Source organism: Geotrypetes seraphini, chromosome 10, assembly GCF_902459505.1.
Source record: "Geotrypetes seraphini chromosome 10, aGeoSer1.1, whole genome shotgun sequence".
NCBI lineage: Eukaryota > Metazoa > Chordata > Amphibia > Gymnophiona > Dermophiidae > Geotrypetes > Geotrypetes seraphini.
The window spans coordinates 116,726,862-117,002,118 of record NC_047093.1 but is presented as its reverse complement, the minus strand read 5'-3'; the positions used below and the strand labels follow the sequence as shown (position 1 = coordinate 117,002,118).

At 42.1% G+C, this 275,257-nt stretch overlaps 1 protein-coding gene across 1 annotated transcript; it reads right to left on the bottom strand.

Annotated features, from left to right (window-relative positions):
- Positions 1 to 32,164: 32,164 nt before the first annotated feature.
- On the bottom strand, positions 32,165 to 261,018 carry F13B (coagulation factor XIII B chain). Its single transcript, XM_033962281.1, has 12 exons — positions 260,283 to 261,018; positions 255,657 to 256,406; positions 239,356 to 239,556; positions 211,584 to 211,769; positions 195,823 to 195,999; positions 171,157 to 171,333; positions 113,059 to 113,238; positions 109,709 to 109,894; positions 97,526 to 97,708; positions 63,489 to 63,695; positions 59,490 to 59,669; positions 32,165 to 32,493 (listed from the first exon to the last, which is right to left on the bottom strand). The coding sequence occupies exons 1-12, from the start codon at positions 261,016 to 261,018 to the stop codon at positions 32,306 to 32,308; spliced, it is 3,351 nt and encodes a 1,116-aa protein (XP_033818172.1). The 3' UTR covers positions 32,165 to 32,305.
- Positions 261,019 to 275,257: the final 14,239 nt, after the last annotated feature.

Genomic DNA, 275,257 nt, shown 5'->3' with positions numbered 1-275,257 from the left:
CTTAGAAAAATATTCTGAAAAAAATTCAGGAGAATTAGAAAAAATTCAGGGGACTTAGAAAAAATTCTGAAAATAATTCAAGGGACTAGAAAAAATTTAGGGATCTTAGAAAAAATTCAAGGATTTAGAAAAAATTCCTCAGGGGACTTAGTAATATTCTTTAAAAATTCAGGGACTTAGAAAAAATTCTAAATAAATTAGGGGTACTTTAGAAAAACCATTACAGGGGTCCATAGGAAAAAATTTTCAGGTGACTTAGAATAATATTCTTAAAAAAATTCCGGGGACTTACAAATATCCGGTATAAGTAAAAAATTCATGGTGACTTTGCAAAATTCTGAAAAATAAATTTAGGGATTTAGAAAAATTCAGGTGACTTAGAATAAAAATTCTGAAAAAAAATTCAGGGGACTTAGAAAAAATTCTGAAAAAAATTCAGGGTTTTAGAAAAAATTCTGAAAAAAATTCAGGGTTTTAGAAAAAATTCTGAAAAAAATTCTGGGGACTTAGCAAAAATTCTGAAAAAAATTTAGGGGTTAAAAATTCTGAAAAATATTCAGGGGGTCTTAGAAAAAATTCTGAAAAAAAATTCAGGGGTTTTAGTAAAAATTCTGAAAAAAATTCTGCGTACTTAAAAAAAATTCTGAAATAAATTTAGGGCTCTTAGAAAAAATTCAGGGTTCTTAAAAAAAATTTAAGGGACTTAGAAAAAATTCAGGGGACTTAGAAATATTCTGAAAAAAATTCAGGGGGACTTAGAAAAAATTCAGGGGTCTTAGAAAATATTCAGGTGACTTAGAAAATATTCTGAAAAAAATTCAGGGGACTTAGAAAAAATTCTGAAAAAAATTTAGGGGTTAAAAATTCTGAAAAATATTCAGGAGGTCTTAGAAAAAATTCTGAAAAAAAATTCAGGGGTTTTAGAAAAAATTCTGAAAAAAAATTCTGCATACTTAAAAAAATTCTGAAAATAAATTTAGGGCTCTTAGAAAAAATTTGGGGGTCTAAAAAAAATTTAAGAAACTTAGAAAAAATTCAGGGGACTTAGAAATATTCCTGATAAAAAATTCTGGGGACTTAGCAAAATTCAGAAAAAAATTTAGGGGTTTTAGAAAAAATTCAAGAGATTTAGAAAAAATTAAGGGGACTTAGAAAATATTCTTATAAAAATTCAGGGGACTTAGAAAATATTCTAAATAAAATTTAGGGATCTTAGAAAAATTTGGGGTCTTAAAAAAAATTTAAGAAACTTAGAAAAAATTCAGGGGACTTAGAAATATTCTGAAAAAAATTCTGGGGACTTAGCAAAATTTGAAAAAATCTTTAGGGGTTTTAAGAAAAAATTCAAGAGATTTAGAAAAAATTAAGGGGACTTAAAAATATTCTTATAAAAATTCAGGGGACTTAGAAAATATTCTAAATAAATTTAGGGATCTTAGAAAAATTTCAGGGGTCTTAGATAATATTCAGGGGGGACTTAGAAAAAATTCTGAAAAAAATTTAGCGGGTCTTAGAAAAAATTCTGAAAAAAATTCAGGGTTTTAGAAAAAATTCAGAAAAAAATTCTGGGGACTTAGCAAAAATTCAGAAAAAAATTTAGGGGTTTTAAAAAAAATTCAAGGGATTTAGAAAAAATTCAGGGGACTTAGAAAATATTCTTAAAAATATTCAGGGGACTTAGAAAAAATTCTAAATAAAATTTAGTGGGTCTTAGAAAAAATTCTGAAAAAAATTCAGGAGAATTAGAAAAAATTCAGGGGACTTAGAAAAATTTCTGAAAAAAATTCAGTGGACTTAGAAAAAATTCTGAAAAAAATTCAAGGGACTTAGAAAAAATTTAGGGATCTTAGAAAAAATTCAAGGGATTTAGAAAAAATTCAGGGGACTTAGAAAATATTCAGGTGACTTAGAAAATATTCTGAAAAAAATTCAGGGTTTTAGAAAAAATTCTGAAAAAAATTCAGGGTTTTAGAAAAAATTCTGAAAAAAATTCTGGGGACTTAGCAAAAATTCTGAAAAAAATTTAGGGGTTAAAAATTCTGAAAAATATTCAGGGGGTCTTAGAAAAAATTCTGAAAAAAAATTCAGGGGTTTTAGAAAAAATTCTGAAAAAAATTCTGCGTACTTAAAAAAAATTCTGAAATAAATTTAGGGCTCTTAGAAAAAATTCAGGGTTCTTAAAAAAAATTTAAGGGACTTAGAAAAAATTCAGGGGACTTTAGAAATATTCTGAAAAAAATTCAGGGGGAGTTAGAAAAAATTCAGGGGTCTTAGAAAATATTCAGGTGACTTAGAAAATATTCTGAAAAAAATTCAGGGGACTTAGAAAAAATTCTGAAAAAAATTTAGGGGTTAAAAATTCTGAAAAATATTCAGGAGGTCTTAGAAAAAATTCTGAAAAAAAATTCAGGGGTTTTAGAAAAAATTCTGAAAAAAATTCTGCATACTTAAAAAAAATTCTGAAATAAATTTAGGGCTCTTAGAAAAAATTTGGGGGTCTTAAAAAAAATTTAAGAAACTTAGAAAAAATTCAGGGGACTTAGAAATATTCTGAAAAAAAATTCTGGGGACTTAGCAAAAATTCTGAAAAATATTTAGGGGTTTTAGAAAAAATTCAAGAGATTTAGAAAAAATTAAGGGGACTTAGAAAATATTCTTAGAAAAATTTCAGGGGTCTTAGAAAATATTCAGGGTGGACTTAGAAAAAATTCTGAAAAAAATTAGGGGGGTCTTAGAAAAAATTCTGAAAAAAATTCAGGAGAATTAGAAAAAATTCAGGGGACTTAGAAATATTCTGAAAAAAATTCTGGGGACTTAGCAAAAATTCTGAAAAAAATTTAGGGGTAAAAAATTCTGAAAAATATTCAGGAGGTCTTAGAAAAAATTCTGAAAAAAAATTCAGTGGTTTTAGAAAAAATTCTGAAAAAAATTCTGCGTACTTAAAAAAAATTCTGAAATAAATTTAGGGCTCTTAGAAAAAATTCAGGGTTCTTAAAAAAAATTTAAGGGACTTAGAAAAAATTCAGGGGACTTAGAAATATTCTGAAAAAAATTCAGGAGGACTTAGAAAAAATTCAGGGGTCTTAGAAAATATTCAGGTGACTTAGAAAATATTCTGAAAAAAATTCAGGGGCTTAGAAAAAATTCTGAAAAAAATTCTGCATACTTAAAAAAAAATTCTGAAATAAATTTAGGGCTCTTAGAAAAAATTTGGGGGTCTTAAAAAAAAATTTAAGAAACTTAGAAAAAATTCAGGGGACTTAGAAATATTCTGAAAAAAATTCTGGGGACTTAGCAAAAATTCTGAAAAATATTTAGGGGTTTTAGAAAAAATTCAAGAGATTTAGAAAAAATTAAGGGGACTTAGAAAATATTCTTAGAAAAATTTCAGGGGTCTTAGAAAATATTCAGGGGGGACTTAGAAAAAATTCTGAAAAAAATTAGGGGGGTCTTAGAAAAAATTCTGAAAAAAATTCAGGAGAATTAGAAAAAATTCAGGGGACTTAGAAATATTCTGAAAAAAATTCTGGGGACTTAGCAAAAATTCTGAAAAAAATTTAGGGGTTAAAAATTCTGAAAAATATTCAGGGGGTCTTAGAAAAAATTCTGAAAAAAAATTCAGGGGTTTTAGTAAAAATTCTGAAAAAAATTCTGCGTACTTAAAAAAAATTCTGAAATAAATTTAGGGCTCTTATTAAAAATTCAGGGTTCTTAAAAAAAATTTAAGGGACTTAGAAAAAATTCAGGGGACTTAGAAATATTCTGAAAAAATTCAGGGGGAGTTAGAAAAAATTCAGGGGTCTTAGAAAATATTCAGGTGACTTAGAAAATATTCTGAAAAAAATTCAGGGGACTTAGAAAAAATTCTGAAAAAAATTTAGGGGTTAAAAATTCTGAAAAATATTCAGGAGGTCTTAGAAAAAATTCTGAAAAAAAATTCAGGGGTTTTAGAAAAAATTCTGAAAAAAATTCTGCATACTTAAAAAAAATTCTGAAATAAATTTAGGGCTCTTAGAAAAAATTTGGGGGTCTTAAAAAAAATTTAAGAAACTTAGAAAAAATTCAGGGGACTTAGAAATATTCTGAAAAAAATTTTGGGACTTAGCAAAAATTCTGAAAAATATTTAGGGGTTTTAGAAAAAATTCAAGAGATTTAGAAAAAATTAAGGGGACTTAGAAAATATTCTTAGAAAAATTTCAGGGGTCTTAGAAAATATTCAGGGGGGACTTAGAAAAAATTCTGAAAAAAATTAGGGGGGTCTTAGAAAAAATTCTGAAAAAAATTCAGGAGAATTAGAAAAAATTCAGGGGACTTAGAAATATTCTGAAAAAAATTCTGGGGACTTAGCAAAAATTCTAAAAAAAATTTAGGGGTTAAAAATTCTAAAAAATATTCAGGGGGTCTTAGAAAAAATTCTGAAAAAAAATTCAGGGGTTTTAGTAAAAATTCTGAAAAAAATTCTGCGTACTTAAAAAAAATTCTGAAATAAATTTAGGGCTCTTAGAAAAAATTCAGGGTTCTTAAAAAAAATTTAAGGGACTTAGAAAAAATTCAGGGGACTTAGAAATATTCTGAAAAAAATTCAGGGGGACTTAGAAAAAATTCAGGGGTCTTAGAAAATATTCAGGTGACTTAGAAAATATTCTGAAAAAAATTCAGGGGACTTAGAAAAAATTCTGAAAAAAATTTAGGGGTTAAAAATTCTGAAAAATATTCAGGAGGTCTTAGAAAAAATTCTGAAAAAAAATTCAGGGGTTTTAGAAAAAATTCTGAAAAAAATTCTGCATACTTAAAAAAAAATTCTGAAATAAATTTAGGGCTCTTAGAAAAAATTTGGGGGTCTTAAAAAAAATTTAAGAAACTTAGAAAAAATTCAGGGGACTTAGAAATATTCTGAAAAAAATTCTGGGGACTTAGCAAAAATTCTGAAAAATATTTAGGGGTTTTAGAAAAAATTCAAGAGATTTAGAAAAAATTAAGGGGACTTAGAAAATATTCTTAAAAAAATTCAGGGGACTTAGAAAAAATTCTAAATAAAATTTAGGGATCTTAGAAAAATTTCAGGGGTCTTAGATAATATTCAGGGGGGACTTAGAAAAAATTCTGAAAAAAATTTAGGGGGTCTTAGAAAAAATTCTGAAAAAAATTCAGGAGAATTAGAAAAAATTCAGGGGACTTAGAAATATTCTGAAAAAAATTCTGGGGACTCAGCAAAAATTCTGAAAAAAATTTAGGGGTTTTAGAAAAAAATTCAAGGGATTTAGAAAAAATTCAGGGGACTTAGCAAAAATTCAGAAAAAAATTTAGGGGTTTTAAAAAAAATTCAAGGGATTTAGAAAAAATTCAGGGGACTTAGAAAAAATTCTGAAAAAAATTCAGGGGACTTTAGAAAAAATTCTGAAAAAAATTCAGGGTTTTAGAAAAAATTCTGAAAAAAATTCTGGGGACTTAGCAAAAATTCTGAAAAAAATTTAGGGGTTAAAAATTCTGAAAAATATTCAGGGGGTCTTAGAAAAAATTCTGAAAAAAAATTCAGGGGTTTTAGTAAAAATTCTGAAAAAAATTCTGCGTACTTAAAAAAAATTCTGAAATAAATTTAGGGCTCTTAGAAAAAATTCAGGGTTCTTAAAAAAAATTTAAGGGACTTAGAAAAAATTCAGGGGACTTAGAAATATTCTGAAAAAAATTCAGGGGGACTTAGAAAAAATTCAGGGGGACTTAGAAAAAATTCAGGGGTCTTAGAAAATATTCAGGTGACTTAGAAAATATTCTGAAAAAAATTCAGGGGACTTAGAAAAAATTCTGAAAAAAATTTAGGGGTTAAAAATTCTGAAAAATATTCAGGAGGTCTTAGAAAAATTTCTGAAAAAAAATTCAGGGGTTTTAGAAAAAATTCTGAAAAAAATTCTGCATACTTAAAAAAAATTCTGAAATAAATTTAGGGCTCTTAGAAAATATTTGGGGGTCTTAAAAAAAATTTAAGAAACTTAGAAAAAATTCAGGGGACTTAGAAATATTCTGATAAAAAATTCTGGGGACTTAGCAAAAATTCTGAAAAATATTTAGGGGTTTTAGAAAAAATTCAAGAGATTTAGAAAAAATTAAGGGGACTTAGAAAATATTCTTATAAAAATTTAGGGGACTTAGAAAATATTCTAAATAAAATTTAGGGATCTTAGAAAAATTTCAGGGGTCTTAGATAATATTCAGGGGGGACTTAGAAAAAATTCTGAAAAAAATTTAGGGGGTCTTAGAAAAAATTCTGAAAAAAATTCAGGAGAATTAGAAAAAATTCAGGGGACTTAGAAATATTCTGAAAAAAATTCTGGGGACTCAGCAAAAATTCTGAAAAAAATTTAGGGGTTTTAGAAAAAATTCAAGGGATTTAGAAAAAATTCAGGGGACTTAGCAAAAATTCAGAAAAAAATTTAGGGGTTTTAAAAAAAATTCAAGGGATTTAGAAAAAATTCAGGGGACTTAGAAAATATTCTTAAAAATATTCAGGGGACTTAGAAAAAATTCTAAATAAAATTTAGTGGGTCTTAGAAAAAATTCTGAAAAAAATTCAGGAGAATTAGAAAAAATTCAGGGGACTTAGAAAAATTTCTGAAAAAAATTCAGTGGACTTAGAAAAAATTCTGAAAAAAATTCAAGGGACTTAGAAAAAATTTAGGGATCTTAGAAAAAATTCAAGGGATTTAGAAAAAATTCAGGGGACTTAGAAAATATTCAGGTGACTTAGAAAATATTCTGAAAAAAATTCAGGGTTTTAGAAAAAATTCTGAAAAAAATTCAGGGTTTTAGAAAAAATTCTGAAAAAAATTCTGGGGACTTAGCAAAAATTCTGAAAAAAATTTAGGGGTTAAAAATTCTGAAAAATATTCAGGGGGTCTTAGAAAAAATTCTGAAAAAAAATTCAGGGGTTTTAGTAAAAATTCTGAAAAAAATTCTGCGTACTTAAAAAAAATTCTGAAATAAATTTAGGGCTCTTAGAAAAAATTCAGGGTTCTTAAAAAAAATTTAAGGGACTTAGAAAAAATTCAGGGGATTTAGAAATATTCTGAAAAAATTCAGGGGGAGTTAGAAAAAATTCAGGGGTCTTAGAAAATATTCAGGTGACTTAGAAAATATTCTGAAAAAAATTCAGGGGACTTAGAAAAAATTCTGAAAAAAATTTAGGGGTTAAAAATTCTGAAAAATATTCAGGAGGTCTTAGAAAAAATTCTGAAAAAAAATTCAGGGGTTTTAGAAAAAATTCTGAAAAAAATTCTGCATACTTAAAAAAAATTCTGAAATAAATTTAGGGCTCTTAGAAAAAATTTGGGGGTCTTAAAAAAAATTTAAGAAACTTAGAAAAAATTCAGGGGACTTAGAAATATTCTGAAAAAAATTCTGGGGACTTAGCAAAAATTCTGAAAAAAATTTAGGGGTTTTAGAAAAAATTCAAGAGATTTAGAAAAAATTAAGGGGACTTAGAAAATATTCTTAGAAAAATTTCAGGGGTCTTAGAAAATATTCAGGGTGGACTTAGAAAAAATTCTGAAAAAAATTAGGGGGGTCTTAGAAAAAATTCTGAAAAAAATTCAGGAGAATTAGAAAAAATTCAGGGGACTTAGAAAAATTTCTGAAAAAAATTCTGGGGACTTAGCAAAAATTCTGAAAAAAATTTAGGGGTAAAAAATTCTGAAAAATATTCAGGAGGTCTTAGAAAAAATTCTGAAAAAAAATTCAGTGGTTTTAGTAAAAATTCTGAAAAAAATTCTGCGTACTTAAAAAAAATTCTGAAATAAATTTAGGGCTCTTAGAAAAAATTCAGGGTTCTTAAAAAAAATTTAAGGGACTTAGAAAAAATTCAGGGGACTTAGAAATATTCTGAAAAAAATTCAGGAGGACTTAGAAAAAATTCAGGGGTCTTAGAAAATATTCAGGTGACTTAGAAAATATTCTGAAAAAAAATTCAGGGGACTTAGAAAAAATTCTGAAAAAAATTCTGCATACTTAAAAAAAATTCTGAAATAAATTTAGGGCTCTTAGAAAAAATTTGGGGGTCTTAAAAAAAATTTAAGAAACTTAGAAAAAATTCAGGGGACTTAGAAATATTCTGAAAAAAATTCTGGGGACTTAGCAAAAATTCTGAAAAATATTTAGGGGTTTTAGAAAAAATTCAAGAGATTTAGAAAAAATTAAGGGGACTTAGAAAATATTCTTAGAAAAATTTCAGGGGTCTTAGAAAATATTCAGGGGGGACTTAGAAAAAATTCTGAAAAAAATTAGGGGGGTCTTAGAAAAAATTCTGAAAAAAATTCAGGAGAATTAGAAAAAATTCAGGGGACTTAGAAATATTCTGAAAAAAATTCTGGGGACTTAGCAAAAATTCTGAAAAAAATTTAGGGGTTAAAAATTCTGAAAAATATTCAGGGGGTCTTAGAAAAAATTCTGAAAAAAAAATTCAGGGGTTTTAGTAAAAATTCTGAAAAAAATTCTGCGTAATTAAAAAAAATTCTGAAATAAATTTAGGGCTCTTATTAAAAATTCAGGGTTCTTAAAAAAAATTTAAGGGACTTAGAAAAAATTCAGGGGACTTAGAAATATTCTGAAAAAATTCAGGGGGAGTTAGAAAAAATTCAGGGGTCTTAGAAAATATTCAGGTGACTTAGAAAATATTCTGAAAAAAATTCAGGGGACTTAGAAAAAATTCTGAAAAAAATTTAGGGGTTAAAAATTCTGAAAAATATTCAGGAGGTCTTAGAAAAAATTCTGAAAAAAAATTCAGGGGTTTTAGAAAAAATTCTGAAAAAAATTCTGCATACTTAAAAAAAATTCTGAAATAAATTTAGGGCTCTTAGAAAAAATTTGGGGGTCTTAAAAAAAATTTAAGAAACTTAGAAAAAATTCAGGGGACTTAGAAATATTCTGAAAAAAATTCTGGGGACTTAGCAAAAATTCTGAAAAAAATTTAGGGGTTTTAGAAAAAATTCAAGAGATTTAGAAAAAATTAAGGGGACTTAGAAAATATTCTTAAAAAAATTTCAGGGGTCTTAGAAAATATTCAGGGGGGACTTAGAAAAAATTCTGAAAAAAATTAGGGGGGTCTTAGAAAAAATTCTGAAAAAAATTCAGGAGAATTAGAAAAAATTCAGGGGACTTAGAAATATTCTGAAAAAAATTCTGGGGACTTAGCAAAAATTCTAAAAAAATTTAGGGGTTAAAAATTCTAAAAAATATTCAGGGGGTCTTAGAAAAAATTCTGAAAAAAAATTCAGGGGTTTTAGTAAAAATTCTGAAAAAAATTCTGCGTACTTAAAAAAAATTCTGAAATAAATTTAGGGCTCTTAGAAAAAATTCAGGGTTCTTAAAAAAATTTAAGGGACTTAGAAAAAATTCAGGGGACTTAGAAATATTCTGAAAAAAATTCAGGGGGACTTAGAAAAAATTCAGGGGTCTTAGAAAATATTCAGGTGACTTAGAAAATATTCTGAAAAAAATTCAGGGGACTTAGAAAAAATTCTGAAAAAAATTTAGGGGTTAAAAATTCTGAAAAATATTCAGGAGGTCTTAGAAAAAATTCTGAAAAAAAATTCAGGGGTTTTAGAAAAAATTCTGAAAAAAATTCTGCATACTTAAAAAAAAATTCTGAAATAAATTTAGGGCTCTTAGAAAAAATTTGGGGGTCTTAAAAAAAATTTAAGAAACTTAGAAAAAATTCAGGGGACTTAGAAATATTCTGAAAAAAATTCTGGGGACTTAGCAAAAATTCTGAAAAATATTTAGGGGTTTTAGAAAAAATTCAAGAGATTTAGAAAAAATTAAGGGGACTTAGAAAATATTCTTAAAAAAATTCAGGGGACTTAGAAAAAATTCTAAATAAAATTTAGGGATCTTAGAAAAATTTCAGGGGTCTTAGATAATATTCAGGTGGGACTTAGAAAAAATTCTGAAAAAAATTTAGGGGGTCTTAGAAAAAATTCAGAAAAAAATTCAGGAGAATTAGAAAAAATTCAGGGGACTTAGAAATATTCTGAAAAAAATTCTGGGGACTCAGCAAAAATTCTGAAAAAAATTTAGGGGTTTTAAAAAAAATTCAAGGGATTTAGAAAAAATTCAGGGGACTTAGCAAAAATTCAGAAAAAAATTTAGGGGTTTTAAAAAAAATTCAAGGGATTTAGAAAAAATTCAGGGGACTTAGAAAATATTCTTAAAAATATTCAGGGGACTTAGAAAAAATTCTAAATAAAATTTAGTGGGTCTTAGAAAAAATTCTGAAAAAAATTCAGTGGACTTTGAAAAAATTCTGAAAAAAATTCAAGGGACTTAGAAAAAATTTAGGGATCTTAGAAAAAATTCAAGGGATTTAGAAAAAATTCAGGGGACTTAGAAAATATTCAGGTGACTTAGAAAATATTCTGAAAAAAATTCAGGGGACTTAGAAAAAATTCTGAAAAAAATTCATGGTTTTAGAAAATATTCTGAAAAAAATTCAGGGGACTTAGAAAATATTCTGAATAAAATTTAGGGGTTAAAAATTCTGAAAAATATTCAGGAGGTCTTAGAAAAAATTCTGAAAAAAAATTCAGGGGTTTTAGAAAAAATTCTGAAAAAAAATTCTGCATACTTAAAAAAAATTCTGAAATAAATTTAGGGCTCTTAGAAAAAATTCAGGGTTCTTAAAAATATTTAAGGGACTTAGAAAAAATTCAGGGGACTTAGCAAAAATTCAGAAAAAAATTTAGGGGTTTTAGAAAAAATTCAAGGGATTTAGAAAAAATTCAGGGGACTTAGAAAAAATTCTGAAAAAAATTCAGGGGACTTAGAAAAAATTCAAAAAAAAATTCAAGGGTTTTAGAAAAAATTCTGAAAAAATTCAGGGTTTTAAAAAAAATTCTGAAAAAAATTCAGGGTTTTAGAAAAAATTCTGAAAAAATTCAGGGTTTTAGAAAAAATTCTGAAAAAAATTCTGGGGACTTAGTAAAAATTCTGAAAAAAATTTAGGGGTTAAAAATTCTGAAAAATATTCAGGAGGTCTTAGATAAAATTCTGAAAAAAAATTCAGGGGACTTAGAAAAAATTCTGAATAAAATTCAGGGGGACTTAGAAAAAATTCAGGGGTCTTAGAAAATATTCTGAAAAAAATTCAGGGGACTTAGAAAATATTCTGAAAAAAATTCAGGGGACTTAGAAAAAATTCTGAAAAAAATTTAGGGGTTAAAAATTCTGAAAAATATTCAGGAGTTCTTAGAAAAAATTCTGAAAAAAAATTCAGGGGTTTTAGAAAAAATTCTGAAAAAAATTTGCATACTTAAAAAAAATTCTGAAATAAATTTAGGGCTCTTAGAAAAAATTCAGGGTTCTTAAAAATATTTAAGGGACTTAGAAAAAATTCAGGGGACTTAGCAAAAATTCAGAAAAAAATTTAGGGGTTTTAGAAAAAATTCAAGGGATTTAGAAAAAATTCAGGGGACTTAGAAAATATTCTTAAAAAAATTCAGGGGACTTAGAAAAAATTCTAAATAAAATTTAGGGGTCTTAGAAAAATTTCAGGGGTCTTAGAAAATATTCAGGGGGACTTAGAAAAAATTCTGAAAAAAATTTAGTGGGTCTTAGAAAAAATTCTTTAAAAAATTCAGGAGAATTAGAAAAAATTCAGGGGACTTAGAAAAAATTCTGAAAATAATTCAAGGGACTTAGAAAAAATTTAGGGGACTTAGTAAATATTCTTTAAAAAATTCAGGGGACTTAGAAAAAATTCTAAATAAAATTTAGGGGTCTTAGAAAAATTTCAGGGGTCTTAGAAAATATTCAGGGGGGACTTAGAAAAAATTCTGAAAAAAATTAGGGGGGTCTTAGAAAAAATTCTGAAAAAAATTCAGGAGAATTAGAAAAAATTCAGGGGACTTAGAAATATTCTGAAAAAAATTCTGGGGACTTAGCAAAAATTCTGAAAAAAATTTAGGGGTTTTAGAAAAAATTCAAGGGATTTAGAAAAAATTCTGAAAAAAATTCAGGGGACTTAGAAAAAATTCTGAAAAAAATTCAGGGTTTTAGAAAAAATTCTGAAAAAAATTCAGGGTTTTAGAAAAAATTCTGAAAAAAATTCTGGGGACTTAGCAAAAATTCTGAAAAAAATTTAGGGGTTAAAAATTCTGAAAAATATTCAGGGGGTCTTAGAAAAAATTCTGAAAAAAAATTCAGGGGTTTTAGTAAAAATTCTGAAAAAAATTCTGCGTACTTAAAAAAAATTCTGAAATAAATTTAGGGCTCTTAGAAAAAATTCAGGGTTCTTAAAAATATTTTAGGGACTTAGAAAAAATTCAGGGGACTTAGCAAAAATTCAGAAAAAAATTTAGGGGTTTTAGAAAAAATTCAAGGGATTTAGAAAAAATTCAGGGGACTTAGAAAATATTCTTAAAAAATTCAGGGGACTTAGAAAAAATTCTAAATAAAATTTAGGGGTCTTAGAAAAATTTCAGGGGTCTTAGAAAATATTCAGGGGGACTTAGAAAAAATTCTGAAAAAAATTTAGTGGGTCTTAGAAAAAATTCTGAAAAAAATTCAGGAGAATTAGAAAAAATTCAGGGGACTTAGAAAAAATTCTGAAAATAATTCAAGGGACTTAGAAAAAATTTAGGGATCTTAGAAAAAATTCAAGGGATTTAGAAAAAATTAAGGGGCTTAGTAAATATTCTTTAAAAAAATTCAGGGGACTTAGAAAAAATTTTGAATAAAATTCAGGGGGACTTAGAAAAAATTCAGGGGTCTTAGAAAATATTCAGGTGACTTAGAAAATATTCTTAAAAAATTCAGGGGACTTACAAATATTCTGAAAAAAATTCAGGGGACTTTGCAAAATTCTGAAAAAAATTTAGGGATTTAGAAAAAATTCAGGTGACTTAGAAAAAATTCTGAAAAAAATTCAGGGGACTTAGAAAAAATTCTGAAAAAAATTCAGGGTTTTAGAAAAAATTCTGAAAAAAATTCAGGGTTTTAGAAAAAATTCAGAAAAAAATTCTGGGGACTTAGCAAAAATTCTGAAAAAAATTTAGGGGTTAAAAATTCTGAAAAATATTCAGGGGGTCTTAGAAAAAATTCTGAAAAAAAATTCAGGGGTTTTAGTAAAAATTCTGAAAAAAATTCTGCGTACTTAAAAAAAATTCTGAAATAAATTTAGGGCTCTTAGAAAAAATTCAGGGTTCTTAAAAAAAATTTAAGGGACTTAGAAAAAATTCAGGGGACTTAGAAATATTCTGAAAAAAATTCAGGGGGAGTTAGGAAAAATTCAGGGGTCTTAGAAAATATTCAGGTGACTTAGAAAATATTCTGAAAAAAATTCAGGGGACTTAGAAAAAATTTTGAAAAAAATTTAGGGGTTAAAAATTCTGAAAAATATTCAGGAGGTCTTAGAAAAAATTCTGAAAAAAAATTCAGGGGTTTTAGAAAAAATTCTGAAAAAAATTCTTCATACTTAAAAAAATTTCTGAAATAAATTTAGGGCTCTTAGAAAAAATTTGGGGGTCTTAAAAAAATTTAAGAAACTTAGAAAAAATTCAGGGGACTTAGAAATATTCTGAAAAAAATTCTGGGGACCTAGCAAAAATTCTGAAAAATATTTAGGGGTTTTAGAAAAAATTCAAGAGATTTAGAAAAAATTAAGGGGACTTAGAAAATATTCTTAAAAAAATTCAGGGGACTTAGAAAAAATTCTAAATAAAATTTAGGGATCTTAGAAAAATTTCAGGGGTCTTAGATAATATTCAGGGGGTACTTAGAAAAAATTCTGAAAAAAATTTAGGGGGTCTTAGAAAAAATTCTGAAAAAAATTCAGGAGAATTAAAAAAAATTCAGGGGACTTAGAAATATTCTGAAAATAATTCTGGGGACTCTGCAAAAATTCTGAAAAAAATTTAGGGGTTTTAGAAAAAATTCAAGGGATTCAGAAAAAATTCAGGGGACTTAGCAAAAATTCAGAAAAAAAATTTAGGGGTTTTAAAAAAAATTCAAGGGATTTAGAAAAAATTCAGGGGACTTAGAAAATATTCTTAAAAATATTCAGGGGACTTAGAAAAAATTCTAAATAAAATTTAGTGGGTCTTAGAAAAAATTCAGGGTTCTTAAAAATATTTAAGGGACTTAGAAAAAATTCAGGGTTCTTAAAAATATTTAAGGGACTTAGAAAAAATTCAGGGGACTTAGCAAAAATTCAGAAAAAAATTTAGGGGTTTTAGAAAAAATTCAAGGGATTTAGAAAAAATTCAGGGGACTTAGAAAATATTCTTAAAAAATTCAGGGGACTTAGAAAAAATTCTAAATAAAATTTAGGGGTCTTAGAAAAATTTCAGGGGTCTTAGAAAATATTCAGGGGGACTTAGAAAAAATTCTGAAAAAAATTTAGTGGGTCTTAGAAAAAATTCTGAAAAAAATTCAGGAGAATTAGAAAAAATTCAGGGGACTTAGAAAAAATTCTGAAAATAATTCAAGGGACTTAGAAAAAATTTAGGGATCTTAGAAAAAATTCAAGGGATTTAGAAAAAATTAAGGGGCTTGGTAAATATTCTTTAAAAAAATTCAGGGGACTTAGAAAAAATTTTGAATAAAATTCAGGGGGACTTAGAAAAAATTCAGGGGTCTTAGAAAATATTCAGGTGACTTAGAAAATATTCTTAAAAAATTCAGGGGACTTAGAAATATTCTGAAAAAAATTCAGGGGACTTAGCAAAAATTCTGAAAAAAATTTAGGGATTTAGAAAAATTCAGGTGACTTAGAAAAAATTCTGAAAAAAATTCAGGGGACTTAGAAAAAATTCAAAAAAAATTTAAGTGTTTTAGAAAAAATTCTGAAAAAAATTCAGGGGACTTAGAAAAAATTCTGAAAAAAATTCAGGGTTTTAGAAAAAATTCTGAAAAAAATTCAGGGTTTTAGAAAAAATTCAGAAAAAAATTCTGGGGACTTAGCAAAAATTCTGAAAAAAATTTAGGGGTTAAAAATTCTGAAAAATATTCAGGGGGTCTTAGAAAAAATTCTGAAAAAAAATTCAGGGGTTTTAGTAAAAATTCTGAAAAAAATTCTGCTTACTTAAAAAAAATTCTGAAATAAATTTAGGGCTCTTAGAAAAAATTCAGGGTTCTTAAAAAAAATTTAAGGGACTTAGAATAAATTCAGGGGACTTAGAAATATTCTGAAAAAAATTCAGGGGGACTTAGAAAAAATTCAGGGGTCTTAGAAAATATTCAGGTGACTTAGAAAATATTCTGAAAAAAATTCAGGGGACTTAGAAAAAATTCTGAAAAAAATTTAGGGGTTAAAAATTCTGAAAAATATTCAGGAGGTCTTAGAAAAAATTCTGAAAAAAAAATTCAGGGGTTTTAGAAAAAATTCTGAAAAAAATTCTGCATACTTAAAAAAAATTCTGAAATAAATTTAGGGCTCTTAGAAAAAATTTGGGGGTCTTAAAAAAAATTTAAGAAACTTAGAAAAAATTCAGGGGACTTAGAAATATTCTGAAAAAAATTCTGGGGACTTAGCAAAAATTCTGAAAAATATTTAGGGGTTTTAGAAAAAATTCAAGAGATTTAGAAAAAATTAAGGGGACAGAAAAAATTCTAAATAAAATTTAGGGATCTTAGAAAAATTTCAGGGGTCTTAGATAATATTCAGGGGGGACTTAGAAAAAATTCTGAAAAAAATTTAGGGGGTCTTAGAAAAAATTCTGAAAAAAATTCAGGAGAATTAGTAATAATTCAGGGGACTTAGAAATATTCTGAAAAAAATTCTGGGGACTTAGCAAAAATTCTGAAAAAAATTTAGGGGTTTTAGAAAAAATTCAAGGGATTTAGAAAAAATTCAGGGGACTTAGCAAAAATTCAGAAAAAAATTCTGGGGACTTAGAAAAAATTCTGAAAATAATTCTGTGGACTTAGAAAAAAGTCTGATAAAAATTCAGGGGTTTTAGAAAAAATTCTGAAAAAAATTTAGGGGTCTTAGAAAAATGTCAGGGGTCTTAGAAAATTCTGAAAAAAATTCAGGGGACATAGAAAAAATTCTGAAAAAAATTCAGGGTTTTAGAAAAAATTCTGAAAAAAATTCTGGGGACTTTGAAAAAATTCTGAAAATTATTCAGGGGTTTTAGAAAATATTCTGAAAAAAATTCAGGGTACTTAGAAAATATTCTAAAAAAAATTCAGGGGTCTTAGAAAAAATTCTGAAAAAAATTCTGCGTACTTAAAAAAAATTCTGAAATAAATTTAGGGCTCTTAGAAAAAATTCAGGGTTCTTAAAAAAAATTTAAGGGACTTAGAAAAAATTCAGGGGACTTAGAAATATTCTGAAAAAAATTCAGGGGGACTTAGAAAAAATTCAGGGGTCTTAGAAAATATTCAGGTGACTTAGAAAATATTCTGAAAAAAATTCAGGGGACTTAGAAAAAATTCTGAAAAAAATTTAGGGGTTAAAAATTCTGAAAAATATTCAGGGTTTTAGAAAAAATTCTGAAAAAAATTCAGGGGTTTTAGAAAAAATTCTGAAAAAAATTCTGCATACTTAAAAAAAATTCTGAAATAAATTTAGGGCTCTTAGAAAAAATTTGGGGGTCTTAAAAAAAATTTAAGAAACTTAGAAAAAATTCAGGGGACTTAGAAATATTCTGAAAAAAATTCTGGGGACTTAGCAAAAATTCTGAAAAATATTTAGGGGTTTTAGAAAAAATTCAAGAGATTTAAAAAAAATTAAGGGGACTTAGAAAAAATTCTAAATAAAATTTAGGGATCTTAGAAAAATTTCAGGGGTCTTAGATAATATTCAGGGGGGACTTAGAAAAAATTCTGAAAAAAATTTAGGGGGTCTTAGAAAAAATTCTGAAAAAAATTCAGGAGAATTAGAAAAAATTCAGGGGACTTAGAAATATTCTGAAAAAAATTCTGGGGACTTAGCAAAAATTCTGAAAAAAATTTAGGGGTTTTAGAAAAAATTCAAGGGATTTAGAAAAAATTCAGGGGACTTAGCAAAAATTCAGAAAAAAATTCTGGGGACTTAGAAAAAATTCTGAAAATAATTCTGTGGACTTAGAAAAAAGTCTGATAAAAATTCAGGGGTTTTAGAAAAAATTCTGAAAAAAATTTAGGGGTCTTAGAAAAATGTCAGGGGTCTTAGAAAAATTCTGAAAAAAATTCAGGGTTTTAGAAAAAATTCTGAAAAAAATTCTGGGGACTTAGAAAAAATTCTGAAAATTATTCAGGGGTTTTAGAAAATATTCTGAAAAAAATTCAGGGTACTTAGAAAATATTCTGAAAAAAATTCAGGGGCTTTAGAAAAAATTCTGAAAAAAATTCTGGGGACTTAAAAAAATTCTGAAAAAAATTCTGGGGACTTAGAAAAAATTCTGAAAAAAATTCAGGTGTCTTAGAAAAAATTCAGAAAAAAAATCAGTGGACTTAGAAAAAATTCTGAAAAAAATTTAGGTGTCTTATAAAAAATGTCAGGGGTCTTAGAACAATTCTGAAAAAAATTCTGGGTTTTAGAAAAAATTCTGATAAAAATTCAGGGGTTTTAGAAAAAATTCTGAAAAAAATTCTGGGGACTTAGAAAAAATTCTGAAATAAATTCAGGGGTTTTAGAAAAAATTCTGAAAAAAATTCTGGGGACTTAGAAAAAATTCTGAAAAAAATTCTGTGGACTTAGAAAAAATTCTGATAAAAATTCAGGGGTTTTAGAAAAAATTCTGAAAAAAATTCTGGGGACTTTGAAAAAATTCTGAAAAAAATTCTTTGGACTTTGAAAAAATTCTGAAAAAAATTCAGTGGACTTAGAAAACATTCTGAAAAAAATTCAGGGGACTTAGAAAAAATTCTGAAAACAATTTAGGGATCTTAGAAAAATGTCAGGGGTCTTAGAAAAATTCTGAAATAAATTCAGGGGACTTAGAAAAAATTCAGAATAAAATTCAGGGGGACTTAGAAAAAATTCAGGGGTCTTAGAAAATATTCAGGGGAATTAGAAAAAATTCTGAAAAAAATTCAGTGGACTTAGAAAACATTCTGAAAAAAATTCAGGGGACTTAGAAAAAATTCTGTAAACAATTTAGGGATCTTAGAAAAATGTCAGGGGTCTTAGAAAAATTCTGAAATAAATTCAGGGGACTTAGAAAAAATTCAGAATAAAATTCAGGGGGACTTAGAAAAAATTCAGGGGTCTTAGAAAATATTCAGGGGACTTAGAAAAAATTCTGAAAAAAATTCTGGGGACTTAGCAAAAATTCAGAAAAAAATTTAGGGGTTTTAGAAAAAATTCAAGGGATTTAGAAAAAATTCAGGGGACTTAGAAAATATTCTTTAAAAAATTCAGGGGACTTAGAAAAAATTCTAAATATAATTTAGGGGTCTTAGAAAAATTTCAGGGGACTTAGAAAAAATTCTGAATAAAATTTAGGGGAGTTAAAAAAATTCATGGGTCTTAGGAAAAATTCTAAATAAAATATAGGAGTCTTAGAAAAAATTCAGGTGTCTTAGGTATTTCAATCTTGTTGCTTATAGCAATAACACAGTGTGGATGAGTTTCAGGCAGATCTGAAGAGATTTTAGTTTTAAAACTAAAATATGCTCAGAATCGGTTATTAGGTTGTTCAATTTTGTTGTTTAGAGCAATAACACAGTCTGGATGAGTTTCAGATGAGATTTTACTTTTAAAACTAAAATGTGCTTAGAATCGGTTTTTAGGTAGTTCAATCTTGTTGTTTAGAGCAATAACACAGTCTGGATGATTTTCAGGCAGATCTAAAGAGATTTTAGTTTTAAAACTAAAATGTGCTCAGAATCAGTTTTTAGGTAGTTCAATCTTGTTTAGAGCAATAACACAGTCTGGATGATTTTTAGGCAGATCAGAAGCATATATGGTTCCTTTCAATTATTAATGCCCAAATGCAAAACACATATTAAAAATAAAAAACAAAGCTGGAGAAGCCACAGGGTCCACAGACGCCGAAGTTCCAATTGACAAGTTGGATCGTATCACATGGCTTACCAATAAGCTCAATTTATATTAAGAGGAGATGGTCCAGCAGCCTACTAAACTATCCATTCCACTTCCTTATTAAGTCCCTCCAGGATCACAGTACCCCAAGCAAAAATCATTCTCTGCTTCTGATAAATCAAACAATGAGTAATGTCACCTCCCTGTACAAAATGAAACTTCTTAAGAGCTGCAAACTTCAAATCAGAGAGACTGTGATGTTTATCCTGCCAATGGAGCACAAGAGGAGCTTCTGTCTTATGCAGCTTAAATGCTTTGCAACACATAATTTTGATTTCAGTGTGCCCGATGTACATTTTCTGACAGGGACAGTAAATCGCCTGACTGGAATTACAATCAGTGACCCCCTTAAATAAAAGATTTTACTACTCTAGAGAATCACAATTCTTTCAGTCTGTAAAGCATGGCTACAATAAATGCATGAACCACAAGGACTGTGACCATCTTTAATCCCAGCAGCTCTCAGTACTTACCAGCGCAGTGATTCACAAAGGCAGCCTTGGGTCCTTTGATGGGTTGTGCTGCCTCTGAGGAAAGAGGAAGTTGCATCATCAGAGGTGGCCATGATTCAGCAAAAGCCCCAAAGCTGCCTTAGTGAATCACTGCGCTGGTAAGTACAGACAGCTGCTGGTAAGTACAGAAAGTCATTGTTGGAGGCTCCCCATGATCTCGTGCATGGACTAGCAAGAAATTACATCTCAATCTCGCCGGCCCTGCATGGACCGGCAGAAATTTTCTGCAGAACGGTACTGGTCCACGGACAAGCAGTTGAAGAACAGTGGCCTAGAGCACTAACACAGTATGGATGAGTTTCATGCAAATCAGAAGAGATTTTAATTTTGACAGTAAAATGTGCTCAGAATCATTTTTATGTAATACAGTCTTATTTTGTAGAACAGTAACACAGTCTGGATGAATTTCAGGCAGATCAGAAGAGATTTTAGTTTTGAAACAAAAATATGCTCAGAATCCCTTTTTATGCAATTCAGTTCGGTTTTCTAGAGCAATAACACAGTTTGGATGAGTTTCAGGCAGATCAGAAGAGATTTTAGTTTTGAACTTAAAATGTGGTCAGAATCCCTTTTCATGTAATTCAGTCTTGTTTACTAGAGCAATAACACATTCCGGATGAATTTCAGGCAGATCAGAAGTTTTAGTTTTGAAACAAAAAAGTGCTCAGAATCCCTTTTTATGTAATTCAGTCTTGTTTTTTAGAGCAATAACATAGTCTGGATGAGTTTCAGGCAGATCAGAAGAGATTTTAGTTTTGAAACTAAAACATGCTCAGAATCACTTCAGAGGAGAAGCTTCCACCCACTCACACACAACTGCAGGGCAGCACAGGCATGCTTCTCCGGCATCAGCTTACACCATTAAAGTAAGGGAGGGAGATTCTCGGGCCACTGAAGGGTGGTGAGGTGGCAAAAGGGAAGGGTGGATGCTGCGGGGACGGGGCGGTGAATGGGATGGGGCGGTGAATGGGACGGTGGTCCTGTGATGGGTCAGTGATGGGGGACAGATTTTTCTCTTTTAAATTTACTCCTCTCTTTTATGCTATCCATATTTGTTGATATTTAATGGGAGTCAACATCAATACCAATGGCCAGTGTTTGTTTAAAACCCTTCCTAGTGGATGTGATTTAGAATCCTATTTAACTACACAAGTGATGGCCTATTTGTTATTTGTGTCTGTTTATCAGTGAACAACTCCCTGTTTACATATAATTTTAGCAGCACGTACTACTTTCTCAGGGTATCTGAGCTGTGATAGTTTTTTCTTTAAAAAAATAGATTATCTTATATTCTTTTCTTGTTGAACATAATCGCCAGTAACGCAGGAACTGAGAAATTGGCAGATTGTTTTTATATTAACCATTGAAGCAAAATTGTGCTCTGCTTTCTCATTTAAGAGGATCAACCAGGTTTTTTCCCTGAAATATGCCTTCCACTGTACTGTTCAGGAGGCTCCTAGATTTTCTTTAAAGTATTTTTCCCTACATGTGTTTCTCCTATTGTTCGAAGGACATTTTCTATAATACCCTTTACTCCTTTTTTATTCTGAAGGAATCCAGAGGTTTGGAAGAGGCTCCTTTTTAGGATGCTTTTTAATTTACTCCTGTTTCTCTCAGACAAAGTCTCTGGACTGAAGATTTCAGGACATGGTCTAAAGTTAGAAGGCTCAGCAGTATGCTGGGATCATGGTTGCATGTGATCTCTAGACTATTTCTAGGTCACCTCCGTTTTACCTCTTTTATCATTAGTATATTAGCTTCTGTTTTACAATTTTCTATATTTCTCATGAGAACACTCAAGTGGTACCAAAAAACAGTAATCATGATTCACCGTTGGACTAATTTTAAGTGAGCTGGAGGTATACTGTATACTTTAAAAAATAAAAATGTTTCTTGGGTGATGACCTTGTGTGATCTTCTGCTGCAACCATTTCTTAATGGTCTTTGCAGAGTTGTTTTACTTCTTGTTTTTAATTAGAGATGAAGAGTTAAGAGCTGCTGCAGAGGAGCAGAGTGGTTGGTCTTTTTGACTCTGCCAATATGCTTTTCTATTTCAGTGGGTTTGAGTGTGGAAATGTTTTTCTTACGTTTCCTCTGGATTCTAATTTTTAAAATCTGCACACAAGACTTTATTCTGAGTCTAAGTTGATTTCTTGCTGGACTTCTGGTATGATGCTTCTGTTCTAGCAATTTAGAAGAACACCAGATTCATCTGGTGTGATATAACATTAGCTGAGCTGATGTCACCGGCTGGTAATATTTATTGAATGATGGTGTGGGTAAAATGGGAGGGGGGCAGAGGGTGAGGGGAATATATGAGGTGTTGTCAAGTATCTGTAGAATAAGGATTGATAAGTTTATATGAGGAGGTAAGAAAGGGTTAATAGACAGAGCTTGTAAGAAAGAAAAATGATTAGGGAGATTTCTAAGGTGATGGGGTGGAGCAGTCACGTGATTGTTTGGATGTTTTGGCAGGCTGGAGTGAATTCTGTGAGGAAAGGGGAACAGTAGAATAGTTTATTCTGGAAAAGATTACCCCTCCCTCCCTCCCTCCCATTTGTGCTTGTATTATGTTTTGTGTCAGTGTTGTGGGGTGGGGTGGGGGGGTGTACATGTTATATGTCGACTTGGGTGGTTTGGTGGAGCTTATGGGGTTGGGGGAGGTGGTCGAAGCTTTGGGTGGTGCTTAAAATGGGGTTTGGCCCAGTTGGATCCGGGAGATGAGCAGTTAATAAATAAATAAATGTAACATTCATATGCAATACCGCTGCGAGGGGAAGCATGGCCTTGCGTCACCGTGGATCATGTTTGGGGGAGGGGAAGCATGACCTTGTGTCACCGTGGGTCATGTTTGGGGGAATGTTATAAATTTAAAGACTTAATGGGAGCTAGTTTCAACACTGACCCTGGGGGTATGTGAAATATGCATTGGGGGTTTGTTGGCTTTTGGACAGATTGTATTGTAAGTGGAGATAATATTTAGAAATATAATAAAGCTGCGGCCAAATATTTATTTCAATAAAATTGAGTTGTGTGATTATTGATTGATGGTGATTAGCTTTCAGTTGCAGGTGATGGGAATGTGAATGCTAATGTTATGAATTCTCTTCTTTTTGTTTTTAATTCATTGTGTACTTCTCTGTGCAACATTGAAGTTTCTCTTGGTTGCCATTTCTTCTCGTGTTTTCTGATGTTGGTGACTTTTCTAGAAGTATCTCTATTGCTGCCTAAGAAGATTCTATTCAGCACTTTGCCTCTTTTTGTTTAGTTGGGTAACTCTCAACTCTTCAGTATCTCTTTACCTTCAGTTGATGCCACTGGCTCAGGAGTAATTTATTCAAATTTTGGAGGTAACGCATAGCTAAGCTCAGGTTACCCATGTTTTCTCTTCTATATTAAAGTAAGAAGGTACAGGAGTTCAATGACATGGGTTTGTTACTTTGGTTTTCCTGTCACCTCCTTAGGTACTAGTGTTTCATGTGGCACTTATGCTAGGGACTAAAGAGAACCTGGTGGTTACCTATTGATTAAATCCAGCATAAAAACCATCAATGTAAACCAAAATGACACTGTAGGTAATTTTTTATATGTAAGGGAACAAGCCTCAGGTTATGGAGTTTCACCCATTACTGGGTTTTCTCAAAGAGAAAAACACACAATTCTTTTCTCTTACTCTTGCTTACATCACTGGCTTGAACCCATCCTCTCTACCTTAACTCAAAACAAGTTAATTTATTTCTTTATTACTTTAATTTTTTTATCTCTTTAATTCATAACTCTTTCATCTTCTATTAATCTATATTACAATTCATCTAAATTTATTTAAATTAATTTCTTGATTTATACTACACTCAACTGTTTAAATACTTAATGCCTCATAGTACATTTCAGAACTCAGATCTGACAGAAAAAAGTTTTACTTATCTTGAGAAAGTGCTTTAAAGTGCAGAGGTGAAAAGTGCAATCGTGCTATAAACTGCTTCAGTACATTTCCAACTTTTAGAACTTAAAGTGCTTAGTTACTGCTCTAAAAAATCAAGTCCATTGTCTGTTACTTTCAATCATCCAATGCGGCCTGCGTTTTGCGGGATACAGTTACATCCCCGCTGCCTCTGGGAAAAGTCTCTCTAGCAATGCTTCTCTGGGCTATAAACATACTTCTGCTGGTTCAGATCTCCTTCCCTTGTCTCCACGCTCTCGTATCAGACATTAGGTCTAGATTTTTGTGGGGCAACTCAAATTTTTCTGAGTTTCTTGGAACCCAACTCTCCCACCATTCCTTTAATTGAAGCTAGGGAGTCCCACATGTGAGAATATGCTAACTGCTTGTCCTAGGATAAAGCAGTTACTTACCACAACAGGTTGTGACATACCCATAGTCAGCTTTGTCCCTGTAGTGGATAAAAGCAGAGCACGATCCCTGGTCAGGAGAGCTTACCAGGTTAAAAGTAAGGATATTGAATTGGCTGACTACCCCTCAGACAGTGAGGTAGAGCAGGAAGGGTTTAAACCTAAGAATATACAGCAGAGAATGCCATATCAGAATAAGTTCATTAGAAAGCTTGATAGGACTTTTACTGAGAAATGGAGACCTAGTCCTGCAAGTTATGCACATTATCAGCCTAGGAGAAACCAGAGTTATTTCCCTAGGGATTTCATGTCCAACCCCCTGCTCCTAGGAGAAAGGGGTGGGGCTATGACGCAGAGCCCTGAATCATAGGGAGGGGAGCAGGAATGAAGGGGAAGCCGAGGAACCAAGGCAAAGGCATGACCAGCAGCAGTGCAAACAGGACTTCCCAAGCTTGAGCCCAGCTGCTGGAAAAGAGGAGGCAATGGACACTGCTGAAGTATGTCCAGAAACTGACTATAACCCAGAGGGAATGGAGGTTAGTCCATAAGCTGAAGGGAATCCGAGTATCTGTCTCACTAAGCTGCGTTTGAGTGCTGGCTCTCTGCAACCATAGCCCAGGTGTCATTGATTAGGGAGAGAAGGAAAACCTCTCCGTTTCACTTTGGGACTGCCCAGAGGTCAGTGTTTGCTTAAAGAACTGTATTGTTGATAGTGTGAAGCCTCTGTGATAAAGCCTCAGTAAAACTCACAGCTTATCAATAACCATGCTGTGCTCCGTCGGCTCGAAAGCTCAGCTGATGCTAATGAGCCTAGGAGTCTGCTCTGAAAACTATACACGTTACCCAGCTAGGTTAGCTGAAAAGTCTAGAACTTTATTTCTAAAGTTTGCCACTTCATTTAGCTGCTTTGTGATGCAGTTTGTTTTCATTGTTTGGAAGTTTATTTTCATGGCATTTCTGTTTATTTGAGCCCTGGTGAAGAAGACTATATTTAAAGCAGAGAAAGTCCAGGGAACTGCAATGGTAAGTATGGCAAGCCATTCTGACAATTCTGACAGCTGTATGATATCTTTGTTTTATGCTTAATTTTTGCATTCTATGAGGGTGGCTGAAAGTATTCAGACCCCCTGTTCAATAAAGCCTAAGTATGTGAATTTGAACAAACCTGGATCGTGTCTCCTTTTTGGCAAAGTATCTCAGTGTGGCCTGGCAGACTAGGCGGGTGCCTAGGTCTGTTTTACCAGAAAAGCCTTCCTCTTTCCTGAGGAGACCACGCCAACAGGTCAGGATTTGGCACAGCTAAACCGCCTGGGCTTGGGCAAAGAACTGATGACCTCATGAGCTGTGGCATCAGGCAGAAAGGCACTCATGCATGCGCAGTGTGGGCAGTATTAAGCTTTGAATTCTTAAAGTGCTGGTGCACTTTTTTGCTCCATGGATGACATCACCCACATGTGAGAATATCCATCTGCTATCTCTGGATAACACCTATTATGGTAACAGTGCTTTATACTGAACCCACTAATCATGGGCGTCCTGTAAGATGACCATAGTAAAAATGGTAAATTATAGTAAAAATGCAAATTATAAAAATCAGTATGAATTTTTGTAGTATCTGAGCTAATAACTACCATACTACCATAACTTAATGCTAGACAAATTAGGTTCACATTAAAAAAATTCAAGTTAAGTGCAAATTTGTGGTAACCATCTGTGCTATTGGAAATAAAGTTTACTGCCAGTTTCAAATTGCAATAAAACCAAATATTGCCTTGAAATCTGAGCTAATATTTTCTTTTTTCGGATGACTTTTTGGACATGGGCCACAAGCACCAAAAAAACAATTCAACCAAGGATTTGGATAGAGCAAAAGAGACACGGCATAGATTCATGTTTTGGCACAAAGTGCTGCCTCATGGGTCACAATCTGTGTGCTCTATATTAAAGACAATGTAATACTGAACCCCTTAGCAGTTGCTGCAAATGACTAATATATCAATAACACTGGCCAACACTCATTTTGGTGCCTCAAAAGTTAGACCTGTTTCTGGGTATATTCCAAAATGGCACCAGATTTCTCCTATCAGCTCTAATTTTTGAGATACAGATTCAGAATATGTACCTCTTCACTTTGCTCGACCATTAAAAAAAATCAGGATATTTTAATGTAGTGTCTAAATTTATATTTTTTAAGCATGAAGGAAACATATTAAAAATTAAAAGAAAAGTGTACAACATTTATTTCATACCAAAAGCACGAGTTTATGATACAAACTTTCCAGTCATTCAACACACAAGAAACTCCTTTTGTAAGACTTCCAAGTGTGGGATCTGCCAGGACAATCCCGCATAAACTTCCAACAATAGTCTGCCATCATGTGTGTTTCCCATCTCCTTGGAATCTGGCCTCCATTGATTTTATGTCTTGATGAAATCTTTCATCTTGCTCTTCAATTAAGTCACCGAGGTCCTCAGGAAAGCAATCTAAGTGATTGTGCAGATAATGGACTTTAACACTCATGTTACAGTCATGTTGAAATGAAAGAGCATATCCTCTACTAATTGTGTGTAGTTGTCTGCCTTCTTTCTGCCAAGAAAGTTTTTCACAACAAGAGCAATTGAAGACCAGGCATATTCATTGATACTATGAAATATGGATCATTTATAAGTTGTCTGATCTGTGGCTCATCAAAAATTCTTGCCTTCAGTTTTTCCATGGTAATTCCAGGTAACATATGCACTATGAGGTACATAATAAAAAAAATGTCTAAAAACCAGCCTAAATGGACAATCGAAAAGACAGGTTGTCCAAGTACTCAAACAGGGTTTTAGACATATCTAAAACCAGCTTAGGCCTTTTCACTGCCTCTGTGTGCCCAGAGCAAAAAGGGGCATTTTTGGAGGAATGGGTAGGGCGGGATGTCATCTGACAGCCATAATCGAAAAGTTTGACAGGTTGACTGGACGGAACTTATACATTTTTACTTAGACCATGTCAAAACAGGTACATGTTTTGGATCAGGTTGCTGAGCTGATCATGGCTGCCCTGATCAGCTCAGCGGTCCAGGCAACCCTGTAACAATCATGGCAGAAGGGATGCCCAGTCCCTCCTGCCTGAAGCTGCTGTGTCCCCTTCCCCCAGAGAGATATCCAATTTCTCCTGCTGACACTCCCGAATCTTTCCTGGCAGGCCTGTTTGTGTTCAGTATTTTTTACCATTAATCATTCTCTGCTATTTTTTTTTTTTGCTCCCACCTGCTAACTTTAAACTTGTGCAAAAGGTTTTTTTTGCCTATGATACTTGGGAAGAAGAGTGTGGGTACACCTCTCTGTTTGGCTGAGGCTTTTCTTTAACTTAAGTAATAAGCTAGCTTTCTTGGCTTGTTTGGTGCTTTTGTCTTGAAGTGATATTTTTGGATTTTTTAATAGTATAATGAATGGTAGACATAAAAATATTTCACATACCCAAACCGGTGTCAGGAAAGATATGCACCAAGTATGGTTCAAATCTAAAAAAGAAAAGGGGGCAAAAAACAACCCCAAAACAATTTTACAGCAACCAGCATATAGAACAATTTTTAAAAAATGATAGAGAACACATTTTTTTTATGTCATCCATAAATCCAATCACAAAAAGCATACACTCCATTTTACGGAACAAAAAGCTAAAAAAAAACTTTCACCAAGCTAACAAGGTGTGCAATTCTGGAGCCTGTCAACAAACAGCATACAATCCCTTCAGTTTGTATAAGATGTCTAATATACAGTATGGGGTTCATAAAAAAAAACCCATCTAAAAAGTGTCCTAAATGGCTACTTAGACGATCAAAAAGCCTGATCGTCCAAGTACCCATAACCAAAGCTGGTTTTTAGACGTATCTAAAAAAGCTTAGGCCTTTCCCCTGCCTCTACGCACAGAGAGAAAAGAGGTGTGTTTAGAGGAGGGGAAAGGGCGGGCAGTGGACGGGAGGTGGGCTGACCTACAGCTAGGCGTACAACACATATAACCAAAACAGTTGACAGGTTGCCTAGTCGGCACTTAGACCTTTTTGACTTAGACGAAGTCAAACCAGGTCTAAGTGCCGAAAAAGTGGCCGCTGAGGTGATGGCCACTGGTGCGATCAGTTCAGTGGCCCGGCAACCTACCCACTGCAACCATTGCGGCAGGAGAGATGCCCAATCTCTCCTGCCATGATACATCACCCCCTCCCCCCCCCGACAACATCGGGGCAAGAGGGAGCCCAAGCCCTCTTGCCCCGTCGAACCGCAGCCCCCCCGACAACATCAGGGCAAGAGGGAGCTCAAGCCCTCCTGCCCTGCGATCGCTAACCCCCCGATTACGGTCAGCCAGGAGGGAGCCCAAGCCCTCCTGCCCCATAATCACTAACCCCCAATTACGGTCGGCCAGGAGGGAGCCCAAGCCCTCTTGCCCCGTGATCGCTAACCCCCCAATTACGGTCGAGCAGGAGGTATGGCCAAAAAGTGTAGACGTCATGGGGGTGTACTTTTAGGCGTAGTGGTGATCTGGGCGTTTACTCCTCGACAAATATGTAACCTCTCCCTAAAAACTGGGGAGATCCCAGAGGACTGGAAAATAGCAAATGTCACGCCCATCTTTAAGAAGGGATCAAGGGGTGACCCGGGAAACTACAGGCCTGTGAGCTTGACCTCGGTTCCGGGAAAGATGATGGAAGCAATGATAAAGGACACAAACTGCGAACACATAGAAAAAAATGGACAACTGAAGGCGAGCCAGCATGGCTTCTGCAAGGGAAGGTCGTGCCTCACAAACTTGCTTTACTTCTTCGAGGGAATAAACAACCAGATAGATAAGGGGGAATCCATAGACATCATTTACCTTGACTTCCAAAAAGCCTTCGACAAGGTACCTCACGAACGGCTATTAAAAAAGCTGTGGAACCACGGGGTGCAAGGGGATATCTACCGATGGATCAAACACTGGTTGGCAGGCAGGAAACAGAGGGTTGGAGTAAAGGGCCAATATTCAGACTGGCAATGGGTCATGAGTGGAGTTCCACAGGGGTCGGTGCTGGGACCTCTATTGTTTAATATATTTATTGACGATCTGGAGACCGGGACAAAATGTGAGGTTATCAAATTTGCTGATGACACCAAACTCTGCAGCAAGGTTAGGAAAACGGAAGACTGTGAAAACCTGCAAAGGGACCTAACGAGACTGGTAGACTGGGCAAATAAGTGGCAAATGAGTTTTAACGTAGAGAAATGCAAAGTCATGCATGTAGGGAAAAAGAACCCGATGTTCAGCTACAAAATGGGGGGAACACGGCTAGGGGTGAGTAACCTTGAAAGGGATCTGGGGGTGATGGTTGACACATCACTGAAACCATCGGCGCAGTGTGCGACAGCCTCAAAAAAAGCAAACAGAATGCTGGGCATCATCAAAAAGGGTATCACAACCAGGACAAAGGAAGTCATCATGCCGCTGTATCGCGCAATGGTGCGCCCGCACCTGGAGTACTGTGTTCAATACTGGTCGCCGTACCTCAAAAAGGATATGGCGGTACTCGAGGGAGTGCAGAGGAGGGCGACTAAACTGATAAAAGGTATGGAAAATTTCTCATACGCTGACAGGTTAAAAACGCTGGGGCTGTTCTCTCTGGAGAAGAGGAGACTTAGAGGGGACATGATAGAAACATTCAAAATCCTAAAGGGCATAGAGAAAGTGAATAAGAACAGATTCTTCAAACTGTGGGGAGCCACAAGCACTAGGGGTCACTCGGAGAAATTGAAAGGGGACAGGTTTAGAACAAATGCTAGGAAGTTCTTTTTTACCCAGAGGGTGGTGGACACATGGAACAAGCTTCCAGAGGAGGTGATAAGCCAGAACTCTGTACAGGGGTTCAAGAAAGGTTTGGATAGGTTCCTGGAGGATAAGGGGATAGAGGGGTACAGATAGAACTTGAGGTAGGTTATAGAAATGGTCAGTAACCACTTCACAGGTCGCGGACCTGATGGGCCGCCGCGGGAGCGGACCGCTGGGCAGGATGGACCTCTGGTCTGACCCAGTGGAGGCAACTTCTTATGTTCTTATCTTATGTTCTTATGACACAACCCCCTCCCCCCAATGACCACCCCCCCAGAACCCCCGATCGGCCCCCCTGCCAACCTGCGACCCCCCTGGCTGACCCCACGACCCCTCCACCCCCACCCCCCTTCCCCATACCTTTAATGTTGGCCAGATGGGTCCAGAATGGGGCCGGATTGGCCCAGGCGGCAGAAACCCCGCTCACAGGTAGGGCCTGAAGCGCCTGGGCCAATCAGAATAGGCCTGTGGGGGGTCACGGGTCGGTGTGGGGGAGATCGGGGTTTCTGAGGGGACAGTCATTGGGGGGAGGGAGGTTGTGTTGAGGACAGGAAGGCCTGGGATCCCTGCTGCCCATATTGTAGTGGGGGGTGGGGGGGGTGGGGGGTAGGGGGTCACCGGGGCCAGGAGGGCTTGGGCTTCCTCCTGGCTCGTTCGTGTAGGTGGGTGGGTCGACGGGGCCAGGAAGGCTTGGGCTCCCTCCTGGGCATGATCGTCGGGGCAATAGGGCTTGGGCTCCCTCTTGCCCTGATATCATCGGTGGTACCGCAGCTGCCGTGGGGCAAAAGGGCTTGGCTCCCTCTTGCCCCGATGTTGTCGGGGGGCCGCCTCATCTCGAAGCCCTCCTCCTGGCAGCCGACGCTCTGAGAGTTGCTCCACGAGTCCTGGTGATGTAGTAAGCACGCATGCGCACTCTTGCCAGCACAGCGCGACAGATCAGGGATCAGGGAAGCATGGGCTAAGAGTGCGCATGCGTGCCTAGCATTTTATTATATTAGATTCTATAAATGAAAGTGCCTACTCTCATGTATTGAATAGGCTCTTACAATGTGCCATCTGTGTACCTAATTGGAAGCATCCAGTTACAGAAATGATCCCTATACGTTTGTCAAATATTAATTTTTGCTGCTATTTGCTTCCTTTTCCTGCCTTCAAGAAGCTGGCACCCTAGGTGACTGCTTAGTCTTACCTAATTGTTAAGCCAGCCCTGATCCCATTGTGAAATTCATAGGCTTATTTCTCAACAGGAGAAGGAAGATTACATCTCAACAACTCAGCATATATTGAAAAGAATATTAAAAACAAACAAATAAGAGAACTACTGATTTGAGCTCATTTATTATGTAGACAACCATTTAATTCTCTTTTTATCAATATACCGTGTTTCCCCGATGATAAGGCAGGGCCATCAAATAAGACAGCCCCCCCTTTTTAGAAAAAATTGTAAAATAAGGCACCCCCCCCGCAAATAAGCCACCCACCGATACCTGCGCTTACCCGAATCGGGTGGTACGGTGGGTGACTCCGTGTGGTCCCTCCGTCTACCGCGGGGGTCGGCAACCCGCGGCTCCAGAGCCGCATGCAGCTCTTTTCCACCTTTGCCGTGGCTCCGGTAGTGTGTCACGCAGGCATGCAACTTACAAGTCCAGGCGTCGCGGCGGGAAATAGCCATGCTGAGCAGTGAGCTCAGCATGTACACAGATGAAAGCCTTGCTTGCTGATTGGTCTGGCGGCCGTGCCGCCGGACCAATCAGCAAGCAAGGCTTTCATCTGTGTAGTGCTGAGCTCACTGCTCAGCATGGCTATTTCCCACCGCGACGCCGGACTTGTAAGATGCACGCCTGAAAAAGAAATCATCCTGGCCGGGGTCGGTGTCATGCTCCGGAGATCTACAGCCTTCCTATCTCCCTCTCCCTTCTACCTGCTTCCGGCCACATCCCCTGCTCCGCGGCTCTCTTCGGCAACTCAGCAGCAGCGATCGACACAAGCTTCTGACGTCGGGGCCTACCCTCTGCGAGTCCCGCTTGTTTCAACTTCCTTTTTCCACAAAGGCGGGACTCGTAGAGGGAAGGCCTCGATGTCAGTAGCTTGTCTTGATCACCGCTGCTGACAAGTTGCTGAAGAGAGCCGCGGAGCAGGGGGGTGTTGCCAGGTGCAGGTAGAAGGGAGAGGGCCAGATGCAGGACTCGTGGGTGAGGGAGGAGAAGAGAGAGAGAAAGAGAGAGGGGAGGGAAACAAAAGGAAATCTTTCATACTGGGCTGGGCCGGAGTGGAGGGAGGGTGGAAAGATTCTAGCTACAGGGTGCAGTAACAAAGGAAAAGGGTGGGAAAGCTGAAAATGGAGATAGTGACACAAAGAAGAGAAAGGGTAAGCAGGACCTACTGAATAAGGATAGAGATACAGAGGGGACATGAAAGGGTAAATAAGGCATCCCCCCGAAAATAAGCCCTAGAGCATATTTTGGCCTTCCAAAAAAAATAAGACAGTGTCTTACCATCGGGGAAACACGGTAATAGAACAAGTTATTTCCTTTATAAATCACACTGATTTTGAAATAGAGGTATTGAGCATCTTTTCCTTTCTAAACACATTTGGGATATTTTAGCTGTCCCAGGTTGCACTGGGGTCTTAATTCAGACACTGCATTATATCCAATTTTACATCTGAATTCAATGTAGTCGCCATGGTAAAGGTAGCTTCTGTTGTCATAAAACCATCTTGGTTCTAAGTTATTATTCTCCATTTCTTCCTGAGATAAAATGCATGGCTCTAAAGGAAATGATAAAAATATGAGTAAAGATTGGCCTATAGTGTCATAAAATAATATTTGATTAAGAATGAATCTTCTGACATTTACGAGCACTGTTAAACTTCAAGTTTATTATAACACATATAATTTACAACTCATGTTAGGTGATGTTTATGTTTATTAAAAAACTTGATATACTACCCAGCCTTGTCGGATCAGGGTGGTTTACAAATTAAAATAATAAACTTAAAAGAGAGAAAAGGAATTCCATTGATAAAACAGGACAGATCTAATCACACACATTCTTAGAACTTATTTACTCAAGCTATCCCCATTACTAAAAGCAAAAGTTGCTGTATATACTGTATTTACATTAGACAGAAGTGTCCCCAGAGCATTACCCAGCTAAGCTAAGAGGATGACAGAGCAAATCCATTCCGAATGCTTCACATGACCTGAAAACAATAATGATCTGTTTCCTCCAATAGTGAATAATCAATTAGCTGAATTAGATTTGCATTTCAGAATGGGATATTCTTGCCAAAAAAAGTCACTATTTATAGCTTATAGAGTATGGGAGCAATAATCAAACTACTCAAATAGTGCAGCGCTAATCATGATTCTATAAAAGTTAGACATACTGTAAAGTATGCTTAGGGCTGCCTAAATGGCATTAGGCAACACTAGATGTCCTAACTTTTAGGGTTTTCTTGGCCTAAATGTCTGCCCCTTATATGCACAACAGCACCTAAGTCACAAAACAGGCACTTAAATCAATCATGCCCACATTACTCCTCTAACCATACTTACTTTTTACTATGTACGAGCTTTGGACTAGATCAGGGATCTCAAAGTCCCTCCTTGAGGGCCACAATCCAGTTGGGTATTCAGGATTTCCCCAATGAATATGCATTGAAAGCAGTGCATGCACATAGATCTCATGCATATTCATTGGGGAAATCAAGAAAACCTGACTGGATTACAGCCCTCAAGGAGGGACTTTGAGATCCCTGGACTAGATGCATACCACTTTGTAGTAGGCGCCTACCAAGTTAGGTGCCTAACTTTCATTTAAGTCCAATTAACATTAATTATGAGGTGTTATTGCAATTAGTGCCAATTTAGCCTATTAATCAATTAAGATAGGCACCTACATTGGCTAGGAGCACCAATGTACGTGCCTAACTCTAGATGCATAAACTGATATAATGTTATTTATAAGCATTCTTACAAGTGGGCTTGGCATAAGAACATAAGAATAGCCATGGTCAAACCAATGGTCCATCTAGCCCAGTATCTTGTTTGCAACGGTGACCAATCCAGGACAAATGTACCTGGCAGAAACCCAAATAGTAGCAACATTTCATGCTACGAATCCCAGGGCAAGCAGTGGCTTCTCCATGTCTAACTCAATAGCAGACTATGGACTTTTCCTCCATAAAATTGTCCAAACCATTTTTAAACCCAGATACACTAACTGCTTGTTACCACATCCTCTGGCAATGAGTTCCAGAGCTTAACTATTTGTTGAGTGAAAACAATTTCACTCAACACTAGTCTGCATGATTTCGGATGACTGAAAACTAATATGTGATACTATCTCACTTTTGTTATGCTGATTCCAGAACTGTTCTTAGTTTTCTTCTATTATGTACAGTTTTTTCACAATTTTACTTCAAAGATTTATTGTTGTGCCAGTAGGTAATGAGTATTGTTGGGAAATTTCTCAATTCTTGGAGGGAAATTTCTCAATACAGACCTATTATTAATAACATTGTCAGCACAGATCCATAGGGTCAGAAATGGCAACATTTACAGCGGTGGAATGAGGGGCTAAATTGCAGACCTGCAGACATGAAATCTGAAACCTCAGCTGTCAATAAATGAAGATTTTTAAGGATGTGCAGTTAAGATCCACGAGGTTCACGTTTTACCCCTTCTCAATACAGACATTTCAAGCAATGTTTGGCATATCTATTTACAATTTCCTTAGCAGTTGGCATGGATAATTTGCCATCTTTAAAATCAGCTTGCTCTGTATTTAAGGAAACCTGATCTAATGTGGCTTGTATTGCAATCTTGCTATCAGGATGCTCTGTCTTCCTTTTTATAATGATATCTTTTAAAGTTACTTTGTTCCGAACCATGCTCATTATCCCATATTCTAGTTTTAAAGTTGCTCTATCTCCTTTATAAATGTTGATGAAAGCAGCCTGGCTCCAGCCTGGTTAAGGTGAAGCCTATCTTTGCGAAAGAGGCTCCCCCTTTCCCAATATGTTGCCCAGTTCCTATTGTCACACCCCTAGCCTTAAAGCTCGGTTTGTGACAGGCAGGGGTTTGTCTAAACCTATCCCAGCCCTGAGAAGGGCTGATCAATGTGACAAGCCAGAGGGGAAGAATAGGGAAGGTGGTTCATTTCCCTTTAAATCTCAGTTAGCTGAGCTCCAGGGAGTGGAGGATGCTGAGCGTAACAGCCTGGGACAGCCTGAGATCACTCCCACTTCACCTACTAACTCTCAGCTGCAGAAGTTGATTGCTGCTCCTAAGAGAGTTAGGCAAAAGCTGCAGGCTGGCCCTCCCCCTCAGAGAACTGGGCGTGCCCGGCTAAACGTAATAGAAGCTGCTCTGAGGGGAAGGAAGGGAGTCTGCCCTGAGCCAGCTCAGGAAGGAGGTGTCCAGGACAATGCTCCTGATCCTCACTACTCTACTGATGTTGAGATGCTAGATTTTGACCCTGACCCTGGGACTAACCAGTCAGCAGAGCTAGAACCGATGGATTGCCAGGAAACTGTTGATATTCCTGAAGGTATGCCTATGGAGGAACATTAGGATACATATTTGTGGGACTTTTTGTCTTCCTGCTCAGGTGAGCAAATTGTTTAGACTGCTTCTCAGCAGCTGTTTGCAGTTGAGGGAAGAAGGAGAGCAGTGCTGAACTTTTCCCTTTAAGGGAGCTTGAAAAAAAAACAAACGTTTTTTTTTATTGAAGAAAACTGCATTGTTAAGTTTATATTTTGTGTTGTGAATGCTGAAGAATGAGGAAGTAAGTTTGGGGAGAATCCACTGTACAACTGAATGGGTTTGTGGGGCCATTTGGGCATTCTGTTATAACAGAAATATTTTTTTGTGGATTCGCTTACTCCCCTCCCCCACCAACTCCTTTGGAGCTGGCTGGGGCCAAGCCTACTTACCTCTCAGGCTTGGACACAGCACTACAGGCAGTGCTAATAGCAGTCTTAGCTAACTGTCTGACTTTAAAGATTGCAACATTGTTTTTGGAGAGTTATCTCTCAGGCATCTGATGGCAATTATTTTGCAAAGTACTTTTATGTTACTTACCGGTTTAAAGGTGAGAGCTGAGACTTAATTATTTTTTCATCAGCTTTGTTTTGTTTTGGGAACTTATATTGATGACTTGGAATCCAGACTGAATGGAAGTTGGCTCCCAGTATAAGCCCACAATAAAGTGATTGTTGGCATGAACTATAAACTGACTCTTTTTGATTTTTGTTTCATGCTTTATGAATGAACCTTGAGACCAACAGGACTTCCAACTTTATGGAAGCACGTCAGGCGTGAGTAATCGTGTGCTTTGACCGGAGCCTACCATATCCACAGGCGCCGGCAACGCCACAATTGGTATCAGGAGTGGGATGTTGCGCCTCCTGCTGGACATTCAGTGAACTTTGAAAAAAAAAATTTTTTGATATAGTTGAGAAAAAAAAAAAAAAAGGTTTGGACTATAGCTAATTTGTTGTGTTAGCTTGTTATTTTAGTTTGTTATATTGGTTTCTGTCCTGTGGGAATCCGGTGTCCGGTCGTTCCTGCTGAAGGAGACCAGAGGGATCCTACCGGTTCGTGGTGAATCCAAGGCTGAAGAAGAGCTGGAGAACCTGAGTCGGAGGAGGACCTCAGCACTGATATAAGAGGACAGAAACGCAGACAAGCGACTGGGGGTCAAGGAGGCCCAAAAACCAAAGGCGCAGACTCACCAATCGCTCTGGTAAGAGTACCTGAGCTAAGGGGTTGGTGAGGGAGATTGGCTAACCTATTTTTGAAGTATCGCACTTGGGTTGGTCTTTCTGTTTGTTTCTGTTTCAGGCCGGGGAGAAGATGGACCAACAACAGCTGATGGCGTTCCTGGCAGCTGAGAGACAGAAACAAAGCGAGGACTTACAGGCCGTGTTGAAAACCAATCAAGAACTATGGTACAGGTCCCAGGAGATGTCTCGCAGACAGCATGATGAGATGGTACTGGCAATGGGGGAGCAAACCAAGGTACTTTCTCAAATTTTGCAGAGACCCCCACCAGCTACGGGCAGTGACTCAGGACTGAGTGCCATTCAGCAAACCACAGGAGCAGCTACCCCCCTCTCGTTGTTAAACCTGTGTAAAATAACTCCAGCAGATGCTCCGGATGAGTTTCTGTCAGCTTTTGAGAGGGTAGCTACTGCTGCTGGTTGGCCTCAGGGTCAGTGGGCGGTTAGGCTTCTACCCTGTTTAGCGGGAGAAACCCTGTCTGCTTTCCAGACATTAGCCCCTGAATTGGCCAATGATTATCAGGCTGTTAAGAGTCATATCCTAGAATACTTAGGCTACACTTCTGAGCATTACAGGCAGCGTTTTAGGACTACCATAATGTAGGAGAAAGAGAGGCCTAAGGCACTTGTACAAAAACTGTCCAAACTGGCCGAGCGATGGCTATACCCTTGGCTGGGAGACCCCAGGGCTTTAGTCCTGGAAATTATTAGGGAACAGTTCTTGGAATCAGCCCCTAAAAATTTGAGGGGATGGATCAGGAGGCAAGGCTGTAAAACCTTAGCCCAGACTCTGGAGGTTGCTGAGGCATATTTGGATGCCCAGGTGGCTGCTGAAGGCGAGCAAGTAACCTCTACCCAGAGTCTGGGAAAATCCAGGATAACCGTAGGCCAGGGACAGACAGGGAAAACCTCAGGGTATGTCAAGCATAACGAACCCGCTGCAGGAAAGACCCTCACCTGTTTTCGGTGTGGGCAGGCTGGGCATACCCAAAGGTTTTGCAGGGTTCGTAAGGACCTTATGGTCACCCAGGGGACCAGTGCTAAGATCCCTGAAGAGTACCGGGTGTTAGTCTCGGTTGCAGGAAGGGAGGTCTCGGCTATTATTGACACTGGGGCGGAACAGTCCGTGGCTTCAAGCCAGCTTTGGAAAGACCTAGGAGAAGACAAGTACTTAGGGGCCAAGAAGGTCCCCATTACTTGTATTCACAGGGAATCCAGGGAATATCCGCTGTCCCCCTTGTCCATAGAATATGGTAGGGAAAAAACCCACATATATGTAGCTGTATTAGACTCAGCACCCTACCCTCTAATTTTAGGTAGAGACTGGCTAGTGCAAGCTAAGATAGGGATTCCAGAGAGAAAGGGAAACCCTGGGAAATGTGTGCTAGGAAGCCGAGTAGAAGGGAGAACAACGATCCCAACGGGAAGAGGGCATCGATCAAGGGCACCGAGGCCTCAGAGCTGGAGGCCTACGATTCGATGGGCTCCACTTTCGGATAAGGCCATAGCGCCCACTAGGGCTTTCCCTAAGGCAGCAGGCTACGACCTTTATGCCGCCCAGGAGCAAATTATTCCCCCTAAGGGAAGGGCCCTGGTGAAGACTGATATCCAAGTATCCCCTCCACCAGGTGCCTATCTACGGATAGCCCCACGGTCTGGGTTAGCACTAACACACTCAGTCGATGTTGCTGCTGGGGTGGTCGACCCAGATTTCAGGGGAAACGTGTCAGTGCTCCTGGTGAATCAGGGGAATGCTGAGTATAGGGTACAGGTTGGAGATAGGGTGGCCCAATTAGTATGTGAGAGGATTTGGCACCCTGACATTGTGCAGTGGTCACATCTTCCAGAAACAAGGAGAGGACAACAAGCGTTCGGGTCTACGGGGGTAGGAATACCAGAGGTTAGCTCTCGCCCTGAAGTATTACCTAACTTGCCGGGAGATATGAGGGCTACTACCCTAGCAGCACTCGAGGCGGAGGTAGGCAAGCTAAAAGGAGATCTTGCAACGGCACGCCAGGATTGGGAAACGGGGTTCAAGTCATGCGCTGAGGCCAGTTTCCAATCCTGGAAGGATCCTATAGATCAGGAGCACAAAAGATCTAGGGAACAAGTACTAACCCAGTGTCAGCAGGAATCAAAAAAACTTAACCATCTGATAGAACAGATGACTGCCCAGTTAAAGGTAGTTCAAGGGCAGATGACTGAAAATCAAGCCCAACACCAAGCAGTGCAGAGTAGTATGAAAGAAATGAAGACTGCTTGCGGTGAACTAGCCAAGAAAACAGGGAAAGCGGAGAGTTGGGCGGCAAAACAGCAGGCTCAGGGAGAACAATTGGAACAGCATGCCCAACACTTCGAAAAAGTCTTGGATACCTTCAAAGAGATGGAACAAGACTTGGTGGAGTTGAAAGAACAACTCATACAAGTGAAGAAGGACGAGTTAGGGGGCATGACGCAGGTCATAACAGCTTTAGCCCAGAGGGTTGAAGGGTTAGAAACTCCAAATGGTCGGGACAATGAGAGCTCAGGAAGTTATTATGAGCCCCCCATTCTAAGGTGGCCCGAGGATTTCCAGGACCCAGATACACCCTCTCTAACTCCAGGGAAAAAAATTAACAAACCCAGGAAACGTTATTGACCATCGCCCGGGCAAACTAAGCACAAACGTTGACACCCTATCCAGGATGCAGGAGGAGAGCCATACTCCCCTGGAGGTTAGGGAAGGCCAGAATCAAAGGGTGGGGGTATGTCACACCCCTAGCCTTAAAGCTCGGTTTGTGACAGGCAGGGGTTTGTCTAAACCTATCCCAGCCCTGAGAAGGGCTGATCAATGTGACAAGCCAGAGGGGAAGAATAGGGAAGGTGGTTCATTTCCCTTTAAATCTCAGTTAGCTGAGCTCCAGGGAGTGGAGGATGCTGAGCGTAACAGCCTGGGACAGCCTGAGATCACTCCCACTTCACCTACTAACTCTCAGCTGCAGAAGTTGATTGCTGCTCCTAAGAGAGTTAGGCAAAAGCTGCAGGCTGGCCCTCCCCCTCAGAGAACTGGGCGTGCCCGGCTAAACGTAATAGAAGCTGCTCTGAGGGGAAGGAAGGGAGTCTGCCCTGAGCCAGCTCAGGAAGGAGGTGTCCAGGACAATGCTCCTGATCCTCACTACTCTACTGATGTTGAGATGCTAGATTTTGACCCTGACCCTGGGACTAACCAGTCAGCAGAGCTAGAACCGATGGATTGCCAGGAAACTGTTGATATTCCTGAAGGTATGCCTATGGAGGAACATTAGGATACATATTTGTGGGACTTTTTGTCTTCCTGCTCAGGTGAGCAAATTGTTTAGACTGCTTCTCAGCAGCTGTTTGCAGTTGAGGGAAGAAGGAGAGCAGTGCTGAACTTTTCCCTTTAAGGGAGCTTGAAAAAAAACAAAACGTTTTTTTTTATTGAAGAAAACTGCATTGTTAAGTTTATATTTTGTGTTGTGAATGCTGAAGAATGAGGAAGTAAGTTTGGGGAGAATCCACTGTACAACTGGATGGGTTTGTGGGGCCATTTGGGCATTCTGTTATAACAGAAATATTTTTTTGTGGATTCGCTTACTCCCCTCCCCCACCAACTCCTTTGGAGCTGGCTGGGGCCAAGCCTACTTACCTCTCAGGCTTGGACACAGCACTACAGGCAGTGCTAATAGCAGTCTTAGCTAACTGTCTGACTTTAAAGATTGCAACATTGTTTTTGGAGAGTTATCTCTCAGGCATCTGATGGCAATTATTTTGCAAAGTACTTTTATGTTACTTACCGGTTTAAAGGTGAGAGCTGAGACTTAATTATTTTTTCATCAGCTTTGTTTTGTTTTGGGAACTTATATTGATGACTTGGAGTCCAGACTGAATGGAAGTTGGCTCCCAGTATAAGCCCACAATAAAGTGATTGTTGGCATGAACTATAAACTGACTCTTTTTGATTTTTGTTTCATGCTTTATGAATGAACCTTGAGACCAGCAGGACTTCCAACTTTATGGAAGCACGTCAGGCGTGAGTAATCGTGTGCTTTGACCGGAGCCTACCATATCCACAGGCGCCGGCAACGCCACAATTGGTATCAGGAGTGGGATGTTGCGCCTCCTGCTGGACATTCAGTGAACTTTGAAAAAAAAATTTTTTTTGATATAGTTGAGAAAAAAAAAAAAAAAAGGTTTGGACTATAGCTAATTTGTTGTGTTAGCTTGTTATTTTAGTTTGTTATATTGGTTTCTGTCCTGTGGGAATCCGGTGTCCGGTCGTTCCTGCTGAAGGAGACCAGAGGGATCCTACCGGTTCGTGGTGAATCCAAGGCTGAAGAAGAGCTGGAGAACCTGAGTCGGAGGAGGACCTCAGCACTGATATAAGAGGACAGAAACGCAGACAAGCGACTGGGGGTCAAGGAGGCCCAAAAACCAAAGGTGCAGACTCACCAATCGCTCTGGTAAGAGTACCTGAGCTAAGGGGTTGGTGAGGGAGATTGGCTAACCTATTTTTGAAGTATCGCACTTGGGTTGGTCTTTCTGTTTGTTTCTGTTTCAGGCCGGGGAGAAGATGGACCAACAACAGCTGATGGCGTTCCTGGCAGCTGAGAGACAGAAACAAAGCGAGGACTTACAGGCCGTGTTGAAAACCAATCAAGAACTATGGTACAGGTCCCAGGAGATGTCTTGCAGACAGCATGATGAGATGGTACTGGCAATGGGGGAGCAAACCAAGGTACTTTCTCAAATTTTGCAGAGACCCCCACCAGCTACGGGCAGTGACTCAGGACTGAGTGCCATTCAGCAAACCACAGGAGCAGCTACCCCCCTCTCGTTGTTAAACCTGTGTAAAATAACTCCAGCAGATGCTCCGGATGAGTTTCTGTCAGCTTTTGAGAGGGTAGCTACTGCTGCTGGTTGGCCTCAGGGTCAGTGGGCGGTTAGGCTTCTACCCTGTTTAGCGGGAGAAACCCTGTCTGCTTTCCAGACATTAGCCCCTGAATTGGCCAATGATTATCAGGCTGTTAAGAGTCATATCCTAGAATACTTAGGCTACACTTCTGAGCATTACAGGCAGCGTTTTAGGACTACCATAATGCAGGAGAAAGAGAGGCCTAAGGCACTTGTACAAAAACTGTCCAAACTGGCCGAGCGATGGCTATACCCTTGGCTGGGAGACCCCAGGGCTTTAGTCCTGGAAATTATTAGGGAACAGTTCTTGGAATCAGCCCCTAAAAATTTGAGGGGATGGGTCAGGAGGCAAGGCTGTAAAACCTTAGCCCAGACTCTGGAGGTTGCTGAGGCATATTTGGATGCCCAGGTGGCTGCTGAAGGCGAGCAAGTAACCTCTACCCAGAGTCTGGGAAAATCCAGGATAACCGTAGGCCAGGGACAGACAGGGAAAACCTCAGGGTATGTCAAGCATAACGAACCCGCTGCAGGAAAGACCCTCACCTGTTTTCGGTGTGGGAAGGCTGGGCATACCCAAAGGTTTTGCAGGGTTCGTAAGGACCTTATGGTCACCCAGGGGACCAGTGCTAAGATCCCTGAAGAGTACCGGGTGTTAGTCTCGGTTGCAGGAAGGGAGGTCTCGGCTATTATTGACACTGGGGCGGAACAGTCCGTGGCTTCAAGCCAGCTTTGGAAAGACCTAGGAGAAGACAAGTACTTAGGGGCCAAGAAGGTCCCCATTACTTGTATTCACGGGGAATCCAGGGAATATCCGCTGTCCCCCTTGTCCATAGAATATGGTAGGGAAAAAACCCACATATATGTAGCTGTATTAGACTCAGCACCCTACCCTCTAATTTTAGGTAGAGACTGGCTAGTGCAAGCTAAGATAGGGATTCCAGAGAGAAAGGGAAACCCTGGGAAATGTGTGCTAGGAAGCCGAGTAGAAGGGAGAACAACGATCCCAACGGGAAGAGGGCATCGATCAAGGGCACCGAGGCCTCAGAGCTGGAGGCCTACGATTCGATGGGCTCCACTTTCGGATAAGGCCATAGCGCCCACTAGGGCTTTCCCTAAGGCAGCAGGCTACGACCTTTATGCCGCCCAGGAGCAAATTATTCCCCCTAAGGGAAGGGCCCTGGTGAAGACTGATATCCAAGTATCCCCTCCACCAGGTGCCTATCTACGGATAGCCCCACGGTCTGGGTTAGCACTAACACACTCAGTCGATGTTGCTGCTGGGGTGGTCGACCCAGATTTCAGGGGAAACGTGTCAGTGCTCCTGGTGAATCAGGGGAATGCTGAGTATAGGGTACAGGTTGGAGATAGGGTGGCCCAATTAGTATGTGAGAGGATTTGGCACCCTGACATTGTGCAGTGGTCACATCTTCCAGAAACAAGGAGAGGACAACAAGCGTTCGGGTCTACGGGGGTAGGAATACCAGAGGTTAGCTCTCGCCCTGAAGTATTACCTAACTTGCCGGGAGATATGAGGGCTACTACCCTAGCAGCACTCGAGGCGGAGGTAGGCAAGCTAAAAGGAGATCTTGCAACGGCACGCCAGGATTGGGAAACGGGGTTCAAGTCATGCGCTGAGGCCAGTTTCCAATCCTGGAAGGATCCTATAGATCAGGAGCACAAAAGATCTAGGGAACAAGTACTAACCCAGTGTCAGCAGGAATCAAAAAAACTTGTTGCTATACCTTACCATATGCAAAGGCTGGAATACCTTGTTAAACTTAATTTGTGGGTAAACCTTGTTATACTTAATTTGTAAAACTTGTCCCCCGCCAGGATCAGGTTATCAGTTAGCTTCACTCTCAAGTAACCTGCTGTACCTAGTTATACTCAACAGTTGGTATACCTTGCTATACTTAATCGGTTAATTGTAAATTACCTTGTAATATTACCTTGTAATATTGCTATACTTAATTTTGTTGGTTGTACCTTAATATTGTAATTGTTGTATTCATCTCACACTATCCTGTTTAAACATCTAAAAGCACTAAGAACAACTCTCACCACTCAGGCATAGGCAATCCAAAGAGACAGATAACACCAATAGAGCAAAGAACTAAGAACATAAGAACATAAGCAATGCCTCTGCTGGGTCAGACCTGAGGTCCATCATGCCCAGCAGTCCGCTCACGCGGCGGCCCAACAGGTCCAGGACCTGTGCAGAAATCCTCTATTTATACCCCTCTATCCTCTTTTCCAGCAGGAAACCGTCCAATCCTTTCTTAAATCCCAGTACCGTACTCTGCCCTATTACATTCTCTGGAAGCGCATTCCAGGTGTCCACCACACGTTGGGTAAAGAAGAACTTCCTAGCATTTGTTTTGAATCTGTCCCCTTTCAACTTTTCCAGATGCCCTCTTGTTCTTTTATTTTTTGAAAGTGTGAAGAATCTGTCCCTCTCTACTCTCTCTATGCCCTTCATGATCTTATAAGTCTCTATCATATCCCCTCTAAGTCTCCTCTTCTCCAGGGAAAAGAGACCCAGTTTCTCCAATCTCTCAGCATATGGAAGGTTTTCCAGAACCAACTCCAGAACCAACTCCAGAACCAACATCCAGAACCAACTCCAGAACCAACATCCCTTTTTACACACAAAAATGGCAACACGCACATTTAAACTCATCCTAGTCCTACTACTGCTCTCCCTACTCATAGAGAAATGGAAAACTGCAGGATACCACACACATTCTATACCCACCCTCACAACAACACACAGACTGGTTCAACCCAACAGGAAAGTCCAAACCCCCAGAACCCTGACACCTTGTCCATCATCCAACCACAAAAACATTCTCACAATCTGGGGAAAAAGACCCCCAACAAAACCTAAGACAAGACCACAAAAACTTCAAACACCTTCCAGAACACTAACTACTCACCCTCTCATAAAATTCACATCAATAGCATGCACATATATGAATATACGATCTATCAACCCAAAGACAGAACTAATCAAAGACTGGCTGATCAAAGATAATCTAGGTTGCCTCTTCCTAGCCGAAACCTGGCTCACTTCTGACTCAGACCCTAGCATTACTGAATTCTGCCCAAACGGATACAAACTAAAGCTAGTATGTAGAGAAAAGAGAAGAGGAGGAGGTCTAGCAATCATTGCAAAAAACAACTTCAACATTAAAGTCCTAGTCATGCACTCCACCCCCCACCTAGACCTTCTAGCCTGCCAACTTTCTGACAACACTCTCACAGGAACTCTGAACTGCCTTCTCTGCTTTGTCACACTAGGAAAATGGAACACCTCTAAACAAGAACTCAAAGAATTTATCCTCCAGCATTCCCTCTCCTCCACACATAACCTGATCCTAGGAGACATCAATCTCCACTTAGAAGACCACACCTCCAAACAAGTAGCGGACATTCTTTCATACCTCAACACCCTATCTTACCAGATACTCAATCCCGAACCCACGCATGAAAAGGGCCATCAATTTGATATAGCCGCTTACACTTCCCCCAACCTTAACACACAAAACATCCACATCACCAACGGCTCATGGCATCCCACCTTATGGTCCCACCTTCACAATTAACTGGGTGCAGAATAACAACAAACCCACACCACACACAACAAGCTTCAAGTCCAGAAAGAAAATCGAACCTACCACATTCTGGGACACAGTAGACCCAGAAATAGACCTAAATAATCCCAAAGGATTCTTAAACACCTGGCGCTCCACAAGTTTTAAACAAACTAGCACCACTAAAAACAAAAAATAAAATATGCAGACCATCAGACAAATGGTTTGACGCCGAACTCCTACACCTAAAAAGACAATGCAGACAATTAGAAAGGACATGGAAAAAACAGAAACAAGACCACACCAAAACAGAATGGAGACACCAAATCAAACAATACAAAATCAAACTGAAGGAAAAAAGAACAGACTACTACTTCAAACTCATTGGCACCAATAAACCGGACACAAAAAAATTTTTCAACCTTGTCAGAAATCTCACTGATACCAAACCCCACCTCGCCACCCTAGGAAACCAAACTCCAACAGCCTCCCAACTAGCGGACCATTTCAAACACAAAATCATCACAATCAGATCCACATTCAACAACTCTCGAAACATCTTAGAAGAGATACTAACAAAACCCACAAAAGACGAAGCCACCTCAGCAGATAGGATCTGGACCGACTTCCCAATGACACAATGGTCAGACCTAGACCAGCTGTACAAAAAATACAGCAAATCTTCATGTGATTTGAACAACTGTCCTCCTTATCTACTAGCTACAGCGTCCACTAAATTCACAGCTGGTCTCACGCTATGGCTGCAAACCACCCTAAGGGAAGGTCAGTTCCCTCTGGAACTTGGCGAAATCATAATTACTCCCATACTAAAAGACCCCAAAGGCCCAATAGACAGCCCAACAAATTATAGACCAATCGCTTCTATACCTCTATACGTCAAACTCATAGAGGGTCTAGTAGCACAATATCTTGCCAATTACCTAGAAGACCACCACATCCTACACCCTACTCAATCCGGATTCAGAACCAATCACAGTACTGAAACACTTCTGGTTTCCCTACTAGACATAGCCCGTCAGCACCTCAGCAAAGGAAATAAGTTACTAATCATCCAACTCGATCTTTCAGCAGCATTCGACTTAGTTGACCATTCCATACTACTCCAGATACTAGATGCCATAGGAATATCAGGTAATGTTCTCAACTGGTTTCCAAGGATTCCTCAAAACAAGATCATACAGAGTCAAGTCAAATGATCTTCTATCCGACTCATGGTCAAACCCCTGTGGAGTTCCACAAGGATCCCCTCTATTGCCCATACTTTTCAACCTCTTCATAGCATCCCTAGGCACGGCCCTAGACGCCCTAAACATTACATCCTTCAGCTACATCCTTCATCCTCCTCCCCTTCAACATCCAAGACCCCACCTCCAAAGGATGCCTGAAAACAACATTGGAAACTGTAGAAAAATGGATGACGAACCACAAGTTAAAACTGAATGCGGAGAAAACCAAATTCCTACTACTAGAGAAGGAACAAAAACCATCCCTAACAGAACTAGATGTAAACACAATCAAATCTTGTCTCCATTGTTATTTAACATCTTTCTATCTCCACTACTTAACCTTAGCCAATCTATAGGTTTCACCACTTACACCTATGCAGACGATATCCAACTGATTCATCCGGTTAACCCAGAAAATTCCAACAAAATAATTCAAATCAATCAAAAATTAGAAAAAATTAAAAATTGGCTCACACAAAACAAACTCGCCTTAAATATATCAAAGACAAAGGCTTTACTCTTCCCATCAAAACAAGGATTAAAACTCTCTACCCCTTTTTCAATAGACAATACAACTATTGAATTAGTAACATCATTAAAGATATTAGGAGTAATAATTGATGACAAATTTTCTTATCAAGAGCACATTAGCAATATAGTTAAAAGCTGTTTTTATCGTCTACGCTTAATCCGCTCAATGTCTAAATATTTAGAACCACAATCCCAAAACATCTTAATACACTCTCTTATAATATCCAAATTAGATTATTGCAATTCACTTCTGTTAAATATCACCCAAAAAGAAAAAAGACGCCTACAAATAATACAAAATACCGCTATTAAAATAATTCATAAAGGGAAGAAATATGATCATGTAACTCCTTTTTTAATAAAATCACATTGGCTGCCCATCAATCAACGAATAACATATAAAATAGCATTACTAGTGTTTAAAACAATATCCACCAATGAACCACAATTCATAGATCTGCTTCTAATACCTCACACTTTAAATCGCTTCCTCCGATCTGATTCACAAGGGTTGCTTGTGGTCCCTTCATTGAAAGTAATAGGAACTAGACGTCATGACATCTTTTCAGTCATGGCACCTCTTACCTGGAATACTCTTCCTTTATATATTAGAGAAATTAAGGATCTTAACCTATTTAAAACTAATTTAAAAACTTTTCTTTTCAAAACCTCATTTAATCTCTAAAATTAATCATTTCTTACTTTTTTAAATCTCTATGATCTAAAATCGGGTACTTCTCTATTAGCAATATCCCAATCCAAATGTTTTACCCTCCCTACTACAACCTCTCTTTCTCCCCTACGGGAAACAACAATTTGTAACTTTAACCTCCTTTTGTTTTTTCCTAATGTATCTTAGTTTGCCCGTATTGTCAGTCTATCGCAGCCCCTTTTTTAATGTAGTATTATATATTTTAATGTTATATGTTAAATCTTTTTTTAATGTAATTCGCTTAGATTATAATAAGCGAAACATCAAATTCAAATAAACTTGAAACTTGAAATATCCAATACAGAATACTCTCAAAATTCTGGGAACACACCTAGACAGAGGCTGCACAATGCAAACACAAATACACAAAACCATAAAAAAAGCATTCTTCACCATGCGAAACCTAAGAAAAATGAGAAAATTATTTTCCAAAGAACACTTCAAGATCATTGTACAATCCCTCATACTCAGCTCCTTAGATTACTGCAACAGCCTCTACCTATCTTGCCCAAGTACTATGATAAAACAACTACAGACCGTTCAGAACACAGCTATCAGACAGCTACTCGCTCAGCAAATTCGACCACGTCACATCCGCCTATGTAGGCTCTCACTAGCTTCCAATAAAAGCAAGAACTCAATTCAAACTCTACTGCTTACTTTTCAAAGTAATCCATGGTATGGCCCCCAATTACCTGAACAACCGTCTTTGCCGCTACCGACTACCCAGATCAAGAAGAATTCAGAATCTTTTCACCTTCCCCCCTCATAATGGTACCCGACGTAAGAAACTTTACGACAGCCTTCTAGCAACTCAGGCAGCAAAAATTGACCCCACCATCACCAAACTGATGATCAAAACAACAGACATCAAAGTGTTTCGGAAAGAAATCAAAACATTTCTTTTCAAAAAACACGTCCTTACTTAATATTCCCCTCCCCAATCGCACATGCACTCTCCCCAGCAAATAACACACTAGTCATCCCCTTGAACCTCATTTACCAAAAATATCCAAACTCCTAAATAAGCATCTCCCTTAGGTATCCACTTAACTGATTCTTTCTTCAGTTGCCTATATTGTTTTCCCCACTGAACCTTGTAACTACTTGAACCCTGTCAAGTTATTCTATCGATAAATCCAGATATCTTATACTTGTATTTCTATACCACAACATGTAATTTACTTAAATCGTTGTAATGTAATTCTCTCGGTAATGTCCTGATCTCTTTTAACTGTAATCCGCTTAGAACCGCAAGGCACAGGCGGAATAGAAATCACAAATGTAATGTAATGTAATGTAAATTCAATTTATTATTGCAGCATATGAATTTAAGATTTTCCTCCATCAGTGTAGCATGTTTCAATTTGATATTTTGGATCCTCCTTGGTATCTTTAGTGATCTTAAGGAAGAAAACCTTGTACAATACGAGAAGACTAAGGGCCAGTTTTACAAAGCCACGCTAGCAGCTGCCGCACAGCAACAGCCCCGAAGCCCTTTAAATCTCTATGGGCTTCGGGGCCGTTACCGCACAGCTTTGTAAAACAGGCCCTATGACTTATCAGACCCTTTTTCAAGAGCGTCACTTTGCTTTACTAATGCAAATGCTTATACTATCCCAGCTGGATTTCTGCAGCTCTATCTATGTTGGTTTAAACTCTACTCTCCTAAACAAATTACAGATGGCTATCAGGCTAATATTCAAAGTAAAAAATTTGACTCAATCTCGCCTTACTAGAAGAACTTACACTGGCTACCTGGCTATCATGTATAATGTTCCAAATTCTATATGCAAAAAACGCTGAACCACTCAAATTTATTCATCAATTCCTAGTTAATGTCAACCAGAAAGCTCCTTCCATCTCCTAAAGAATTTAAATACAAATGCACATTCAACTCACTCTTCACTTACCTTGGCACCAAGACCAGGAACAACCCCCAAATGACAGATTCCCCCCCAAAATTAAAAATTTCCTTCTTTGAAAGCATACACACCATAAACAACTAACTTGAAATGTCTAATGTCACTAAATCCCATACTTACAGTAAAATACAGTCATAGAACCATTTCTACATTCATAACTGCCCTCCTCAAACTACTATAATATACTATATACTGTACATTCTGTAATTCCTTATATTGTCAGCAGTGGCGTACTAAGAGGGGGGGTTGGGGGGGGGCAACGGTCCACCCCGGGTGCAGCCATAGGGGGGGTGCACAGCCGGCCAGGTCTAGAAAATTCTACCGGGCCGATCAGCCTGCCTCTCCCCGATGTCAATTCTGCCATCGGAGAGGAAGTTCGGGCCAGCCAATCGCTGCCTAGCTGGGTGGAACTTCCTCTCCGATGGCAGAATTGACGTTGGGGAGAGGAATGCTGGTCGGCCCAATGCAGGGAAGGAGAGCTTGGGGCGGCAGCGGCATGTTATCCGATGGCAGTGACTTGGGGGGCTGTTCCCCGATGGTGGCGGCAATGGCTTGGGGGAGGGCAGGCAGGAGACAGAAGGAAAGAAGGGAAACAGAGAAAAAGAAAGGGGGCATGAAGAGAGAAAAAAAGAAAGGGAGGCAGGGAGAAAGAAAGGGCAGGGAGAGAGGAAGAAAAAGTTGGGGGAGGGAATAAGGTCTGGAGGAGAGGAAGCATACAGGCTAAGAAGGGAAGAAAGATTTGATGCACAGCCAGAAGAAGAAAGTGCAACCAGAGACTCATGAAATCACCAGACAACAAAGTAGAAAAAATGATTTTATTTTAAATTTAGTGATCAAAATGTGTCTGAATTTATATCTGCTGTCTATATTTTGCACTACGGCCCCCCTTTTACTAAACCATAATAGCGGTTTTTAGTGCAGGGAGCCTATGAGCGTCAAGAGCAGCCCTGGGCATTCAGCGCAGCTCCCTGCGCTAAAAACTGCTATTGTGCTTTAATAAAAAGGGAGGGAGGATAGATGTCTATTTTTGTATGGTTGTTACTGAGGTGACAGTGCATAGAGTCATCTGCCTTGACCTCTTTGAAAAAAACCCAGAATAGGAATGATAATTAACATTTTCTCAGCGTACAGTGTGCTTTGTGTTTTTTTTTAAATTTTATTGTTGATAGATCATTTTGGCGTGGCCTGATCGCCACGAAGAACGCACGGATGGCTTAACGGCTCCTCTTACACACCTGATTTAATATAATCTGTGCTTTTACAATATGATTTTCATTACATTTAAAAGTATATTTTTGCTTCCGGAGCTCTTGACTCTTCGGGTCCTCTCAAACGGAAATCCCAAACATCGGAGGACCCGGATAAAGGCTTACAGCCTAAATCACGCCGAGATCGCAAACGCGCCAGTGGCGCGAATCGTTAACTTAAAAACCGGCGAAAACGACATAAAATAAAAAAGGAAAATAACCGACTCAAAAGAAAAAAAAAAAAAGAAAGGATAAAACCTATCTAGCGCTGCTCAGCAGTAAGAGATCTGTGATCGCTGGAACTCTTATAACGGCTATTCAAACCTAGTGAAATGGCGGAATTGTAACTGCGCCAGAGGTAGGAAACCTTCACCTTCAAGCCTTCTGGAGGCTCTACTTCAACTTCTGTGGAACTGACACAAACTAAAAAAGCTTCCAGTCAGACAAAAAAGAGGAAAAAAAAAAAAAGGAAAAGAATATTTCTCCAGCACTGCTTGCCTCTAAGAAAGCCTGAAACCAAGAACATCCCTTCAAATAAAAGAGTTACTGGAACTGCTCAGAAATATGAGCTAATTTTCAGAAGAGCTCAGCACTGCAATGTGATCTCATCAGGACTAACTTCATTTGGATGAATGTGAATCAGCCTGCACACAATAACACCAATCATCTACACTGTGACTATTCAAATCAACTGTGAAACTGACTCTATTCTATAGCTATTCGATTTATCTGCATGAAATTTTAAATAAACTGGATAATCTCAGCTTGTTGCATTCCTGTGAACTTGTATATCCCAACAGCAGTGAGTAGAAGTGACTGTGCCTAACGAACAATATTATTCAAACTATTTCTGTTTTACTTACAAAGCTCTTGTATATGCGTAGCCTACATACAATATCATCAATCATCCACACTGTGACTATCCAAAACGCCTGTGAAGTTGAATTTATTCTATAGCCACTCAAATTCTCTACATGGAATTTTAAATAATCACAGCTTGTTGCATTCCTGTGAGCCAGCGGCTGTAGATAGAAGTGAGTGGCCCTAACAAACAAATATTAATCAAACTATTTTTGTCTTACCTATAAAACTCTTGTATATGCGTAGCAATTTAAGTGTGCATCAAAAAGAAATGCCGGTAAGACCGGCAAAAACGCCTAAACATAAATTATCCTGCTCAGAACTTAAAATGGCGACGTCACCAACTCCATCTATAACCTCGACACAATGGGGTGATTGGGCCCAAGAAATCTCAAAAATAGTCACCGCGGCCCTGGAAGAAAAATTTCTTAAATTACAACTGGCTGTAGACTGTATTAACGATCGTTTTGAATCACACGCTGGACGTATTGCAGCAGTGGAGCAAAGGATGTCTGATAATGAAGATGCAACTTTGCAAGATCGTGAAAACGTAATTGCATTGCAAAATCAAATAGCAACACTGACAACACGTTTGGATGACCAGGAGAATCGTCAACGCCGCAATAATCTACGAGTAGTGGGGCTACCTGATCTCCGTACTGATCAGGATCTATACTATTTTTTTCAACTTTGGCTCCCAAAACAACTTGGCCTGGTGACCCCTGACTCTGGTTTTCCATGCGAGTGGGCACACTGCTTAGGCCAATGTACAGAGAATAACAACCGCCCGCGAGCAGTTTTGCTAGATATATTAACTGGAAAGATAAAGATCTTATCATACAAGCCTTTCAAAAATATGGTCGACTTGAATATGAAGGTCAAAAATTACTTTTGTTCAACGACTACTCCCTACATGTATCCACCCTTCACAAGACGATGGTGCCACTATGTTCCACGCTGCATCGTCGGGGAGTGAAGTTTGCACTCATGTATCCAGCGTCTATACGCATATGGAGAGAAGGGAAATCACACACATTCACAGACAAAGCAACCGCACAACTATTTATAGACTCTATGCCTGAGACAAATACTACCCCAACGAGCTAATTTTACGTGATATCAGCCATATAGTTTACTTTGAGGTCTCTGTCTGATTAAATCAATTCCAAATTTAATATTTTAGACTGAGCCAATAAGCTCTTATCTTAATATGTTATGTTATGTAATGAAATACAAACTTTATATAACCTGTTAAATTAAGCACACTAATCTTCACATTTATATTACTGATTAGGTGTGGATCTTGTTAGATGCTTCACGTGCGTCATTCTTATATGCTCATAGGAGCATCCTTAAAATATTTTAAGATGTACATGATAGCTTGGTTTATTTATTTTCTGACCACATATTATGCTGTCATTACTATTTTCTTCTTTCTTATTTTAATGTCTTTTCTACTTTTCTTATTAGACAGGAGTGTCTACCTAACCTCACTAATATATCAGTTATCTTCTCTCGACAAATGTGATATACTGCATATTTCTCCAATGCAAATCATATATTATGGCTGACCTACATGTTTTTTCCTTTAATGTGAATGGCCTGAACCATCCCATTAAAAGAAAAAAGATATCCAATTATGTGTTCAACAAACATCCAGACGTAATTTTATTACAAGAAACCCACCTCCCATCCGCTGCCACCACGAAATTTCAACTAAAGGGATATTCTACTCATATATACTCCCCTGCAACTTATCAAAAGAAAAATGGTGTTTCAATCTTTCTTAAAGATAAACTCTCTCCCATTATTCATTCTATTAAAACAGACACGGAGGGAAGATGGTGTCTGGTACATGCTGCGTTGCATTAAATGGATTTTGTTCTTCTCAATATTTATGGCCCGGTTAAAGATCACCCAGATTTTTTTAGAGACATTCAACTAGCGCTAATTGAATTTAGTTCTTGTTCTTTGATATTGGGTGGGGATTTTAACCAAATCCAAGACTTGTATATTGATAGATCTTCTTCTTGTAAACCATCCATAACCAAGTCTTTCACAGCTCTACAGGCCCTAAAAGATGCTTTCTCCCTTGTAGATCCTTGGCGACTACTTTACCCGAAAGGTAGAGAATATTCACATTTTTCACCACCACATAATACATACTCGAGAATTGATTTCTTTCTCATATCCTCTTCTCTCATTCATGACCTTACTAATACTATTATACATCCAATCTCCCTTACGGACCATGTTGCCATTTCTTTATATATTTCTATTTCGGCTCCACGTAAAGAATCTCCTTCTTGGCGACTAAACAACGCCTTACTCTTAGATGAAGAAACTGTTGAAAAAATCAATTCGTTCACAGTAGAATTCTTCGAAAATAACTCTAAAGATCCTGAAGTTTGTCCTTCCATAATCTGGGAAGCTTATAAAGCAACCCTTAGAGGTGAATTGATAAAAATTGCCTCTTGGAAAAAAAAACAGTCCATGAAAAAAGAAAAAGAATTAGAAAACGCTATTAAAACATTAGAAATACAACATATGTCTAATCACTTACATGACCCAATTATTCTCCAAAACATCCAAAAACTTAAATATGAATATAATACTTTAGTTTCATGCACAGCCAGACATGATATTTTCATTTCCAATTCTGGTCACTATATGGGGGATAATCTTATGGGTCGTCCACTGGCCAGATACCTTAAAATTAAATCCAAAAGATTACATATCACATCTATCCAAAATTCATTAGGACAATTAGTCAAAACCAAATCTTCAATTTCTTCTCAATTTGGAAATTTTTATACTTCATTATATAAATCTGAAGTTGCGGCTCCTGAATCAGATATAGACTCTTTTCTTTCCTCCTTATCTCACCCGACCATATCGGATCCTGTTAAATTGGAACTAGATTCTCCGATAACCATAACAGAAATAGAAACTGCTATATCTTCCCTACCGTATGGAAAAGCCCCAGGACCAGATGGTTTTACTAACGAATTTTATAAACAATTTCGAAACATTTTAGCTCCTCATCTCCTTACATACTATGATTTCCTCCATTCCTCTCCAGATAAACAATTTAATTTCATTGAAGGCACCATTGTTGTAATTCCTAAACCTAACAGAGACGCCACCTTGGTCAAAAACTTCCGTCCCATCTCTCTCCTTAATTTAGATTATAAAATAATGGCAAAATTACTTGCATTAAGACTCACCAAAGTGATTCCACATCTTATACACAAAGACCAAACAGGATTTATTAAACAAAGATATATAGGAGATAACCTACGTCTCTTTCACCATATCAATGCTCATGCTAAAACATTGACAGACCCAATAATAGGCCTAGCTATAGATGCTGAAAAAGCCTTTGATCGAGTGGAGTGGCCTTTTCTTTTCAATGTCCTGAAATGATATAACTTTGGATCATTTTTCACGAAATGGATAGAAACACTATATCATAGTCCTACTGCTTGTATTCTAATTAATAACTCTTTATCCAATAAATTTCCCCTTCACAGAGGCACTAGACAGGGCTGTCCTCTCTCACCACTATTGTTCAATTTAGTGTTGGAGCCTCTTCTCTCTGCTATTCGACAAAGCCCGCTAATTAATGGTATTCCCTCCTCTAATCGAGACTTCAAATTAGCAGCATATGCTGATGATGTATTATTTTTTCTAAGGAACCCTCAATCTTTTCTCCCTCATCTTATACATATCATCAAACAATATTCTAGCTTCTCAGGATATTCTGTAAATTGGGAGAAATCAGAAATCTTTCCTTTGAACAATAATATTCTTCAATCTGACTTGGCTAATTTTCCATTCACATGGTCAAATGAAGCTGTGAAATATTTGGGGATTTTAATACACAAAGATCCAGTCTTTGCTCAAGATCTTAATATATCCAAAATCAAAAATTTAGTTCTTAACACTACATCTAGGTGGTCTCCACTTTATTTGTCTTGGTGGGGTAGAATAGCATCCATCAAAATGACCCTAACACCTCAAATTAATTACATCCTCTCAATGCTTCCTCTTTTATGTCAAAAATCACTTTTCCATTGGCTAAATAAGAAACTATCTGAATTTATATGGAACAAGAAAAAACCTCGAATTGCTCTAGCCAAGCTGAAGGCCTCTAAAATTAACGGTGGTCTTAACTTTCCAGATTTCTACCACTACTATATTGCTTCATTAGCTAAATATGGAGCATATTGGGTTAATGACTCCTTATCTCAAGACTATCCTAATTGGTTTGAAATGGAATGTTTTCTATGCAAACCTTTACACATCTCCTGCCTATTAATGATATCAATACCCAGACATTTGAGAAAATATTCTCTTTTGAATTCAACGCAGCTCTCCATCATTTAGATAAAATAGCTGATATCTCAATTAGTGTTAGCCCACTCATGTCCCTTTGGAATAATCCCAATATCCAAAACCAAGGCAAATCCCTTTCATGGAAACGGTGGCAACGGGCAGGTATATGGTTTGTTCATCAATTATATACTCTTAATAAACCAATCCCTTTTGATATACTTTGCTCCACAAACCTACTAACATCCTCTGCTTATTCACAATGGAACATACTTAGTGAAATGCTGTCTTCTGTACATATACAGTATGACTTCATATCTTCTAAAAATACTATTTACCATTGGTCTTTATGGTCTCTATCAAAAGGAAAAGCTATATCTTTTTTTTTATAAAATTCTAAGAGACCAATCCTTCACTTTCTCATATCATGCTATGAAACACTGGAATAATATAATAACCATTCCACTTTCTGACATTGACTGGGAACTCTTTTGGTCTTCAACAAACCGCCCACTTTTATCTTCTAGAGTTTCACAATCAATGTTCTTTATTATGTGGAATGCAATATGGACTCCATCTCGTATGTGGAAAGCCAAATTAAAACAAGATTCTATCTGCTGGAACTGTTTGAAAGAGGAAGGAACTCTTGATCATATGTTCTTCCATTGTACTTTGGTCCGTTCTTTTTGGTCCAAAATCTGGAACACCATACAATCTATCACCAACTGCTCAGAAGAGATTTCTATGGACATTATAATCCTTCGATCTCAACACCCCTGTTTTGCACAATCAAACTGTCCTCCTAAACTCATTGATACCATGTTTGTGACTGCTCTCATGCATATTCTGAAAAATTGGAAATCATCTTCGTTATTAGATTATACGTTTTGGTGGAACTCTCTATGTATGTACCACAGATTTGAATCATATGCATATGAAAATAAAATTTCACTCCGTAAATCCATAAATCTGAAAAACAAAAAATCACCCTGGTCATTCTTAGATTCATATGTACACTCTACTTTGTAGACACTCTCTTTAATATTTTTTTTTTTCTTCTCTTCCTCTCTCTTTCAATTTTTACTTTATCCCATTTCATTTTCTTTTGTCATACATCTCCACAAACAAATCCAATACTTTGAGCTTTTCTTAATAATATGGTCCTTTATAAGTAACTGTATATTAATGCAAAATGTTATACTACTCTTATGTATTTGAATTGCTCCTTGTATTTTTTAAAATACTGAATAAAAATTTATTGAACAAAAAAAAAAAAAGAAATAATTAACATTTTCTCAGCGTACAGTGTGCTTTGTGTTTTTTTTTTAATTTTATTGTTGATAGATCATTTTGACTTGGTCATTTAAAAGTAGCACGCAAGCCCAAAAAGTGTGGGCACCCTTGAGCTAGAGCGTTGAAGTTGCGTGTTTCTGCCGTAAAGGTCATCTCTGACACAACCAGAAGTTGCATCAGAGACGACCTTTACGGCAGCCATATGCAACTACAATGCTCTGGCTGCTGTAAGAATGCAGTTTAGACATCGCCGGCCACAGGGCAGGGAGGTTTGTCGGACCGTACCTGTTGTCTGGACAGGGGGGGGGAGAAAGCACCACGAAGTTAAGGGGCAGGGAGGGAGAAAGGGAGAAAAGGTGGGGTGGAGAGGAAAACAGGGTAAAACACAGAAGGACACTTGAAAGCACATGGGGAAGACAGAGGGGGGAGAAGGACGCTGAAAGCATATGGGGAAGACAGAGTGGGAAGAAGATGCTTAATGGAAATGGGGAAGAGAGAGAGTGGAGAAGACGCTGAAGGGAAATGGGGAAGAGAGAGTTGGGAGAAGACGCTGGCAGCGAAGAAGACAGAGATGCCAGACTATGGGAGGAGCGGAGGGAAGAAGATGGGTGCCAGACCAATTTGGAAGGAGGAAGAAAGGGAGAGGCACAGTAACAGAGAGAAGAAAGTAACAAGTGGATGGAAAGAAGAAAGTAACAAGAAGATGAGGAAAGCAGAAACCAGAGAAGACAAAGTTAGAACAAAAATTTTCTATTTATTTATTGCTTTAGGAGACATGTGTCACTGTTTCTGTGGTGTTGCATTGTATGCAGAGTCCAGCTTCTTGCTGGTTCATTTTAACTTTTGTCTATGTATTTCTATTTTATTCCCCCCTTTTACAAAACTGTGGAGCATTTTTTAGTGCCAGCCATGGTGGTAGCAGCTCTGATGCTCAGAATTCTATGAGCATCAGACCTGTTACCACCGTGGCTAAAATCCACACTACAGTTTTGTAAAAGGGAGAGGGGTTAGTTTGTGATGACATATTCCATACTAGGCGAAGGTGTTTTCTGTGTTCTGTGTGTTCGAAAGACGTTGTTTTCTGTTAGGATTGACGGTGTAGGATTGATCTGTACTAGTCTGGCTTGTTTAGTTTTACAATGGATGTATTGATGTTGTACTGCTCACTGCAGTATGTAAGATGCTGCCTTTTCTTAGATACTCATGTGTGACATGCAGCTTGTTACTAAAAATCATGTTTTTCGTACAGATGGGATGGAGGTGTGCCAAAAAATGATGGGCCCCGGGTGTCACATATGCTAGGTACACCACTGATTGTCAGTTGCCTTGAATCTAACTAAACTAAACTAAACTAAACTAAACCTTAGGTTTGTATACCGCGCCATCTCCGCAAGCGCAGAGCTCGGCACGGTTTACAGAGTTAAGAGGAAAGGAACTACAATAAGGGATAAAGGAGAGGGACTAAGAGGAAAGAGAGGGACAGAATACTGGAGAATGGGAGGCGATTAGATTTTTGCAAAGAGCCAAGTTTTCAAGTGTTTGCGGAAGGATTGGAAGGAGCTTGAGTTTCTGAGTGGGGATGAGAGGTTGTTCCAGAGTTCTGTGGTTCTAAAGGGTAGAGATGTTCCAAGTTTCCTGCGCGGGATATATCTGTTTAGGCATAGCGTGACTCAGAAATACTAGATTAGATTAGATCTTCTGTTTGCATGAGGGAAGATGTGTTTTGGCTGTTGAGATATCAGTGTTCACCATCACGGCATAGCTGTTCATAAATGGGTGTGTTTGTGACTTCTGTTGTACATTTGCTAGATCAGTCTGGTTAGTAGGAATGGGTGGTCATCAGCTAATCAAGTTTTTAGGATCTCTACAGCATGCAAATTTCCCATCAGAATATTCATTGTGGCTATCCTGAAAACCTGACTGGCTTGGGTTTGGGAACCAGTGCCTTAGTCCAAAATGATGTCATCAAACTGTGGGGTTAATCCTTTATGAAACCATTTACAAAAAGAAATCAAATGTCTTCAGCCATCATGAAATGCAAATTGAATGTGGGATTAATGAGTGCAATCATAATGCATTAACTAGGGATTAATGAGTGCAATCGTAGATGCATTAACATTTTCAACCAAACTGAATATTTGCTAACAAATGCTCATCCTTAGCGAATGAGAAAAAGCCAGTTTTTAAATAAGACCTTACCTGAAAGCCAATATTGTACAGCACAAGCTACAGGTCCCCAATAGTGAGGGGATTCTGCTTTAATTATACAGATAAATATTACACAGTTTATGCTAGATAAACTAAAGGAATTTTACACATACCAATACAGTTAGGTGGGGAAGTCCATCGCCCATTCATACAATGAATTTTGCTAGACCCTTGCATGAAGTGATAATCAGAACATCTGTATGTTGTTGAAGACCCTGTCTCATAGTTAGCAGATTGGGACTCAAAATTTCCGTTCTTAATAATAGGAGGAGAGCCACAGTTTGCCTTAGTGCCTGTAAAAAAGAAAAAAAAATATGGGCTCAATATTCAAAAAATGTATATTTCTGGGAGTTATGCTCATAAATTGTGTCCTGAACTTTTCCAATTCCAGGGGAATAATCAAGCAGTTAGTAATGTAATCTCAAAAACATTACAAAGATGGACCCTCAATTCTTTAAGCAAATCTCTCTTTAATGTAAACTAAAAACAAAGAAAATAAATTTACAGTTCAGTTGCTTTTCACAGAATTGTAGCATCTGCTATTGTTCAACTGTACCAGTGTATCTCTAAGGGCTCAGAAAACTAGGAGAGTAAGTTTGACTTAAATTTTGTTGAAGATAATGTTCTATTTTATAAATTAACAGTGCTATTTACAATAGGGAAAGATGAAAACTTGATAGGGGAACAGTGCTCTCTACAAGCATATGATGGCTGGATCAAAGAAAATTAGCAAGGAGAGAGAAAAAGTATAAATGGGGCTGCTGGTCCAGCATGCCAGAAGCTAATTATTGACCTTTCCTGCTGATTTTTGGGTCTTGAATTTGCTTGGCCTTGGAGAACCTGAGTGTCGCCATTGCATGGACTGTTGTTTTGTCTCAGGATCATAGTGGTATAACCATGTTTCATCAACAGTAACTAGTCATTTCAAAAAGTTGACACCAGCTTGCTGAAAATGCTGCAAAGTCAACTTGGTAGTTACCACTTGACGTCGTTTCTCGTCAGCATTCAAATATTTGGGTACCCACTTGGCTGAAAGCCTCTGCATACCCAGTTGCTCATAGATTATAAACATGTTCTCTGGATATCTGTAGTGTCTCAGCAATTGTTTTAGCCAATATTCACTGATCTGCCAATATCAGGTCATGGACATGGTTAACAGACTTTGGTCTCAGTCTTGAAATCTCCACACCACTTCTTCACTGAGGTGTTGTCACTTAATATTTGCATCATACATTCATGGATTTCCTTTGGAGTTTTCTTCTGCAGGAATAGGAAATTTATGATGGCTTGGAGTTCCACACTTGAAAATGCCACACTTTTTGTTGAGATGGTTCAATCAATGATCTAAAACAATGTCACAACATGGCATTACGATTCTGCAAATTGGCATTTTGTAAAATAAAACACAGTTTTCAGCTACAGTGGCAAAATAATGGAAGTTGGTTGGGTTGAGAACTTTTTTGCACCCTCTCGTATAATCACAGCATTCCCACTGATAGTGGCTAGCATTTTGCTTCAGGGAATGGGGGCTGTGTATTCACAGCTATTTTTAACAACCAAAGCAAAGCATATTCCCAGCTATTCATGCATTAAAGAAAAGCACTAACATATCTTTCTTGTGCTTCCATTCTCATAGACAGCCATCGCTAAATAGACAACAATGATGACATCATATCCTAGTTGAAAAAGAACTTACACTTGTTGGCCCATTCTCCGCCCCCAGATATGTCCACTCTGTGATAAAAATAAAACTACAGTATTTTTTTTAGCATGCAGTTTGTGTGTGCAGATTCGAAAACTGCTGCAGGACGCCTGAGCATATCTCGTAGTAAGCCATTTTAAGCTATAGTAAACACACACTTGCAGTTACCACAGCTTAGTAAAAGGACCTCTAAGTAAAAATTTGGATTATTAAAATTGTGGTTTTGGACTAGGTTCATTAGTGAGGTATTGAGTTGCCTGGAGACCCTCAGATATAATTAAACAAATAAAATAGTGACAGAAAAGAACTTTCAAAAGGAGGTAAATGTGTACAAAAGATGCTTGCTTTAAAAGCAGACTGTAAGCTTGAGCATTGACCTTTTGAAAACTATTTAGAAAAAAAAAACTTTTCCATCTCAGGGAACAATTTTTAAGCTACTTTATTTCATAGTCCATATGTACTATTTACGTTGTTTTACAATTTAGTTTATTGGAGAGGGGATACCCTGTTAAAATAGTGAAGAATGCTCATTTCCCATTCTTTCAGTCACCTTCTAGTCTTTACAAACACTCTAACCAGGTGGGTTGAAGCCTTCCCCACTTGCACTGAACGCGCCCGAGAAGTAACTAAACACCTCCTGAACGACATAATCCCACGCTATGGCATCCCTGTATCCATAGGCAGTGATAATGGCCCTGCCTTCATAGCTGAAGTCGTTCAGCAAACGGCCCAGGCACTCCAAATAGACTGGAAACTTCACGCGGCATACCACCCTTTCCTTTTTTGTGTGTATGTTTTGCAATTTTTTTTGCAATTTAAATTTTCCCATGTTTAGATATTTTTCTTCAGTGAAGCGAAAATCGATATTGCAGTTTTCTTTCTTTTTGAACTTTAAGCAGTTGGAACACCAGTGGCATTGCTAACTGCTTTCTGGGCAGCTTCTTTAGCTTGGTGGGATTGGAGCGAAGAGACTGGAAACTCAAGCATATGGAGAAGCTCTGAATTGTCAATTTCCAGCAACATGCCAGTTATTTTACCTGCTAAACTTAAATGCATGGCTTGAATAAAAGGGAAGAGTCACTCACCCAACATTTGCTTTTGCTCATGTGGAGGGAGGGAAGCTAACATGAAAGCAGTCAAGGGCTCTTGACCTTGAACATGGACAGCTGGCTGCTGCATGGCAACTTGTGGTTGTGTGTTGAGGTGTTGCTGAGGATTACGGACACCAGCAGCATACATAATACTAAGGAACTGTCCGTACAGCTGGTATAGCTGCTGGTGCCCCATTGTCTGTGTTGGTGTATTAGCAACATGTTGTGTGGACATAACTCGTGGAACCTGGGTAGAAGCTAGTCTCGTGGTACTAAGGGTTGGTGGTTTGGGAGCTGCTGGACGGATTGTACCAGACATGCTATGGAATGGATGAGGTCTGGCACCCTGAGCTGTCCAGCAAGGACTTAGTCAGGATAGTATGCTGTACGGTTCTGGGTCTGTGGGATAGCTGCCATGAAGCAACCGGAAGGTGGTGCTGGTTGTTAGGGGTTGATAACAGGGTTGGGTACAGCTCTCACACTTGCCATTCATTGCATTTACTGGTTTGTCAGATGGGCTTAACGCTCCTCCTTGAGTTGCACTAGAGCTACATTTAATGGCTTTGTGGCCACAATTCTAACATTCATTTCTGTGACAGCTTTGGTGTCTTCTTCAGGGGAGGAGAAACATACAAACCCAAATCCTTTACTATGGCCACCTTACATCATTACCTTTGCACTTGTGATTGTACCAAGGGTGAAAACTCTTTTCGCAGGCGCTCATTATCTATATCATCAACGAGATTTTACACATGAAGGTTTACTTTGTGTACTTAACTCCTAGACTCAGCCAGGATATCTTCCATTGGGCCAGGGAAAATGGCATCAAGATGCCTCAATCACAGCTTGCTGACCTTCCCCCTTGTACTACAATGTCATTATAGCTCTCAAAGGGGCAAAGCGTTAACCAAATCGAGACTTGGAAAGCATGATGATGCTCAGGCATCAGGAGAGCTGTGGCTGAAAAAGGATCCATTCCTTACTGGTTTGCAAAACATCAGAGCATTCTAAACTGGTAACGTTTTTGAGTTTTAACCTTACTTCCATGAAAAAAAAACAACAGTTTTTTAATGTATCTCTTCCGTAACCATGGTAACCATCCATTTCCAATCCCAAACATCTCCAATTAAAATAAATAACAGCTGATATTCCTCAGAAAATCAATCCTTGTTTTAACCAAAAATGAATACCTACAAGAAGCTGAGTTCCTGCCCAGAGAGCTGACTTGCAGGAACAAGTGCCTGATTCTTTTAACAGCTTTTAATGCATATCATAAAATGTACAATATATAAGACACATAACTTAAAGTATTATATTACCATTTTTGATGCATCTTGGGTACTTTAATTGTCCTCTGTTACACTGAACTATTAATTCTGTCACTGTAGTTGAGGATGGTAAACCATAGTCCTCTATACACACAAATTCTATAGTATCACCATGTAAAAAAGATAGATTCTCTTCAAAACTCCATTTCAGCTTTATGTTGTTGGCTGTTACTGCATTGGCATCTGCAGTGCATGGTTCTGGAAAACAGACATGGGAAGTTTAGAAGGGAAATTTCACTAACATGTTCTTATAAGCAAATTCACAAACTTAGGGGAAAATTTTGTAACAAAGTGCACATATAAATACAATACTCCCCAGATATTCATGAGGATCCATTCCAGGAACCCCTGTGAATTTTGAAAAGCTGTGAATACAGTTTTTCACCTGTCAAAAGGCAGGAGATGTAGGAGGGGGCAGCTGAAGCACCGACGAGTGAAGAAAATCACTTGCGGTATGCTCTGACTACCTCTTCCCATTACCAAAGTAAGGCTACACCAATCAGGAGCTGCTTTGACATGCAGCTCCTGATTTGTGTAGCCCAACTTTAGTACAGGAAGAGGCGGTCGAAGAATACCACGAATTAGTGAGTCCATGGGGATTCATGGGGGAACACTAACACACAAATATTTTTCCCTTTAAAATATGCCAATATCTCTATTTTGAAAAAGACCTCAGGGATTTTATATATCTACATTTACAACTTCTCTTTCACACATACAAACTTTGTGGGTAAACATTCTTCACATACTTGAATTTTCAAAAGTATGTGCATAAATACAAACCTCTCCCCAAATCTGCCTCCAGGAACTCCTCTACTATTTGGGGTAAATTTATAAAATTATGCCTAAGTACCTATTTTCACACATAAAATACCTCTTCAGGGATCCAAGATGGCGTCAGCATAGGTTTGCTGTGCGTTTGTTCCAGCGAGTCTCCCCTATATTACAATTTTTTCTCTATTGGTTTCATAATTTCCTATCTGGAAAATACTGAAGAGGAGAGCCAGAAGCGTCACTGGTGCCTTGCGACACTCTGGGACCCCCGCTATTGGCAATATTGAGGAGCTCATTAGAAGCATGCAGGGCATGCCGACGGTGTCAGAGACTTCTCTGCTGGAGATGCTGCAAAGAAGTGGTATGCAGCAGTCCTCCTTGGGGCTCGAAACAACTTTTAGTCCTGACATGAGAGCACTGCCCCTGCATCCCCAGACTACCAGCTCCCCACGGGAGGGGGAGCTTCCGGGAATTGGAGTGCTACCTCCTCCGGAGGCAGTGGAGATCATTGAGGGGAACAAGGACTCAGGTTCTCAGTCCTTTCAAGGGAACCTGAGCATGGATTTGGAGGATTCAACAACTGCAGGGGTTGGTTTAACCCAGCCTGAACAGCAACAGGAAGACTTGCCAGTGGGAGAGCAAAAACTGTTACATTTACAATTTCCTCAACTTCAAAAGCCCCAGGAAGTAACTTTGGATGCCCTGTGGGACCTGGTAGTTAATATACCAAAAATTATGGCTCCTCAATTTCAACAGATAGAAGCTCGACTTAAAAGAGCATGATAGTGCTTTAAGTTAAAGAAAATAACTGGTGATTTTAAATCACAAGTAGAAATCCAACAACAAGATATAAAATCTTCAAAATTAATACAGGAGACACTAATTAAGGACAACATGAATCTAAGAAGAAAACTTGAGTCACTTGAAAATTTTTCTAGATGTAATAATCTAAGATTGATTAACTTCCCTAGGATTGCTACAACAACTCCTAGGGAAATGTTGAACCGCTACTTAATGGAAATATTGGAAGTACCTGAATCTTCTATACCTCCACTTACACAGGTTTATTATCTTCCAGTTAAAGAGCAAAAGATCTCGCGTGCAGTGACTCAAGATCCACTGGACATATCAGCCTTATTAGAGACTTCTGATAAGGATGTAGCTACTCCGGCTACCTTGCTTCTTTCAGTTGTTCTTACCTTAGATAAAATGTGGCTACTAAAATTGTACTTTAAAAACAAACAAAAATAATTTTTGGGTCTTAAAGTTCAAATGTTTCCCGATTTGGCCAGGGATACACAGAGGCGTAGGAAAGAATTTCTTTTATTGAGACCTGCTATTACAACCTTAGATGCTACTTTTTTTTCTTAGATATCCTTGTAAATGTATAATTTATTATAAATCACAAATTTGTCTTCTTTGAACCTTCACAGCTGCCAACATTTCTGTCTCTGTCAAGGCTGGAGAAAGCTCAATGAAGGATGAGTAGATGACTGCTCTTAGTCCTGCAAACCTATAACTGGTTTTTTTCCTCATAATAATTTGCTTTAATTCCGTTTAATTCAATCTTGGATCCAAATAGAGGACTTGAGCAGGATTTAAGTTAGTAATTTTTCTTTTTGAATTTGTATAATTTTGTTTGGATTGTTTTCCTTAGCCTCTTGAATCTTTTTTTCTGTACAAGTTAATCTTGATTATGTATATTTGAAAATCTTATATAATAAAACTCTAGAGCGCGCATGTGCTCTTGAAACTTCGTGATCCCTGCCACTGTGATTTCTGATCCGTGGCCGCATTCCATTTTAGAACGAGGAGGCAGGGATCACTCTGGCCACTCCCCTCCTCCTGCCCTCACTCATCAACTTGAAGCAAGCTCGAACACACCTCCTGCCCTCACTCATCGCTGCTGCTGCCGCCGCCACTGATCCTCCTGTTCGGGGCAGCCTGCGATCGTGGCCGGCTTTGGCAGGCCTCGCGGGCCACTTTCCGGCCTCGGTGGCATGTTCCCTCTGATGCACGGGATCGCGTCAGGGGGAGCGTGCTTCCGGGTTGGGGAGCGGCCTGCGAGGTTCGCTTGGGCCGGCCACCATGATTGCGGCCTGCTTTGAAGAGGATCAGGCCAGAAGATGCCGGGATGGAGGGAGAGTAAGCAGGGGGATCAATACAGGGGGCCAGAGGGAAAGGGGGCTGCTTTGGGGGGAGGGGTGTGCTGAGGGGAGACAGAAGGGGCCATGGAGAGATAGGGAGAGGGAAAGGGGGCTGCTTTGGAGGGGAGGTGTGCTGGGGACACAGTTTTGCTCTGGGGGAAGACAGAAGGGGTCATGGAGAGACAGGGAGAGGGAAAGGGGGCTGCTTTGGGGAAGGGTATGCTGGGGGGGGAGATAGAAGGGGCCATGGAGAGATAGGGAGAGGGAAAGGAGGCTGCTTTGGGTGGGAGGTATGTTGGGAACAGACAGCTTTGCTCTGGGGGAAGACAGAAAGGGCCATGGAGAGACAGGAAGAGGGAAAGGGGGCTGCTTTGGGGGTAGGGGTGTGCTTAGGGCAAACAGCTTTGCTCTGGGGGGAAGACAGAAGAGGGCCATGGAGAGACAGTTAGGGAGAGGGAAAGGGGGCTTCTTTGGGGGGAGGTGTGTGCTGGGGGCAGACAGCTTTGCTCGGGGGGGGAGACAGAAGGATACAAGACAGCGGCCAAGGAGAGAGAGATAAAGAAACACAGACAGACAGACACATCTATTCTAGCACCCGTTAATGTAATGGGCTTAAAGACTAGTTCATAAATAAATAAAGTTAAATAAATAAATACCTCTTTATACACAGAATTTATTTTAAGAATTCACATTTTGAACATGTGACCCCATGGTTGCTGCTATACACTGGCTTCCTATACAAACTTGGGTTATGTTTAAATTAGCATGCTTGATATTCAACGGAGGTGCACCAGAAGATGTGACAGAACTTATTCAAATCCAATTTGGATGAAGAATTTCAAGATTACAAATGTCTACTTTGGCCTTAATGTTTCTTCCATTTAGATGAATATAAGACAAAAGTCTTTTTGAATCTACTTTTATTTACAAAACTTTTTCTGTAAGGAATGATCTTCCACTCATAATTTTGATTTCTTCTTATGAATTATTTCATAGGAGTCTCAAGACAGAGTTATTTTGAAGTTGATTCAAAAGGGATGAGATGCAGCTGAAGGAAGGGGGGGGGCAGATGCACAGAAAGCCCTCCACAGAAAACACTGGGTGTCAGAACGATTTTAGTTTACTGGGTGATGTTCAACACAAATAGCATGCAAATTATATGCATGCCGCCTGTGTTAAGTATCAGCCAAAAAAACCTGAGCATTAGGCAAAGCTCTTGTGTATAGGTCCAGTAAAGTGCATGGCTCCAAAGAGGCAAGCAGCAGCATCCAGGGCAACCCCCACCATAAAAAACAACAACCAACAAATCAGTTCTATCTGAAGACTCTTTTTTGCTACAGCAGAAGTTCAGTTATTATTTTTTTGGGGGGGAGGAGAAGAGTTCCACAGCAATTTTGTATGCAGCTATTGTGCATTTTATGTGTGTGTGTCCTGCGCCTATGGCCAATCTTGTGGACTTTTTATATTAAAGAAACTGCTACTACCTGATGTTACCCTCATAGTAACATAGTAGATGACGGCAGATAAAGACCCGAATGGTCCATCCAGTCTGCCCAACCTGATTCAATTTAAATTTAAAAAATTTTTCTTCTTAGGTATTTCTGGGCAAGAATCCAAAACTCTACACGGTACTGTGCATGGGTTCCTACTGCTGAAATCTCTGTTAAAACCTACTCCAGCCCATCTATACCCTCCCAGCCATTGAAGCCCTCCCCAGCCCATCCTCCACCAAATGGCCATATACAGACACAGACCATGCAAGTCTGCCCTTAGTTCAATTTTTAATATTATTTTCTGATTCTAGATCTTCTCTGTTCATCCCACGCTTCTTTGAAGTCAGTCACAGTTTTATTCTCTACCATCTCTCTCGGGAGCACATTCAGGCATCCACCACCCTCTCCATAAAGTAGAATTTCCTAACATTGCCTTTGAATCTACCAACCAACAACCTCAATTTATGTCCTCTGGTTTTACCATTTCCGTTTCTCTGGAAAAGATTATGTTCTACGTTAAAACCCTTCAAGTATTTGAACGTCTGAATCATATCTCTCCTGACAGTCCTTTCCTCTAGGGCAGGGGTGCCCACACTTTTTGGGCTTGCGAGCTACTTTTAAAATGACCAAGTCAAAATGATCTACCAACAATAAAATTTTAAAAAAACACAACGCACATTGTACGCATAGAAAATGTTAATTATCATTCCTATTCCAGGGGTTTTCAAAGAGGTCAAAGCAGATGACTCTATGCACTATCACCTCAGTAACAACCATACAAAAATAGACAAATATACCCCCCTTCCTTTTTACTAAACCACGATAGCAGATTTTAGAGCGCAGGGAGCTGCGCTGAATGCCCAGCACTGCTCTCGACGCTCATAGGCTCCCTGCGCTAAAAAACTATTGCGGTTTAGTAAAAGGGGACCTTAGTGTAAAATATAGACAGCAGATATAAATTCAGACACATTTTGATCACTAAATTTAAAATAAAATCATTTTTCCTACCTTGTCTGGTGATTTCATGAGTCTCTGGTTGCACTTTCTTCTTCTGACTGTGCATCCAATATTTCTTCCCTTCTTTTAGCCTGTATGCTTCCTCTCCTCCAGACCTCGTTCCCTCCCCCAACTTTTCCTTCCTCTCCCCCTGCCCTTTCTTTCTCTCTGCCTCCCTTTCTTTTTTTTCTGTTTCTCTTCTTTCCTTCTGTCTCCCTGCATGCCCTTTTTCTTTCTTTCTCCCTGCCCTCCCCCAAGCCACTGCCATCGGGGACCAGGCCCCAAACCACCACCAATAACAAGCCCGAAATCCGACGACGCCCCAAGCTCTCCCTGCTTCGGCCGACCAGCATTCCTCTCCCCGACGTCAATTCTGCCGTCGGGGAGAGGAAGGCTGATTGGCCCAAGATCGCGATCAACCTATTGGGGGAAATGCTGCCGGGTCCTACCTTCGCGGAAACAGAAAGTAGGCAGGACCCTGCAGCAAGAAGAGCAAATGCTTCACTAACCTGTCTCCCGCCTTAGCCCATAGCAAACGCTTGCTTCAGGGCTCTCAACATGTGCTGCCGGCTTCCCTTCTCCCCCCCCGGACATAACTTCCAGTTTCGGAGGGAAGAGAAGGGAAGCCGGCACGCACACGTTAGAGCCACGGAGCATAAGTTCGCTACGGGCTGAAATCTCCAAGCCGTTTTTTTTTTAATGTTCAGCAGCGGCGGCAGCAGCAGATGACAACTGGGTGGACCGCTGAGAGAACACTGGAGAGGAAGGCTGATCGGCCCGGTAAATCAGGACGGCAACACGAGTCTATCATGGAGCCTGGGATGGGCTCCACGATCGACTCGCGTTGCCTTCCTGAGCTACTGGTTGATCGCGATCGACGTGTTGGGCACCCCTGCTCTAGGGTATACATATTCAGGGCTTCCAGTCTCTCCTCATACGTCTTCTGGCGCAAGCCTCCTATCATTTTTGTCACCCTCCTCTGGACCGTTTCAAGTCTTCTTATGTCCTTCGCCAGATACGGTCTCCAAAACTGAACACAATACTCCAACTGGGGCCTTACCAATGACCTGTATAAGGGCAACAATACCTTCTTCCTTCTACTGGCTATGCCTCTCTTTATACAGCCCAGCATCCTTCTGGCAGAAGCCACTGCCTTGTCACACTGTTTTTTCACCTTTAGATCTTCGGCACTATCACCCCCAAGGTCCCTCTCCCCGTCTTTGCATATCAGCTTCTCTCCTCCCAGCATATACGGTTCCTTCCGATTATTAATCCCCAAATGCATTACTCTGCATTTCTTTGCATTGAATTTTAGTTGCTAGGCATTAGACCATTCCTCTAACTTTTGCAGATCCTTTTTCATATTTTCCACTCTCTCTTCGGTGTCTACTCTGTTACAAATCTTGGTATCATCTGCAAAAAGGCACACTTTTCCTTCTAACCCTTCAGCAATGTCATTCACAAACATATTGAGCTCTTGCTACCAACAGCTCCAAACCTGCTGGAAAATTATGCGCACTGAAAGATGGGCATTCCTTGCTATGCATTACACAGAGTGTTCATTTTAATACTAATGAGCTCCTTGTAGTACATTTGCATAAGATTCTCGGTGGCTACTACCGTGATCAGTAAAAGCCACCATGAATCCTTTTGTGTATTGGAGGCTGACATGACTTGACCGCTAGACTGGCTACAACCAGTCTTACTAGCACAGTAAGTTTTTGAGCATCGGGATCTGTGTGTCTTATAAACCGTTTTGGATCCAGCTTTGGAAATAATAATGGTATATAAAATTCAGATTAGATTAGACTTTTTTAACATGCATAAAAATCCCTTAATGCATGCAAAAAAATTACCAAATAACAAGATCATATATTATAGATTACACCCGTTCTGTACCCAGGAGGCGGTGGTTCATAGAGCTCATCAGAAAACACAGAACTATTAAAAAACATGTTTTTAACTGGTGTCCAGGTTGTGATGGGAAAGTAGAGAGTTTCCATCTCACTGTACTTTGCAGGGCTTTTCACAAATTGATAAGAAGAGGCAAGCATATATTGGCTGGGTAGGCTCTAAGACAGGGCAAAACTGCTCTTGTAGCAGTCTGAGAAATGTCTTAGCCAGAGAAGAAAAACATGGTTTTAAAATGAGTCCACTTAGCAGTGAGGTTAGCCCACAGCCTGATTTTCACCCAAAATATAGCCATGGTTTTTCCATCCTGCATTACCTTCTCTCCCTAGATATGTCCTACTGTTAATATTGGACCCTAAGTCTAACTTCTGCCAAAACATACTCAAATCTACATTAGCAGTAGACTTAATTATCTCGTAGGATGTAATTCATTCAACCAATTCACAAAAATATCTTAATCGCTGCTGTGATCCACTCCACATGAAAAAAAATGAACTGGTTAAATGAATTACTTCCTAGAATTAAGATTATTGCTAATACAGACTCACAGCAGTATTTTAGATGTTTTAATTTTGAAAGTGGTGGACAGCATATGTATGACAATTTTTAAGAAAGAAACAGATACAAATTTATTCCTCATTACTCCAATGCCTCTCAACAACAGTCTGCCTCTTCCCCATTTTTTACATTATCGCCAAATTTGTTCAAGTAGAGAGGAGTATAAATCTCAAGCAAAATCATTACAACAGAAATTGTTAGCTAGGAAATATCCTAACAAATTGGCGATGGTGGCATACAAGAGAGCATTGCATAATGATAGAGAAGAAGCTAAGATATAATGAGAAAGACATGTGTGATGCAGTTTTCTGGTGGTATGAATCATGTGGCAGCAATTCTTCCTAAGCACCAAGACATGGTGACAGTGCTTCCTAAGTTTACCAATAAATAACTTAGAGTGGCATTTTGTACAGGAAAATTTAAAAGACTCCTTAAGCATGTCATTCCCTCAGATTGAACATTGTAACCACACTGCAGCCCTAGGACAGGGCTCAACAGCGCTCTCAGTGGTTACCAACAAAAATACTCTAGCGTGTGACCCGGACTGGAGTCACCCTGCAGGTTTTCCACAGGACTTAATCAAAACTCAAACACAGTGGTTAGAATTAAAAAAATGCAAATTTACTTATCAAAAATATAAAAGTCAGAAAGGCCTGAAGTTCAAAGCAACAAAGAAATGTTCAAAACTGGAAATAAAAACCAGGCCAGAGAAAAATCTCTGGCAGCCTTCAGGATTTTTATTCCTTACAAAACATTTCTCACTGTGATTCACTCTCTCACAGAGCAGCTTAACACTATAGCTTTTTTTTCTCCCAAGCCTGCTCCTCAGCAGTACTCAGGAAAGTTCATAGCATTCAAAAACAGTTCCCAGAGATATTCCTGTTCACTCTAATCTCTAGGCAAACATCTACAAAAATAAAGCCTCCAGCCTAAAACTGTAGCAGTGAAAGGTCACTTGGACACACAAAATAAGAGGCGTGAAGAAAGTACAAGAGTTTTATTTACAGCATGCCGGACTCTTGTGCAGTGAGCAGCCTGCTTAAAAGAGTGCCAGAAACAGGAAATGCACGGACTTTTATGCCCTTTTCACAAACTAATATATGCAAAATCTACAACTTCTCATTTGTTACTTCTATAACTTTTCTACGATTATTATTGGTCCTAAGCCAGCAGTTGCGATAGGTTCAGGGGTACAACTTATAGTCCTATAGGAAGCTAGTTCATTTACCTGCTTATCTAAGCCTTGCAGTTCTAACTGTTACATGTTTAGGAGGGCAGGGTACATCATGGCTCAAACTCTTATCTATTTAGCTTACAATGTGGTAAGGCAGGAACATACATTTCAAGCAGATGATGTCAGCAGATTGTACACTGTTTCCAGCTATGTAGGCCAGAGCAGTATTTCAAACAACAGTTAACCATTTCATGACCCTACAGCAGGGCTGGGTAAAGAGGAGTCCACTAAGTTTGCCTTCAAAAGCACACAAGACAGCTTTCAAACTTCCCACCCGGTTGTTGGCAATCTTCTCCCCACTCAAACAATTGTCCAGTACAGAAAAAAACTTTGTCAGTGACTAGGAGCAGGAAAAGGAACCTAGCCACAAAAATAAGAGAAAAAACCCCCACAGTGATTCAGCACAGGCTTAGAAACAGGAGCTGCCAGTTAACCATTTCATGACCCTACATTCCCCCCTTTCAGGCTGGCATACCTAAGGAGCCAAGCCTGACAACCAGGGAGGACAAAGCAGTTATCAGCAGAATTGTTTTCAGGGTAACCAGGTGCCCAGGGAGCCAGGGAACCAGTCCGTATTGAGGCCATGCCAGGTTTGAACAGGAATATGAGTCAGCTTGGTGATGCGGTCTACAACTTCCTCAATCACTTTACCATCATCATCAAGTTCAAGGCAACAGTTGGAGAGGTTGAATTTACCACATACACCCCCTTCAGCAGCTAGTAAATAGTCCAAAGCTAGACAATTCTGATAAATAGCAGTGTGCATTTTAGCATTCGCTCTGCCAATGGTACTCAAAGCTCGGGCAGTCTCATTAGTTATCAGTTCGAGTACAGCTTGTAGACGAATAATGCGGTTCAGCATGTAGATTGGGGTCCGATAGCCCCAGGTGCCATCCTCGGCTCATGTGGCAGGTCTGTAAACAGCAATGATCCGTTCAGGCCAGTCGTTACCCCATTTTCCAATCTGAAGAGAGTCAGACCGCTTCTGGTGACCCCTGGCATTGAAGATAGGGGTACCCAGGCTTTCGCCATCAGCCAGCGGTAACAGGAAGAAGCTGGGGCGAATCATGCCGAGTACACATGTACCAGTCCAGTTTTCTGGCAACCAGGAGTATGCAAATAAGCCACAGAGCCTGTATTGACCATCAGGGGCTGGCCAGTGATCATAGGAGAAAACCATTAAGCAGATTTTGGAGGGGGCTACCTGGCAAAGTGGAGGTGAGGTTGGCAGGCCAGGGAGTCCAAGTAGCTGTTGTGGCATTGAAGGACCAGAGCGAGGTACATTTGAGGTGTCCGACTTGAACATTGAAGGGACCATCAATCCGCTGCTGGCAGTGAAAGGCAATAATGGAGGTCCGCAAAGTCCATCAAGGAGGCCAAGGAGTGGAAGCAAAAGTAAGGTTCTGTGTAGATAGGCTTAACATGTCCAACTGCTTTGCCTCCCATGGCCATTGCTCATCCATATTAGTTCCACCACAAACAAAACAATTGCTAATATTAAGGGTTTGTCCAATAGCCTCAGCAAACTGTATAAACAGGTTTCAAGTAACTGCTGGAATTTCAATGTCTATTTTCATGTTTTCATAAAACTGAGGAAATACAATGGAGTGATGTACTGGTGCTCGGGATCGGGTCACTACGTGGATGTATAGGTCTGCACCTGGGTCAGAACCTTTGCCTGAAATTCTAAACCCAATATGCCCTTTCACATACTCTAATCACTGATTCCACTTTTGGGGTTTCATGATAGTGAAGGAAACTGGGTTGCAGGCCCCTACCGGGCAGGTAGGGCTAGGCATAGGGCCCAAGCATAGAGTAGCGGAAGCTGGGGGCGGCTGGCCCTTTTTCCGGGTTAGGGGGTAAGTAGCCCACTTAATCTAGTGTTCATATTGACAGGCAAAGGCACCATACTTTCTCTGCCTGTACGGTGGAGGGATTACAAAGGGCACATGTATTTATCACATATGGAGTAGTATCTCTGCCAACTGAGGGACCTACAAGAAACAGAATACTTAGAGTCCTCCAGACCTGCAGCCCTATCAGCAACCCCACATGCATCAAAATACACAGTTACTGGCTTCCTGGGATCTACTATGGGAGTTTGGTTAACAAGCGGACCATTAGCCCCATTAATGCGGACTTCTACCCATTTTTCATCTTCAGTACTGGTGGGTTGGTAACATATGACTCCATCAGTGGTCTGGCACTTGCGATAATTGACCCTCATAGGAACAGACATCAGGTAAGGGGGCAATGTGACAACGGAATTGGGTTCTGTACAGGAGGGCCATTTCTACCTGATTTCCATTACAGACCTCAAAAAGGCATGGTTTATTTGGTATATTATATCATATATTATATGGTAGATTTGTTATCATGGGCAAGTATGTTCAGTATGTCTAATATTTATTTATTTGTTTATATGTTATATTTTAATATTTTGTAAATCGCTTTGCATTTTGAACAAGCGTTTAATCAAACACCGGAATAAACTTGAAACTTTCTGGCACAACAGGAAACAAATACAAAAGGAAGAAGCATAAGACAGTAAGAAGAAAACAGCAGTCAGATATGACACATAGGAGCATTCGGCAATGTATACCCAGAAAACCCATTTGTCACAGAGTGACTCTCAATGTACATAGAAGAAGTTCAATTGGGGCAGTGGTTAACCACAAACAGTCAATCTAACTTAAAACTCTTGCTAAGGCTCTTAGTTCAGTACCTGCCTAGCAGCATAATAGTATAATAGTAAAAGTTCAAAACACTCTTGGGATCCTGGTGATCTTCGGGATGGTCTGCCAAGTAGCAGCGGGTTTAATCCTACTGTAGTGGAACCATGTTTCATGTCCGGACACCTTAACAGCTGTGGGAGAAGAAATTAGAACAGTGAAAGGCCCTTTCCATTTAGGTACTAGAGGGTCTGACTTCCAGGTTTTTAGCTATACTGTGTCCCCAGGGACATATCTATGAACCTGAGTGGCTATTGGTAAGGGAGCTTGCTCTAGAACCCATTTATGCAGTTCTTGAAGGGTTCTAGCTAGAGACTGAACCTGGCTCTGGAGGATGTCTGAACCCAGGATAGTAATGGATCCAGGGTCGGGGTTCACAATTGGGGGCGGTCAGCCAAACACAAGTTTAAAGGGACTCAATCCAGTGGGTTTAGTTGGAGTGCATCTGATCTGCAGTAGGACAGAGGACTGGCCAAGGCAAGCTGGTTTCTTCAATCCGCTTTGTGAGCAAGATTTTCAGAGTCCTGTTCATTCTTTCAACTTGACCTGAACTCTGGAGGTGATATGCCGCGTGTAGTTTCCAGTCTATTTAGAGTGCCTGGGCTATTTGCTGAACGACTTCAGCTATGAAGGCAGGGCCATTATCACTGCCTATGGATACAGGGAGGCCATAGCGAGGGATTATGTCATTCAGGAGGTGTTTAGTTACTTCTTGGGCGTGTTCAGTGCAAGTGGGGAAGGCTTCAACCCACCTGGTTAGAGTGTTTGTAAAGACTAGCAGGTGACTGAAAGAATGGGAAATGGGCATATGGGTGAAGTCTACAGACAGAATTTGCATGGGATGTGCCCCGAGAGGTTGGTGTCCCGGAGGTGGCAATCTCCTGGTAGCAGGGTTAGTTTTTTTAACACACGACACACTGGCCGACTGTATTGTAGACCAGCTGGTCGAGATGGTTAATGTAAAAATGTTGCCGGAATGTCAGTTTCATGACGGGTTCTCCTGAATGTGCCAAAGCATGGCACCATTGGACTACCGTGAGGGCCAGGTGTTGTGGGATAAAAATGACTGTTCTAGTTAATGTATCAGTGTCAGAAGCTGAATCGGTGCATATCTGAATCCACCCCTTTCAGGACAGACTGGTCCCAAGTCTGCTCCTGAGAAGTATATCAAGGGGAAAGGTTGGCAAGGAAGGGGGTGATAGTGTAGAGGGGGTGCTGAAGGAGGGGGACAGAGATTAGCAATCCGAGCAGTATGGTCAGCCAGGGTATTGCCATGAGAGACAAAGTCCGTCACACGTCTGTGAGCACAGCAGTGCATAACAGCAACACGTGAGGGTAGTTGTACGGCCTCAAGAAGGTTGAGGATAAGGGGGGTGTGGTGGATCAGGCGACCAGAGGCGGTAATGAAACCCCGATGTTTCCAGAAGGCCCCGTGAGCATGCAAGGTAGGAAGGCATATTTAGAATCAGTATATCGAACTCAAACTCCTAGGAGTAATGATAGACAGATGCTGTACAATGCAGTCCCAAATCAATAAAACATCCCAGAAAGCTTTTTTAATTATGAGAAATCTACGTAAAATAAGAAAATTCTTCGACCCAGCACAATTCAGGCTAATTGTCCAATCCCTAGTCTTAGGTCTACTGGACTATTGCAATTCCCTCTTTCTACTTTGTCCTGCCAACATGATAAAACAACTTCAGACTGCCCTCAGACTGATCTACTCCCTGAGAAAATATGATCATATTACAACTGCCTTCCTAGACTCTCACTGGCTACCTATGCAAGCACGAATTCAATTCAAATTCTACTGTCTATTATTCAAAGCATTAAACGGCTCCGCCCCCCCCTAGCTAAACAACTGCCTAAACCAGATCCTCACCTCAAGACAAAGAAGAACTCCAAACCCTTTTGCCTTCCCTCCACTCAAGGGCACTCAGCGCAAAAAGATGTTTGATAACCTTCTGGCGACGCAAGCAGCAAAACTTAACCACTCCATCTCCAACCTGTTGACGGCAACGGGCGACTTCAAAACTTTTCGAAAAGAAATCAAAACCCTACTTTTCAAAAAATTTATCCAGATATCTTAACCCAACCCTTCCCCCTCCTCCTAGATAAATTCTCCCCCAAAACCTCCACTTAAATAATCTCTTCCTCCCCAAAACACCAACCAAGTATTCAGATCCCTGATATGTAACATAATCTTATTTGTACTCTAACTGTAATCTATTTGTTATATCACACAGTAACGTACAGTCAATTTAATATCCAATTTGCAAGTTCTTCCGGAATTAATCCAGCTACCTCTCCTCCCTTGTAACCAAAAAAAAAACAAACTGTTGTAACTTTACTGGAAATGTCCAGTTAGCTCTTTTGTATTCCACCTTGAACTGCAAGGTATAGGCGGAATAGAAGTTCCTAATGTAATGTAATGTAACATATATATATTGCAGACTTGGAATCAGCATACCGCAGGGCAGATGTGAGAGCATACAATTCAGCTTCCTGGGCAGTTGTACCAATGGGGAGGGGCCCCACCAGCAAGGCCCAGCAGCAAGTAACTACTGCATAGCCAGCTACTCGGGTACCGGAAGATGAGACAGAGGAGCTGCCATCTGTGAAAAGGGTAAGATCAGGGTCCCTAAGAGGAATGTCAGTGAGATCTGGACGGGAGGAATAAACAAGATTTACAGTGTCAAGACAATTATGTGTAACAGGATTAGGGGAGACTGGGAGTAAAGTGGAGGAGTCCAGGAGGGATGAGACAGCAAGTGAGATCTGAGGATTTTCGCAGAGTAGCGCCTGATACTTGAGGAGGCGCTCATTGGTGAGCCTTTATATGCTAAGAGATTGGCGACACAGTGAGGAACAAAAAGGTCGACATGTTGACCGAAAGTAAGTTTGTAAGCATGCTGCAAGAGATCAGAAACAACCAGGGAGGCCAACCGGCAGCGACGGGGTCCAATTGACGAGAGAGATAAGCAATAGGTCTCTTCCAAGAGCCAAGGAACTGGGTGAGTACCCCTGCCGCAATTCCAGATTTTTCATGAACGTAGAGTTGAAAAGGGGTCCAAGCCAGTAAGAACATAAGAACATAAGAGCTGCCTCTGCTGGGTCAGACCAGAGGGCCATCGTGCCTATCAGTCCGCACCCGCGGCGGCCCATCAGGTCCACGATCTGTTAAGTGGTCCCTGCCTTTTCCTATAACCTATCTCTAAATCTATCTGTACCCTCTAATTATATCTGTACCCCTCAATCCCCTTATCCTTCAGGAATTTATCTAAACCTTCCTTGAACCCTCGTAGCGTGCCCTGCCCTATCACAATCTGCGGGAGCGCATTCCATGTGTCCACCACCCTCTGGGTAAAGAAGAACTTCCTAACATTTGTTCTAAACCTGTCCATTTTCAATTTCTCTGAGTGCCCCCTTGTACTTGCGGTTCCCCACAGTCTGAAGAATCTGTCCCTGTCTACTTTCTCTATGACTTTCAGGATTTTGAAGGTTTCTATCATGTCTCCTCTAAGACTCCGCTTCTCCAGGGAGAAGAGCCCCAGCTTTTCTAACCTGTCAGCATATGAAAGATTTTCCATACCTTTTATCAATTTAGTTGCCCTTCTCTGGACTCCCTCAAGTATTGCCATGTCCTTTCTGAGGTACGGTGACCAGTACTGGACACAGTACTCCAGATGCGGGCGCAGCATTGCCCGATACAGCGGCATGATGACTTTCTTTGTCCTGGTCGTGATACCCTTTTTGATGATACCCAACATTCTGTTTGCTTTCTTGGAGGCTGCTGCACATTGTGCCGATGCTTTCATTGTTGTATCCACTAACACACCTAGGTCTCTTTCAAGGTTACTTACACCTAGCAGTGATCCCCCCATTTTGTAGCTGAACATTGGGTTCTTTTTCCCTACATGCATGACCTTGCATTTCTCTACATTAAAGCTCATTTGCCACTTTTTTGCCCATTCTTCCAGTCTCGCTAGGTCCCTTTGCAGGTCTTCACAGTCTTCCGTGGTTCTAATCCTACTGCAGAGTTTGGTGTCGTCTGCAAATTTAATAACCTCACATTTCATCCCCGTTTCCAGGTCGTTTATGAAGATATTGAACAGGAGCGGTCCCAGTACCGACCCCTGCGGAACTCCGCTCGTGACCCATTGCCAGTCTGAGTATTGGCCTTTCAACCCTCTGTTTCCTGCCCTCCAACCAGTGTTTAATCCATCGGTAGACATCCCCTTAGTAGAGTCCAAGTCAGTATCCTTAGTAGAGTACAAGTCGAGTCATATAGGGGATGGGCAATTGTGGAGAAATCAGGGATCCAGATATGGCAGTATCCAGCAATACCAAGGAAAGTACAGAGACTCTTGCAGTCATGGGGTGGTGGGAGACTACAGATTGCCTGGACACGAGACTGGGGAAGGGTCCTGGTGCCCTGAGTGATGTGGAAGCCAAGGTAAGTAACACGGGGCTGGCACAACTGGGCTTTACGGAGAGATACACGGTAACCACACTGAAGAAGGAACCAGAGGAGACAGCGGGTATCTTCCCGACAAACAGAGGCAGACAGGTCATCCACATATTGTAGGACCAGTGAATCAGAGGAAGGGGAGAACTGGGCCAGATCAGAAGCAAGAGCAGTGCTGAACAGGGTGGGGCTAATTTTAAAACCCTGAGGGAGACGGATCCAGGTTACTTGGGAGACTTGGCCTGTATGCGGGGTTTCCCATTGAAAAGTAATGTAATGTAATGTAATTTATTTCTTATATACCGCTACATCCGTTAGGTTCTAAGCAGTTTACAGAAAATATACATTAAGATTAGAAATAAGAAAGGTACTTGAAAAATTCCCTTACTGTCCCGAAGGCTCACAATCTAACTAAAGTACCTGGAGGGTAATAGAGAAGTGAAAAGTAGAGTTAGAGGAAAAATAAAAATAAAATAAACATTTTAACAAGACAGCATTGATCTAAATACTTTGGAAGGTAGAAGAGAGGAGAGAAAGGAATAGAAGCAGAAGGGGGAGCCGTTGAACAGTAGAATTCTGGAGAAATTTAAATGATAGAAATAGAACAAAACAAAGACAAAAGGCAAAACAATAGATAAGATTAAAGACAAATCATAAGCTGGAAAGAAAAATAAAATAAAACTTTGTCTTCAATCCACGGTTTCAGCGTCAGTGATGAAGTGGAGCAAGTAAGTTTAGGAGGAGCGATTGACGTTTCCAGAAAGGGCTTCTTCAGGGAAGAGACTTGGCCGACAGTCCCAGGATGCCTATGTCTCCTCCCCTGCGATGTTCTCCAATCCATGCATTCCCTCCCAGACACACTGCCCGTGCCCCAGCTGCTCCAAGGAGGCTGCCCCAGATGAGGCCCACGGTGAATGCAGGATTCTCTTCTCTGCGGGAAAGCCGCCCGGAGCCGACAGTCGATCTTCTTAGCGGATTGCATGGGGGGAAGAGTTCACACTCTTGGTAGGATCGGGTCTGTGTGCTCTCGGTGGTTGTGGCTGGTCTCGTTGCTGCTTAGGTGTAAAAGCAGTTGATCTCCACTGCTGCTGATATTTAAAAGCAGGCAGATTGATCTCTCCAATGGACTGCAGGGGGAGGAGTTCACACTCCTGGCAGGATCGGGTCTGTGGACTCTTGGTGGTTGCGGTAGGTCTCGCTGCTGCTTGTATGTAAAAGCAGTTGTTTTTCTACTGCTGCTGATATTTAAAGCAGGTAGATTGATCTCTTAAACGGGATATAGGGGGAGGAGCTCATATGCCTGGTTGGATCGGGGCAAGGGCTCCTATTATAGGCTGCTTAGGTGTAAAAGCAGTTGATCTCCTACTTCTGATGATATTTAAAAGCAAGCATATTGATTTTTCCAACGGAATGCTGGGGGAAGAGCTTACTTGTTTGGCTGGATCAGGGCAAAGGGCTCTCGGTAGTGGTGGCTGGTCCTGTTGCTGCTTAGGTGTAAAAAACAGTTGATCTTCCTAGTGGACTGCAGGGGGAGGTGGAGCTCACACTCTTGGCTGGATCGGGTCTGTGGGCTCTTGGTAGTTGCGGATAGTTCCGCTGCTGCTGAGGTGTAAAAGCAGTTGATTTCCCACTGTTGCTGATATTTAAAAGCAGGTAGATTGATCTCTTCAATGGACTGCAGAGGGAGGAGCTCACATGCCTGGCTGGATCGGGGCAAAGGGCTCTTGGTAGTGGTGGCTGGTCCTGCTGCTGCTTAGGTGTAAAAGCAGTTGATTTTCCTAGCGAACTGCAGGGAGGGTGGAGCTCATATTTTTGCAGGACCGGGACTGTGGGTTTTTGGTGGGTTGGTCCCGTTGCTGCTTAGGTGTAAAAGCAATTGATCTCCCACTGCTGCTGATATTTAAAAGCAGGCAGATTGTCCAGGGAGAGGAGCTCTGCACTCAAACTGCCATCCTCCTCGCCAAGTAAAGATGGGCTGGCTGGTAACAGAAAAATGCATCCTTAAGATCAAGGACAGTAAAGTATGTGGCAGAAGGGGGAACCAGCCCTAAAAGAGTGTAAGGGTTGGGGACCGTGGGGTGAATATCCTCGGTGAGGTGGTTAACAGCCCGCAAATCTTGAACTGGACAATAATCGGGAGGGTCTCCTGGCTTCAGAACTGGAAGTAAGGGGGTGTTCCAAGGCGACTTACAAGGGACCAAAAACCCACAGTCGGGATAAGTGTATGTGTGCAGCCTGAGAAATACGATACTGCTTAATAGAAACAGGTGTAGCAGAGAATTTCAGAGTGATAACAAAAGGAGGGATGTTAGATGCCAGTCCAGGAGACCCAGAATCAGCCCAAATGGTCGGATCGAGGTCATTAAGGAAATCAGGCAGAGAGAGAGAGGGGTTTGTCAATTCTGGGTCCAGATAGGATAGAACAGAGAAGGCTGGGTGTGGGGACTGAGGGATCATTGGAAGATAGTGAAGTAAGGCTTGTGGATGGGAGGTCCAATGTTAAACCACGGGGAGACAAACAAATCGTGGCTCCCAACCTCTGAAGCAGGTCCCGACCAAGTAAGGGAACCAGACAAGAGGGCATATATATGAAATAATGGGGTACAGAGAGTCCTCCAAGGAGGACTGACACAGGTTCAAGGATAGGAACAGAATCAGAGGAGCCAGTGGCACCAATAATGGAGATAGATTTGGAAGAACGCTTGCTAAGTGGATGGGTCAGAACAGAATGCTGGGCACCAGTATCAACCAGCATAGAGATGGAGTGGTCCCCTATATGGACATTGACCAAGGGCTCGTGGGAACCAAGTGAGTAAGTCGGGAACAATCTGGAAAGCCCCTGATACTCACTGCAAGCCGGTCTGTCTCAGTATTCAGTTTCAGAGTCAGAGTGGAAGGATGACAGACCAATAGTAGTTTGGTCCTTAACTTTAGTCTGGTGGGTACAGGGTCTGTTTGGACATTCGTTCTTCCAGTGACCGATCTTCTTGCAATAGGCACACTGATCCCGTCCCAGAGCCCCAGATAGGGAAAGCGCATTAGGCTTGGGCTGATGGGAGGTAGAGACAACAGGAGGGGGTTGAGAATTAGTAAAAGTGTTATGAAGGACTACAGCTAAGAGGTCCACCTTGCGGGGAGGAGTTTATCGGTTTACCGCTGGTTAGCACTGTCCCTATTCATAAAGACACATTGTGCTATCTCCAGGAATTGTGTGGTATTCATTCCGGCAAAGCCGTCTTGCTTTTGAAGCTTGCGGCGTATGTCCGGTTGAGTCTGACTTACGAAAGAAGTATTAACCATTCACAAGTTTTCCGGTTTCTCAGGGTCAAAAGGGGTAAAGGTCTATTAAGCATCACACAAGCGTTCATAGAATGCAGTGGGGAAATCGTCTGATTTCTGTAGGACTTTAGAAACCTTTGCAATGTTTGTGGGTTTCCGGGATGCAGCCCTCAAGCCTTCCAGGATATACTGGCGATAATGGGTTAGAAGCGTGCTATGGGCATCATTATTAGGCTCCCATTGAGGATCGACTGTCGGAAAATGAGTATTGACCCAGTTGGGGTCTCTTGCATCTGCACTCAATTGGGCTCTAGCCTGTGCCTCCTGGAAGAAGCGTTTTCACTCCTCAGTATTCAACAAACATAACAACAGTTGCTGACAATCTGACCAAGTGGGGCGGTGGGTTAGGATTATAGAGTAATGAGGTCAATAGTAGCCTGGGGTTTTTCTGAATATGGGGGACAGTGAGACTTCCAGTTATACAAGTCAGTGGTACTGAAGGGCTGATATACAAGAGTTACAGTGGGTGGCCTAGGATTTCCAGCAGTGTCCAGTGGGTTAGTGACAGGAACTTGGCAGAGGGGCATGGCTAAATGGTCAGTATTTAAAATTTCCTGTCTCGGACATCTTCTCAAGGGAATCAGGGAAAGAGGATCAGTTTGCAGCCGGTGGCTAATAGGGGAATCATCAGAAATGGAGTGGGTGTCTAGAGACGGGTATATGTTCTCATGGACTGATATGTTGGCCGGGGGTTGTGCAAAGGAAGCTGCGGCTTGAACAAGAGGTGCGGGGTTAGGATTGGGTACGGGCTGAGGGGTGGTAGGTTGTTGAACAGGGGGATCAAAATTAGGGTGGGGTACAGGCGGCAGTGCCTCCGAAAAAGAAGGTGGGGCAGTGGGTATTTCAAATATGTCAGTTGAGGGATCGTTCCCGAGGACCTGGCCAGGGTGATTACGCCCTTCAATAGTTTTTCTGAGGGCTAGGACCTGAAATTGAAGTCTCTTCGGTGTGGGCGGGAAAAGCCAAGAGGGTCTGGTACGAATCAAATCCAACCAGCGGTCTATCTAAGGGAATTGATCGGGATGTCCAGTCTTGGCATGCGTAATGATACTAAATACCTGATGGGTTATAACCTCATTCAGGGAACCAGAAGGGGGCCAGCCTACACCGAAGGTCAACCATTCTTACTGACACAAATGAATAAGGGTTGATTTTTCATGTTTGGTACCATAATCGGAACCAGTTACAAATCCTCTCCTAAAGTTAGCTAACATTGTTTCAATGGGATCCCCATAAACAGACTGACTTCCCCCCATTGTGCAATGGAAGACAAAAACACTTCCTCCAATTCCTGGCCCTGCCCGTCGCCGGATGAGGGAAACGCAATACTAGGAAGTACACACTCGCTTCTTCCCAAGGACGTCTCAATCATACACAATACACACGCCAGTAATATCTGTTACCCAAAACAGTGAAACACAGGTCCTATATTTCCTCCCCACGACTTCAGCGATGGATCAAGTGGCTTACTAGGCAGGAGAAAAGAGACAGGATAGGAATGATCAATTCCTACTTACCAGATGGTGGCCACTCCAGGACAGAATTAAACTGATACAGATTCTTGTACTTTAAACTGAGACTGGATAAGTCAGTTGAAGTGGTCGAACTGCCCAAGGTCTGCCAAGGTCTGCCAACCAAGGGCTGCCGGCTAGGCAGACACGTCAGCCATAGGACCAGAGACAAGTGACCAATCGAGTGACCAGTGGTCAAGAGACCTTCAAGTCCCTGTTCAGGCACCAAATAAAAGGTCACTTGGACACACAAAGTCAGAGGCGTGAAGAAAGTACAAGAGTTTTATTTACAGCATGCCAGACTCTTATGCAGTGAGCAGCCTGCTTACAAGAGTGCCAGAAACAGGAAATGCATGGACTTTTATGCCCTTTTCACAAACTAATATATGCAAAACCTACAACTTCTCATTTGTTACTTCTATAACTTTTCTACAATTATTATTGGTCCTAAGCTAGCACTTGCGATAGGTTCAGGTACAACTTATAGTCCTATAGGAAGCTAGTTAATTTACCTGCTTATCTAAGCCTTACAGTTCTAACTGTTACATGTTTAGGAGGGCAGGGTACATCATGGCTCAAACTCTTATCTATTTAGCTTACAATGTGGTAAGGCAGGGACATACATTTCAAGCAGATGATGTCAGCAGATTGTACATTGTTTCCAGCTATGTAGGCCAGAGCAGTATTTCAAACAACAGTTAACCATTTCATGACCCTACAGCAGGGCTGGGTAAAGAGGAGTCCACTAAGTTTGCCTTCAAAAGCACACAAGACAGCTTTCAAACTTCCCACCCGGTTGTTGGTAATCTTCTTCCCACTCACTCGCCACTCAAACAATTGTCCAGTACAGAAAAAAACTTTGTCAGTGACTAGGAGCAGGAAAAGGAACCTAGCCACAAAATAAGAGAAAAAACCCCCACAGTGATTCAGCACAGGCTTAGAAACAGGAGCTGCCAATCCTCTTGGCTTTCCTTGCAGCTTTATCACATACACACTGGTTCATGTTGCAAAAGGTGGTGTGGACCCCAGCTTCTTCCATACCCAGGTCTAAGGTATTGCCCTAGCTTGCCAGACATGCCTTACTTGGGAAAAGCCTCTTGTCTTCCTCTCACCACCCCCCAAGACCAAACTACTGACTTTTAAAAGGGGAGAGGCCATGCCCTGCTCTAACTGAGCCTGATCTCACCTGGGCTTCATTCTTGCTCCCCCCAGTGGGAAATGATGAAAATTCAGGGACCAAGGCAGGCACGGAGCCTGACTGGTCACATACCCCTATGCTAAAAAAAATGCTTATCTTGATAAGCATGCAACGGTAGGAACCTTAGAAACTAACGGCATCGCCTGTTCCTATACTTTCTCTCCTCCGGGACAGGGTCAGGACACAGATTCTCAAAGTCCTCCGGCCAATGGAGGACTGCGGGTTCAGGGTTTCGTGATTGCTCAGTCCTAGTTTGGGGATTTAAGTTTTCTAACTCTTCTATTTTTTCTGTAAAAGCAGTAAGGACCTGAGCTATCTCTTCTAATTGTCCATCACACAGTTCCTGCATTTGGTTCTGTAGATGGGAAACATCACCCCCAACCCCCTTCAAGGAGTCCTTAACTGTCCCTATCTGGAGAGCCTGTTGTTCCAGCTGGGCGCTATTCGTCTGACTCTGTTTAGCCAGTTTGCCCAGATCTGCTCCCTTGGTAGTCCACTCTTCCTGGGCTGCCTGCATTTTTTAAATTGATGCATCATCTCCTGTTGTTGGGGATGACTACCAGCTACTTTAGTCTCTACTTCTTGTACCTGACTGGGTTAATAGTTTTTCAAGAGTGTCAGCCTGTTGCTGACCCTGCACTATCATTTCCTGCTTTAGTGCCTCCTTCAACTCAGGCATGAGATCCCTAGGAAGGTGTTCCTCCTTCGGCATTTGCTTAAGCCATACTTCTAAGCATTTCTGATTAACTGCTTCCAGTCCCTCTTTCCACTGGGCAACCTGCGTATTTGCCATCTCTCGCAGTTCGCCTTTAAGGGACGCTACCTCTTGTTGAAGGTGCTCAATACTCTCCTCTGACTGAGTCTTACTATTATCACTAAGGCTTTGAAGTTTCAGGCTTCAAGTTTCAAATTTATTTAAAATATTTGATATAATCGCAGTATCCAAATCCAATGCGATTTACAAAATTAAAAATAGAAAAATAAAAAAATTTCCAACAAACAGGACATTAAAGACAGTTATGACGTGAAATTGCCTCCCATGCAGACTACCCTTTTCGGCGCCCTGGGATGGGTTCAGTTCGGGTCCTAGAGTATTGTTTAGGTGGCCTATCCCTGTAGAACCAAACCCTTTTGTCCCTCTATTCGTATCCATCAGATGCACCCATCGTTCTAGTTTGGCATGCCAAATTCGTTCACATATCATCTGCGCAATTTTATCCCCAGATTGAACCTGATAGTCCGTATCTCCCTGGTTCACTAACAGCACAGAGATATTATCCCCTATAATTAGGATCAATCACACCTCCTGAAACATCAAGCGAGTGTTCTGATGCCAACCCTGACCTGGCCCTATTCTTATATATGAGCCTGGCAGTGGAGAAACTTGTAAATCTATTCTTACCAAGGCCCTTCCTTTTGCTGGGATCACTTGCTCATGAGCAGCTCATGAGCAAGTGATCCCAGCAAATCATTTCCAGCATTTTTAGAATAAGCTTGGGTAGGGGCTCGAGCATTCTCAGACAAAGGGACGCCACCCCTGCCTGGGAGCTCTATACTGAGGCCCCCTTTTTTTCCAAGCTATCCTGTCTGGGTTCCTGTCCCTCCCAATAAGCGGCACCTAATACCGCTTATTGGGTTGCTGAGGTTCTCCCTGTGCATCAATCGAAACACGGCCAGCCTGCATTACTACCTTCCTCAAGCCTGGACAGTCCTTGCCTAAAATTAGAGGGAAAGGAGTAGAATCTAGGATAGCCAACTGCATATTGTACTTCTTCCCCCAGTGTTCTAGAACCATTCTAGCCAATGGGTAAAATTTTGTATCCCCATACACACATACCACAGGTACCTTGTCAGTTTTTCCCTTCCCTAAGGGTGACTCACAAACCTGCCTCCATAATTGGCGAGACATTACAGATTGCTCTGCTCCCGTATCCATTAAAGCCCACACCTTTTTCCCCGCTACCAGCACTGGGACTTGACATTCCCGTGTATCCTGTCTGCTAGACCCCCGGGTAATCGTGAAGTCCCTCCTTTCTCTGCAGAACCTCTGAGTGTGACCTGCCTTCCCACACCTATAACATTTCCTCTGCCCTGGGAATTGGTCCTAGGAGAGGAAAACTTGGAATCCTTTGGGGCAGGTTTCCCAAGCCACTCACTGCTCGGTTCTAAGGTGCTCTGTCTAGATAGGGATGCTCGTACAGGGACTGGGCCTTCTCCTCAGCTACCTCTAAGACTTGTCCTAAAATCTTACAATTTTGCCTCTTAATCCATGCTCTGAAATTTTTAGGAACTGCTTCAAGCATTTGCTCCCTAACTATTTCTGTGAACAAAGCCCTAGCATCGTTCAAAAAAGGTTGGAGCCACTTCTCAGCTAACTTAGTGATTCTTTGTAATATGGCCTTAGGTCTTTCCGTGTGAAACATCTGGGTAGCTCTAAACTTCTGCCTGTTGTGTTCCGCCTTAAAGCCTAGATAATCTAGAATGTATGTTTTTACTACAGGATAGCTGCTAGCTTGGTCCGGACTTAGTGTCTGAAATGCAGCTAAGGTTTCACCAGCTAAGCAGGGCAATAACCTATAGACCCATTGCTCCTGAGGCCACCCTGCGGCCACGGCAATTCTTTCAAAAGAGCTGAGAAAGTCATCTGGTGAATCACCAGGCGTTATCTTACACAAGTTCACATGTGTGAGTGGATTAGGTCCTACCAGAGCTAGAACTGGTACGGTCGGTAGCGATTGTCCCCCAGGTTGTAAAGCAGTCTGTTGCAAAATCTGTGTGAAGACTGGCTTGATCCTGCATGGATGCAATTAATTACCCATGCTGTTGCATCATAGACTCCTGGTTCACTTGCCAGCGCTCCTCGCTGGTCTTCAGGATTGCTTTCAGGTCCTCACACTGCCTCTGGTGCTCGCCAGCCAGCGTTGCTAACATCTGTGCTTGCTCCAAAAAAGCAACCCAAGTGTGACTGTACAACAGGAGTGTTCCTCCCTTAGTAGCTTCCCCAGCATCTATGCCTCCCCAACCAGCACCACCTTATATTCACCAACTACCTCCCAGGTACTCTTACTTGAAGTACTGGTGAGTCTTCGCCTGCATGCTGATTGGGTGCACCGCCCATGCTATCTCCGGTCTGGAACTGGTCTCCGGCTCGGTCCACTGCTCCGACTGGAACTGGGCTCCTGCTCAATCTACCATCAGGACTAGAATGCCGCTCCTTTTCTGGGTCTCCTCCTTCCAGTTTCCGGTCACACGGACTCCTCCTCCCGGATAGGCCACAGGACACTCCAGTAGGTGATAAGTCAATTATCCAAGAAAACCAACAGGTAATCAGTTCAACAATCCAAACCAAAATTTAATGATATGTCTCTCCCAAAACAAGTCCAAAAATAAATACAAAAATAAAATGACTTTTTTTTCTATTGCAGTTCCACCGTCTTGCCTGCAGGAGGTGCTATATCCCACTCCTGATACCAAAACTTGTAACCACACTGCAGCCCTAGGTCGGGGCTCAACAACGCTCTCAGTGGTTACCAACAAAAGTATTCTAGCGTGTGACCCGGACTGGAGTCACCCTGCAGGTTTTCCTCAAACACAGTGGTTGGAATTTTTTTTAAAAAATGCAAATTTACTTATCAAAAATATAAAAGTCAGAATGGCCTGAAGTTCAAAGCAACAAAGAAATGTTCAAAACTGGAAACAAAAACCAGGCCAGAGAAAAACTCTGTCAGCCTTCAGGATTTTTATTCCTCAAAAAAACAGTTCTCACTGTGATTCACTCTCTCACAGAGCAGCTTTACACTATCGCTTTCTTTTCTCCCAAGTCTGCTTCCCAGCAGGACTCAGGTAAGTTCATAGCATTCAAAAACAGTTCCCAGAGATATTCCTGTTCAAGCTAATCTCTAGGCAAACATCTACAAAAATAAAGCTTCCAGGCAGTGGCGTACCTAGGGTATGTGGCACCCGGGGCCCATCATTTTTTGACCCCCCCCATGTAAAAAAATATTTTTTGTAATGACCATGCAAAAAAATATTTTTTGTAATGACCATGCAACAGAATAAATGGTCAGAATAGAAACAGGCAGTGAAAATTTTCTTATATTCCAAGTTTCCAAGTTTCCAAGTTTATTATATAATTTGATTAATCGCCTATCTAGGCGATGTACAATTTCATAAATAATCAAATATGGGGAACAAATCAAACAAACAATAACCATATTGAATTAAAAATAACAAATACAAACATAACATAACATAAATTATGTCTGAATTGTCATGACATCAGAAGTACATATGGAGTAGTTGCAGGTGATGCTTGGGACAGTTCTGATTGTGTTAGTTCGGTTTTATGTGTTTTTTGAATAGAAGGGTTTTTATTTCTTTTTGAAGGTTTTGCAGTCTGTGGTCGATGTCAATTGGTTGTAGAGTTGGGGGTCGAGTGTTGCAGCTCGAATGGCTAGGAGGTTGTCGAACAGTTTTTTTCTTTTGACGTTTTTGGTTGGAGGGTGCGTGAGTTCTCCTATGTCTGTTTGAAGTGGATTGAATTATTTAGCTGAAGAAATTAGTTACCCCCTCATCCCACACACATTAATTCTCTTCCATTTTTGTTCCCATTATAAAAAACACTGATAAGTTCCCAGAAAAAAAAAATACATTAAAATAAGAAGTGAAAACAAAGGCCCCTACAGATGAGAACATAACATAAGAATAGCCTAACTGAGTCAGACCAATAGTCCATCATGCCCAGTAGCCCATTCTCATGGTAGCCAATCCAGGACACTAATACCTGGTCAAAACCCAAAGAGTAGCAACATTCCATGCTACCGATCCAGGGCAAGCAGACACTTCCCCCATGTCTTAATAACAGATTATGGACTTTTCCTCCAGGAATTTGTCCAAATCTTTCTTAAAACCAGCTACACTATCTGCTTTTACCATAACTTCTGGCCACCTCATTTTTAAGTTTAGATCTTTCCTTTCAAACAGAGACCTTGCTAGATGTCAAATACAGCACAAGGTAACTTCACATGGACTTAGCTGTGCAGGAAATGTGAATCTCCTCATACACCCACCATATAGTGCAAAAATGTGCAAAGGTCTGTTTTTTCTTTCGATCACTACATAGCCTAATGCCACACAAGCAGCGCTGTTACAAACATATTCTGTAGGTCAATGCTAAGGATAACAAAGTTTCCTTCCTTGGACCAGAAGGAGATATTGATAAACCACTGGAAGAGATCCCAAAACAACACCCAAAGACCCACTCAGTGTGTGAACCAGATGATATTCAACTTCTGCATCCTTTAGATCCCAATAAAGCATCAGACATCATATTAATTAATAATAAACTCGAACAAATCCATCAATGGTTAGATACAAATAGGTTGGCTCTTAACATTGAAAAAACAAAAACATTACTTTTTCCATGGAAAGAAACTCCTAAAATTAGTGCACCTATCACAATAAAAAATATTCCTTTACAATCAGTTAATAGTATTAAAATTCTAGGAGTTATATTTGACAGCAAATTAACCTTTCATGAGCATATAGGCAGTATTGTCAAAGCATCATTCTATAGACTCCGTCAAATTTGATCCTTGTCACAATATCTTTGTTCTAAATCATTAAATATTCTTACACATTCTTTAATAATTTCCAAAATCGATTATTGCAATGCCCTTTTTAAGGGAATTGCACAAAACGAAATAAGACGGTTACAAATAATACAAAATACTGCCATTAAACTAATAACAAAAAAGAAAAAATTTGATCACGTGACGCCACTTCTTAAGAACGCTCACTGGCTTCCAGTAACCCATAGAATAACTTATAAAATATGTCTACTTACCTTTAAAGCAATGCTTTTTAAAACTCCTGCTTTTATCTATAAAACACTGATTCCCTATTCCACAAATAGAATATTGCGGTCTAACGAACAGCATTTATTAACAATTCCATCTCTTAAAATTATAAATACTAGAAGACAATATATCTTTTCTGTTACTGCACCACAAATGTGGAATTCCTTGCCAATCTTGATATTGATAAATTTAAGATTCATTTAAAAACGTTCCTTTTTAAAGACGCCTTTGATTAATAACTTATAATCTGGATCACAATAATTTAATAATTAAAAATTTCCCACCTTATGTTTTTCCCCAACCTTCTTTTATTATATTTTGTAGTTCTTATCCCTTTCTCCTTTTACTCATGTTTTGTTAAATATGTATTTAGGATTTTTTATTCTTTTTTAAATTAATTTTTAAGGTCATGTATAATTAATGTCTTAATTTTTATTTTTTATATTGTAATATTAATTATTTCTATTTATATATATGTATGTTCATCGCTTTGAAAAAAAGACAAAGCGATTAATCAAAAATTTTAATAAACTTGAAACTTGAGTGGAGTGGAAATGGGCCCAGAGTTTGCTCAGCAGAATCTCCCAGACCACCTCTTCCTCTCAACACATTGACACGCTGCCACCATCACCACTAGGAACACCTCACTGGGTAGGCCAGCTATGCTATAAACTTTATAAAACACATTATTATATTTTCTTATAAAGCACATATTTTAACTGAACTCTCTGACATCCTCAGCCTTTCCATTCACAAAAATAGAAGGAAGAAAAGTTCCCATTTTCTGATGTCTCATGTCCCCGGCCTATACAATATTTTTTTTCTGCAGACCCTTCAAAAGTCTGACCAAATCCTCGTTTCACTTGCATTATAAAGTACTGAGGATGCCATCTCTCCCCAATCCCAGGTCCTAAAGTCTAAGAGAGTAGCACAAACTAATGCTGCCAGATTCAGGAAAAAAAATTTTGATTCGATTCAGCCTATTGAATTGGTTTTTCAATTCGATTTTCCTGTCCAGTTGGGTGATTTTTTTCAAAACTCCTGGTGGGTTTTATAGCTTTTTCACTCCCTTTGGCTTCTCCTAACCACACTGGCGCTGTGGTGTAAATAAAATAAAGAAATAAAAAGGACTTTTCCTCTCTCTGTTAAATCCTAGCTCATGTTTTCAGTCCAACACCAGCTCTGGCAGGATACACATTTCAAATCTGACATATTATAATCACAAAACAGAAAATAAAATTAATTTTTCTACCTTTTGTTGTCTGGTTATATTTCAAATCTTGTTGGTCCAAGGCTCTGGTTTTCTTCTGATAACTTGCTTGCCAGGGTCTCCTTCTTTCTGCATGCTAACCATCCATCTGCCAACTCTGTCCTCCCTTTCCATTTCCCTTCCCTTCCCAGGAAGTCTGGTATCTTTCCTTTTTTTTATCTCCCTCCACAGATCCACCTTTTCTTAACTACCCTTTCATCCGGCATCTCTCCCTCCTTCCCCACCACCCCAGAGTCCACCATCTCTCCCTTTCTTTTCCTAATTACCCTACTATCCAGTATCTGTATCCCTCCTCCACACCATCCCTTGTGTCCAATTTCTCTCCCTTTCTGTTCCTTCCCTCCCTAAATTCCATGGTCCATCATCTCTCTCCCTCTCCTCTATTTTCAGACCCATTATTTCTTCCCCCCCAAAGTTTGGCATATGCACGTCTCTTTGAACACCCCCTTCCCTCCGTGTACTTCTAAACCAGGGTCCCCCCCCCAAAGGCCTGTCCCCCCTTAAAGGTCTGCCTGTCCCCCCTTGAAGGCCTGCACCCCCCTTGAAGGCCTGTCCCCCCCTTGAAGGCCTGTCCCCCCTTGTAGGCCTGTTCCCCCCTTGAAGGCCTGCCTGCCTGTCCCCCCTTGAAGGCCTGCACCCCCCTTGAAGGTCTGCACCCCCCCCTGAAGGCCTGCACCCCCCCGAATGCCTGTCCCCCCTTGAAGGCCTGTCCCACCCCCTTGTAGGCCTGTCCCCCCCTTGAAGGCCTGTCTGCCTTTCCCCCCCTTGAAGGCCTGCACCCCCTTGAAGGTCAGCACCCCCCAAAGGCCTACACCCCCCCGAAGGCCTGCACCCCCCAAAGACCTGTACCCCCCCAAGGCCTGCACCCCCCCGAAGGCCTGTCCCACCCCCTTGTAGGCCTGTCCCACCCCCTTGTAGGCCTGTCCCCCCCTTGAAGGACGGCCTTCCCCCCCTTGAAGGCCTGCCTGCCCCCCCTTGAAGGACTGTCCATCCCCCTTGAAGGCCTGCACCCCTTGAAGGTCTGTACACCCCCCCGAAGGCCTGTCCCCCCCCTTGAAGGCCTGACCCCCTTGAAGGCCTGCCTGCCTGCCTGTCACCCCCCTCCCCCTTGAAAGCCTGCCTGCCTGCCCACCCGCACCACCCTGAAGGCCTGATGTCCTGACCCACCCCGAAGGACCGCTCGCCCCCCTGGCCTCCCCGCACCACCTATGAAGCAGCCGCAGCAGGATCGCGACGTCAGCGATCCCTGCGCTGCTTAGGCGCTGCTTCCTGCGCCGCAGTCCCGCCCCTCATCTGACATCAGAGGAGAGGCGGGACCGCGGCGCAGGAAGCAGCGCCCAAGCAGCTCAGGAATCGCTGACGTCGCGATCCTGCTGCGGCTGCTTCACAGGTGGTGCAGGAAGGTCAGTGGGGCGAGCGGTCCTTCGGGGGTGGGGGGGACTGAACGGCAAGGCCGGGAGCACCCTCTCAGGGCTGGCACCCGGGGCGCACCGCCCCCCCCCCCCCCCGCCCCCCTCCCCCCTTGGTACGCCACTGCTTCCAGGCTAAAACTGTAGCAGGGCTGGGTAAAGAGGAGTCCACTAAGTTTGCCTTCAAAAGCACACAAGACAGCTTTCAAACTTCCCACCCGGTTGTTGGCAAACTTCTCCCCACTCACTCTTAGCTTATCAAACAATTGTCCAGTACAGAAAAAACTTTGTAATGTAATGTAATGTAATGTAATTTATTTCTTATATACCGCTACATCCGTTAGGTTCTAAGCGGTTTACAGAAAATATACATTAAGATTAGAAATAAGAAAGGTACTTGAAAAATTCCCTTACTGTCCCGAAGGCTCACAATCTAACTAAAGTACCTGGAGGGTAATAGAGAAGTGAAAAGTAGAGTTAGAGGAAAAATAAAAATAAAATAAACATTTTAACAAGACAGCATTGATCTAAATACTTTGGAAGGTAGAAGAGAGGAGAGAAAGGAATAGAAGCAGAAGGGGGAGCCGTTGAACAGTAGAATTCTGGAGAAATTTAAATGATAGAAATAGAACAAAACAAAGACAAAAGGCAAAACAATAGATAAGATTAAAGACAAATCATAAGCTGGAAAGAAAAATAAAATAAAACTTTGTCTTCAATCCACGGTTTCAGCGTCAGGACGTTTCCAGAAAGGGCTTCTTCAGGGAAGAGACTTGGCAGACAGTCCCAGGATGCCTATGTCTCCTCCCCTGCGATGTTCTCCCATCCATGCATTCCCTCCCAGACACACTGCCCGTGCCCCAGCCGCTCCAAAGAGGCTGCCCCATATGAGGCCCACGGTGAATGCAGGATTCTCTCCTCTGCGGGAAAGCCGCCCGGAGCCGACAGTCGATTTTCTTAGCGGATTGCATGGGGGGAAGAGTTCACACTCTTGGTAGGATCGGGTCTGTGTGCTCTCGGTGGTTGTGGCTGGTCTCGTTGCTGCTTAGGTGTAAAAGCAGTTGATCTCCACTGCTGCTGATATTTAAAAGCAGGCAGATTGATCTCTCCAATGGACTGCAGGGGGAGGAGTTCACACTCCTGGCAGGATCGGGTCTGTGGGCTCTTGGTGGTTGCGGTAGGTCTCGCTGCTGCTTGTATGTAAAAGCAGTTGTTTTTCTACTGCTGCTGATATTTAAAGCAGGTAGATTGATCTCTTAAACAGGATATAGGGGAGGAGCTCACATGCCTGGTTGGATCGGGGCAAGGGCTCCTATTATAGGCTGCTTAGGTGTAAAAGCAGTTGATCTCCTACTTCTGATAATATTTAAAAGCAAGCATATTGATTTTTCCAACGGAATGCTGGGGGAAGAGCTTACTTGTTTGGCTGGATCAGGGCAAAGGGCTCTCGGTAGTGGTGGCTGGTCCTGTTGCTGCTTAGGTGTAAAAAACAGTTGATCTTCCTAGTGGACTGCAGGGGGAGGTGGAGCTCACACTCTTGGCTGGATCGGGTCTGTGAGCTCTTGGTAGTTGCGGATAGTTCCGCTGCTGCTGAGGTGTAAAAGCAGTTGATTTCCCACTGTTGCTGATATTTAAAAGCAGGTAGATTGATCTCTCCAATGGACTGCAGAGGGAGGAGCTCACATGCCTGGCTGGATCGGGGCAAAGGGCTCTTGGTAGTGGTGGCTGGTCCTGCTGCTGCTTAGGTGTAAAAGCAGTTGATTTTCCTAGCGGACTGCAGGGAGGGTGGAGCTCATATTTTTGCAGGATCGGGACTGTGGGTTTTTGGTGGGTTGGTCCCGTTGCTGCTTAGGTGTAAAAGCAATTGATCTCCCACTGCTGCTGATATTTAAAAGCAGGCAGATTGTCCAGGGAGAGGGGCTCTGCACTCAAACTGCCATCCTCCTCGCCTCCTTTGTCAGTGACTAGGAGCAGGAAAAGGAACCTAGCCACAAAAATAAGAGAAAACCCCCCCACAGTGATTCAGCACAGGCTTAGAAACAGGAGCTGCCAATCCTCTTGGCTTTCCTTGCAGCTTTATCACATACACACTGGTTCATGCTGCAAAAGGTGGTGTGGACCCCCAGCTTCTTCCACACCCAGGTCTAAGGCATTGTTCTAGCTTGCCAGACATGCCTTACTTGGGAAAAGCCTCTTGTCTTCCTCTCACCACCCACCAAGAGTAAACTACTGACTTTTAAAAGGGGAGAGGCCACGCCCTGCTCTAACTGAGCCTGATCTCACCTGGGCTCCTCTCTGGCTCCCCCTGGTGGGCAATGATGAAAATCCAGGGACCAATGCAGGCACGGAGCCTGACTGGTCACAACATCTAGTAGAGAGAGTTTATAGATTACATTGACCATGTGATGAATGTCAGATATATGCTATCACATTTACAGTTTCAAGCTTTACAAATCCTGTGAACAACAGGAGATATAGGTTGCATCACCAGACTTTATGCAATTTGGAGTTTATAGTTTATTGCATTCAGTGCCTGTGTTTGAAGCCACAAAGAAATGAAACCAAAAAGAACTTAAAAATTAGAATGAGTGAACACAAAAGTGTATTGATGAGAGAGAAGAGGGAAACACTGTTTACAGCTGAAACATAATTTTCAGGACTTAAAATGCTTTGCAATAGAATAAGTACCTTCATATTCTTGGGGTGGAGGTTAGAGAATGACATGGGGATAGGTACATGTGGTTAATCTTGGGGCAGGCATGGGGACGATTTTGTAGAGACAGAGACAAACTGTGGTCCCATGTTGTTCTCTAGGAATAATATCAATATGTAAAAACGTAACCATGTTAGACAACTGGCAACTGGATTCAATGATTTTAAAAAAACTGCAGAAGCTGCTTTTGGATTTAAATATGCATTCTGACATTCTGACTCGGAATGGTCCTGTTCAGCAGTACTGCCCAGTTAAGAGCCATGGAATATCTCCTGCTAACCTGTTCTGCATGATTTAAACAGGCAGGAGCCTCTTGCTCATTTAGATTCTTTTGAAAATTGGGCCCACAATAAATGAAATTACTTCCCAATTTACATATTTTGTAATATGGTAAGGTAATGTATTTTCCAGACTTACCTAAGCATGTGGGTTGGGCTGACCATTTCCCTTCAATACAAGCAACTATTCTAGACCCTTCCATTAAGTGGTAGCTGTGACATCTGTATTCCACAGAAGAACCTGGTTTGTAACTTGTCAATAATGGATCAAGAATATCTCCATTTTCAAGTGCAGGGGGAGGTCTACAGTTCTCACTGCTAGCTAAATAAAATAAAGATAAATAGCTTCAGGATATACAGTCATAAGATCTGTGAGAAGTCAGAGATAGTGAACCATAGGAAGCAATAATCAACAATGATTTTCAAAGTCATATAACCATTAGCCTGTGAGCCTCTGTCACTTTGAAAACATGGATATATTTTAAACAATTATGATGGTGTTTGATTACTTCAGAAAATAATTTGTACAGTCAAATCCCTCAAAAACCATTTAAGGATTTTTCCCTGAATATGCTAAATGAAATAAATGACTAATATTATATGGAAATTTTACCATTTTTACTGATAGAATTTTTTAACGGAATAATGTCTTTTTTGGAAAATGGAGGAAATTTAAACCTTGGGCTAACTAATTTGTTGTTTTAAAATTGTGAATGCAAATGGACTTATCTACCCAGTTTAGTCCCACTCTAAATCTGGCATTGTTATTTTAGAGAAGTGCACTTTTGATCAAATCATTAGCTCTGTTCTTAGCAGATGAATATCATTTCATGGGTACAATTTCATTGTGATATTAAGCTACACAAACTGGTATAAAATATCCCATTTGGCTAGATATTCAAATCAGATTTAACTATATTTAATCTTACAAAGACTACTATGTAAGTAATCAGATTAATTTATGTTTTTGGCATTTATGTACGTTTCTTTAGCATTAGTATGTATGCTAATGCTAAAGAGCACAGTTACTTACCGTAACAAGTGTTATCCAGGGACAGCAGGCATATATTCTCACATGTGGGTAACGTCATCTACGGAGCCCCGATGCGGACAGCATTTCAAGCAAACTTGATTGAAGATTCAAGCTTGCTGTGCTGCACCACGCATGTGTGCCTCCTGCTCCACTAGAGGGTGCATCCCCTCCTCGTGGTCTCCAGTTCACATATCCAGCAAAGAAGCCAACCCCGGGGAGGTGGGCGGGTTGTGAGAATATATGCCTGCTGTCCCTGGATAACACCTGTTACGGTAAGTAACTGTGCAGGCATGATATTCTCACATGTAGGTGACCTCCAAGCTAATGAAAAAGGGGCAGAGGGAAGTTGGCAATTTAAGAAAACAGATTACGTAAAACCGATTGGCCAAACCGGCCATCGTTCCTGGACAGTGTATCCAGGCAGTAGTGTGAGGTGAAAGTATGAACCGAAGACCACGTGGCAGCCTTGCAGATATCCTCAATAGGCGTGGACCTGAGGAAAGCTACCGAAGCTGCCATCGCTCGGACCTTATGTCCCGTAACTCGACCATGCAGCGCGAGACCAGCCTGAGCGTAGCAGAAGGAGATACAAGCCGCTAACCAGTTGGACAGGGTGCGCTTGGAAACTGGGCGCCCCAACCTGTTAGGGTCAAAGGACAAAAACAATTGGGGGACCATCCGATGAGATTGAGTGCGTTGAAGGTAAAAAGCCAACGCCCTCTTGCAGTCAAGAATGTGGAGCGCCACCTCTCCAGGATGAGAGTGGGGCTTGGGAAAGAACACTGGTAGAACAATGGACTGGTTGAGATGAAAATCAGACACCACCTTAGGTAAAAACTTAGGGTGAGTGCGGAGAACCACCTTGTCATGATGGAATACAGTGAAAGGTGGGTCCGCCACCAAAGCCTGCAGCTCGCTAACTATTCGAGCAGACATGAGGGCGAGTAGGAAGATCACTTTCCAAGTGAGAAATTTAAGATGACACTTGTCCATAGGCTCAAAGGGGGGTTTCATCTTTTGAGCCAGGACCACATTAAGATCCCAAATCACAGAGGAGGTTTGAGGGGAGGGTGAACATTCACAAGACCCTTCATGAAACGAGAAACCAAGGGATGGAGTGAAAGAGCCTTCCCTTCCAGGGGTTGATGAAAGGCCGCAGTCGCACTAAGGTGCACTCGAATGGAATTGGTCTTCAGGCCAGAGTGAGATAAATGGAGCAAATACTCCAGAACCAAAGACACAGGGACCGACACCGGGTCCTGGCGGTGAGAGGAGCACCAGGATGAGAATCTAGTCCACTTCTGAGAATAGCAGAGTCTAGTCGAGACTTTCCGGGAAGCCTCCAACACTTCCCTGACCGACTGAGATGCAGGGAAGGAAGTCAAGGGGAAAGAAACAAAGCAGTCAGATGAAGAGACTGAAGATTGGGATGTAACGGTGAACCCCGACCCTGAGATAGCAGAGAGGGAAAGACAGGCAGAAGTAGAGGATCCCTGACACTGAGTTGAAGTAGTAGGGAAAACCAAGGCTGGCGGGGCCATCGAGGAGCGATCAAGATCAGAGTGGCCCTCAGCGATTTTAGATGAACCAGCATCCTCAGAATCAGAGGAAACGGCGGGAACGCATAGAGGAACTTCCCCTCCCAATCTAGGAGGAAGGCATCAGCCTCAAGGCGGTCCAGGGAGTATATCCTTGAACAGAAGAGAGGCAGTTTTTGATTGTCAGGGGAGGCGAACAGATCTATCTGGGGAGTCCCCCACGTGTCAAATACCTGTCGCAGCACCTGAGAATGCAGGGACCACTCGTGTGGCTGGAGGAGGCGGCTGAGCCTGTCCGCCAGGCAGTTTTGTTCTCCTTGGATGTAAATCGCTCGAAGGGAGATGTTTTGGGAGACCGCCCACTCCCAGAGCCGCAAGGCCTCTTGGCAGAGGGACCAAGACCCTATCCCTCCTTGTTTGTTTACGTAGTACATTGCCACTTGGTTGTCTGTGCGAACGAGAACCACCCGGTCGTGAAGCAGGTGTTGAAAGGCCACTGCGGCGAGGTAAATGGCCCGAAGCTCCAGCACGTTGATGTGGCAGCGACGGTCCTCTGCAGACCACAGACCTTGAGTGCGGAGACCATCTACATGAGCCCCCCAAGCGTACTCCGATGAGTCCGTGGTTAGGACCTTGTGGTGCGGAGGGGCGAGAAAGAGCAAACCCTTGGAAAGATTTGAAGAGTCGGCCCACCAACGGAGCAATCTTTGCAAGGAAGGAGTCACTGTCATGAGGCGGTTGATTGGGTCCCGATCCTGATGCCATTGTGATGCCAAAGTCCACTGTGGTAATCGCAGATGAAGGCGGGCAAGCGGGGTAACGTGGACTGTGGAGGCCATATGGCCGAGGAGCGTCATCATCTGTCGTGCCGAGACCGGGGTCGATCTCGAGACTTGGCTCAGATGTACCAATGCCTCCCGACGCTGAGGAGGGAGGAAGGAACGAAGACGGACCGTGTCCAGCACGGCCCCGATGAATTGTAGGGACTGAGAGGGGCATAGCTGGGATTTGGAAAGTTTATCTCGAAACCCAGACACTGAAGAGAAGTAATAGTCTGTCGGGTCACTGAGATAACCCCCTCCCTGGTCGGGGCTTTGATCAACCAATCGTCCAGGTAGGGGAACATCTGCAGACCCTGGGAGCGCAAGGCAGCTGCGACCACTACGAGGCACTTCGTGAAGACTCGGGGGGACGAGGACAGGCCGAAGGGGAGGACCCGGTATTGTAGGTGGAGGTCCCCCACCTGAAAGCGGAGGAATCTGCGACAAGCAGGGTGCACCGGAACATGGGTGTAGGCCTCCTTCAGATCTAGGGAGCTGAGCCAATCGCCCTCGTTGATCAGGGGGTAAAGAATCGGAAGGGAAAGCATCCAAAACTTTTCCCGCATCAGAAATTTGTTCAGGCGCCTCAAGTCCAGGATCGGGCGCAGGTCTCCCGTCTTCTTCGGTACCAGGAAGTATCGGGAGTAAAACCCTTGGCCCTTTTGATTTTGGGGGACCGGTTCCACCGCCCGCAGGCGAAGGAGGTCCTGTGCCTCGGAGAGGAGGAGGGACAACTGCGCTCGATTGGGAGGACACGCACTCGGTGGGCTGTCGGGAGGAACCTCCCGAAAGTTGAGCGAGTACCCTGATGAGATCACGCCAAGGACCCATGAGTCCGACGTTATGACTTCTCAGCGAGGGTAGTAGGCTCGCAGGCGGCCCCCGATGGGAAGGAGGCCAGGCGGAGGTGCGGAGGGGGCCCGCCCCCGTCCGCTCATCCTGTCAAAAGGACGGAGACGACTTCGCAGGCGCAGTGGGCTGTGATTTTGGTGGAGCCCTAGAGTGAGCCTGGGGGCGTTGCGGCGGCGGTCTGGAAAAGGCCGGGGTAGACTTCTGGGGGTAGCGGTGAGGCAATCCCCGAAAGGGCGAGAGGCCTGCGGTTTAGGTTTTTTCCGGACAAGAGACGCGAAGGAACGTTCGTGCTCCGACAACCGTTTCTTAGCTGCCTCGATGGTGTCGTCAAACAGTTCCTTCCCGACGCAAGGGAGGTTAGCTAACCGATCTTGCAGGTTAGGGTCCATATCGACGAGCCGTAGCCACGCCAGTCGGCGCATGGCCATCGCGAAGGCTGCGACCCTGGAAGACAGTTCAAAGCCGTCGTAAGCAGCATGGAACAAGTGCAGTCGGAGGTTGGAAAAATCCTCCAGGAGGAGGCCAAACGCTGCCTGACGAGGGGCAGGTAAATCCCCCGAGAAGGAGGCCAGCAGCCCAATGAGGTGTTTCAGGTAGGAGGAAAAGGTGAAAGTGTAGTTCAGGACCCTAGAGGCCATCATAGAGTTCTGATACAAACGGCGTCCGAATTTGTCTAGTGTCCGGCCTTCGCGTCCCGGAGTAACCGCCGCGGACACCCTAGAGGGGTGAGATTTCTTTAGAGAAGACTCCACCAGTAAGGATTGGTGGGACAACTATGGTTGCTCAAACCCCGGGCAAGGCACCGTTCGGTACTTAGACTCCATTTTAGATGGGACCGCCGTCACCATGTAGGGAGTCTCGAGGTTCCTGATAAGGGTCTGCCGGAGTACCGGGTTCAGCGGTAGCCGGAGGGACTCTCGGGGCAGGGAAGGCATATCCCGCTCCGCCAGGTACTCCTTGGAGTACCTCGAGTCAGATTGTAAGTCCAAGTCAAGGGCACGTCCCACCTTCGTGAAGGAAGGTTGGTGGGATCCCGTGGCCCCTTGTGGGGACGGTGACCGTGAGCTACGTTTCACCGAGAATGAAGGGGAAGCCTCCCTCAAGTAGCGAGGTTCTCGCTCGGACCCTCGATCCGACACCGGGGACGCGCTATGGAAACGCTCCGGGGTCGAGGACCTGCGTCGCCTCGAAGAGCCCCTCGGGGACGCCGCCGGGGTACGGGGTACCGACCGATGTCGGGTCGGGGACCCCTCCCCGGACTCCCTCGGCGAAAGCCTAGAGCCTCGGACCGGAGCCCCAGACCGAGGGGGAGTCAGTAGAAGCTTTGGGTTAGTGAGAGACAGCTCGGTAACACGTAGCGGTCCCCCCGATCAAGTCGAGGGGGAGCGGCCTCGAGCCGGAGGGGAACTCCGAGCCTTTTTAGAGAGGGGCTTCAATCTTCGTTTCGCCCCGCGGAGCTCCGCCGGGGACGCGCACCTCGAGTGCTTCGGAGAGGAATCCGAGGAAGAAGAGAGGCGGCGAAAACGGCGCGCTTTTCCCCGAGGGGTCTCGACGCGTTGCTCAGGCTGGTCCGGCGCACGCAAGGTCAAGGTCGAGGCTGGTTGAAGGTGAGCCATGGCAGCGGATAGCTCCGTTGTGATCATTGCTCGGAGCAGCTCCTGGAATACCGGCACGTACAGCATCGACGGCATGTCCGAGGCCGCGGTGCACTCCACCGGGGGTGATCTCAATTCAGAGCATTCCCCAGTGGTGGAAGCACGTCCCGAGGTCTTCGGGGGTTTCGCCGGGGCCGTGTACAAGGAACTCCCCCCTTGTCTGGCCATTGTCCCCGAGGTTGGCTTCTTTGGAAGTATGGAACCTGAGGAAGGAAGAGGGGACTTACCCGGGGCCGAAGACTTCAGAGAGCTCGGGGTCTTCGAAGTCGAGTCCTGAGGCGGGGCCGAGGTACCTGAGGCCGAGATCGAGGCTGGGGCCGAAGCCGGGGCCGATCTCGAGGCCGAGGTCGAGGGTTGATCGGCAGCAAATAGGTCCGCCATGCGGGCCCGTCGGCGGCGGAGCGCCCGGTGTTGGAAGGTTGCGCACCAGGGGCAAGTTTCTGTTGGATGATCAGCCCCCAGGCAGAGGATGCACCAGCGATGCGGGTCTGTGAGTGATAGAAGACGCTTGCACCCGGTGCACTTTTTAAAGCCCGTAACGGGCCGGGACATAGGAAATCCAGGTGACCACGGCCAATCAGGCCACGCGGCCGTGACGACCCGGGAGCCCCCGGATCGCGAGAAAAAAGCGCGAAAAGTGCGATGAGCAGGAAGAAGAAAAAAATTTTGTACGCACAGCGACTTTTAACGAAGAAAAACAATAAATCGCGGTGCAAAGAAGGCACTGAGGCAGAGCTAAGAAAAAAACGTGTCTTCTTAGCACAGCGGAAAAAAACGAACTGGAGACCACGAGGAGTGGATGCGCCCTCTAGTGCACAGTTCTTCAACCGCCGGTCCGCGGACCGGTGCTGGTCCGCAAAAAAATCTTGCCGGTCCGCAAAGGATTCGATCCCCGCCGCAATGAAAGGCCGGCATCAGCTGACTTGCAACTTCCTGTTGCAGTCGCTGTGCCGGGACTCCTGTCTTCGCCGTGACTCCTGCCTTCCACCGTGTTTGCTTCCTGCCTTGTCTCCGCACCTCCAGACCAGCAGCGGCAGCTCTGTGTATTTTTAACTTCGGCACAGAGCTGCCCCTAAGCAGTAGTTTAGCACGGTTTCATGAGGCAGCCTCGGGGCCTTTGCTAGGCCAGCCCGCTTCGATGATGCGATGTGGGCCGGCCTAGCAAAGGCCCCGAGGCTGCCTCATGAAACCGCGCTAAACTACTGCTTAGGGGTAGCTCTGTGCCGAAGTTAAAAATACACAGAGCTGCCGCTGTTGGTCTGGACTCTTGGGTCGCTGAAGGAGGGCAAAGAGCAGCTGTCCTAGAGGTTTCCCTTCCTCTCGCCTTTGCAGGTCCCTTTTTTTTCCTTCAAACGGCAACAGGCCCCAGCATCGATATCAATCAAGTAAGTTCCACTGTTCCTTGCAAGCGGTTCTGCTCAGCCAAAGCTTCCCCTCTGACATGAGCCACCCTCAGGGGAAAGAAAGTGACCTGCAAAGGTGAGGGGAAAGGGGGGAGAGAGAGAGAAGGGACAGATGATGGAATGGAGGAGATGAGAGAGAGAAGGGGACAGATGATGGAAGTGAGAAGAAGGGAGAGAGCAGAAGGCAGATGGATGTCAGTTGAGAGGGGAGAGCAGATGCTGAATGGAAGTGGGGAAAGAACATATACTGGATGGAAGGAGGAGATAAATAAAGGGGGAAGAAAATAGTAAGATAATGGAGGGGTGAGGGAAAGGGGTGACAAGCTGTGGATAGACACAGTGAAAAGAGGGAAACGGGACTAAATAGTAAGAAAGAATTTAATTTAGATGGAAGCAGAAAATAGAGAAGGAAGACCAGAGAAGAAAAGGGAAGAGAGAGCAGATAATGATATCAGATCTGAGTGGACGAAATGAGAAGAGAGAGATGCTAAAAACCACAGGGGGGAGGGAAGGACAGAGATGCCAGACCATGAGGGGAACAGAAGGAAGATGATGGATGCCAGCCCAAATTGGGGGGGGGGGGGGGCAGGAGGAGAGATGGCAGGGAAAGACAGACAGTGAATGGAAGGGGCAGCTGCTGGACTGAAGAGACAGAGAAGGTTATCATGCCACTGTACTGGGCCATGGTACGCCCTCACCTGGAGTATTGCGTCCAGCACTGGTCACCGTACATGAAGAAGGGCACGGTACTACTCGAAAGGGTCCAGAGAAGAGCAACTAAAATGGTTAAGGGGCTGGAGGAGTTGCCGTACAGCGAAAGATTAGAGAAACTGGGCCTCTTCTCCCTTGAGCAGAGGAGATTGAGAGGGGACATGATAGAAACATTCAAGGTACTGAAGGGAATAGACTTAGTAGCTAAGGACAGGTTGTTCACCCTCTGCAAGGCAGGGAAAACGAGAGGGCACTCTCTAAAGTTGAAAGGGGATAGATTCCGTACAAACTTAAGGAAGTTCTGTGGTAGAAAGCTGGAACGCTCTTCCAGAGGCTGTTATAGGGGAAAACACCCTCCAAGGATTCAAGACAAAGTTAGACAAGTTCCTGCTGAACAAGAACGTGCGCTGGTAGGGCTAGTCTCAGTTAGGGTGTTGGTCTTAGACCAGAGGGCCGCCGCGTGAGCGGACTGCTGGTCATGATGGACCTCTGGTCTGACCCAGCAGTGGCAATTCTTATGTTCTTAGGGCAGACACTGGCTGGAAGAGAGTGAAAAGGCAATGAAAGCAGAAACCAGAGACGACAAAAGGTAGAAAAAAATAATTTTATTTCTATCTTGTGATCCAAATATATCAGATTTGAAATATGTATCTTGCTAGACATAACTGGGGAGTGCAAAGCCCAGGCAGTGCTTCTTTAGCTTCCATCTGGCTTAGGGCTCTCTCTGACCAGGGGGCAGTTGCCCTAGTTCCACTCCCCTAACACCATTCCTGTCATGTGTGACTGTGGTATTCTGTTACATGATATTTGTGTAGCATTCTGTAATAATTTGGCTTATTCAGTTTTCTTGATAGTAGAGGGGATATATGTGAAGGGGAGGGGAGACAGGGGTTTTGTTGATCTTTGCCCTGTATTATTTGTATTTATAAAATGACAATTGTATAGAATATTGTTTCTTTTTATACTTTAATAAAATATGTTCAATATAAAATCATAACTATTTGAGGCTTGTGCAGATGGGATCAGATGGTTTGTGGGACCGACCTCGCGGGGACGGGGCGGCGATGGTTTTTTAAAAAAAATTTCAGTCTTAGTAGTTTGCCGGTCCACGAAATAATTATTTTATTTCCGCCGGTCCATAGGTGTAAAAAGGTTGAAGAACACTACTCTAGTGGAGCAGGAGGCACACATGCGTGGTGCAGCACAGCAAGCTTGAATCTTCAATCAAGTTTGCTTGAAATGCTGTCCGCATCGGGGCTCCATAGATGATGTCACCCACATGTGAGAATATCATGCCTGCTTGTCCTGGGATAATAACATCTATCATTTGGAGGGGCATAATAAAAAAAAAACGTCTAAGTCCCCTTTTGGCCTAAGGCCTTAAACGTTGAAAGTAGAAGCAGGGAAAATGTCCATAATTAAAATAAACATCCAAATGGAGGTTTCTTTGATAATGGCCTGCCTCTACATTCAGACCACCACTACGTCTACATTTATACCCCCACGACGTCTACACTTATACCCTATAATGAACCAAAAAAAACGCCTAAGCCTCAAATGTCCAACACAAGGGCTTTTAGGCGAAGGAGGAGCCAGTCCTTCGCCTAAAAGCTGGATTCTGTAATCGGTGTCTGTCAAAAACAACACCGGTTACAGAATCCACACCAACCCCCCCCCCCCACGACATCGGGGCAGGAGGGAACCCAAGCCCTCCTGCCCCGTGGCACCGCCCTCCCCAATTATGTTCGGGGCAAGAGGGAGCCCAAGCCCCGCAGCACCCCCCAATTATGTTCAGGGCAAGAGGGAGCCCAAGCCCCGCAGCACCCTCCGATTATGTTCAGGGCAAGAGAGAGCCCAAGCCCTCTTGCCCCGCAGCACCCACGGCACCCCCTGATTATGTTTGGGACAAGAGGGAGCTCAAGCCCTCTTGCCCCGCGACACCAGCACCCCCCGATTACATTCGGGGCAAGAGAGGGCCCAAACCCTCTTGCCCTGGGCACCTGCAGCACCCCCCGATTACGTTCGGGGCAAGAGGGAGCTCAAGCCCTCTTGCCCCGCGGCACCGGCACTCCCCGATTATGATCAGGCCAGGAGGGAGCCCAAGCCCTCCTGGACTCTCACCCCCCACCCCCCTACACGATCGGGCAGGAGGGAGCCCAACCCCTCCTGCTCAGGCAGACCCCCTACCCTCCACCCCCCACTACAATATGGGCAGGAAGGATCCCAGGCCCTCCTGCCCTTGACACAACCCCCCCCAACAAACCCCCCAAACCCCCAATCAACCCCACGCTGATCCGTGACTCCCGCCGACCCCACAACCCCCCCACCCCCAATCCCATCCCCCATACCTGTAAAATGTTGTCCGGACAGACAGTGCCAAACCCGCCCATCTGGCAGGCCAGCCGGCTGCAGAATAGGGCTGGATTGGCCCAGGCGTCTGAAACCCTGCCCACAGGTGGGGCTTAAGACTCCCGGGCCTATTCTGATTGGCCCAGGTGCCTTAGGCCCCACCTGTGGGCAGGGTTTCAGACGCCTGGGCCAATCCAGCCCCATTCTGCAGCCGGCTGGCCTGCCGGATGGGCGGGTTTGGCACCCGTCTGTTCGTCCAACATTTTACAGGTGGGATTGGGGGTGGGAATTTGTGGGGTAGGCAGGGGGTCACGGGCAGGTGGGGGAGGCCAATCGGGGGTTCAGGGGGGGCGGTTGTTGGGGGGGTTATGTCGAGGGCAGGAGGGCCTGGGATCTCTCCTGGCCATAATTGTGGGGTGCCGTATTGTAGTGGGGGGTGGGGGTAGGGGTTCCGCCTGGGCAGGATGGGTTGGGCTCCCTCCTGCTTGATCGTGTAGGGGGGTGGGGGGTGAGAGGCCAGGATGGCTTGGGCTCCCTCTTGGCCTGATCATAATCGGGGGTGCCGCAGGAGCCCGGGGCAAGAGGGCTTGGGCTCCCTCTTGCCCCGAACGTAATCAGGGGTGCCGGTGCTGCGCGGCAAGAGGGCTTGGGCTCCCTCTTGCCCCGAACGTAATCGGGGGGGGGGTGTCGGTGCCGCGGGGCAAGAGGGCTTGGGCTCCCTCTTGCCCCAAACATATTCGGGGGTGCTGCGGGTGCCCGGGGCAAGGGGGCTTGGGCTCCCTCTTGCCCCAAACATAATCGGGGGTGCCGGTGCTGCGGGGCAAGAGGGCTTGGGCTCCCTCTTGCCCCGAACGTAATCAGGGGTGCCGGTGCTGCGGGGCAAGAGGGCTTGGGCTCCCTCTTGCCCCAAACATAATCGGGGGTGCTGCAGGTGCCCGGGGCAAGGGGGCTTGTGCTCCCTCTTGCCTCGAACATAATCGGGAGTGCCGGTGCTGCGGGGCAAGAGGGCTTGGGCTCCCTCTTGCCCCGATGTATCATTGCTGTAGGGGGTAGGCAGTTTAATCTATACAAAAGCGAATAGAAAATAAGTAATCATTGTGGCGGGGCCAGGGATAAGCCTAGCGCTGGCAACCCGGCTCCCGCCCCAGGCGCAGGACAGAGCGCTCCCTGGAGGACTCCCGCTGGATAATTCCAGTAGAAAATACAATACACTGCTCACTTTGGAAAGTTCAGACTTTTCTTTTTATTACTCCCCCCCCCAATTCAAGGCACTGGGTCTCAAATAGTCCCTCTTGGCTGAGTGGACTTGAAACAAATAATATATCAGCAATGCTTCTCCTTTATAAGAGAGTCCAGACTGCTGTTCAGGCAGATAAACCAAAAATAAACAAAAACGTTTTTTTCTTCAGTTTCACCAATTGTGCCTTCAGGAAGCTTTTCCCACCTGACCCGCCTGAAGTACAATGCCCCCACTACCCTTATGCTCCTGGGGTAGGGGCTGGGGAACCATCCACCCTTTTCTGATTGGTTTAAGTCCCCACCCAAAAGTTCCCCTATTCAGGGCTATGTAACGTCAGGTCACTGAATTCCCGTTCAGGCTTTTCTCGGAAGTTAATTAGGGTTCCCACCTCCTTCACTCTCTCTGCAAGGCCCCTCTTTCACTCTCTCTGCAAGGCCTATCCCTCGGGCTCTAATTGACACATTCACACTTCCTTACAGTCCTGCCTAAGGGAGGAAGAACGCTGTCACATCATATATAAAAACATAAAAGAGAAAAGGACCCGATGACGAGCTGACACGTAAAACATAGAGCAATGAGATTTTATTAAGCTCTAAGTAGTGCCGCTGAAGATCCTGTGAATAAGATATATTTATAAGGGTTGCGTGCAAAATAGTGGAGAAGCTTACTATTTTGATGACCAATGCTATAGTAACATACATAAATGAAACTTGAACTTACCAGCACAATGAGGAGGTGATGGCCATTTTCCCATTTTACAGGTAATTCCTTTAGATCCAGTTATATTGTAGCCAGGGTGACATCTGTACTGCACTGTATCTCCACTGTAATACATCTCAGATTCTATATGTGCCTCACCATTTTCAGTTTGAGGTGGCTGCTCACATTTGACCTTTTCTTTCATTTCTGAAAGCTCATCAGAATATAGAAATATTTCAGAGAATCACTGGTAGAAAATGAACATTCAGGAGAAATCCAAGACCTTAGGTTCTACTGTTTTAGATAGCATGTGATGCTTAGGCAGGCTTTTACAAAGCTGTGCTACCATGCAGTGCATGCTAACTGGGGAATTCTATAAAAGGTGCCTAATTTAGACCCTCCCCTTTTACTAAGCCATGGTAGAGATTTCTACCGTGGCCTGGAATGATAAGTGCTGGCCCATGTGTGGGCAGTGGCACTGCATTTCCAAGGCTAATTTTTCCAATGCTAGCTTATGCAGATACTTCCTGATATTCACCTTGGACCTTCATGAAACAGTCATGTGGGTCCAGCTGCATATGGTGACAAACCCATGGCCAGCTTTGTCTCTGTGATGGATAAAAGCAAAGCACGGTCCCTGGTCAGGAGAGCTTACCAGGTTACAAGTAAGGATATAGAAATGGCTGACTACCCCTCAAACAGTGAGGTAGAGCAGGAAGGGTATGAGCCTAAGAATATCCAGCAGAGTGTGCCATACCAGAATAGATACATCAGAAAGCCGGTTAAGACTTTTACTGAGAAGTGGATACCTAGCCCTGCAGGGTATTCTCACTATCAGCCTAGGAGAAACCAGAGTTATTTCCCTAGAGATTTCTAGCCCAACCCCCCTGCTCCTAGGAGAGAGGGGTGGGGCTATGAAATACGTAAAAGCAGAGCCCTGAATCACAGAGTAGGGGAAAGCAGGGACGGAGGCACAAAGGGCAGAGATACAGAAAGGCACGAGCAGCAGAGCAAGCAGGAAGGTAAGGGGAGGAGTCTCTCTCCTCAGCCCCATAGCAGTAAGGACGTGGATATGGTGGAGGACTTCCCTAACTTGAGCCCAGCTACTGAGAATCTGGCAAGAGCTGAGGCAATGGACACAACTGAATTGCTTCTAGATGCCAACTGTAACCCAGAGGGAATGGAGGTTAGTCCATAAGCTGAAGGGAAGCAAGGAAGCTGTCTAAGTCTATCTAAGCTGCATTTGTGTGCTGGCTCTCTGTAACCAGAGACCAGGTGTCACTGATTAGCGAGAGAAGGGAAACCTCTCTGTTTTTCTCTGAGACATACCAGAGGTTTTGTTTGCTAAAAGAACTGTATCTTTGATCTTGTAAAGCCATTGTAAAGCCTCTGCAAAACTAACAGATTATCTAAATCCCTGCTGTACTCGGCTGAAAGCTCAGCTGATGCTGATAAGCTCTATTGAATGGCAGAGCTCAGAACGGAGTCAGAGCTGGGCACTGAACACTTTACCCTGCAAGGTTAGCTGGGGAGCTTGTGCCTGTATTTCCAAAGTTTGCTACTTTACTTGCCTGCTATGTTTATGCAGTTTTTGATTTCATTGTTTTGGAATTTATTTTCATGGCATTACTGTTCATTTGAATCCTGGTGAAGAGGACTAACTTTAAAGCAGAGAAAGTACAGGGGAATGCAACTGTATGCCATACTTGGACTTTAGGCCATTCTGATAACTGTATGATATATTTTTACTTGGTGCCTGATTTATGCATATCCTGAGGATGGTTGACGGTGTTCAGACCCCCTATCAAATAAAGCCTATGAATGAGAATTTGAGCATACCTGAATTGTGTCGCCCTTTATTGGCAAACATATCTCAGTGTGGCCTGGGCAGACTAGGCAGGAGCCTAGGTCTGTTTTACCTGAAAGGCTTTCCTCTTTCCTGGGGAAGCCACACCAACACGGCTAAACCGCCTGCCGGCCTGAGCAGGGGATAGTTGTGTGACAGTATTAGACAGGACCCACGTAACATTTTTGGATTTTATTTTTTTAACCCTGTCCCCCCTCCCAGGCAGCCCATAAAGCACTATCCTTCCATCCCCCTCCTCTCAGATGGTTGCCTTGATCAAGCCCCTCCGAATGCCCCCTGCTCTATCCCCCCATCTGGGAAAGTCCTGGGTAAGTCCTCCAAGCCTACCTAATGTCCTTGGTGGTCTGTGTGGATTGTTGGGAGCAAGAGCAAAGACCATTTACTACTACTGCTACTACTATTTATCATTTCTATAGTGCTACCAGGCATACGTAGTGCTATACTGTATATCAAACATGAAAGAAACTCCTGTTCCTTGTGGTTTTCCCTGAAAAAATGGCTACCATGGTAGCTCACAATACTTCACAGTACTATGAGCTGTCGTGAGTGGTTGTGGTAGGCACTTTTTCAAGGAAGCTGCAAGGGGCAGGAGCGAGTGACCCTGCCCCCAAAGATATAAGATATAAGATATAAGATAGGACTGAGGGAGGCCTACCTAAACTATGTGGGGGACATTTGGGGGGGTGAGGGGGGTCTTGATCATGGTGGTGGGCTGGGTGAAGGAAGGAGGTAAGGGGGGGAAACATTGTCAAGTGGATGGAAGGGGGATTAAGCAAATAAAAGTTATGCAGGTGTCAGTCAATATTCAGTTCTGGCACCCGCATAACTAAGCAGCCATTACTCAAAGCTTTTGAGCTGTCCTAAATTAGGTGCTCACACTGCGGGTGCTCACACTGAATATTGTTGGCATTCAAATAACCCTGGGTTCCTCCCTAATGCCACCTCCTGTAATGTACCTGACATTCTCCTTTTTATGTGTGGTGGTCAGAAGCGACATTCAGCTGTACTGCCTGCTTTAGTGTCGCTGAATATATATCGGGGGTTTGGCAACAAAAAACAATTTAAGTGGACAGGAGCCTCTTCTGCCAGCATAAATCATTTTGAATGACTAGAATGTTTCTTCTAGTGTTAATCAATATATTTATTTGTTTAAAAAATTTCTATTCTGCTTAAAACCTAAGTGGATCACAATTTACATACAAAATAAAAACAATACCATAGACTCATTAACAGATTAATCATCCATACAATTTCAACATCAGAGGGCTACCAGTTTAAAATTATGCCTTCACAAAGAGATGCGTTTTCAAAGATTTTTTTTAAAGCTCTTCAGATCTTGACAAAGCCTCAATAACCAATTTAAATCATTTAGGAAAGAAATTAAATTTACTGAAAATCTAAATAACTTTCAATTGAATCCTACTAAATTTCCTTTTGGAATAGTTTTTGCCAGGAAACTGTCATCAGAATTAGAGAATACAAAGTGAATTAAACAGTTACATACCAATGCAGCTAGGGAGTGATATCCATTTTCCATTGTCACAATGTATTTTGTTAGATCCTTTAATTTCATAATTATGTTCACATTCAATATGTGCCGTATCTCCATTATGGTATGTTCTTACACTTGGAAGCAAATTTGCATGTGGAAGCTGAGGTGGAGGAGGACATTTGTTTGTTCTGTCTTTAAGGGAATCAATAGACCAATAAATAATCCAAAATAAAAAGAGACATCAAGGTAGAATCATGGAATTATTATTTTTCTAGTGCTTTTTATCTGATTATTAGTACAGATTTGGTTTTATGATAATGGTGTACAATAATTATATATACAAATACATAATGACCAGGCATTCTTTTTGCATACTGTTGTGCCAGGAGTAAATCAAATTTGCCTACATTTGCATACTATAATTACCCTGTAAACCAGAACTGTCTGAAGGTCTGGAGAACTAGGATTATATAGTTAATTTAGGTTAGAGTCTATTACAATATTTGATATGACAAAATATTTTTATCAATTAGCTATAGTTCTTCTGAACTCTTGGACAAATGACCCAAATATCATTAATTTAGGGGGATGGATTGAGACATCAGGGTTTTACTTCCATTGCTTTCAGTGAAAGTAAAATCCAGATGTCTCTGTCTGTCCTCCTTATTTCCATTGCTTTCAGTGGAAGTAAAATGCAGATGTCTCTTGTCTGTCCTCCTTATTTCCATTGCTTTCAGTGGAAGTAAAACTACCGTCCTCCTTTTTCTGGAGCCATATGGTTAATACATGTTATCTGCTATAGAACTCATCTTATTCCTATGGGCTCTGTTGCAGATAACATGCTAATCTTTAGTAAACACACTTTTAGTTCTTTCCAGCTATATGATTTTGCGTTAATGATTTAAGATTAAGAACAGTTACACTCTGAAATAGTCTACAATTTCAGTCTACAACTTCAAGCCCTTCTTTAGATACATGAAAGGGAAAAAACCTGCAAAAGAGGCAGTGGGACCCCTGGACGACCAGGGAAGAAAAGGGTACATCAAGGAAGATAAACAAATCGCAGACAAACTAAATTCCTTCTTTGCGTCTGTCTTTACGAAGGAAGACACCTCAACAATACCTGAAGCAGAGAAAGTGTTTCCAGGAGAAATAGAGGACAGCCTCACCACAGTTGAAGTGGACTTAGACCAGATATACTATCAGATCGACAAACTTAAAAGTGACAAATCCCCTGGACCGGATGGAATTCACCCGAGAGTCTTAAAGGAATTGAAGGTTGAAATCGGAGAGTTATTGCACAAACTTGCAAACCTGACAATCAGAACTGGACAGATACCGGACGACTGGAGGATAGCGAACGTCACGCCAATTTTCAAAAAAGGATCGAGAGGGGAACCGGGCAACTATAGGCCTGTGAGTCTTACGTCGGTCCCCGGCAAGATGGTTGAAGCACTGATCAAGGATAGCATAGTCCGGCACTTGGACGCACACGACTTGATGAAACCCAGTCAACATGGATTCAGGAAAGGGAAATCATGTTTGACGAATTTACTCCAATTTTTTGAGACCGTAAACGAGCAAATTGATAGTGGGAAGCCTGTGGACATAATATACTTGGACTTCCAGAAAGCGTTCGACAAAGTTCCACACGAAAGACTTCTCAGGAAACTACAAAGCCATGGCATAGAGGGAGATATACAAAGATGGATAGGCAAATGGCTGGAAAACCGAAAGCAGAGAGTGGGCATAAATGGGAAGTTCTCCGACTGGGAGAAAGTGACTAGTGGTGTACCCCAGGGCTCGGTACTTGGGCCGATCCTTTTTAATATTTATATCAATGACCTGGAGGAAGGAACATCCAGTGAGATCATCAAGTTTGCAGACGATACAAAACTATGCCGGGCAATCAGATCGCAGGAGGATAGAGAGAAACTCCAGAGCGACTTGTGTCGGTTAGAAACATGGGCGGAGAAATGGCAGATGAAGTTCAATGTGGAGAAATGCAAGGTAATGCATTTAGGCAATAAGAATAAGGAATACGAGTATACAATGTCAGGTGCAACTCTGGGGAAGAGTGAACAAGAAAGGGACCTGGGTGTACTGATAGATAAGACCCTGAAGCCGTCGGCACAATGCGCGGCAGCGGCAAAGAAGGCAAATAGAATGTTGGGCATGATAAAGAAAGGAATCTCGAGTAGATCGGAGAAAGTTATAATGCCGCTTTATAGGGCAATGGTCAGACCACACTTGGAATACTGCGTCCAACATTGGTCTCCCTACCTAAAGAAGGATATAAAACTGCTGGAGAGGGTGCAGAGACGAGCAACAAAACTGGTGAAGGGTATGGAGAGACTGGAATATGAGGATAGACTTATAACACTGGGATTGTTCTCCCTTGAGAAAAGGAGAATGCGTGGGGATATGATCGAGACCTTCAAAATACTGAAAGGAATCGACAAAATAGAGCAGAGAAGATTATTTACACTGTCCAATTTGACACGGACTAGAGGACATGGAATGAAGCTGAGGGGGGACAGGTTCAGGACTAATATCAGGAAGTTCTGCTTCACTCAGAGAGTGGTTGACACCTGGAATGCCCTCCCAGAGGAGATTATTGCGGAATCGACCGTCCTAGGCTTCAAGAGCAAACTAGATGCATATCTCCTTAAGAGAGGCATATAAAGATATGGTGGACTATAAATTACGCCAGGTGTACACCTGGCGGGGCCTCCGCGTGTGCGGATCGCCGGACTTGATGGACCGAAGGTCTGATCCGGTGATGGCAGTTCTTATGTTCTTATGTTCTTATTTGTTAGATTAAACAGATTTCTTCTACTGAGGAGTGGCATAGTTTTTAGCACACAAACCTTGATATCAAAGAGTACCTGGTGCAAATCCAACTGTTGCTCTTTTTGATCTTGGACAAGACATTTAATCCTTTGTTGCATCAGGTACAAAATTAGATTTGTGAGCCCAACAGGGAAATATCTAATGTACCTGACTATAATTCCCATTGAGCTACTACCAAAAAAATTGTGAGCAAACTTCATCTAATAATAAATAAAGTTAATAGGCTCAATATGGATTAGTACAATTATTAATATTACTATTGTTATTTGTAAAACTTTACTGGGCATACCCTATGATTTAAAGAGGCACTAAAGAAACACTGCTTCTTGGAGGATACATCTTAGTCAAGATCGACAGATATAATGCAAAGAGAAAAAATATCAAGAGTCCTTGATTTAAAACAGTGAAGTCATGACAAGGAAAATAAAACCAGGGTCATCAATGGCAGTTGCAGCTACCAGTGTTGTATAGTTCTGTATACAGTACTCCCCCGATATTCACGGGGGTTCTGTTCCAGGAGCCCCCGCGAATCTCGAAAAACTGCGAATACGGTTTTTCACGGGGGAGCCTGAAAAGGGCAGCGAGAGAGGTAGCAGGAGAGCCAGAGTGCCACGAGTGTAGGAAATCACTCGCGGTATGCTCTGACCACCTCTTCCTGCACTAAGTCGGGCCTTATCCAATCAGGAGCTGTGTGTCGCAGCGCTCTGGCTGCTCTCTCCTGCCTTTTCCGCTGCCCTCTCCTTGTCGACAGTTTGCGGTCGGAAAATACCGCGAATGACATGGACCGTGAACCGCCGACTGCGAACGACTGGGGGAACACTGTATAAACCAGGGTGACATTTTTCCCTCCAAAAAGGAAGAAAAAAGGTTAACTTGAACATAAATTGAGATTAGAAATTTGGGTGATCCTGGTGAGAAAGTCTACAAAGATCAGATATCCTTGCCATAACTTTTTTTTAACTTTAAATATTTTTATTAGCATAAAACCACACAATAACAGCATTTTAAACAACTGGAGTGAGAGATGAGAGAGGGAGCTGTCCCAGAGATGCCCTGTGAATTTTTGTATCACTGAAATAATTCTAATTGCCAAAGATTTAACATAATAACATAATAACAACCATACTGGGACAGACCAAAGATCCATCAAGCCCAGTTTCTTTTTCCAACAGTGGCCAACCCAGATCCCAAGTATCTAGGCAGATCCCAAGTAGTAAAACAGATTTTATGCTTCTTATTCAATAGAGTTCTCTTCTAGAATATTGGGAATCATCGGGTAAATCATCTGATTAAGACATGCTTTTTTTTTTTTTTAGTTTACGCACATTGAAAAGTATCCACCCTTTTTTTTTTTTTTTTTTTAACAACACCAGTCAGTTATTTTAGCTCAACTGGACTATTGCAATTCTATCTATGTTGGTTTAAGTACAGGGAATCAGAAAAGGTTACAATTAATACAGAAGACTGTGGCATGACTAATTTTTGGAAAGTCAAAATTTGAGCACGTTACTTCATTGCTTAAGATCTTACAGGCGCTGGGCCAATCAGGCCTTAGATTTAGTGGGGCTGGGCGGACCTGCTATGCCTAAGGCCTGATTGGTCCAGGCTTCTAGAGCCTGGGCCAATCAGGCCTTAGGCTTCGGAGGGATGGGCAAGCCGGGAAGGGGGGATCCGCCTCATTTTGACGAGGCGAGCCTGCCGGCTGGACGGACAAGACCCGTCTGGCCAACAAGTAAAGGTTAGTTTGGTGTGGGGGAGATTTGGGCACCCTCCTGCCAGCGATCGGTAGTGTCGGGGGGGGCGGTCGGTAGTGTCAGGGGGGCGGTCGGTAGTGTCGGGGGGGGGCATCTTCCGGCAGGAGGGTTTGGGCACCCTCCTGCCTGCAATCGGACAGGCGGCCGCGGCCCACTATACTTATAGCGGCAAAGATCCCTTGCTGCGATAAGTGTAGCGGGCCGTGTCTAATCTAACCCGATTCTCTAACCAGCATCTGTACCATGGACGCCGGTTACAGAATCGGGGTTTAGTGTAGGCCCGATTCTGAATAGGACACCTCTCCCGGGCTTCCTATACAGAATCAGGGCCTATATGTCATCTGCCATTTTGACATCCAGTTTTCCAGTCTCACAAGGTCCTCTTGCAATTTTTCACAATTCTCTTGCGATTTAATTCAATTTCTGGCATCAGTATCTCCATCACATCTTCTTCAGTAAAGACCGAGGCAAAGAATTAATTTAATCTCTCTGCTATGTCCTTGTCTTCCCTGAGAGCCCCTTTTATCGTCGTCTAGTGGTCCAACCAATTTTCTTCCTGGCTTCTTGCTTTTAATATATCTAAAAAAGTTTTTACTGTGTGTTTTTGCTTCCAGCACAATCTGCTTTTCAAGATCTCTCTTCACCTTCCTTATTAACGCCTTGCATTTGACTTGACATTCCTTGTGTTGTTTACAATTATTTTCAGTTGACTCCTTCGTCCACTTTCTGAAGGATTCTCTTTTAGCTCTAATAGCTTTCTTCACCTCACTCGTTAACCACGCCGGCTACCGTTTGGTCTTCTTTCCTCTCTTTTTAATACATGGAATATATCTATTCTGGGCTTCCAGGATGGAATTTTTAAATATCATCCACTTCTGATATATATTTTTGACTTTTGCAGTTGCACCTATAAGGTTTTTTTTACTATTCTCCTCATGTTAAGAACATAAGAACATAAGAAATGCCTCTGCTGGGTCAGACCCGAGGTCCATTGTGCCCAGCAGTCCGCTCACGCGGTGGCCCAACAGGTCCAGGACCTGTGCAGTAATCTTCTATCTATACCCCTCTATCCCCATTTCCAGTAGGAATTTGTCCAATCCTTTCTTGAACCCCAGTACTGTACTCTGCCCTATTGCGTCCTCTGGAAGCGCATTCCAGGTGTCCACCACACGTTGGGTAAAGAAGAACTTCCTAGCATTTGTTTTGAATCTGTCTTCTATCAACTTTTCCGAATGCCCTCTTGTTCTTTTATTATTAGAAAGTTTGAAGAATCTGTCCCTCTTTACTCTCTCTATGCCCTTCATGATCCTGTAAGTCTCTATCATATCTCCTCTAAGTCTCCTCTTCTCCAGGGAAAAGAGACCCAGCTTCTCCAATCTCTCAGAATATGACAGGTTTTCCATACCTTTTATCAGACGTGCTGCTCTCCTCTGAACCCTCTCGACTAACGCCATATCCTTCTTAAGATACGGCGACCAATATTGTACGCAGTACTCCAAATGCGGGCGCACCATCGCCTGATACAATGGCAGGATAACTTCTTTCGTTCTGGCTGTAATACCCTTTTTGATTATACCAAGCATTCTATTCGCTCTCTTAGCGGCCACTGCAAACTGTGCCGACGGCTTCATTGTCATGTCCACCATTACCCCCAAGTCCCTTTCCTGGGTACTCTTATTCAATAACATCCCTCCCATTGTATAGTTGTACCTCGAGTTTCTGCTCCCCACATGTAATACTTTACATTTCTCAATGTTGAACTTCATCTGCCATTCCGCCGCCCATTCTTCTAATTTGTTCAAGTCCCTTTGCAACTTTTTGCAGTCCTCTGTAGTCCGAGCTCCATTAAATAGTTTGGTGTCATCCGCAAATTTTATTATCTCGCACTTCGTCCCTGTTTCTAGATCATTTATGAAGATATTAAATAGCAGCGGCCCGAGCACCGAGCCCTGCGGGACACCACTCGTGACCCTCCTCCAGTCGGAGTAGTGACCCTTCACTCCTACCCTTTGTTTTCTACCCTCCAACCAGTTTCTGATCCATCTATGTACGTCTCCTTCCACCCCATGGTTCTTCAGTTTCCGGAGTAGACGTTCATGGGGCACCTTGTCAAAGGCTTTTTGGAAATCTAGATATATGATGTCTATGGGGTCTCCTTTGTCCATCCGTTATCATCATCTCCTTTTTAAAAGTTAAATGCTTTTGTGTTGGATTTTCTATATAAACTTATTCCAGGGATTATATCAAATCTGATCATGTTTTGATCACTGTTATCAAGCGGCCCCAACACCATTACCTCCCTCACCAATTCATGTGCTCCACTAAGAACTAGATCTAGAATGAGGAAATAGCAGATTACTGTCATATGGTAAAGGAACCATGGATACCAACAGTGCTTAGTTGCCATGGTTACCTTTAGGGCAAACATTAGGAAATATAGATGTAATTACTCTTTGTACCAAATACCAAGAACTTTCTATTTCTTGTTGAAGGGGATAAGAAAAGATGCAAATTTTAAAATGGCATAGCACAAATGAGAAGGAATTGGAACTGATACCAGAAATCTTATGTATGTCTTTTCTGCCCATGCATTGTGTGTGCTGACTAGTGAATAGCTTAATATAGTGGTCTTTGCTAATTTTTAAGTGATGGCCATTTTGGGTCAACAAATATCAAATATCTTCCTGCTTGGGGCCATGATGCCAATAACGCTTCTTGACATTCATTCCTACCAGAACACCTGGCCTTGGTCACATTAGGTAGAACACAGATGAACCCTATGCAAATACATGACCACAAACTACAGAATTCCTAAGAGCATCGGAGCTGTTACCACCATGGCCAGTGCTAAAAAACATGCTACAGCTTTGTAAAAAGGGGAGGGGGAGTAATAATACTAATATGCACAAATAAAACCCATGATGTCAGACTGTATACAGCAGTGTTCTTCAACCTTTTTACACCCGTGGACTGGCAGAAATAAAATAATTATTTTGTGGACCGGCAAATTAATAGGACTAAAATTAAAAAAAACCATTTACGTGAGCTCGGTCCCCGCAAACCATCTGATCCCATCTGCACAAGCCGCAATTATGATTTTATATTGAACGTATTTTATTAAAGTATAAAAAGAAACAATATTCTGAACAATTGTGATTTTATAAATGCAAATATACAGAGCACAGACCAACAAAACCCCTGTCTCCCCTCCCCTTCACATATATCCCCTCTACTATCAAGAAAACTGAACAAGCCAAGTCATGCTAACAGAATACTGCAGTTCCCAGTTATGTCTCTAGCAGGATATATATTTCAAATCTGATATATTCTAATCACAAAATAGAAATAAAATTATTTATTTCTACCTTTTGTTGTCTCTGGTTTCTGCTTTCATCTTCTTTTCACTCTCTTCCTTCCAGCGTCTGCCATCTCTGTCTCTTCAATCTAGCATCTGCCCCTTCCATCTACTGTCTGACTTCTCCCCCTTCCATATGGTATTTGTCTTCTTTCTATGCCCCTCTCTCCTTTTTACACGATTCACTCCAGCTTCACTGCTCTCTTCATTTTATCTCTCCTACACCAGATCTAGCATCTTTGTCCCTCTCAATTTCTCTGCTGACCCTCCCTTCCCATCTCATTCCTATCTCTCCCCTTCCCCTCCTCTAATCTCCCTGCAAGCTGTTTCGTTCCTTTTATCTTCTCCCTTCCCTCCTCCCCTGTCCAGCAGTAACTCTCTTCCTTTTCCTTTCCCTCCCCTCCCAGCAGCATCTCTCCTTCTCCCTCCCTCCAGGTCCAGTAGCAGCTGTCCCTTTTCCCCCCTTGCCCAGAAGCTTCCCAGACTCCTTTCCCTCCTCCCCTCCCAGCAGCATCTCTCCTTCTCCCTCTCCAGGTCCAGTAGCAGCTGTCCCTTTTTCCCCCTTACCCAGCAGCTTCCCAGACTCCTTTCCCTCCCCCCTCCCAGCAGCATCTCTCCTTCTCCCTCTCCAGGTCCACTAGCAGCTGTCCCTTTTTCCCCCTTACCCAGCAGCTTCCCAGACTCCTGTCCCTCCTCCCCTCCCAGCAGCATCTCTCCTTCTCCCTCTCCAGGTCCAGTAGCAGCTGTCCCTTTTTTCCCCCTTACCCAGCAGCTTCCCAGACTCCTTTCCCTCCCCCCTCCCAGCAGCATCTCTCCTTCTCCCTCTCCAGGTCCAGTAGCAGCTGTCCCTTTTTTTCCACCATGCCAGCAGCTTTCTCCCCTCCCAGCAACTCTCCTTACTTACCAGCGCTGTGATTCAGTAAGGCAGCCTCGGTTCCTTTGTTGGGTCGCACCGCTTCTGAGGAAAGCAGAAGTTGCATCATCAGAGTTGGCCCGACTCAGCTAAAGCTCCAAGGCTTCTTCCTGAATAGCTGCACTTGTAAGGAGAGCCGCTGGGAGGGAAGAAAGCACAGTCGGAGGCTCCCCATTCTATCTCCAGCCCTGCGCTCCTCGATCTTGCTGGTCCTGTGCGGACCGGCAGGAAATTGAAGAAGTTAATCTCGCCGGTCCTGTGTGGACCGGCAGGAATTTTCTGTGGACCAGCACTGGTCCGCGGACCGGCGGTTGAAGAACTGTGGTATACAGTACACCACCAGAGAAAGCGAGAGAAATGCATTTCTTCCTGAACAGTGCAAAATATAGGCAGCAGATGTAAATACTCAAAATTGAAATATTTCAATCATTAAATTGAAAATAAAATCATTTTTCCTATCTTTGTTGTCTGATGATTTTATTTTTCTAATCATCTTTTCCCAGTCTCTGGCTACACTTCCTTCTGTCTGTGCTTGTAACTCTGTTTCCAGGACCTTCTTATCCATTTGCTGTTTTTTTTTTCTCATTCTTTCCTTTCTGCCCTACATCCATCTTTGGCATTCACTTTTAACATTCAACTTTCTTCCATTTTTCTTCTTCCTTCTCAGTCTGTCTACTTTTCCACATCTTCTTCTCTCCATCCATGTGCACCATCTTCTCTTTTCTCTGCATTTCCCCTCCTCTCTCCTTCCCTTCCCATTTTCCTATGGTCTCTTTCCCTTCCCTCCTCTCCCCTACTGTGGTCTGGCATCTATTTATCCTCCTTTCCTTCTCTAGCATCTCTTTCTCCTCCTTTCCTTATTTTACCCCTCCCCCTTCCCTCAACATCTCCATCCTTCTTTTCACCCCTTCCCGTGGTTCTCATCTTTTCTATCTCAAGAATTTTTTTGTGTCTATTCAGGATCCACTTGTTCACCAAACTAGAAATTGGATTGTGGCATCCATCAGGGATCAGTACTTTCTCCTCTTCTGTTTATTTTCTTCAGCCCTCTTGCTAACTTGATTCAATCTCACAATATTTGTTTGTGTATCTACACAGATGACATTCTTCTTCTTTTCCATGTATCCCCTCTTCAAATTGATTTATAACCATTACAATCCTGTTTGCACACAATTGTTACTTGGCTCTCTTCTCATAAACTCAAATTGAACTCAGACAAAACAACAGCATGCTGGATTACTGGGTCTCTAAATCAAACCCAAATCCCTTTGACCTTCTTTGATCATTCTACCACTCCTGTCCTAGGTTTTCGCTAACTTGGGGCATGGATTGATTCTAAATGATCTTTTTCTCTACATATTTTCAATGTTATCAAAGCAGGTTTCTCATTACAGGCAGTCCTCGAGTTACAAATGCCTGACTTAAGTAAGACTCTTACTTAAGAATGAGACTTCATTTGATTTCACTGAGCAGTATTTCCTGTGGCATAGATTATTCCTGCTTGTGTAAAAGGAACTGCTGAAACAGTTATCATTTTGCCAAGAAAAAAACCACAAGGTCTTTTCTTTTTGTGTTCTGAGCTCTGTGTCCCCATTTTGTTCAGTAGTTGACTTGTTTTGATAAGAAACATTTGCTAAGAAAGAAACATTTGCTCGAACTTAGACAAAAGGACAGTATTATATGCCATAGTTACCCCCCTCCTTATGTTTGCTACCTTTTTCTAGTTGCTTTTATGTATCCTACTACCAAATATGGTCTTTCCTACAGTCATATGCTGAAAAAACTGACCCATGTGAAATGCTATATATATGTTACAGTACTCTGAATAAAGGAGATATCCCTTAGCATATTGGCATGTGCGTTTGTGTTTGTATGTGACAGCAGGACAGCAGAACGAGGCTAATACAAATTGAGACCTGGTCGTTTCAGCTGGGGGCTCACTCGGGAGTGGAGATTTGGTGCCGGGTCTTGTGAGTATCTGTTTTCTAGTGCTCACTGGTTTCTGCCCTCTTCCACACCCTTATTTGACTATTGATGCTTTTGGCAAGTCTCTTGAGGCTTTTGACCCTTTGTGAGTTTATATTGGGCTTTTGGGAAGTCCATAGTGGTGGTTTTGTCAACCCCACAGATTACCTGTCCTTTTGGGAAGGACCGATTTAACTAATTACCTGTCCTTTTGGGAAGGACTGATTTAACTAATTAAAATCTGCACAGACTCACCTGTTCTGCTGTTCTTGCATGTGCTTTTTTCTTTCTATTGCATTGTATATTACGGTGTCTTGTTTATAAGGTGTTTTGTAATAGGGAAAGAAAGTAAACATTGTACATTTGTATAGTTTCAAGTTTCAACTTCAAGTTTAATAAGATTTGTTATCTACGCAAAATCATGTATTTCAATGCGTATTACAGTTTTCCAATGCATACAATAAAAAAGGGTAGACAAAATATGACATTATATACAGATTAAATCTATTCTAACACAAACTGATATTAGGGGAAAGAATAGGGTTGAGTCCAGATCTGGCTTGAGTTTATTCTGTGAGCACCCTGCACTTGTGTGTGTGTGAGATGTGCCAGGGGCACAAAGCGAGAGGGAGTCCTTATTTGCATTTCCATTGTCCTGTTTCTGCCTGTGCTGGAGGTAATCAAATGCAGAATGTTCGTGTTTACTCTCTTGATGGTTTGGGAAGAGGTCATTTAATCATGTTAACGAAGTTAGCTCTCTGAGACAATGAAGGCTCAACCCCCCACTGCCATGTACCGGTTGAGAGTGATAAGGGAAGCTCTTAACACCTTTTAGTTTAAACAATGAAGTACATACCCTGCTCAAGCATCCCCTCCCCTCTCTTGTCCATCCCCCTTTTCCTGTGATAGTTACCACTGACCCATGTAAAAGATATATAAATGAATGTACACTGATAATAAAACAGGCAAATCTCTTTAGAACACTGTCTATGTATCTTTCTTTCTAAGGGGAATTGCCTCCAGACGTCTGAATAGATGACAGAGTATTTTGCAGGGCAGTTTCGGGACCAAGAAACGGATCTTGTTCGTTTCAATTTGGGGGCTACGTCCGGGAAGGACTTGACATTACCAATATTTTGTGAGTATTTCTGAATTTTGAATTCTGTTCTTTAATACTCACTGGTATTGGCGTCCTGTTCCAACCCTTTATTTATATTGTAGGGTTTTTGGTAAACCCACCGCGGTTACTGTTCTTTTGGCAAGGACAAATATTAATGTGGAGTTTTCGGTAAGCTCCTGCCGCAAAAATAAGCAGCTGCCATTCTTTCGGGAAGAATGAAATTAAGTGAAGACTTTTGGAAAGTCTCTATTGTGGATTTATAGAAACATCTGCTCATTCTGTCATCTGTACTATTCTTTGCATGTGCTTTTCTCTTCTATCGCTTAGATAAGATTTTATAGAGTATAAGATTATATTGTATATTGTTAATGTACCTCGCTTATAAGGTAAGGTAAGTGAAAATTTCTGCATTGTTATATTGCTTTTGTTATTGAAAAAATTCCTGCATTGTGATATTGTTTTTGTTATGGGTCATAAAGGCACTTAGGATTCTCCCCCTCCTAGACAGATGAGACTTTGTTCACTTCAGTAATAATAATAATAATAATGGTAATAACTTTATTCTTCTATACCGCCATAATCTTGCGACTTCTAGGCGGTTTACATTTAAGAGAGCTGGACATTCAGTGATTTACAATATGTGAAGGGAGTACAGAGACTATTAGGAATCAAAATTACAAAATATAATGTTTGCTAAGAATTTCGGAGCGGACCTGTAAAGAAAAATCGCAGCTTTCCTGAAAAAAGGGGAAAAATTACAATGTACAGTTTGTTTAGAGATTCAGAAACAGCAAGAATTAGGATTTCAGAGAGCATTGTGAAAAGAAACAGAGTACTTGGTGAGGTTCTGTTTAGGTGATGTATCTGTCGAATAGGGTAGTTTTTATGAGTTTTCTAAAGGCATTGTAGGTCAGTTCGGCTTTATTAATGTAACGGTCTAGCCAATGTTGTTGTTTATTTGCTTGGAGCATGAAGGTTCTGTCCAGAAAGGTTTTGTATTTACAATTGGTTATGCTTGGGTATGCAAAAAAGATAGCTGTTTCTGGTTTGTCTTGTTGGGTTGTGGAGTGCGAAATGGGTTTGTAGATACGTAGGTGTTAGTCCCCAAACTAGCTTGAAACACATGCAGGAGAACTTGAATAATATTCTTGCCTCGAATGACAGCCAGTGCAGTGGTTTGTGGTGGAGGTGACATGGTCATTCTTTTTTAATCCATATATCAAGCGGACAGCTGAGTTCTGAATGATACCCAAATAAACGCTATTACAATAGTCCAGGGTAGAAAGCACTAGTGATTGCACTAGTAATCTAAACGATAGTGGGTCGCAGTATTTTTTGATGGTCTTTAATCTCCATAACATCGTGAAACATTTTGTTGCCACTATATTCGTGTGTTCAGTCATAGTGAGGTGTGTGTGTCCAATGTGACTCCCAATATTTTTATTGTGTTGGTAATTGGGTAATCATGGTCTTTTATATGTAGCGTTGAACTGGTAATTTTATCCGTTGGGCTTGCAAGGAAGATTTTTGTTTTTTTCTGTGTTAAGTTTCAGTTTGAAGTTGCTTGTCCAATGTTCTATTTCGGTCATTATATGAGTAATGTATTTTGAGGTTTCATTTGTTATGCTGTTCACTGGGATTAGGATGGAGATGTCGTCTGCATATATGTAATAGATCAGGTTTGGTTTTTGCAGTGGGTGACCTAGAGAGGATATGTAAATGTTGAATAGGGTAGGTGAAAGTGGTGAACCCTGTAAGGCTTAATATGAATTGAATGTGAGTGAACCGGGTTGTGGATATGTGGTATGGGTGAATTTGTGGTGCTTGAGGTGAAGTGGTTGAGTTGGAGTCGGAGATCTGATTCTGATTCTGTGGCAGTCTTTGGCAGGGAGAGGGGGAGGGCAGCCCCTACTTCTCGTCCTCCTTCTCCTTTCTTGTAGTGACAGGCAGGCTGACTAGTTTTCAGCACTGTTTGTGGGTAGCATGGAGCAGCTGGCAGGCCGGCTGAGAACTTTTCAGCAGCTTGTTTGATACATAGACAAATTGTCTGAAATAAGTTTTAAGAATGATAAAAGAATATTGGAAATGTTATAAAATGTTAATGTATATTCAGAAATGAATGTGGACAGAACGAATATGATTTCTGAAACTTTTAAACATAGAAAAGCTCCCTGTAAGGCTTATGTTGCCCGTGTGTATGATACTCTCCTTCCGGCTCACATCTTTCTGTGTCACCGGTCCTTTCCCGTATGCGTTTGCACTGCTTATAGGTTTAAATTTCTGCCGTTTCTTGTGCTGTGTCGCCGGAAAGAAAAAAAATTCTGTTTTAGGTTTCAGGTTTGTTTGGGGAACTTACCGAAACAAAATGAAAAAGGGTAGAAATACATTTGTGTAATTATTAAAACAGACAGTCAGAAAGGCATATATATATAAAAAAAAACAAATTATAATGAAAAAGAGAGGGAGAAGGATCAAAACAAAAGAGAGGAAACAAAAAATAAATAATCTAGCACTTTGTAGAAAAGATTAAAATGAATAAGAAAAGCAAGGAGCAAAGTCCCATTACAGTCCTTAAAAGGACTATTATACTCCAAATGCGTCTTTAAAAAGAAAGGCCTTCAAGCTAGTTTTAAATTTATCAAGTGCTGAACTTTCTCTTATATAATTTGGTGCTGAGTTCCAGACGGTAGGGGCCGTCACAGAAAAGATATTAGTACACATGGTGCCAATGTGTCTTAAAGAGGGAATGGATAACAGGTTTTGATAAGAAGAATGTAATGTGCGATGGAGGTTGTGGGGGATTAATAACCTGTTGATGAAATCAGGTAGACCGGAAGCTATGGTTTTATGTATCAGTAACATTATTTTATAAGTAAATCGATGATCTATGGGAAGCCAATGGGAGTTAATCAAAAGTGGTGTGACGTGATCAAATTTTCGAGCTTTTAAGTTGAAATGATTTTAATGGCAGTATTTTGAATAATTTGGAGGCGTTATCTTTCTTTCTTAGTGATGCCTTTATATAATGCATTGCAACAGAATCGAGATACAATGCAGATAGAATTGGAAAGAGTAAAAAGTGATTTGACAGCCAGAAAAAAAACAGTGTTAGTGCATAGGGATGTCCTGACTTTCTGTATCTAAATACCAAGGTCACTCAAACCTTCACAGCCCTGCCGGACTCCTATCACTTTCCTGTGGACTCAATTTTGGAGACGCAGGATAAGGGAAAGAAGTCAGACTCTGAATTCAGCTTGAGATATGTGGCACCTTTGATTTTGGACACTTGCGGCCGCCCCAATGTTAATACTACCATAGAGGGTTAGGATAAATTAACTTTAATTAATACAGGGGCCAGAATCAGTCTTACAGATAGAGCAAAAAAAAAAATGGAGATTTGTGAGATTCAAGTTTCAAGTTTATTTTTTTAACTTATTGAATAGCTTAATTTAATTTGCTAAGCGATTTACAAATAAAAACAAAAGGTGTACACATAAGCTTATTTATAGTAAATTACATGAGTTTGACATATTGACATACAAACTAACAGATACATAAGGAAAAAAGGGCAGAACTACAATTGTATTAATAAAGCACAAAATGGTGAAAACAATAGGAATGGGGAATAAATAAATTAAAGGCGTCTTTAAAAAGGAAGCTCTTCAGATTGCTTTTAAAATGGTTTAGGTCATTTTCTTCTCTTACATGCTGAGGTAAGGTGTTCCATAATTGTGGGGCCATTACAGAGAAGATATCATGATGACGAGTTCCAATAACTTTCAGTGATGGAAGTGTTAAGAGTTTTTGATTAATGGATCTTAAAGTACGTGATATACTATGGAGAATAAGTAGTTATTAATGAATTGGGGTTCGTTCAAAGACAGTGTTTTAAAAAAAAAACTAAAAGTAGGATTTTAAAGGTAATGCGATGAGTAACAGGAATCCAATGTGATTCGATCAGGATTGCAGACAGAGCTTGATAGGTGTGGAAGAGGTTTAATGAAACCTGGACCCAAGAGGCAGGTCTTAGTGCCCATGCAAATATGGATTCCCTACTTATTCAGACTTTCCTTTCTAACCTCTGTTCTCCTTTGCAGATTCTGGTCAAACAAATGATTTCAGAATGGCCCACTAGTTCTCGTGCAGAATTTCAGATTGGAAAAAGGAGCAGTGCGGGGTTTGAACCTCAGGTTCCTTAGGCTGTAGCGCTAACCACTACGCAACACTCTCCTATGCTTTGAGATCTCTAAGCCTCGGGAAATCCTGCATTATCAGGGCCAGCTGGCCTGGGGACCGCGCCTGTCCACTCCTCACGGAAGAGGGGGTCACAGGTTTCATAGGGGGCGGGCCCCTGCCTCCGATCGAGGTGGTAATAATCCATCCAGAAGTACTGGATGTTTTAATTGCGGAGACCCTAGTCACTGGCTTAATCAATGCCCATCTGGCCGGTGCCCAAAGCCGCCCTTCAGTCGGACTTTGGTGCAAAGAGGGGAAACCCTATATACCAGCTGCCCTTGTTATTGTTGACATGTTCTCCCGATAACCTGAAGTTTTTTCCCCACTACAAATGAAATTGCTCAGACTATGGCGAAATCATCCCTAGGTGGGGATGTCACACACACATCAACTCAGATAATGGTCCTGCTTTCACTGCCAGAGTATGCAAAGATTTAGCTATCGCACTCCACATTGACTGGAAATTTCATCTCCCATATCACCCACAGAGTTCCGGTATTGTCGAACGCATGAACAGGACTATTAAAGACAAAATCTGGAAAGCCACAGCTGGCACATTTGTGAATTGGGAAAAATTCCTTCCTATTGTTTTAGCTGAAATTAGGATGTTGCAAAATTAAAATGTGTTTTTCTTTTCTTTTTCTTAGCAGCAGTTCGGATATATACTGTAGCCGGCACACTCCAGGCAGAGGGCCTGGGAATACTGGCCACAATTAAACTCTTGTGAGTCGCTGCGTGCCTCACAAGGATAAATTCTTCCAGGGTTTAGTGAAAGGGACAGTCTCCAAAACAATAAGTTCAGTGTCAAAATAAAGCAAAATTTTTTTATTGTTCAAACAGAAGAAAACACAATAACTTGCTTGTCAGGATTGAAATAGCAAAGCTCCCATACCAGGAAAGCACAAAGTTCAAAAAAACAGTCTCTGGTTGAGAAACCAAAAAGAGCCCCAACTCAAACAAAACTCTCATTTAAATCATAGTCCAGGTGGAGTTCATTACCAAAGAAAAGGAAAACTTTTCCACCAAAACCAAACTACAAGACAGTGTAAAAGTACTGGCTTCTTCAGCGACTGAAGGCTGGAAAGACAGTGTGCACCGTGTGGTCTTGAATTGCCAGAAATTAGGCCCGCTATCCCACCACGTAACACGGGGCTAACCCCACTGTCTTAGCACATCAAGCATGCTTAATTCCAAAAAAAAGGGAAAGCACAATTAAGCTTTCAAAAAAAATGGAAAAACAAAACTTCAAAATAAAAATTCTTGCTTAATTCAGCATAGAGAAAATCCACTCTTTAACATGAGTTGGAATAATTCAGTCAAAGAAAAAAACTGGTCAAAACAAACTTGCAATAACTTCAGCAATACTCAAATACTTGCTTTTGTGAGGCAAACCTCCATAGGAGCATTCTCAGGAGCCAGCCCAACACTAGCTTCAGGGCTTGTTTCCATCTCCATGGCCAATGGTTCCTCACTCAGACTGGAAGGTGATTCTCCTCCAGCCTCTGTAAACTCCATGTCCTCTGGAGCTTGACTGCTATCAGGAGCTCTCAGCCCTGAGCCTTGTGACCTTCCCTGCTGCTGTTCCTCTCTGTTCTGATTCTCTAGGAGCCTAGTCTTCAGGGAGAGCAGCTTGCATCCCCGCCCCCAACCCTCAGGTGGACAGGATTTCTGGTGATTCACCTTGTGATCCAGAGGGGGATGGGAACCTAGAACTCCTGCTCTCTTACTCCCTCTACAGGCCCTAGAAGGAAATTCGGTCTGAGAGGCAGAAAATGGGGAATAAGGCAGATTATGGGCAGTGTCTGGATTTGCACTGGAATCTGTGCTAGGGACACTCCTAGCAGGCATAGTCTGCTTATCACAATACATAGCCATCCCAGTTTTGGCACAAGGATATTTCTGGTGTTTTCAGGGATCCTCTTTGTCACTGCAGAGATAAAGATGATCCAAAGAGACATTAGCTTTTCTAAATATAAGATGGTTATGCTATGCATTATTTGTCCATATACTTTACTCATGTGTTCATCTTTGTTTTGTTTTTCTATAACAATTTGTTTATTTCCAGAGATAAGTTCAGCTCTGAATACTTGACTGATGGAAGAATAGTTTCAAGCATAGAGCTATGTGTTTTGTGTTTTGTCTGTGCCATGTGGTCTGTGTTTTGTCTACTTGTTTTAGTTTGAGGGGTACCCCAGGATACATAATATTGGCCATTTCTAGAGCTAGCTCTTTTCCCACTTTTTACTAGCCCAAATGCGCAATGTTCTTTTTTCCCTATAGTTTGCATATGCTAAATGTAGCTTAGTTAGGAGTTATATTTTTAAGAAAAGGTTTTACTCTATATCTATACAGTGTTTATTCTATGATGCTCACTTGATATGAACCATTCAGTACACATTTCTGACATAATTTTTTTTAAAATACATTCAGCACAGAATTATGGTCTCTCTGAAGTGCCATAATAGTTATATGCAGCACACAAAACCATATCTTTTTGGAATGTCTGATTAAGAACCTTAAGTACCTGAATATTGTCTCTCTTTTGCCATAACTATAACAAGTAAATGCATTAATATTGTCACATGTTGCCACATTCAGTACAGGCAACCTGGTCTCTCTCTCTCTCTCTCTCTCTCTCTATACATTCAGTACAGGCAACATGGTTTCTCTCCCGTTTTCTATCTCTTATTTGGATCACACTGAAGTACAGCTGCTGAATGATATCGGGACTCTTTTCAAATCCCTCCCTGTATGCACAGACATCATTTCATCTCAAGGATGAACACCACTAGTTTCCAGTGACTTGACAGATCCTGTGCACATTTCATCCCAAGCGTGCATCTCACCAGTTTAAAGAGACTGTAATTCATCTTCCTGCACCCTGACTGCAAAGACTTTTCTACACATGCTGTACACAATGTTTCCTGTTCATCGGATATAGCCACCTTCCTAACAACGCTTTGCTGTACAATTCCACCTATTTAACCTATTCTACGGACATTCCAGACTTTATTTCATATGCTGTACATCTACTACCTCTTGGTATGGGCAATGAGACATTTCCTAAGCTGCTGAACTTTATTGAACAACTTAAGAAAACCTCCAAAGAAGTGAATCATACTATCACTTTTGAAAATGGACATTTTGCACAAAATTTGCTCCTAGATGCTCATGTCTCAAGTTTGGGAACTTTTCTTTGAGTATTCGCCCACTGCAAACCATGTATTTAATGTTTTAAATCCACCCTATCATTATCTTAATTATTGTACAAATTTTGCTATGTATTATTATGATTTTCCTTTGCTGTAAAGTGAAACACATGTACATTTCTTTACAACGCATATCATACAAAGTTCCTTCTAGTTTTTAAGGCAGTTATACATGAATTTCCAGTATCTTCTCTGACACTTGCTAATTTGGTTCTAATTTGGCATGGCTTATTGCATTACCATTACCAGGGTCAGAGATAATATTATCCCATATCCCATATTTACATACTCTCTTATGACATCTTCTTACCTTTTATGTCCAAACCTCCTGAGTAAGCTTCCTGCATCCCTTATGCACCGTTCATTCGCTCAACGACTGGTAAGATATAGATACGACCTATGCAACCTAAGACAGAGGTTTGAACTCATAATGGGAACTGTTTATCTTCATAGCTTGGAGATTCTGCAGGACAGGGGACGTGCTGATATACTGTTAGAGATTGGCAAGGCATAAGCGAGGCAAGCTAGCTAAGGGTACTACAAGATTGCTTTCATTTCAAAGAATATGGGAGATGTCAGCATAGCTGTTGCAGGCGTTCAGCATTTTCGGTTGGCATGGCTGGTGACAGCCAAGGCCTATGGGAAATTATATCAATCTGACTCTGGCATGGGAATGCAAATAGACCCTGAGGGCAGGAAGACGGTTTCAAGTAGTCATGATTAAATCATGATTAGCTAAAATGTGTTAATGTATTAATCAGAAACTATTGTCCAAGGCATACTGGAAATTTAACTACAGCCTAGTATTCTTTTTTGGAAATTATAGGTATGCTTCACTGTTGCAGCATCAGATTTTGCTTTAGGTGATATTTACTGGCTCTGTGGAGACCTCCGGCTCCGTGTTAAACTACCCAGCCAGTAGATAGGCCAGTGCGCTTTAGCTTTACATAGATGAGATAGGGGTCCCAAGAGGGGCCCCAGATGAATTCAAGGCCCGAGACCAGGTTAAGGCTAGGTTTGAGTCCCTTATTCCCCTTATTACTATCAATAAGAATGTTGATTGGATTAATTACATTTATTATAATCAGCAACGCTTTGTGAATTACTCTAGGGACGCCTTACAAGGTATTGCTGATCGGTTAGGCCCCACTTTTCAGATGGCTTTCCAAAATCGCATGGCCCTGGATATGATCCTTGCAGAGAAAGGGGGTGTCTGTAAAATTCTCCCCAGTACTTTATCCTGTTGCACCTTTATTCCTGACAATACAGGTCCCACGGGTAAGGTTACTATGGCCATTAAAAAATTAGAAGATCTCTCTGCTGAGCTTAAACGTAATTCTGGTTTATCTAATCCCTGGGATCTGTATTTTAGTTGGATACAGGGGTGGGTGAAAGACCTTCTTATTGTTATAATCTTTATTATTATCTGCACTCTTGTTGCTTATGTAATTTTTAGACTGTTCCTGCGCTGTTTGACTCATATTACAGCCCCTAAAACCCCTCCTCAAGAGACATATCTAGAATATCTCTCCCTCCACGCTCATGCTGTGCATTTATGATGTCATTTTCATGATGTAAGAGGGGATTGAAAGAACACATTTAAAAAGGACACACATATCTTATGTCTTATGTTTCTGCCTGTGCTGGAGGTAATCAAATGCAGAATGTTCGTGTTTACTCTCTTGATGGTTTGGGAAGAGGTCATTTAATCATGTTAACGAAGTTAGCTCTCTGAGACAATGAAGGCTCAATCCCTCACTGCCATGTACCAGTTGAGAGTGATAAGGGAAGCTCTTAACATCTTTTAGTTTAAACAATGAAATACATACCCTGCTCACGCACCCCCCTCCCCTCTCTTGTCCATCTCCCATTTCCTGTGATGGTTACCACTGACCCATGTAAAAGATATATAAATGAATGTACACTGATAATAAAACAGGCAAATCTCTTTAGAACACTGTCTACGTATCTTTCTTTCTAAGGGGAATTGCCTCCAGACGTCTGAAAAGATGACAGAATGTTTTGCAGGGCAGTTTCGGGACCAAGAAACGGATCTTGTTCGTTTCAGTAAGGAGAAAAAAACCCACCAAAAAACCAAAACAAAAAGCAAACAAACATGGATGACAGTGAAATCAATGCCATGTGTGATTGCCGCCATGATATTCAATAATGAACGGTGCTAATACATTCTCTCATCACACCAGATATAGGTTAGCAGGAGAGGAGAGCCAATACTCCACTCCTAACCCATAAACAGCTCTAACATATCAAGTGGCTAGATATATGAAACTGACTCAAAGAATGTGTTGAATGTCATTCAAAGCAGAATCACACATTATGGGTTCAGTTTAGTCAAATTTGTCAGGAATATCGGCAGTCAACAAGACTAAAAAAAAAAAGAAAAGGAAAAAATTACCATACAGCGAGTCTGTCTTATGTAATGGGAGCAGGGAGAATCACCCTTGTTCTGCAGTAGGGCCAGGAAATCCAGCCGAGTGTCTGAGCAAGGTAGTTTGCACTTCAAAGGGACAACTATAAGCAGTGAACTAGCATACTTGTTAACATAAACAATCGAAAGCTAGGCAGAGAAGAAAAGCCAGTGGGGGGGGGGGGAAGAGGAGGTAGTTGCACACAGTAATTAGTTCAATCGAGATAAGAGGCTCTCTGATTGTAGCATAATGAACTGTGCGAGCAAAGCAGTAAAAGTGTTTTGTATAAGTTGCAGAGAGTCTGACATCTCAAACATAGGCAATCCAAAGAAAGCAGTTCTAAACAAAGCTGCCTGTGCATAAATTGACCATTCAACAAAAGATCCTGTAATTGTAGAAGAAAAGTTACTGCAGATCGTTAATAAAGCCAAGGAGGAGAAAACAGTTCAGTAACCCAGGAAGGAATGGCTCCATCTTGTAAACAGCCCTGGCGGACCTCACGGACCTGACGGACCTCGCGGATCTAAACCTGCACGTCCTTAAAAATCCGAGGTCCGCACCACTTTTCAGGTCCGTGCCACTTTTAGGATCCGTCAGAGTTAAATTGTCATAGAGCTCTGTCAGAGCCAGACTAAAAGTGCGCGGACCTCGGATTTTTAAGGATGTGACGTGCAGTTCAGATCCGTGAGGTCCGCGAGGGAGTCGGGGGCCTGAGCTGAGCTGCAGGGAAAGCGAAGGCAGACTTCAGAACCTCCCGCAGTTTGGGTTGAGGAAAGAGAAGCCCCAGTTTGGGTGGATTGGCTTAATGTTGTTAATGGACAAACAATGGACACATCTGTCCTTTCTTTAGAAAGCTAAAAGCTCATCCTCTTCAATTTTTTTCCCTCGCTCGACTAATGATAGAAACTAGTAATCAGTTTTAAAAGAACTAATAACATCTGTGTATTCAGCTAGGTGTACTAAAGACAGGCAAAAAAGGGGGGAGGGTTTCTTTGTTTCTACCATCAGAACTGGCTGTCGGGAGGATCCTCTGAACAATCTATTCGTCCCCTTCAACAAATCGTTCAGGGGTCCTACACAACAGGACCTCACGGATCTGAACTGCACGTCACATCCTTAAAAATCCGAGGTCCGCGCCACTTTTAGTCTCTGGCTCTGACAGAGCTGTATGAGAATTTAACTCTGACGGATCCTAATGCTTTTCCCTCCCCATGCTAGGATCCGTCAGAGTTAAATTCTCATAGAGCTCTGTCAGAGCCAGAGACTAAAAGTAGCACGGACCTGAAAAGTGGTGCGGACCGAGCCGACTCCCGCTTCTCGGCTTGCATTTTGCGGGTATTTGGAGGGGGGGAGCGATTGCAGACTGGCAGCAGCTGCCTTCGCGGACGGGGCCCTGGCAGGTTGGGTCACTTAAGTTGCCCCAAACACCAAGTGACAGACCGGACCCTGCCGCTCACCTACACAGGGAGAAGGGACTCACCACTTCCCCCACCTCTAGGGCCTTGAGACCCTTCTATTACCCCCCTAGGAATGGAATTACAGGCCTCCCCATCCCCTGCACTTTTCAACACAATTCCAGTTGCTAGGGGTGAAAGCTAACGGGCTGCAGGTGACGGGGAGGGGTGAGAAACACTAGCCCTAGACAGAAGGGTGAGTCCGGACATGTGGAAGCGCACCTGCCTTAGGCTAGATCTAGGAAGAAGCATGTTATACGGGGAAGTACAGATAGCTTCGGATCCGTGGTATTGGGAGCTAGTTCTGCGGGGGGGAGAGTGGGAGTAGAAAGAACTGACTCTAACACAGGAGTTAAAGTGGAAGGGGTGTGACTGATCCCTAGTACCGGAGCTTCGGGAGGAAGGTATAATTGGTGGCGGTGCACAAGCTCTCTGATAGAGGACCTTAGGATATTGGGGGTGGAGGGGGTGGGGTACCTCTCTGGTACTGTAGTTCGGAGGTAACTTATCCAATAAACTTGAGGGAATGATTCGCTTTATAGGAATCTGGGGGGAAGGGTAGTAAATGATCTGTGGTAGAGCTGGGGGGGGGGAGGAATTTTCAGAAAAGGTGGGTAGACCCCCCCCATCTCTCCAATTCCGATCGCCAGGCAATTAGATGGCAGAGACAATGCGTGAGACCTGCTGAAGACAAAGAAAAAAAAAAAGCAACGGATCTAAAGGAAGGAACTGAAGCCCATTAAGGAGTGAAGCCCAGAGAGTGTCCCATGGGAGAGCAGAGTTGTCTCTTTGGGGACCTGGAGTCTTTATGGCGAGGGTCAGAGCTATGATTTTCAATGTTGGGCGGTAGATGGTATTTCCTCTGTATTAAGAACACATTTTTTTTGTCTCTATTAGGGACAGGAGGCCATTTTGTTTGTAATGGGATTGAGAAAGAATTGTACTCATATTTTAGGAAGCTTCTCTTTAGCTTCCAGAGAATGGTTCCCAGCTAGACAGACCCTTCTAAGCACTTAACCCAAATTATTCGCTTTTTTTTTCTCTCCAGACAACCATATTTCAATGGCCTCATTTATCCCTGGAATATACATAGTACCAGTTATGGACAGTAGGCTGCTTTGACCTCAAATCTCTTCCTCTCCCCCCAAGGATGTCCTCGGATTGCCAGATCCTTCTTTGCTTTGTGTGTGTGTGTGGGGGGGGGGCCTAAGTAACAGTTAGACCTAAACTCAGGAAGTCCCTGGCCTAGGCTAGGCTATCCGGAAGAGAGCTCCTGACCTCGTGGTGGGAGAGTGACCTCCCCCTACCCAAATTTCTTCTTGAAACTGTGGTTAGGGACAGTTCCCCCTCCGTATCCCAAATATTGTGACAAACCCAGCATCAGCTCTAGTCTTGACTCTGGTAAGATCCGATTCAGAAGAGCTGACCAGGTTGATTCTGGCGGTCAACTTGAGGCTGACCTCTCTTGCCCCTATATTCAGAAGGATAATGGTATGGAATAGAGGCAGACAGACAGGCAACAGCAGCATCTGGGCTATAGGGCAGCTAGAGAAGCCACAAGGAATGTAGCTGCACTGAATAAACCCAGGCAGAGAAAAGCCCATTCCCCACTACAGGCTCTGAGCTGCTTAAGAGCAGACTGATGCAAGCAGCAGGGAGAGGAGCGAGTGACCAGGGTGAGTCACTCCCACAGCCCAAGGCAGGGCAGGAGCCGGGGAGCCAGGCAGCAGAGCCAGAAGTTTCAGATTGGCCTATGCAGGAGGTGGAAGAAATCCTCCCCACCTCAAGCTTTCAGATTCCTGATTGTGTGGAAGGAATGGAGGTACAAGCTACTGGCCCTATGATAGAGAGCCAGACAGAATGCATGGACATTGAATGAAAGGAAGTGAGTAACTGTGAAGTAATTAGTGTTTTTTTTTTTCTTTCTTTTTGGGCTTTCTTTCTGTGCAAGAAAAGCCTGAAGAATTTGCTATGTGTTTGGGCTTTTATTATGATTTTTGGTTGAAGTACAATACTTACCTGAATACTGACTACTGGATTTACTTAAAACCAAGTTTGAGCAAAAGAACCTAAAGGTTGAATATTTAAGTTTATGTTTGAACTGTGAAAATCCTGCTGTGGCTCCCGTTCCTGGGGAAGCTAATTAGCTTATCTCCCTCAGCTGTATTTGCCTTCCATGAGGTGGCTGAAGAAACGCTGGGCTGTTTGCAAAGCTGTGGCAAGGTTTTGTTCTAAACTTTGCCTGACTGCTGAAATTATCTGTTTCATGCCTCTACAAATATTGCTCGGAGAAAATTTGAATTGTGTTTGAACACCAGTATAAAGTGCATTTCTGAATCAGAGTACAAGATCTCAGGCAAAACCATCTGTATGAGATTTCTGTTTTGGTATATCTTTATTTTTGCAATGGACTTTGTTTTGAATGAAATGCTAAAGTGACTTTGTTTTATGTTGCACCTTTTTGACCACTGGGGTCAGAATAAACACCTTATTTTTTGCTTTGGAGCATTTTGTCTGAGTGGTGGTGTTTTATGAGGTCATACTTACCTTTCTCTCTCCAGCCTAGGCAGTCGCCTTGTGCCAACCAAAAAGTCCTGAATATACCCCTGGTTAAAGGGGACACGCCAGAATCCCAGTGTTTGTCACACGATAGCTCTGCGCTGAGGAGTGTTGGTGACAGTTTTGGTATCAGGAGTGCGGATCTGGCACCTCTTCAGGTGAAGATTTGGGAGTGCAAAGGTGGAAATTTTTTTTTTTTAATTCTACTCCTGTTTTGGTTTCATGTTGTGAACTGCTTGAGTGGATTGCCATTGCATCTTAACCTGTGCTGGTTGGAAACATCGGAACCAGGATTACAAATTCTGCTGTATGGAAGCGGCTTAACACTGCAAGGATATCGGTTCCAGTGTCCTGAGTTTGGCGGCTGCAGGAGGTGCGGATAGCAGACCAGGAGACGAGGTCATCATCCGGAGCTGGCAAGGAACCAGAGGGGGACCAGGAGGTCTCTGAAGAAGGGTGGTGCACCCTGTAATGAGCACGCAGGCGCTGATTCATCAGTACCTCTGGTAAGCATACTAGACAAAGGGTCTGGTGAAGACAGTTCTGGGGGGAAAAACTGAGTGATATCGCACTTGGATTTTGTGTTTGTGATTTCCCTACAGAGCCAACATGGAGCCGGCGGCGTTAGCAGTGGTGGCAGGAGAACGACAGCGGCAGAATGAAGAAAGTTCTCGAGACTAGTCATGGTCTATGGCAGACAAGCCAGGAGGCTAGTGAACGTCATCACAGTGACTTTATGAGAGCTATGGAGCAGCAATCTAAATTGATGGCGCAATTATTGAATCCTACAACTGGTGGACAGATATCTATACCGGTACTGGGGACTGGTGGTACTCTACCTACGGTAGGACAAAATTCTTTGAACTTATTGAATTTGAGTAAAATAACACCACAGGATGCTCCAGATGACTTTTTAAACTCTTTTGAGAGAGTTGCTGCTGCAGCAAGTTGGCCTCCAGAGCAGTGGGTGGTTCGCCTTCTGCCATGTTTGGCTGGAGAGACCCTTGCGGCTTTCCAGACCATTGCTGTGGATCAGGCCAGTAATTATCCTGCAGTAAAAGCACATATCCTGGATTTTCTGGGATATACAAGGGAGTATTATAGGCAAACATTTCATACTCTCCAGTTAAAGCTGAAAGAAAGACCTAAGGTGCTGTTACAACGCCTAACTAAAACTGCAGAGAGGTGGTTACAGCCTTTCTTGGCAGACCCCCGAGCTATGTTCGCTGAGGTAGTCAGGGAACAATTCCTAGAAGCTTTGCCCCAGAACATAAAAGGGTGGATCCAGAAACAGGGATGCCAGGATCTGTCACAGACACTCTCTGTGGCAGAAGCTTATTTGGATGCCCAGGGGCTCCCTGAGAGAATAGGCCCAAATAACAGACCCCAGACACAGTTCCAGAGGGACACTACACTTCAGGCTCATACTACTACTAACATGCCACCCAGGAACCCTCAGAATCGTGTGAAGAAACCCTTTAATCCTACTCCCATCTATTGTTTTATGTGTAGGGGAAAAGGTCACCGACAGGGGGATTGTAATGAAAGAAAATATTTCACTGTAGCCTGTGGCCTGGAAAAAGATAAGGTTACACCAGGGGGGAGATATCTGGTGGTAGTATCGATAGGAGGCCAAGACATTGAGGCCTTACTGGATACAGGGGCTGACCAGTCAATGTTAGCCCACCGGTGCTGGACTACGGTATTTCCTAAGGAAAAGGGGCATGATTTTGTTGGTAGGGTAAAAATCAAGTGTGTTCATGGGGATAGTAAACAATACCCATTGAGACCTACCACTGTTAGGTATAAGAATAAAGTGTACCAGACGGCCTTTGCAGTAGTGCCAGAGGCACCTTATGATATTATACTGGGGAAAGATAGGAAAGGGTTCCCTGTGGCATTGAAGGAAAAACAGTGTTTAGTAAACACGAGATCGCAGGGCCCCTCTAAACCTGAACCTGAAGGAGGGTTAGGCAGGATATTTCCCTTTACGGGAGAAGCTTTTCAGAAATATAAACAAAAGCAGGAGCGTAGGACCCGGGCCTAGAACAGGAGACAACAGCAAGGGAGAAGGAGAGCCATGAATCGGGCAGTTGAAACTAAAGAAGTCCCATGGCTCCCTACATTTCGGGAGGAGCAAAAGACCGATCCGACCCTGAAAGAGGAATGGCAGCGGGTAGGAAACGGACGTATAGTGGGTAAGCACTGGGTGGTGAAACAGGGCTTATTATATAGAGAAGGCCCAGGTAACCTAGGAGGGGAAATAGAGCAACAGTTGTTGATTCCTCAAGGGTTCAGAAGATTGATACTGACGATAGCCCATGACCACCCTTTATCGGGTCACAAAGGAGCAGAAGCCACATTTAAACAGATAGAAAGACGGTTTTTCTGGCCTGGATTAAGGCAGGCTGTTATAAATTTCTGTCAGTCTTGTTCCACATGCCAGAAACTGTCCTTGGTGAAATCGGCAAGGGCACCCCTCATTCCTGTACCGGTGGTAGAGGAACCATAAAGGCGTCTGGCCATGGATATTGTAGGACCCTTGGAGAAAATACCTAGAGGGAATAATTTTATTTTGGTGATTATGGACGTGGCCACACGGTTCCCTTGGGCTTTTCCGTTAAAGAAAGCCACATCTACTACCATTATGAAAGAACTATTAGGGTTGTTCTGTATGGTAGGGTTTCCCTGGGAGATTCTTACAGATCAGGGTAGTAATTTTTTATTAAGTGAAATGAAGATGTTTTATGAGGGATTTGGCATTCGTCATATTAAAACATCTGCCTACCACCCTCAAGCTAATGGTATGGTAGAGCACCCCAGGGTGCTTAGGGAGCTGAGTGATGTCTTGGTGGAGCCACTGTCCGCGCTCTTCAACCTCTCCCTTAGTACAGGCAGCATCCCGTTGGACTGGAGGACGGCTAACGTCATTCCACTCCACAAGAAAGGCTCAAAGATGGAGACAGCAAACTACAGACCAGTGAGTCTAACATCGATAGTGAGCAAACTAATGGAAACTCTAATCAAACACCAATTGGATAAGATCCTGGATGAAGAGAATCTACGGGATCCCCAACAACATGGATTTACTAAGGGGAGATCATGCCAATCCAACCTGATCAGCTTCTTTGATTGGGTGACGGAGAAGCTGGATATTGGGGAGTCCCTAGACATCGTGTACCTGGACTTTAGCAAAGCATTCGATAGCGTACCACACCGCAGGTTGCTGGGCAAGATGAGTTCTATAGGATTAGGTGACACATTGACGCAATGGGTTGGGAACTTGCTTGGAGGTAGGCTTCAAAGGGTGGTGGTGAATGGCACCCCCTCCGAAATGACGGAGGTGATCAGTGGAGTGCCACAGGGCTCAGTCTTGGGCCAATCCTATTCAACATCTTTATAAGGGACTTGGCAGAAGGGCTTCGAGGTAAAATAACATTATTCGCCGATGACGCCAAACTAAGTAATGTAGTGGGCAAATGCACAACAGACGAAGATTCAATGCCCGACAACATGATGCACGACCTACTCCTGCTGGAGCGCTGGTCTAGTACATGGCAACTCAACTTCAATGCCAAAAAATGCAAAATTATGCACCTGGGCAGCCAAAATCCATGCAAGTCTTATACCCTTAATGGCGAGATCCTAGCAAAAACGGTAGCAGAACGAGACTTGGGGGTAATCGTCAGTGAGGACATGAAGTCTGCCAATCAAGTGGAGCAGGCTTCATCCAGGCAAGACAAATCATGGGTTGCATACGAAGGGGTTTCGTCAGCCGAAAGGAGGAAGTCATTATGCCATTGTATAGATCCATGGTGAGGCCCCACCTGGAATACTGTGTGCAATTTTGGAGGCCACATTATCACAAGGATGTGCTGAGACTGGAGTCGGTGCAGAGAATGGCCACCCGGATGGTCTCGGGACTCAAGGATCTTCCATACGAAGAACGGCTTGACAAATTACAGCTATACTCGCTCGAGGAGCGCAGAGAGAGGGGAGACATGATCGAGACGTTCAAGTATCTTACGGGCCGCATCGAGGCGGAGGAAGATATCTTCTTTTTCAGGGGTCCCACGACAACAAGAGGGCATCCGTGGAAAATCAGGGGCGGGAAACTGCGAGGTGACACCAGGAAATTCTTTTTCACTGAAAGAGTGGTTGATCGCTGGAACAGTCTTCCACTACAGGTGATTGAGGCCAGCAGCGTGCCTGATTTTAAGGCCAAATGGGATAGACACGTGGGATCTATTCACAGAGAAAGGTAGGGGAGGGTCATTAGGGTGGGCAGACTAGATGGGCCGTGGCCCTTATCTGCCGTCTATTTCTATGTTTCTATGTTTCTAATCAGACCATTAAACAGATGCTGAAGAAGGGCATAGAAGGGGACTCGAAGAACTGGGACATGTTTATTCCTTTTGCGCTCTTTGCGGCACGTGAGAAAGTGCAGGATTCCTTGGGTCTTAGTCCATATGAATTATTGTTTGGGAGACCACCTAGGGGGGTGCTGGACATGCTGAAAGAGAAGTGGGTTTTTCCGGAGGAATCAGGGAGCAATATAATTACATATTTGGCTCAGCTTAAGGATAGATTGCGGAGATCATTGGAATTCGGAAAAGAGAACTTAGAGTGGAGTCAGAAAGAGCAGAAGGGCAAAGGAATGTCAGTTACAGATAGGCGACCAAGTCCTTATATTAGTGCCCACTGATCCCCACAAATTCTTGGCACAATGGAAGGGTTCGGCCACCATTGTAGAAAGGGTAGGTGAGGTGGATTATCGGGTCAAGGATGATAAGGGAAGATTACAGACTTACCATATCAACCTATTAAAACCCTGCAAAGATCGGGAGGTATTGGCTTTGGTGGCACAACAAGGGCAGGAAGATAACGGACTTCCTCAGGTAACGGACTTCGGGGCTGAAGGGGAAATAAATGTAGGAACAGCCCTCACACAAATACAGGTCTGTCAAGTAAAGGAAATAGTTTGACAGTTTGGGGATGTGTTCTCTTCTGTTCCAGGGAAAACGGGGGTAGTTTCCCATGACATTGTTACAGTACCAGGGAAGGTAGTACGGGTAGACCCCTATAGACTGTCAGAGGAGAAAGAAAGCACTGGTAGAAGAGTTAGTACAGGAGATGCTAAATTTGGGGGTTATAGAACCCTCACAGAGCCCATGGTGTAGCCCTATTGTGATTGTTCCTAAAGCTGATGGGACACCGCGTTTTTGTATTGACTTCCGCCAAGTAAATGAGGTGTCCCAATTCGACGCATTCCCAATGCCAAGGGTAGACGAATTACTGGATAGGTTAGGATCAGCCCAGTTTTTAACTACCATTGACCTTACAAAGGGCTGCTGGCAAATCCCGCTTACTGAATCAGCTAGGCCTAAAACAGCGTTCAGCATGCCCCGAGGCCTATTCCAATTTAAGCACATGCCCTTTGGCCTTCATGGGGCGGCGGCTACTTGTTAATACCTAGTCCGCGAGGTGCTAAGAGACCACCACGAGTTCGCAGACGCTTACATTGACGACATAGTCTTTCATTCAGATACATGGGAACAACATTTGCAACACCTTACAGCTGTCCTGGGAGCTCTGAGGGTGGCTGGCCTTACAATAAATCCTAAAAAGTGTTTTATAGGCCAACAAGAAGTAAAATACTTAGGATATATTGTTGGAAAAGGACAGATAAAGCCTATAGTAGATAAGGTGCAGTGTATTCGGGGGTATCCTTGTCCTAACAACAAAAAACAACTTAGGGCATTCTTGGGGCTGGTAGGATACTACAGGAGGTTTATTCCTCACTTTTCATCACAGGCAGGACCCCTGACTGACATGCTGAAGAAAAAGAGCCCAGAAACGCTATGTTGGGATGATGTAAGTAGGCAGGCTTTTCAAAAGTTAAGGGCAAGCTTGTGTGAGCAGCCTGTGCTCAAGGCTATTGATTTCACACAACCATTCATTTTACAAACCGATGCATCAGGTACAGGATTAGGAGCAGTCCTAAGCCAGGAAAGCCTACGATTAGAACATCCCATTCTGTACCTTAGTCGAAAGCTCCACCCAAATGAACGAAACTATGCAACGGTGGAGCAGGAGTGTCTGGCTGTGAAATGGGCCGTGCAAACCCTAGAGCACTACTTACAGGATAGGGAGTTTACGCTGGTTACCGACCACGCGGCCTTGAAATGGTTAAATACCATGTGGAACAATAACGCTAGACTTACCCAGTGGTATTTAGCGCTTCAAGCAATCAAATTTAAGGTGGTACATCGACCAGGTAAACTGAATACCAACGTAGATATTTTATCACGTATTCCTGAGAACATAGGGACTCCTCGGGGTACAAGTGAGAGTCAGCCTTTAAGGGTGGGGGAATGTGACAAACCCAGCATCAGCTCTAGTCTTGACTCTGGTAAGATCCGGTGCAGAAGATCTGACCAGGTTGATTCTGGTGGTCAACTTGAGGCTGACCTCTCTTGCCCCTATATTCAGAAGGATAATGGTATGGAACAGAGGCAGACAGACTGGCAACAGCAGCCTCCGGGCTATAGGGCAGCTAGAGAAGCCACAAGGAATGTAGCTGCACTGAATAAACCCAGGCAGAGAAAAGCTGCTTTAGAACCAAAACCCATCCCCCGCTACAGGCGGAAGGGGATTGGCTCTGAGCTGCTTAAGAGTAGACTGATGCAAGCAGCAGGGAGAGGAGCGAGTGACCAGGGTGAGTCACTCCCACAGCCCAAGGCAGGACAGGAGCCGGGAAGCCAGGCAGCAGAGCCAGAAGTTCCAGATTGGCCTATGCAGGAGGTGGAAGAAATCCTCCCCACCTCAAGCTTTCAGATTCCTGATTGTATGGAAGGAATGGAGGTACAAGCTACTGGCCCTATGATAGAGAGCCAGACAGAATGCATGGACATTGAATGAAAGGAAGTGAGTAACTGTGAAGTAATTAGTGTTTTTTTTTTTCTTTCTTTTTGGGCTTTCTTTCTGTGCAAGAAAAGCCTGAAGAATTTGCTATGTGTTTGGGCTTTTATTATGATTTTTGGTTGAAGTACAATACTTACCTGAATACTGACTACTGGATTTACTTAAAACCAAGTTTGAGCAAAAGAACCTAAAGGTTGAATATTTAAGTTTATGTTTGAACTGTGAAAATCCTGCTGTGGCTCCCGTTCCTGGGGAAGCTAATTAGCTTATCTCCCTCAGCTGTATTTGCCTTCCATGAGGTGGCTGAAGAAACGCTGGGCTGTTTGCAAAGCTGTGGCAAGGTTTTGTTCTAAACTTTGCCTGACTGCTGAAATTATCTGTTTCATGCCTCTACAAATATTGCTCGGAGAAAATTTGAATTGTGTTTGAACACCAGTATAAAGTGCATTTCTGAATCAGAGTACAAGATCTCAGGCAAAACCATCTGTATGAGATTTCTGTTTTGGTATATCTTTATTTTTGCAATGGACTTTGTTTTGAATGAAATGCTAAAGTGACTTTGTTTTATGTTGCACCTTTTTGACCACTGGGGTCAGAATAAACACCTTATTTTTTGCTTTGGAGCATTTTGTCTGAGTGGTGGTGTTTTATGAGGTCATACTTACCTTTCTCTCTCCAGCCTAGGCAGTCGCCTTGTGCCAACCAAAAAGTCCTGAATATACCCCTGGTTAAAGGGGACACGCCAGAATCCCAGTGTTTGTCACACGATAGCTCTGCGCTGAGGAGTGTTGGTGACAGTTTTGGTATCAGGAGTGCGGATCTGGCACCTCTTCAGGTGAAGATTTGGGAGTGCAAAGGTGGAAATTTTTTTTTTTAAATTCTACTCCTGTTTTGGTTTCATGTTGTGAACTGCTTGAGTGGATTGCCATTGCATCTTAACCTGTGCTGGTTGGAAACATCGGAACCAGGATTACAAATTCTGCTGTATGGAAGCGGCTTAACACTGCAAGGATATCGGTTCCAGTGTCCTGAGTTTGGCGGCTGCAGGAGGTGCGGATAGCAGACCAGGAGACGAGGCCATCATCCGGAGCTGGCAAGGAACCAGAGGGGGACCAGGAGGTCTCTGAAGAAGGGTGGTGCACCCTGTAATGAGCACGCAGGCGCTGATTCATCAGTACCTCTGGTAAGCATACTAGACAAAGGGTCTGGTGAAGACAGTTCTGGGGGGAAAAACTGAGTGATATCGCACTTGGATTTTGTGTTTGTGATTTCCCTACAGAGCCAACATGGAGCCGGCGGCGTTAGCAGTGGTGGCAGGAGAACGACAGCGGCAGAATGAAGAAAGTTCTCGAGACTAGTCATGGTCTATGGCAGACAAGCCAGGAGGCTAGTGAACGTCATCACAGTGACTTTATGAGAGCTATGGAGCAGCAATCTAAATTGATGGCGCAATTATTGAATCCTACAACTGGTGGACAGATATCTATACCGGTACTGGGGACTGGTGGTACTCTACCTACGGTAGGACAAAATTCTTTGAACTTATTGAATTTGAGTAAAATAACACCACAGGATGCTCCAGATGACTTTTTAAACTCTTTTGAGAGAGTTGCTGCTGCAGCAAGTTGGCCTCCAGAGCAGTGGGTGGTTCGCCTTCTGCCATGTTTGGCTGGAGAGACCCTTGCGGCTTTCCAGACCATTGCTGTGGATCAGGCCAGTAATTATCCTGCAGTAAAAGCACATATCCTGGATTTTCTGGGATATACAAGGGAGTATTATAGGCAAACATTTCATACTCTCCAGTTAAAGCTGAAAGAAAGACCTAAGGTGCTGTTACAACGCCTAACTAAAACTGCAGAGAGGTGGTTACAGCCTTTCTTGGCAGACCCCCGAGCTATGTTCGCTGAGGTACATAAGCACATAAGCATGGCCTCTGCCGAGTCAGACCATAGGTCCATCATGCCCAGCAGTCCGCTCCCGCGGCGGCCCCCCAGGTCAATGACCTGTAGTGATGTATTACTCAAGAGCATTTTGTCTTGTATAGTAACCCTCTAATTGTACCCCTGGATTCCCTTACCCCTCAGGAATTCGTCCAATCCCTTTTTGAAACCCAAAACCGTACTCTGCTCAACCACCCCCTCTGGAAGCGCATTCCAGGTGTCCACCACCCTCTGGGTAAAGAAGAACTTCCTAGCATTTGTTCTAAAACTATCTCCCTTCAATTTTTTTGAGTGTCCTCTAGTTCTTGTTGCCCCCGCCAGTCTGAAAAATCTGTCTCTCTCTACCTTCACTATACCCTTCATGATCTTATAAGTTTCTATCATATCCCCTCTAAGTCTCCTCTTTTCTAGGGAAAAGAGCCCCAACTTCTCCAGCCTCTCAGCATACGAGAGGTTTTCCATGCCCTTTATCATTTTTGTCGCTCTTCTCTGGACCCTCTCGAGTATCGCCATATCTTTCTTTAGGTACGGCGACCAGTACTGGACGCAGTACTCCAGATGCGGTCGCACCATTGCCCTGTACAGCGGGAGGATAACTTCCTTGGTTCTGGTAGTGATACCTTTTTTGATAATGCCCAACATTCTGTTCGCCTTTTTTGAGGCCGCTGCGCATTGTGCTGCCGGTTTCATTGTTTTATCCACCAAAACCCCCAAGTCCTTTTCTAGGTTGCCTTTTCCCAATGTCATCCCCCCCATCATGTAGTTGTACATCAGGTTCCCTTTCCCTATGTGCATAACTTTACATTTCTCCACATTAAAACTCATCTGCCATTTATCTGCCCACTCACTCAGTTTGTCCAGATCCCTTTGGAGTTTTTTACATTCCTCTACAGATCTAACCTTACCGGAGAGTTTTGTGTCATCCGCAAATTTTATAACTTCACACTTTGTCCCTGTTTCCAAGTCATTAATAAATATATTGAATAGCAGCGGTCCCAGCACTGACCCTTGTGGGACGCCACTTGTGACCCCTTTCCAGTCAGAATAGTGTCCCTTTACTCCTACCCTCTGTTTCCTGTTTGCCAACCAGTTCTTGATCCATCTGTGTATGTCCCCTTCCACCCCGTGGTTCCACAGTTTCCTTAGAAGGCGCTCATGAGGTACCTTGTCGAAGGCTTTCTGGAAGTCTAGGTATACTATATCTATGGGGTCACCTTTGTCCAAATGTCCGCTTATCCCCTCGAAGAAGTGCAGTAGGTTCGTTTGGCAGGATCTTCCAGTACAGAAACCATGCTGGCTTGTTCTCATCAGCTTATTTTTTTCTATGTGCTCACTGATACTGTTCTTGATCAATGATTCGGCCATCTTCCCCGGAACTGAGGTCAAGCTGACCGGTCTATAATTCCCCGGGTCGCCTCTGGTTCCTTTCTTGAAGATAGGTGTAACATTTGCTATCCTCCAGTCTTCCGGTATTACCCCTGTTTTCAGGGATAGGTTACAAATCTGTTGCAGTAACTCCGCTATTTCGTTTCTAAGTTCTCTTAGTATTCTTGGGTGAATTCCGTCCGGGCCTGGCGATTTGTCAGTTTTTAGCCTATCTATCTGTTTGAGTACATCTTCGAGGCTTACCTCCATGCACGATAATATTTCCTCTTGGTCCCCCTTGAAGAATTTTTCCGGTTCCGGAACATTGGATGTGTCCTCTTTTGTGAAGACCGACGAGAAGAACGTGTTTAATCTGTCCGCCACTTCCTTTTCCTCCTTTACCACTCCTTTCCTATCCCCCTCATCCAGGGGTCCCACTTCCTCCCTCGCCGGCTGTTTCCCTTTCACATATCGAAAGAAAGGTTTAAAGTTCCGTGCCTCTTTTGCAAGTTTCTCTTCATATTCTCTCTTTGCTGTTCTGACTACGCGGTGGCATTCTTTTTGGTGCTTCCTGTGCTTTTTCCAATTTTCCTCAGTTTTATCCTTTTTCCATGTCCTGAAGGATTTTTTCTTATCTCCTACCACATTCTTAACTTCTCTTGTTAACCATGCTGGGTCCTTTGCTTGATTCTTTCTGCCCCCTTTTCTAAATCTGGGTATATATCGGCTTTGCGCCTCGTTCACTGTGTCCTTAAAAAGGGTCCAGGCTTGGTCCACCGTCAGTGCCTTTCTGGTGCTGTTCTTGAGTTTTCTCTTTACCATGTGTCTCATGGCATCATAGTTCCCTTTCTTGAAGTTGAACGTTGTTACAGTGGTTCTCTTCCCCTTTGGCATACTTAGTTCCACTTTGAATTGGATCGTGTTGTGGTCACTGTTCCCTAAAGGTCCCGCTACTTCCACTTCTTGGGCAGGTCCTCTCAGCCCATTAAGGATTAAATCCAGAATAGCTGCCCCTCTCGTTGGTTCTTTGACGAGCTGTTCCAAGTAACAGTCCCCTACAGCCTCTAGGAACTCCAATTCCTTTGAACAATTGGAAACTCCATGGCTCCAGTCTATCCCTGGGTAGTTGAAATCTCCCATAACTATGGTGTTAGCGTTTTTACATTCTCGCCTCAACTCAGCTCTCAGTTCTTCATCTATTGCTTCTGTTTGTCCGGGCGGGCGGTAGTACAGCCCCATCTTTATCTCGGTTCCCTTTCTTCCTGGTATTTTAACCCATATTGATTCCAGTTGTTCATTAATTGTTGGTGTGTCCACTCTGATCGATTGAATTGTATCCGTTACATAAAGTGCTATTCCTCCTCCTTTCTGATGTGTCCTGTCTCTTCGGTAGAGCTTGTACCCTGGTAGTGCTGTGTCCCATTTGTTGTCCTCGTTCCACCATGTTTCCGTGATTGCTATGATGTCTAGGTTCTCATCTTTGGCCCTGGTTTCTAGTTCCCCCATTTTGTTTGTCAGGCTTCTTGCATTAGTGTACATACAGTTTAAGTCTCGATGGATTTGTTTTCTTGTTGGTTTCCCTTGCGATCCATTTTCCTTTCCGTCCCCTTCTTGTTCTGCAGACTTTTGTTTATTGTCTCTCTTGTCTTCCTCCTGTGGGGCGTGGTGTGTTTCTTCATTACGTTCATTTTCTTCTTCTTGCCCCTTGTTGACTTCCCCATGTAGTAGATTCCTCCTATCCCTTTCCTGATTTGTCTGGCTCTGCTGGTATTCCATTGCTTGTTTGACGTTGTTGGTGTCTTCCCTGCACTTTCCCCACTCAGTATCCTTTTGGGATACTGTCTTCCGAATCATCAACATCTGGTTGACTGTCGGCTTTCCCCTTCCTCTCAGTTTAAAGCTTGCTCTATTCCTCTCTTGATGTTGCTTGCTAGTAGTCTAGTTCCCGCCGTGCTCAGGTGTAATCCATCTCTCCTGTAGAGCTTGTTCTTGCCCCAGAACGTTGTCCAGTTCCTCACGAATTGAAACCCCTCTTCTTCACACCATCTCCTCAGCCAAGCATTTATTGCTTGTAGTTCCGTCTGCCTCTTCACATCAGCCCTCGGTACTGGTAGGATCTCCGAGAACACTATCCTCTGTGTCCTCATCTTCAGCTTCCTTCCCAAGATCATGAATTGTTCGGTGAGTGCCTTCCTGCTGTAGTCTCTCCTGGCGACATCGTTCGTCCCGACATGGACCATCACTGCCGTCTCTTCCGTCTCTGCTCCCTCCAGGATCCTTTCGATTCTGTCAGGGAACAATTCCTAGAAGCTTTGCCCCAGAACATAAAAGGGTGGATCCAGAAACAGGGATGCCAGGATCTGTCACAGACACTCTCTGTGGCAGAAGCTTATTTGGATGCCCAGGGGCTCCCTGAGAGAATAGGCCCAAATAACAGACCCCAGACACAGTTCCAGAGGGACACTACACTTCAGGCTCATACTACTACTAACATGCCACCCAGGAACCCTCAGAATCGTGTGAAGAAACCCTTTAATCCTACTCCCATCTATTGTTTTATGTGTAGGGGAAAAGGTCACCGACAGGGGGATTGTAATGAAAGAAAATATTTCACTGTAGCCTGTGGCCTGGAAAAAGATAAGGTTACACCAGGGGGGAGATATCTGGTGGTAGTATCGATAGGAGGCCAAGACATTGAGGCCTTACTGGATACAGGGGCTGACCAGTCAATGTTAGCCCACCGGTGCTGGACTACGGTATTTCCTAAGGAAAAGGGGCATGATTTTGTTGGTAGGGTAAAAATCAAGTGTGTTCATGGGGATAGTAAACAATACCCATTGAGACCTACCACTGTTAGGTATAAGAATAAAGTGTACCAGACGGCCTTTGCAGTAGTGCCAGAGGCACCTTATGATATTATACTGGGGAAAGATAGGAAAGGGTTCCCTGTGGCATTGAAGGAAAAACAGTGTTTAGTAAACACGAGATCGCAGGGCCCCTCTAAACCTGAACCTGAAGGAGGGTTAGGCAGGATATTTCCCTTTACGGGAGAAGCTTTTCAGAAATATAAACAAAAGCAGGAGCGTAGGACCCGGGCCTAGAACAGGAGACAACAGCAAGGGAGAAGGAGAGCCATGAATCGGGCAGTTGAAACTAAAGAAGTCCCATGGCTCCCTACATTTCGGGAGGAGCAAAAGACCGATCCGACCCTGAAAGAGGAATGGCAGCGGGTAGGAAACGGACGTATAGTGGGTAAGCACTGGGTGGTGAAACAGGGCTTATTATATAGAGAAGGCCCAGGTAACCTAGGAGGGGAAATAGAGCAACAGTTGTTGATTCCTCAAGGGTTCAGAAGATTGATACTGACGATAGCCCATGACCACCCTTTATCGGGTCACAAAGGAGCAGAAGCCACATTTAAACAGATAGAAAGACGGTTTTTCTGGCCTGGATTAAGGCAGGCTGTTATAAATTTCTGTCAGTCTTGTTCCACATGCCAGAAACTGTCCTTGGTGAAACCGGCAAGGGCACCCCTCATTCCTGTACCGGTGGTAGAGGAACCATAAAGGCGTCTGGCCATGGATATTGTAGGACCCTTGGAGAAAATACCTAGAGGGAATAATTTTATTTTGGTGATTATGGACGTGGCCACACGGTTCCCTTGGGCTTTTCCGTTAAAGAAAGCCACATCTACTACCATTATGAAAGAACTATTAGGGTTGTTCTGTATGGTAGGGTTTCCCTGGGAGATTCTTACAGATCAGGGTAGTAATTTTTTATTAAGTGAAATGAAGATGTTTTATGAGGGATTTGGCATTCGTCATATTAAAACATCTGCCTACCACCCTCAAGCTAATGGTATGGTAGAGCACCCCAGGGTGCTTAGGGAGCTGAGTGATGTCTTGGTGGAGCCACTGTCCGCGCTCTTCAACCTCTCCCTTAGTACAGGCAGCATCCCGTTGGACTGGAGGACGGCTAACGTCATTCCACTCCACAAGAAAGGCTCAAAGATGGAGACAGCAAACTACAGACCAGTGAGTCTAACATCGATAGTGAGCAAACTAATGGAAACTCTAATCAAACACCAATTGGATAAGATCCTGGATGAAGAGAATCTACGGGATCCCCAACAACATGGATTTACTAAGGGGAGATCATGCCAATCCAACCTGATCAGCTTCTTTGATTGGGTGACGGAGAAGCTGGATATTGGGGAGTCCCTAGACATCGTGTACCTGGACTTTAGCAAAGCATTCGATAGCGTACCACACCGCAGGTTGCTGGGCAAGATGAGTTCTATAGGATTAGGTGACACATTGACGCAATGGGTTGGGAACTTGCTTGGAGGTAGGCTTCAAAGGGTGGTGGTGAATGGCACCCCCTCCGAAATGACGGAGGTGATCAGTGGAGTGCCACAGGGCTCAGTCTTGGGCCAATCCTATTCAACATCTTTATAAGGGACTTGGCAGAAGGGCTTCGAGGTAAAATAACATTATTCGCCGATGACGCCAAACTAAGTAATGTAGTGGGCAAATGCACAACAGACGAAGATTCAATGCCCGACAACATGATGCACGACCTACTCCTGCTGGAGCGCTGGTCTAGGACATGGCAACTCAACTTCAATGCCAAAAAATGCAAAATTATGCACCTGGGCAGCCAAAATCCATGCAAGTCTTATACCCTTAATGGCGAGATCCTAGCAAAAACGGTAGCAGAACGAGACTTGGGGGTAATCGTCAGTGAGGACATGAAGTCTGCCAATCAAGTGGAGCAGGCTTCATCCAGGCAAGACAAATCATGGGTTGCATACGAAGGGGTTTCGTCAGCCGAAAGGAGGAAGTCATTATGCCATTGTATAGATCCATGGTGAGGCCCCACCTGGAATACTGTGTGCAATTTTGGAGGCCACATTATCACAAGGATGTGCTGAGACTGGAGTCGGTGCAGAGAATGGCCACCCGGATGGTCTCGGGACTCAAGGATCTTCCATACGAAGAACGGCTTGACAAATTACAGCTATACTCGCTCGAGGAGCGCAGAGAGAGGGGAGACATGATCGAGACGTTCAAGTATCTTACGGGCCGCATCGAGGCGGAGGAAGATATCTTCTTTTTCAGGGGTCCCACGACAACAAGAGGGCATCCGTGGAAAATCAGGGGCGGGAAACTGCGAGGTGACACCAGGAAATTCTTTTTCACTGAAAGAGTGGTTGATCGCTGGAACAGTCTTCCACTACAGGTGATTGAGGCCAGCAGCGTGCCTGATTTTAAGGCCAAATGGGATAGACACGTGGGATCTATTCACAGAGAAAGGTAGGGGAGGGTCATTAGGGTGGGCAGACTAGATGGGCCGTGGCCCTTATCTGCCGTCTATTTCTATGTTTCTATGTTTCTAATCAGACCATTAAACAGATGCTGAAGAAGGGCATAGAAGGGGACTCGAAGAACTGGGACATGTTTATTCCTTTTGCGCTCTTTGCGGCACGTGAGAAAGTGCAGGATTCCTTGGGTCTTAGTCCGTATGAATTATTGTTTGGGAGACCACCTAGGGGGGTGCTGGACATGCTGAAAGAGAAGTGGGTTTTTCCGGAGGAATCAGGGAGCAATATAATTACATATTTGGCTCAGCTTAAGGATAGATTGCGGAGATCATTGGAATTCGGAAAAGAGAACTTAGAGTGGAGTCAGAAAGAGCAGAAGGGCAAAGGAATGTCAGTTACAGATAGGCGACCAAGTCCTTATATTAGTGCCCACTGATCCCCACAAATTCTTGGCACAATGGAAGGGTTCGGCCACCATTGTAGAAAGGGTAGGTGAGGTGGATTATCGGGTCAAGGATGATAAGGGAAGATTACAGACTTACCATATCAACCTATTAAAACCCTGCAAAGATCGGGAGGTATTGGCTTTGGTGGCACAACAAGGGCAGGAAGATAACGGACTTCCTCAGGTAACGGACTTCGGGGCTGAAGGGGAAATAAATGTAGGAACAGCCCTCACACAAATACAGGTCTGTCAAGTAAAGGAAATAGTTTGACAGTTTGGGGATGTGTTCTCTTCTGTTCCAGGGAAAACGGGGGTAGTTTCCCATGACATTGTTACAGTACCAGGGAAGGTAGTACGGGTAGACCCCTATAGACTGTCAGAGGAGAAAGAAAGCACTGGTAGAAGAGTTAGTACAGGAGATGCTAAATTTGGGGGTTATAGAACCCTCACAGAGCCCATGGTGTAGCCCTATTGTGATTGTTCCTAAAGCTGATGGGACACCGCGTTTTTGTATTGACTTCCGCCAAGTAAATGAGGTGTCCCAATTCGACGCATTCCCAATGCCAAGGGTAGACGAATTACTGGATAGGTTAGGATCAGCCCAGTTTTTAACTACCATTGACCTTACAAAGGGCTGCTGGCAAATCCCGCTTACTGAATCAGCTAGGCCTAAAACAGCGTTCAGCATGCCCCGAGGCCTATTCCAATTTAAGCACATGCCCTTTGGCCTTCATGGGGCGGCGGCTACTTGTTAATACCTAGTCCGCGAGGTGCTAAGAGACCACCACGAGTTCGCAGACGCTTACATTGACGACATAGTCTTTCATTCAGATACATGGGAACAACATTTGCAACACCTTACAGCTGTCCTGGGAGCTCTGAGGGTGGCTGGCCTTACAATAAATCCTAAAAAGTGTTTTATAGGCCAACAAGAAGTAAAATACTTAGGATATATTGTTGGAAAAGGACAGATAAAGCCTATAGTAGATAAGGTGCAGTGTATTCGGGGGTATCCTTGTCCTAACAACAAAAAACAACTTAGGGCATTCTTGGGGCTGGTAGGATACTACAGGAGGTTTATCCCTCACTTTTCATCACAGGCAGGACCCCTGACTGACATGCTGAAGAAAAAGAGCCCAGAAACGCTATGTTGGGATGATGTAAGTAGGCAGGCTTTTCAAAAGTTAAGGGCAAGCTTGTGTGAGCAGCCTGTGCTCAAGGCTATTGATTTCACACAACCATTCATTTTACAAACCGATGCATCAGGTACAGGATTAGGAGCAGTCCTAAGCCAGGAAAGCCTACGATTAGAACATCCCATTCTGTACCTTAGTCGAAAGCTCCACCCAAATGAACGAAACTATGCAACGGTGGAGCAGGAGTGTCTGGCTGTGAAATGGGCCGTGCAAACCCTAGAGCACTACTTACAGGATAGGGAGTTTACGCTGGTTACCGACCACGCGGCCTTGAAATGGTTAAATACCATGTGGAACAATAACGCTAGACTTACCCGGTGGTATTTAGCGCTTCAAGCAATCAAATTTAAGGTGGTACATCGACCAGGTAAACTGAATACCAACGTAGATATTTTATCACGTATTCCTGAGAACATAGGGACTCCTCGGGGTACAAGTGAGAGTCAGCCTTTAAGGGTGGGGGAATGTGACAAACCCAGCATCAGCTCTAGTCTTGACTCTGGTAAGATCCGGTGCAGAAGATCTGACCAGGTTGATTCTGGTGGTCAACTTGAGGCTGACCTCTCTTGCCCCTATATTCAGAAGGATAATGGTATGGAACAGAGGCAGACAGACTGGCAACAGCAGCCTCCGGGCTATAGGGCAGCTAGAGAAGCCACAAGGAATGTAGCTGCACTGAATAAACCCAGGCAGAGAAAAGCTGCTTTAGAACCAAAACCCATCCCCCGCTACAGGCTGAAGGGGATTGGCTCTGAGCTGCTTAAGAGTAGACTGATGCAAGCAGCAGGGAGAGGAGCGAGTGACCAGGGTGAGTCACTCCCACAGCCCAAGGCAGGACAGGAGCCGGGAAGCCAGGCAGCAGAGCCAGAAGTTCCAGATTGGCCTATGCAGGAGGTGGAAGAAATCCTCCCCACCTCAAGCTTTCAGATTCCTGATTGTATGGAAGGAATGGAGGTACAAGCTACTGGCCCTATGATAGAGAGCCAGACAGAATGCATGGACATTGAATGAAAGGAAGTGAGTAACTGTGAAGTAATTAGTGGGTTTTTTTTCTTTCTTTTTGGGCTTTCTTTCTGTGCAAGAAAAGCCTGAAGAATTTGCTATGTGTTTGGGCTTTTATTATGATTTTTGGTTGAAGTACAATACTTACCTGAATACTGACTACTGGATTTACTTAAAACCAAGTTTGAGCAAAAGAACCTAAAGGTTGAATATTTAAGTTTATGTTTGAACTGTGAAAATCCTGTTGTGGCTCCCATTCCTGGGGAAGCTAATTAGCTTATCTCCCTCAGCTGTATTTGCCTTCCATGAGGTGGCTGAAGAAACGCTGGGCTGTTTGCAAAGCTGTGGCAAGGTTTTGTTCTAAACTTTGCCTGACTGCTCAAATTATCTGTTTCATGCCTCTAACAAATATTGCTGGGAGAAAATTTGAATTGTGTTTGAACACCAGTATAAAGTGCATTTCTGAATCAGAGTACAAGATCTCAGGCAAAACCATCTGTATGAGATTTCTGTTTTGGTATATCTTTATTTTTGCAATGGACTTTGTTTTGAATGAAATGCTAAAGTGACTTTGTTTTATGTTGCACCTTTTTGACCACTGGGGTCAGAATAAACACCTTATTTTTTGCCTTGGAGCATTTTGTCTGAGTGGTGGTGTTTTATGAGGTCATACTTACCTTTCTCTCTCCAGCCTAGGCAGTCGCCTAGTGCCAACCAAAAAGTCCTGAAGATACCCCTGGTTAAAGGGGACACGTCAGAATCCCAGTGTTTGTCACATGATAGCTCTGCGCTGAGGAGTGTTGGTGACAATATTGTGGTACGCAGCCTATGCCTGCTAGGTGTGTCCCTAGTGCAGAGCCCTGTTTAAAGGCCAACCCTTCCCCCAGTGTTATTGATAAACCTTTTTTTGATTCTCCTGATGCTATTTCTCCCTTGCTCTCTAGAGGGAGTCAGAGAGCACGAGTGCAGAGCGCCCATCCCCCTCTCAGGCCCAGGGTTGCTGATAAGAAATACTTCTCACCTGAGGGTTGGGGGCAGGGCTGCAAACTAGTTGCCCAGAGAGGAAAGCTCCTGGGAAGTCAGTTAAAAGGAGGAGAGGCACAGGACAGGCAGCAGAGTTCAGGGCTGGGAGATACTGATGGCAGCTCTCCACTGGAATCTATGGAGCTGATGGAAGCCGGAGAAGAATCTTCTTTGAAGGAGAATGAAGAACCCCAAGCCATGGAACTTGACCCGGATTCATCTGCTGCTCCAGTGAGTGAGATTTTGCCAATGGAAGTTGGCTTCATGGAAGGCAAGCCGTTCGTGGAATAAAAGTGAGTAGCTGTGACCTTATTATATGAAGGACTTCCAAAGTTATGTTATGCCTTGTAGGAGCTTTAGAAACCAAGAGCTCCAGAAGATTTGAAAGACTTTTGTGAAAGTTTTTTTTTGTGTGTTTCTCTTACATGAGAAAGGACTGTTACCAGCCCAGGTAGTGGGGGTTCGCCTCACATATTTTATGGTGGGATAGTGGGCCAGTTTGGCAGTTTATCACCACGTGAAGCGCACTGCCTGCCCAGTATTCAAGCTGCTGGGATAGTCACAGCAGTAGCTCTGACTAGTGCTGCAATAATCAAGTTTAAAGACTGTTGGTGTTTGGAATGTTTTGTATTTTTCCGTTGCATGGAAATAAGTATGAGCTGAAGCCAATAGCCTGAGTTTTGGAAAGAATTGAACTTTTGAACATTTCCATTTTGGGACAGTTTGCTGTTTTGTGGGTTTTTTTCTTTTTTACTGTTTTGGGACTATTTGCTAATCACAGAAATATCCTGACAAGGTTTATGTTTACTACCAGTGTAAGAATAAACCCTGATTTTGATTTAAGTAACTACCCTTACCTGGTGTGGCAGTGTTTTTTCTTCCGCTATTATTTTCCTTGTGCAGCTCACCGCGGCTCACAAGAGCACAACTCCTGTGCCCCAGCCGCTCAGGGCCCATTGTCCTGAGCCGGTTGGTGACATATTTGGTATCAGTTTTGGGATTTTTTATTTTACTGCCTTTGTGTTGGAGATTGTATGGAAGAAAAAATTTAACCAGGGTTTGGAACTGTGAATGCAGAGTTGGACTAGTAATTTAATTTTTGCTTGTTGTGATTTTTGCTGAATGAAAATCGAGGAATAAATAACTGAGAGTGGTGCAACAGGAGTAAAGACCTGGGATGAAGCTGTGTCGGGGTCCGTGTTTGCCAGAAGCTGGGGAAGCAGAACCGGAAGTAGAACCGGAGTGAACCCAGCAGTGTTCCAGAACGCCGTCCCAAGTTATTAATCCCAAAGGCTCAGACTCATCAGTCTGTCCGGTAAGGGTACCCTGGGGACAGCTGGTGGAGGATACTGGGATTAATAGCATTGCTGGGAGGTAGGAGCTGGGGGCTAGCGCTCTGGGGTATGGGAACAAGAAAAAAAAAAAAAAAGGTTCCGCACTTGGGTTCTGTTTCTGTGCTTACTTTTCAGGGGCAGCATGGATCTGCAGCAGCTATTCACCCTCTTGGCTTCCGAACGTCAGAAACAGACTGAGGACTTGAAGGTTGTCTTGCAGGCCAACCAGGATCTCTGGCGAGCGAGCCAAGCGGAGACCGGTCGGCGGCATGAGGAGTTGGTACATGCCATGGGAGAACAGAGCAGGACATTTGCACAGTTGCTTCAAGGCACAATTGCTAGTGGTCTGAGTGCTGTGTTGCCAGCGGGAACAGGAGACCCGGTAGGAGTGAACTCTTTTTCCAACATGCAGTTGTGTAAAATGGGGCCTACAGATGCACCTGACGACTTCCTATTAGCATTTGAGAGGATGGCGGTGGCCGCGGGCTGGCCAGAACAGCAGTGGGCCACGAGGCTGATACCGTGCCTTGCTGGAACAGCTTTGGCCACTTATCAGACTCTCAGCCCTGAGCTAGCCAGCAATTACCGTGCCATAAAGAACCACATCCTAGATTATTTAGGGTATACCCGGGAACATTATAGGCAGGAATTTAGGAGTGCCCAACTGAAGGACAAGGAAATGCCTAAAGCACTCCTACATAGATTGAGGAAGTTGGATGAGCGATGGCTATAACCCTGCCTGACGGATCCTCAGGCTATGCTTGCTGAGGTATTACAAGAGCAATTTATAGAAGCTCTACCAAAAAACCTCAGAGCCTGGATTCAAAGACAGGGGAGTCATCCACTAGGCCAAGTCATTGAGTTAGCAGAGGCTTACATAGATTCCTCCACTTCCCTTGGGTCTGAAGGGGGCACACATGGGGGTACCTTAGTAAGGCTCAGGAAAATAACCAGGACCCTGTGAGGAAAGCGCAGGACACTGGAACACCCAGCAAGAAGAATATAACCTGCTTTAGATGTGGGAAAACGGGTCATATCCAAACACAATATAGGGTCAAATTGACGCTTACGACCTCACGGGGCAGAGCAGAAGCACAGTCAAGGCCCTATGAGGTACAGGTCCAAATAAATGGGCAGAAAGTTAAGGCTCTACTGGACACAGGTGCAGAGCAGTCCATCATGTCCCGTGCCTGCTGGGAACAGGCAAGGAAAAGGGGTCCCTTCAGGAAGATCTCAGGAAGGGTGGCTGTAGTCTGTGTGCATGGGGAGAAACACACTTATCCCAGCTATCTCATCCCTGTAGTGTATAAGGGAGAGGTAAAGACCCTGAGGGTGGCGGTTATTCCGGATGCCCCTGTCGCTCTCATCTTAGGAAGAGATTGGACAGGCCTTGGGGAAAGTATCCAGGAAAGGAGATCTTTTGAAGTTCATGTGGAAAGCGGGAAAGATAGATGTACTCTTATGGCCCGGGACAGTTCTAATGAAAGGCCTAAGAGGAATAGGTCCCATATATATTATCCTCAGCAAGGAGGAATGGCTCATTCCCGATGGTGCCCCACGATTAGGTGGGCCCCCTTATCGGAGCATGCCCAAGCACCCACGCAGGCATATGATAAGGTGGCTGGGTGTGATATCTATGCGGCTCAGGATGCGGTGGTGGAGGCCAGAGATAGAGTGTTAGTCCCTACGGATATCCAGGTATCTCCACCACCGGGATCTTACCTAAGAGTAGCCGCTCGATCAGGACTAGCTTTACAGCATTCTTTGGACGTAGGGGCAGGGGTTATTGACCCTGACTTCCGGGGTAATGCGTCCATTCTATTAATAAACCATGGGGGGACAGATTACCAGGTTAAAAGAGGTGACCGCATCGCACAGCTAATTTGCGAGCGAATCTGGCACCCTAAAGTGGAAAAGTGGAAGTACTTACGTCCTACTCACAGAGGAATGAAGGGTTTTGGTTCCTCTACTACTCCCTTAGGTGGGGAGGTGGTTTCGTTAGATCCGACCATGACTCAGGGGGATCAGGATTATCTGGCAGTGATTGAGAGAGCTGTAGAACAGCAATTTATTAAACTGCAGCATGAATTAACTCAAGGACAGGAAGACCAGAGACAACATTGGGAACAAGCAGTTCAGCATATGGAGGGGAGTCTAGGCCAGTGATTCCCAACCCTGTCCTGGAGGAACACCAGGCCAATCGGGTTTTCAGGCTAGCCCTAATGAATATGCATGAGAGAGATTTGCATATGATGGAAGTGATAGGCATGCAAATTTGCTTCATGCATATTCATTAGGGCTAGCCTGAAAACCCAATTGTGTTCCTCCAGGACAGGGTTGGGAACCACTGGTCTAGGCAATAAATTGCAGGAAACTCTGTTGCAAAAAGATCAGTTGCTTAGGACAACCCTAGAAGAGAATCTTCAGCAATGCCAAAAAGATTTGCAAGCCCTAAAGACTAGCACACAAGGTATTAGGGAACAAATGCAACATATGGTGGAGAAACATCAAGACCCTACTGTCATTGTTCAGGATATTACTTGTGCTGTCAGTCAGGTAAAGGATGAAATTAAAAAGGTGCAGGCACAAGTAGAACAGATAGGAAGTAGGGACCTTAAGAAAATGGGTGAGCTTATTTCAAGTTTTGGACCCAGGGTAGATTCGTTAGAGGAAAGCTTCCTTCTGCTAACAGATCCGGAGGAAATAGCCCGGGCCTATGAGGTACAGCAGAGAGAAGGTTGCTATACCCATGATCCAAGTCCTTCTGGGTAGAAGAAGGGTGACAAAAATAGAAAACGCTAAATCCACCCCTAGCAGTCATTTAAGGGGGAGGGTATGTGGTACGCAGCCTATGCCTGCTAGGTGTTTCCCTAGTGCAGAGCCCTGTTTAAAGGCCAACCCTTCCCCTAGTGTTATTGATAAACCTTTTTTTGATTCTCCTGATGCTATTTCTCCCTTGCTCTCTAGAGGGAGTCAGAGAACACGAGTGCAGAGCGCCCATCCCCCTCTCAGGCCCAGGGTTGCTGATAAGAAATACTTCCCACCTGAGGGTTGGGGGCAGGGCTGCAAACTAGTTGCCCAGAGAGGAAAGCTCCTGGGAAGTCAGTTAAAAGGAGGAGAGGCACAGGACAGGCAGCAGAGCTCAGGACTGGGAGATACTGATGGTAGTTCTCCACTGGAATCTATGGAGCTGATGGAAGCCGGAGAAGAATCTTCTTTGAAGGAGAATGAAGAACCCCAAGCCATGGAACTTGACCCGGATTCATCTGCTGCTCCAGTGAGTGAGATTTTGCCAATGGAAGTTGGCTTCATGGAAGGCAAGCCGCTCGTGGAATAAAAGTGAGTAGCTGTGACCTTATTATATGAAGGACTTCCAAAGTTATGTTATGCCTTGTAGGAGCTTTAGAAACCAAGAGCTCCAGAAGATTTGAAAGACTTTTGTGAAAGTTTTTTTTTTGTGTTTCTCTTACATGAGAAAGGACTGTTACCAGCCCAGGTAGTGGGGGTTCGCCTCACGTATTTTGTGGTGGGATAGTGGGCCAGTTTGGCAGTTTATCACCACATGAAGCACACTGCCTGCCCAGTATTCAAGCTGCTGGGATAGTCACAGCAGTAGCTCTGACTAGTGCTGCAATAATCAAGTTTAAAGACTGTTGGTGTTTGGAATGTTTTGTATTTTTCCGTTGCATGGAAATAAGTATGAGCTGAAGCCAATAGCCTGAGTTTTGGAAAGAGTTGAACTTTTGAACATTTCCATTTTGGGACAGTTTGCTGTTTTGTGGTTTTTTTTCTTTTTTACTGTTTTGGGACTATTTGCTAATCGCAGAAATATCCTGACAAGGTTTATGTTTACTACCAGTGTAAGAATAAACCCTGATTTTGATTTAAGTAACTACCCTTACCTGGTGTGGCAGTGTTTTTTCTTCCGCTATTATTTTCCTTGTGCAGCTCACCGCGGCTCACAAGAGCACAACTCCCGTGCCCCAGCCGCTCAGGGCCCATTTTCCTGAGCCGGTTGGTGACAATATGCAGAAGCCAATTTTCCATGGATGCCTCCATTCCAACAATAGACGTAATTTAGCCGTGTATAGTACTTAGAAACGATTTGCCCAGAACAGAAATAGGGCTGGAAGTGACTGCTTTCGATTTCTTGTGTCTCCGAAAACTGAGCGGAAGACATTTTGCGCTGTCTTTAAAGATCGGCTGTTCTCAAAGGCTATTTACGGCAATATTGTAATCCCATAAGGCAGGATACATCCAGCAATGCTAAAGAAAAGAAATGCCTCTTCCTCCCCCCGCTAGAAAGGATCTAATAAACGTAACTCGCGCGTCTATATCAATCAGGTTTGGCGAAGTGCGCTCCAGGGCAGTGGAGCAGGACCGTTGCATGTCAGAGAAAGATCTGTCCAAGTTAAACGTGCACCCCTTTGGCACACCTTTGGCACCCTTTTGCTTCTAGTGGGGAAAAATTTTTTGCTTTTGTTATATATTGTCATATATTTTTGCTACCGTAGCAATTCAGTTGCAGGGTGTGTGTATGCTAAGCTGTTTGGGGATTTTTTTCTTTAACACAATGTCTGTAAATGTCATTCCAAAATAATGTTATTGCAGAAAAAAAAAAAATGAAATGGAATTTTCTCACCATCTGTCGCTAAGAAAACCTACACGCTAGTTGATTCTGTGAAGAAGAAGGGGGGGGGGAAAGTGAATGGCAAATAGAGGATTGAAAGATTGTAGAGCGAAATCTCACTCCCCCTCCCCAGAATCTGCCAGAAAGCTTTTGGTACATGTTCCAGGGGAGAGTCACACGATGAGATTGATGCGGTCTGGATGCAGCTCCGATTTCTACATCCGTTTTGCACTGCGCTGATTCCGTACGGCCTTAAAAATCTGAGGTCCGTGTCGGTCCGTGTCCCTGCTGCTGTAGTTTCTGTTGCTGACAGGCCTTGATTAAGATTTGAGCGCTGACGGATCCGTCTCAGCATAGGGAGGGAAAAGTGTTAGGATCCGTCAGCGCTAAAAATCTCTTCAAGGTCTGTCAGAGCCAGAGACTATTGATGGAGCGGCAGAGCAGAAGCCAAGAGAGTGGGGACATAGGTTTTGGACGTGCGTTATGGAAAAGAAATCTCCAAACTCCAGCACTAGTCTCTGGCTCTGACAGACCTTGATGAGATTTTAGCGCTGACGGATCCTAACACTTTTCCCTCCCTATGCTGAGACGGATCCGTCAGCGCTAAAATCTCATCAAGGTCTGTCAGCGACAGAATCTACAAACGGCAGGGACACGGACCGACACGGACCTCAGAATTTTAAGGCCGTACGGGTTTAGAACCGCGAGGTCCGTGAGGTCCGTGTTTTACCCCTTCCCAGCCCTGGCAAATTTTAGAGAGCAGGACTGGAGAAGTAAACAGGAAGTAACAGCTCAGCAGAGTCACAGATAAGAACAAGTCAGATCAGGTCAGGCATTCAAAACATCGAAGGGGACAAAATCAGCAATTAAGGGCTGTAAGTGATATTACTCCTAGATGAAAGGCACTCCAATATGGTGTTTCAAAGCAGCAGTATTCACTGGCCCACCACGTGTCAAGCCTTGTCTATTGGAGTTGGGCTGTGCTTTTCAAAAAAGTCAGCCAGATCTTTTGGGTTAGCGTAATCCTTTGTAGTATTTTGAAACGTGACTCTCATACGGGCTGGGTAAAAGATACCGAATCTGGCTCCAAGGTTCTTCAATTGAGGGCGGTAAGCAAGTAATTTCCTTCTTGCCTCAGCAGTTCTCTTGCTCAAGTCTGGCACAAAGAGCAGGGTATTGCCTTCATATTGAATCGGAGCCAGCGACCTAGCCTTCTGCATTATTTGCAGCAGCTGTGGATATCTCAAAACTTTTAAAATCAGAGGTCTGGGATATTTGCTATTAGCTGACCTTGCTGCTGGGATGCGGTGAGCATGCTCCACTTCAAATTCCCTCTTAAAGGTGATATTAAGCACATTTGGTATTAGCAGCTCCACAAATTTAACAATGTCATTGCCTTCTTTCCCTTCAGGTACCCCGAGAATTCTCAAATTAGTCCTTCGGGCACGGTCGCTGGCATCATCAATTTCTTGTTCTAAAATTGCTATTTTTTTTAATTTGACCTTTAATCTGTTTAACACTGTCTTCAGTAGCAGTTGCTTTAACTTCAAGATCAGCTACCTGGATTTTAAATTGAGCCATCTCAGATGTCAGGTTGGAAAGTTCTTCTTTAATGTCTCTTGTTTCATTCATTATTTCTTCTTTGGATTCTGTCATGAGTCTCTCAAGGTTTTAAGTTCAGCAAGAACCTCAGACATGCTGCCATTTTCTGGTTTGTGCCTTCTTCCAGTTTTATTAGTGGCCATCACTTCTTTATTTGTAGATATTCCAGTAGAAAAGAAGGTTGATAGTAGGATTAATAAGTTCTAGAAGAATTTCTTAATCGATGTTCAGTCTTTATTTTGAAATTAAGAAGGCTGTAGGGAGAGCAACTCGATCAGGCTGCCATTCCTCTCAGGCATTCTAGCGCCCCTCGACCTTGCCCTTTAAGATTTAAAATGTTTCTTTTCCTCTTAGCATTGCCACTGCAATACTTCATACTACCTCTGTACCTAACCCTGGACACTGTATCTTGCTTTACCTAGTAAGATCTTCATATTTCTGTAGATTGAAGCACAAACAAGACAGTCGTGTCCCTGATTGCATGATCTCTTATGACTGTGTGACTTGACTGAAGACATGCCCTATGAATAAAATATAAACTGAAGGCTAGTGTCTTTAATCCTGGAACTATGAATCAGGAACTTCTATACCATTTCCAAGAAACCTCCTCTCACTGTGATAACTACGTTTTCACTGCAGACTTTCATATGCTCATACTGGTTTTACCGGACCTCAGAAACACCTTCCTCCACCGTTAACCATACATTTTCTTAAAACGGGGAGCCTCACAGGTGTATTTCTCCTCACTGGTCCTTGTTCTTATACAAACTTTTAAATTTTTTACTTCTTTTAGATTTTTTTTGCTTTCCTTTATACGTTTATGAATAAAATAGGCAGAGCAATGGAGGCCATTTACTAAATTTTTTGTTTTCTCTTTCAGAAGTTAAAGCATACATTTAGACTCCAGACCCTTTGATTATGCCTTTTCTGATTATTGATTATTGTGCCATGTGTTACATGGAAATTTACTTTGCTAGTGCTATGTTCTATGATGTTGTTTTTCTTCTTCCTTTTGTATAATTGTGTTTATTTGTAGATTTAAGTTCAGCCCTGACTCATTGATGGATGAAAGCAAGTTTAAGGCCTACTGGAGCTCTATGTTTGTTTGTGTCATGTAATCTCTGTGTTTGGTTTGTAGAGTACCCCGGAAAACATACCATTGGCCATTTTTTGGAGTTTTTTATCCCCATTTTTTGCATTTTTGTTTTTTTTTCCTATCTAAATTGCACAATATCTTTTTTAGTTCTTGTTTTCATGGCCTGAGCGCTGCTTAGTTAGGGGTTATATTATTAAGACAAAGGTTCTATATAGTGTTGATTCTATGGTGCCCACTGGATATGCTCAATTTACACTTTCTGACATGTTTGGGGTTTTTTTCTTCTTTTTTTGTGCCCTACACTGAGTATATCCTTATGGTCTTTCTTGAATGCCTTACTAGTTGTGCGCAACCCATACAAACTTATCACCCTGTCCTCTTATGAACATTGTATACCTGCATATTGTCTCTCATTTCCGTACTTATACCAAGTAAATGTCCTCCTTTGACTCACCTCCCTGGACTTCAGCTGCTGGATGATGATGCCTGAACTCCTTTCAAGCTAGTGTGTCCCTCCCTGTCTATGCAGACACCTTTCTCTCCAAGTATGGACCTTACCAGTTTAAAGAGACTGATACCCCTGCAACGCCACATCCTGACCTTTTAATTTCTTGGACAGGAACTGTTTACAAGTGTTTGAGTGTAACTGGCAGCTTGTGGTTTATAGCAACCCCCACCTAGTGCCTTTATCAGGTGCTGAGGGCCCCCTCATTACCCTCCTCGCCCAGTACCTTTGTATTTTGATGCATGCGTGTTATTTGATGTTGCTTATGGTCATGGTACTGCCCCTTATACTGTTCCTCGATTGGCAGCATTATTATCTCAAATGTGTTCTATAGCTTAATGCCTTTCAAGCAATGCCCCTATGAGGAAACCTTCACTCATGATGGAGCCTGTCCTTTATGGGAATGTGTCTCATGTGCTAGTTTATTTTGTGTTTCCCCCATTTTTCTGAACATATGAAAGTAGATTTTGTTTTTTCCTGTCACAACTAGGACAGTTTGCTGAATCTATAGGCCAGACTCTTAATGTCAGCAACTGTTTTGTCTGTGGTGGGACTGGTATGGGAGAACAGTGGCTATGAACATAGCTGGATATTCTAGACCTGCCTTCAATACAAAACCTCCCTTTCACGTCAGCCCCACGACTTCCACTGTGGGCCTTGCGGACTTCCATTATTGCATCTTCAATTTACTAGGACCTCCTCTTCAGTATCTGCTCCATGGAACTTCCTACGCCTGATGGCCAGCTCCTGATGGTTGATATTGGCTCTGTGGCCTGTTTGCTTACCTTTTGGCTGCCTGCTCACCGGACTGGTACATGTGTACTTGGATCCATCCCAGCTCCTTTCTGCTACTGCTGGCCGGCGGCGAACGCCTGGGAGCCCCTGTGTTCGACACTAGGGGTCGCCAAAAGTGGTTAGCACTCTGCACCCCATACAATTGGAAATGGGGTGACAACTGGCCTGCTGAACGGATCATTGCTGCTTATGGACCTGCTACGTGGGCCAAAGATTGCTCCTTGGGTTGTCGGACCCCAATCTACCTGCTCAACTACATACTTCACTTGCAGGCTGTTCTTGAACTTTTGCACTGCCATGTACCAGAATCGCCTGTCCCTAGATTACTTGCTGGCTACGGAAGGTGGCGTTTGTTGCAAGTTCCACCTCTCTAACTGCAGCCTTGATCTTGATGATGATGGTACCGTGCTCAAGGAAGATGTGGACCGCATCACCAAACTGGCTCATGTTCCTCTCCGAACCTGGCGTGGCCTCCCTGCTGACTGACTCTTTCACTCTTGGCTACCTGCCTTGCCTGGTCCCTGTGATTCTATGATATAGTCAACTGTGCTGTTCATCGCTCTACTGCAGCCCTGACTAGTACCTACCGGTCCCTACCACAGACCCCCGACCTTCCCGGAAGCTTTGACCCCCATGTCTATATTGCTGCTCTTGGTGTCCCAAGAGGGGTTAAACAACTTCTTATTGAAATATATATCATAGGACATATCTGGAATATCTCTCCCTCCAAGCTCATGCTGTACACTTATGATGTCATTTTCATGACGTAAGAGTCGATTGAAGTTTTTCCTATTCCTTCTTATGTAAAAGGAACAGTTATCATTTTGCCAAGGAAAAAACCACAAGGTCTTTTCTTTTTGTGTTCTGAGCTCTGTGTCCCCATTTTGTTCTGTAGTTGACTTGTTTTGATAAGAAACATTTGCTAAGAAAGAAACATTTGCTTGAACTTAGACAAAAGGACAATATTATATGCCATAGTTACCCCCCCTTATGTTTGCTACCTTTTTCTAGTTGCTTTTATATATCCTGTTACCAAATATGGTCTTTCCTACAGTCATATGCTGAAAAAACTGACCCATGTGAAATGCTATATATATATATATATATATATGTTACAGTACTCTGAATAAAGGAGATATCCCTTGGCATACTGGCATGTGCGTTTGTGTGTGTATGTGACAGCAGGACAGCAGAATGAGGCTAATACAAATTGGCACCTGGTCGTTTCATAGACTCCTACACTCCTCCTGTAGCAGATTCAGGAATGATGCACGGCCACATTAAGAACAGTTTGTGGTTGTGCATGCTGTACTTTAGAGGAAACACTGGTTGGGACAGTTGCTCCTTTTGTCAGCTGGTAAGCAGCAAGAATCTTAGAATCTACAAGTTCTGAGTTGACTTAAGAACAGGGACTGCCTGTATTATGTTCTCTCCATGCACTTAGAGAATTCCTAGACTTCAAATCACCTCATACAGCTATCAATGCATTCTCAGTTTCCAAATTGGACTACTGTAATACCATTTATGCAGGTTTGCCACTTTCCCAAACCAAATGCCTTCAGTTATTGCAGAACTGCACAGCACATTTTCTTTCTAGACAATCTAGATTTAGTCGTGCCTCCCCACCTTTACGCCAGCTTCATTTGTTACCAGTTCATTTCAGTGTAAAAGTCAAGATTCACCACTCTTCTACACTGGTGGCCCTAGCTATCTTTTTTCCTCCATTGTTCCTTATACCCCATCACTTGTCCTACGCTCTCTTTCCTATTAACAATTGATGTTCTTTTCACTCTTTTGGTTCATTGTGTTTTTCATGTACACCGCTTTGATCCTTGGCTGGTAATAGTGGTATAAGAAATCAATAAAATTATAATAATAAAGAGAGAAGGATAGAGAGAATATCTTTCTAATGTATGATTAACTATACTGACAGAAAACATTATGCTAAGAACAGAATAAGGTCACCAACACTAACATATTAAACAATTTTTAATGTTTAGAAACACTTGTTTTCACTAAGAAATTATTGTATTTGAAAGGTTTTCTAATGCTAAAATTTTATCTGTTTATGAATATTTATTTATGAATCTGTTTATGAATATCAGTTTATAAATATTTAATCCTAAACAAAAACCTCTTGTAAGAATTCTGCACTCAATAAAAATCACTGTTGATATTTTTGTTTATTTGCCTAATTTAAGAGAGAGTTTCAGTATGAAACACCCCCCCTCCCCGAGAACCTCATGAATTACACCCACAAGCAAAAATAATATGAGCCTGCCGCTACATCATACCAATCTCTATAGGCAGGTTTTGAATATGTAACAAAATAATATATTTTCAATAAGGTACTGTTGTATATAATTAGTTAATCAGGAGAACTAAACTTTTAGCATGGAGAATCATCAAAGCTGAAAAACCAAATGAGTCTGCCACAAGTGAAAATTAGCTCTCATGCAAAAAGACACTGAACAATGTGCACAATCACATAGCTATTTTACTTCCAGTGTGATCATGAAATTACCTGACAGAGTGCTCCATTTCATTTCTTCTTCAGGGGGTAGAAAACAGTCTCACAACTAAAAGGGTTGGTTCAATTTAAAACCTGGTTCAAAAAATGCTTTACAGCTTTCTGAATCCAACTGCAATGGTAACAGCTTCTCCATTATATCTTTCGCTGCTAGTACTAGACAAATTACTTCCTTTGTGATCACCTTTCAAAATCAAAGTTTTCTTTTTCAGAGGAGCCCCGTTCTCATAAGCTCTCGCAGGCTCAGGGGAGGCCTGCAATAGGCCTGGGAAGGAGGCGGATAGGCGCTGACCTGAAAATAAACCGAGACCCCCCATTTTTGGGCCAATTTTGGGGGTCCAAAAATCTCAGTTTATATTCAAATATATATGGTAATCATCAGCACAACTTCAACCTGCTGTCAGCTTTTAAGTTTAGCTTTCAAATTAGAGAATGTCAACTTTACACAGTTTCTTTGAACTTTTGAATAATGCTAATACTTTTGAACATAGTAAACATAATACAGTACTTAAAGATCAAGCTTCAGGTATTGACAAAGAAAGAAAAAAATTACCTTGACATATTGGAGGTTCTGGGGACCAGCCAAAATAATAGCACTGAATTAATTCAGATCCAAATAATGAGTAGTTTTCTTTACAATAAAACTGTATCACATCTCCATCCTCATAGGTTTTCTTCACAGGACGAAACCCTCCATGCACTACATTTTGTATGGATGAACATGTTAATCCTGAAATAAAATTATTTTTCAATGTTAAATAATGCTACAGTACTGCATTTGGTAAAACCCTCAGCAATTTACACGCTTTAATATATACTGTAGTAATGTGTATATCATAGTGCAATAGCCCCCAAATTCTATATACGGCACCAAAAAATAAAGAAACAGCACAGATCAGAACGGAACTTAGCATGATTTTATAAGGTCAGCATGGACAAAATATGGAACTGCAAGGACATCTCAATCACCATCAAGCATAGACTGATCACTGTCATTTTGTTCCTAATTGCGAAATATGGCTGTGAGACATGGACACTCACGAAAGGAGATAGAAGAAAAATTAACGCCTTCAAGCTGTGGTGCTGGAGAAGACTTCTATGAGTCCCATGGACAGCTAAGATCACCAACATTGATGTTCTTGATCATATAAACCCAGAGTTGTCCCTGGAAGGCAAGATTACCAGATAGAAACTGACCTATTTTGGACATGTGATAAGGGTGAATTCACTAGAAAAGGAGGTGTTACTCAGAATAGTCAGTGGTAAAAGGAAGCATGGGAGACCAAAAGCCCGTTGGCTGGATACTATCAAGAATGACACGGGAATGAACATCAAGCAATTGAAAGAAGTTGTGGGAAACAGAGAAGCATGGTGAGGAATGGCCTACAAAGTATCCAAAGGTCATACACGATTGAATGGATAGTAGTAGTAGTAGACTGTATACTGTATAGAATCATGCTTAGTGGCTGTATGTAGCATAACAGTGCCCTTTGATGAATTCCTCCCTTAGGTGCACCCATTTATGCCAAGGAAAACCAGGCCTAAATACTTGCACCTAATTTGTGCACAGATTGGGTGTATTCTATTAATAGTGCTCCTAACTTATAGGAACACACGCTATCCACCCATGCTCTTTCCCTGGCCATACCCTCTTTTGAGACTCACACATTAAAAGTGACCCACACCACTTTATAGAATGTACCTACAAAATTGTACATGTAGCTTCTAATTAGTGCCAATTAGAATCAATTATTAGTTGTTAATTGCTGCTTATCAGTGCCATTTCGTTTGTTAAACAATTAGATTACGCACACAAAATTGGCTATGCACACTGATTTGAGTAGAATACCACATACAGAATTTGGGTCATAGTTATACCTGAGACTGATGCATAATGAGAATAAAAATGAAACTTCTAAATATCGTTTGTAAGGTTTACACAAAAAGCAGCACAAAATTCCCACGAAGCACAGTAAAAAGAAGTATGAAAAGGAAGAGATGCTTTCCCAGGTGGTTCAAAATGTCACCAATTATCACAAAACTCAACACTGACAGTGTTTCAATGCCAAAAAATGTCTTCCTCGGGAGTCTATGTGTTAACAAAAAAAACATATTAATAATATAATCTCTCATACTATAGAAAAGAATAAAAAAAAAATATCTACATACATCAAAATTCATAAAACATTCAAATTGTATCTAAAATATATAAATATTTAATCAAAAATTATAATCATCTTTAAAAAACACTATTGCCTCCTTTTATGAAACTGCAATAGCAGTTTCTAGTACGGGTAGCTGCGCTGAATGGCCTGCGCTGCTCCCAACACTCATTGAGTTCCTATGAGCGTCGGGAGCAGCGCGGGCCATTCAGCGCGGCTCCCTTCACTACAAACTGCTATCACAGTTTCATAAAAGAGGGGGTATATATGAACTCATGGACCAATATACGGTATATTTTAAAAATGAATAATTAAACAAAATTGACTTAGAAAAGACAAAGAAGGAGATAAGAAGACTATTTTTGGCCTAAAGAAATGGGAACATGTTACCCCCTACTATCAAAAGCTACATTGGTTGCCATTGGAATCCAGAGTTCTGTTCAAGTTCTCATGCATCTGCTACAAAACAGTACCGGGTTATTTCAACCCCCACTTCACTTTGAGTTATAACAATAAGAGCTCTCAAAGAATACATTTGTTTGCTTTTCCCTGATTAAAATTATGTTATTATAAAAGGTTCTTTGAAAGAACCTTTTCTTTTCAGGCTTCCAAACTAAACTCATGGCTCGCCAAAATTGTGCTAGATGCCTCTTCTTATCTTGATTTTAGAAAGCAGATAAAAAATGCTATTTAACAGGCTGAGTTCTTAACATATTTTATTATTATAATCTTTTATTCTTTTAAGATTGTTGTATCCTCTTTATATGGCATGGATGTATTTTTCTTATATTATATGCATATAACTTGTTGATTTTTAATGATTTGTATTACAATTAATTGTTGTGAACTACCTAGAACCTTTTGGGTATGGCGGTATATAAAATAAAATAATAATTATTGGGGGGCGCTGTCGAGCCCACGTGTGATGGCTGCTTGAATGTGGAGCTCCTGCACCCGATCGCAAATCGAACGTTGCTAGGCAACACTCGCGATTTAAAACGCCGAAAATATTGTAGTTCAGGCAAGATTAGACATCTCTCTTGCGAAATCGCTAATTTTTAAGAGCGGGAATGGCAGAGAAAAAGATCAGTAAGAGACACAAACCGGACCCCCCGTCGCCATCGAAAGTACCGCTGCCGGGACCCGAAACCGGAAGTGCCTCCGAAATACTTGCAGAAATTCGCGAATTGAAAATCCTTGTCTCTGACACTAAATCAGCTACTGAAGAGATAAATGACAAACTAACTACCCTCACAAACGACTTCTCTCAACTGCAGACTCGGGTTGTTTCCCTGGAAGGCAAGATGGATGCCACCACTCAGCACGTGGCTGAACTGAGAGCCCAGACCAGGAAAATTGCAGTATTGGAGTCAGAGCTGGAGGATAACAACAACAGATCTCGTCGTTGCAACATTCGTCTTTTGGGGCTCAAGGAAGGGGCACATGAGCGTGACCTGGTCAGACACCTGGAAGAGCTGATTCCTAAACTACTGGATCTCACCTTCCCTAGGGAATTCGAAATAGAAAGAGCACACAGAGTTCCATCAACTAAGAATCCGAATGACCGTTATCCTCGCCCAGTGGTTCTTAAACTTCTCCGATACCAACATGTGCTAGATGTTATGCAGCGTGCAAAAATCAGAGCCCCTATTACACATGAGGGAGCCACCATTCTTTTCCTGCCTGATCTGAGCAAGACCACTGCAGCACGGAGAAAGAAATTGCTCTCATACCGGCCACAATTAAAGCAGCTTAATGCTAAATTTGGTATGTTATATCCGGCCAGGATGAGAGTTACTCTTCATAATCAAACAAAAGATTACACTAATCCGGAAGATCTAGCTGCCTTTATTGAACTGCAGTCTCCTACACCAATACATCAGGTTTGATTGTGTTTGTTGTACTGCCAGAATGTCCCATCTATGCCTGTCTATAATATAATATGATGTCTCGCTGTCTGCAATTGTTCACTAATGTTCTGTTAAATAAGGTTCATTATTATTGTTGTTGCAGGAATTAACATATCATTTGATGCTAAGCTATTTAGCAGTATTGTTATACATGCTCCCTGCACACACAGTACACTTTTTCAGCTTAAGGGTGCTTCACAGTAGTAGCTGCTGTTACACTCTCACAGTGCACATGGGTCTGGTAATGTTTGACTTTAGGTCAATTCTTAGGTATTTTGGTCCTATTCAGTTGCAGCTTACGAAGTATGCTAACATGTCCTTCCTTTTCTGGTTATGCAATAGGTCAATTGAAATGAACCATTTAGTTCCCTATATGAAGCAGGTCAATTCCAATCTTTATATTAATCGCAGAGAAAATTTCCATGTCCCTTAATGTTATTTCTCTGAATACTAAAGGGCTGAATAATCTGATTAAACTGAAGAAAATTCTAGCATACCTAGACCAAATGAAACCTGATGTCATTATGTTACAAGAGACACATTTAGACAGTGTGGCTTCTGACAAAGTCCGTTTAGGTTGGGCTTTACCTGCATATTATTCTCCTGCCCTGGACAAAAAGGGTGGCGTTCTGACTCTGGTCCGAAACAAACCAGACATTGCTGTTATATCCTCTTCTCATGACTTGCAAGGTAGATGGGTCAAGGTAATCATTGATTGTGGTGGTCATAAGATACTTTTGCTTAACCTGTATGGCCCTAACACTGACAACCCTGATTTCTTTAATGCTATCACCGCATCGATCCTAGCTGAATCTGATTCACATTTGATTCTGGGCGGTGACTTCAATATGGTTTTGAACCCAGAAATAGACAGACAATCTCAATATAGATACAAAAAAAACAAAGCATGGTTTGCTCTCCAGCATATGATCTCAGAACTCCACCTGACTGACATATGGAGACACACTCATGGCTCTGACCGCGCTTACACGTTCTACTCTAACCCACACATGTCTTACTCATGAATAGACCTTTTTCTACTTAATAGATCGCTATGCGACTCGGTCACCTCTACAGAAATTTTACCCATATCAGTGTCAGATCATGCAGCCATATCACTACAGATCACCTATAAAATACAACAGCCTCCTCACCGACAATGGCGCTTTAACTCCTCCCTTCTCCAAGATCCTCAATTTAAAATAACCATTCGCAAAGCAATAGAGGAATATTTCTCCTTCAACTCACCGGAACATACATCTTGGATTACGTGCTGGGACGCCTTCAAAGCCTACATTCGGGGAGTCATTATATCCCATGCAGCTAATACACGGAAGAGCCAGATGGCAACCTCCTTGAAGTTGGAGAATGATATTAAGAAACTGGAAATAGATCATCAACGGGATCCATTAGACACCACTACTCTTAACAGGCTAGCGAAGGCTCGTTTTCTTTATAACTCCATGTTGAGTAAATCAGCAGCCAATTCCGTGTTTCTTCAGTCTGCCTCATATTTTGCAGAGAACAACAAATGTGGACACTTACTAGCCTCCTATCTCAAAAAAAAAAGTAGACAAGAAAAACATCACTGCGATAGAACTAGACAAGGACAACATCTTAACTACCAACCAGGACATATCTCAAGCTTTTAAAAACTTCTATGAAACTTTGTACACCTCAGAATTGGTTGAGAATGATGACCCTACTCCACAGTTTTTGGAAGTCCTACCTCATCCTACAGTATCTCAAGAGGACAATCTCAAATTAGATGAACCCCTGACTATCTCAGAGCTCTCCCAAGTGATTGATTCCATGGCGATTCGTAAAGCTCCAGGACCGGATGGCCTAACGGTAGAATTCTACAAAGAATTCCAGGATGTTCTTAACCCTTATTATCTTCAATTCCTTCAATCTGTTATTGAGTCACAGAAGCTCATATCATTGTTATACCTAAACCTGACAAAAATCCACGATCGATGTCGAATTACAGACCTCTTTCTCTTATAAACGTGGATGCGAAGATTTATGCCAAACTCTTGTCCACTAGACTACAGGGAGTGATAACCAAACTCATCAAGACAGATCAAAGTGGCTTCATCACTGGGAGGTTTGCCACCGATAACTCTAGAACATTCACACATATCATTGCTCAATCCCATGATAATGTACAAGATCTTATAGCGGTGGGGCTGGACGCCGAGAAGGCCTTTGACCGTGTGGAATGGTCATCTCTTTTTAGATCTCTGGTTTGGTATGGCTTCTCTGAAGATTTCATCAAGAAGATCAAGATACTCTATTCCTCTCCCTCAACCAGAACATTTATAAATGGAACTTTATCCTCTGTATTCCACCCGACACGGGGAACCAGACAGGGGTGTCCACTATCTCCATTGCTGTTTGACCTGGCTCTGGAACCTTTACTTATATCTATACGTGAGAATAAACTCATAGAAGGTTTCACTAACAAAACCTCAGAGATCAAAATATCGGCTTATGCTGATGATATACTCCTCTACATTACTCCAGCATCATTTCCTCATCTAATCTCAACGATCAGTCATTACTCAGCCATATCTGGTTACAAACTGAATATGTCTAAAACTTTGGTCATGCCTATTAACTGCCCAGAGGTTAAGTCTGATGTAGAAACATATGGTGTACAATGGTCTGCTACTAAAATGAAATACTTGGGAGTGTATTTCGGACCTACTCTGGAGGAAACCATACAACTCAATACTGAATATTTATTACAGATAGCACGCCACACAACCTCTGCCTGGTTCCCATTAAATCTCTCTTGGTGGGGTAGATTGGAGTCGATTCGAATGATGATTGTACCAAAAATTAATTATGTCCTAAATATGCTGCCGTGCCTCTTGCCTCGCTCTTTTTACAACACCTTGGATTCTATCCTCTCGCAGTTCATCTGGAATAAAAGACAACCTCGTATTGCTCTTAATAAGCTCAAACTGGCTAAGAAAGATGGAGGAGTAAACTTCCCGGACTTTTACAAATATCACAGCGCTTTTATCATACGGCACTGGTTTCATGGTCATGTTGACAATAGACTTACAGATAAACCAAGTTGGATTGACATGGAAACTCGACTGTATGGAGCGTCACGCTTAAAACTCCTTCCTGGACACACTATATCTCGCAAAGATAAGAACGATCAAATTTTTCTGTCATATAAAATGGCTCTCCAGGTCCTCGAATCTAACATGCCTCTTAGATGGGATCAAACCACTGAACTTCCCATATGGAATAATCAGAGATTTTTGATCCAGTCAAAACCCTTTATATGGCCCCTTTGGCAAAGAGCAGGCATTGAAACTGTAAAGGATTTGACAAATGCGGATGGATGGCTATCCTTCCAGGACATTTCCAACATATGGAACATTCCCAAGAATCAATATTTTGCCTGGATCCAACTCTTACACTGCTTACAGGCAGCTGTTCCTGACTTGCAGGTTCTAGGGGATAAACCAAGCCTACGTTCATTTTTAGACAAGTCTCCATTACTCACCTACAAAGCGTCCTTCTGGTATAAGATTATTCAACTATCAGAGGACAAAACCCCTCTCTCTTCTGAAGTAAAATGGCAATACATACTGAATTTACCTTCTGATGCCATAGATTGGAACAATGTATGGTTGACCTTACATAAATCCATAAAATCCGCTTCAGTGTTACAGTCCATTTTCTTTTTGTTACACCGCGCAGTTTGGACTCCTGCTTTATCACACAAAATTGATATCTCCTCTGCCTCTAAGTGTTGGTCATGTGACAGTGAAGATGGTTCGCTGGAACACTTGTTATTTAGTTGTAAACATCTTGTCATATATTGGATTAAAGTATGGGACACTATATGCAATATTTTAGACATATCTGACCCACTCAATATCAAGATTCTTATACTAATGTCTCACGGTCTGCAATCACCACTAAATAAATATGAAGGTCACCTTTTGACAGTTATGTTGTCCTTAGCAATTCAAAATGTTCTCTTTTGTTGGAAAAACTTAGATAAAATTGAATATCATACTTGGTGGAACACCTTGTGTCTTCATGGTAAATATGAACAAGTGCTAGCTGAAAAAATGAATGCCCTTAGCAAGTATAAACTTATTTGGTCTCCTATTCATCAATATTGTTTGAAAATGTAATCTTGTATTAAATCAATGTCATCTGTTTGTGCTGTTCCTGCTTTAGATGACCTTTTTCTATATCACTGCTCGTGTATAGATGTAACCAATACCTTCTCGCATACTCGTACTAGTTGCTTACTTGAACCCTGATTTTAATGTATATGTACTACAATGTTGGATCATATACTCTGTAAATGCATTTATGTTTGTTTCCTTTGTGTTGTGTATTATGAAACTTAATAAAAACCTTTGAACACTAAAATAATAATTATTATTATTATACCTTCAATAGTAGTGTAGTTACGATTATGTTCCTTCACATAGAAGTGAATCCAGCATATGAAATTTGTAGGAATGTTTTGTCAAACTTCAAGGAACCCAAAGATAGAAGAGGAGAATACAGACCCCAAGCCAGAAATTTAAATATTGAAATTTAAATTAAAACTATGCTATGCAGGGGGCGCTAGCGAGCCGGTGAAGAGATGGCAGCATAACTTTTGAGCTCCAGCTACACCATTACAGAATCGATAATTAACCCTCTTTTTGATGATAAATTCTGGTGAATTCTTCTTGCAAGGATCTTTAATAACGATATGGCAACTTCCAAAGTAGGAAAAAGGCACAAGCCTGACCCACCATCTCCCAAAAAATCGGCTGAAGATGCCAAAGACGAGGAAGGCTCCCAGAACATCATGGCGGAGCTTAAAGCATTGAGATCCATGCTTGCTGATGTGGGAATCGACGTTACTGAAATCAAATCTGAATTAGCCGACATGCGAGAGGATGTTACTCAATTTCAGCAGCGTTTCCAGACTATTGAGGATAAGCAATCAGCTCAGCAGACCACTATTAAAGAACTCCAGGTACAAGTTAAAAAAATTGCCAATTTGGAGCGTGAGCTCGAAGACGCAAACCTCCGCTCTCGGCGAAATAACCTTAGAATTTTGGGAGTACCGGAGGGGACAGAGTCAACGGATATGGTTAAGTATTTGGAAAACTTCATACCAAAAATACTGGATCTTAACTTTGACAAACCGCTAGAAATCGACAGGGCACACCGGGTCCCTTCGCATAAGCTAACCAATAGTTTATAGTTTATAGTTATAGTTATAGTTTATTCAATTTTTGATTAAACGCTTTTTCGTTTCTTCAAAGCGTTGTACAGAATAAAAATAACTTTACAAAAAAAAGTAATAAAACATTTAATACAAACTTTTTAAGATCAACGTGGCTGACGTATTAGGTAATTATAGACAGACATGCAATAGACACGATTGGTAAAGGGGGTAAGAAATACAATTGATAAAATAAAAATAAGCAACATTTAAGGAAAACACGAAAGGAATTAGGGGGAGGGTTATAAGTTAAAAACAAATATTAATTATTTAATCTCTAAAATGAGCCTCTTTTTTATTTTTTTTTTTCAGTTAAAAGCTTCATTAAAAAGGAAACATTTTAAGTTGCTTTTAAATTTTTTTAAGTTTTTTTCCATTTTTAAATATAGTGGAAGAGTGTTCCAGATTGTAGGGGCTGTAACTGAAAAAATTGAGGTACGGCGTGTGCCAATATTTTTTAGGGAAGGAATGTTGAGGTTAAATTGAGATATGGACCTTAAGGATCTTGGTGGATCGTATGGAATCAGTAATCTGTCTATGAAGGCTGGGGCATTTGACTGCAGAGTTCCGAATGTTAAAAGGGCAATTTTATATGTTACTCTTTGTGAGACTGGCAACCAATGGGCATTTTGAAGAAGAGGGGTTACATGATCATACTTCTTTGCTCCTGAAATTATTTTAATAGCAGTATTTTGAATCAACTGCAAACGTTTTAAGTCTTTATGATATATTCCTTTTAAAAGTGAGTTACAGTAATCTAATTTCGATATAACGAGTGAATGTATCAGAATATTGAGAGAACTAATGTCGAGAAGGGGGGCTAATGATCGGATCATTCTCAGTTTATAAAAACAATTTTTAACTAAGGCGCTTATTTGAGGTCGAAATGTTAATTTATTGTCTATGAGGACACCTAAAATTTTTATAGTAGTGACTGATGATAGTGGAATGTTATCAATAATGATTGGGGAAATTAGTTGAGCTCCCTCTTTTCCTGGGAAAAGGAGGGTATTAGTTTTTGAGATGCTCAGTGATAATTTATTGATGTTTAGCCAGTCGTGAATTTTACTTAATTTTTGATTAATTGCCTGAATCTCAGAATGATTGGTTGGGTCAATGGGGTGTAGAATTTGTAGGTCGTCGGCATAAGCATATACTGTAAACCCTATTGATTGACAAAGAGTCAGAAGAGGAGCCAAGTAGATATTAAATAATAAAGGCGATAAAATAGAACCTTGTGGGATTCCGAAGTTAGAGTGGTAAGGATTTGATTTTGTTGTGTTGAACTGTACTGTGTAGGATCTATCGGAGAAATAGGAGCGGAACCATTCAAGGGCATGATCGACTACACCTATGGATTCAAAACGTTGTAATAAAAGATAATGGTCGATGGTATCGAAAGCTGCAGCAAGATCCAAGGAGATTAGGAGAACGGATTTATGGTGATCTAAATAATAATTTATGGATGTAGTGAGACCAAGTAATGAGTACTCTGTAGAATGGTTGGTACGGAAACCAGTTTGGTTGGGGTGGAGTACGTGTGTTTTGTCAACGAAGTCCGTCAATTGTTGAAAGACAGTTTTTTCGGTTAATTTACATAGAAATGGAAGATTTGCTATTGGTCGATAGTTAGAACATTTATCAAGATTATTTTTTGGGTCTTTGATGATTGGGTTTATGATTGAGTGTTTCCAGTCTGGTGGAACATTGGCTGTAGATAAACAAGTGTGGATTATTTGAAGGATATAAGATCCGAAAACTGTAAAGTGTCGTTTCAGGAAAAATGGAGGGATAGGATCTAGGATAGAGCCTTTAGTATTCATATGATGTAAGTTATTTTCGATGGCTTTTAATGATGGAGGGATAAAATTAGATAGAGTAGCACGAAGTGTTTGATTCGTGGATGTAATAATCTCATTTTCTGGAGGGCTGAATAGATTAATGATACTAGATAAGTTATTAGCGATTTTGGATCGAATCAGAACGATTTTTTCTTGAAAGTAACTTGCTAAAGTTTGAGCAGTTGGTGCTACTTTGTCTAAAATTGGTTTTTTGTTTTTAAAGGTAGTTAATTGCTTGAGAACTTTAAACAAGAATGATGGGTTTTTGGTACTAGAGATTTTTGTATGATAGAATTGTTTCTTAGTTTTGTTAATTGATTGCCGGTAATATTGTGATATTTTTTTGTAATTATCTAAGTTTTCCGGGGTGGGTTTTGATCGCCACTTTCGTTTGGCTGATCGTGTTTGTTGTTTTAAAAGACCTAAAGATGCGTTGAACCAAGGGTTTCTTTGTTTTTTTGAGGAAATTTTCATAGTTACTATTGGTGCTAATGTATCTAGTAATGATTTGCATGCCTTGTTCCACGTATTAGTTTGTTCGGTAGAAGTTTCAGAGCTAAATTTTTCTAAATCAATTGTAAATGCCGAAGGAACAAGGGAGTGATCTATATGTTGAAAATCTCTTGTGGTGATAATTTTGGGGGCTGGATAAACGACCTTGGGAAATGACAATGATAATGTTGTTTGAATTAGATAGTGATCGGACCAGGGGACTGGAAGGGGAATGGGTTGAGAAAAATTTGAAATTAGTTTTTTGGGAACAATAATTGCGTCTAAAGTATGACCGTGAGAATGAGTTGGCTCGGAATTTAATAATATTAAATTGAGATCGTCTATGTGTGTTAATAAATCAGTTGTGATTGGACTAGAGACCTCATCAAAGTGAACATTGAAGTCACCTAAGAGGAGAGGAATTTGTGAGGAGGTGGAGAAGTCAGAGATTATGGATAAAAGGTGCGTTACCGCAGTTTGATTAATTGGGGGAGGGATATATAGTAGGAGAAGATCTATTTTAGGCTTTGAATTAGTTCTAACTTGAAGAGATTCTATTAAATTATTGTTATTAGTTGGGGGAGTTTCTATTACTAAAGATAGAATTGATTTAAAAATTATTGCTAGACCGCCTCCTTTCTTTCCGACTCGGTGATTAAATATGAAACTGTAGCCTTGAGGACTAGAATAGGAGAGATAAGCCTCGTCTCCCTCGGCGAGCCAAGTTTCTGTGATACAGAGAATGTCTAATGAAAGTTCTGTAATTAAGTCTTTGATCACGTGATGTTTGGTGCGCAAAGAGCGAACGTTGATCATAGCTATGTTGAGCGAATTGCATTGGTTAGAAGCTATGTTTCTCGAGGTCTGCTTGTTATTTAATGAGATAAGGGTCGGGTTGAGGTTTGTTGTAGGTATTACTGGGGAAGGTCTGCGGCCCCAGTGGGTTGGGATAGAAGATATATTGAGTTCCATTAAAATGTTTGAGATTGTTAAACAATAAAATAAAGTTAAAAAGACTAAAACTTTAAAAAGGATTTTGACTATAGAACAAGAAAAAGTGACTACTATCGATAAGACGAGATAAAGTATGAAAATGATAGTGAAGTACCATAGTGACTTCAGTCTTTGGATACAAAGTATCGCACAAAGGAGCGCAACAAGGAGCAGGACATGCTCCTTGTTCGCGCTCCTTTGGCGTGTCCAGCGGGCCGCTGCTACGCGGCGGCGATTCAAGATGGAGGAGAGAGGGCTAATGAAAGCAAAAGGAAAAACAGTAAAAACCTATAGGTCAAATGCTGAAATAGACAGAACACAGACAAAAATCCAACTTAACATATAACGGGAACGGCAAAGTTTTAAAATTATTATAAAAGTTATACAATAAAAAAAAGCAAAGAACAAAAAAAAAAAAAAAAAAAGACTGTCAGACTAACATAACTCTAGTATTGAGTAGTGACTTACGGTTACCACGTTGTGATACAGACGAAGAACTTTGGAGCATGCAGCTTAGCAAGGCAATTCTTTAACAAGAGCAAATGTAAGTGATTATATTATTATACACTATCCTAATAAAAATGTGCGTGCGCCGCAAGTGAGGAGATATTTGTAGTCATGTACCAGCTGGTAGGTGGGCGTGTCCAGCGGGCCGCCGCTACGCGGCCGCGATTCAAGATGGAGGAGAGAGGGCTAATGAAAGCAAAAGGAAAAACAGTAAAAACCTATAGGTCAAATGCTGAAATAGACAGAACACAGACAAAAATCCAACTTAACATATAACGGGAACGGCAAAGTTTTAAAATTATTATAAAAGTTATACAATAAAAAAAAGCAAAGAACAAAAAAAAAAAAAAAAAAGACTGTCAGACTAACATAACTCTAGTATTGAGTAGTGACTTACGGTTACCACGTTGTGATACAGACGAAGAACTTTGGAGCATGCAGCTTAGCAAGGCAATTCTTTAACAAGAGCAAATGTAAGTGATTATATTATTATACACTATCCTAATAAAAATGTGCGTGCGCCGCAAGTGAGGAGATATTTGTAGTCATGTACCAGCTGGTAGGTGGGCGTGTCCAGCGGGCCGCCGCTACGCGGCCGCGATTCAAGATGGAGGAGAGAGGGCTAATGAAAGCAAAAGGAAAAACAGTAAAAACCTATAGGTCAAATGCTGAAATAGACAGAACACAGACAAAAATCCAACTTAACATATAACGGGAACGGCAAAGTTTTAAAATTATTATAAAAGTTATACAATAAAAAAAAGCAAAGAACAAAAAAAAAAAAAAAAAGACTGTCAGACTAACATAACTCTAGTATTGAGTAGTGACTTACGGTTACCACGTTGTGATACAGACGAAGAACTTTGGAGCATGCAGCTTAGCAAGGCAATTCTTTAACAAGAGCAAACGTAAGTGATTATATTATGTCCATATTACACAGTCCTGGATTATCATAGTTCATTTCATCCTATATAATAAAAGGCTAACTCGCGCATGCGCATTCCTATTTACGTGTTCCGTGCGCTGTAGGTCTGTGGCCTAAGGAGTGCGCATGCACGCTAATACGTCACCAGCCTATCGCCTCCACAAGCCGGACCGCAGCCAGACGACGTTCTCCGTTTCTCCTGCTGCCGCCGCCGATCTCCGTTTCTCCTTTGCCGCCCACCCCCTTCTTTTCCCGCGGGCCCGAATGGTGATTCCAGCAGCGTGTTCATCAGTCTCCACACGCTGCTTCGGGCCCTTCTACTGCCCTGATTTGCTCTGCCGCATCTCTGATGATGTCATCAGGGACGTGCCAGAGTAAATCAGGGCAGTAGAAGGGCCCGAAGCAGCGTGTGGAGACTGATGCAAGCGCTGCTGGAATCACCACCTTTGTAGTCCGGCCCGCGGGAAGGGAAAGGGGGGGTAGAGGAAACGCTAATGCTGCTGCACAGGGAACTGGTGGGGGGGGGAGGGAAATGGAGGGGAAGGGAATGCTGCTTTGGACGGACAGACAGACAGAGAGAGGAAGGGAAATACAAAGAAAATAAGAAATACACAGGGGCAGGTGCTCAGGGAATTGGTGTGGGGGGAGGGAAATGGAGGGGGATGGAATGCTGCTTTGGACAGACAGAGAGAGGAAGGGAAACACAAAGAAAATAAGAAAGACACAGGGGCAGGTGCACAGGGAACTGTTGTGGGGGGAGGGAAATGGAGGGGGATGGAATGCTGCTTTGGACAGACAGACAGAGGGAGGAAGGGAGACAGAAAGGAAAGAAGAAAGACACAGAGTCAGGGAGATACACAGAAAGACAGACAGGCAAAGGAGGCCAGGGGCAGAGACAGACAGAAAGGACAGCGGGAGCCGCGTCAGGAGGGGTGCGGGATGCGGCAGTGGGAACTTTTCCAATGGGTGCAACTGGGCAGCTGTCGGGAACCTTTGATCAGGGGCAGAGCAAGGTAAGAGTATCATAGGGATAAGAAGGAGGAGGGAGGATAAAAAAGGAAGGGATGCCTACTGCTGGACAGGGGGAGAAGGAAAGAGATGCTGATGGACAGGGGAGGTGAAGAAAAGGAACGGAGGACTAATGTTGGACAGAGGGAGAAGGAAAGAGGTGCTGCTGGACAGGGGGGAGGTAAAACAAAGGGAGAAGGGCTGCTGCTGCATAAGGAGAGCAGTGAAGGGGTGGTGGTGGACACAGTGGAGGTAAAAGGAAGGGAAAATGGACAGGGGGAGCAGGCAAGGGGTGGTGATGGACAGCCAAGGAAAAATAAAGGCAGAAAGAAAGAAAGCGGCTAAGGAGAGAGAGAGAAAAAAAGACAGACACACACACATATGTTCTAGCACCCGTTAATGTAACGGGCTTAAAGACTAGTTGTATATAAGATTACATGTCACTCACTCGTTTAACACACTGTCACATGCATTATTACAAATGATGGCATGGTTCAGAATCAGTGTTCCCTCTAAGCGGGCGGGTGTTGTGAGCAAACTTTTTTCACTGTGAGCTAAAAATATCGGGCGCCAGCAAGTTATGAGCCAAATAAATATGTTGTCAAAGTTGCTGATACATGAGGACGAGGTATTCAAAGGAATTTTAGGCCTACACGCTAAATTAAATAACGTTAAATAATATTTTTAAGAACACAGAAATTGTAGGGATGAAATGATATCTTAATAAATGTTTTACAACAAATGTAGTTATGTCTGTTACATCCATATGTGTAAACTGTAAATTAAAAACAGTCCAGAAGACAATACGTTTGATGCTTTCAATTTCTAGACCAGTGTTTTTCAACCTTTTTTGGGCAAAGGCACACTTGTTTCATGAAAAAAATCACAAGGCACACCACCATTAGAAAATGTTAAAAAATTTAACTCTCTGCCTATATTGACTATATATAAAGTAATTCTCTTGAATAGGAATCAAATAAACACAAAGAAAGTATTTTATAATTACTTTATTATGAAATAAAAATTATAAAAATTATAAAATACTTTATTCAGTGCGAAACCTGGGCCTGTTTGGCTGAACACAAAGCTGATATTCTGGCTGGAATGGAAGAAAGACACACACGTAGCTCTTCGTCAACAGCTCTCAGTCTCTCTCTGTATTTGGTTTTTATAGCATACAAAAATAGACAAATATACCCTCCATCCTTTTTATTAAACCACAATAGCAGTTTTTAGCGCAGGGAGCTGCGCTGAATGCCCAGCACTGCTCTTGACGCTCATAGGCTCCCTGCGCTAAAAACCACTATTGCGGTTTAGTAAAAGGGGACCATATTGTAAAATATAGACAGCAGATATAAATTCAGAACTGTGCATAGTAAGTGAAGGGAAGTTTTCATCTCTGGGAATTTACCCAGTTAACTATTAAGTTATTTGGGCAAATTCCTTTGAAAACTGTGGTAATACTGCCTCCACTTTGCTAAATTTAAAATAAAATCATTTTTCCTACCTTGTCTGGTGATTTCTGGTTGCACTTTCTTCTTCTGACTGTGCATCCAATCTTTCTTCCCTTCTATCAGCCTGTATGCTTTCTCTCCTCCACACCTCATTCCCTCCCCCAACTTTTTCTTCCTCTCTCCCTGACCTTTCTTTCTTTTTTTCTGTTTCTCTTCTTTCCTTCTGTTTCCCTGCCTGCCCCCTTTCTTTCTTTCTCCCAGCCTCCTGTCCAGCAGTAACTCTTTTCCCTTCCTCCCCTCCCAGCAGCATCTCTCCGTCTCCCTCTCCAGTAGCAGCTGTCCCTTTTTTTTCCTTGCCCAGCAGCTTCCCAGATTCCTTTCCCTCCTCCCCTCCCAGAAGCATCTCTCCTTCTTCTCCCTCTCCAGTAGCAGCTGTCCTTTTTTTTCCTGGCCCAGCAGCTTCCCAGATTCCTTTCCCTCCTCCCCTCCCAGAAGCATCTCTCCGTCTCCTTCTCCCTCTCCAGTAGCAGCTGTCCCTTTTTTTTCCTAGCCCAGCAGCTTCCCAGATTCCTTTCCCTCCTCCCCTCCCAGAAGCATCTCTCCTTCTTCTCCCTCTCCAGTAGCAGCTGTCCTTTTTTTTCCTGGCCCAGCAGCTTCCCAGATTCCTTTCCCTCCTCCCCTCCCAGAAGCATCTCTCCGTCTCCTTCTCCCTCTCCAGTAGCAGCTGTCCCTTTTTTTCCTAGCCCAGCAGCTTCCCAGATTCCTTTCCCTCCTCCCCTCCCAGCAGCATCTCTCCGTCTCCTTCTCCCTCTCCAGTAGCAGCTGTCCCTTTTTTTCCTAGCCCAGCAGCTTCCCAGATTCCTTTCCCTCCTCCCCTCCCAGAAGCATCTCTCCTTCTTCTCCCTCTCCAGTAGCAGCTGTCCTTTTTTTTCCTGGCCCAGCAGCTTCCCAGATTCCTTTCCCTCCTCCCCTCCCAGATGCATCTCTCCTTCTCCTTCTCCTTCTCCCTCTCCAGTAGCAGCTGTCCCTTTTTTTTTCCTGGCCCAGCAGCTTCCCAGATTCCTTTCCCTCCTCCCCTCCCAGAAGCATCTCTCCTTCTCCCTTTCCAGTAGCAGCTGTCCCTTTTTTCCCCTGCCCAGCAGCTTCCCAGACTGATAGTGGTTTTCTCCCCTCCCAGCAGCTCTTCTTACTTCCCAGCGCAGCGATTCACGAAGGCAGCCTCGGGTCCTTTGTTGTGTCGCGCCGCCTCTGAGGAAAGAGGAAGTTGCATCATCAGAGGCAGCCGCGACTCAGCAAAAGCCCCGAGGCTGCCTTCGTGAATCGCTGCGCTGGGAAGTAAAGGAGAGCTGCAGAGAGGGGAGAAAGCCACTGTCGGAGGCTCCCCAAGATCTCTCCGGCCCAGCGCACGCTTCCGATGCTGATCTTGCAGAAGTTCAAATGAGTCAATCTTGCCGGTCCTGCGCTGTGACGAGAAACTTGTGTGCTGCGACCTAATATTTTGTGCGCCAGCGCACGCCAGCGCAGCTTAGCGGGAACACTGGTTCAGATGCTATTGGCTTACTTTACAGTCCACTTCTCTTCACCTATATTATACATTACTCTATTGGTTAAATTATTGCCATACATACAACTACATACACTTGCATTGAATTGATGTTATAAGTTTATTCGGTTCATGCTCCACTGTTCTGAAAATTGACATTTCCTATATTATGCATCACTCCCTTGGATAAATTATTGCTATACATACAATCACATACACTTGCATTGAACTGATGTTATACGTTTATTCGGCTCATGCTTCACTGTTCTGAAAATTGCCATTTCCTATATTATACATCACTCCCTTGGTTAAATCATTGCTATACATACAACCACATACACTTGCATTGAACTGATGTTATAAGTTTATTCAGCTCATGCTTCACTGTTCTGAAAACTGCCATTTCCTATATTATGCATCACTCCCTTGGATAAATTATTGCTATACATCCTATCACGAACAATTACATTAAACAGTGGTTATTGGTTTTTTGTTTTTTTTTTCATGCTGGATTGTCTTGATTATCATAATACATTTTAATACATATAATATTATACATCATTCTCATGTTTAAATTCTTGATATACACACTACCACATACACTTGCCTTGAACTGAAGGTAAAGTTTTGTTCTCTGGTCTCAATCAGTGATTTACACAATACTACATACACTCGCATTGATCAGATGTTATAGGTTTATTCTGATCATGCTATCCTGTCCTAGAATGTTGCAGCACAGTTCAGCTTTTGTATTCGTTGCAATGGCATACACGCTACCGTAAACAGTTGCAATGAACAGCTATTATTGGTTTATTCTGTTCATGCTATAAAGTTATGGAACATGGCATTTCACGTCATTGCATGCAATATTATATGTCACTATCTTGTTTAAATCATTGATATACATGATTTCACAGGCACTTGCATTGAACTGATGTTATAGGTTTCTTCTGTTCATGCTACACTGTACTGGAATATCACAGCTTATCTCAATATGCAAAGGAGGGGAGATTGATATTGTCCTTATCTAATTATTCTTATGGTTTTGATTTATGCTTTATACATATATACTTGAGTGCCCTTAAAACATGTTGCTGACTAGAGAGTACATGCTGTGGTTCGTTATCCACCATATGTCTTACTTGCTACTTATTGTATTGACACCGTTCTCTTTGTATTATGCTTTAATATAGAGGTTAATGATAGGATCTTATATTACAATTAGCAGCTGGAAAAAGTTGTGCTGCTTCTCACCTGTTCGCTTCCCATAGATATACATACCATATTTTCGTCCGATCCTCTGTTATGGGGACGCAAGTATGGTATCTTGGTACAGACGTGGGTTGTTTATGTGATACACATTACCTAGTATTGGGGCTTGGTTGGGTTCGCAGGGGCTACAGCGGCCTAAAACAATATGTACTTTCATCCCTATGTCATTGAAACTACTTTCCCTAAATGTAAAAGGTTTTAATAATCCAATTAAGAGAAAGAAAATACTCACCTATGCTTCTCGCAAATCTCCCGATGTCCTTCTATTTCAAGAAACGCATTTAACAGATATTGAAAGTCAAAAATTAAAAGTTACTTGGGCAAATGATGTTTATTATTCACCAGCGGTAAATAAGAAGAATGGTACCGCAATGTTGATTAGGTCGTGTCAAAATCTAAAAATTCTTGCTCATAAAAATGATTTGGAGGGAAGATGGAATATGGTAAAGGTACAAGTGGTAAACTATACTATTGCTATATTCAATATTTATGCACCTAACATTGATGACCCGTTATTCTTTGATACTCTTACTTCACTAGCTCTGGCAGAGCATGCACAAGCATATGTTATAACTGGAGATTTCAATTTAGCCTTGGAGCCCTCACTCGATAGGAAATCTACTGTAACCTATAGAATTACAAAGGCTTGGCATAGTTTGCATGATATGCTGTCTCAACTGAACCTAATAGATTCTTGGAGATTTCTACATCACATGGAGTTGCAGTACTCTTTTTATTCACCCCCCCCATAACTCCTACTCTCGAATAGATTATTTCTTCATAAGTAAGTGTTTAGCTCCATGCTTATTAAATGCATTGATTAACGAGATATCGGTTTTGGATCATGCTGCTATAGAACTACATTTGGATAATCTCTTACCTAGACATGCTTCCTGCACATGGAGATTTAATAATGCATTGCTTGATGACCCACAGTTCATCCCTTACATAAGGACTGCCTTAACTGATTATTTTGAGTTGAACACTAGTGACCAAGTAGATAGGGTTACACTATGGGATGCATGCAAAGCATATAGTAGAGGCTGTATAATTGCCTATCAAGCAAAAATTAAAAAAACACTCAACAATCTCTAATTAATCAAATATCAGATATTAGAAATTTAGAGATATCACATCAATCGAATCCAACAAATATGCAGCTATTGCAGCAACTTCGGGAACGTAGGCTAGAATATAACAACATTAAGTACTCAAGCGGGTAACACGTTATTCATGCAATCTGCATCCTATCATAGTTCAAATAATAGAAGCAGAGACCTATTAGCTCAATATTTGAAGATGCGAGAGGAGAAATCTTATATTTATGCTATTTTAGATGAATCTGGTAATAAATATACTGAACCAAAACAAATTATCCAACATTTTAAAGTGTTTTACGATTCTTTACAGAATTGTCCCACTCTGACTCGAAAGAATTTTTGAAGCCCCTACTTCAAAGACCACAATTAAATTCAGAAGATAACATTCCTCTAGAAGAAGAGATCACAGTCCCTGACATTATAGCATCTCTGTCTTTAATGGCTAGGAAAAAATCCCCGGGACCGGATGGATACACGGTTGAATTTTATTCTACCTTCCAAGATATTTTAGCACCTCAATTTTGTCAATTGTTTAACTATTATTCTATCACAGGTGATATTAGGGGAACGTTTACCGAAGCGTCCATAATCGTTTTACCTAAGCCGGGTAAGGATCCGTTGAAAATACAGAATTATAGGCCACTATCCTTAATTAATGTAGATGCAAAAATATATGCTAAAATACTGGCTAACAAAATTCAAAAAGTACTACCTATATTGATAGGTAAAGAACAGAATGGCTTCATGCAAGGTAGACTTGCCAGTGATAACACCAGACTGTTCACCTCAATTATTCCAATTGCCCAGCATTCATCTCATCCTTACCTGGCTTTAGCTTTAGATGCTGAAAAAGCATTCGATCGAGTTGAGTGGGATTTCCTATTTCAGACACTGTCTTGGTTTGGGTTTTCTGACAAATTTATATCAATGGTCCGGTTGTTATACACTAGGCCTTCTACTACTGTCAGAATAAATGGTTTAATTTTGGAAATGTTTTATCCCACCCGTGGTACTCAACAGGGATGCTCATTATCTCCATTATTATTTAATTTGGCGCTGGAGCCTCTTCTTATCTACATTCGTCAATCTCCTGAAATAATAGGTGTTCGCTGTGGATCAACTGAACTTAAACTTTCTGGGTATGCGGATGACGTGTTAATTTACACTGATCCTGCCTCGTTGCCAATTTTATTGCATTTGATTAGTTCTTATTCCCAATATTCTGGTTACAAACTTAATACCTCTAAAACAGAATTGCTTCCTCTTAATAAACATGTCTTGCAACATACTATTGCGGACTATAAATTTCAGTGGACTCAAAAGAAGCTTAAATATCTGGGTATACACTTCGGATCTACAATAGAGGATACAATAAAGTTTGCAATAGAAGATATAATGCACATGATAAATACGCTTACTGCTAGGTGGAGTCCCTTAAATTTATCATGGTGGGGTCGGATGGAAACAATCAAGATGATGATAGCTCCAAAAATTTTATACCCTCTTAATATGCTACCAGTTTTATTTCCCCCATCATTCTATAAAAGAGTAGACCAATTACTGACCAAGTTTCTTTGGAATAATAAGACTCCCAGAATAGCACTAAACAGATTAAAATTACCCAAATGTGAGGGTGGCACTAATTTCCCTAATTTTTTGGAATATCATTATGCCTTTTTACTCAGGCAAGGTGCTAAATGGATTTTACATGATACTACTGGGATGCCTGTTAGTAACTGGATAACACTTGATGTAGAGACATATAGATGGACGTCACTACCATCATTGGCTTTCGTTTCATCTTCAGGATTTCTGACCCATAAAGACTATGTGTTGGAGGCTACTAAGGCTGCTATTCATACAATGGATAAACTTTTACCTCATAAATGGAACAATTTACTCCATATCCCAATTTGGAGCAACCCTCTTATACAAATTCAGAAAACTACAGTAAATTGGAAAACCTGGAAATCGGCAGGTATACAAATTTTAGGACATCTGTATGATGGAAGCAATTGGATACCATATGATATACTAAGAACTCAGTATTGTCTTCCCCCGTCTACATTTTTTCAGTGGCTGCAACTCAAGCACGCTTTTCGTGACCTTATACATAATAAAACAGACAAATGGGAAGACCCTGACCTCCTGAGTTATTGTACAACATTTACCTTTAAGAAAAAGGAAGCTTCTAACTGGTATAAACTGATTCAATCGTACAGATTGCCTTCCCATCATTCCACTCAAACTAAATGGCGAGAAGAATTGAGGATACCCTTAGTTGAAGTAGATTGGAACCAAATGTGGGCTATGATCTATAAGATGACCAGTTCGGCAGCATTATACCAGTCCTTTTTCTTTTTGATTTATCGAGCTTTTTGGACACCAAGTAAACTATCGAAATTACAAAAAGAACAGATTGATGGACTTTGTTGGTCCTGTATACTCTCCATTGGGTCGTTACAGCATATAATTTATGATTGCCCCTTATTACATGATTATTGGTATTCGGTGTGGACACAAATCTGTTCTTTTTTAGAGCTTAAGGAACAATTGTCCTATCCGAAATTATTTATTAGCTTAACTAGTTCACATATGTCAATTCCTCTCGATAAAGTTCCATTACTTCAATTTCTCTTGTTAGTTGCACTGCACATCATACTCACTAACTGGAAAGACTTTTCCAATGTATCACACATTGAATGGTGGAACACTGTATGTCTCTACGCCAAATACGAAAGAGTGGCAGCTACTCGGAGGGGATTCCTATCTAGATTTGAAAAAATGTGGGCACCATTACTTACATATACGGAGTATAGGATGTGAGTCATGAGCTGCTGTGGCCCCTGTGGACCTAACGATCCTAACAATACTAAAGACCCTAATGATTACATTGTTGACAATGACAATACTGCTATAGCTACTGCGATGCTATGATTGTAATGTTACTATGCTGATTATTACTCCTCAAGCTAGCCTTTGAGTTAAGATATACAGCATTATACGTAGAATTGTATTGTTTCATTCACTACCACGTCTGACCAGTACTATTAGTTCTGGTTTTGTTGGTTGTTCCTGTTACTTCATTATTATTATGGTTATGCATTGTGGCATGAATGTCAACACACATGCTTTTTGTTGTCACTGTCAGGAATAATGTCATTCGTGCCTATGGATGTATATTTTAAAATACTAATAAAGATGATTGAACTTAAAAAAACTATGCTATGCAAATATAAACTTTCCAATAAAAAAGCATTGGATTTAAAAGAAAGATCATCAACAGCCAAAGCCCAATAGGAGACTATGAAAAGCAAAAGACAAAGGAGGGAGGAAACAGACCCCAAGCCAGAAATTTAAATATTGCGATTGAAAGTGAATTAAAACTTTGCTATACAGATATAAATTTTCCAAATAAAAAGAAACGTAAACAGCCAAAGATGATGTGCTATCTGTTTCATGCTTGCTTACACTTAAAATTTATTGCGCATGGTATTGCAATACAAGAGATACGAGAGGGAAGGGTTGGAGGAAAGTTCCTAGAATGGTGGCAACCTCTACTGGCCCAAGAGCAGCATGGAGGAGGATGTCTTAAAGGAGCTGACTCCTTCAGTCCTTGGTCAACAATAGAAGTCAAAATACGGTAGTCTATTTTATATAGATCACATGCCCCTGTATTTTACTAATGACTCTGACAAATGTAGAGCCCTTTGTAAAATACATATGTATAAGATATGCAAGAATGTACATATACAGTATTTGTGAGTATGTTCAGGAGAAGCAGCCATTATAGAATTGATGAAGCTGCAGCAAGGAACATCGCATAATTCTGGCTATAATATTAAAGACAGCAGGATCATTACAAGGGCAGATGGTGGGATCAAGTTACCACCCTTCTCAAAATGGACCATAGTACCCCTTATCCACCTACTGCTCCTATTTTGGGTCTCCATAATTTCTAGTAAAGAATAGACACTTTTTGTGATATATATGTGTATTACAATTCTAAAATAAGGAATAAACATATTTTGAACATCTGCCCAAATAAACAGGCCCCCAGCCTGTTCCCTTCAAATCTGTGCCGTTTATTGAGGAGACTAGTTACTAACATGGGTTATGGGAATAACACACAATTTTTGTCCTTTTAAGCATGTTAAATGGCAAAATTGTGTGTTAGTTTTGCTGTAATACAGGGGTGTCAAAGTCCCTCCTTGAGGGCCGCAGTCCAGTTGGATTTTCAGGATTTCCCCATGAGATCTATTAGCATACAATGAAAGCAGTGCGTGCAAATAGATCTCTTGCATATTCATTGGGGAAATCCTGAAAACCTTACTGGATTGCAGCCCTCAAGGAGGGACTTTGACACCCCTGCTTAAAGTACCACAGGCTGCATACAAATGCGATGCAAAATATTCTAACGCACTTTTCTTGACACTTTTTGCTTCAATGATAGAAAATGAAATGAAAGTGTCAAAAAAAGTGTGGAATAACTTGTAAGTTTCATGGCTCCACATCATTCTCTTCTTAGTTGGGCTGAGAACTTTTCAGCAGCATCTCATAGCACTAATAGTTTGGGCGCTATATATAGAATATGGCCCATAATGTGCAAATTACAAGTTTCTTGAACAAGTAACCTGTGCTTAATTCTTCTAAAATCAAGTCCTAAATAAAACAGCTTACAGATCATCTGAGTAATGTGCAATTTCTTAGAAAAAAAACCTCATTCTCTTAAACATTCAGAATACTTACTGATACACTGTGGAACAGATGTCCATCCATTAGGGTGGCATTGGACCTCCTCAGTGGTGTTCCCTTCCACTGTGTAATATCCATTGTCACATTCATAGTGCAGCTTCTCATGCAGTTTGAATACTGCCTGGGTAGTAGAATAGCGACCATGATACAATTCAGGAGCTTTACAAGTCTCTAATGAACATAAGTCAAAATGTAGCTTCAAGCAGGAGAAGGTATGCTATAGCACTGTTTGTATCATATAATTGTCATGAGAAAGTACACAGGAAACTAATAGTTACAATAATTTCTTACAGGTTCCCATAGCTTAGTAAAATTCTTAGTGGACATTAATTTTTCTGCAAATACCCTTTCGTATTTAAAAGATATGCACACTGAATTCCACATGTTTGAATCAACCTTAGATAGGTATTTCCATGATGATAATACATTTTTAATCGCAAGGTATAAAAGGATATGGAGTAGTTTAGCTTTATGGTCATCCATTGATAGTGACGACTCAGATTCACATAACCCTGTTATTAAAATTTTCAAAATCAATTTATCATTAATGTCTAGTATAGAGCATATTGTTTTCCATACCGATGTCCAGCATGTTTGCAGTAGTTCACAATCATAGAGCATATGTGGCAGTGAGCCTGGACCAACATTTATCAGATTGATCTACATTTAGTTTGGCTAACTTATGTGGGGTCCAGTGAGCACGGTGCAAAACAAAGTAGATGGATTGTAGGAACGAGGCAGATTTTAAGGTTTAAATGCTTGTATCCAAACCATTTTCCAACTGTCAGAATCAATAGTCGTGCCGAAATTTGCATTCCAAGCTGATTCAGTCAGTTCAGGATTGCCAAAATAATGTACTTGTATTAACTTATACCAGTTGGAAGCAATTCCTTTCCCATTATAGAATTTTTTACAATACATTAGAACATCTGGTTGAACATTCCTGGAAGATAAATCTGTATAGTTCTTTGTAAGACAGTGCCTTAATTGAATTCACTGGTAAAACAAGTGACCAGGAATATTATACAGTGTCATTATGTCATTGAATGTCATCCATTCATCATTTTTAACTTGATGATGCAAGTTCTATATGCCTTTCATTTGCCATATTTTCCTTTGATCTTAATATTTTCATTGCGCCATATAGAAACAGTGTTAGTTGCGTTCCATTTCACTGGTACTAACTTATCAATAGTAAGTATAGCTTTATTAGTGGAAACAATAATCAAATTTAAGTTCCCTTTCTTATTAGAGTAATTTTGCATATTATATTTTAATATATTTGCTCCGCAAATGTGTTGTTCCAGTAGTAACCACGCTGGTGATTCCTCAGTAGGAGGAGGAATAAACCATAGAGTAGCTTGTCTCATTAGAAAGGCTATATGGTAGCCGTGAAAGTCAGGAAAATTCACCCCTCCTTTGTCCTTAGCCGCTTTAAGTTTCTTCAATCCGATACGCAGTTGATTTGATAGTAGATATCCGGTTTGAATAGCATGGGGATCATATTTAAAATATAATTGACTTTAGGTACAATCATCATCTTTATTGTTTCCAATCTCCTCCACAAAGAGATGTTGAGAGGAGACTGTTTGTTAGTCAATTCTTTGACAGTGTTTAAAATATATTCTGTATTGTATTCAATAGATTTGTCAATTGTGGGGGCAAAGAAAACACCTAAATATTTTAGTCTATGATTTGTTCACATAAAGCCAAATTGTTTGATTTCAGGTAATATAGCTGCACAGTTCAAAGCCATGAGTTCCGTTTTGCTTTGGTTTAGTTTATAACCAGAAATCTGAATATTCATCTATAGTTTCCAGTAGATGAGGTATAGAATCTGGGGTAGTGTAAAGCAGAACGTTGTCAGCATAAGCTGATAGTTTAATTGTGTGATCACTATATTCAAAACCTTTAATTAACGGATTGTTTCTGATTGCAATATTGAAGAGAAGTGGGGATAATGGGCATCCTTGTCTAGTGCCTCTAGTCGGGAAGAATGTTTGTGAATAATGTCCATTGATATAAAGTCTAGTGGAGGGAAATTTGTAAAGCACTTTGATCTTATTTATCACATTCTCAGAAAATCCAAACCATTGGAGAGTACCAAATAGATAGGGCCACTCCACCCTGTCAAAGGCTTTTTCAGCATCTAAGCCTATAGCCAGAAGCTGTTGTGAAGTGGTCGAGGCCAAAGCAATAATATCTGCAAAAGTTCTGGTGTTATTGTATGAGTATCTGCCCTGCATGAATCCACTTTGATCAGGATTAATTATTCTTGGAAGAGTCTTTTGTAATCCACTCACAATGACTTTAGTGTAAAGTTTGGCATCAGCATTTATTAAGGAAAGAGGTCTATAATTTAGTATTATTTGGGGGTCCTTTCCTGGCTTGGGAATCACTATGATGGAAGCTTCAGTGAAAGTGCCTTTAACATCTAACGTGCTATATAAATGATTAAAATATTGAAGTAAGATTGGAACAAGTAAATTTTGAAAAGTTTTATAAAATTCTATTGTGATCCCATCTGGTCCAGGCGCTTTGTTAGGTGCCATACATTTTAAAGCAGTAGTAATTTCCTCTGAAGTGAAATCATCCTCTAACATATTATCTTCCTTATTTAAAATAGTATGCGGTAGTTTATCCAAGAAGTGATATTGCTTGTTATTCCCATTATCCTTAGAGGCGTATAAGGATGTTTTGAAGACTGATAATATATCTTCATTTTTTGTGAGGATGTCCTCATTAGCATTCTGAATGGAAGAAATCAGTTTCCTGTCTGTTTTTGTTTTCAGATATGATGCTAAGAGATGACCACTTTTATTACTTTCTGCATAGTATGTGGAAGACCTCATAAAAACAGAATTAGCAGCTGTCGTACTTAAAATCGAATTATATTGCAATCTTATTTTTTTGTAATTCTAGAATCAGAAAATAATATTAAAAATTGAACTAAGGCCAGTACTGGGCAGACTTGCACGGTCTGGGTCTGTATATGGCCATTTGGTGGAGGATGGGCTGGGGAGGGCTTCAATGGCTGGGAGGGTGTAGATGGGCTGGAATATGTTTTAACGGAGATTTCGGCAGTAGGAACCCAAGCACAGTATTGGGTAGAGCTTTGGATTCTTGCCCAGAAATAGCTAAGAAGAAAAAATTAAAAAATTTAAATTGAATCAGGTTGGGCAGACTGGATGGATCATTCAGGTCTTTATCTGCCGTCATCTACTATGTTACTATGTTACTAACTTAGTTATGTTAGTAATATTTGCTTGATGTTCTTCTTCCAATTTTTTTAATTTGCTGCTCCAATTCTACTAATTTCATTTTAGCCGTTTTGTGTTTGGTGCGAGTGAAAGAAACAATCATTCCTTGGGATTAGGCTTTAAATGCATCCCAAAAGCAGTGCCATGTAGTGTCAATAGGACTATTAAATTCTAAATACTCCAATATTGCCTTTTCCATATATTTGATGAATTCAGGATCTGAAATAAGGGATGATTAAATCTCCAATTGGGAGAAGGGTTGATTGACTTTTCACATTGCATAGATATTGATATTGCTGCATGGTCAGAAACTAGTATTTCTTTAATATCTGCTAATTTAATCTTGTTTAATATTCTGCTACTGATCAAAAAGAAATCAATACGTGAGTATGAGTTGTGAGGGTTTGAGTAAAATGTATATTTTTTTTCTTCAGGGTGGAGAATTCTCCATGGGTCCACTAATTTAAATGGTTCTATAATATCATGTAACAGAGTCCATGCTTTGGTTTTCCTGCATTGAACAGAGGAACACCTATCCTTTAGTGGATGCAAAGTCATATTATAATCCCCTCCTATAACATAATCCGCTCTTGGGTGTTGTAATAATAAATCAGCAATGTCAGAGAAAAACTGTAGGTCATCAAGATTAGGTGCATAGATATTAATCAGAGTCAATACCTGTCTGTTTGGGGTCTGCAATGTGATGCTTACCCATCTGCCTCTTGTATCAGTAGAATCAGATATGACTTTGGCATTAAGGGATTTATTAATTATAGTTATTACCCCGTTCTTTTTTATCTATTGCCTCTGAGTAAAAAACGCTGTGCTGCCGCAGGTCATGGGGTCTTCTCTCCACTGTGGCCCACCCTCTCTGACAACTTCCTGTTTCTGCTAGGGCTGGCCACAGTGGAGAGAAGATGCCGAGGCCATTGGCAGTGCAGTGAGCAAACGGGAGGGAGGAGTAGATACCGGCAGGGGCATGTTATAGAATGCCAACCAGCAGGCATGCTGGCCGATAGCTAGGTATAGAAGGGAGGAGCATATGGGACTGGGGGATGGGAGAGATATGGATAGAGGAAGTGATGGACATGCGGGAAGGTAGGGGGAGGGAAGGCAGAAATGGATGTGGAGGGACAAAATGGGGAGAGGGAGAGATATGGATAGAGGAAGTAAGAGGGAGAGATGGACATGAGGGAAGAAAAGCAGAAATGAATGTGGAGGGGCAAGATAGGGAGAGGGATAGAGATTCAAGGAGGGGACAGAAGGAGGAGGGAGAGATGGACAACTCAGGGAAAGCAGAGAAGGAAGAGAAGACATGGCTAGGAAAAGGTGGAGGCAATATGGACTGGGGACTAAGATGTGAGAGATGTCATACTTGGAAGTACACAAGGACCTCTGGCCATACTCTGCTGCTGCTGCCTGTGCCTTAATGGAAAAAGATGTACAGCTGGAAAGAATGAGGAGATGACCTAATTGGATGTTTTAGAGTCAGCCAAAATACAGGTACACACTCTTGGAAGGGGGCATGAACTTGGGACACAGAAGGGAGGGAGGAAGATAGGTAGATTTGGGAGGGGGCATGTTGGGACACAGGAGGGAGGGGCACATTGAGACAAGGAACATGGGACAAATGAGGGAGGGTGCATGAATTTGGGGCACAGAATGGAGAGAAGTGACGTGTGTCAGCCCTAGCATTGCTAGCAATCAGCAGTTTTGGTTGTCATAACCAATGTCAGCAAAGGCCTATGGGAAAATATATCAATCTGACTCTGGAATGTTGATGCAGAATTCTGTGCTCCTGCACAGAATTCAGATACATTAATCATCCAGCCAGATTGGATTGTTTATCAAGAAGATAGGCTGCTTGAATGGGACAAAAAAGCCAGAGACTAATCCCATCTACCATGCCTGCAAGTATTACACCCTCCTTATCAATTACACTACCATTGTTTCAAACAGTTTACAAATTCTAAACAAAAAAGATACTGGGAAATACAATAGTTTCTATATTCAGAATAAGATTCCAAGCTATAAAAGCCTCCTCTCTGCAACACACATGGATCTATCTCTTTCTCTATCTATCTCTCTATCCCTTCTCTCTGTCTCAGGAACTCGAATGCTTAATTGTAATGCTTATGAATATTGCTTTTCTGTAAGCCTATTTCTATAATATATTCTTTATGCAATCACCTCTGGCTGTGTTTCTTATTTGATTCTACTCCTGGTGAATCTTCTGTGAGGGTATTGAACCTGGGACCTGACGTTTTGTAAGGGCACCTAACATAACCCCTACAACCTAATATTGTGGGGTCACTACAAACCTTATGTGTTAGAACACAGAAGCGAGAGAGGGGGGCACAAACTTGGGACAGGTTGGAAAGGAGGGAGGGAGCACTAACTTGGGACATAGAAGGGAGGGAGGAAGGGGGGCATGAACTTGGGAAATAAAATGGAAGGATGGTGGAAAGAGATGCTAAGGTGGGGGAGGGAATAGAAAGGGAGAATTGTTAAGCATGGGTGTGAGTAAGAGGGAAAGAGATAGTGTACATGGGGAAAGGAAGAAAGAGAATTATTTGGACATGGTGATGTGAGAGGAGTGAGGCAGAGAGAGATAAGAGGGAGAAATGTTGAATGTGGTTGTGGAGAGGAAACAGTAGGATAGATGGAAATGGATGTAAGAGGGAGGAACATAAGAATTGCCACTGCTGGGTCAGACCAGTGGTCCATCATGCCCACCATTTGCTCATGTGGTGGCCCTCAGGTCAAAGACCAGTGCCCTACCAGTGCCCTGAGACTAGCCTTACCTGCGTACGTTCTGGTTCAGCAGGAACTTGTCTAACTTTATCTTGAATCCCTGGAGGGTGTTTTCCCCTGTAACAGCCTCCGGAAGAGTGTTCCAGTTTTTCACCACTCTCTGGGTGAAGAAGAACTTCTTTAGGTTTGTATGGAATCTATCCCTATATAGCTTTAGAGAGTATCCTCTCGTTTTTTCTACCTTGGAGAGGGTGAACAACATGTCTTTATCTACTAAGTCTATTTCCTTCATTATCTTGAATGTTTCGATCATGTCCCCTCCCAGTCTTCTCTCTTCAAGGAAGAAGAGGTCCAGTTTCTCTAATCTCTCACTGTACAGCAACTCCTTCAGCCCCTTAAACATTTTAGTCACTCATCTCTGCACCTTTTCGAGCAGTACTGTGTCCTTCTTCATGTACAGCGACCAGTGCTGGACACAGTATTCCAGGTGGGGGCGCACCATAGCCCGTTACAGCAGCCCGTTACAGCGGCATAACCTTCTCTGATCTGCTCATGATCCCCTTCTTAATCATTCCTAGCATTCTGTTTGCTCTTTTCACAGCCGCCACACATTGCGCGGACGGCATCATCGACTTGTCGATGAGTACTTCCTGGGAGGTCTCTCCAAGTACCGCACCAGATATCCTGTATTCGTGCATAAGATTTTTGTTACTGACATGCATCACCTTACACTTATCCACATTAAATCTCATTTGGCCCATTTCTCGAGTGTGTTTATGTCACGTTGCAGGTCTTCACAATCCTGCATCTTCACTACTCTGAATAACTTTGTATCATCTGCAAATTTAATCACTTCGCCCGTTAAACCAATTTCCAGGTCGTTTATAAATATGTTGAAGAGCACGGGTCCAAGCATCAAACCCTGCGGCACTATACTCATGACGCTTTTTCAGTCTGAGTATTGTCAATTTACCCCCACTCTCTGTTTGCTATCCGCCAACCAGTTTTTAATCCATATGAGTATTTCACCCTTGATTCCAGGGCTCGCAATTTTTTGAAGCAGTCGTTCATGCGGGACCTTGTCGAATGCCTTCTGAAAATCCAGATATACAATGTTGACCGGCTCGCCCTTGTTTATTTGCCTGTTTACTCCCTTGAAGAAGTGCAGCAAGTTTGTCAAGCAAGATCTTCCCTTGCTGAAGCCGTGCTGGCTGGTCCTCATCATAACTTGTCCGTCAAGGTGATCAATGATGCGGTCCTTTATCAGCGCCTCTACCACCTTTCCCAGTACGGAGGTCAGACTCACCAGTCTGTACTTTCCCGGATCTTCCCTCAAACCTTTCTTGAAGATTGGCATGACATTCGCCACTTTCCAGTCTTCCGGAATTCTTCCCGATTTGATCGACAGATTAGCTATTAGTTGAAGCAATTCAGCTATAGCCCCTTTCAGTTCCTTGATTACTCTCGGATGAATGCTATCTGGTCCCAGGGATTTATCATTTTTAAGCCTATCAATCTGCCTGCATACCTTTTCTAGACTGACTATCAACCCTGTCAGTTTCCCATCCTCATTTCCTGCGTATAGCCTATCAGCATCCGGTATGTTATGTATATCCTCTTCAGTAAATACAGACGCAAAAAATGTTGGACATGGTGGTGGAGGGAATGGAAGAAGAGATGTGGCATGGAGCTGGAGAGGGGTGATAGAAGCAGAAATGTTGGACATGAGGCTGGTGGGCAGTGGTGAAAAATACTGTACACAGTCCAGGGAAGAAGAGAGGGAGAAATAGTGGATGTGGCAGTAGAGGGGGGTGAGAGAAAGGCACCCTGGATCCCGCTCTCTCTTTCCCCACTCCCTTTGCAGCAAGGGAGGGAATGAGAGAGAGAGGAAGACGTTGCACATTGGGATAAAGGAGAGAGAAAGAAATGGTGGGGAGGGGAGAAAAGAGTGCACTTTGTGTAGTTTAATTTTGTGGTTACCATTGTATATTATTAATAAGATGATATTGTGTGTATATGAAAAATGAATAGAAGAAATGGTGTTTACAATTAGTAGTATTATTATGGGGGTGAGGTCTGGGGAGGAGCATGGGCAGGTCTGAGGCAGGGTCTAGGGTGGAGTTTTGGGCCCCCCAAATATAAAAGCGTTTCACTGCCTATGGTTAACCAGATAGGCATGCTAATGTGGATATGTTATCTGGTTAATGCTGGTTTAACGCATGAACTTTTAGGGCCTGATTCTATAAATGACACCTAACTCCTAAGCACTGTTGAGAGTCATTGTCAATCATCTGCTAGGCGCTATTTATACAATCGTACCTAGCAGTGCCTAAGCAGCCTTTGGTGCCAGTAGGCACTGAATCCTTAGGCCAGGGCTTTATTGGCCTCAATGAGTGCACCTAAGTTAGATGCCTTCTGGCACCTAAGTCAAACCATGCCCAAAATCTGCCCAAATTCTGCTGCTAACCACACCTACTTGCTGGTAGGTACCTCAGTGTAGACACCTACATTGAAATGGTGTGTACTTAACAGCTAATTAGTTTTAATTGTTTTAATTGTTTTTTAATGGTGCTTTTAATTGAGAAAATTAAGTTAGATGCCTAGATTGGCTAAGCACACTGATCTAGGTGCCTAACTTCAGGCGCTGTTTATAGAATCTGAGCCTTAGTGCCTCCTAAACAGGAAGTCATAAGTGTTCAGGTGATATGCAAATTCAAACAATAGCATATGATATGACCTAAAAATAAAACATTGAAAATTCCCTAAATCCTAAATCCTAAATATGCGTTTAGCGTGGCGAAAGTTCCTTGTTAGTATGTGATAATTCTATTTCTTAGCACCCTTCAGTACACACAAGTTTGTGGTAAAATAACCTGTCTTAATGGTAGCCCACATTGATAACTTTACCCCTAAGTTTTTTTAGGTGCAGGAGTGAGTAGAGGAGTATTGGTCTAATGGCAGATTGAAAATCAGGGAACCCGAGGTTCAAATCCCTGACAAGTCACTTAACCATCCATTGCCTTAAGTACAAATGAATCCCCTGACATTAAAATATCACAGTCAGCACTGAATTCAAACACTGACTATGGTGTTTAAATCTATACTTGGATATTCCGTGGTGGATATTCCATGGCAGTACCTAGATTCTGGAGTTGAAAACCTAGGTATGGACCAGCAGCCGGAGGTTGTTTGGGTACTGTTGATGTTCAGTGTCAGTATCTGAGTCAGTTAGAACAGCTCTTTTTCAGTTAGTTAGGGCAGCTATTTTGTTGTCCTAACTTACACAGATAGCTTTCAAGGTACCAGAGCTGAGTATTAGCAGTAAATGGATAACTTATAGCTCTGCCCCCACACCAATATTCCCTCTAAGGATTGGCCAGCTGAGTTCAAATTTTTTCTCATGTGAGCCACAAGTTCTAAAAACCAACAGTGTTCTAGATTTGCAAGTATTTTTGTGAGTTACTATAAGATCTACGAGCAACACTTCTAGAATGCAAGAGCAATTGTGCACTTGCTCAGCTTAGAGCAGCGGTCTCAAAAACGCGGCCCGCGGGCCACATGTGGCTCTCCGAGTTTTATTTGTGGCCCGCGGTCTGGACTGGATAATTCCTTCCTTTTGGAGCAGCAGCGGGTCTGGCCGGTTCGTTCCGTTCAAAGCCACGGGTTGGCAGCTCCTTGCGCTATTCGCTCCTGCATCGGAAGCTTCTCTGACATCACAACATCAGAGAGGCTTCAGACGCAGGCGCGGATCTCGGAAGGAGCCACCACCCGCGGCTTTGAATGGAATGAGCCGACCAGACACGCTGCTGCTCCAGTGGCATACCAAGGGGGGAGGCGGTCCACACAACTGGTCACCCTCCACTGTTCTTCATAGAGTGCGGCTCGCGGCTCGTCTAGAGCAGGGGTGCCCAACTGCTTCCCTTCCCTTCTCACCGCCGGCACCATGCCCTTTGATCTCCCTGCTTCTCTCGCCGCCCGACCTCAATTCTGATGTCGAGAGGACGTTCTGGCTAGCCAATCGCTGCCTGGCTGCCCGGAACGTACTTTCCAACGTTAGAATTGACGTCGGGCAGCGTGGAGATCTTGGCCTGTTCCCGATGGCGCCAGCAGCAGCAGCAGCCTATTCCCTGGTGGCGGTGGCATGGGGGAGGGCAGGAAGGAAGAAAGAAAGAAGGGGGGGCAGGGAGCCAGAAGGAAAAAAAGAAAGAGGGGGGGGGACAGGGAGCCAGAAGGAAAAAAGAAAGAAGGGGGGACAAGGAGCCAGAAACAAAACAAAAAATGGGACAAGGAATCAGAGAAAGACAGACAGAGAAAAAGAAAGAAATAGTTGGTGGAGGGAATGAGGTCTGGAGGAGAGGAAGCATACAGGAGGCTGAAAGAAGAGAAGAAATATTGGATGCACAGTCAGAAAAATAAAGTGCAACCAGAGACTGATGAAATTACCAAACAAAGGTAGGAAAATGATTTTATTTTCAATTTAGTAATAGAAATGTGCCAGTTTTGAGAAAGAAAAGATATTAAACTTTAAATGTGAGTGCTGCAGAAAAAATAGAGTACTTGGAGGGCCGCAGAAAAAATAGTTAATGTTTTATTAAAGAAATGATAATTTTGCATAAGGTAAAACTGTTAAAGGAAAGTTTTATAAACTATAAAGAGTTTAACCTCATGCAAAATTGTCATTTCTTTAATAAGACATTAACTATTTTTTTCTGCGGCCCTCCAAGTACCTAAAAATCCAAAATGTGGCCCCATAAAGGGTTTGAGTTTGAGACCACTGGCTTAGAGGGAACATTAACCTCACACCATCCTGGCACCATCCAGATAATGCTGAAGCAGAAACAATTTTTACCAGCATTATCCACCGACTGGCACCTGCTATCCAGATAACTAGCTTTGAATATCAGGACCTTAGATTGTGAGCTTTCCAAGGACAGGAAAATACAATACTACTCGTACCAGAATGTAACTCGCCTTGAGCTAATGTTGAAAAGGTGAGAACTGTATTCCAAATCAAAATCCAAATTGAATCAAATAAGTACTGACAATTACACATTCATTATGTGTGTACTGAAAATTAATCAAAAAACAGCAAGGGAATATATTTATCCAAGGTGATACTGTTGTACTAATCACCTTTGTTTTACTTCAAACTCTAATTGCAACACAAGCTGATGTGGTTAAGTGAACACTCAGACCCACAGCTGAGGTCCGGTGAAACAAGTTCACGGAGCAGCTGTTAAGGAGACCATCATTGTTGTTCACAGTCTCCTCCACCAAACAAAGACTAAATGACAACACATAAACTTGAAGAAAATAAAATAATAAATTTAACAGCAACTTAACTTTGAATGGTGTGGATGATACACATAACTGCTCCGGGCTCCTCCGTTTATTCACAATACCGACCCCCCAACCTAGGTTTCACCCGCTGGCTTCTTCAGGAGGGGTACTACAATTACAAGATGACTCAAATCAGCACTACACCACACAGCTTGCTAACTTAATAAACACTACATTTTGAAATACTCAATATAAACACTCTCTCTGCAACTTACCGGCACAAACACTCCATACTGCACACACACGCACTGCTGACAAGAGGAACTTCCCAGCAGGCCACGCTTTAAATACACTCCCCTTTTGCTACCTGCTACGTCATCACTCCTTACATCATGAGTGAAAGATTATGATTGAAACCATTCAATATCATTGTTTAATCCTGCGGGGGCCAAGGTATTGCCATTGGAATATAAACTTCTGCTCTAAATAGAGAAGATGTTGAGTAATATTTCCAGATTTCTTATGAGCACACATAAGAACAGTATATTGTAATTCCTCAATGGAGTGCTGTTGTTCAATCCAATGGCTCACTAGGGGGGCAGTAACACGTTTGCATCTTATATTGCTCAAATGTTCAGCAATGCGAATTTTAATAGCACGCCGAGTATGTCCTATATAATATAGCCTACAAGGGCAAATAATACAATATATTACTGCAGAAGACAAGCAATTATTACCTGTTCTTAGATAGAATTTCTTGCCCCCTGTTTGGGGAATTATCACTGTTTGGGGAATTATCACTGGGGAATTATCAGTGTTGAGGACATGAGGGCAATACACACACTGATGACAACGTACGTGAGGACCCTCTCTGTTCTTTTGGACAGGGTCACGATGTTTCAAAATCTGACCTAAATTCCGGCCCCTAGTGTGGGCAAATAAAGGGATGTCATTCAAGCTCTCATGTACCTGCAGCACTGGCCAGTGTTTCAGAATGATTTTTCTAATTTGTTGACTTCGATTGGAATAAGGCAATACACATACCACGGCCCCACTATTCTCCCTTTGTTGGGGATGAAATAGCCACTCCCGCTGACAGTTGCGGGCTCTCTTCCATGCCCGTTTGACTACCCGGGGAGGGTTACCTCTCTCCATAAACTTTGTGTATAAAAGCGTGGCCTGCTGCTGAAAGTCCCACTTGTCAGAGCAGATCCTTCGCAACCTTAAAAATTGTCCCACCGGGATACTATCCCAGCTGTGGACCCAGCAGTGAGACCCAAGGTCAATCGACCCAAAGAGAAGAAATCAACACGCAAATAAACACAGGCATGTTTAATTTGTCCTCGAGAGTCCTTACTACGGCGGAGGAGGACTTGTTAACTAAGGGACTTTCGTTTGTGCCTGTCAACATGTATGACGCCTTTCAGACCCGAGCGTCCCTATATCGATTCTTCCGGGTTTTAAGGTTAAAACCTTTTTTTGCAGACAAGTCATCCACAACAGACCCTATAGAAGCAAGAGGAATGAAATCTAAATCTAAGTGGATTCCTCCAGGAGCACCTGATGTTTCCGTAGCAGCCTTCGAGAGAGCAGTATTAAGGGACGTTGAGCTCGCTGAAAAATCACAATTAAAATGTGGTTCTAATTTATCATTGCAACAGTTCAGCTTGCTTCGGTCATTACAACAGGATCCTACTATCATTATCCAACGCGCCGATAAAGGCTGTGGGATAGTGATACAGGACCATGATCAATATTGTATGGAAGCTTTAAGGCAATTATTAGATGTAAGCTTCTATAGGGAAGTCGATGTGGATCCCACTAAGGATATCAAGAATGCAATTGATATCATATTAAATTCAGCACGTCAAGCTGAGGTTATCACAGTTAAAGAGTTTAAATGTCTGAATGTGGAATTTCTGGAAATTCCATATATATACTTCATCCCCAAAATCCATAAGTCTTCTACGTGCCCCCCGGGCCGTCCGATTGTGGCTGGTATTGGTTCAGTACTGGAACCTCTGTCAAGGTTTATAGATAGTTTTATCTATAAACACGTTGGTACTGTTCAGTCCTATGTACGGGACTCTTCTCACTTCCTGCAGTGTTTGCAGAGATGTGAGGGTCAAGATTGTAAACTGTTAGTAACTGCAGATGTTTCCGCCCTGTATACCAACGTGCCACAATCGGCGGCCCTGGCAATTATCAAGCAGATTCTTCGGACAGATTCTTCGAACTTTCGAAAAATAAGAGAACAAGAGGGCATTCGGAAAAGTTGAAAGGGGACAGATTCAAAACAAATGCTTGGAAGTTCTTCTTTACCCAACGTGTGGTGGACACCTGGAATGCGCTTCCAGAGGACGTTATAAGGCAGAGTACGGTACTGGGGTTCAAGAAAGGATTGGACAAATTCCTACTGGAAATGGGGATAGAGGGGTATAGATAGAAGATTACTGCATAGGTCCTGGACCTGTTGGGCCGCCGCGTGAGCGGACTGCTGGGCACGATGGACCTCGGGTCTGACCCAGCAGAGGCATTTCTTATGTTCTTATGTTCTTATGTTCTAAGCAGGTAGTTAGTAAATCCAATATTTCAATTCAAAAGAAGGAGCTAGTAGGAACTTTAGCTGAATTAGTGGTGTGTCAAAACTATTTCCAATTCACAAATAGGTTCTTCTTTCAGACTAAGGGGGTGGCCATGGGGGCCACGGTGGCCCCGTCCGTCGCCTGCCTCTACATGTCTGAATATGAAGACAAACATGTCTATACTTCTAGATGGTTTAGTAAAGTTGGTCTATGGAGAAGGTATATAGATGATATCTTCTTTTTGTGGAATGGGGAGTGTGACGAATTGGAAGAATTCCTAAATGAGTTGAATCAGGCAGATCCTAACATAACCCTGCTCTGACGAGTGGGACTTTCAGCAGCAGGCCACACTTTTATACACAAAGTTTATGGAGAGAGGTTACCCTCCCCGGGTAGTCAAACGGGCATGGAAGAGAGCCCACAACTGTCAGCAGGAGTGGCTATTTCATCCCCAACAAAGGGAGAATAGTGGGGCCGTGGTATGTGTATTGCCTTATTCCAATCGAAGTCAACAAGTTAGAAAAATCATTCTGAAACACTGGCCAGTGCTGCAGGTACATGAGAGCTTGAATGACATCCCTTTATTTGCCCACACTAGGGGCCGGAATTTAGGTCAGATTTTGAAACATCGTCCAACAGAACAGAGAGGGTCCTCACGTACGTTATCATCAGTGTGTGTATTGCCCTCATGTCCTCAACACTGACCGAGTGATAATTCCCCAAACAGGGGGCAAGAAATTCTATCTAAGAACAGGTACTAATTGTTTGTCTTCTGCAGTAATATATTGTATTATTTGCCCTTGTAGGCTATATTATATAGGACATACTCGGCGTTCTATTAAAATTCGAATTGCCGAACATTATAAGATGCAAACGTGTTACTGCCCCCCTAGTGAGCCATTGGATTGAACAACAGCACTCCATTGAGGAATTACAATATATTGTTCTTATGTGTGCTAATAAAAAATCTGGAAATATTACTCAACATCTTCTCTATTTAGAGCAGAAGTTTATATTCCAATGGCATACCTTGGCCCCCGCAGGATTAAACAATGATATTGAATGGTTTCAATTATAATCTTTCACTCATGATGTAAGGAGTGATGACGTAGCAGGTAGCAAAAGGGGAGTGTATTTAAAGCGTGGCCTGCTGGGAAGTTCCTCTTGTCAGCAGTGCGTGTGTGTGCAGTATGGAGTGTTTGTGCCGGTAAGTTGCAGAGAGAGTGTTTATATTGAGTATTTCAAAATGTAGTGTTTATTAAGTTAGCAAGCTGTGTGGTGTAGTGCTGATTTGAGTCATCTTGTAATTGTAGTACCCCTCCTGAAGAAGCCAGCGGGTGAAACCTAGGTTGGGGGGTCGGTATTGTGAATAAATGGAGGAGCCCGGAGCAGTTATGTGTATCATCCACACCATTCAAAGTTAAGTTGCTGTTAAATTTATTATTTTATTTTCTTCAAGTTTATGTGTTGTCATTTAGTCTTTGTTTGGTGGAGGAGACTGTGAACAACAATGATGGTCTCCTTAACAGCTGCTCTATGAACTTGTTTCACCGGACCTCAGCTGTGGGTCTGAGTGTTCACTTAACCACATCAGCTTGTGTTGCAATTAGAGTTTGAAGTAAAACAAAGGTGATTAGTACAATACTGAAAATTAATCACAGATAATGTGTCTGCCTTTGCACTGGATAGTTTTTCTGTCACAAAAACCCAAACATTGTTTTGATTCAGCAAAATTACATATTTTATTCCATCTCCTGCCTTTACCTTATTTCTGGGAATCCCTCTTGATAATTTTGCCTACATTTAGGATGGACAATAATTAAAGCCTGCATTTCCACAGATAGAACACTTTTAGGATGATAAATTAAAGTCCTACCAGACTTTTTGGTGCAGCTCGGTTGAGTTGACCATCCTTCTGGAAGACACTGCACCTCTTCTTCCATTGTTGCTTTTCTGGTTAAATACCCATCGATACATATGTACTGAGCTCTTTCCATCACTTTATAAGATTCTTTTGGATTATAGAAAAAACCGGTAGCTAAAGGAGGCGGATTACATTTTTCTAAAATGAATCAATAAAATGATTACAATATCAAGTTTTGTATTCTGGCTTTGAAAGTACCAATACATTTTCAGTAATAGATACAGATTAAATAATCAAATCAGTGCAACTTGGCAACTGGCCCTCCCCTACCCACTGCAAAAGTTCTAACATATGACAACAATTTCTAAGCAGAAGAAGCAAAACCAGAGCAAATCAGAAGAAAATATTAAGCAAAAACTTTCTTACAAAGAAACTGAAAATATTACAATGGCTGCCTGCTAATGGACCATGGTGGTCAGAATTCCATCAAAATGCTAGCCACTGCAGTTAATTTGAAATTGGATACTCGGTGTGTGTAGCTGGACACAAGCCAAATTTGACTGTCTGATTTCAGGGCTAACCAGAAGTGCAGTCTTGTTAGTGGTGATATTCAGACTGCTAACTGGATAAGTTAGGATAGCCTTTATTGTTGTTCTAACTTTATCTGGGTAGCTATCCTGTTAGTGGTCTGAACATTGCTGCTAACTGGTTAGTACCACTGAATATCCCTCTCACTGGCACTTATCCAGACATGCTAACAAACTACCCCCCCCCCCTTTACTAAGCTGCAGTAGAAGTTTCTACCAAGGCCTGGAGCACTAAATGCTACAACGCTCATAGGAATTCTATGAGCGTCAGAGCAGCATCAGAACATTTAGTACTCTGGCTGCTTGAGCCTTGGGTAGATAACATGACTAATCTCTTCTTCCCATTCTCCCCTTCTTTACTTAATAGTGTGGAATCTATCTTAACTACAGCTTCAAATTTTCTTCAACATATCATTTTCTCTGTGTTCAACCAGTGCTTTCTAAAATTCTGATACTTTTGTGTAACTAACGGGTTGCTCTATATATACTGTATATCTGCCACCTTTCTATGTATTTTTATGTTTTTTTCTATGTATATATTTGAAAGTATCGGCAGGTATATTTCCTGAATAAATCCAAGTACACTGTTCTGAGCTCCCCTGAGAGAATGGAATAGAAAATTGAATAAATAAATAATAAATATATATATTCTCCAAATTACCCTGAGCTTTAATTACTTCAAATTGAGCATCTTTCTTCTATGGCAATAACTCTCCTCAACTCCAAACTTTTGGCCTCAGTTATTCCTGCCAGTGCCACATTACCGTAACCCAACTGAGACAGTAGTGCATGAACAAGGATATGGAAAGAGGCCCTATCAAAGAAGCCCCTCTTGAGGAAGTTGCATCATTGTAATGGACTGGCCTATCAAAGGCCCTGAGGCTGTTGATGAAAATCGTGCCTAAATGAATCCTTGCAGCAGCTCTGTGGCCAAGTTAAAAGCACACTGAGCTGCCGCTGCTGTTCCGGGGGTGCGGAAGGCAGGAGTCCAGGGAGATACTTGAGAGGCAAGTCAGCTGGCCAGCACTTCTCTTCCTCCTCTGTGAACCGCGGCACACTTGGAATCTCAGGAGGCACACAGTTTGCGATACACTGCCAAGTTTCCAAGTTTATTACATATTTGATATACTGTCTATCAAAGGTTACCTAGACGGTTTATAATACTAAACTTTAAAAAGAAAGGGGAGACATTCATAGTTAAAATGTCAAGGACAGATCAGACAAAGACATATGGTAACAAAGGGCCCATGGGTAAGGATAAGTAAAGTACATCGAGATAAAATAAATTAAAAGGGAGGTAAAAATAGGGAGGGGATAGCGCTTCTTAAAAGTGGTTTGTGGTTATTACTCTGTTTACTCTGCCCTAACCACTCGCAATTTCATAGGACAGAAAAACCCTTGTGCACTATTGAGGTTGCCTGCTGTGTAAAAGTAAGTTGCGAGGCTATAAATATCACCAAATTGAAACAGCATTATAGACGAAGAAGAATGGGTCAACAGGCTGCCTGCTGTGTAAAAGTAAGTTGCGAGGCTATAAATATCACCAAATTGAAACAGCATTATATACAGGCTGTTTTATTTATATTTAGGACTAGTTTATGATCAGTAATTAATTGAAAGACAGCAAACATACAATCCTGGAATGGAACCATCCCGAGCTGTTCTGTTATTGAAAAAATGTAAGATAACATGTCCAGCTTTCCAAGGTTAGAACCTTGTTCTTTCTTTGATCATCCCTGAATCTGTTTCCCACAGGCATTTCAGGTTGCAGCTTCACAAGCCATCTATTCTCTCTCACTTCAGTTTGTGGATTATTCCTTCTTCTCCCTTACCTTCCTTCTGCATTTATCTCTGGGAAGTTATAAAGTCTTAAGGGTATGACTCTATCCCTCCTAATTTCCCTTTACCTATCAGGGAGCTTGGGACATTCCTTTCCCAATTAGACTGTTTGGAATAGTTCCTCACAGGATCTCTTAATATGGGTACAGCTTCTTGTTGGGTGTAGGCTTGTGTGACCAGAGTAAAAACATATATTGAGGGGGAATAAGGTGCCCGACCAGGTGTCGGGGTGGGGGTGGGGGGTCAGCAGAGCAAAAAAAACCATAAAAACAAAAAACTGCACATGCCCAGAATAGTTCAAGGAGATTGGCAAGGAAACTGGCTCCTAATTAAAAGTATTAAAGATTAATTTTATTAAATTATACATTTTTTAATGGTACAGCAGAGGTGCTGTGAGGTTGCTAAGCAGGAGTTAGTGGTTGCAGCTCTGTAAAAATGTAATATTTCTGAGCAGGGACTATCAATTGAATACAGTACAGTGCTGTACAGTACTGTATCAATTGAACTGTACAGTGCTGTATATGCCTTTCAGCGCTATAGAAATGATAAATAGTAGTAGTAGTAGTTGTTAAATTTAGTCAGAGTTATAAATAAATTAAGTTAAATGTTGAGATATCTCAAAAGAATACTAATTCTGGATGTTAGGACCCTTGAATTCAGTGGGTAGAATTTGAAAATGAGAGGTTTTAACAGTAAAATGGTTTTAAAATAGAACATTGGAATGTATAGGACTTTAAGTGTATTTGTAATGAGGCTTCCGATTGGCTGCTCAAATGAAGAAGGGAACCTGTTCTAGTGATAGTTGCGAGAGAGCCATGGACACAGTTGAAGAGAACTGAGGTTTCTTTGGCTACTGTATGACTACAAGTGTGATTGAATCTGATAGGAAAATTTATTGAGAGAAAAGTGAGCTGAATGTTTTCACAATAAACACTGAAATGGGTGGAGAGTGAAAAAGAAATTTTGTTGCAAAGTTAAATAAATATGATTAAATATAAAATAAACTTTTTTTTAAATACAAATGAAGCATTAAAAACATTTTAAATACAATAAGAAGAAAAATTAATTTACAAAATTATTATATAACAATATCAATAAAAGCAAATATTCCCAATTCCCTCATCCCAGAGCTGTGAAGTGGAAAATATATATATTTTTTTATTACTTAATACGTTTTAATGTTTAAATATATGACTGTGGGTATGTTGTGTTAAAGTATCTAAATAAGGTTGCCAAATAGTAAAAAATTGTCTTCCTTGCCTACTGTTCCATTCTGATAATTGCTTACTTTCTATTGTCAAGATGTGTAACATTCTAGAACTAATAATCCTTTAAACTTTTGTGAATCACACTAAACCTATGAACACTTGGCCAAAGCACAAGCTGATATGTCCAACTGGATGTAATAGAGAACTACAAAAGATCTCAAGCGCTCACAGCTATAAGCCCAATATATTTTTTCAAGCAAATAACCACAGGGTGAGCTATCATTGATCCTAAATGTTCTCTTTTCCTTCAATTTTTATCAATCTTTATCAAACTTTAACTTCTTTAGTATTTTAAAATGCTTTGAAAGTCTTATTTTAACTTATATATTGGTCTTCATTGATTTAACAGTATTTTCCCATTTTAGAATAAAGTTATGAAGTACTTAGCTTCACGACGACAGATCTCCGTTTCGCTCCTACTATTTTAAGAAGAGCTTCATCAGGAAAAGCACCAGCAATAACACTATGAATAAAACAAGACAATCTTTAAGTTTAAATTCTGATAAATACTTTTAAACTTACTTGTACTAATGGCTCTATGGCGGAACCTTCGGTTACCATTTAAAACCCGACTTCTTTATATATATATATATATATATATATATATATATAAACATTTAGAGACTATTAGCAAATTCGTTCTTGAACTTACTAAAGGACGGGACTTTGAATATTATAACTGTTCTACAAAATCAATTATTTAACCTTTCAAATTCTTAAACCTATTGTAACACAACCCTTTGCTCGAACCTCGTTTTTATAACATACCTGGCGGCATTATAAGGACAAAATTCCAAAGAATAATAAGAGGCTCCGTATACTAGGATACAATATGCCTGTTTTATTTATCGCTGGCTTGAACGTTTACCTAAAGACTCGAGTTTAAATGTTCTGAAGGCGTCTGACGTCATATCCGGTGATGTCACTGCTCCTTTCTAATCAATCTATTCTATGGGCGTTTTTTATAAAACCAAATTTGACCAGAACCACATACAAACATTCTCAACCCAATGTATATATCATTCATCCTACTCAATCATGACCTTCAAAGGCATGCACAGCTTATCGTGTCAATTCCTACTAATAGTACAATCACTAGTACTAGGAATACTGGACTACTGTAACATTCTCTTCCTCCCATGTCCGGCGACTACGATAAGACAACTCCAAACAATCCAAAATACAGCCTTAAGACTCGTCTATTCATTGAAAAAATACGACCACATCACTGAAGCCTACATCAACTCACACTGGCTCCCAATCCAAGAAAGAATCCAATTTAAATTTTACTGCATATTATTTAAAACACTACACGGAGACAGCCCATCATACCTGAATAATCGCCTCATCCAAGCAACCAGCACCAGACACAGAAAAACGCACTCCCCATTCATACCCCCCCCATCCAAAGAAGTGAAAAGAACAAAACAACATGACGGCCTCCTAGCCACACAAGCTGCAAGACTGGATAACCAAATCTCCAACCTTCTGATGACCACCCCAGACTATAAGACGTTCAGAAAAGAAATAAAAACCACACTTTTCAAGAAATTCCTAAAACAGAAATAAAAACACGACCACTAAAAGCCCTCAAGATCTTCATATTACCTCTCTAGCTATGCTCTACAATTCATATAATTCTGTCATTCTGTAACGCTGTAATTCTTTATTCATTGTAATTCTGTCCTTAAACTAACCTTTTGTAATCCGCCTTGAACCGCAAGGTAATGGCGGAATAGAAATCCCTGATGTAATGTAATGTAATGTAATGTAACTACTTACATACACGGCAAATGCTACCATAAAGATTAAAAGGAAGCCTGATGTCATATCCGGAGTATTTTATATTCCATTCAAATCAGTTTATCATCCACCCATTCATAATCTGAATCACTGCATCACTCTGCTATCTTAACTAATTCTAAGTAAGTAGATCATACAACACATCACTAATCTCACTTGCATGATTTACAGAATCCATGAACTACCTTAAACTTCAAAAGAAGACTTGCCAGTATATAAGTATTTAAACCCTGCGGCTGTAAACTATGCAGGCGATCAATCCATCTTTGTTCAGATTGTAACAATTTTTCCCCCCTATCCCCCCCTCTTATCGATGCCAATATTCTGTCTATAATCATGCATTTTAATTCACCAAAAGCATGGTTATTCTCTAAACAATGTGCTACTAGCGGAGCTTCTTTTCTTTTAAGTTTTAAACAGGATTTGTGTTTCGCCATGCGTATATTAAATTGTCTAGTAGTTTTGCCGATATAAATTTTTTGGCAAGGGCATTTAATCAAATAAACAACATAATCGGATCTGCAAGTAGTAATATGTCTTAACTCATATTGTCTATGATTTAAAGGGTTTTCAAACGCTGCACCTTGAATATTAAGAGGGCAAATTTGTCATTTGCCACAGCTCGAGTGAAACTCTTTCTTCTTACTACTGTCTAATTGTATTAACTCTGGTTTTATTCTCAAATATTCTTTTAAATTACGTGATCTAGAATATGCCAAACGTAATTTTGAATTTTCAAAACAGAGATTATGAACAATATTTGCTATATGATCAGATTCAATATTATATCTGAGTACAAATGTCTGAAGATCTTCGATGTACTCAAAACTAACATCTTCTTCTACTGTACATATATTGTGAGGGCTGTCATTACTAGACGGCTGTAACAACCATTCTTGATGATTGCATTTAGCCCTACGATATGATTTTTTTAACATTTTCTCAGGATACCCCTTTTGTCTTAAGTTACTTGCTAATCTGTTTGCTGATGACTTAAAGTCAGCTGTATGAGAGCAAAAATTGGGCTAGCGGTAAATTGTTTTTAAGAAGAGTGGGGTGACAACTGTCATAGTGTAACAGGCTGGTGGTATCTGTGGGTTTAATATAAAGTTTAGTTTCTAGATGATTACAATTGACACTAACCCATGTATCTAAAAAGTTAATGCCTTCAGAAGATTGATTTCTAGTAAACTGGATATGATTATCATTAGTATCCAGCCACACTGTAAACTCTATTAGTTGATCAATTGAACCTTGCCAGATCATGAAAACATCATCTATGTATCTTTTCCACCCCACTATATATTGACTCCACTGATGACTTGTTAAGTACGTTTCTTCATAGTGTTTCATAAACAGACAAGCAATTGATGGAGCGCATGTGGCACCCATTGCTACCCCTTTTGTTTGTAAATATAACTCTTTGCCGTCTGTAAAGAAATTTTTAGTTAACGCTAGTTCTAATAATGCCATGATAAATGCCATAGGGCTTTGATGAGGGCGACACCTAGAGTGTAACGCCTCATATGCAATTTCTAAGCATTTATCTTGAGGAAGTGAAGTGTATCTTGTTGTAAACATATGCCTCCTTTTGTAAACACTGCTTGCTCTCTCAGCAGTGCTCTCATTGTAAACCGCTTTGAACTTAAGGAATAGCGGTATATAAGAAAAAAAATTATTATTATTATTATTAAAGTGACACTATGTCTAATGTCACAAGAATAGTTGGTTTATCAGCTAACTCAATCGTTTGTAGCCATAGCAAAAACTGACTGGTATCTTTAACATAAGAACTACCCTCTCTTACTATGGGTTTTAGAAAGTAATCAACATATGTAGAGAGAGGCTCAAGAATAGAATTAATCGATGAAATAATTGGTCTTCTAGGGGGTTTAAACAGTCTTTTATGTACTTTCAGAGTTAAATATATCCATGGAATAGTGCTATATTCTTTGTTAAGAAATTGAAATTCTTGTTTTGTGACATAACCATCATCAAAACCTGCTTGTGTTAAGGTCAAAATTTGAGCTTTCAACTGTGGAGTTGGATCTGTATCTAACAACAAGTAGGTGGTACCATCAGATAGCTGTTTATTGAGTTCTTCCTGATAATCCATCATATTCCAAATAACTGTACCACCACCTTTGTCAGCTCTACTGATTACAATAGATTGATCTTGTTGTAAATTAAGTAAGGCATTATGTTCTTCTTTAGTTAAATTATGAGTGTCAATTTTTTTATATCGCAATTTTGCGACATCTTACAATACCAGTTGTTTAAAAGTATATAAGAGTGGGTCAAGAGTACCCGGAGAATTCCAACTAGACTTCTTTTTTTACTATTGATCTGTCATATTGAGATTCCTTGTCCCAAAAAAATTTATAAAAAAACGCTCATAGAATAGATTGATTAGAAAGGAGCAGTAACGTCACCGGATATGACGTCAGACGCCTTCAGAACATTTAAACTCGAGTCTTTAGGTAAACGTTCAAGCCAGCGATAAATAAAACAGGCATATTGTATCCTAGTATACGGAGCCTCTTATTATTCTTTGGAATTTTGTCCTTATAATGCCGCCAGTATCAACAGGTAAGTTATAAAAACGAGGTTCGAGCAAAGGGTTGTGTTACAATAGGATTAAGAATTGGAAAGGTTAAATAATTGATTTTGTAGAACAGTTATAAGTCACGTCCTTTAGTCTCTAAATGTTCATATATATATATATATATATAAAAAAAAAGAAGTCGGGTTTTAAATGGTAACCGAAGGTTCCGCCATAGAGCTTTTATTAGTACAAGTAAGTTTAAAAGTATTTATCAGAATTTAAACTTAAAGATTGTCTTGTTTTATTTGTAGTGTTATTGCTGGTGCTTTTCCTGATGAAGCTCTTCTTAAAATAGTAGGAGCGAAACGGAGATCTTCCGTCGTCGTGAAGCTAAGTACTTCATAACTTTATTCTAAAATGGGAAAGTACTGTTAAATCAATGAAGACCAGTATATAAGTTAAAATAAGACTTGCAAAGCATTTTAAAATACTAAAGAAGTTAAAGTTTGATAAAGATTGATAAAAATTGAAGGAAAAGAGAACATTTAGGATCAATGATAGCTCACCCTGTGGTTATTTGCTTGAAAAAATATATCGAGCTTATAGCTGTGAGTGCTTGAGATCTTTTGTAGTTCTCTATTACATCCAGTTGGACATATCAGCTTGTGCTTTGGCCAAGTGTTCATAACATTCTAGAACGCCAATCCAAGGGTCCAATCCAAAGATAGAGTATGACTTTCAGACCTGATAAAATTGTTTTTTGAAGAAAACTTCTAAGGCCTCTTGGAATAGGATGCTGAAGATCAAAAATCCAAAATATATTATAACTATTACAATGCCAATCAATGTTCCACATTTGCCCAACCTTAGAAAAAACACCACCCCAAAATTGGTATATGAAAGGACATGTCCAAAACATGTGAGATAAATTAGCTTTAGGGTGACCATGTTTCAAACATTAACCTAATGAAGCAAAAATTGCCCTAGAAGCATGCCAGGGAGCAATATATATTCTACAAATAAATTTATAACCCATTTCAAAATAGGTGATATCAGAAAGAAGACCATTTAAAATCTTTAAAAATCTTTGAATATGGAACCCTTGAAGCTGAATTCCCAATTCTTCATTCCAATATTTAAGGGGTACAATCAATTGAGCATCTAACCAAAATAATTCTGAAAGAGTATCATATACTTTAGCATTCAGTGATAATGAAGGCAAGGAGGTCACAAAATATCTCAACTGCATATAACAATATATATCCAGGCTAGACCAATTATAAACAGTACACAACTGTGATAATATTGGTAAATTACCCTCATCAGTTAATATCTGATATAAATATGATATTTCATAATAACATAAGAACATAAGAATTGCCGCTGCTGGGTCAGACCAGTGGGTCATCGTGCCCTGCAGTCTGCTCATGCGGCAGCCCCCAGGTTAAAGACCAGTGCTCTAAATGAGTCCAGCCTCACCTGCATATGCTCCAGTTTAACACGAACTTGTCCAACTTTGTGTTGAATCCCTGGAGGGTGTTTTCCCCTATAACAGACTCCGGAAGAACGTTCCAGTTTTCTACCACACTCTGGGTAAAGAACTTCCTTACGTTTGTACGGAATCTATCCCCTTTCAACTTTAGAGAGTGCCCTCTCGTTCTCCCTATCTTGGAGAGGGTGAACAAACTGTCTTTATCTGCTAAGTCTATTCCCTTCAGTATTTTGAATGTTTCGATCATGTCCCCTCTCAGTCTCCTCTTTTCAAGGGAGAAGAGGCCCAGTTTCTCCAATCTCTCACTGTACAGCAACTCCTCCAGCCCCTTAACCATTTTAATCACTCTCCTCTGGACCCTTTCGAGTAGTACCGTGTCCTTCTTCATGCATGGCGACCAGTGCTGGACGCAGTACTCCAGGTGAGGGCGCACATTGGCCCGGTACAGCGGCATGATAATCTTCTCCAATCTGTTCGTGATCCCCTTCTTTATCATTCCTAGCATTCTGTTCACCCTTTTCACCGCCACCATGCATTGCGCAGACGGCTTCATCGACTTGTTGATCAGAACTCCCAAGTCTCTTTCCTGGGAGGTCTCTTCAAGTACCGCCCCGGACATCCTGTATTCATGCATGAGATTTTTGTTACTGACATGCATCACTTTACACTTATCCACATTGAACCTCATTTGCCATATTGATGCCCATTTCTCGAGCTTGATTATGTCATGTTGCAGATCTTTGCAATCCCCCTGTGTCTTCACTACTCTGAATAAACTTCGTATCGTCCGCAAATTTAATCACCTCACTCGTCGTACCAATATCCAGATCGTTTATAAAGATGTTGAAGAGCATGGTTCCAAGCACTGAGCCCTGCGGTACCCCACTGGTGACACTGTTCTAGTCCGAGTATTGTCCATTTACCTCCACTCTCTGTTTCCTTTCCACCAGCCAATTTTTAATCCACGTGAGTATTTCACCCTCAATTCCATGGCTCACAATTTTCCAAAGTAGTCGTTCATTTGGAACCTTGTCGAACGCCTTATGAAAATCCAGATATTGTGACAAACCTAGCACCAGCACTAGTTTTGCCCCTAATAGGATCCGGTGCAGAAGAGCTGACCAGATTGATTCTGGGGACCAACTTGAGGCTGACCTCTCTTGCCCATATGATCAGAGCAGTAGTGATCTGGAGCAGAGGCAAGCAGACTGGCAGCAGCAGCATCCGGTCTATAAGGCAGCTAGGACAGCCAGAGAGAAATTAGCTGCATCTAGAATACCCAGGCAGGGAAAGCCTGCATTGGAACCAAAGCCCTTCCCCCTCTACAGGCTGAAGGGGATTGGCTGTGGGCTGATTAAAAGCAGGCTGAAGCAAACAGCAGGGGGAGGAGCGAGTGATGAGGGTGAGTCACTTCAGCAGCCCAAGGCAGTGCCAGAGGCTTGGGATCAAGCAGCAGAGGCAGAGTTTTCAGATTAGCCGATGCAGGAGGTTGAAGAAAGCCTCCCCACTTCTGACTTCCAGATTCCTGAAGGTGTAGAAGCAATGGAAGTGCAAGACGCTGGCCCTATGCCAGATAGCCAGGCAGAAAATCATGGACACATGTAACTTGTAACTTTCCCCCATCCTTCCCATTTTCCCTCACCTTCAAGTCTGTCTAGTTAATGTCTTCAGTGTACACTTTGATTATTTTATATTTATTTATTTATTTAATTTTTCCTTTCAAATTTTTATTGTAAACCGGCCAGATACTTGTTGATGGTCGGTATATTAAAAGCCAATAAACTTGAGAGTCAGTGAGTAGCTGGAAAGCAGATGGTGTTTTTCCTTTCTAAGCCAGAAAAGCTTTATGTATTTTTGCTGCCTTTGAGTTAACTATTATTTTGGGTATAAGAAGTGTACTTACCTGCATGGGGATAGCTTATTTTCCTAAAGGGAAGTTTGTGGCTGGAGAGCTTGGGAACTGTATGAATGGGTTTTCTTTTTCTCTGTTTGAAAACCTTACTGTGGCTGCCATTTGCTGGTAGCATAATCACCTGATCTCCTACAGCTGCACTGCCTTCCGAGAAGTAGCTGCAGAGACAGTGAACTCTTTGCAAAGCTGTGCGGTGACTTGCTGCCTAACAGAGTATCTAACCTTGGCTGTTATAAGAGTTTGTTTTGAATTTTATATGAAGGCTAAAAATCCTACCTCTGAGACAAACACTGCTGAGAGGACGTTTGAATTATGTTTTGAAAACCACTATAAATCCATTGCTGAATCAGAGTGCAAAAACTCAGGCAAGACAATCTGTATGTGATTTTTGCTTTTGTACTTTTATTTTTCTTTTGCAACTGAATTTGTTTTTGAGTGAAATGCTACAGATATTTACCTTGGTGTCATACCTTTTGGACAGCTAAGGTCAGAATAAATCCATTATTCTTTCTTGAAGAACTTGGTCTGAGTTGTGGTGACTTGAAACCAGTACTTACCTGGTTTTCTCCCAGGCCTAGGCAGTTTCCTAGGGCCATCAAAAGTCCCGAAGATACCCCTGGTCATAGGGGACACGCCAGAACAGAAGGTTTGTCACAGTGTAGCTCCACTCTGAGGAGTGTTTGTGACAATATACAATGTTGACTGGGTTGCCCTTGTCTATCTGCCTGTTTATCCCTCGAAGAAGTGCAGCAAAGTTCGTCAAACAAGATCTGCCTTTGCTGAAACCATGCTAGCTGGTCCTCATCAGACCGTGTCCATCAAGGTGATCAATGATGTGGTCCTTTATCTGCATCTCTACTATCTTTCCCGAGGTCAGATTCACCAATCTTTCCTGGATCTCCCCTCACAACTTTTTTGAAGATCAGCGTAACATTTGCCATCTTCCAGTCTTCCGGAATCTTTCCCAATTTGATCAACAGATTGGCTATTAGTTGAAGCAGTTCAGCTATAGTCACTTTCAGTTCCTTGATGACCCTCGGATGGATGCCATCCAGTCCCGGGGATTTATCGCTCTTAAGCCTATCAATCTGCCTACATACCTCTTCTAGACTGACCGTGAACCTTGTCAGTTTCCCGTCTTCATTTCCAACATATAGCCTGATGGGTTCCGGTATGCTGTGTACATCCTCTTCGGTAAATACAGACACAAAAAATGTGTTGAGTTTGTTGGCGATTGCTTTGTCCTCCTTTAGCACTCCCTTTATTCCAGGGTCATCCAACGGTCCTACCACTTCCTCGCTTATTAGCTTGAAACCCTGCAACTGTTATACTAGGTAAAAAAGAACCATTACCACAAATAGGTAAAAGAGACTTAGTCCTGAAATCAAACTTTAATCAATTGCATATCCCTCGCCAGGTGGATCTTAAAGGAACAACTAAAAAATAATTGGGATTTCTCAGAACAGCAGTCTTCATCTTGGAAGTATGTAAAAGATAACTAAAGTGATAAGGTCTCCATAATTTAAACTCTACTAAAGTCCAGAAAAAATAAGATGTTTCAAGAAACCAATCATGTATGTCAGGGGTGCCCACACTTTTTGGGCTTGCGAGCTACTTTTAAAATGACCAAGTCAAAATGATCAATAAAAATTTTTTAAAAAAATTTTTTTATTAAGTATTTTCAACATTATTACATCCATTAAGTTGAATTTATTTACCTAACTGTGTGACTTGTTTGTTTCCTGATAGATATGGGGAAACGTAAAGGGAAACCTCGTGTCTCAACACCAGTTAGTGTTGGCCCTATGGATAAGCATTTGTTGATACCAGGATCTCTGAGGTCAACAGATAAACCTGACTCATTTTCAGAAACATCCCTGAGCTCTCCAGAGCGTACCCCTCCCCTCCCTCCTGATCTTCCCAGGGGCTTGGAACCTACAGGTTCACAAGGGGCTTCTTTTGAAACCTCCGACCTCCAACAAACTGCGGAGATTGTATTTTCGCAGATGCCTCAAGTTTTTCCTGAAATAATTAATCAGTCAGAGGGGTTGGAAGAAAACCTAGTGGAAGTTACCTTAAAAGACTTGTGGACTTTAAATACGAGGATGGAGGTGATGTTAAGGAAAGTTACTAGTCATGTTCAAGTTTTTTCCAATGAAGTTGTTGATAAATTGGGAAATGTAGATGCTAACATCGGGAATTTAGATAAATATATGCTTTCTCTTGGAAAGCAGATAAAGAATTTACAGTCATCTATGGTGGCAGCCACAAAAGATTCCTTGAATATTCACTATAAGCTGGAAATGAGTGAGAATCAGGTTAGATCAAGGAATCTAAGACTAGATAATTTTCCAGTGACTCACTTATCTCCTGAGATACTATTGAGAAAGTATCTCAAGGAAAAATTAGGGGTCACTAATTCTGACACCATGATGTTCTCTAACTTCTTTTATATACCTCAAAAGAAAAAATTTCCAGTAGAAGGGGGAATGGATCAATTGAGTACTGTAGATGTAGATTTAACGAAATTTCTTGAAGATTCTCAAGATTTGATCCAAACCCGGGCTACTCTGTTAATTACCTGTGTAAATGAGCTAGATAAAACTTTAATGCTGAAGCTGTATTTCCAGAATAGAGAGGCAAAATTCTGTGATGATAAGGTCTTAATGTTTCCCGATGTGGCAAGGGCTATTCAACATAGGAGGAAAGCTTTTTTGGCTTTACGTCTAAAGTTCTTGAAATGGGTGCAACATTTTTTCCTAAATTTCCCTATAAATGTATCCTGCATGTTGAAGACAAAGATTATGGGGGTAATAATAAAAAAAAAAGTCTAAAAAGTGTCCTAAGTGGCTATTTGGACGATCAAAATACCTGATCGTCCAAGTACCCATAACCAAAGCTGGTTTTTAGACGTATCTAAAACCAACTTAGGCCTTTCCCCTGCCTCTAAACGCACAGAGAGAAAAGAGGTGTGTTTAGAGGAGGGGAAAGGGCGGGCAGTGGGTGGGAGGTGGGCCGACCTACACCTAGGTGTACAACACCTATAACCAAAACAGTTAAAGGTTGCCTAGTCGGCACTTAGACCTTTTTTACTTAGACGAAATAAAACCAGGTCTAAGTGCCGAAAAAGGGGCCGCTGAGGTGATGGCCGCTGGCGCCATCAGTTCAGCGGCCTGACAACCTAACCATCGCGGCAGGAGAGATGCCTCATCTCCCCTACTGCGATGCCATCACTCCTCTACCTGAACTACCGTGACCCGCGGCAGTTCCGGTAGAGGAGAGATGGCATCGCGGTAGGGGAGATGAGGCACCTCTCCTGCCACGATGGATCACTCCCCCCCCACAACATCGGAGCAAGAGGGAGCCCAAGCCCTCTTGCCCCATGGCAGCCATGACCCCCCCCGACTCGATCGGGCCAGGAGGGAGCCCAAGCCTTCCTGGTCCAGGTGAACTCCCTACCCCCACCCCCCACTACATTACGGGCAGGAGGGATCCCAGGCTCTCCTGCCCTCGACAACTCCCCCTCCCCCCAACGTCCGCCCCCCCAGAACCCCCATTTGCCCCCCCCGCTGACCCATGACCCCCCGGCCGACCCCACAATCCCCCACCCCCCTTTGTTAGGTTGGCCGGACAGACTGGTGCCAAACCCGTCCATCCGGCAGACAGCCCTCCGAAGAATGGGGCCGGATTGGCCCAGCCTAACCAAAGCCCCGCCTACTGGTGGGGCCTAAGGTGCCTGGGCCAATCAGAATAGGCCCAGGAGCCTTAGGCCCCCTCCTGTTGTCGGGGCCTTAGGCACATGGCCCGGGTTATGCAATGTCACTCAGTAACAGCTATACAAAAATAGACAAATAAACCCCCTCCCTTTTTACTAAACCGCGATAGCAGTTTTTAACGCAGGGAGCTGCGCTGAATGCCCTGCACTGCTCTCGATGCTCATAGGCTCCCTGCGCTAAAAACCGCTATTGCGGTTTAGTAAAAGGGGGCCATAGTACAAAATATAGACAGCAGATATAAATTCTCAAAATGGCCACATTTTGATCACTAAATTGAAAATAAAATCATTTTACCTACCTTTGTTGTCTGGTCATTATTCAAATCTTGTTGGTCCCAGGCTCTGGTTGTCTTGTGATAACTTGCTTGCCAAGTTCTCGTTTTTTTCTTCTTTCTCCGTGCTAACCATCCATCTTCTATCTCTGTCCTCCCCTTCCATTTCCCTTCCCTCCCCTGGAAGTCTGGCATCTTTCCTTTTTTTTTGTCTCATCTGTGTCAGAGGCAGGATCACGGCAGAGTGAAGACCGCTCCTGAGGAATATGGCAACCTGCAAGAATCGTTAAAGTACTGGTGATCCTCTCTGCAGGCTGATCCCTGCTAAAATTAGGTAAAGGGATGCGCGGAAGGCCATGGAGAAAGCCGGACACCACAGCACTTCTCGACTGACCCACCCCCTTGCCCTCTAAAGCAGGAGCAGTGGTGGCTGGCCGGCCAGCAAGAGGCAACCACTGCCGATCCTACTTTTGGGGGCGATAGGGGGGAGGGTCAATCACTGAATTGAGAGGCCAATTTTGGGGGGAGGGGTTTAAATCTTATCAATTCACCCAATGTGAATCGATTTGAATCGGGCAGCACTAAGTCCTCAGCTCTTACCACAACAGGCGCTTCTGTCTCCTGTAGTGCGCTAAGCTCCATCCCCCGCCAACCTTTTAACCCCGCCCTGCCAGCACTCTGATTGGCCGGCTTTCAAGAGGCGGATTTATTGGATGCCGGTCAGGAGGGGAAAAAAAGAGAAGGGAAACCGCATGGCTCCGCGATCGACTGAGGTTGCCTGAGGGATCGACCGGTCGATCGCGAATGATGTATTGGGCACCCCTGATGTATGTAATGCATATGACAAGCCTCAACAAATTGTCTCAATTGTAATAAACCCAATCCACCTTTTACTATCGGCAAAGCTTCCTGATTTAATGAAATATGTGGCCTTTTCCCCATCCAAAGGAATCTACGTATCAATTTATTTAATTGGCATTCCACAGCTTTGGAAAAAGATAACGGCAGCATTTGATACACATATAGCCATTGAGAAAGAATTATCATATTATAGAGAGCAATACATTCCATTAAAGAGATAGGAAAATGTCTCCATACTAATAAACGTGATTTGGTCTTATTCAACAATGGCTGACTATTAAGATCATTTAATCAGGTAAGATCCTGTGGAATAATGATCCCTAAATAAGTGACTGTTTCACTTACCCAAGTTAATGGGAATATTCCATTCCAAAGTTCCTTCAAAGACTGATTAAACGGAAGGGCTACACATTTCTGATAATTCAAACTGAATGAAATCCAAATTCAGATAATGCGTCAATAAGATGAGGTAAAGAATGTTCAGGATCAGTCAAAATAATCAAATCACCTGCAAAAGCTAAGACTTTTAAATCTTGGTCTATCACCCGAATCACAGTAATATGAATATCTTGTTTCAAGGTATGTAAAAGTGGTTCTAGATATATTATAAACAACAGAAGAGAAAGAGGACATCCCTGTCGGGTCCCACGAGGTATCGTAAAAGGAGATGATCAAGTTCCATTAATCAAAATGGAAACATAGAATATGATGGCAGAAAAGGGACGACGGCCCAACAAGTCTGTCATGATCCCTTCCACCCTTGAGAAACTATCCCCTATCATACCTCTGTAGCGACCCCACATGTTTGTCCCATCGTCTCTTGAAGTCGAGCGTGCTACTAGCTTCGACTACCTGATGTGGAAAACCATTCTATCTATTAATCACCCTCTCGGTAAAGAAGTATTTCCTGGTATCCCCATGAAATCTTTCTCCCCTAAGTTTTAGCGAATGTCCTCTTGTCACCTTGGGACCCGTAAAAGTGAAGATTTCCTCCTCCTCCTCGATGCGGCTTGTTATGTCCTTGAAAGTTTCTATCATGTCCCCCCTTTCTCTGCGCTCCTCGAGCGAGTATAAGTGCAGACTGCTCAGACGGTCTTCATATGAATGATCTTTAAGTCCTGAGACCATCCTTGTGGCCATTCTCTGAACTGACTCAATTCTCTTCACATCCTTTTGGTAATGTGGCCTCCAAAACTGGACACAGTACTCCATGGATCTGTATAATGGCATTATAACTTCGGGTTTTCGGCTGATAAAGCTTTTTCTGATGCAGCCAAGCATTTGTCTAGCCTTTTTTTGAGGCTTTCTCCACCTGATTTGCAGCCTTCATGTCATCACGGATGATTATTTCCAAGTCCCTTTCTACTTCAGTTTTTGTTAAGTTTTCTCCATTTAGGGTGTAGTGCAAGGATTCCCGCTGCCAAGATGCATCACCTTACATTTTTTGTCATTAAAGTTTAGTTGCCAAGTACTGGACCATTGTTCAAGCAAAAGTAGGTCTTGTTCCGTAGTGTTTTGCGCGGATGCGCTGTTGGGTTTAGTTGCCCTGCCCACAACGTTGCATAGTTTAGCATCGTCAACAAATAACACAATTTTGCCTTGAAGTCCTTGAATCAGGTCCCTTACAAAGACATTAAATAGCATTGGACCCAAGACCGAGCCCTGCGGCACTCCACTGGTCACTTTGGACGATTTAGAGCAAGTACCGTTTACCATCACCCTTTGAAGTCTGTCGCTAAGCCAGTCTTCTACCCATGCAGTCAGCGTTCCTTCTAGTCCCATCGCGTTCATCTTGTTTAATAACCTGTGGTGTGGAACACTATCAAAAGCTTTACTAAAGTCCAAGTACACGATGTCAAGGGACTCTCCCCCATCCAGCTTTTTTGTTACCCAGTCAAAGAAGCTTATCAGGTTGGATTGACATGACCTTCCCTTCGTAAAACCATGTTGGTGGGGGTCCCTTAATTTTTCCTCATCCAGAAACGTGTCTAATCTGTTTTTGATCATTGTCTCCATTAGTTTACACACTATTGAAGTGAGACTTACCGGTCTGTAATTCTCAGCCTCTGACCTGCATCCCTTTTCATGAAGAGGAATAACGTTGGCGATTTTCCAGTCCAAGGGAACTTTTCCCCTGCTAAGGGATAAATTGAAAATCTCGGCTAACGGCTCCGCCAGGACATCTTTCAATTCATGAAGCACTCTGGGGTGCAAATTATCCAGACCCAAAGCTTTATTGATCTTTAATTTTGTCAGTTTTTGGTAGACACTGCTCAGGGTAAGTTCAAAGTCCCAGAATGGATCCTTCAAGCTCCCCATTGTCTGTAGCTGAGGTCCAGATCCCGGTGCTTCACCAGTGAATACCGAGCAGCAGTAGTTGTTTAGCAGTTCTGCTTTGTCTGCATCCGAGTCTGTGAAATTACCGTCGGGTTTTTTAATGCGCCCGATGCCGCTTGTGTTCTTCTTCCTGTTGCTGATCGTACTTGAAAAAGGATTTATCTCCCTTTTTAACCTGCCTAGCTATATTTTCTTCCATCCAGAGTTTGGCCTCCCTGACTGACATTTTAACTTTCCTAGATTTCATCATATAGGTTTCTTTTGCTTCCGGTAGTTTGACTGTTTGTAGTCACGAAAGCTTTTTTCTTTTGTTTTACTAGTTCTGAAATTTCCTCGGAGAACCACTGTGGTTTAATTATTCTGCGTCGCTTGCTCACGGTTTTTATATATATATTGGTTGCTTCTTGTAGGGTTGATTTCAGTGCCAACCATAGTGCCTCAACACTGTCTGATGTGTTTTGCATATGCAGTTTTTTGTGGAAATAGTCACCCATGCTTTGAAAATCGGTTCGTTTAAAGTTAAGGACTTTAGTTGATGTATTTGATCTAGTGGCTCCTTTCTTCAGGTGGAACCACACCATGTTGTGGTCATTGGAGCCCAAGGTTTCTCCCACCGCTACTTCTGTGACGCTGTCTCCGTTGGTGAGTAACAGGTCCAGGATTGTTTGATCCCTGGTGGGTTCTAGTACCAACTGCTTGAGGCTTGCTCCTCGCATGGAGTCTAGTAGCCTCTTGCTGCCACTGTTTGTAGTGGTAAGTTTGTCCCAGTCCACATCGGACATATTGAAGTCTCCCACCAGCACTGTGTCCCCACGCAGTGTGATGTTCTCAATGTCTTCGATTAGTTGGTCGTCTACATCATCCCCTTGCCTTGGTGGCCTATATACAACACCAAGATACAGGCATTTATTTGTGCCCCTGGCAAGGTTCACCCAGAGGGATTCCCCTTTATATTTGATGTTGGTGATTTTAGTAACCTTAATGTCTTCCCTGATGTATAGAGCTACTCCTCCTCCTGATTTGCCTTCCCTGTCGCGACGGAGTAAGTTGTATCCTGGTATAACCATGTCCCATCCATGGGTTTCTGAGAACCATGTCTCTGATATTGCCACCACATCAAGGTCTGCGTTTCTCATTTCTGTTTCCAGTCCCAGGGTTTTATTGCCTTGGCTACGGGTATTAGCGTACATGGCTTTCCATTCTGTTTGTTTGTGTCTATCGCTTTCTGACCGTGACAGGTTGTCCTCATTTATCTTGTCCTTGTCGCCCTCATAAGAACATAACATAAGAACATAAGAACTGCCATCTCCGGATCAGACCCATGGTCCATCGAGTCCAGCGATCCGCACACGCGGAGGCCCAGTCAGGTATACACCTGATGTAGTTTTAGTCACCCATATCCCTCTATGCCTCTCGTAAGGAGATGTGCATCTAATTTGCCTTTGAATCCCAGCACAGTGGATTCCTTAATAACCTCCTTTGGGAGAGCATTCCAGGCGTCCACCACTCGCTGCGTAAAGCAGAACTTCCTGACATTTGTCCTGGACTTGTCCCCCCTTAGCTTCAAACCATGTCCTCTTGTCCGTGTCGCATTGGACAATGTAAATAATTTATTTTCCTGCTCTATTTTATCGATGCCTTTCAGCATTTTGAACGTCTCGATCATGTCCCCTCGCAGCCTCCTCTTCTCAAGGGAGAACAGTCCCAGTTTCTTGAGTCGTTCCTCATATTCCAAGTTCTCCATACCTCTTATTAGCTTCGTTGCTCGTCTCTGCACCCTCTCCAGCAGTTTTATATCCTTCTTTAGGTTGGGAGACCAATGTTGGACACAGTATTCCAAGTGTGGTCTGACCATTGCTCTATAAAGCGGCATTATGACTTTCTCCGATCTACTCGTGATTCCTTTCTTTATCATGCCTAACATTCTGTTTGCTTTCTTTGCCGCTGCCGCGCATTGTGCCGACGGCTTCAGGGTCCTATCTATCAGTACACCCAGGTCCTTTTCTTGTTCGCTCTTACCCAGAATTGCGCCTGACATTCTATACTCGTGTTCCTTATTCTTACTACCTAAATGCATTACTTTGCATTTCTCCACGTTGAACTTCATCTGCCATTGCTCTGCCCATTTCTCTAACTGATACAAGTCGCTCTGGAGTTCCTCGCTATCCTCCTGCGATCTGATTGCCCGGCATAGCTTTGTGTCGTCTGCAAACTTAATGATCTCACTGGATACTCCTTCTTCCAGGTCATTGATGTAAATATTAAATAGGATCGGCCCAAGAACCGAGCCCTGGGGCACACCACTAGTCACTTTCTCCCAGTCTGAGAACTTCCCATTTATGCCCACTCTCTGCTTTCTGTTTTCCAGCCATTTGCCTATCCACCTGTGTATATCTCCCTCTATTCCATGGCTTTGTAGTTTCCTGAGAAGTCTTTCATGTGGAACTTTGTCGAACGCCTTCTGGAAGTCCAAATATATTATGTCCACCGGCATTCCACTATCAATTTGCTTGTTCACGGTTTCAAAAAATTGAAGTAAATTCGTTAAACATGATTTCCCTTTCCTGAACCCATGTTGACTGGGTTTCATCAAGTCGTGTGTATCTAGGTGCCGGACTATGCTATCCTTGATCAGTGCTTCAACCATCTTTCCAGGGACAGATATCTTATGTCCCCTATCTCCGAACCCAAGGTGAAGTCTCTATCTCCTGCTTTGTCTCCCTTTGTATTGACATGAGGTAATTTGCTTTCCTCGGTTGTGCCTTTGTCCCCTCCGGTATTTTTTGTTCTCCTTTGGTATACGCGCGTTTACTTACCTCTGGTTCCAAAAAGGATTTACTTACCCTACTTACCTTTGGTTTCAAGATGGAATTACTTACCCTACTAGGGTGAGAGTGGGTCCCCTCCCCCAGCTCACCTAGTTTAAAGCCTTCCGGAGCTTTAAACTAGGTGATCTTGGGGAGGGGACCCACTCTCACACTAGTAGGGTAAGTAATTCCATCTTGAAACCAAAGGTTTAGCATACAAGGTTCGAAGACTATCTAAAAACCACCCATAAATTTCTATTTTAGACAATGTAGAAAAGAGAAAGGACCACTCCACATGATCAAAAGCTTTTTCTACATCCAGACTAGCCAACAAACCAGAAATTGCTTTTGTCTGACCTGTCACTCATGCCATTAAAACCTTTTGAACATGTAAAACTGATCGACGACCTCTTATAAAGCCAAATTGTTCTTCTATCAGCATAGGTAGATGAATTGCCAGTCTATCTGCAAACATCCTTGCAAATATCTTTTAGATTGTAACAATTTTTATTAAGCACAACGGAAACAAAGATAAGACAAGAAATACAACAGAAAGCACAAGGGTGCAGCAAAAGCCATACATCAAGTATACTCCAATCCCCATAACCCCTCCACCAGCCCCAACCCACCTCCCCACTCTCCCCCCTCCACTCTAGACAACAATAACCAGAAGAAACAAAATAGAAAAAACCCTGCCAAAGGAATCCAACCCAAAATAGAACACAGCATCGAATACAGGAGCGAATGCTGTAAGCAGAACAAAGGAGTTACCAACAATAAACCAGGAAAAGAAAAACAAAAAAACCAACAAGCCACCCAACCCAACTAAGTAAGGAGGTCTGAACAAAGCTAAGCAAAAGCAGAACCGTCAGGGCCCTGGTCTCCGATGAGCCTCAAAGGATCAAAAAATGGACCTCCCAAAGAAAAAAGGAGAACAAAACAAAAAAAGGCGGAAAGAAGCCGGGAAGCCCTTCCAAATATCTTAAGATCGACATTGAGTAATGAAATCGGGTGATACGATTCTACCAACAGAGGATTCTTACCTGGTTATAAGAGCATCAGTAGCTCCTAAAGGAAAGGAGTATTCTACACAGGGCATAGAGAGAGTAGAGAGGGACAGATTCTTCAAACTTTCGAATAATAAAATAACAAGAGGGCATTCAGAAAAGTTGAAAAGGGACAGATTCAAAATGAATGCTAGGAAGTTCTTCTTTACCCAACGTGTAATGGACACCTGGAATGCGCTTCCAGAGAGCATAATAGGGCAGAGCACGGTATGGGGTTCAAGAAAGGATTGGACAATTTCCTGCAGGAAAAGGGAATAGAGGGGTATAGATAGAGGATTACTGCACAGGTCCTGGACCTGTTGGGCTGCCGCGTGAGCAGACTGCTGGGCACGATGGACCTCAGGTCTGACCCAGCAGAGGCATTGCTTATGTTCTTATGTTCTTATAGTGAGTATAACAACATACTAATGCTCCCGGAATATGATGAACAAGTAATTTATAATATTCCCCTATAAACCCATCAGGCCCAGGTGCCTTATAAGTAGATAAAGATTTGATAACTTTTTGGATTTCTACTCCTCTAATAGTTGCATTTAAAGAGGTTAACATTTGTGGGGTTAAACTAGGCAAAGAGGCATCTTCTAAATAAGCCTGTTTAAGAGAAGATTGGGAAGAAGTCAGCCATATAAAGACATGTAAAATAATCACAAAATACTTGGGAAATTTTATTAGTGACATTAGTAATAGTCCCATCTGAAAGGCGAAGCGATTGACCCATCCTGGGCCCACTCCAAATTTTATTGAGTTTCGCTAAAAAACGACCAGGTCGGGTACCAAAATGAAAAAAAACTAAATTTTCTATAGCTAGCACCATATTGATACCGCTCATGTAAGAAAGTATTAAGAGTTTCTTTGATTAACTGAAGCCTGAACAATTTTAAACTGTTCCCTGAGTGTGTTTCCCTTGAGGTACTAATACCAGCTCTTACTTAAAGGCTGGATTTTTAGATAATTTCTCTGTTATTCTCTTTAGGGATAATTAATTTTGAGATTGATGGTGAAGTCACCTTTTTCTTCCAAAGCTCATCATAAAATGCATTGAGTTAATCCCCCTAAAAGAAATATATCATCTTATTTCCTTTTATTTTTTGTTTTATTTCTTTATATTACCTTTAAAAGTGGACTAACACGGCCAACACACCAATTCACTTGTATGAGGATAAAACTCAGTAATGAGCAAATGTTATTCTTTCAGAAAATGGTTCACTTGTCATCCAAAGAAGCATAACTTTATTAATTCATTATTTAGAATAATTAATCACCATTTAGGGGAGTAGTATTCAATATGGGCTCCCATTAAGAATCTTATTGTACTGCTAATCCCAGATATCAATAACTATGGAACCCTTTTACTAAGTTGCATTAAGCATTTTGCATTAGTTTAGGTGTATGTGTGTTCTAAGTGCATGGTAATATTTTTTTTGAGGGGGCATGTCAGGAACAGTGAGTGAACATTCCTCCACTAACCAGTTAGCACATGTACATTACTGTGACTACTAAATAGGTGGTGGAAAGTGCTCCTGTGATCATTTTTTAATGATTGCACGGTAATGGCAACATTAGAGCATGGCCATAAATGAAACAAACAGAAAAAAGGCTTTCTTACAACCTACAGAATAAAAGGCCTTAGCTTGCATGAAAGACCCATGTAAGGGTTTGCTAAGGCCAATTCTTACTGCAACTCAGTATAAGGACCCTTATATCTCATTGCTTAAAATGGGACCTGTGGTAAAATAGTGATAAAATAACATTCTTAACAATATACCACATTGATAACTACACAGCTTAATGAACATTGTCTATTTTTTGCTATAGAGAAGGTAATTTTATTATAGGACACTTAGACTGTGAAGGCACATAAGTGCATCTATTACACTTATTTTTTATTTAATTTTTATTAAGATTTTCATACAATATACTATATGGAAATCAACAAGTAAATCATAGAAAATAATTACTAGAATACAAACGCATAGGAAAAAAATTTGTAGATAGATGAAGCCCACGTCATGAGGAGCAGAAGAGTTTAAGAAATTTGCTAGGAAAAACTTAAAGAAAATTTTCATTCCCTGTGGAAGGCATCTCTTACACTTATTTCATAAAGGCATATTTGAACTTATGTGTCTTTTGTAAAATAATTACCCTGTTAAAATTACTCTATACAGTTCATACATTGGGCAATTTTATAACAAACCTATTTCTGCTTGAAAAGTGTCATTTTACATATACAGTATATACTGTGGTCGGACGTGGTAATTGGATGTGTCCAGGGCCCCTAAGCCACACAGACCTCAGCCGAGCGAAAGCGAAGTATAGGTAGCTGGGAAAGACTGCAATAGAGTTCAACAATAATGCAAAACACCTGTGTGCCACAAAAGAAATCTTTATTTCACACCAGCCTTGGTGCATTTAACTCAAGTTAGTAGCAATTCAAAATGAGTTCAAAAAAATGCAAGCAAACAATAGTCCTTGCACAAGATAAAACAACAAAACAATCCATTTGTTTCCTTTATTTGGCTTGTTGCCATTGTGGGACAGGATCCTGGCTAGGCCTAGTTGCTTTGCTGAATCCCAGTCCCGAAGTTTTAAGAAAGGTAGTGGATTTGGCACGAGTGAAAAACAAACTTCCGAGAATTGCCTTCACTCCTCTTAAGGAAGCAAATAAGTCCCGCTCCAGCACAAACCGTGCTTTCAGAGTTAGTCCAGTCTATTAACACAAAAATCCTTAATTTGGCCTTCTGGCTTAACAACACAGTCCATGCACCAAGCGCCACTTTCTTGTAAAATGTTCTCTCTGGCTCTGGCTCTAACTCTGGCCCTGTTGGGTAGAGCCGAATCCCCAACAGGTCGGGAGGAGAGGAGCCTGTACACCACATGTGTCGCCGCCCTCCCAAAGAGACAGGCTCTGGTTTGACTTCTTCAACTCCCAGCACAAGTCAGAGCAGCGCACAAGCTGCTCCAAAACATAAATTCAAAAGTTCAAAAAACAAGGAAAAAAAACTGCTGGGCTTAACAGCCTACTCACACTCCATTAAGTGTTCCTCCCAGTTAGGCAGGTCTTAGTCCACCTGGCATTCTATGTCTTGGTCCTCAGGCTGGACTTCTGGTTCCTCCATTTCCCAATCTTCAGGGAAACTTTCTTATGCTGGCCATGGTTCAGCTGGAAGGACTGGCTTCCTTCCCAGTTTCTGCTCAGCTCCTTGTCCCAGCTGTCTCTCCTCTTGGCAACAAACCACGCCCCCCCCCCCCCCCCCTAGCAGGGTTAGACAAATTCTTAAAGGGCCCTGTCTTTAGAATATCAGCCTGTGCTCTGGGCACACTTAAAGGAGCAGACTCCTTCCTCAAGTTGCGCACAGGATTTTCACCCTGGTTAGGATGTTTCCTAAACCTGGTCACAGAATTTTTACTGGGGCATACAGGGACTTTCTCCTTGGTTCTCGTAGGTCTAGCCAGATTCCTGTCACACCATCCACTGGCTTCTATTTCAGCCTTTTAATGGCCCTTTCATAGGCTCTCAGGCCTATATCTGTCACGGTGACGGGACAAAAGCGAGCGAGGACAAAGGCATGCCGACAAACGAGCGCTGACAATTGAACGCAAGACTTCATCGCGCCACAGGAAAACCTTCTTTTAAAGGGCTCCAATAGAGGGTATAGGGGGGAATCCCCCACTCTACTTAATAGGGATCGTGCTGCCTCACACTGCCATCTTGGGGGGGTTTGGGGGGTGTAACCCCCCACATTATACTAAAAACTTAACTATTTCCCTAAAAAAGATGGAAAAAGTTAAGTTTCCAGTATAATGTGGGGTTACAACCCCCCAAACCCCCCCCCCAACGCCAGCCCAATCACTATTAAGTAAAGTGGGGGGGTTCCCCACCAACACCCCCCGTCGGAGCCCTTTAAAAGAAGGTTTTCCTGCGGCACAATAAAGTCTTGCGCTCAATTGTCGGCGCTCGTTTGTCGGCGTGCCTTTGTCTCGCGCGCTTAAGACTATAAACCCCTGCCACACTGGGCTAGGCCCTTCTCGGCACAGCCACTGTTTGTCACCTGGCTTTGTTCAACCAGATTCTGCTATGACTTCACCTTGGGGATTTATTAGCCAAAATACCCCCTGAGGTGTTGGGATCTGTACCAGCCCTGTAGATTTTGGTGTACAAAAATCCCAACCAAGATCCCACTAGATTTTGAATAAAGAGTTCCCCAGTGTCCTGTGGCCAGCAGTGCTTTAAGTAATCAATTGTCATGCACTGCCCCAAACCACATAACAGAAAAAAACAAAACTCAGTCCTGCTTGGATTTAGACTGTGCAGTTTTTCCTGCAAGTTCCATACAAGTGAAACAAAAAAACCTCTTTCAGACAGAAGCTTTAAATAATACAGCCTGACTAGTCTGGAATCCTTCACTAACAATTTCCTTTTGATAAACTCCAAACTTCTACTGTGCCTCAGCCCCACTCCATTAATTCAGGGTCAGTAGCGTATGAAAAATCCTCATTCATTTCTTCCACACTCTGAGCTTTATTCATTTCTATATCATTTTCATTTATGAATGAGTCTTTAACAAAAACCTCCCAATCTTGAGGTCCTACCTGCCCTTCTGGAGAATAAGGCTCTGGTGCACTTCTGTTTCCTGACAGAGAAGGTCTGGTTCTCTTCTCTTTCCCTGCTGGGTTTCTCCTGTATAGCTGCCTGTAATTAGGAACCCCACCTTTTTCTCTCTCAGTGGCTACCTGCCTGTGCTAGAGTGTAGATGTGCACTTAGTTCTGGCTAAATCTAAGCTCAGGTGCTTGTTGAGCTGGCTCAAACTAGTTCTGGATTTGCTAGGCACTGGAGCTGTTCCAGTCCTGGCTTTAGGAATTCTCTGCCCTTAGCCTGATGGGATTTGTAGTATTGTTACCTTGCTTTTCACTTGCTGCATAGAAAAAGGCAAACAGGCATGAGGAGTCTCTACCTCCTTCTTTGCACTGCTTTGCAAAGGCATTTTCTTTCTTGGCGGTGCCCTAGGAGGAATTTTAGGTTTATCTACTGTTTTCTCCTGGAACAATTCCCTACTTTGCTCATCAGTTCTGGGGCACTGCAAGGATTCCATTGCCTTCACAGCGGGTTCCGTGTAACAATACACACAAAAAAGACACAAATATTCCTATTATTGACCTTATCTTTCTTAGTTTAATGGAAACAAGCAAAAAAGGAGTTCAAGGCAGACTGTTGACTTACTGTAGCATTTTGGTGCTGGAGACCATCCACTCTCAGTGCATACAATCTCTCCTTCTTGGTTCCCAGCCTCAGTTGTGGTGCCAGCCAGACAGGACAACAAAAGTTTTTTTCCTTTACTCATTGGAAAGTAATACTTTCTAAAACTATAATAATACTGTGCAATCCTTCCATTTTCTATATCTGGAAAGTCACATATGTTATCTGAAACAAAAATAAATTATTTTTTTGTGATATTCAGGATCTATTTCAGTAGGATGGGTAATATTTTAAGAGGGTTAGTTACTAAGATCTGGTAAAATTCACACTTTTACCACAGCAAAATTTATCACATGGGTCACTAGCCTGCATTATTTCAGTACCTAAGGGTTACTTTTATTAAACAGCGCTATAGGTTTTTAGTGCAGGCTGGTGAGGTAAATGCTCTGACACTTAATTCCTAAGAATGTTGGAGCATTTACCTCACCAGCCTGCAGTATATTAAAACCCACTTCAATAGAAGAAAACAACAATTTGTTCAAACAAACAATAGTATGAGCCAGAGAACAAATTGATATCAAGTCAAATTGATTAACCAGACCTCAAATACCCAAGGCACTACTTGAATGATTTTTCATGCCCTTACTGGGGTGGTAATTCATCACTGGTCTTGGTAAAGTGGCATGTGCTCAAATCTTTTTGATTTAATGACATTTAATAAATATAAAGTGCATTTAGTGCTTAAGGTGCTAAAGAAAGGAAGGCACTTATCTTTTGTGCCTGACGGCTGCCCAACCGTTTCACACTTGGTTTCATCAGGAGCTATGCCTCTTTTCTGTATACGCACCAAAAATTGTCTGAAAGGCTCTTAATACATGAAAATAACCAGCACCTGCACAGCGGGTCCACTCCTACTCCTCTAATTAGGAAAACACTACTCAAACTTCACCAGGAACAAGCCACAATGATTCTCATAGCACCTCGGTGGCCATGTCTTGCATGGTTCCCTCTTCTTCTATAACTCAGTGTTCAAGAAACCAATCTTTCCAATGTTGCTTACACAAAACAATGACTTTCTCCCCCCCCCCCTCCCAGTCTATGCTCATTAGCTCTCACAGCATGGTCTCTCTCTTCCAGCCATTGAATGCCTTCACGGTATTGGATCCAGTATCAGCCATCCTTAAAGCCTCTAGGAAACATACACAACACTCCTATCATTTCAAATGGACTCACTTTACTATTTGGTGTAGAACCTCCTCACTAAATCCAAGCACTTGCCCTTCCCATCAATGCTGAACTATCTCCTGCACCTCTCCAACTCCAGCCTGAAGACCTTGTCCATCAGAGTCCATTTGAGTGTTATTAGTGTTTTCTATACTCTACTAGACAAAAAGTCATCATCTGCACCTCCTGTGGTTTCTAAATTTATGAAGGGCTTGCTCAAATACTAGACCTCTAATCAAGCCTCCAGCAGTGACCTGGGACCTTAATGTTGTCCTTTCTGCTCTCATGCAGCCTCCTTTCAAGCTACTCATGATAGCATCTCTTAAACATCTCACCTGGAAAGTGACTTTACTCATATCTCTCACCTCCACATTTCGGGTCAGTGAACTTCAAGCCCTTGTCTCAGATCCTCCTTTCATAATGTTTTACCACAAGGTTGTTCTTTGCACCCATCCTAAATTCCTCCCAAAGGTTGTCTCAAAATTCCACCTCAACCAGTCCGTTGTACTTCCAGTCTTCTTTCCCAAACTGTACTTTCACCCATGAGAGGCAGTACTTCATACATTGGACTGCAAATGTTCTTTGGCTTACTATCTAGATTTCACTAGACCTCAGAGAACTTCCACTCAACTGTTCCTGTCCTCTGATCTAAGAGAACCATCTCCTTTTCCTATGCTCAGTTTGGGTGAACCCATGAAGACCATGTCACAACACATAAAGTCACAGCAATGGCAACTACAATGGCTCATCTCCCATTGAGGACATTTGCAAAGCAACAACTTGGTCCTTAATTCATACCTTCACGTCCCACTATTGTGTGGAAAAGTATTCCAGCCAAGAGAGCCAGTTCGACCAAGCCGTTCTACAAAATTTATTCTCCATTTCCTTTCAAACCCTCTGTGATTTGCCAGGCTCAGGCTCATAACCCTCTTCTAAAGGGCATGACCCTGTCAGCTAGGGAGTCCCACAAATGACTATTGAAGTAGGTCGCTGTCTAGTCCTACCTCGGAATGGAGACTTTACACACTACATACTGGTTTCAATAGATATATATTTATTAACAAATCAGTAACAGCTTACAAGAATAAATCATTCAGCATATAGCGTAACAGAAAGTGATCTTCAGGCCTGAGGATCCTCTGAGGTCTGTTCTGATTACTTCTGCTTATAGGCCTGGTTTTATACATTTCTTGGTGGTCAATACCACGTTGGCCTAAATCACATGGTACATCTTTATTGGTTATTTTCTTATACGTCATTACATAAGTAGATTCATTTATTGGCTTATCTATTTGTGTCATCTTATACGTCTGTTCAGTCTACCGTAAGGCCTAACCCTTTCCCACAAATGCCCTTTTCCCTTTACCATATAAGCAATTCCGAGTCTCAAATTCCTTCTCTGCTGTGGTAACACATGATATATCTTGCTAAATAATATTCTTGAGAATTCTATTTTTCTGACCATGAGCTGTTTTCCTCTTTGCATAATATCCGGCCAGGTGCCATGCATTGGAATTTAAGTCTTGTTTCTTATAAGTTTTTGCTTACCATAGCTAACTCAGAAACAGGATATTTCTCAATCACTATAGGCCAGCTGGCAAGTGGGTTATGAAATATCTTTTACAGTTAATATACTGATTTATTAGAGCAAGAGGGAGGGGAGGGGGTTTTCTCCTCTGAGGTCTGGTTACTTCACCTTTATCCAAAGGACTTATCCTGCTTCACCTGTATCACACAAGGACTTGACAAGGATTTTATGATCTTCTTCTTCTTTCCATCCTCCTTTCCCTCTCACTATACTGCCTGCTTGTCCTGGGATAAAGTGCAGTTACTTACCTGTAATGTGCAGTACAGGTAGTCTTGAGACTTTGAAAAGATTTAAAGTAACAGTACACTTTATGCACTGTCCATACCAAGTTCAGTGGATAGCATCATGTGAGAATATCTGCCTGCTTGTCCTAAGATATTCTCACAACCCTCCCATCCTCTTTGGCTTCTTAGCTTGTTACTAAACCGAGAATCCTGTGGGCTGGTGCCATATATGAAGGCACTGACGCACGGTACAGGCGGTCTCGACACTTTTAAAGTGAAAGCATGCTTTTGGACTGTCTGTTCAGTGGATGACATCATCCACATGTGAGAATATCTGCCTGCTATCCTCGGACAACACCTCTTACAGGTAAGTAACTGTGCTTTCTCCATTGGTTGGAATCACAGTAAGGTTTAAAGGATTAGAGCAAATGAAAAGGCCAAATACCTGTAACTTCTGCAAAGATTTCCTGTGTGCAAAATACTGTTAATGCTATGAAAAACATACAGTACTTGCACTCCATGTGTGGTCCTGTGCCTGGTTTTCACCATTCAGAAAATCCAACAAGCATTTGATGAAGCCTTTGTATCTGTGTTTTGAAATGTGGTAATCATTTACAATGCTGTTTGGTCTATGATTGCAACAGAAGATAAGCTTTCACACCCACCATTCATTAGTTCATGCTCATTGCACAGACCAAGCACACTTGTGTCCACTTTTCAGGTTCTTCTCCATCAAGTTGGTCATATTTTGATGTGAGGTTTTTTTTTTTTTTTACCCATTTGCTTTTTTCCTCTTCCCCCATCATGAATATTTTTATGTTATTATTCTCATATGTATTTTCTGATCCCCCCCATCAGCAACTTTTGGTATACTTCTGCATTTGCTTTCCTACAGGTTGCGCTGGTCTGGCAGTTTTTAGAATAAATACAGTATATAATAGCTTTATTTTGCTACCTTTGACTTTTTTCTACAACTTTTCCCTCCTATCTAAGACAGTATGTCATAGGTAGTATAAGGATCTTTAGGATCCCTAGACTTAAAGGGAAGCTTCTTATAAAGTTGACATTGCATGCACATTGAACTTGCCACTGAAGTAACTGATAACTGCTCTCCCCCCACAAGCCTGAAAGAGTCACTTCTAGGACTTGCTTGCCTCCATAGGGCAGGGGATAGAAACCCAGATGACCCATGGTGTTGTGGCATAAATCAAAGGGCAAGCACGACAACTTTTAACATTTGAAAGAAATGTTTACATTCCTGTCTTCATTTCAGGCAAATGTCAAAGTCTTAACTTTAAAGGCTTTCCTTTACAGTCCTATGCAGAGCACTATATAACCTTTTTGAATGGAAAAATATGTAAAACAAACAAACAAACAAAAAAAATCAAATTTTTACATGCAGGACCCCTGAGAATCTGGCATTAGTAACACTTGATCAGATTTACATTGTCCCTGCTTTCAACTACAGGCAGTCAGCTTGGTATATATTTCTTTGATCAAAATCAAATCCCCTCCAAAACAAAAAGCAATATAAATTAACAAAACCATAGATTAGTTAACAGACCGCTAATCTCTTCCAGTGGCATGCAGTATTTGTGAAAATTTGCAGTATTTTGTGAACATTATTAGTGGTAGATAGAACTTTCAGTGTTTTATGGATTTTGATCCAAGTTTGTTTTGAAGTTGTTAGAGACAAGGTCAAAATATGGCCTTCAGCTCTCCATACAATCCTCCAGTGAAATTCTGTTGAGGCATGCAAGCGATGTTGACATTTATTTGACCTTTAGATCTACAAACATTATAGGGATGAAAAAAAAAACCTCTCTCAGGCCTTAGATCATTTCTAGCTGGAAAGGGAAATAGGCTGCAATGCTTTAAAAAACATTGGGAATTTTCTAGTTTTGGATGTTGAAAGCAAATTAGACTCAAGAGGTTCCTGTAATGCAGTGGTCTCAAACTCAAATCCTTTGCAGGGCCACATTTTGGATTTGTAGGTACTTGGAGGGCCTCAGAAAAAAATAGTTAATGTCTTATTTAAGAAATGACAACTTTGCATGAGGTAAAACTCTTTATAATTTATAAATCTTTCCTTATGGCTAAGTTTTAATAATAATATTGCAATTTATAGCTAAAGAGAAATATGATCAAGAAACTTTTATTTTACTTTTGTGATTAAGATAAAACATACCAAGGGCCTCAAAATAGTACCTGGCGGGCCGCATGTGGCTCCCGGGCCGCCAGTTTGAGACCACTGCTGTAATGGTAGTTTAAAATACAGTTGTGTAAGTAATCAAAATTGGGTTAGTAAAATTCATTTGATGAGTCTGAGAGAGTTAATGAAGCACCCAGGCATTTCCACTGTAGACAATGAGGACTTCAAAGATGGATCTATTGGTCTATGTTGTTCTGCTGGCACTGGAGGATTTCTGTTCTGCTCAAAATACAGGTGAGATAATTAGAAAGGAAATATTCTCTGGCTTTTACAAATGTAAACTGGATCTAGTGGAGAAATTCTTTAAGGATCTCAAGCGCTCACAGCTAAAAGCCCGATGTATCTTACAAGCTGATAACCATAGGGTGAGCTATCATCGGTCCTTTTAAATTCTCCAATTTACTTTATTATTTATCAAAAACATTCTTTTTTTCTTTTTTTGTTATTTTAGATATTTTAAACTTGTTAGATATTCTGACTTCCGATTAGCAGCCAGTACTCCTATATTCAACTATATAAGTCATAGAGTACTTAACTTGATGACTTGATGACGACGGAAGATCTCCGTTTTGCTCTTACTAATTTTAGAAGAGCTTCATCAGGGAAAGTGCCAACATTAACACTATAAAATGAAACAGAATAATACTTAAAGCTTAGTTAATGTAATAAATAATTTATAATTTATAATTTTAAATACTTGTATTAATGAACGCTCTATGATGGTACTTCTGGTTATACTTATAGAAGTTCAGCCTTATCCAAAAACTTTTTCTAAAAAGAACTGTTCAAATAGTTTAGAAGTGTAATTTATAGCAACTACTTTCAGAGAAATGACATTGATATCAGTCTTGCGAAAACTAAGAGAATGTTAAATTTTCTACAACATTTTATAAACCTTAAGATAAAATTTTTTGTTGTTAACCTATAGCAGCCATTCGGACTACACATTTTAAACATACCTATTTATGTCGGCAGCAGTTCTAACAAATGAAAGACTCCATGGTACAGAGGCACGACGTGCCCAACTTATCTATCGCCGTCTTCAAAAAATCTACCCGACTTCGAGGGTTAAATATGAAGGCGTCTGATGTCATATCCGGAATAGAATACTCTATTCAGATTCAAAGCCATTTAGACATTGAGTCTGATGTCATATCCGGAATTTATCCCTTAGTTTTAATTCAACATCGTTAAAACATTAAATCCCCATAAATGGAACTTTAAAGGCATATGTGCCTAAAGGTGCTAAACACCTATGTTCAGAGCGTTAGAGAGAGCCCTAAACAAAAATAGAGTCTTATCGGCATACTCATTGATTTTTAGTAATTTCCTTTAGGGAACCTTTATGTTGTCAATTCTAACCAATGTTGTTCTTAATGACGTTTACGTATTAGATAAAAACCTGCCAATTAATGGCTATGTTTAGGCCACACGGTTGCAGGCTATGAAGGCGATCTATCCACCTTTGTTCTGATTGTAACAATTTTTTCCCCCTATCCCCACCTCTTATTGATGCCGGTACCATGTCAATGATCATGCATTTTAATTTTTTAAAGACATGGTGGTATTCTAAGCAGTGTGCTACAAGCGGAGCTTCTTTTCTTTTAAGTTTTAAACAAGACTTGTGTTCTGCCATACGTATATTAAACTGCCTAGTAGTCTTGCCAACATAAATTTTTTGGCAAGGACATATGATTAAATAAACCACATGATCAGATCTACAAGTGGTAACATGTTTTAACTCATATTGTCTATGGTCCAAAGGGTTCATGAAAACTGCACCCTGGATAGTTAGAGGGCAGACTTGACACTTCCCACAACTTGAGTGCATCCCAGCGTTTTTACTAGTATCTTTTTGTACTGAATCGGGTTGCAATCTCAGATATTCTTTTAAGTTCCGTGACCTGGAATATGCTAGTCGTATTTTTGAATTTTCAAAACAGGAATTATTTTGAACTATCCTCCAGTGGTTATGAATAATATTAGCTACATGTTCAGATTCTACGTTGTATCTAAGCACAAAAGTCTGAACTTCTTCAGCATATTCTGGATGAATACCTTCTCCCGTAGAAAAACTTTTTTGAGAATTATTATTACTGGAGGGTTGTAGTAACCATTCTTGATGATTATATTTAGCTCTTCGATATGATTTTCTTAAGTATTTTTCTGGATACCCCTTATGTCTTAAATTATTTGCTAATTTGTTAGCAGAAGATTTAAAATCAGCTTTATGAGTGCAAATGCATCTAAAGCGCAAAAACTGGGCTAGTGGCAAACTGTTTTTAAGTGGAGTGGGATGACAGCTATCGTAGTGTAACAAGCTGGTAGTATCGGTGGGTTTAATATAAAGTTTGGTTTCAAAGTGATTATCACTAACACTAACACACGTATCCAAAAAGTTGATACCTTCAGTGGATTGATTTCTAGTGAATTGAATATTAGTATCATTAGTATTCAACCATTCTGTAAACTCTAGTAGCTGGTTAGTAGAGCCCTGCCAGATCATGAAAACATCATCGATGTATCTTTTCCAACCCATTATACATTGACTCCACTGGTGAGATGCCAGATAAGTCTCCTCGTAATGCTTCATGTATAGACAAGCTATAGATGGAGCGCAAGTAGCGCCCATTGCTACCCCTTTTGTTTGTAAGTACAGGTCCTTACCGTCTGTAAAAAAAATTTTTGTTAATGCCAATTTTAATAGTGACATAATAAAAGCAGTGGGACTTTGATGAGGGCGACATCTAGATTGAAGCGCCTTATGTGCAATTTTTAAACATTTATCCTGAGGTAATGATGTATAAAGCGATACTATATCCAAAGTCACCAGGATTATAGGTTTATTGACTAGCTCAATGGTTTGTAGCCATAACAAAAACTGAGACGTGTCTTTAATGTAAGAACTACCTGTCATTACTATAGGTTTCAAAAAGTAATCAGCATATGTGGAAAGAGGCTCGAGATCTTCCGTCGTCATCAAGTCATCAAGTTAAGTACTCTATGACTTATATAGTTGAATATAGGAGTACTGGCTGCTAATCGGAAGTCAGAATATCTAACAAGTTTAAAATATCTAAAATAACAAAAAAAGAATGTTTTTGATAAATAATAAAGTAAATTGGAGAATTTAAAAGGACCGATGATAGCTCACCCTATGGTTATCAGCTTGTAAGATACATCGGGCTTTTAGCTGTGAGCGCTTGAGATCCTTAAAAAATTTCTTCACTAGATCCAGTTTGGATTTTTGTCTTGTGCTTTAGCCTTCTTTTAAGGATTTAGTGTGTTTCACAAAAATTAGAGGTTTCTTAAGTTTTACAAATGTAAACCATGGTAGAGCTTCTTACCATAGGTCAGCGAGGTATATGTTCTGAAACTTATAGGAATTGAATGAGCATCAGAGCATTTACCTCACCGGCCTGTAATAAAAAGCTCTACTGTGGTTTAGTAAAAGGAGCCCACTATTATTAACTGCAAAGTCATTCTGTTCTTTATGTAATTTTTAGGTTTTGGCTATTCAATTGAAGAGATGAGGAACCTTATATTCAAAATCTCATGAAGTAGAAAATGCTGTATCTGCAGACCCACACAGATTATTTTCTTAGGGGAATCTGTGGCTCATTTAATTTGGACAGCACTATGCAAAATCTCATTTGTGAATGCAGAATGATGAAGAGGTACTGATAGTTAAGAATATAAGATCAAAGAATTGCCATATTGGGACAGACCGAAGGACCATCAAGCCCAGCATCCTGTCTCCAACAGTGGCCAACCCAGGTCTCAAGTAGTAAAACATTTTTATGCTGCTTATTCTAGTCTTCTCAATAATGGCCTATGGACTCTTCTTTTAGGAAATTATCTCAACCTTTTTTAAACCCCACTAAGCTAACTGATTTCACCACACTCTCTGGCAGAGTTTAATTACACGTTGTGTGAAGAAATATTTCCTCTGGTTTGTTTTAAATCTACTACTTAGTAGCTTCATCACATTTTTTTTTTTTTTTCAAGATGGCGCCGGGTTAGGTTGCTGTTATAGTTCCTCCCGCCATTTTCTTTGTTTATGTTTTTTGTTTCTTTTGTTTCTTTTCTTATTTAATTTGGTTTTATTATCTACATTATTATTTACACTCCTGTAATTTTTTTTCATTTTTTGTTGATCTTATTGTTTTGAATTTGGATCCTACTGTCTTATTTTTGGCGGTTTGGCCCACATGCAACGGTCTTGGTGGCCTTCTCCGGTGGTCGAGGTCGGAGGTCGGCAGCGACTGAGGTTTAGCGGCAAGTCATCTCCGCAGCAGCAGCGGCAGCCGAGGGACCTCAGTCACTTGAACCCGCAGTACCTATCGCCCAAATCCGAACACAATGGCGAGCTGAGGCTGAACAGCCCCGACAAAATGCTGTCGCACATGGCCGATGAGCTCTCCGGCACGGAGGCCATTGTGGCAGCGCCGCCGTCGTCGTCCGCCGCCATTGCCTATCTGCAGGTCACAGCCAAGATCGCTCTGAAGCCCCCCGGGAATCACCTGTTGAAATGTGGCGGGGGGGGGCTTAGGAAGCGCAGGCTTCAGCGGACTGCCGAGACAAGAGATGGCCGGTCCCCCGGCCCTGAGAGGCTCAGCCTCGCCCCCCTGTGTCCGACTTCGGCGCCCCGTGGTTGGTGCGGACCTCTTTGCCGCCTCCGCCTGTCTCCGGCGCACCTGGCCCCGGTGGCGGCGGCCAGATCGGCGCTTTGCCCGGCCCGGAGACTGGGGGCTTCTGCCCTGGGATCCCGTCGTCCATTGGCCCGGCTTTTTTCAGGGGCTTCTCACCGGTGTTGTGCGGGCCGTGCGCTGCGGTGGACGTGCCCGGCTTGGGTGGCCCCTTTTTCGACTCGGATCTCATTGCCTCAGCAGCAGCAGCAAAGCAGGGGTCCCCTGTCAGCCCCCAGCTCCAGCAGAACCAACACCAGCACCAGGCGGCTTTTCCGCAGCAGAGAAATCCCTACAATCACCATCAACCTCTTCTGAAGCAGTCTCCTTGGAGCAGCCATCAGGGTAGCGGCTGGAGCACAGGCAATATATCGTTGGGAGGAATGCATGGAAGAGACCATTGCAGAGCAGGAAACATGGGCATCCCTGGGACTATCAACCAAATCTCTCCCCTGAAGAAGCCCTTTTTCTGGGAATCTCATCGCTCCTCCAAAAACTTACTTGCTCCACTCCATCACTGACGCTGAAACCGTGGATTGAAGACAATGTTTTGATTTTATTTTTCATTTTTCTTTCCAGTTTATGATTTATTTTAATCTCATTCATTGTTTTGCCACTTGTTTTGTTTTATTTTTATCATTTAAATTTCCCCAGAATTCTATTGTTCAACGGTTCCTCCCTTCTGCATCTATTCTTATCTCTCCTCTCTTCAACCTTCCAAAATCCTTTAGATCAATGTAATCTTGTCAGAATGTTTATTTTCTTATCTTTTCCTCTATCTCTATTTTTCAGTTCTTTATTATTATCCAGGTACTTTAGTTAGATTGTGAGCCTTTGGGACAGTAAGGGAATTTCTAAGTACCTATCTTACTTATAATTTTAACGCTCCCTAATGTATATTTTCTGTAAACCGCTTAGAACCTAACGGATTAGCGGTATATAAGAAATAAATTACATTAAATTACATTACATTACATGTCCCCTAGTCCAAGTATTTTTGGAAAGAGTGAACAAGTGATTCACATCTACCCTTTCCTTTCCACTCATTATTTTATAGGTAATTTTATGACATGCCTTTATAAATAGATACCTAGAAGGCATATAGTAGGGGCCTAATCTATAAAAGAAAGTACGAGAGGCCACTGAAAACTTCTCAGCCCAGCCAAGAAGAGAAAGATGTGGTTAGGTAATAATTTTTTACCTAACCTATTGTTTTAGCCATTTATGTTCTGCCTATCCTATATCAATTGTAGTTCTTCCCCATCCGTCCTTTTGTTGCCGTATGTCTGTGCAAGTCACTTGTTTTCCCTGTTTTAATATACGTCTCAATGTAACTGTTTAACTTGTTTTTATGTAATTTTATTATGTTAACCGCTTAGAAATTAGATTAAGCGGTCAAACAAATATTTTAATAAACTTGAAACTTGAACCATGAAACTTTCAAGCTATTTCACACTTTTATTGACACTTTTTATTTCTTTTTTTTTAAATAAGAGCTTTTATTGAAATAGTAAAAAACAGAATCAAATGCAAACAACACTGATAGAGATTACAGCCAGTGAATAAAGAATACTACAACCAACAGCACGCACAGTAAAACAGGCAAAAGAAAACAAAGTCCCACAATGGCCATTCCAAATCATTGCCCCCTCCCCAGGACAGATCCCATTGCTCATACCCCATACAGGAAAATGGTCCATATCAGCAACAATAAAGGAACACCCCCCCAACCACTCCCACAGACCAGCAGCTCCCAAATACTGCACTCACCCCTAACCCTACTACTCAACCCTACAAAGAGCTCACCCAGAAGTTCTGCCAAATATAAGCATACCCATTCTGTTTACCATGCTGAATAGCAGTAAGTTGGTACAAAAGCTGCCAGTGCTGCAAATGCTGTAAACACTGCTCCACCAACTGCTAAGTAAGGGGCACCAAACAGTTCCAGGTAGAGGCCAGCACCAACCGGGCTGCAGTGATAGCTAACTTACAAAACAGGGATTCTCCCCATTCCAAATCCAGCTGATGCCAAAATAATAGAGCATGATGCCAGTCAGCAGGGTCCGGCTTACGTAAAATCTGGGAGATGTAAGTAAATACCCCAGTCCAAAAGGCCCGCACCCTCCCACAAGACCACCACATATGGAGATAGGTACCCACCTCCCCACAACCTCTCCAGCACAAACCCGCCTCACCCCCTTGCCACTTAGCCAAGGCTTGAGGGGTGTAGCAGAGCAAAAAATGGACTTGCTAGCACTTAGTAGGAAGAACTGTAGCCCTCAGATGCCTGTGCTGCACAGTGGTCGGAAAGAGCACACTGAAAAAGCAGTTTACAGGTTAGCACGTTCTCTTTCATCGGGCATACAGATGGTAATGATTTTTAAATGATTTTTAAATTTTTGATTTTTAAATGCTTATACTTTAATGAAACAGCAAACAGAAAAACAAGAAAAAGTGATAAAGTAGTGACACTTATCTTTTAAGTTAGTTGGCTGTTTGCTGGGCAATGATGACTAAAGCTTGAGCTAGTGGCCCAACGGGACCCGTTTCGCCAAATACGGCTTCTTCAGGGGTCAATTATCGTCAAGCTGTCATAATAAGAAAGTATCGTGTTAAAAGTTGTGAATACAGAAGATTAAAAGATTAAAACTAAACATTACTATTAAATAGCGGTATTCACCGTGTATAGCACAATCCGCCTTTGCAGATTTGAAAAATGGCGTCGGCACACTGCCAATTCTACGCATGTGTTAAATATACGAAATGTATTTACGTCATAACATTAAAATGATGTGCTAACCTGTAAACTGCTTTTTCAGTGTGCTCTTTCCAACCACTGTGCAGCACAGGCATCTGAGGGCTACAGTTCTTCCTACTAAGTGCTAGCAAGTCCATTTTTTGCTCTGCTACAGTATTATCCTGGGACTTGACACCATTGCTTTGTAAGTATTGAGGGGTGTAGCACCACCAGAAAAGGACTTTACAGCTATTTTCAACAATCAAGGCTGCTATACCCGCTGAAGACACCTCCCTCCAAATAACCTCTCAAGCTTCCTGAGGAATAGCAGATTCCCAATCCCCCTCCCAGGGCAACAAATCAGCTCCCTGAAATTTAAGGCACCTATAAAGTGCCGATTAGGTCCCTTCCGGAGCACCGGCCCTAATAACAGTTCAAAATGTGTCTTCCCCCCAAGCATCTCCCTCAAGATCCCTGAAGACTGTAAGTAATGAACTACCTGTAAATAGAGGAATAAATCCCGAGAAGGAAGACCATAGCAAGTCTGAAGTTCCCCAAAAGACCTTACCCATTGCAAAACCAGATCACACAACTGTCCCACCCACACCAACCCCTGGGCCTCCCTATGCACAAACACCCCAGCTCCCTGGCCGGGCACAAAATCAAGATTATGGCGCAGCGGGGTATACCACAAGTGACGCCTCCCCATCAACAACAACTTCCGGACCGTTCTCCATACCTTCAGAGAGATTTCCACGGACATCAGACCCCCATTCACTCTCACTTTTTAAAACACCCGCATTTATTTTTAAATCACTGATTCCTTACTCCTCAAATAGAACATTACGGTCAAACGAACAACATTTACTGACAATTCCTTCTCTCAAGATCATCAACACTAGACGACAATTTATCTTTTCCGTTACTGCCCCACAAATCTGGAATTCTCTTCCAATTTATTTAAGAGAAGAACACAATAAATTTAAGACTAATTTAAAAACATTCCTTTTCAAAGATGCTTTTGAGTAATAATTCTCAATCTTGGATTTATTAATAATGTTGTATTTGACCATGCATCTTAAATTCCCGACCTTGTGTTTTTCCCCGACTACTCTTTCTATAATAATTTGTAGTTCAAATCCCCTTCGCCTTTTTTTTCTTGTTTGTTAAGTTTGTATATAGTCTAGTTTATTTTAATGTTTATGTTTAAATATTGTATTACTCTTAATATTGTAATTTTAAATGTTTTTTATCACTTTGAAGTATGATTAAGCGATTAATCAAAAAAACTAATAAACTTGAAACTTGAAACCCTCCCAGGCATCAATGGACGATGTAGCAACAGCAGCCCCCCCACCAAATCCTGCTCGATCACCACCCACAGTTTCGGGTGCTGGGTCTGCCACTCTAGAAGAGCGTACAGTTGAGCAGTCTGATAGTATTTTAACACATTAGGGAAAGCCAGACCCCCCTCCCTCTGACCCAAATAGAGAACCTTCCAGCCCACTCATGGCCTAAGACCGGCCCAAATAAAGTGAAGAAAACTCCATTGCACCCCCTCCAAAACCCGCTTATTAAGAACATAAGAACATAAGAAACGCCTTCACCGGATCAGACCTAAGTCAATCTAGTCCAGCGATTCGCACACGCGGAGGCCCAGTTAGGTGCTCCCTGTTGGAGACCCAGATCTCCCATATCCCTCGATATGATTTGCACTGGAAGCACTTGAAACAAAAACAAGAGATGAGGAAGTACTATCATTTTCACTATCTCCATCCTGCCCAACCAGGAGAAATATTGGCCCCCCCCAACCATCGAAATCCAGCCGAATGCGACAAAACAACAGGGGATAATTAAGGTGGTAAACACTGACTCCCAGTGGACCAAAATATACCCCCAGATATCTCAGGGAGTTCTTAACCCACTGAAAGGAGAAGCGTTACCGAAAATACTCCACCTGATCGTTGGACAAATTCACATTAAGCAACTCAGATTTTCCTACATTAACCCGAAACCCGGAAACGACCCGGAATGCCTCCAACTCCCTCAAGATAGCCTGCAAGGAAGCCTACGGATCCTCCATCATAAAGAGGAGGTCATCAACAAAGAGGGTCAGCTTGTATTCCCTCCAGACGTAGATATATCCTGAATATTCCTATTTCCCCGCAACATGAAGAGAAGGGTAGAGAGGGCACCCCTGGTATGTACCCCATGCCAAAGAAAAAGTTTCAGAGTAACCCCCATTTACCTTGACACAGCACATGGGACAAGTATAGAGTATGCGGATCCACTCCCTTATGCGTGGACCAAGGCTAATAGACTCCAGAACTTGAAATAAAAAGGGACAAGAAACCCTATCAAAGGCTTTTTCAGCATCAATTGATAAGAAAATAGCCTCCCTGGCCCTACCCCGAGCCCTCTCTATAAGATTATAAACCTTCCGGACATTACCCCCAGTTGCCGACCCACCACAAACCCCAACTGGTCAGGATGAATCAAACGTGAATCAGGGCGAAAAAACAGTGTGACAAAGCAGTGGCTGCTGCCAGAAGGATTCTGGGCTGTATAAAGAGAGGCGTAGTCAGTAGAAGGAAGAAGGTGTTGATGCCCCTGTACAGGTCATTGGTGAGGCCCCACTTGGAGTATTGTGTTCAGTTTTGGAGACCGTATCTGGCGAAAGACGTAAGAAGACTTGAGGCGGTCCAGAGGAGGGCGACGAAAATGATAGGAGGCTTGCACCAGAAGACATATGAGGAGAGACTGGAAGCCCTGAATATGTATACCCTAGAGGAAAGGAGAGACAGGGGAGATATGATTCAGACGTTCAAATACTTAAAGGGTATTAACGTAGAACAAAATCTTCTCCAGAGAAAGGAAAATGGTAAAACCAGAGGACATAATTTGAGGTTGAGGGGTGGTAGATTCAGGGGCAATGTTAGGAAATTCTACTTTACGGAGAGGGTGGTGGATGCCTGGAATGCGCTCCCGAGAGAGGTGGTGGAGAGTAAAACTGTGACTGAGTTCAAAGAAGCGTGGGATGAACACAGAAGATTTAGAATCAGAAAATAACATTAAAGATTGAACTAGGCCAGTTACTGGGCAGACTTGTACGGTCTGTGTCTGTGTATGGCCGTTTGGAGGAGGATGGGCAGGGGAGGGCTTCAATGGCTGGGAGGGTGTAGATGGGCTGGAGTAAGTCTTAACAGAGATTTCGGCAGTTGGAACCCAAGCACAGTACCGGGTAAAGCTTTGGATTCTCGCCCAGAAATAGCTAAGAAGAAAAAAAAAAAAAAAAATTTTTAAATTGAATCAGGTTGGGCAGACTGGATGGACCATTCGGGTCTTTATCTGCCGTCATCTACTATGTTACTATGTTACTATGTTACGTGGAATCCAACTCATCAAACAGTCCACTAAAATACGCGTAAAGATCTTAGTGTCTATCCCCATTAAGGAAATCGGATGATATGAGGCACACTGCATAGGATGCTTCCCCTCCTTCGCCAAGACAGTAACCCCAGCCAATCGCATAAAGAAGCGGAGCTTACTATCCCCTTCCAGAGAATTAAGGAAGTGTAAAAGGGGCGGTAACAATAAATCCTGGAAGTGCTTATAATATCAGACAGTGAAGCCGTCCAGACGGGGGACTTACCCACCTTCATGGACCATAAGGCCCCCCTCACCTCCAACACAGTAAGTGGTTGATCTAGCCACCCCACATCACCTTCTGTAATCCGCGGTAGTGAAGCCAAAGCCAGGTAACGGTCCTGATCCTGCCGAGTCCCTTCCACCTCTGGGGTATAGAGTTGGGAGTAATAGTCCACAAAGCGGGCTCTAATAGCATCTTCCTTAGTCAAAACTTCCCCAGGCCACCGGATAGATAGGATATGGTTCTGCATTTGGCGCACTTTCAAGCAATGCGCAACCAGCCGGCTAGCCTTATTGGAGAACTCAAAATATTTTTGCTGTAAAAGCTGCAAATTAAAGTGCAAGTGCTCCAACTCCAATGCCTGGAGATCGCTCTGGGCCCGCTGTAACTGTTTGCCCACCTCCACATTGCAGGGTTGATGATTATGCATCCCCTCCAATCTCCCGATTTGATGTAACAGTGTGCCTATTTCCTCCCGGTGACACTTCTGCCTGGAAGAGGCCAAAGCAATCAGGCGACCTCTCAGGGTTGCCTTCAACCCCTCCCATATGTCCTCCGGGGAAGCACCACACTTCAAATTCAAATCCAAATAATCACGAAGCCACTCCTCAATTTGAGCTGCCACACCTGGATCATCCAAAAGACTATCATTAAAGCGCCAATATTTCCGTCCCAAACAACCTCCTTCACCCTCAAACTGCAACCAAATAGGTGCATGGTCAGACCAGATAACCTGTTCAATTCCTACCAAATCTACCCAACAGAGAAGGCCACAAAATATATAGTCAATTTTAGAGTAAAAGGTATGCGTCCATGAGAAATGTGTATAATCCCACACCATCCATCCTCTACATTCAAAGAAGCTAGCGCCTCCCGCAACAATTTGTGGTCTCGCCGCCCATAACACCCAGCCCTCCCCGAATTATCCAAGTGTGGAGTCACACCAAAAATCAAGACACCCCCCTTAAACTGCAAAATCTGGGGCACTAGCTCGTGAAAGAAGGCTCCCTGACCCTCATTTATGCACCTCATTAGGTGCATAAATAATAACCAAAGAATACAAGCTCCCCTCTATCAAAGCCTCTACCATGATGTACCTACCCTACGGGTCACTCAACACCCTGTGTACCTCATAGCGCACTCCCTTACTAATCAGGACCCCCACCCCATCCTTCTTAGAGATGCCCACCTGGGAGGCCCAAAATGACTAGGGAAACCTAGAAGCTCGGACAAATATTTCATGAGATTTAAGCAGATGGGTTTCTTGAACAAAACAGATAGCTGCCCTCAGCCTAATCAACTCCCGAAAGAAGGCTTTACATTTATGAGGAGAATTGAGACCCCTGATATTATAAGACACCAACCTAACATAGAAACATAGAAAGTGACGGCAGAAAAAGGCAAAGGCCCATCGAGTATGCCCACTCCATTGACCCACCCCCCTAGTTAATCGCTCTCTGATGACCTTTTCCCTCGTAGAGATCCGACATGAGCATCCCATCTGTTCTTAAAATCTGGCACGCTGCTGGCCTTGACCACCTGTACTGGGAGCTTATTTCAGCTGTCCACCACTCTTTCAGTGAAGAAGTACTTCCTGGTGTCGCCATGAAACTTCCCGCCCTTTATTTTCAGAGGGTGTCCTCTTGTGGCCGAGGGTCCTCTAAGAAGGAAAATATCATCTTCTACCTTGATGCGACCAGTGACATACTTAAACGTCTCAGTCATGTCCCCTCTCTCCCTACTTTCTTCGAGAGAGTATAGCTGCAATTCGTTCAGCCTTTCTTTGTATGATAGATCTTTGAGCCCCGAGACCATCCTGGTGGCCATTCGCTGTACAGACTCGATTCTCAGCACATCGTTGCGGTAATGTGGCCTCCAGAATTGTACGCAATACTCCAGATGAGGCCTCACCATGGTTCTGTACAAAGGCATTAGGACGTCGGGCTTCCGACTAACAAAGCTTCTCCGGATACAACCCAGCATTTGCCTAGCGCTGGATGAAGCCTTCTCCACTTGTTTGGCCGTTTCTTCGCTGATGATCACCCCCAAATCCCGTTCTGCGGCAGTCCTTGCTAAGGTTTCTCCATTCAATGTGTACGTTCTGCACGGATTATTGTTGCCAAGGTGCATGACCTTGCATTTGTTAGCGTTGAAGCTAAGCTGCCAGGTCGAGGACCAATGTTCCAATAAAAGCAGGTCTTGCGTCATGCTGTCGGACAGATTGCCGTTACTCACAATATTGCATAGTTTGGCATCATCGGCGAATAATGTTATTTTACCTTGAAGCCCTTGAGTCATATCTCTTACAAATATGTTGAAAAGGATCGAGCCCAAGACCGAGCCCTGCGGCACCCCACTGGTCACCTCTGACGTTTTAGAGATGGTACCATTAACAACCACCCTCTGAAGTCTACCACTCAGCCAATCATGGACCCATGCTGTAAGTGTTTCACCTAATCCCATCGATTTCATCTTGCTCAATAGCCTGTGGTGGGGGACGCTATCAAAAGCTTTGCTGAAGTCCAAGTACATGACGTCTAGGGACTCTCCCAAATCCATTTTCCTTGTTACCCAGTCAAAGAAACTGATGAGATTAGATTGACAGGACCTACCCTTGGTGAATCCATGTTGGTGGGGATCGCGTAGTTCCTCCTCGTCTAGTATCATGTCTAATTTGCATTTGATGAGTGTTTCCATGAGTTTACTCACTACCGATGTGAGACTTACCGGTCTGTAATTCGCAGCCTCTGTCTTGCAACCTTTTTTGTGCAGAGGAACGACATTAGCTGTTTTCCAGTCCAAGGGACTGTCCCGCGCTCAGGGACAGATTGAAGAGTACGGATAACGGTTCTGCTAGGACGTCCCTGAGGACCCTAGATGTAGATTGTCCGGGCCCATGGCTTTGTTCACCTTGAGTCTTGATAATTCGTCGTAGACATCTCCGGAAGTAAACTCAAAATCCCAAAATGGGTCTTCTGAACTTTGCTTTGCCTGCAATTGTGGACCGGACCCCGGTGTCTCGCAGGTGAAGACCGAGCAGAAGTATTCATTTAGTAGTTCGGCTTTATCTGAATCTGATTCTACAAACTTCCCATCTGATTTCCTATGGCGCACTATCCCATCAGTGTTTCTTTTTCTGTCGCTAAGGATTTGTTACCCTTCTTAATGTTCCTTGCCAGGTTTACTTCAGCTTGATGCTTGGCCTCTCTGACTGCCGCTTTCACCGCTGTAGACTTGGCCTTGAATTCCAATTTAGCCTCCCTTTTCTCTGAATGTTTGTAGGAAATGAATGCTAGTTTCTTTTCTTTAACGAGATCTGAGATCTCTGCGGTGAACCACTGGGGTCTAATGTTTCTTCGCCGTTTGCTTGCTGATTTTATGTATCGGTTCGTTGCTGCATGTAAGGTAGATTTCAAGGTTGACCACATGTCTTCCACATTATCGTCCACAGCTTGGATTTGTAGTGCGTGATGGACGAAATCTCCCATGCGTTTGAAGTCAGCACCTCGAAAGTTGAGTACTCTTGTTGTCGTGCTCGATCTAGTGAAATCTTTCCTGAGGTTGAACCATACCATGTTGTGGTCACTGGAGGCTAACTTATTGCCTACCGAGACCTCCGATACGCTTTCTCCATTGGTGAGTACCAGGTCCAGAATCACCTGTGCCCTAGTGGGCTCTAATACCAGTTGTTTGAGTTGTGCTCCTTTAATGGTGGAATAGCCTTCTGCTGGCGCTGGTTGTCGCTGTGAGCGTGTTCCAATCTGCATCGTGCATGTTGAAGTCCCCTAGCAGAACAGTGTCCCCCCCTTAAAATGATATTCTCTATATCTTTGATTAATTCTATGTCTTTGTTTTCCAGCTGGGAGAAAATAGATACAAGCAGCAAAGGACCCCCGCAGCCATGATCTGACCCATCTTCCCTCTCCTCCCCACTCCCTTCCCCACCCCCTTCTGCCCCCATATGCAACTCCCCACCCCCCTACCTCAAAGTGAGATCCACCAGACCTCTTACCAACATACAAGGAAGTAAACAGTCCCTGATGCCCAGGACAAAACCCACCATAAAAAAACAACAACCATCCCCACAGCCACACACAGCGCCCAAAGAACAAACTTCCCGCTGCCCACCAATCACCCATCAGAGCCAATACAACCATCTAACCCACACCCCGCTCCCCCTCAAGCACATAACAAGTTCTCACCATTTCCCAAACACTCAGGAGCCCCTACCAGGCAGGCCCACCACCTCCTCCCTCAACCCTCTAGAACAAAACAACAGAGCACCAGAAGGAAAGGTCGACCCAACCCACAACCAGGAAACCCCCAACCAGGTTACCAGGGCTACGAACAGAGAGTGCTAGCCAAATCCAGGATGTCCATTGGAAGCGTTAAACCAGTCAAGAAGGTTCCTTGGAAGAGGATGCTGCAGCTGAGGAGGGGAGCCCCCAATATGACCTTCTTGACCCCCACGGGGACCACGTTCCACTCTATGCCAATGGAAAAAAGGCATGCTTCAGCCCATACTCAGGGCCCCCCCATCTCCAGGCCAGAGTTCTCCGGTACTTCAATCCTTTCCTTTTGCAGCAAAGCATAAGCATCCCATGTGTGCACACCATTGAAAATAATTACCACCCCAAAGGGATAAGTCCAATGATATCTCAGGTTGCTTCTTTGCAGAGCCTTGGTCACCTCGCAAAAAGAATGCTGCTTCTGTAAAGTGCTGGCTGCCAAGTCTTGGTAAAATTCCAAACGATGACCCTCCCTTCGTCACCACACCCATCTCCCGGCCTCGCCATAATACTTGCTCCTTAAGCACAAAACTCTGGATGCACAGCACTATGTCTTTGGGCTGATCATTGACCCATGATTCCAGCACCCTGTACGCTCTTTCAATCCCCGGTTCCAGAACTTCATTCTGCAATAGCCAATACAACAGCTTAAGCACCTTGGCCCGCACATCTCTGTACTCCGGCACATCCAGGAGTCCCCACACCCGCAAGTTGTTACGATGGGTGCAGTTCTCTAAGACTTCCATCTTGTCAAGCAAAAGTTGGTATTCAGCTGTTATATCCTCCAGCTTCCGCTGCATGCCAGTCCCACTCTCCTCACAAGTATCCAGGCGAGTTTCCACCACTTCCACCCTTGTGCCCATCTCCACTAAATTGGAGCAGAGCTCCTGCACCACCTCCCGTATCTGTACCGCAACCACCGAGATCTCCGACTTGACCTCCTGGATCCATTGCTGCATATCAGCTTTTGTCAGTGGGTCGGGAGACAGCAGCTCCAGGGCTAGATCGGAAAGCAGTTCAGCGGTCGCCTCAAAGGCCCTCCCCAAGCTCGCAGTGCCACTCTTGCTTGACTCCATTACATTGCCTCCACATGCACTCCTGCTCAGTGTCTGTTCCAGCGTGCACTGCCCCTATTTCTCACAGGGGAGCTTTCTGCAGGTCACCATTCCCTCCACACACAATACAGGCATTGGCAGCAAGCGTGTAGGGCATTCTCCAGCATAATTGCACAGCAAAATAAAGGGATATTCTCAGAGCTTGAATGGAGCTCCCAACTCAGACATCCATTTGTACCGGTGACGTCACTTCCTTCTCCCACTTTTTATTTCAATGATATGAAATGAAACAAAAAGTGTCAAGAAAAGTGCATAATAACTTGTAAGTTTCATGGCTCTACATCATTCTCTTCTTGGTTGGGCTGAAAACTTCTTGAGGGCTCCTCGTATGTTAAACTGATCACATATGTAAGGTTTAGCCCCCCAAATGTAAGGTTTGGAGGGGTAATGTTGAAGCGGCCTTACAATCCGCCAGGTCCCAGGTTCAATACCCTCATAGAAGATTCAGTAGGAAGTAAAATCAACTGATAAGCACAGCCAGAAGTGATTACATAAAGAATATAATTTGCAGAAATAAGCTTAATATTACAGAAAAGCAAGCTACATAAAGATACATCAAGCATTACAATTAATGAGAGAGGAAAGACAGTTTACCTGCCTTACAGAATCCAGAGGAAAGACAGAGAAGAATGTGGTGACATTCCAGACAGAGAGAGGGGGGTGATGCAGAGAGGGGGCTTTTATAGATTTGATTCTTATTCTAAAAATAGAATCTATTGAAGTTAAGTACCCCAATCTTTTGTAAACTGTTTGAAACAAGGTGAGTGGGGTGTGAGAGACTAGAGAAGAAGTCAAATGTAATTTGGAGTTTCACTCTGAATGGTTTCTGATTAACCTATGTACCTGGACTTAAGAAGTTGCCTCTGCTGAGTCAGACCAGAGGTCCATCGCGCCCAGCAGTCCGCACCCGCGGTGGCCCATCAGGCCCATGACTTATTTTATATCTTAAGCTGTCCATCTTAAGCACCAGACATTGACACATCTTTTAACTGTCTTTAGCACCTCTTAACACATCTTAGCTGTACCAAGGTCCTTTGTTACCTTTAAGCACTGATTTAATTTAGGCTGTCTAAGGTCAGACATGAATGATATGATCTCCCATAGGCTTTGCTGACATTGGTAAGGCCAGCAAGTTAAGGTAGGGCTGACACTCCATACCTTTCTTTTTTTTCTTCTTCTTATTCTTTGAAATATGACATGCACTTCTGCAACTATTTTGTAAACAGCCAGTTTGCCCTTTACAGATGCCTCTCTTACCTCCAACATTATATTAGCATGTCCCCTTGTCCTGTAAAATCTCCAAGATATGAAGATAAATAGTTCCCATTATGAGTTCAAACCTCTGTCTTAGGTTGTACAGTTATCTGGGTGGGGAAACCCAATATGCTATATCTTACCTGTCTTTGAGTGAATGAACAGTGCATAAGAGATGCAGGAAGCTTTCTCAGGAGGTTCAGGCATAAAGGTATATGAGATCATATATTATGTCTGACCCTGGTATGCAATGCAATAGGCCATGCCAAATCAACCAAATTATCAAGTGTCAGAGAAGATACTGGAAATTCATGTATAACTGCCTTAAAAGGTAGGGGTAACTTTGTGGGATATGCGTTATAAAGAGATTATATTACATTACATTAGTTATTTCTATTCCGCCATTACCTTACGGTTCAAAGTGGATTACATAAGAATTTCATGATATTACTAAATACATAAGGCAGTTTACATAAGAATTGTCAAAGTGGTTCAAGGCAGATTAAATGAGAATTGTCATGATTTTGCTGAAGAACATATGGTGGATTATATAAGTGCATTGTCATGATATTTGGAAATATATACAGGGTTAAGTGAACAATTTTTGATTTGCTAAGATAATCTGATTGTGTTATATAGGTTTTATGTATTTTTTGAAGAGTAGGGTTTTTGTTTCTTTTTTGAAGGTTTTGTAGTCTGTGGTCGAGGACAGCAGATTGGTGAGTTGTCTGTTCAGTCAACGATAGGGTGAATTAAAACATTAAAGACGTGATTTGCAGTGGGCAAATAGCCATAGAATAGTTCCCAAACTGAGACATGAGCATCTCGTAGCAAATTTTCAACAGTTTGTGAAGTCTGTCCATTTTCAAAAGTGATGGTATGATTCACTCCTATGGAGGTCTTCTTAAGTTGTTCAATGTAGGCATGGAGTTCTATGAAATTCAGAAGCTTGTGAAAGGTCTCGTTCCCCATACCAAGAGGGAGTGGATGAACAGCATATGAAATAAAGTCTGGAATGTCAATAGAATCATTAGTTACCCAAGGTGTGGAGTAGGTTGTCCCATTAATGGTGATGGAGGACAGAGGTGAATGACTACATCAGGTATTGTTCAGTAAATAGGTTGAACTGTACAGCAAAGCGTTCTTAGGAAGGTGGCTGTCATGAATCCGGGGATCCACCAAACAGGAAACATTTTGTGGAAACAACAGGTGACAACAAAAGTGTCCAGCTCTGAGGAAACAACAAGTGACAACAAAAGTGTCCAGCTCTGAGGTGATACAGCATGTGTGAGGAAGTAGAGAAATAGGAGATCTTTGCAGTCAGGGTGCAGGAAGATGAATTAGTCTAGTAGGAGCTGACAGTCTCTTTAAACTGGTGAGATGCATATTTGGGATGAAATGATGTCTGCACAGAATCTGTCAGTATATTTAAACTGGTAAAGTTCACTCTTGGGATGAAATGATGTCTGTGCATATAGGGAGGGAGGGCTTAAAATGAGTCCAAATAAGAGATAGAAAATTTTCAGGTCTAAAAATTAACTTTGACAAGACGGAGGCTCTTTTGCTTGGTTCTCCCACTACAGAATCTTGGTGTATGGGGCTTGGTGTGGGAATAGCACCCAGGAAGCTGAAATATCTTGGTATTATGCTTTATCGGGATCCGAGTAAAATGTATGCTGCTAATATTACCGCCACTATCGGGAAAATTAAGACATTATGTCTTAAATGGCGTTCGCTTCCCCTTTCTTTAATGGGCAGGGTGGCTCTGGTCAAAATGATGTTATTTCCGAAACTGCTGTACCCCCTGCAGACTATTCCAGTCTGGATATTGCGTGCGGATGAGCACTCGTATCAGGCCATTATCTGCTCTTTTATCTGGGGAGGACGGGTTGCTCATATTAGTGCTCTTAAATTGACACAGAGCAAGGACCGGGGGGGGCCTCGGACTGCCAGACCTCCCTATCTATAGCGTGGCCACACTCTTGCGTTGGATACATGAACATTTGGTGTCCTCCCGTCAATACTCTCCTCCAGACTTGCTTGATGATTGTTGCTTTCCCTGGTCCTTCGCTTCTGTTATTCACAGGTTTGGGGAGGGGAGGAGGGGGCTATGCCCTCAGTTCCTTCCGTTCTTAGGTCCTCTTCGCAGAGCCTGGCGCTGGTGAAGACGGTTGCAGGGCGGCTACCTTCTGTATCTCCTTTTCTTTCCCTTCTCAATAACCCAGACTTTGCCCCGGGGATCTTCAGGAAGAACAGAGACGAGCTCCCAAAATGTAAGCTTTAGCACCCCAAATGTAAGGTTTGGAAGGGTAATGTTGAAGTGGCCTTACAAGCCGCCAGGATTCGGGTTCAATACCCTCGTAGAAGATTCAGTAGGAAGTAAAATCAACTGATAAGCACAGCCAGAAGTGATTACATAAAGAATATAATTTGCAGAAATAAGCTTAATATTACAGAAAAGCAAGCTTCATAAAGATACATCAAGCATTACAATTAATGAGAGAGAAAAGACAGTTTACCTGCCTTACAGAGTCCAGAGGAAAGACAGAGAAGAAGGTGGTGATCATGGCGACTTCAGGAAGTATTTCTTCACCGAAAGAGTGGTTGATCATTGGAATAGACTTCCTGTGCAGGTTGTCAAGGCCAGCAGCGTGCCAGATTTTAAGAATAAATGGGATGCATATGTGGGATCTCTAAGAGGGTAATAGTGGGGGGAGAGTCATCGGAATAGGCAGACTCGATGACATATAGGATATCTGGGAGAATAAATTTAGGGAAGGGGATCTTTAGTGTGGGCAGACTAGATGGGCTATGGCTCTTTTCTGCCATCATTTTTCTATGTTTCTATGTTTCTATGATGTTCCACCAGTCACAACAGGGTTTGGATGGGGGACGCTCAGAATAAGCTACAGTTCTAGCCTGAAACGACTCCACTCAAGAAATAAAGGGCGCTCTCAGTGTGAACCATCAGCAATGGGAGCAGAAGCTCCGATACTTCACTTCTGGGTTGAGGCGGGAAGCCTCCACCACCACACCATCATTGAGCCCCCTATGTGTATATAATAATGAAAAACACCTGCAATAAGGCCCTAAATAAATAATACAATCCAAACAAACCCGTGAGCAAATTAAACTCAAACGGTAGAAATACAAACTGAGCGACCCCCACACAAACCCTGCCAGCCGAAACCCGCCAAGCTAACTATAAAGCAATATCAAAACATACTTAACTCAATCAAAAAAATACTTATCTAAATCAAACTGCCACAATGAAAACGCCAGGAGCCGAAGTTCAACCAAGCTGGTTTCGGGGAGGAGCCCTTCTTCAGGAACCAAGCCCCGGACCACAAACCAAAAACAAAAAAATGAAAAAAATGCCGAAAAGCGAAGCAGGACGGCTGGAGGGAGGGGTGACCGAGCGGGAGAGCACTCGCGCCTAAAAAGCGGACCAGGAATTACGTCACACACAACCCAACCAATCATGCAGGACGCACAACGCGTCCTAAATCACTCATACCGGGGCGGGAAAAAGAAAAAGCCCCAAAGCTACTCGAACCCAAACATGCTGGGAACCACCCAGCACAGGAAACCTACACGATAACACGGCACCCAGAAAGAATAGACAGGAACCCTATATAATGGCTTCCCGCCTCAACCCAGAAGTGAAGTATCGGAGCTTCTGCTCCCATTGCTGATGGTTCACACTGAGAGCGCCCTTTATTTCTTGAGTGGAGTCGTTTCAGGCTAGAACTGTAGCTTATTCTGAGCGTCCCCCATCCAAACCCTGTTGTGACTGGTTGTGCCTCTTTGTTGTTACTATAATAGGATTTTTGGCATATTTATTGAGTGTAGTGTTGTGTGTGTCTATGATGTTCCAGACAGAGGGGGGGGAGATGATGCAGAGAGGTTGGAGTCTTATTCTAAAAATAGAATCTATTGAAGTTAAGTACCCCAATCTTTTGTAAACTGTTTGAAACAATGGTGAATAAGGTGAGTGGGGTGTGAGAGACTGGAGGAGTCAAATGTAATTTTCTGAATGGTTTCTGGTTAACCTAACTACTGTATTAGATCATGCACTTGGACTTATTGTATATCTTAAGCTGTTCATCTTAAGCACCAGACATTAACACATCTTAGCTGTCTTTAGCACCTCTTCACACCTCTTAGCTGTACCAAGGTCCTTTGTTACCTTTAAGCACTAATTTAATTTAGGCTGTCTAAGGCTGTTTGCAATGACATGCCCTAAGGTCAGACATAAATGATATGATCTCCCATAGGCTTTTGCTGACATTGATAAGGCCAGCAAGTTAAGGAAGGGCTGACAACATATAACCCCAGTTTGTGAACCTTATTACTAAGAAATTATTTGCACAAATTAATTTCCAAAGATAGTACAACACTTGATGTCATTTTCATCTAATGTTTGACCGTATTATTATAATTTCACCACTTTGACTAATGAATCATTTTCCTCTGAAGGTGAAAATTTTATTTGCCCTTAACATTATAAAATGCCACATAATTTTCTTTGATTTAATTTCTAGTTTTTATTCAAATATTCCTTCATTTCTTTTTACTAATACAAATAGTGACTTGTTGGACAGGCTTTCAACATATCTAAGCCCTTTTATCTAATTAACTTAGGGATCAATATTCAAATCAAGTAGAGACAAAGATAGGTTTTTTCCCCTTTTTGCTGGCTACAGTATATTGGCTTTAAAAGGCTTTTCTGTGCTTATGCATGGGAATGACTTGCTTTAAAATTGTTGGAAAATATGCCAGCAAAAGTATGCATATATTGCCCTTTCGCACATACTTTTATCTATGTCAAGCAGAGGCATTCCCAGGGGCACATTTCAGACTTATGCACACTCTTCTGTGCAATATACAAGTATTATTAAAAGGAATATGCAATGATTGGATGCTGAGACCTAATATGTGGGGGTGTTTCCTCCATTGGTCTTCAAGTCTCAGCATTTACTTTTTCAACTGATATAATGCACATTAATAACTGACTGCAAATTTGGTATACTGTATATTTGGGATTATATGATTCATGATCAATGAGATATTATCTTAAAGCAGCTGCAAAGGAGAGTTTGGCACAGTGGTTAAAGCTAAAGGTTGTGGGTTCAAACCCATGCTGTTCTTTGTGACCCTGTGAAAGTCACTTAGTCCCCCCTATTGCCCCAGGTACTTTGGATAGATTATGAACCTGCTGGGACAGGCAGGGAAAAATGCTTGAATACCTGAATAAATTCGTATAAACCGTTCTGAGCTCCCCTGGGAGAACGGTATAGAAAATTGAATGAATGAATGAATAAATAAATAAATAAGGGGCAGGAGCAAGTAGGCTTTGTTCCTGCATCCACTTGGACCACTAGGGATGCAGGTAGAGGATTTTATGGTGGCTAGCTGTGAGTAACCTGCCAAAACAGTGACCAAAAAAAGTCACTGCAAGATTGGGGACAAGGCCATTCACCGCCCCGTGGAGTGGTGAATGGTGAGTATGCGCGGTGAACAAGCGTGCGGTCCAGCAGCCCCCTTCTCCGAAATTGTACCTTCTCCTCTCCATCCCCTCACCCCCAGCACCCTTCACGGTCCAGCAGCTCCCTTCCACCGGCCAGCCATGCATCTCCCTCCCTCCCTTTCCCTTACCTTCTCTTGTGGCGAAACTGGCAATTTCTATAAGGCTATGTGCTGTATTACAGCCGGAGCCTTGAAGTCGCATCGCGTTGCCTGCTGGAAAAGTCTCCTCCGATGCAACTTCCTGTTTCCGGTTGCATCGGAGGAGAATTTTCCAGCATGCAACGCGATGCAACTTCAAGGCTCTGGCTGTAATACAGAGCTTAGCCTTATAGAAATCACCAGTTTCGCCACAAGAGAAGGTAAGAGAAAGGGAGGGAGGGAGATAATAATAATAATAATAATAATAATTTTATTCTTATATACCGCCATACCCAGCGAGTTCTAGGCGGTTTACAATAAATTAGATTAGGATCCGCATAGACTTGTAGATTTACAACAAATTTGTCGGATTTACAACAACTGTCGCCAAACTTGGCAGATGAAAAAGGGAAATTTACAACAAATTTAGCCAACTTCGTAGATGAAGAGGGCAGAATTACAACAAATTTATCGGATTTACAACGGATTTGGTCAGACTTGGTGGGTGAGGAAGGAAGTGGGTAGGAGAAGCAGGGGGGAGATAGGAGCTATCGTGAAGGAGAAGAGTCGGGTAGGGGGCCCTGAGATTATCTGAAGGGTCGGTTAAGGGTCTTGTTTGCTGAAAAGGTAGGTTTTGAGTGATTTTCTGAAGTCGAGGTAGGTGGGGGCCTCGAGTATCATTTGGGCTAGCCATGGGTTCATCTTGGCTGCTTGGAAGGCGAGGGTTTTATCTAGAAATCTTTTGAGTTGACAAAGCTTTAGCGAAGGGAATGCGAACAGCTGAATTCTGCGGGATTTCTTATTGGTGCAGTGAAGATTTAAGTGGGGAGTGATGTATCTTGGCGAAAGACCATTTATCGATTTGTAGCATATGCATGCGAATTTGAAAAGAACTCTGGATTCGAATTGCAGCCAGTGAAGTTGGTTGTAGTATGGGGTGATGTGTTCCCATTTCTTCAGGCAATAGATGAGGCGAATGGCGGTGTTTTGGATCGTTTTTAGTCTCCTGGTGGTTTTCTTTGTGGCGCTCAGATAGATAATGTTGCAGTAGTCCAGAGTGCTGAGAATGGAGGATTGTACTAGTAGGCGGAAGGAGGTGTCATTGAAGAATTTTTTTATGGTACGGAGTTTCCAAAGTACCATGAAACATTTCCTGACAATGAGGTCTGTGTTGTTTTCTAGGGATAGGTTTTTGTCTAGGATGACTCCCAGTATTTTTAAGGTGGGTTCTAGGGGGAAAGTCATTCCTTTCAGATGAATTGTGGTGTTTTTGATTTTTTCCTTGGGGGTGGCTAGAAAAAATTTTGTTTTGTCCGGGTTTAGTTTCAGCCTGAACGATAGCATCCAACGTTCAATCTGGTTGAAAATATTTGTAATGTAGTCAAGTAGTTCTGGTGTGAAATTGGTAAGGGGGATGGCTATTGTGATGTCGTCTGCGTAGATGAAAAATTTGAGTTTGAGGGTGTGAAGGAGGTTGCCTAGGGAGGCCAGGTAGATGTTGAATAGAGTGGGGGATAGGGGGGAGCCCTGCGGGACGCCACAGGTGTTGTCCCAGCTATGTGAGATAGTGTTGTCCTTGAGTACCTTGTAGGATCTATTTTTTAGGAACCCCTGGAACCAGTTGAGGACCTGATCGGATATGCCAATGTGTGCCAGGCATTCGAGGAGTATGGTGTGGTCGACCAGTTCAAAGGCACTGCTTAAGTCTAGCTGTATGATCAAGGCACTTGAGCCTAGACTGAAGAGCGTGTGAAGATAGTCGAGGAGGGAGGCTATTATGGTTTCGGTGCTGTGGTCCGTGCGAAAGCCTGATTGATTGTCGCTGAGGATGTTGAATTTTTCTAGGTATGTGGAGAGTTCAGTATTTACCACCCCTTCTGCTATTTTGGTGAAAAGGGGGATGTTAGCGATCGGTCTGTAATTAGATGGGGAATTTGGTGATTCTTTTGCGTTTTTTATAATTGGGGTTATCAGAATATGTCCTTGCTCTGGTGGGAAGTTTCCTGTAGATAGTAGGTGGTTGACCCATGTCATCATGTTTGCTTTGAAGTGGCATGGGGCAGTTTTCATGATATATGGTGGGCATGTGTCCAATTTGCAGAAGGAGTGGGTGTATTTATTGTAGTAGGTGTTAAAGGTTTGCCAGTCTGTTGTTGAGAATTGTTTCCAGCTAAGGTCTGTTATGGATCCTGGGTTTGGGTTAGATGTATCGGGGTCTGGGAGAATGGGGAATAGTTCGAGGGGATTCATCTTGGTGGGTAAAGTTGATCTTAGTTTTTGAGTTTTGGTGTTGAAGAAGTCTGCGAGGGCGTTGGCAGTTATAGTGGGTTCTTCATAGATGTTTGTGATGGTTTCGATGTTGTATAGGTCGTTAACCAGTTTAAAGAGGTTACTACTGTTGGTTTTAATGTTGCCAATTTTGTGGGAGTAAAAGTTTTTTCTTTTTTCGTTGGTAAGGTTTTTGTAGTTTTTTAATTTTTGTCTCCAGGCCAGTCTATGTTCTTGGGTTCCTGATTTTTGCCATAGTCTTTCTGTTTTTCTGAGCTCCTTTTTTAATAGCAGTAGTTCTGAATCGAACCAGCCTTCATGGTTTGAGTTTCTTATTCTGCGGGTCTTCATGGGGGCTATTTCGTTTAGTATGTTCGTGCTATCCACGATCCATGAGGTCATGATTTTTTCCGTTTCTTTGGTTTGTTTGGTGTATGTTTCGAAGCGGGACCAGAATTCCACTGGTCAATTTTTCCTCTGGAAGTGTGGGTTTTGATCATTCTGGTTTTGTTGGTTTTGGGGGTTTTTTGTTGGCATCCTATTGAGAAGGTGTATAGGGAGTGATCTGACCAGAGGGAGTCGGACCAGCTGCCTTGCTTCCAGTAAAACGTGGGATTGGCCAGTTCCTTAGAGGAGAAGGTGACCAGGTCTAGTTGGTGACCTCTTTGGTGGGTTTTAGTAGGGGGTTGTTTGGCATAGCCTAGTTGGGTGAGCAGTGACTATAGGTCCGCGGTTTCTGGTTGGTCAGATTGTTCAAGATGGATGTTGATGTCCCCGCATAGAAGATTGTACGGGCTTGTTAGGGAGTTGGTTAATAGTGATTCCGCGAAATCCTCTTTGGCCAGTGTCCATTTTTTGGGAGGTATATAGAATAACGTGATAGTTAGCGAGGAGGGCAGTGATTTAGAGGTTAGGGAGATGGTTAGAATTTCTGCGTTGGGTGAGGATATTGTGTTGAGAGTGGCACATTTTAGCTGTTCCCGGTAGATTATTGCTAGGCCTCCTCCTCTTCCCCATGTTCTGGCTAGTGAGAGAATCTTGAAACCTGTGGGTAGACAGTCTTTGATGATGATGTCCTTGTCTGATTGCAACCAGGTTTCTGTGAAGAGGACGAAGTCGGGGTTAGTTTCGGTCAGCCAATCTTTGATCAGTGTCGATTTGTTTCTCATTGATCTGATATTTAAATATGATCCAAGTAGGGACTGGTGGTTGGTGTGGTCGATTGGTGAGAGGTGGGAGTATTCAAGTTTTTTTAGTGTTCTTGGTTTTTTTGGGTGAGGTTTGGTCTGTTTGTGGGAGTGAGGGTGGATGGGGGGTGGGTTGGTGTTTGAGTGGGCTTTTGTGGTGTGGAGAGTGTACGTAGGGGATTTGGGGTTTACCGATCGGTATAAGGTGATGTGGATGGGGATGGGGGATGCTTTTGAGTGGTCTGCATTGCAGCATCTAGAGGTGAGTAGGCAGAGTAGGAGTAGTGCTGCGCATTGGCTAGTGTTCGGCCAGGCCATGATGAGGGCTCTGTTGGGTGATAGATGGTTGGGACGTGGCGCAGTGTTGGTTTGGAGTGGAGTTTCTCTTGACTTTTGCTTGGTTAGTCAGGTTTGGTGCAGAGAGGTAAGGTAAAGTTGGGGGGATGCAGGGGTCAGATTTCGTATCATACAGTGTGATCCAATACAGTGTGATCCAATACAGTTCGATATAATGTCGATACAATATAATGCAGTAATGTCAATACAGTTCGATCTAGTGTCAGTCCAGTACAGTGCTATAATATCAATACAATGCAGTAATGTCAATTCAGTCCAATACAGTAATGTTAAAATAGTTTAATACAATTTATTAGTAAAGGTAATCTTATCATGAGTGTGCTGCTTGTGTGGACCTGTTGGTAGCTGCTGCATGGAGCAGATGTGAGGACTGCTGTTGTTGTAGCGCTATGACCAGCTTGGTGGTGCAAGTGACCAGAGTGTTGTGGTTGCAGCTGTATAGAGTAGTGAGGGTGTGAGAGTTTTGGGGTAGTTGGGCTGGTGTAGGCTGTGGGCTACTTGTATTATTATAGTGTTGTGATTGTGTGTTAGGGCTATTTGTGAGGCCCTCTAGTATGTTGTAAGGGTCTGGCTAGGATGTTCAGGTTGGATATCAATGTTACTTATCTGGTTAGTCTATCTGGTCTTGCTCCGTGGGACAGGGAGCCTGGAGCGGTGGCTCTGTTGAGTCAGTCTTGTGAGGAGGTGAACTCGTCTGTAGGTCGACCCTGCTGTGGCTCGGTTGGGTTGTGATCTCCGGGCCTGGAGTGGAGGACTGCGTTCAGATGGTTTGGGTTTATATTGTCTGTTCTAGGGTGCTGGTGGCAGAGTCCTCGATTCTGGTGCTTCGCTTCGTGCGCCTTCGACGGCACGCCGAACGGCTGCACGCCGTTGGTGCTGCGGGTTATGTAGAGTCGGGCTCCTGCTGGGATTGGAGGGGGGCGGAGCAGCGCTCCCACGCTCCTCTCCTGCTGCTGGTAAACGAGGCTTGGGGCTTGGCTGCCCACGGTCCACCGAGCGTCGGCTGTGCAAAAAGGCCGCGCTCCGGTGGTGCTGCGGGTTATGTAGAGTCGGGCTCCTGCTGGGATTGGAGGGGGGCGGAGCAGCGCTCCCACGCTCCTCTCCTGCTGCTGGTAAACGAGGCTTGGGGCTTGGCTGCCCGCGGTCCACCGAGCGTCGGCTGTGCAAAAAGGCCACGCTCCGGTGGTGCTGCGGGTTATGTAGAGTCGGGCTCCTGCTGGGATTGGAGGGGGGCGGAGCAGCGCTCCCACGCTCCTCTCCTGCTGCTGGTAAACGAGGCTTGGGGCTTGGCTGCCCGCGGTCCACCGAGCTGCTGGACCAAGTGAAGGGTGCTGGGGGGATGGACAGGAGAAGACTTTAACTTTGAAGCAGTCTGAAGGGGACTGGAGAAGAAAGAGAGTGGGGAGAAGATGCTGGGAAATGGGGAAGAGAGAGTGGGGAGAAGATGCTGGGAAATGGGGAAGAGAGAGTGGGGAGAAGATGCTGGGAAATGGGGAAGAGAGAGTGGGGAGAAGACACTGGAAAATGGGGAACAGAGAATGGGGAAGAGACGCTGGAAGGGAAGAAGACAGAGATGTCAGACTATGAGGGAGCATAGGGAAGATGCTGGGTGCCAGACCAATTGGTGGGGGATAAAGGGAGAGGCACAGTAACAGAGCAAATGGAAGATGCAGAGAGATGGCAGACAGTGGATGGAAGGAACTGAATGAGAAGATGAAGGAAGGAGAAACCAGACAACAAAAGATAGCAAAAAATTTATATTTATTTATTTTGTTTAAGATAAAGTAGTATATTAATTGTGTTTGTAAAAATTTATAAACAAAGCCCTGCCAGCTGAACATCTCTTTCTCTAGTTCAGCAGCCAGAACTTTGATTTATAAGGAAAGAATAAGCTAAATATTGCAGTACTGAGGCTTATATGCATGTTGCGGGGACGGGGCGGTGAATGGGATGGCAGTGACAGTGATGGGGCGATGAAGGGGATGGCAGTGACAGGGCGGTGAAAGGGACGGTGGGCTGGGGATGGTGCAGTGACGGGGACAGATTTTTTTCCCCATGTCATTCTCTAGATGCAGGTAGGCTTGGGGGTCTCTCTGGCCCAGGGAGGTTGGGAGTTGTGGGCTGTTGTAACTCTCAGGTTGGGGATGGGCCCTATTTAGGATGCAGTGATTATGTGCTTTTATGGACTTAATTAGTGTCATCAGCATATTGTGATAGGGAAGCTCCTGTCATGGTTAAAAAGACTTCTAGCCAGGTCAAAAGTACAGCCCTCAAACCTGCAATCCCTAAGATAAAGCCTGTACACCCTGCTAAAAGCACTAGTTTAGTACAGTAAGAAAGGAGGGAGAAAAGGCAGGTGATGTCACAGCCAGAAATTCAGGCAGGGAGGGCACAGAAAACAAATCCCCTATTACTCCTTTCCCAGAGCTATAGATTAACATAAGATCAACTCAGAGAGGGGTGGAGTTAGCCACCAAGCTCTGCAGTCACATAAGCCTCAAGCAGGAGGACTTCAGGTGAATAAATTAACCTCAGCTGACTCTAACAAGGGAGGCAGGCACACAAGGAGCAGGCCAGAAAACTTCCCTTATCCACAAAACAGGAGCTTTGTTCCAGGTCAGGAAGGAAGGGCAGGAATATTCCCTTCAGAGAGGTATGGTAATACCCCATATAAGCCTTGGGAGGTAGGGCTAGAGGTTAGCTCCAGTCAGGAAGAATCCTCTTTTGAATCTGTCCCAATCACCCAGGAAGGGGGATAGGTGGTGGAAAGTGAAACAGGAGACCTAATGGACTATAGCCCCAGTGATACAGGGTGGGGGAGATACAGTGAGACTGACCCAGGGGAATGTGTGCTAGAGGAAGGCATGGACATGTGAATGACCCATGAGAAGCTGTTTGCTGCCTCACAGTAAAATCTTCAAAAGAGATCAAGCAGAAAAATGAACATCCATGGAGGTAAGCCTTGAGGACATACACAAGCAGATAGATAGATTAAAAACTGATAAATTTCTGGGCCCGGACGAAATCCACCCTAGGGTATTGAAAGAACTAAAGGAGGAAATAGCGGAACTACTACAGCAGATTTGTAATCTATCCCTGAAAACAGGCATGATCCCGGAGGATAGCTAATATTACACCCATTCTTAAAAAAGGATCGAGAGGTGACCCAGAGAACTACAGACTGGTAAGTTTGACTTCGGTTCCGGGGAAGATGGCAGAAGCGCTGATAAAAGACAGCATCGATGAGCATCTAGAAAGGAATAAACTGATGAAAACAAGCCAGCATGGCTTCTGCAAGGGAAGATCGTGCTTAACGAACTTCGAAGGAATAAACAAATGGATGGACAAAGGGGACCCCATAGACATCATATACTTAGATTTCCAAAAAGCCTTTGACAAGGTACACCATGAACGATTACTACAGAAACTGAAGAACCATGGGGTGGAAGGAGATGTACACAGATGGA

What these genes read in the sequence shown, in the direction of transcription:
- F13B (XM_033962281.1), bottom strand. Translation starts at nt 261,018, where the DNA reads ATGGAGTCAAGCAAGAGTGGCACTGCGAGCTTGGGGAGGGCCTTTGAG. An exon ending in GAGCTGCACCAAAAAGTCTG is followed by an intron (nt 196,000 to 211,583) that starts GTAGGACTTTAA and finishes TATGTTCATTAG; the next exon opens with AGACTTGTAAAGCTCCTGAA. An exon ending in TTCCCCACCTAACTGTATTG is followed by an intron (nt 32,494 to 59,489) that starts GTATGTGTAAAA and finishes CATTTCCTTTAG; the next exon opens with AGCCATGCATTTTATCTCAG.